Raw genomic sequence first — 236,796 nt, 5'->3', positions numbered from 1 at the left:
TAACCCCAAGACCAAGATTCACATGCTCTGCCAACTAAATAATCCAGCCAGCCAGGCATCCCAGACTTTTCCTGTAAAAGTATTTTATTACTTATAAAATATAATAAAGGTAAATAGTAACATTTAAATAACAATATAGACTATAAATAATAAAAAATACTTTGGTGTCATCACCAAATAATACAATGAATATACATTATTAACGGGGCATCTTGGATCATAAAATGTTTCCCCCACCTTTCTACAACTTATCATGAAGTCATCAAAATGTATTTTCAATCAATAAAACGAATGTGATGTCAGTCACTCTGGGCAAATGCATCACAACTTTTGATAACTTTTGATCTTGAGAAGAATCTTGCTGCTGCTTCTGCTATTACTAGAAGCAGGAAGAACATTTTTTTAACAGTGACAACATTGAGATAAATTTCTGTTTGATTGATTTGATTGTTTTTAAAGATTTTATTTATTTGTTTGATAGACAGAGATCACAATTAGGCGGAGAGGCAGGCAGAGAGAGAAAGGAGGAAACAGGCTCCCTGCTGAGCAGAGAGCCCGACGTGGGGCTCGATCCCAGGACCCTGGGATCATGACCTGAGGTGAAGGCAGAGGCTTTAACCCACTGAGCCACCCAGGCGCCCCAATTACTTTTAAATATAACTTTTAAACATTTGAGTTAACGTTTCACAGGACAACTTTTCTAAAAAGATTTAACTTCATAAAAATCACTTTCATGTAAATCTGAGTCTAATTTTAAAGAAAAAATATACAGTAACCTCTTAATGTTTTCTCTGACATTTCCTGTAACTTGCTGTTCAAGAAACTGAAAATAGCTCCATGGTTTCCGTGTACTTGAAAACACCCACTTAAATAATCTATTGCTACTTATTCAATTACAAGGAAAATAATTTTAAAATTGCCTTTCTCGTTAGTAGTTTGTTCATCTGAAGCATCGTGTGAAAAGAGAGTTATTTTCTGTCTACTACTACGGCAACAGTCTTTACTTTTTAAGGGTAAGCCTGCGGATTTGTTTTACAATGTTACAGCAGTTCTCAAAACCAGAGCCTCCAATCTCTTTGAATAATTCTAATAAGTCTCTGATATGCTTTATTACATGTCGATGTGTACACTTCCGTCTCACGATAATTCACTGACAATGCTTGCTGCCTGAGCAAGCCATTGCTGTCCCAGCACAGCCAGAGTAAACATGTGTGCACAAGCCACGGGGAGCGAGGGGCCAGCGCTTTTGGGGAATTAAAAGGTAAGTTGGCCTTCCCCAGTTCCTAGGTCCGCCCAGGACCCCTGCTTTCCCCCAGGCATAGAGCTGCCACTGTTGTCCCACGGCTGTTGCTGCCACCGTCACCAGTGCCAGTCTGGTCCCAGGTCACTCCCCAGCCCAGCCCCTCTCTCCACTGCCCGGAGGCAGGCCAGGCCCATTGCTGTGCACACTGCACGCTGCACCCAGGGACCTGAGCCCGTACCCTCCAGTACTGCTGCCAGATCACAAACAGTCGCACAAGCTGTCACCCCAGGGTATCTTGTCTGCTCACCACATGCTCAAGAAAAATATATTACGAATTTCACGAAGAGGAGAGTAGGACATTAAGCTGAATGCCAGACTCCTCTGAGTGCAATGAGACATGTCACATGTCCACACATCCTTAAAGCTAGGTAGCCCTGCTAGCTACGGAAGCCAAGAGTAAAAAAATCTACATCTACCCCCAATGCAAACTTACCCCCATTTTGTTACTGGAATAAATGGAACTAGGATATTTCATTTATTATTAAAAAGAGGCCCGGGATGTTTTCACCGAGAATGAAAAAATGATTATGTCTCCAAAAAAGAACAAAACACAAAATGGATAGATTGGACGTCTTGGACACCAAGGCTGGTGAATAGTTTCACACTCTCCAGTGAATCAGATCAAACATCTAGTGATGGGCATAATTAGTCAGGTTTTTATTACAGCTCTATTCAAGGAAAGGTATCATCGTGATCATTGAAATCCATTATGGTGCACGGGCACTAACATTTCATGGCAATAATTCAATCTGGTTCTGCAAGTTAAAGAATAAATCTCAAGTGTAACAACAAAGGTTTCTGAATCCTTCCCACTAAAATTCTGAACAAAGAATTGTTGAGGTTAGTGATAGTATATATCTAATATATTAAAATAAGATGGAATTATTGTTGAAATGCATTTAGAAACTGAAAATAGGGGCGCCTGGGTGGCTCACTCAGGGAAACCTCCTGTGTTTCAGTTCAGGTCATGATCTCACGGGTCCTGAGGCGGTACCCTGAGCCCTGCCTCAGGCTTCTCGCTCGGTGAGGAGTCTGCTTGAGATTCTCTCCCTCTGCTCCTCCCTCATTCACTGGAGCATGTGTGCACACGCTCTCTCTCTAAAATAAATAAATTTTTTAAAAAAGAAACTGAAAATATACCTAATTATAATGCATTGTGAATCAGGACACCATGTGCCAAAAGAATAAATTGAAATAACTACGTTTTATGTAATTGGGAGTTTTTTCCTTCATACTTCTCTGTGTGGGCATATGTTAAAAGCACTGCAGTAGCAAAGTCCCCTCCTTTACTCCTTTTTTCGATTTTTCAACATTCTTCAGTAAAAGATGATATTAAAGCTAGGAGCACCACACAGTACTCGACACGGTCATAACATCTAAGTGACAGATCCAAATCTCAAACACAATCTGTCAGCGGAGCCCATCGTTCTAACCTCTACTAAACAAAATTTCCAGAGAACAGGATGCAGATGTGAGTAGCCAGGGTTCCCTTCGATATCAAAGAAGATCTGTCTCTGATCATAACCATTTTTACCCATTCATCCACAGAATATGTAGTTCTCCCCTAACTCAGACAACTTCCTTCTTTCCATCCACCACACCTCCCCAAACACTTTACACTGAGACATGAAATGAGATTTCTTGACAAGGAAGGCTGTTAGACAGAGGGTAGACTTCAGGGGAAAACTCTGGAATTATCCCTCCCTCGGGGGCACCATGGATTACATGTCATCATTTAAGCCCTCATGACCATAAACCCCCCCCAACACTGTTTCCCTGTCTGTACAGGGAGAAATAGAAGCACAGTAAATCTTGGTAAACATGGTCAACTCTGAAGGAAAACAAGACACTTGTAATATATTGTGTTTATAAATTCCCTTCTCCATAAGTCCTACTTTGGTTGTGCTTGACATTTAGAATTGAAACTCAACAGAGAAGTGCTGAGCTAGAGTGAAAAGGGATATGGATGGGCAGTAAACCAGAACTTGTTGCCAGTGTCATTCATTCTTACAGACAGAATTTAATATCACTACAAAAAGTCACATCTTCCTAAAGGACTATTTATATTAAAAGGCTAGACAAAAACTGAAGCAAGTCCCTACAGTTTTCCACCAATCATGCCAAGCATAATGGTATTCCCTCATCCCTAGTCTCATCAAATGTCTACGGCAATTTCTCCTTCTTAAGTAGTGTACATTTGCAACTTAAAGCCAGGTATGTGAACAAAAAGAAAAAACCTATTTCCTAAAAAAAATTGACCTACTGACTCATCTTTTCTTGTATTTTATCCATAAAAGTCAACAACATTTTATATGTATTATTGATTGTTAGTGGGTGGTCACAAATTCTCTTCAGTCTTACTCTGGTTGACAATTTCTATTTGTATTAAAGGAGAGGGAAACACATACAACTGCTATGACCCTCAAATTTTAATTCCAGGTATAAATCACTGAACTAGTTTCCCGCTGCTGTAGAAGCCAGTTATCCCAAGTTGGTCATTTAAAACAGCATAAACTTACCAAGATATTAAGATACACTTCCAGAGATCAGAAGTCCTGAATGAGTTTCAATTGAGCTAAAATCAAGGTGTCAACAGGACTTCGCTCCTCCCTGAGGCTCGAGAGAAGAATCCATTTCTTTCCCTTTTCCAAATTCTAAAAGCTGCCTGCATTTCTTGCCTGGAGTCCCTTTAGTCCATCTTCAAAATCAGAAGCGCAGCTTCGTCTTCTCTCCCTCACTCTGTGACCTGTGATTTCACCATCACATCTCTTTCTGACACTGACCCGCCTGCCCCCCTCTTCTAAAGGACCCTTTTGATTATATTGGATAATCCAGGAAAATCTTCCCATCTCAGAATTCTTAATCACATCTGTAGAAGGAACCACAAAAGTCCTTTTGTTGTATGGGGTAACAAAGTCATGGGTTTCAGGGATTAAGCCACAGACATCTTTGGAGAGCCGTGATTCCAGCTACCATAGTCGCCTGTGTCTCTGCTTAGCTACGACACACAGGCCCTAACGTAAGGTGTTCTTGCTGAAGGTTAGCCTTTCTCATTGCTGCTTAAAACTCTTTAAAGAATTCACAGAACTACTGAAAGAAGCTCAAATCCTTCACTTTCTGGCAGTAAGAGTTAGAATCCCAGAACTGTGAAGCAGGACAGAAGATGAACCAGTCACGTCCTTTTGTAACACAGGCTGGCAACACCCGAGCGAATGAGCTCAGTGAGAATTTTAGAACACTTGAGACCACTATTCCTACTACAACGTGTTGCTGTTAATAATCTGTAAAATCCAGCTCATTTTTAATAAGCCACTTCTAAAGACTAAGTGTGACCTAAAGAAAAAGTCTCTAGAGTAGATTAGCTGCCATCTGCCCTCTTACGAAGTTTTTATAGGCATTTTCTAGAATATTATGTAACATATTCATTTGGGTTCACATTGACTTAAGAAAATATTCCTAATGACACGGAACTTCCTTTCACAGAAGCATAATAAAACTGACTTTTAAGTACTCATTAAATAAAAATAATATTTTAAATGAGCATATTAAAAATACAAATACTAAAGAAATTTGTAAAATGACAAATAAAGTCATACTCCCCATACAGTCATCCTATTTCCGCTCTGTCAAAGTAATACTTATTCCTCTTTTCATGTGTGTCTGTCCAGAAAACACAATGGTTTACAGAATGGCGTATGTGCAGAATGTTCTGGAGTACTTTCTAAAAATGTACAGATATGAAACTTTGCACATACCGCACTTTATTTTGTTTGCTTATGAATTTATTGATGCCAACCTACCTCATGATTTCAAATAGATGCAGAGTATAGTCTAGTATATGGAACATCGTAATTTACCTAACTGCTCCCTTAATGATTAACGGAAGAAGGATTCGAAGGTTCTGCTTTGTTTTGTCTCAGTAACAAAGAGCCTTTGTAAATGTATTATTTTTATTTATTTCAGGGAAGGAAACATGTGTACTTGGTTCAAAACTAAGAAGGTCTAACCGAGATGTGAACTCCTCTTCTTTAAGCCCGACTTCTCTTTTTGAAGGCAGCCATAGATATACATTTTGTGGGGCATCTTACTTTTTTTCACAAAAAAAAAAAAAAAAAAACCACAGGCACTTCCTGTTTTTATTGCACTCCCTTATTGCGATTTGCAGGTACTGTATGTTTTACAGGTTTGTGACAACCCTGCATCGAGCAAGTCTATCAGCGCCATTTTTCTAACAGCTTTTTCTCCCTTCCGGTCTCTGTCACATTTTGGTAATTCTTGAAATGTTTCAAACTTTTTCACCATTATTATATTTTCTATGGTCACCTGTGATCTTCACTGTTACTATTATCATCCTTCCGGGGTGCCACAAACTGCACCCATAGGCGAGGGCGAACTTGATCAATGTTGTGTGTTATGACTGCTTCACCAACCATCTGTTCCCTGTCCCTCTCTCATCTGCTCCTCCCTGTCCCTCTCTCATCTGCTCCTCAGGTCTCCTTGTTCCCTGAGACATAATATTAGGGTGAGGCCAATTAATAACTTCTCAATGGCCTCTGAGTGTCCAGGTGAAAGGAAGTGTTGCTAGCCTCTCAATTTAAATCAGAAGCTAGAGGGGCACCTGGATGGTTCAGTGGGTTAAGCCTCTGCCTTTGGCTCATGTCATGATCTCAGGATCCTGGGATCAAGCCCCATATTGGGCTCTCTGCTCAGCAGGGAGTCTGCGTCCCCCTCTCTCTGCCTGCCTCTCTGCCTACTTGTGATCTCTCTCTAATAAATAGAAAAAAAATCTTAAAAAAATAAATCAGAAGCTAGAAACAATGAAGCTTAGTGAGGAATCTATATGGAAAGACAAGATAAGCTGAAAGTCAGGCCTCTTGCATGAAGCCATGTGCTGAGTTGTGAATGCAAAGGGAAAGTTCTTGAAGGAAATCACAAGTGCACTTCCAATGACTACACAAATGAAAAGAAACTGAAACAGCCTTATTGCTGAGATGGAGAAAGTTTGAATGATCTGGATAGTGCGAACCAGCAACAGCATTCCCTTACACCGAAGCCTAACCTAGTACTTGGCCCTAACTTTATTCAGTTCTATAAAGGTTGAGAGAGGTATGGAATCTGCTTAGGGCAAGTTGGAAGCTAGCAGGGGTTGGTTCCTGAGATATAAGGAAGTCATCTCCACGACATGAAAATGCAAAGTGAAGCAGCAGGTGCTGATAAAGAAATGGCAGTAAGTCATCCCGAAGAGCTAGCGGAGGTAATGAATGAAGGTGGCTACACTCAACCACAGATTTCCAGTGTGGTTGAAACAGCCTTACATTGGAAGAAAATTCCAGTTAGAACTTCCATAGCTAGAAAGGAGAAGACAGTGCCTGGCTTCAAAGCTTCCAAAAACATGCTGACCATTATGGGCTCCTACAGCTGATAACTGTAAGTTGAAGCCAGTGCTCACTTACTTTGTGAGTACTTCCTAAGAGATCTGAAATCCCAGAGCCCTTAGGAAGAAATCTAGTCTGCCTATGCTTTGTAAACGGAACGAAAAGCCTGGATGACAGCATACCTCTTTACCACATGGTTTACTGAATATTTTGATCCTTCTGCTGGAAGCGATAGCTCAGGGGGGAAAAAAATCCTTTCAAAATATTACTGTTCTCAATGTATTTGTTCACCCAAGAGCTCTAATGGAGATGTAAAACAAAATTCATAATGTTTTCATGACTGATAACACAATATCCATTCCACAGCCCATAGATCAAGTAGGTTCAGTTTTCAAGTCTTGCTAATTTAAGAAGCAAATTTCAGGTGTTCCTGGGTGGCTCAGTTTTTGGGCATTTGCATTCAGCTCAGGTCATGACCCTGGGGTCCTGGGGTCAAGCCCCACATTGGGCTTCCTGATCAGCAGGAAGCCTGCTTCTCCCTTTCCCTCTCCCCCTGTCTGTGTTCCCTCTCTCACTGTGTCTATCTCTGTCGAATAAATAAATAAAATCTAAAAAAAAAAAGTAAATTTCATAAATGTCTAGCTGCAATAGATAGTGAATCCTCTGATGAATCTGGGCAGAGTACATTGAAAACCTTCTGAAAAGAATTCACAGTTCTAGAAAGAATTCAGCATGCCATTAATCTAGAAAGAATTCACCATGCCATTAAGGGCATTTGTAATTCATGGGAAGAGGTCACAACATCAACATGAACAGGAGTTTGGTAGAGGCTGATTCCACCCTCATGAATGACTCTGAGGGGTTCAGAACTTCAGTGGAAGAAGCAACCTCAGATGTGGTAGGAACAGCAACAAAACTAGAACTAGAAGTGGAGCCCGAAGGAGTTTTAAGACAGATGCCTGCCTTAGTGAACAAAGAATTAGTAGTGCACGGTTAAATATGCAGTGAGTGCTGTAGATAGCAAGAGTGCTGATGGGAACCACTTATGGCTAAAACAAATAGTTGAAATTTCAATGATTTCTGTCTTATGCATGTTTTTGAGATTTCACTAAACAAATGGGATTGAATGGTCTTAGTGAGGAAAAACAAAATACTTCTGATGATAAGTACTTATATTATGAAAAAAACTAACAAATTGTTGATCGTCTGGTATTGTCAAGTAGTAGAACAAAGCAGTCAACTACAGAAAATGTAAAACTCATTTTGCTCTCATTGTTTTCTTCTATCCCAACTTGTCACTCTCTAAGCCGACCCACAGAGAGAGAGGCACAGACCAAAATAACTTGCAATTATGCAAAGATTTTCTCCCTATTTGTATTGCATCATCTCACTTTCAAAATAATGGCATGTATTGCATGGAGCACTGGGTATGGTACATAAACAATTAATTTTGGAACACTGAAAAAAATAAAATTAAAAAAAATGAATATAGATGCAAAAAATTCAAACCAAAAAGAAAAAAAAAAGCCAACCTAAAAAATAAAAAATAAATAGTTGAAGAATGAGAAATCCTGGTCCTTATTCTAGTTGTATTGTGCCCAAACCCTTTGACCTAAACATGTGTTAACTAACTGGTCTTAAAGGATTTAGACCAAGGGGGCTCAAAATTAAAAATAAAAAGAAATACTACCTATTCCAAGTATTAAGAAAAATACATAGTTTTCATATTAGACACACCTGAAAAATAAAACCCTGAGAAGCTAAATCGCATGTTTTCCTTCAGGTAGTAAAAGCAGTGACTTCAATTTGGTGTTACTGCGATTAGACCCGAGTGGACTTGAGTAGATCTACAATTATGACTTGAATAAAGTGTGTTTTTCACAGCTGAGTACCATGTTATTGTCCTTTGAATTCTTTCAGACATGCCGCCTCTAATCATGGTTACTAAGATTCTCCTCATGCACCTCAGCCCAAGTCTACCTCCCAGAGTCACCTCAGAACGCAGATGCTGCCCATCTGATGTCCTGCCCATCACTCAATCCAATCTCAAATCCTGTCTCTCCTCCACCTTCCTCACTGAGTCCCCTTTATGGCTTGGAGTCCACTGGTCTATTCACAAGCCAACCCTCCCACATCCTTTCAAGTCTGTCAGTGTGCTCCTCACCCTCTTTCTCGACTCACAGTTTTCAAATGTTGTTGTCATCAACATCCCTTGGGGTGCTAGAGAAGCTGCAACAGCTACTTTTTCTGCCACCCCTTTGTCTATGGAATTCTTGAGGGCCAGCGTCTACTCAATCAAGGGCACTGGGACCACGGGCTCAGCCACCTACCATGGGCTCTGTCCAGCCAGCAGAGTGCAGGGGGCAGCACCAAGGAAAGTGTTGGAGGACGTGGGCCTGGTGCCGAGGAGTCACAGTTGTAGACACTGCCAGCATCTGCAAGTGGTCATGTGGGCCTGGAGTTGGCTTCCTTGCCATGACCCTCAGGGCGGGATTTGCACAAGGCCCTTAAGTGGATGTCTTTATGCCCCTGAGTCAACTGTTCAGGGTGGGCTTCCAGAGTCTGAAGGAGGGGGTGGCAGTGGAGTTGGCCTTTAAAAAGTCCCTGTGGGCTCAGAAGATCTTCAGGTCATGGCTCTGGTGGGGTATTCTGTGTTGAGAGCAAGAGAACACCAAAAAGAGGCATATGCTGAAGGGTTACCAAAGGAACTCAGTGGTATGACTATGGAGGGCTAGACTATCAGGCCAAGGGGCTCAGGCTGCCATCCCACCCAGAAATGCCCCTTCTATCTGAGTGTTCCAGCCCCATGATTGTCCAGTGTCAACTGAAGGGTCCATAGGACCCCTACCCTCAGGCAAAGCCAGCCTACTTTCAGGAGGAGAAGAGATCCACAGGCAGACTCTGCTCCCAGAAGGGCAGAACTGAGCCACAGCAGGTGGGGGCTGTCCTTTTGCCATTAGGAAATTTCTAGAAGCAGTCCCCAACCACCATACTGGAGAAGGTGGGGGTAGGGTAGGTAGTTGGCACTCCCAGCTTTTCAGGCCAAGTCCACATCAATCACTGCTTCTTCCTTTTGGGGGTCAGGAGGCTGAGACAAAGGAACTCCAATTATGCTCTGTGCAGATGCACAGGAGGGCTTTTGGGGAAATACCTCTAGAGCCTGAGTGTTTTAATAGAGTCAACACCCCAGAATCTCCAGCTTTTTGAAGTGACTTGGATAAGAAAGTTGTTTTCTTTCTAAAGAAAAATATGTAACAATATTTCTCATGCCAGAATGGGATGATTAAGCATGAGACCAGATTAATGGGTCCACCCACATGCCCCTACATTCCGTTGGAGGAAAACACTCAGGTATAAAGCAGGGTTTTTTCATTTCTTATCTTCTCTTTTTTTTTTTTTTAAGATTATTTATTTATTTATTTGACAGAAAGAGATCACAAGTAGGCAGAGAGGCAGACAGAGAGAGAGAGGAGGAAGCAGGGTCTCTGCAGAGCAGAGAGCCCGATGTAGGGCTCAATCCCAAGACCCTGGGATCATGAACTAAGCCAAAGGCAGAAGCTTAACCCACTGAGCCACCCAGGCACCCCCGTGTCTTATCTCCTCCTAACCTACTTCTGGGAAAGGGTGCCAGGAACTTTCCCAAGAAATAGGTTGTAATGATAGGCAAAAGGAGCTGTTGGGGGGACCAGCTACAGACCTGCTCCCCACAGCTACCTCTTACTCATATTGCCCATTCTGGGCCAACACGCATTTATTTATTTGCTCCCTTGGATAATGATACCTTGGGTCAATGCTAACTACACCAGCTGTGTCCAAATGGTATATAGCACTTTTTTTTTCTTAAGATGAGTATTCTGGGTTTGTATCTTTGTGCATGTTAATCTAATGCCCTCGTTCCTATACTGTGTTCCCAGGTAGCTGAGCAAGCCCGGGGGTAAGTGGGCAACAGCTCTGGGCCTATAGAGCAGGAATACTTTCTGTTGTGTTACCATCCCAGAGAAGAACTATTTGGAGTGTGTAGCTTATTGAGCCATCTCACTTTTGCCAATTACAGCTGGCTCTTCTGCCACTGTGTCTGCTTGAAATCACACCCCCCAACCTAAAATGATTCATAGGAGCCTAGGTTTTAACGGGTTTGTCCTATGGCTTGATTTCCTTCTACTGCAAGATTGGAAATTGGTCCAAACAGGAAAGGGTGGTACAGAGAGTTTAGGAGAGGCTTAGCCAGCTGAAAGGCATCTGGAGGAAGCCAAGATTAAGTGAGGGTTGCCTAATCTATGATAAATGTTTCCTATCCCAGACCTCTAATCCCAGGGCATGGCCCTGGCATTACATACTGGATGTATCCTCCACGGGATTGGACCAGGCCTCCCTTGCACAACAGGGTATAGATGTTTGTCATTATATAAAATGCAAATTGATAAAGATAGGTCTTAAGAAGAGGACCTCTCCACCCATCTTGGGCTGCCCAGGGATGCATATATGAAGGAAGGACTAGAATCCTTAACCTTCAAAATTTCTGGGCTCTTCTTCTATAGCTTCTAGAGAAACCATTAGTAATGTCTCCTTTTGGGGCCCAGAGCCAGGGTCCTGTCCTGCAGCAGTGATTAATAGTGTTGTGGTAGCTAAAGGAGAAAAGGGGGTTTCATTTGCACGCTGTGAGACCACTCCAAACCCAACTCACTGGGTCAAAGTGGGGCAAACGCAATAGAATGCATCAGGTGACCTATGTCTGATCCTGGGTCCTTGTTTTGTCCAGCCGCTGCTCCCGTCGTCATTGTATTTGTCGGGGCTTTGTAGGACTTTACAAGTTACTGATTTGTAGTTTCGAGTTGGTCTGCTTTGTGTAAATACAGTGTGTTTGTCTTTCCTCGTGTTCCTTTGGAGGTTACTGTTGAACAACTTCTTTTTGTACTGAGAGCAAAATACCTCAAGCATCTTCGGCAAAAATTTCGGCACCAAGCAAAAGGATCTAAAACATAAACTTAGGGTCCCCTCTTCTTGAAGTGGGGGTCCTGAGCCATATTTTCTTTGTGTTCCTCTTCCCCTATTTCCTCTTCTTAACCAGGACTTTGAACCTAAAAACTTGACTCCTACCCTACTCCTTTCTCTCCCTTCCCGAGAAAAGCTCACATACCCATAGCCATAATCATTTAATTTGTGGGATGTCTTCATGGCTCTTAAAGGATTTGTGTAAAAATCTTGAAGAAGCTAGAAACACTCTATCCCTTATTCCTACCCACCTGAGTCAAGACCATCCCTTGCTGTGGTTAATGGCAAACACTTACACTGCTGTATTTGGATGGATAGATCATTCTTTAATCTCTAATCCTTGAGTAGAGAGAAGCAATGAGAGGGTCTTCCACATACAAAGTAGAGTCAGAAGACCAAGGAACTTGTATATCCAAGTTGTTCAGAACTTTTATGCAAGTGCAAGAAACATGTCAATGTGGCCAAAATATTGTTTAATAGGAGACAAAGAAATATAACTTCATGTTACTGCTGGAAACCAAAGCTTTGTGTGAAACCTTGAATTTATGGGGAGGGAGGGAGAGAGCAAAGGTGGGAGAGAGTGTGCCTCTCTGTTCCTTTTTTTTTTTTTTTCTGTATTTTATTTTGTTATGTTATGTTAGTCAAATACCCATCACTGGGCTCACCCATACCCCCACTCTTCCTCCCCTCTGAAACTCTGTTTGTTTCCCAGAGTCCATAATCTCTCATAGTTCATCTCCCCTTCTGATTTCCCCCCCTTCATTTTCCCTTCCTTCTCCTAATGCCCTCTGTGTTATTCCTTATGTTCCACGTACAAATGAAACCATATGATAATTATCTTTCTCTGCTGTGCCTCTCTGTTCTTTCCCCAATCTCTTTCTTTCATTACTGAACTGTAGGAGACAGAGCCCCCATGGGTTTTGGTGATCCCATCACTGGGGAGTGTTTATCTGATGGTTGATTTTATCATTCCAAGTACTTCCTTTCCTGTTTGCTATTATTTTGTAACACAAATGATTCTTTTCCTTTTTCTTTCCCTGGCAAAAGACAATGAATAAATAAAGATTGTTGGTGGAAAAAAAATCATCCAGATTGCCTGTAATTAAAATAGAGTCCTAGGCTCCAACCCCAGAGATTCTGATTCAGTAGGTGAAGATGGAACCCATGTGTTTTCATAGATGATGTCAAAACTATTTACCCAAAGACCACATTTTAAGAACTACTCTTTTATGAACATCTCAGAAGGCTCTCTTTCCCTTCACATTCTTAACAGGAGGTGGTTACACAAGGATAAATGCAACCAGGGTAAAGGAACAATCAACATTAGGTGAATGTTGTCAGTCATGCCTTCTTGGAGAAGGCAAACCCAAATAAAGTGTTGTCCATGGGTTGGCAAATGTACAAGGAGAGCAAAGGCCTCCAAGTTAACCCATCCACTTCCCTAAATTTCATGACAAAGTGAAGCTTACCCAAAAAATTCAGTTAAGCCAGTAGTCCCCTAGAGGTTAAATTCAACTCCAACAATTATAAAAAAAAAATGTGCAGAAATCATAAAAACATAAAATTGGAATCCCCAGAAAGCACTGGGTTCCTTGTATCCCTATTCCATATCCTTCTTCAAGCTTATAGTTTTGGAAGATACCAGAGAAACAAGAAGATCAGCTCTGGGAATAAAAATAAAACTTTGTGCCATCCAGAAGTATATCTCCCAAAGGAGATAAAAATTATATTACAAGAAACAATTTTTAAGTGGCTCTGAAATTTCTATAATGAAATGTTAAATTGAAGTTATATAAAATTTTCAAGAGTTGTAAAGAACAGAGCAACCAATTCAATAGCCTTTTTAAAGACTTCATCTCTTAAAATATGAAGAGGGATTAGCTTCCAGATTAGTTCCTAGTTTTCTTGGGACAGAGACCTTTCACCCCCAAATTGCACACCTTCTTCTCTACAAGTCTCAGGGAAGTCCTGGCAGTGAGCAACCAATCATAACTCTGTATGCATCCATCACTGGAAGAGATGGCTCCACCCTGAGTAGAGCTGTCACTCCCATTTCACCCCCATTTCTATTCGAGCTCTTCTCAAGCAACCTTCTAGATTTCTTTATAACCATGGTCTGCTCTATCTCAGAAATACTGAATTTCAATTGTCCATTCTGACCACACTCTTGTCATTACTGTCCTCTCATACCCAAGACTATTAGACAGCCATTGATCTCAGAGAGATGTCTAGCCCACTGACCCTTCTATTTTCCCTCAGTCTGTTAAGTACTTATTGAGCTCTCTTGATTCCCTTCTCATGGGCTCCCAGATCATCAGCTGTATCTGGAATTATTTAGTATGCTTAGCTTCCACTGCTGTAGAGCAAAACCTTATCTCTACTACTTTTTGTTAAATACTGCTGAAGATATAAAAAATAAAAAAAAGGAAAAAGAAGAAAAACTCAAGATCTTGCCATTAAAAATTCACATTCTTTAATCTCAGATGGCTTCATATCACTGTCCATCAATTTTTTTTAAAGATGTTATTTATTTATTTGACAGACAGAGAGATCACAAATAGGCAGAGAGGCAGACAGAGTGAGGGGAGAAAGCAGGCTCCCTGCTGAGCAGAGAGACCGACGTGGGGCTCGATCCCAGGACCCCGAGATCATGACCTGAGCCAAAGGCAGAGGCTTTAACCCACTGAGCTCCCCAGGCACCCCCATCAATTGCTTTGAATACTTATGTCACTCTTGCTTCTATATGGCCATGATCATTTGGGTAGCTAAGTAGAGTGGGAAATGGAAATGAGGTGATCAAAGAAGTAAGTACTAGGTTATTTGACAGGATGCTCACATGGAAGTTTAAGTTATTGAGGATGCCCTGAGGGCTCTCTGTGTTAAAGAAGATCATGGTCCAGAGGCCCAAGGTTGAGCTGAGATCATCAGTGATGAGGAGTTGCTGTGAGCCCATCAGGTTAGCACAAAACTGGAGCTGGAGCTGGAGAAATCAAGGTCTGTGAAGCAACACTTCCTGGGAAATAGGGAGACATGTCCCAGCCCTGAGGTAAATGTGATATAGAGGAATAATTATTATCCCCTCAAAGTCAGGAAACCAATGAGGAACACTGGCACCTAACTCCTAGTCTTCCTCCTGACATTTTCTTCTTCCTGACATCATCTTTAATGAAAATAAACATCAGTATGAATAACCAATCCAATCCACTGGCCTCTTGGGTTTGTAGGAGTAGAAAACTTTTCCAATCTTCCCTTCTAGATTCTTCAGTTGGCTTAACAATTAAGTTGACACGGCACCTAGCTCGCTTGGTCAGTGGAATGTGTGACTCTTGATCTCAGGGTTGTGGGTTCAAACCCTGTGTTAGGTGTAGAGATTACTCAAAAATAAAATCTTTAAAAAATAATTAAATTGAAACAAGACAAATTAACCGGAGAAAAATACAGTTTCATATATACTGGAGACCCACAAAAACTAAAGGACTCAAAGAAACAGCTAAAACAACTGCTTTTATACGTTTTAGGCAAGGAAATAACAAATTTGTGAAGAATTGGCAAGATAAAGGGGTTTGGGCATGGGGTAGTAAATTAGTGAAGAAGTAACAAGGTTTGTTTATATAGCTTTCTTGGTCCTAAATTTTGTCTCCCAGGTAATAAACATGACTTCTACCTTCTTGGTACAGGAAGGGAATCTTTCACATAAAAGATTTATTCTCTGCTTTCAGAGGGACAGAGTAGGGCCAGAGTGTCCTTGCACTGGGTATTTCTTAAGTAACTTTAATTCAAAATAATCAATATGCCAAAATGGCATATCTGGGGATGGCATATTCTGCTGTCCTCCAGTTCCTAGACTGCCTCGTCTTTGGGGATCTTTCCCATAATTCTCTTTAGTTCTCTGACCCATGGTCAATCCTAGAATATATATGAACTAAAAGGATGCAGTGGTACACTATCCAGAATCCCTATTTAGGACTGAAACCCTCATCCCTTGATTGCCTAAAAGCCCTAGTGGCCGACAGCTTTCTACCAAGACCTATCCTGGGAATATCTCCTTGGCTTGACCTACACAGATTGCACCACCTTCCCATCACAAAGTCCATAGTAAGTGACTGCTCAGTGTGGAGATTCATTCAGTATATATATTTTAACCTGATGTCAGCTCTCTCTGCATTGCATTTCATGACACAGAATAAAGGAAACCTCTTTTAAAATGGAATCACAGGCCAGCAAGGGGAGCTTCCAAACTGTACCACTAGTTGAAACCCTTGGCCAACCCATGAGGAAGAGATGTACTATACTCTGCATTTCCATTAGGAAGAAGCCTTCTAGCCAGAGAAAGGAAGATTTTCTCCTTGCCCAGCAGTAACCCAGACAATGAGAGATTGCCACAACTAAGCCAATGAAAAGTCACTATACTTGGAATTCCCAGTTAATGCCAGTGGACTTTTTGCTTATAACAGCCCCTCTCAACAACCCGTTTCCCTTTCTTCTATAAAAGACATTTCTCCCCTTTGTTCTCCAGACCTGCCTATAGATTTTGCTGTAGCTTTCTTTTCCTGAATTGCAATTCCTCCACTGTTCCTGAATAAACCCGTTTTGTTAGTAAAATAACCGGTTGTTTTACCCTTAAGTTTGACAATTTACAAATACACCTAAGTTTATAACACACTAGTTCATTAACATTGTGGAAAATGGTATATTTTATGTTAATTGTACTAATGGTTTGGTTATTTATACATCACCTACTTTAAAGGAGATGATGCAACTTTATTCCTTTGCAGTAGGCCTAACGAAAAACCACTGAATTATTTCAAATCAAGTTTGAGCAAAGAGAAACAAAAATTCTAACATACACTTCCTTCCTTCTTTCTTCTCTGTTGAATAATTTCTGCTATCCAATAAAGTTTATATGTACCAACTGAAAATATTATATGTAAAACTGAAATTTTAGTAGTTCTCTGATTCCTACTCATTTTCTAAAAGAGAAGTTTCTCCTTTCCAGTCATCTGGCTACCTAGATACCAATAAGATTTAGACCAGGGTTCAGCAAAACTTTTTTTATTGAAAGGCCAAACAGTAAAAATTTTAGGTTTTCTCACTCTACAGCCTCTCTTGCAACAACTTAACTCTGCTACTGTGGCCTGAAAGCAATCATAGATGCAATAAAAAGTGAGGGGTTGTAGCTATGTTTCAATTAAACTATTTACCAAAACAGGCAGCTGGCTAGATGCGATATTGTGATTTGTAAGAATTATTTATATTTGGTGATTCAGATATATTTATAGTTGGCCATGCAGATATATATTTCTTACACGTATTTGGTCTTTATTCACAGTTCCTGATTTATCATTTCTAAAACCTTTGGAATCTCCTAAGTGATGAAGGCAGTGGAAACACCTTTTATTATTATAATATGTGGGCTCTTGTCCTCAGCTCCTGAAAATGCTTTCAGAGCCACAAAAGTAAAATGGTTGCCTTTTTATTCAGAACAAGCTCTTTAAACTACAACTGGGTTAATGTTAGTGAAGTGACTTCTGGAAAGTATCTGTGGATGTGGGGTAGATTGTCAGGGGAACCAACCAGTAGTAGAGAGTTGGAACTTTCAGTCCAGGCCCTGATTTCTGAGGAGGGGAGAGGGGCTGAAGGTCAAATCAGCCACCAAAGGCCAACGATTCAATCTTTCCCACCTATATAATGAAGACTCTGTAAAAACCCGAAGAGAAGGGGTTGAGCGTGCTTATAGGTTGAGGAATCCGAACTTTTCCCCATGACACTGTGTGGGGCCCCAAGCTCTATGAGGATAGGAATTCTTTTGTTCAATATCTCACTCTAGGCACCTCTTCATCTGGCTGTTGACTCATATCTTCTGATAAATGAATTGATAATCTGGTGAGTAAATGGGTTTCCTGAGTTCTGTGAACCATTCTACCAAATTAACCAAACCCAAGGAAGGGGTCATGGGAACCTTTAATTTATAGCCAGTTGGTCAGAAGTACAGGTAACAACCTGGGCTTTGGCTTGGCATGTAAAGTGGAGGGCAGTCTCGCAGGACCAAGCCCTTCACCTGTGGAATCTGATTTTCTCTTCAGATATGGATTCTCTTCAGAATGGATTTGCATTTTTGACACCCTATGGGTGTCCAAGAATTGCTGGTTGGTGTGGGGAAGCCATCACATATTCTCTCTGGAATTGCATCCAAGAACATAATTTATTGCATCTAGCCCAGGGGCTGTAGTTTGATGGCTCCTGTTATAAATTTAAAATATGCTGGAAGGGGAAACTATAGTCTTTTACTATTGTCTATTTCACGACAGAACCATGATTTCTTATAGACATAGAAGAAAACAACTTGTTTTATTTTCTCCAGTAATCCCTCGTTGTTTCATACTTTATTTTAAATATAAGGATACACATAAGGCCAAAATATTAAGAGTTAAAATAAACAGGCAGAGAAAAACATGTTCTGTGACCCTCAGATCAAACAACATTCATATATTCATTAATTTATTTTACACATATTTGTAAGTTGCCTATGATGTATATTACTGTGATAGGTACCATAAGGGATGCAAATATGGGTGAGATTTAGACTCTTTCATCAGGAAGTTAATAGCCCAATGGGGAAAATAACACATATTCATAAATATGCATAGTATAAAGCATGCAAGGAAGTGAATCACAAAAGAAATAAAGATACATTTTTCTAGAGGAAGGAAAAATTACTCTTGACTGGCTTAAGGATATGTGGAGGAGGCTTGAGAAAGAAATCAGAGCTTTTTCATGAAGAAAATGAACTTGGTCTTATAGACCTAGGCAAGTAGAAATTCCAAAGGTAACACTAAGAGAAAGGGCATTAAAAAAAAAAAAATCAACAGGACAGCATAAACAAAGTCCAGTAGTGAGAGAAAGAAAGGAAGGAAGGAAGGAAGGAAGGAAGGAAGGAAGGAAGGAAGGAATAAGGAACAAACAAACTCTATGTAATAACAACCAACAATTACTTTTTATAGGAACACAAGGTAAAGGGCTGGCTTTATGTAAGGCCAGAAGGTTAAGTAAGAGCAAGACATTTGTGGGACTTAAAAGGGGTTGGAGCAAAGACAGTTTTTTGAACCACATTTAAGAATAAGAACAGAAAATTATACATAAATTGAGTATATATTTGAAATGAGAAAAGAAGTCACAACAAATCAGAAAATTTTAAAGGAGGTAAATACTACAAATATCACAAGATCTAGAAACTATGGAACCCTTGAGCTACTTTACTATCTAACATACCCACCCTCTTCCCCGTTGACTGGCTACCCTCTCTCTTCATATCTCCATCTTCCAAGGAAGGTAACTCAGATTTTCCTCCAGCACAATTGATCAAAATTGCTTATTTATCAATAGTATATATAGGTTTCTTTCAGCGTCACAAAATATTACTGACAATGAGTAAGTGTTGAGGACCTTTGTCAAATTCAAAAAACCCTTTAAATTGTGAGATTTCAAGTTACTTCAAAGTATTCTAAGCAGTGACAAATTGTAAATATTCCTTGGACTGATGGTAAATCAGTCATGAATCACTGATGTCCTAATGTAGTGGCATATCATCAGGTATACATTATCTTTGTTGGAGGAAGAATTACGTGGTAAGAATTTAAATCTTGGGGTACCTGGGTAGCTCAGTGGGTTAAAGCCTCTGCCTTCGGCTCAGGTCATGATCCCAGGATCCTGGGATCGAGCCCCACATCGGACTCTCTGCTCAGCAGGGAGCCTGCTTCCCCCTCTCTTTCTCTGCTTGCATCTGCCTACTTGTGATCTCTGTCAAATAAATAAATAAAATCTTAAAAAAAAAAAAGAATTTGCTCTAAAAAGAATTGAAATCTTTCGTCAATGTGTTCACACGATTCATGCCTCATAGTTAATCGGTTTATCAAACTGTTCAAGAGCCTAGTCATTATTTCCATTTACAATGTATTTCTTCCTCTTCATGAACTTAGCAGGAGAAAATTCATTTGATGAAAAAGTGTACAGGAAAACAAAATCTGTGGACCACTGAAATAGCATTTTTAAATAATTTTAACTACAAATTATGTATTTCTATTGTTGGGTAATTTTATTACCTATTTCAATAATAAGTGCACTAGTAGCATTACTTGTTTTAAATGTTTTTAAAAAATACAAACAAGGGCGCCTGGGTGGCTTAGTAGGTTGGGCCTCTGCCTTCGGCTCAGGCCATGATCTCAGGGTCCTAGGATTGAGCACCGCATCAGGCTCTCTGCTCTGCAGGGAGCCTGCTTCCCCCCTAAACCTGCTCTCTCTGTCTTCCTCTCTGACTACTTGTGATCTCTCTCTCTCTGTCAAATAAATAAAATAAAATCTTTTAAAAAAATAAGAAAAAAATACAAATAATGCACCACCTTATGAGATCATGATATTGCTTATATTTCCTCCTGATGAAACAGAACCTATCATGCTATATTTTTAGTGCCATCTAGTGTTTGAAAGATTTCATCTGAGATATAAATAAGCAAACAATTTTTAAATTTTTTTGTCAACACATATTCTTTGGTTCTACATCCCAGAGATTCCATCCAAGATTTGATATTAGATATTGACAATAAAATAATTGATTATAAGGCCAATTGGAATTTCTAGAAATTAAATCAATTATTATGTAAGGAGAGAAATTACATCATTCCTTTACTATTCTGATAGAAGGTGTCAGGACTTCAACTACCGTAAGACAGAGACTAGTTCTTATCAAAATGCCCCATCAGATACACTTCTGTCGTGGACTCTTAGGTACAGAAGGAGATGTTTGATTCAAATCAAGCTGAATTTAAACTGCATATGATATCTTCTTAAATAAGAATTTTTTACCACTAACTTTATAGTTCTATCAAAAGCAAAAATTTTATTTAGCAAAGCAGTATATTTCTTATTATCACCATCACCAAAAAGAGATGTTTAAGTTCTTTCCTTTTATCAAAATAACATAGCTTACTTGGTTTTACTATTTTTGTCCTGTAGCAAACAATACTAGGTTAACAATACAAAGGTTTACTTAGACGGTTTTAGTGTTATGTATGAAACATAGAACCAAAGACTTAAAAATTTCTGCAAATCTCACGGGAGCGATAACAAGAGGTAGGCAGCAGATTTGTTCTTCCTCCTGTTTTCACTGTTAATTCGTTGTTCATATGAAACGGCTGAACTTATATGCCAGCAAATTCATACTGCTCTTACATTCCAAGAATTTAGATGGAAAAACGAAGTCAAAGGGAATTACAAATATTTAAAAGTGATACATACTACAAATGCCACAGTATCATAATGATCTTACCCTAAGCCGATTTTTTAAAACTAAAGAGTCACGAACTGCACTCCCTTCGACGCACAAAGGCGTTTGTACAGACACAGCGATGGGACACAGCGATGACTCGCTGCAGACGTGGGTGGATGTTCCTGCTTCAGTGCGTGGGAGGCTCAGTCACCGCCATACTCTCATTCACCTCTCAGTCGTCCTGACTCCGCAGGGGCAACAACCCCCAGATGTTCAGTCTAACCCAGGCTTGCACAAGTCAGGAGCCTCTACTGTGAAATACAGGATCAGATCTTTATGGTCCCCCAGGAAGTTACGAAAATATTGGATAAGTTATTTCGGGACGTTATCCATCAATAGTGTGGGTACCGAACACTCCCCAGTCAATCCCCGGGGGAGGCCAACAGGGGGCGCTAGGCAAATGAGTATGCCTGGCGGAAATTCCTTTGACTGAAACGGAATCTTGGATAGTAACAGTAGCAATAGGGGAGTATGGGTGCACGTGAGAATCTGTATATTAAGTGACAAGCGATATACATAAGTCTCTCTGTCTAGAAGCCCAACTAAGTACATTTCTCTGTAAATTCTCTCTGATTCACAAACATTTATCGTTTCTGTCATGTGGGATGCTCTCTGCTACCTTGTTATAGAGTCTAGGTTTTCAATAAATATACTTTGAATGATTTTTCCCTTTCCTTTAAAAAGAGCTAGTGAAAATGAGAAAAAAAAATTGGATGTAGAGAGGAAGCAATTTTTACTTCATCAGTTTCTGCTTAATCCAGTTGCTTTTAAATTCCACTCGCTGATTAAAGTTGCAATGGTTAAAAAAAAAAAAAAAAAAAAAGCCTACCCAAAACATTTCCTGAGTTATTCATCTTTAACCCTAAAATGTATTGTGGCTTTAGTGGATGGTTGAATCTGTGCTGGCAATTCTTATAATTAATTAGGAAACTAGTCCTCAAGCTGAACATAGAGATAATCAACAAGAAAAAAATCATAAATTTGACTTGCTATTATGTTATGCTCATAATTCATAACATCTTTCTTTTAAGCATCCCATTAAAAACTGCTTTCAAGTGTTATATAGTGCTATTATATAACCAAAATTTTTATCATTGGAACATTTTAAAATTTCATGTTATTCTTTTCCAAAAATGAGTTTATTGGAAAGTCACATATTAATTATACCTTCTGTTTATAAAAATTACTTTTATTTAAGCCATCTATTTTACTTTTTAATGTAAAATTGCAATGAAGTAGTCTCAGGCAGAAGAAAACAAATTATTCTAAAGAATGATCTATAGAATCCCAATCACAGCTTTTACTAATCCTTTCCAAGGGTTCACATTTCTCTCTGTATAGAATTTTTCCTAATAAATACTTATTCTACTCTTAGATATCTAAGAAAAATGAGGTGCTAATTATCACTACCATGACAATCATATTACATATATAAATATATCAAACTAGCATATTATAAACCTAAAATTTACACTATGTTATACGTTAAATATAATTCAATTAAAAAATACCCAAGATCATTTTTGAGGTACTGAAGTCAAAGGAAATGAATATTAGTATATGACTCCCTTTCATACACATAAAAACAAGTTTTATGATGTCTCCTGAAGCTTTCCTCTGCAAATAAATGTTTGTTTTTTTTTTTTCCAGGTCTTTGCTACAAACCCTCTGAAGCAAAGTATTTTATTTACTTAACCTAAGCTCACTTGTTTGTTCACTCATTTAATATTGAAATCCTTTCTTGCAATTCATTTAATATTGAAATCCTTTCTTGATTCCAAAAAAAGCTCCAGGCATTTTACTGATTTAAAGGACAATTTTAAGAATTAAAGCACAAAGGAAGTCAAAGGCAAGTAAAATATTTAAATGCTAAATTAATGAGTGTCTTTAGAAGAGGAGGAGCAAATGCCTTCAAATGTGAGACAGCAAATCTTTTATTTATCTTTTATCTTCATGATAAGCCAGTTTTAGTTTCTAAAGTTCGAAGATTCCTAAAATGGTGAAAATCATGAACTGATGTACTTGAACTTGAAGATAACCTTACTACACAAGATTCTCAACCTTCTCTTACCTGCAGTACAACCTCAGCCAGCTCTCGGGGAGCAGGCTGCCTTTTGGTAGGGCTGCAAGAGGACACATCCGGGGTGCCTAGAGAGCAGAGGCATGGTGTCAACAGGGCCTTTTTACCTAAGTGACCAAGGAGAATCCTGAGGGGAAAAAGTCACTCTGAAGAAATAGAGTGGGACCAAGCCCCATGGGTCATGCCAGAGGGACAGGGAGAGTGTTGTCCCCACTTCAGTAGAGCAACGTATGAAGTGACAGGAGGTGGCATTTTATGGACGAGGCAAGCAGCGGGTGATCAGCACAAGGGCGTGAGAAGCAAATCAAACCAGCTCATTTGGGGAGGTGACCGAGTACGCAGAGACAGAAACAACAATACCACACTAGAACCTAGAGGAGAACCTGATATATGGGCTTCACCTCCAAACTGTGTATCCTGGATCTGACTGTTTCCAGGATCTCTGCCTCCACCACCCTGACCGAAGTCAGTCTCCTTCTGGATCACCACCGTAACATCCTTACTAGTTTCCCTGTTCCTTCTCCCCTCGGTCCCTTCCAAACTGTGCTCACACAGCAGCCAGATGGACCCACTGAAACTATAATTCAGATCAAGTCACTCTACTACTTAAAGCTTTTTGAAATCTTTGTATTACAGTTAAAATAAAATCAACCCTTGGTTACCAGGACTTAAAATGTCTTCTATGAGCTAGCTCTTGAATACATCTGCAACCTCATTTCCCACCACTTTATCTATAGTCATACTGGCTCCCAGATCCTTCTCAGTAGATCAGGAACACACCTAACTTGGGCCTTTACAACTGCTTTTCCCTTTGCCTCGAACATTCTTCCCACTGACATTTGCATGTTGGCACTCACTTTCATCAAGTCCTCAGACATTTGGTATCTATGCTTGGCTAAGGAGCCAATGGGACAAAGATACTGTCCGTGGGATGTCAGAGTCCTGCCTAGGCAGATGGATGGGTGCTCGTTGGCCTTGGAGAGCTGGTCCCCCATCATCCCCACCAGTGGGCTGCATTCAAGATCATCTCATTAAAGATGTCTTTCCTTTAAAAATCTAAAATGACTGCCACCTGTCACTCTCTGGCACTTTTTCTCTACATAGCACTTCCAACTATAATCCATGTTTCCTTGTCTGTGGATTGACTGTCTCCGTCACTGGAATATAAGTTCCATGTGGACAAGGATTTTGATTTCTTCCCAACAGCGTCCTTTGTACTTGGAACAGTGACTAGTACTTACAGTATTCAGTGTATACTTATGGGTTAAACACATGATTGAAGAGGAATTCTTGATGTGACAGAGAAGAATCTGTAGAAGACTAGAATCTCCAGTTCCTAGGTGGGGGCTGAGCCAGAGGAAAATCTATTTGATATGTTTTGAGATATTGAGCTCCCAGCACTGCAAACTGGTGTTTCCATTTGAATGTCTGAAAGGCACCTCAAACCCAAAATGAACACTCAATCTTCCCCCCCTAAAACTAGCATTCCTTCTTTCTCCAAGTATGCAAGTCAAAAACTGGAGCCATTCCTGAGGGCTCTTGCTACCCCTACCCCATAAAATAAGTTAATAATCTGACCATATTCAAGTTAGTCTATTTATCTCCGTTTCTCTTATTACTTCTCAGGTCTGCGTTACCAGTAGACCCGTCATACCTCCCTATTCACATGTCATCTGTCCTTACTGCCTCCAGTCCACACTCCCCTATAACCAAAATAGTATCTTGAAAACGCAAATCAGATCAACCACATTATCCCCTTCCCCACCACAACATTCCACACATACATGTACTCACTTCCACTTAAAATGCTTCTAGTCTTCTTAATTCTTTTATAATGAAGACAAAATCCTTAATAGGGGCTTCCAGGCCCTACTTGGCCTGACCCTGCCTGCCTAGAAATCCCCGCCTTGTCTCCCATAGTGGTTCTCTGCTTTGAAGCTGAACGGCCCTTCCCTCACCTCACACAGAGCCTGTCATCTTGTCTCTTTCATTAGAATGTTCTGCCTCCTTATCCCATCTCATCCCCTCCTTCTCAGCTCAGTTCATTTCTACCTATTCTTCGCATCTGTGATAAGCTGTCTGTTACAGAAATGGCCATAACAATTCCTCCTTTCCCATATGAGTTTCCCCAGAACTTGGCGTTTCTCCCATAAAGAGGTACAATCTACTTCCCCTCACCCCGCACCTGGGCCGGCCTCTGTGACAGCCTTGAGAACACACTGTAATAGAAACAACACCACAATACAGAATCTGGCTCACTCTTTCTCGGGATGCTGATGCCTAGAACCCAGCTGTTAGGCACCAAGGAAGCCCAGTCTTCTCGGCAAGCCTGCCTGTGGGCACTCTAATCAAGTCCCAACAGAAGTTCCAGCCTAAAGCCAGCTGGGTAGCCCTAAAGATTACAGTTCTGGGCTTTAGAATCCACCTGCACCCCCGGCACCCTGAAAATGCAAAGATACATATTACATTCTCAGCTGCCTGCAGACGTTCAGTTTCAGCTCCTAAAGAACTGCCCGCCTCAGCAATGCGTAGACTCAGAGGTGGACCCAGGAGATGGGGCCAGGGGCAGCCAGGGCGTACTGTCACACACCCCTCGCAGCCCTCAGATCTGCTCATGCCCACGTTGCGTCCACTCGATCCTATATGCCTTGAGGGGCTGCTGATCATAATCAGGCTGTAATTTGTTTTCATCATCTCCTAACTCTGCGTGTTCTAGATGTGCCTCACTTCTGCCTCATCTTCAGCCAGTCCACAGTGCTTACGTGGTGGGAGGCTTCAGGCCCTGAGCACTGACTAGTCTATGCCTGGCCTCGGTTGCTACACTAGTCCATCAACATGATCATCACCCCTCGCAGTACCAAGAAGCCCTCCAGTGAATCTGTTACGTTCAAGACAGAATTCTCCCTGTTCCCATATGGAACAGCAATTCTAAAAAAATAAAAAATAAAAAATAAATAAAACAGATCCTCAATTCTTGCCTTTCTGTGCCTGCTGATCCCTTGGCATGAGAACTACTAAGTGAACAGGTAGTGATGCACAGTTCCAGGTTCTCTGGGCCACTTACTTTATCCATTGTAGGGACCGGGACCTGCAACCGAGCAGAGCCTACAGGGGTGAGAAGCATGACGTCTGCAAGTGAGTCACAGATGGTGATGAGGACAACATCACCTGAGAAGCCAGGAATCCAGATAAAATGTTTCTTGGTTTATCTAGACCTACAAGAGCCCTGGAATTCTTATTTTTAATTAAAATGACCACAGAGTCACAAAAAGAAAAATGCTACATAATTCTACTTGCATGAGGTTTCTCAAATTCATAGAAACAGGAAGCAGAGTGGTGGTTGACAGGAGCCCGGGAAGAGGGCACAGGGGAGCTCATGTTTAACGGGTACAGAGTTGTAGTTTTGGAAGCTGAAGAGATTTCTGGAGATCGAGACTGGTGTTGACTGCACAGCAGTAAGAATGTACTTCATACCACTGAACGGTACAATTAAAAATGGTTAAGAGGTAAATTTGAGGTCATGTATATTTTACCACAGTTGTTTCAAAAAGTAGGGGAGGGGAAGGAACTATATGCTGATCCTCCCCTAGTGCCCTTCTAGGGGCCACGGAGAAAACAGATCCCACGGTGGTGCTGGGAAGCATGAACGCTGAGCCTCGTCCTTACCACTTCTAAAGGAGTGGCCATTGGCAAATGACGTAATTATGTGAGTCTTGGATCCTTTTCATTTGTAACATGGAAATAATGATATCTACCTCACAGCGCTCTTGTGAGAAGTAAGGTTTTGTAAGTGAGAATTTCTAAATGAATTCTAAAGCTGTCTACCTTCATGAAAGATTTTTAGTATCATAAATGATAATGACAAGAAATCCAGCTACAGGAAATGATTGACTTTCTTCTAAGCTGTCCATTCTCATGTCACACATTGATATCTTTGAATCACATTTCACATGTCAAGTGTGAACTTTCATTACCCCAGAATGATCATTTCCAGCATGGGAGTCTACTTTCCCGCATGACCAGCTAAGCCTTCACGGCGTGAAATTCCAACCCGCTGTTTTGCAAATATCTTCTATTCCCAAAATCTCTCCTCTTGCTTGTCTGGAAAAAACTCCTCTCCCTAAACCTGAGTTGCTGAATAAGCTGAAGAGAACACACAACCAAGGCAGATTCGTTTCTAGACAGTTCCTAAGGAAGAAGCCCCCGCTAAGGTCTTAAAAGATGTGGCTCTCACCATCTGGTCCATTTTATGTCCTGCTTAAACACATCATGTCCTTCTACCATGAGCTGTCTTTATTAAGGGAAACATTTTGTTTGGGAGGATGTCATCTATTATATGGTATTAAAGTTGAGCTGGGCACTTTACCTGTTGGATATCAACTCATGAAGAGGAGGAAACCAGTTAAGTATAGACATTGGGCACTAATGACGCTAACCTTGACCTCAACCTAGACTTCCATCCTTCTCACAAGTTCATTGTTACCTTCTCAATCACCTCCATGGTGTTTTGCAAAAGCAAGGAAGCACTATGTTAAAAAACAACCCTATTTCTAAGACAGGTTCTACTTTTTCTTTGTCTTTATTCACATTTGCTTTGGCCTAAGAGCAGAATATAGGGGTCTTTGGTGAAGAAACAAATTAAATGTTTCTTCCTCCATTCCCCAAATAATTTTGGTCACACTCCCAACCAACTCAGTCTATTCCGTCCCTTGAAATGCCCTGGGGGAAGAAGGGATGACAATGAACAAGAAAAAGAGATTAAGAGAGGAATGAGCATCTGAGCCAGGCAAGGGGAGAAAATGACCCTAAAAATGGAAAAATGCTTCTCTTTCTCCCACTCCCTCTGATCGCAAGTGTGTAACAAAAAAACAATAAATTAAGGATACCAATAAGGGAGGAAGAGATCAGTGAACAAGGCACAGGGAAAGAAAAAGAAAAACATCGTTGGTCATTCCTTAGTGCCTGCATGAATTTTCTGTCGTGGCCATAGCCAGTGACCAAAAATTCCGCTATTCGATACAATGCCAGCTTATTATCACAAAGTACCAAGGGTCAGATAGTTTCTGTTCCCTGCTGGAGGCTCCAGAGTTGAACGTGCTTCAAAAGTTCATTTGGTTGTTGGCAGAATTGGGTTCCATGCAGTGGTAGGGCGGGAGGACCCATTTCCACACCAGCTGTAGCTCAGGGCTTTCCCTCCACTTCTAGAGGCTCCCCTTGTTCCTTGGCTCACAGTGACACTGGATTCAGTCTTTCTTGTGCTTCAAAAGTCTCTGACTTCTGCTCTGTCTCTCTGACTGAGGCTTCTGCCTTCCTCCTAGGCTTCTGAGGGCTCCTATGATGACGGGGGGGACATCCAGATGATCCTGGACAAGTTCTTCAGGGTCACCTGGTTAGTACCCTTAATTGCACCTGTAGAGTCTCTTCCCAGCAATGTCTACATTAGCCTTTGGTTGAATAACCAGGGATGGGAATCTTCTAGGGCCAGCTTTAGCCATCTGCCTACTACCATTTTTTTTAAGTATTTATTTATTTGACAGAGAAAAATCACAAGTAAGCAGAGAGGCAGGCAGAGAGATAGAGAGGGAGAGAGAGAGAGAGAGGAGGAAGCAGGTTCCCCACTGAGCAGAGAGCCCGATGAGGGACTCGATCCCAGGACCCTGAGATCATGACCTGAGCCAAAGGCAGAGACTTAACCCACTGTGCCACGCAGGTGCCCCTGCCAACTACATTTTAAAAACCATGCTGAATGCTTTCCGTACATGATGGCATTTAACTATTTAAGGCAATCTAACCAGGAGATAATTACCATTATCCCTAACAAAAAGAGCAAAAACAAGAAATTTCTATATTCTTTGTTTCCAGGCTAGCCACCTATAGCTGTCAGACTACTTTCATGTATCTATAACTGGATTTCATTTTTAAAAGTTAAACACAAAAATGAAACACTTTAAAGGACACACCTGATGTATAAACAAGGGTTGAGTATGGCTGAGGTTATTTTGGATACTGGGCTTTTTGTTTTTTTGTTTTTTTTTTTTTCTTTCTTCCAAATCTCAACTTATCTTTTCTCTGTGCTCATTCCCACAATGTGACCAAAAATCCTGATGCTGAATCAGTGATCATGACATTTCCATGGCAACACACCAGGGACCCTCCAGCATAAGGCCGTTTTCACTTAACAGCATAAACAATTCACCTGATTATGGGCTATTAAGGAGCTAGACATGAGGACATGTGAGTAGAAAAAGAAAGGGGGGGTTTTCTTTAAATGTACATTGGAATAAATTTTGGCAATTCCTAATAAGTCAAGATAAGGACAATGATGCTGATAGAACGGTAAAGAATTCTTCCAATTGGATTTTGCAAAAACTGGACAGCTTCTCAGCCAGCTGACTTTGTAGTGTGCCCTTGCAAGATTCAGGATGGTTTTTCTCTGTACAAAGTGCAGAGTACAAAATATTTCTCTCTCCTTCCTCATTATCCACCAAAATATTCTTTTCTCACCACATAAAACACAAAAGTGGTTCTCACACAAAAGTGAGAAAGTTTATGATATACTCGTATTATGTGCATGTTATTTTAAGCCAAGACCGGGGAGAAGAAAAAGAGTCTCTCATTTGGAATTTTATGTCAGGACCAAAGCCCAGAAAGAGAACAGATTTTTAAAAATCCTCATTCACAGTGTTTCTCTAAGTCCACGTAAATGCAGGTGCTGCCCTGTGAGGCACCCTACGGACTGTCAGAGCCAGGAGCCTCCGCCTCTGCCTGGGGATTTTCCCAGCAGACCCTTCGCTGACATCCAGCTGGGCTACCCACCCCTGCTGAGGTTTCTGTCTGCCTTATCACCTCTTAAAATTCAAATACTCTTGGGGAAAGATGTGTGTCAAGTCACATTAGAGTTAATGAGTTTTATCAAATATAGTATCTTATTATCTGGTTCTCCGGGGCCTCCACTTCTACTATCTTAAAAAAAAAAAAAAAGGATGGGTGGCGGGGGGATGAACCGGGTTCCCTTGAGGTAGACGCTTTCCATACGCCCCCAAGGCTGCCGTTTTGCAGGGGGGGGGGGGGGGCTTTGCGGAAGCTTTGGCTTCATCCAGCTCCCAACTTCCACCTCTGACCCTACATTCATACAGCATGGGTTTGTTTTTCTGTTTTTGTTTTTTTTTAATCTGTGGACAAATATCCTAAAGATGAATTTCAAGGAGCCATGCATTTGATAACCTCAGTACGGAAGGTTTTAACACAGAGGAATGTCTTCTCTCGGGCAATGACACGCTTTTCCCAGGAACTAATTAATAAAATTATTATTCAACAAGGCGAACTCTTTTATCTGACAGAGAGCTACCGGAAAGACCAAATACTCAGTAAAGATAACACTGCCTTTCAATATCCTGAGAAACTTTGGATTCAACCCGGTAAAGAACTGCTTGGCGATCACTCTGCAAAGCAACCAAATGCAGCCATCAGAAAGGCTGCTAGCGCTCGCTGGTGAGTGGTCACATCAGCAAGACCCGGGTTTCATTTTGAAATGGAATTCTATTTTATGTGGAAAGTTTAATCTCCGTTCCGACTTAGCCTATAAAGGCTACAAGATGAGCAATAAATTGCATGCCTCAGTAGGCAGGGGAGGGTCCAAAAGGCCCTGGAGAAATCCTGAATATGTGACAGCCACAACTTGGGCACAGTGAAAGCTTAGGGTCAGGCAGAATCTTCTCTCAGCGCTACCCTGGCAGTTTACAGTCTGGCCACCTTGGGCAGGTTGCTTCACTTCTCTGGGCCTTGGGTTTCCACAAGAACAAAAGATAGATAATTAGAAGGACATATACACATTGTCCAAATATGAATGTTTTGAACAGTGAGAGGAGTCCTATGAAAAGCCTGGGCGGCTCAGCGGGTTAAGCCGCTGCCTTCGGCTCAGGTCATGATCCCAGGGTCCTGGGATCGAGTCCCACATCGGGCTCTCGCTGAGTGGAGAGCCTGCTTTCCTCTCTCTCTCTGCCTGCCTCTCTGCCTACTTGTGATCTCTGTCTGTCAAATAAATGAATAAATAAATAAGTCTTTAAAAAAAAAAAAAAACTAGCCCAGGACAAGGAGAGAAAAGCAAGACTAATCAAGAAGTCAGGATGTATGGTTATCTCATCAGGGTAATTGAAATTCATTGCCTTTCACCACAGAGTTGTTGTAACAATTAATAAAAACAAACAAACAAAGAAACGTTCAGCATGTAGTCAACACTAGGCAAAAATCTCTGTTCTTCTTTTTCCCCCTCTCCTTTGAGGAAAAAAAAAAAAAAACAATACAATTTGGGGGTGTCTGGGTAGTTCAGTCGATTAAGCCTCTCTCGGTTTCAGGGCAGGTCATGATCTCATGGGTGGTGAAATGGAGCACCCCATGGGGCTATGAGTTCAATCGGAGTCTGCTTAAAAATTCTCTCCCTCCCCTGACTCTGATGCTTGCTCTCTCTCTCTCAAATTAATAAATAAATCTTTCAAAAAATCGGGGGTTGGGGCACCTAGGTGGCTCAGTCTATTGAGCATCTGACTCTTGGTTTTGGCTCAGGTCATGATCTCAAGGTCATGAGCTCGAGCTCCGTGTCAGACTCAGGGCTCAGAAGGGAGTCTGCTTAGGATTCTCTCTCTCTTCCTCTCCTTCTGCCCCTCTCCCGGCTCGCATGCACGTTCTTTCTCTCTAAAATAAATAAATGAAACTTTTAAAAAATACAATTTGAAAAATAAATAAGTAAAAAATTAAAAAATACAATTTTTGTGTTAAAAAAGGATAAGAACACAATTTGTCAGTACTTATTATTATGTAATGAAAAGATCACCTGACATCTAACAATATTTATAGTTAAATCTATTTGCCTATTAAAATATTTTAAGTTAAAATATATTTAACAGATTTTAACCATATATATAGTCTCCAATCCACAAATCTAATCATGCTTGTTAAATGAGTAATTGAATGAGTAAGTCACAAACTCTGTCCATACATGACTCTTCTGCTTCTCTCTCTACTTTCTGTCACGTATTAACGGAGAGAGGACAAGATTTGCAGTCAAGAAGGCCCAGATGCCTGGCTCTATTAATTACATGATCTTAGGAAAGTCGTTCAAAAAAGTTGCTTAGGAAAGAGCTCAAAAATACGATCTATTTTCTTTGTCAAACTAGCAACCGTGGAACTCTTTAAGATGATGGCTGGGGAATATCTAGTGCTTCATCTGATATGCAGTAACTGATGAATTACATCAGCTTTCTTCCATCTTCCTTTTTTTCCTTTTTCTCCTTTGTGGCATTCCCATTTGTGCCCTAAGTATCTTGGCTCTCAGATATAAGCTTCTTAGGGTTTTCTGGTGCATATAAATGATTCCTGTTCATCACACACTGTAGTTCAGGTAAACTTGTCTCTCACTAACAATCAACACTAATGATTTTCAGTCACATTTCAGAAATTTAATTACAAAAATACAGAAATACAGATTTTAGCGTCCATTGATAAAATTCAGAATTTCTCATGCCTACCAATAACCAGAAGAGGGCACCCTAAGATTGAATTACAGACTACACCTTCTTAAAGCTACTGCCATCAAATTTTCAATAGAAGCAAACTCTAAGCCAAAAATAACTAAGTGATATTTAAAAAAATCCGGAAAGACAACAAAAAATATATTTGAGTCTTTATTCAAAGATTTTTTAATTTCATTTTTTAATTTTAAGTACAATCTACCCCCCGAACGTGAAGCTTGAACTCACAATGCCAAGACCAAGAGTCCTATCCTCTACTGATTAAACATGGAATATTTTATTTTTTATTCCAAATGCAATATGAATTCTATTTTTATTACTATGAAACACTTTATTTCAATGTGTGTTTATAATACAACACTTCACTCATATATCTGAATATATATAAATATTTAAAAGGTTTCCCAAATGTACTGTCATATGTCATTTTTTTTAAAATATTGAGGTTTTAATTCAGATTGCTGTGAATCTCTACATAAATTTGACTTTTACCATATTGACTCTTTAAAACCTTGGTTATAGTTTGTTACCTCTCCTTCTCATTTACTACATTTTTAAAAATTCCTCTCAAGAATGTTTTGTTTGTTTCTTAAGTTTTTATCCAAGTTCCCATTAGTTAACATACAATGTAATATTAGTTTCAGGTATATAATATACTGATTCAACATTCCATAATTCTGATGTTTTAAAATGTTGGAGAGTTGTGGAAGGTGGGGTCATTGTCCCATGTTATATCCTTCTAGTTTCATTTCTCCTGGTTGCTAAATTTAGGTCCACATTCTTCTGACTTTAAAAATGCCCAAGTCCTGTGACACTTCACCAAAAAATTAGTCTTTTATTCATTATGGACAAGACTGACTGGTTCTTACTTTCTTGATAGCTAGCGCTCTCTCTCTCTCCCCCTCCATCTACCTACCTACCTACCTATCTACCTAACTATAATTTCATCCACCAGAACTTATAACTTACACATTGACAACTTATCAGAGACCAACCAGAAACTATGAAAATCATAATTATTTCATGACTTATTTCCAGAAAAGTTATATAAACAACAGCTGGTATACAAGATCAAGCTGTGAACTGCTTCAATTAGTTAAACTAGATGAAAAGTCATCTCCATTCAATCAATTTTGGCTTGTTACATTTGCTACAAGAAAGTAAAAATAGGGGCTCCAGGGTGGCTTAGTTGCTGGTTTCTGCCTTCAGCTTAGGTCATGATCCCTGGGTCCTGGGATGGAGCCCTGCCCAGCAGGGAGTCTCCTTCTCCCGCTACCTTGGCCCCTCCCCCTGCTTGTGCGAGCTGGCTGGCACTCTCTCTCTCTTACTCCTTCTTAAATAAACAAAATCTTTTTTTTTTTTTTTTAAGAAAAAGAAAGTAAAATTAGGGGCTTGGGGAATTTGAACATAGTTCTGCCACTAACTATCCAGAAACAGAATTTCTCATATCCCAATTCTGAATGAGAAGAATAGTTGCTATTCTACAAGGTTGTTGTGCAGACGAAATGAGATACTACATGCTAAGTGTGCTCACAGCGCACCTGTAACACAGAGGTCAATAGAAACAGCTTCCTGCTTTTCTCATTCTATAAGACCATTGCCATCAAAGTCTGCATTTCTGTCCCAACCCCATACTCTATGAATCAGATTTCCACACAAATCTTTCTCATTTATGGACTTGATAGTTGATTATCTAATGACACCACTGAGGCAATACCAAATTCTAATAAAGCTGAATATTTTTTGAGCAGTTTATTAGACATTGTATGTCACCAAGTGGAATTTATTCAGTGGCTGAGATCTTGTGAGATAGGTCCTTGCTGTCATCCTTTTACCTTAGAAGGTATGAAAGAGGCTCCTTCCTTGACTCCAAACCACAACCAGTGATCAACAGAGCAGAAGTGTTTGACCACAAAAGCCAGAATTCTTAACCATTGCCCTTTACTGCTCAAGGATATTCTGAAACAGAAAGTTTGCTTCAAAGTCACTTGCGGTAGAGTTTCAACTAGCATATTTTAACAGATTGGTAAACAAATTGATTATATATGTGTGTGTAGCTAATTCTGCTATTTGGATGAGTTGGACTCGTTCAGTTTTTTCCAAACTATCAAATCTATGAAATCATATCGTGTGTAATGTTCTCTTATCATCCTTTTAATGGCTGTAGTAGGAGGGATGCCAGCTAGTCCATTCTTGATATTGTTGATTTCATTTTTCACTTTTTATTTTAATCACTCTTGATAGCTGTTTATTAATTCTGTTGTCTTTGTTTTGAAAAATAGCCTTTGTTTCATTCATTTTCCTTACAGTTTTTCCTATTTTCAATTTCACTGATTTCTGTTCTTTATTCTTTTCTTTCTTCTGCAAATTTGGATTTATTTTGCTCTTCCTTTTCTAGTAAGATAAAATAGAAACTTAAATACTGATTTGAAAACTTGCTTCATTTTTCATGTAAGTATTTAATGCCATACATCTCTCTCTCTCTCTCAGAACTGCTTTAGCTACATCCCACATATTTTGATACGCTATGTTTTCATTTCCATTGTAGGTATTTTTGTTGTTGTTGTTTCCTTTCAGACTTGCTTTGGCCCATGCATTTCTTAGAGTGTGTTGTTTAATTTACATGTGTTTGATGATGTCTCTATTTTCTTTCTGTTATTGGTTTCTGGTGTGATTTCATTATGATCAGAGAATATACTTTATATGACTTCAGTTCTTTGTGTTAGTACTCAGGGTATCTTGGTTACCCTTTCGTGGAGATCTATAAACTAGCGTAATCTGCTGCTCTTGAATGAAAGGCCCTAGATCCATCAACTAGGTCGGTTGGTTGATCAGATCGTTCAGATCTTTTACATCCTAGGTGACTATAATTTTGGATATGTCTACTTCCTTTCTCAGTTCTATCCATTTTTGTTCCACTTTTTCTTTTTTCCCCTTCACATATGTTTGGTGTGTACACCATTAAGTTTATTATGTCCTCAGTCTAAAATTTAACATCACAGGGGCACCTGGCTGGCTCAGTCACTCAAGCATGGGACTTCTGATATTGGGGTTGTGAGTTCAAGCCCCTTGTTGGAAGTAGAGCTTACTTTAAAAAAAAAAAAGGAAAAGTATTTTTAAAACTTTGATCACTATGTAATGTCCTTCCTTATCTCTAGGAATTTTTATTGCTCCAAAATCTACTTTATCATTTTTTTAAAATATTTTATTTTATTTTTTTTTTTGACAGAGAGAGAGAGATCAAAAGTAGGCAGAGAAGTAGGCAGAGAGGCAGGCAGAGGGAGCGGGAGAGCAGGCTCCCCGCTGAGTAGGGAGTCTGACACGGGGGGCCCGATCCCAGGACCCCGAGACCATGACCTTAACTGAAGGCAGAGGCTTAACCCACTGAGCCGCCCAGGTGTCCCCTACTTCATCATTTTTAATTTTTTTTTATTTTCAAAGATTTTATTTATTTATTTGACATGGAGAGCATGAGAGAGAGAGAGAGAGAGAGAGAGAGAAAGAAATGTGCACGCATGCATGGTATGATGGGCAGAGGGAGAAGCAGATTCCTTGCTGAGCTGGGAGCCTGGGATTATGGCCCAAGATGAAGGCAGAAGCTCAACCAACTGAGCCCCTTCATCATTCTTTTTAAATTAATATTGTCATGTATATCTTTTTCCATCTTTTTTTCTACTCACTCATGTCATTGAATTTGAACTGTGTTTCTTATACAGCACATACGTGGGTTGTTCAGGAAGAGTTTATATTCACTTCATTGGCTTAAAATCTCCATACATTATAAGTCATAGTCATTAGAACCCCAGAGCTGCTTTGCCTACCTATATTTATTAGGTGACACTTTTTTTCCATTTATGGAAGTACAGAGAATAAAATGTTTCTGTCACATTCCATGGCCAATAGATAAAGATCTTTCTGGTCCCAATTTCATAGCTTATGCAGCTCTTGGATGCTTCTAGCTTTATATGGATAGCTTCTTTTCAGGGCTCCATATGCATGCACATATCTTTTTAAATTATTATTATTAAGTAAGCTCTACACCCAAAATGGGGATTGAACTCAGGACCCTGAGATCAAGAGTCACATGTTCTAGCACCCCAAGATGAACATGTCTTCAAACTTGGCTTCTCCAAGTCTTGCTAGTCCCAGACCCAACAATAGGACGTGGGTCTGGTGTGAATACTATTATGTATTTTTGTCTACTTGTTCCTATTCACTGATGATTCAAGCTCACCTGTGTTTTAAGAAAACTTGCTATTTTATTCAGATTCTTCTATGTTTGGGACCTGAGAATTTTCCTTCTGCATTTTTACTATAGTCCACTAAAATGACTGTCAGGCTTAGAACTGATTCTTACCTGGTCCCTAAGAAAACCACCATCTAGGTTTTGCCTCCACATTATCCACGTTCTATTTTATATGATCATTTAAACCAATGCTTATTTTTCCTTATTATTAATTTACTATGATTATTTGATGAACATTTATTTATAACACTAATTAGGTGCCCAGTACTATTCTAACTATAGGTTAACTCATTTAGACCTTACAATAACTTTTCCCCATTTTACAGCTGGGAAAACCAAGGAGGCACAGGAAGTAGGAGTAACTTATCCTAATTTCATCAACTAGTGAAATAGCAGAGGGAAGATTTTAATCCAAGCAGTCTAGCTCTAGACTCCATCCTTTTAACCACTCTGCTATCATTCATACTATCTTCCAAACTAGTTTCTTAAAACACAGACTGAATCACAGAAAATCAGATTCCTTGCCTTACCATGTGAGTTCCTCCACAGTCTGCCTCCAGTGTACTTGCCCCCTGTTTCCCCACCTCTGCTTTGTCTAAACCCTCATTGAAGATTCTGGTCACTGTGGATTTCTATTTCATGAACATCCCACATATCGAATCTTTGCAAATTCATTTTTTTCTTTTTTTTTTTTTTTTTAGATTTTATTTGTTTGAGAGAGGAAGAGAGCTTGAGCACAGAAGGAACAGAGGGAGAGGGAGAAGCGTACTCCTGGCTGAGGAGAAAGCCAAATATGGGGCTTGAGATCACCAGGACCCTGGGATCATGACCTGAGCCAAAGGCAGATGCTTACCAGACTAAGCCACCCAGATGCCTCTGCAAATTCCTTTCTACTGCTTACAGTGACCCTTTTTATTTTCTTTGCCTGACACATTTATACTAATTCTTCCAGTCTGGAGCCAAGTTCCCATTTTCCGGCAAGTTTTCCTGGAGGATCCTTGATAAAGTTAATCACTGTGTTCCTAATCTCTAGTCATTTATTATTATTACACAGTTGTTTTATGACTCATTTATTCAAGTGCTGAAACTGCTGCTGCTTGAGAGTAAAGTCAGAGGACTTCTCATTTTAGTGTCTTCATAACCTATCTCACATATCGATCCCATACAATACTTTCAATGGGCAGCTTTGAGCCGAGGATTTACAATGTGCTAGAATTTTGGTGTACGGGTTCTCTTGAAAAGATAACTAAATCTTCAAAAGGTAAATATATATTTTATACACGAGAAAACTGACAGTCAGAAAAAATCACAGGACACATAAGGGGGAAAGACAAATGTCCATGTAGAAGAAGTTCAGTCCAAGGAACTTTTCACAGTGCTCTCAGCCTCCCTCTTTAGCAGAAAGTAATTGAAGAACTATTTACACTAAGTGAAAATATTATTGTAATTGTATCTGAAAATATGCTTTTGAAATTTATTAATTCAGTTCCACAGCTAAACCAGCAGAACACCAAGTATGTGTTGGGAATTAGAGATGAGAAACAATGATGCAAACCACCAAGTCCAGGTTCCCTGAATCTTAGCATCCGACTAAGCACTTTGCAGGGAAAAAATGGTGTGATTCTGACGCTTGAAGTCCCCGCGGTCTGAAGCCAGTCATCAGAATTCGAAGCTCTTACCAAAAATGACTGGAAGGCAGAGACCTTACTTAGCTTCTGGAATGCATGCAACATACATTTACGTTATTAAAGTTAAGGGGGAAAAAATGGCCAAGAGGGTGAAAACAGTTGCCTTCCTTTTTCTTCCCAAAATAACGTGGAGAGTTCCTTCTGAAAACCTGCCACTTACTAATGTGCTTACGCACTCGCTCAAGCTTTCCGTCAATAAACATTAGTCGTCCCTCCCGCTTGCCGGGCACTGTGCTATGTGCCTGAGATACAGGTAGAACAAGTCAAACAACGTCCTTGTTTATGCAACATGCTCCTGGCCTTGTCCTTAGCACTAAAAATCTCCTGGAGGGGAAGCTCATCACATGATGACTTCCGTTTCTCCTGCTTTTGCTCTGGCTTAATGAAAATCCCTACTAGCTGATTAAAGAATCCAACTGAGTTTCAAAAGTGTCAAATGCCACTTCGGTTGAGGGCCAAGAGACTCCATCCATCGAACAAGGAAGAAGCATGGCCTTTAAACCTTAAACTCCGTGACATAAGCTTAAGGTGTCACGTTTACACTTTCGAAAGTGACAAAAACAGCCAATTTGGGGAAAGAGCTATAGGAAGAGAGAACGCAATCAGGGGAATGCAAAATCTGCCTTCCTTACAGAGAAAAGGAATAGGGGAGTGAGTCCCATCTGAGTATCCAATAGCCACCATGGACAAATAGAGATAATATAGAAGGCATGAGTTTCTGTCTCTGAATTTCAGTAACAGTGCTTCCTTCCCAATAAAATTAACCGTTTCCAGAGCAATTGAGTTAGCTTCCTAAGTTTTCATTCCCAGGTGGTGAAGAAGGTCCCCATTCTTCTCAAAGATAGAATACATTATAGGTACAACAAAAACGGCTCCAAGTTATTGGAGAATACACATGCCACCGGATTACCGTTTATAGTTCTGACTCACCATGTATTCTTAGACATTCTGGGGAGTATCCTTATTTAAAACCTAGGGTCCATAGAACTTGTCAGCAAGAATGTGTGTACCCCAAGTAAAATTTAGTCCACAGGGCCTAGTGCTCAGAGTTATCATATCACTCCCCCCATTGGAACTGGCCGTGTGACAGTTTTCAAATCCCAGAATCCTGCAAAGCAACTGCAGCAAGTCTGTACATTCCTAGCAAACCTGAAAGCACGTTCAAAATATTGGTGCATCTGGTTTCCCCTAAGGGCCAGCTGCAGCTGCTCCACGGGCTGTGGGCTCTGAAGTGACAGCCCCCTCCTGGCTGGCAGGGTCACTGTCATTCAGGAGAGAGATCACAGAGTCTATATCCTTTCTGTTCGGGACACAGGGCTCCCAGATGTCAGCGGGAGAGCTGATGGCATGTCCGGCCAGAGATGAGAAGCCTCCGGAGCAGGAATGCCATCGTCACGTGGCGATTCACCTGTCCCTAGTAGGACTGGGCGGCCCCTGGAGGGAGAGAAAAATACATCGGAATCTCCACTGCTTTAGGTTCTCATCAGCAAAGACGAGCAAACTCTGAAATATGAGTCTCAGTGCTGACATCCGTAGTTTAAAAAAAAAAAAAAGTGATGCCTTATTTTAAATGGCTCTGGGGGTGGGGCAAGGGAAGTTTAAGAAAACATAAGCAGGCAACATGTTTTTCCCTCCTTTTTCTGCAGCTTTTTTTCTACACAGGATTTCCTGGTCACATCATGAGAAACTATGTAAATATGCTCCCTTTGACTTAGCAGCAAAAATCATTTCCTCTCAGGTTCTTTCAAGGAGGAAAAAAGAAACCCCCAAGAGCCCAAACCAAAAAGGTATGAGTTGCGATATAAAATTTGGTCAGAAAAAAATTTGCAGACAGACAAAACATTATTTTATAATCCATTCTTGGTCGCCTTTGTTTTGCTTTGTATTGTTATTTGGGTCTAGCATATCATTTGCCTTGTGAAAATACCTTGCCTGGTATTTTCATCTTGTGATCATTGTTCAAAATTAATTTCATTTCTTGAAAGGTTTCAGACTTATTCCAAGTCCAGGGTGATTCACTGTAAAGAACACTTTCTCTTTCTCCCCATTCTCCTTCCCACCTTGTTTTATTTATTGTGGAAGTAGGAAATCTTCAGTGGACACAGATGTGGGTGTTTAATTTAAGAAAGGAAAATGTTCTAAAATGTTTTTCCACGCTAGAGCAGGAAAAAAAAAATCCATGGAACTAAATGGACCATTTGCTGCCTTCTCCATATGATTCCCTTTCTGATTCTGTCCCTCTCTAACTTTAACATTTAATACTTCCACGTCAGTGCAATTCAAATCCTCTGAGGGTAGCCTGCATGTCTCAGCTATTTCTGCCTACTTGAAGTGTCCTTGGCATTTCCCTAGCTCAAAGATTCCTTACAATTATTCAGTTGTTCACTGCTTCTTTGGACAATGGTCTCTCTCTCCCTCTCTCTGTCTCTCTCTCCCTTTTTCTTTTTCTTTTTCTCTCTTTCATACCTAGGAGACACTACTGTTTAGAGAAATATTCTTTGGGAAATGTTGCTTTCAATTAAGAGTTTTATAAGAAGTGAGTTCCCTGGAACTATACCACACAGTATACCAGTTGTAACATTTTGTGTTGAACAAGCATGGGAATAAACATCCAGCCAATAAATAAGTATCCAGCCTCCTAGAAACTCCCTTTTGCCAGTCAGGCCAACGTGGTCATTCAAAGGATGGCTCTTCAAAATCTCACAGCATCAGGTAACATCAGCTTGCTTATGTTTTTTTGTTTTTCTTTTTTCTTTTAAATTAGGAGAAGACAGAAGAGTAAATGCCTCTACCATTTATATCCAGTTGAACACTAACGTAGGAGACAGTTTTCTGGGGTGCTCAAAGGCTGTGTTCTTAATGCCTGTGTTTCCCTCAAAGTTGATATGTTGAAATCCTAATTCTCAAAGATGATGGTATTAGAAAGTGGGGACTTGGGAGGTGCTTAATTTGTGAGGGTGAAGCCCTCAGGAATGGGATTAGTGCCCTTATAAAAGAGGTTTCAGAGAGTCACCCAGCCCCTTCTGTCATGTGAGGACAAGCCATGAATAAGAAGGAGCAAACCATGAACCAGGAAACTCTTCCCAGAGCACAACCATGTTGGCAACTAGATCTTAGACTTCTTAGCCTCCAAACTGTGAGAAATGAATTTCTGTTGTTATAAACCACCTAGTCTGTAATATTTTGTTATAGCAGCCAAATAGACTAGGACGGCAAGTCAAAGCTAAAGAAAGTGAGAGAGAGATGAACGGACAGGCAGACAGGGACAGATATCTGCTGTGAAGAAAATGTAAAACTACTCCATACCACATACATCTCTTGGAGAAGTGTAATTCACCTTCAGTTATTAAAAACAATAGTAAAGGTGTAGAGCTCAGTAATCCATCAGTTGCATTAATACCCAGTGCTCATCATGTCACATGTGTTCCTTACTGCTAATGATATGTTGGCTAATTGAATTTAAATTTTAAAAAAATAGTAAGGAAAGCACTCTCATCCACTCACATCCACAATGTTTCCCGAAGTTTATTGTGAAACTTAAACATATATGTATATAATATTTATTAATACTCTACAAAGGCTACTTTACAGAGTTCTTCATTATTTTTTTAAAGATTTTGTTTTTAAGTGATCTCTACACCCAATGTGGGGCTTAAATCTACAATCCCTGAGATCAAGAGTCACATGTTCTACCTATTGAACCAGCCAGACTCCCCGAGACTGTGTGCTTTAGAACACCCTTTAGAAGGTGCCTGCCTGGGTGGCTCAGTTGTTAAGCATCGGTTTCAGCTCAGGTCACGATCCCAGTGTCCTGGGATCAAGCCCCCACATCCGGCTCCATGCTCTGCAGGAAGCCTGCTTCTCCCTCTGCCACTTGTGTTCTCCCTCTGCTTGTGTTCCCTCTCTCACTGTATCTCTGTCAAATAAATAAATAAAATCTTTTTAAAAATACCCTTTAGAAATTGCAGATTTAGAACATAGCTAAACTGCACTAAAAGAAAAATTTTTATCAGGTTAAAAACATTTGACTTTAATTTTCAAGATCAAAAATTATGTAGATTTTCCTTAATTAACCCACCACATTGGGCTGCTATGTTACTGTTGCCATGGCACTTGCCACCACTTCAAATTATATTTTCAAGTCCAACCCTAAAGACATTATGGTTCTTCTGTACATGCTCTTCCACCAAAGTGACAGAATGATGCCAGATCACAAATAGATCCTTCAAGTCATCCAACACACAAGGCGCTTTTCTTTCCTTCTCAGAGAATGAGAAACCAATTGATATCCGACCCAAATTCAACTATCCATTAAACCAACTGTATGTCTACACATGGAAATACTAGAACCAATTTTTCAGAGACATCAAAACATGCTAGTTCACTTTCTACTCCTTAACTGAATAACCTCCTACCTGTTCCTATTCACTCAACTCCTGTCATACAGTGGTATCTTGCATTGGTGAATACCTAGTATATAAAATAAATGGTGTTTGGTACTGAAATATTTGGGGGTTGTCACTTAACCACAAAGATTACTTAAGGCAGGATCCTTTGTGTCAATGAGCTCAAAAACTGGAGATGGAGAAAATGCAGGAACAAATAACCACTGAGCAGAGGGCTGAACATTGTAGGAAGGTTTATAGAAAGCTTTGTTAAGCACTGGGGAGAGTGACTGAGGCTCAGGGAATTCTGGAAGGTTCACACAGGGGATGAAGAGTGAGGTGGATCTTGAAGACAAGTATGAAACAGTATTTGAACTTGAGGGTTTCTGTGTGGTTGAGATTGGAGAATAGAGGTGCAGGTTGATAGGAGATGGACCCAGAAATAGAAGAGTGGGTCAGCATTAACAGATGAGAACATGTCTCCACTTCCTTGAAAGATCTAGATTCTTCCCAAGAAAACACAAGAGCCTCAGGAAAGTTTTAACCAGAAAAGTGACATAATGAGGTCTGTTCATCTTCTTTAAACTGTTTGCTAGAGATAATTAAAGGTTTGGGCATAGTCTTAAAAAGCTTAAATCAGACTTATTGTCTCTGACTCTTTCTTACATTATTTTACATGCACAGCAAAAATAGAAATAAAAACAAGTTCCTAATCCCTGTCTCCAATAGGAGTGAATTGCTTTTAATCAAAGCTCTCAAATAAAAATTCTGTCCCTATTTTGCTCTTACAGAAATACACTTTGGTCAGTAGTTTTGTTTTATAGCTCCATCTACATATAACCTTCCTCTCTTACTCCAAGTCTGTTTCTAGCAATAGAAGCTCAAACTCTGTTTCTCCCCCCTGTGAGAAAATAGCCTCATAAACAGACAGGCTCAGTCTGTAGGTCATGTGACTCTTGATCTTGGGTTGTGAGTTCAAGCCCCGTGTTGGATGTAGAGATCACTTAAAAATAAAAAATTTAAAAAAAAAAACTTTTAAAAAAGAAAGACAAAAGCTACACTAGGCATATGGCATTTCCCATAGATTTGCGCCAAAACATAAGCCAATTTCTGACACAGGAACATAATTATGAAAGCACCTTTGAAAACTCTTGTATTTATTTCCTGGCCAAGGTGAACTTTTAAAGCATTACAAAGTCCTAGAGCAATTAGATTCAATTCAACAAGATCTGATGGCTAGTTCAAAAAACAAACAGGTGGAATCTGTTTATTTTTGCAAGAGAAACATGTTACCAAACCCTTAAGTGCATCCTTAGGAATGTGGAATGAACTAACACGGGCACACGAGACGGAATGGAGAGTCCCAGAGAAATAATCTTCTTCTTGTCTCAGTTACTTCATTATCCATGCATGAAATGAGAGAGTGTGTCTTTACAGGAGGCAAGTTGGCACTTAAATGTTCAAGAAAAGAACTCTGGAAACAATACAGTATTTCACAAGTTTTGGTTGTTCTCACTGAATGACTGTGAACATATGACTCAGATCTTTTAAACACTGGCCTACCAAACCACCTCTCCTCTGCTGTCACCCCATGAATCAGTATGCATATCCTCCTTGCAATAAAATTCCTGATTCCAGAATTTGCTATGTGGTCCGCCATGCCCTGGTGGCATCAAGGCATTTCCTTACCCTCTTATATTCAGGTAGTATGAGAAAGATTTTTAGTGATGTAGTCATAGGTGTAGGTCTATTCATTTTCTAACCTCAAAGTTTTTCTACCAGAGGTTCTCTGTTTCATTTTTTTCTCCCTAAGATCTCCCTACTGGATTTCAGAACCGTTCCTCTTCTGGACTCATCACCCTGACCAACCCTTTCTTATGCATTCCTTTTGGTGTTGCTCTTCCTTCCTCTTCAGGAGCAAGTGCCCCCCCAAACAAGGAATGCTGGTTATTTTCTTTCTTCCTCAAGAAAGCCCATCTGTTTCAGGCCCGAGCCATGGTTTTTTTGGTGTGTGTGTGAATCATTTACCTACTGACCCTTGACCCCATCGCGTCCCACATCTCTTCCTGTTTTCTCAGGGTGGTGCCCTCTGACCATCCTCTTCAGTGACGGCTCCATTTCCTCACAAACAGGACACTTCCCAGTCGCCCCGACTCTGAAGGACCATCTCTCCATTCTCTTTGGTCTCCTGGCAGCTTCTGTTTCCCCCCTCACACCTCATCAGCTGCCAGATTGAGCCGCTACTTCCTCTGCATGATCTCAGAGATCTATTTCTTCCTCTCAGGGTGGCAGGCAGATACCTGAATTCGATCCTCTTTTCTTTGATTAAGCTGGCACTCGATTTCCTTATGTGCCACAAGTTCTCATTTCCAAAGTCTTGAAACTGTTGTTATCTGTTGGTATCACTGGTTCCACCTATTTATTTTTCACACTTTCCTCCAGCCTCTTGGCTCTTGGCTCCATCCTAGGTCATTTGTACTTGGTTTGGAAACCTGACTCCAAAGCATTCTGCAAACCTTATCTGTCATCTTCACACTCCTTTCCTTCACAATCCAGGGAGAGACCCTCTCCCAGTACTTCATAACTGACTTGATTTGTAGTCTGCACACAACATCAATGTCTGTACTTCCAGGCTAATGTTGGTACAGATCAGCTCTGTCCAGTAAAAACTTCTATGATGATAGAAAGGTTCTATACCTGCATTTTTCTATATGGTAGTCATTAAATGCACGTGGCTATTGGATACCTGAAATGTAGCAAGGGCCTCTGAGGAACTGAATTTTTTAATTTTACTTAATTTTAATTCAAATAGCCACATGAGTCTAGTGGCTATTAGTGTAAAGCTAGGCCCTAGGCTATCAAATGAAACTATGAGATTGACCCATTAAACACAATAAACTTTTCAAGGTTGTAGGGAAATGTATGAGAACTGAAAAATATTATTACAAACTAGCAACAGATTTCAAAATCAAAGTTGATAAATGATTAAGTACTGCAAAACATATTTTGTCAGTTTTAAAAAGTTATTTAAGAACTCAAGAAACTTGCATCATTTCCAAATAATTTGTTTGTATTTTTCCTCTTTTTTACAAGAATTCTAAGTATACTGATAATTGCCAAGAAATCAAATCATAGCCAATTGTAAATTAAGTGAGTTTCTTCTGGCCAAATTCTATCAAAAACAACACTATACATACTCCTAAAATTTTTACAGCAAAAATTAATATTCAACAAGTACATTTTTGATGTGTTTGATATGATACAATGTGTGGACTTGGCAAGAGTGCCTTGTCTATATTCAAGCATAACCTTCTAATCTACCAAACTAAAAGTAAGTTTCAAACTAAGTACCCAAACTTTCTACCCATTCACTCAGACCTGTCTTTAACATTTACAGGACAGAGCAGAGTATAAATGGAACCTCTTGCCTCACGCTCACTAGTCTTCCCTTTTCACTTCACCTTGTGCTGAGAAAGAGGTCTTTCATGCCCTTGCTTATGCGCAGCCCAGTCCAGCCTCCTTGCTTTCAGAAGTCATCCTAGGAATGTACACACATGCAGCTCTTTTTTCCCTTTAGAATACAAACGCCATTAGAAGGACCTAGAAGTGGAGGGGCACCTGGGTGGCTCAGTCACCTGGGTATCGGACTCTTAATTTCTGCTCAAGCCATGGTCTCTCATGGCCATTGGATTGTGCCCCAGGTCGGATACTGTGCTCAGTGGGGAGTCTGCTTAAGAATCTCTCCCTCTCCCTCTGCCCCACCCCTGCTTGTGCTCTCTTTCTCTCTCTTAAATAAATAAATCCTGGGGGGAGCGGGGGAAGGAAGGACCTGGAAGTGGGGGATTCTGAAATTGCTGACTCAGAGTGACCATGACTCTTTTTTTTTTTTTTTCTTTTTAGTGTAACAGAATTCATTGTTTATGTACCACACCCAGTGCTCCATGCAATACGTGCCCTCCATAGTACCCACCACCTGGCTCCCACAACTTCCCACCTCCCCACCCCTTCAAAACCCTCAGGTTGTTTTTCAGAGTCCATAGTCTCTCATGGTTCACCTCCTCTTCCAATTTACCCCAATTCCCTTCTCCTCTCTAACTCCCCATGTCCTCCATGCTATTTGTTATGCTCCACAAATAAGTGAAACCATATGATAATTGACTCTCTCTGCTTGACTTATTTCACTCAGCATAATCTCCTCCAGTCCCGTCCATGTTGCTACAAAAGTTGGGTATTCATCCTTTCTGATGGAGGCATAATACTCCATAGTGTATATGGACCACATCTTCTTATCCATTCGTCCATTGAAGGGTATCTTGGTTCTTTCCACAGTTTGGTGACTGTGGCCATTGCTGCTATAAACATTGGGGTACAGATGGCCCTTTTCCAGAGATTCTTTGCTTTGTGAGTAGAAGTAAAACAGGAGGGTCATAGTGGAGTCCTTTAAAGTATGGAGCTTGGGTAGTACTACTTTTACCTTTCTATATTTCTATCAGAGATGGGGTACTATCCAGAATACTATTTTGTTTGTTTTTTATCTACATTTAAGAACATATTGCTACTGAGGTGCCTGAGTGGCTCAGTCAATTAAGCAACTGATTCTTGATTTCCCCTCAGGTCATGATCTCAGGGTTATAAGATCAAGCCCCACATTAGGCTCCATGCTGTTGTGGAGCTTCCTTAAGATTTTCTTTCTCTCTCTCTTTCCCTCCCTCCCTCTGTAAAAATAAATAAATATACAAATAAGTTAATTAATTAATTAAAATGAAAGTCTTGCTACCGCTGGACTAAAAGTAGACTTTGCCTGTTACGATAATGGAATAATAGGAATCTTGATGATAGAATAGCATGTGGTTTATAGCAGATACTAAGTAAATATTTGTTCAAATAGAATTGATCATTTTTTGCAGCATATTTTTACAAAAAGATGGCATTTATATTGGAAAGAATATTTTTTAAAATATTTTATTTATTTACTTGACAGACAGAGATCACAAGTAGGCAGAGAGGCAGGCAGAGGGAGAGAAGAAAGCAGGCTCCCCACGGAGCGGAGAGCCAAATACTGGGCTTGATCCCAGGACCCTGGGATCATGACCTGAGCTGAAAGCAGAGGCTTTAACCCATTGAGCCACCCAGGTGCCCCAAGAATATGGTTTTTGAAATTGGGTAAACTTAAATTGCTTTCTCTTCCATTCAGTTATGATCATGACCTCGGCTGGTGAGGATAAAATTAAAATCTAGACATTTTTTTCATTTCCTCCAGATTAATTTTTGTTTGTTTGTTTATTTGTTTCCTGACTTAATGTGCTCTCTATGTTAAACTGTGGCTGGCCACCTGTTCGTGACTTCCCAATCTAATTTAGCATTGTAGTTCCAAAGTGCAGTCTATGGGAACCTGGGCAGGGAGAGGGGGGAGACAGGTCCATTAGGCCAAAGCTATTTTCATAATGATACTAAGATGTTATTTGCTTTCCCCACTGTGTTAACATTTGCAACATAGTGTATGATATTCCACAATCATGGTGCAAAAGGAATAGTGGGTAAAACTGTGCACCTTTAGCAAAAATCAAAGCAATAGCACCAAACTATGCTATTAGACACTTAATTCTTCATTGCATTGCACCCACAGTTAAAAAAAAAATTATCAATTTCACTTAGGAATGTCCTTGATGAAGCAGTGAGAGTATTAATTACATTAAATCTCAACTTAAGTATACACCTTTCCAATCTTCTCGGTGACAGTGGGGGAATAGTGAAGTCAAATGTTGTCTCAAGGAAAATTCTTGTATGATTAAGCTACCAGAGGAACTACATACTTTTTAAAATGACATACCATTTCAGTTTGAAACTAAGAATCTATTATTATTTAGTCTCAGGTATTTGGCCACCACTTTGGTGAATATGAACAAAATGAGTGTATATCAATGTTGCCATTATAAAATTCAAAATTTCTAGCAAAAATGGGAATTTTTGAAAAATTCCATATCCACCACTGTGAGCCATATTCAATGATTTTTCTGATGAGATGAATGGTGATATTAACAAATATAATTTTTTGATATTATATAATGCAGTTTACAAACATTTAGAAAATCTTCATGATTCTATGGACCAGTATTTTCCAAGTGACCAGTGTGTGATTTGCCCTACTCATGAGTGGGTAAAAGATCCATTCAAAGTGCAAGACAGGCCAACAAATTCTTTTTAAAAAGTTCTAAAATTTCATTGACACAGTTTCAGATTTCATTATACGGTAGCCTTTAAGAAACTACTACTCGTTGGACGCCTGCATGACTCAGAGAGTTAAGCCTCTGCCTCCAGCTCAGGTCATCTTCCCAAGGTCCTGGGATCACACCCAGCATCAGCATCAGGCCAGCAGTGAGCCTGCTTCTTCCTCTCCCTTTGCTTGTGCTCCCTCTCTCTTTCTCTCTCTCTTTCTCTCTGTGTGTGTGTTAAGTAAATAAATAAAATCTTTTAAAAAAAAGAAGGAAGAAAGAAAGAAAGAAAAGGAAACTACTACTCATTGAATTTGGTGTAGTCAGAAAGAAAATCCACAATTATCTTCAAAAGGCTATTAAAATGCTTTTCTTTTTCCTAATTACACATCCATGTAAAGCCAGGCTTCTTTATCTACCTCAATTTAAATAGCATATCTCAACCAAGTGAATACAAAAGCAGATATAAGAATCTAGTTGCTTTACACCTTTAAGGGATTTACAAAAATGTAAAGGAAGGTCCTTTTATACTAATTTTTGTGTGGGTTACCCTAAGGACATTTTCACTAAAATTAAGTTAACATATAATGATTTTGTTGTTGCCATTTTTAGATATATATCTTATAGTTATCCATTTTAATTTAAAATATGGTAAACCTCAATTTGTATAACCCACATAAATGAAAAGCCTTTTAGGATCCTTAATAATTAAGAATATAAGAGCTCCTAAAGCCAAAATGTTTGAGAATCATTGATTAAATGGATTTTGACCAGCATTTTCTAAATGAAATGAAATATAAAACAACACTGTATTTTTATATTACTGAAATATTTTACAGTAATTTTTTATGCCTTACATTTTATAGGTAAATATCATTTATTGAAACCTTTGTTAGAGTTATACAAATATGTATAAGTGCATCCTGGGTTACAGACAAAATTTATTTTTTACTATGGAGTCAAAAAGTTTAAGAAAAAAAAATGTACTAGGTCAACTGCTCCTTAAAAGCAGGGGCTGTGCTTTTTTTTTTTTTTTAAAGATTTTTTTTTTATTTATTTACTTGACAGAGAGAGATCACAAGTAGGCAGAGAGGCAGGCAGACAGAGAGAGGAGGAAGCAGGCTCCCTGCTGAGCAGACAGCCTGATGCGGGACTCAATCCCAGGACCCTGAGATCAGGACCTGAGCTGAAGGCAGCGGCTTAACCCACTGAGCCACCCAGGCGCCCCGGGGCTGTGCTTTTTTATCTTTCTAGGCCAAGATTCTTAGCACGATGCCTGACTCAGTAAATACAGAACGGATCCTCTCATTCTCTCAATTTACATCCTATGTATCAGCAAATCTTGTTGCCTCTGTCTTGAAAGCCCACCGAGTATCTGACTACTTGCCACGTAATCCGTGCCACTCTCATTTCTGCCCTGGATCAGTGTAATGTTTGTACTGTGATGTTAACTCTTCATTCAACCTTTCTGCCTATAGTCCGATCTTAACACAGATGCTAGGATGATAGCGATACCTATGTCTGACGTTAACTCCTATTACTCTCCCCTTTTGCTTGTTCCCTTCAACTCCTTTATCTTCTCCTTTGTCCCTTGAACATTCAGGGCTTCTCACCTGGACTGAGATTTCAGCATGATAAATATTCCATTTGTATTAAAGACAATGAGTGAACACTTTCTTCCATTGTTGCCTTTTGCCACCTGCTTTCCTACATCACGTTTTCTGTATCTTTGGATGAGCTTTTCTACAACTCCGTGAATTGTCAATTGCACTTATCTTTGTCCTGAGTAAATGGTAATAACCCTTTGTCACTGAATGACCTTAACCAATACTAGTGAAAGTTTGGCAGAAAGCAGTTGAGAAATTAGCAGCCCCTACATCTGCATATTGCTTGTAAATCAGATATCAACATATATTAAAAGGGAAGATTATCTGAAGTAATGAAAATGTAATAACAACATTTTCTGGAATAAAAAATAAAAGTCTTCAGATGGACCAGTTCTAAAGTAGTCACAGGAAATTTAGAAAACAGAAATCTGAGGGCACCCAGGTGGCTCAGTTGGTTCTTAAGCCTCTGACTCTTGATTTTGGCTCCGGTCATAATCTCAGGGTCCTGGGATCGAGCCCTGCAACAGGCTATGTGCTCAATGGGAATTGAGGATTCTCTCCCCTCTCCTTTGACCTTCCTCCCACTTACGCTCTCTTTCTATAAAATAAATAAATTGAGTTTAAAAAAAGAAAAAATGTGGACTTATATTTTAAGGAAATAATTTCAATAAATTAGCCCATGTCTGAATTAAGAGAGGGCTATGAGCTTACTGATAAAGTGGTCGTAGAGAAGCACATATGACTGGGTTCACAGTGATGCTGGCTCTCTACCTTTTCCTTTACAAGAACAGAATTCTTAAATTTCCTCTTATTTGAAAAGGAACTTGGAATTTAAATGTCAAAATGTTTGACCAATCAAGCTTTTAGAAGTTTTTTTTTTCTTATTTAATTATTTTTCTATATTTTCTGAATGTTTATATATCTACTTCTGTTCAATGGAGATGATACCTCTTCAGTGGAGATAATACTTGTTCCTAGAAGAGATGTATGACCATAAATTTAACTTCTGTGGTCATTTTAATTCTTTTTTGGAGAAAAAGCAAGAGAATCATAGGGTAGAGTTGACTTGGCAGTTATTTCCCAGACAGCAGCAAACAGGAAAAAAAAAAAAAATTCTGTCCATGACTAAATACTGGTCCTGCTCCAGCAACAAAATGATTATAAATCATATCAGATTTCTGCAATATTTCTTCTCACAGTAATTGTACTTTGTGGATATTCTTACAGGCTCTGAGGTACAGATAATACTACTAGAAGAAACTTTTATTTATGATAAAGGAAATGACCAAAGCCAAAAATAATGTACAGAAGAAAAAAAATCAACAACTGGACAAATATAAATTAATGTAAAAAATGTGTCACCTAAGATGGCTAAATTTAAAAAGAAAGCAAGTTTATGATAGAAAGAAAACTTATTGGGGTGCCTGGGTGGCTCAGCAGGTTAAAGCCTCTGCCTTCAGCTCAGGTCATGATCTCAGGGTCCTCGGATCAAACCCCGCATCAGGCTCTCTGCTCAGCAGGGAGCCTGCTTCCTCCTCTCTCTCTCTCTGCCTGTCTCTCTGCCTACTTGTGATCTCTGTCTGTCAAATAAATAAATAAAATCTTTAAAAAAAAAAAAAAGAAAGAAAGAGAACTCATTGGCATCCTTTTAAGACCAGTCCCCACAGGAGTCTAATGCTCACTGATTTCACCATAAGCCTGACACCTAGTCCTGCATACTTAGTAAATTCATTGTTTCAATCACTCTGGGAATGTCCCCAAGCTGCTCCTTTCCAACTTCAATCCCTGACATGACCCAGAAAGTTCTTGATCAATGATAAATGACTGTGGCTAAGATTAATCTGTTCCCACAGAACAGAGATAATGAGCTGGGGGCTAACAAATGCCCAGCATTGTGGCATTACTATCTTAAATAATTTTTTAAAGGAAAGAACTCAATCAAAATGATAGTACAGGGGCACCTGTACTATCAATTGGTTAAGAGACTGCCTTCAGCCCAGGTCATGATCCTGGAGTCCTGGGATCAAGCACTACATCAGGCCTAGCTCAGCAGGGAGCCTGCTTCTCCCTCCGACCCTGTCCCCTCTCACACTGTTTTTTTCTCTCTCTCAAACAAACAAATAAAATCTTTTTAAAAAATGATAGTACATAATAGATGAATTGGAAATACACAATGGAAAAAGGAATCAAAGCTATTACTGAGCAAGGCAGTTCATTATTTCTCTATTAATTCTTTTATTTATTTGACCATTCAACAATCATCTGTTCTGTGGCTACAACTACTGTTAGAAATGTGTGGAAGAGATCATGTTTTTCTTCAAGATCTTACAGTCTACTATCTGGGTGTACATACAAACCTCAAGTTATTGAATTACTTAACAAATAAGTTTCTAGTAGACATAAATAATTATAGATAAGTTTACTTTTTGATACTTTTTCATTCTTTCAAAATCTGTAAAGAGTATCTTAGAATAATAACTCTAAGCACAATTTCCTGACATTTAAGGCAGCAATTTGGTCAACAAAGTCCATAAAGAAATTAAAAAAAAAAACAGATTGCAGCACAATAATTTCATAATTTTGGAGTTGTGATAGCTGTTCTATGCATTTGGGTTGCTCCAATTTTAGGATAAAAGAATCAGAAATAACAATAATAGATTATTCCAGAGGGTCATCTAAAAGTAGAAATTGACTCTGCAGATGGTAAATTAAAGCCCATTTGTAAAATGTTTAGCATATCCAAGGGCTTGACCACTGAAAGCCTTTTGACATTTCCTTTACTCCTCTTCAACATTTTAGTTTGCTTTTCTGTGGTGAATACAATGAAATCCTTATGATGAGTAGGCCCTGTAGACTTGTAGTGACCATCTAAGAGATGATGTTCTCTTGCATGGCTCTCCCTGGGTCTCATTCTGGGGAGAAAGAAGCCACAGGATGCTTAGGACAGTGGTGAGGGAAAGAAGCCACAATGCCCTAAGGTTGGCCAGAGGAAAAGAAAGGTGTGGAGTCAGTTTAGAGGAGGTCCTTAGATCTTTACTCAATCTTGGAGTTCCTGTACTCCTGCCTATTTCCCTTTAACAGCATCTCTGCCTGGTCACGCAGGGGAAATCATGTTTCCTCTTCAAGAATGTGTTTCAGGGCCATATCCACCCCAGAGTTCATAGCAGCAATGTCCACAATAGCCAAACTGTGGAAGAAGCCGAGATGCCCTTCAACAGACTAATGGATAAAGAAGATGAGGTGCATATATACAACAGAATATTACTCAGCCATCAGAAAGGATGAATAGTCAACATTTGCATCAACATAGATGGAACTGGAGGAGATTATGCTGAATGAAATAAGTCAAAGAAAGAAAGACAATTATCATACAGTTTCACTTATTTGTGGAACATAAGGAATAACATGGAGGACATTAGGAGAAGGAAGGGAAAAATGAAGGGGGGAATCAGAGGGGGAGATGAACCAAGAGAGACTGCAGACTCTGAGAATCAAACTGAGGGTTTTAGACAGGAAGAGGGTGGTGGGATGGGTGAGCCCTATGTTGGTTATTAAGGAGGGCACATTTTGCTTGTAGCACTGGGTGTTATATGCAAACAATGAATCATGGAACCCTACATCAAAAACTAATGATGTACTATATGGTGACTAACATAACATAATAAAAAATAATTTAAAAAAAGAATATGTTTCGGGGCACCTGGGTGGCTCAGTGGGTTAAATCCTCTGCTTCAGCTCAGGTCATGATCCCAGAGTCCTGGGATCAAGCCCCGCATCAGGCTCTCTGCTCGCCAGGGGGCCTGCTTCTCTCTCTCTCTGCCTGCCTCTCTGCCTATTTGTGATCTCTGTCTGTCAAATAAATAAATAAAATCTTTAAAAAAATAAAAAATTTAAAAAATTAAAAAATTAAAAAAGAATATGTTTCTATTAAACATTTCCCTTATGTTCTGATAAATTTATGAAAAGCAAGCAAATAACAAATAAAACAAACTCATTCTTTCTTAATGGAATAGATAGCTTCAGATTATGTACAGCAAAGATTAATACTGATAAAGACTGTGTGTTGCCTGCCAGAAAAGTGATAGGTGCTCTCTCATTTAACTTCTTTTTTTAAAGATTGATTGATTGATTGACTGATTGATTTTTCAGAGGGAGAGAGAGAAAGAAAGAGAACACAAGCAGGGAGAGTGGGAGAGGGAGAAGCAGGCTTTCCGCCAAGCTCCCGCCAAGGGAGCCCAATGTGGGGCTTGATCCCAGGACCCCGGAATCATGACCTGAGCTGAAGGGAGAACCACCTAGTCACCCCTTTCATTAAATTTCATAGGCGCTCTAGAATGGATCCCCTGCAATCAAATTCAATTTGCATCAGAGAGAAGTGAGCAGTTGAGTGCCCTTGACTATGAGTGCTGTGACTGAGGATCAAAAGCACAGAAATCTTCAAAGCCTTGAAGCTTCTTTGAGCCCCTTCCTAATCCTGTTTTTCTAATAGCTGTTTTGTTTACTGAATTTATCAGAACTTTGTTTTCCTAGCTAATATGATTTGCACCACAAGTAGCACACAGCCTGTAAACCTTCTGGCTTCTTAAAGCAGTAACGCCAGTGGACCTACCACGTCAGAGAGCAGCTGTGTTATCTCCTCAAGTCACGAAATCCCCGTGGGTCTCAGCATCTCTGTCTGTAAAACTCAGGAGTCAGATTTGATTATCATTGAGCTCAAGGATTTTGTGGTTGATTTTCCATTCTGGGAAAAATTATAGCTGTCACAGATGTTTTCAGAGTATAATTGATGAAATCTCACTAGATCATTTTTGTCCATGAGCAAGGTCCAGGAAAATATTAGTAAACAAAGAAATAAGGAGAAAAAATGTCTCATTATTTCTCATCAGATCTATTTTTAGGAAATCTAGGAAAATAAGGAAATTAAGGAAAGGATTTAGGATCTAGGAAATTAAGGATTTAGAAAAATAAGGAATAAAGACCGAACTGCAGAAGTCAAATCTTTGTGGTAAAATATACATAATAAAATATACATTTTTACCATCTTTAAGTGCACAGTTCTGGGGCATTAGGTACATTCACACATTGAGCAATCATCCCCACCATCCACCTTCTTCCATCTTCTCCATGTGAAGCTCTTTGCCATTAAGCATGAGCTCCTCATTCCTCCCTCTCCCAGACCCTGGCAATCATCCTTCTTTCTGTCTCTATGAATCTGACTACTCTAGGAACCTCTTACAAGTGAAATCATACACTGTAAGTGTTTTTGTGATAGAATTTATTACTTATATTTTCAAGGTTCACCCATACCGATGATATTTCAGAACTTCCTTCCATGTGAAGATTGAATGATATTTTACTGTATATATGCACCACATTTTACCTTTGTCCTTCCATCTGTATATAAACACTTGTGTTGCTTCCAGATTCAGGGTATTGTGAATAATGTTGCTATGAATATCAGTGTACAAATACCACTTTGACTTCCTACCTTGACTTTTTGGGGGTATATACCCAGAGGTGAAAATGCCTAGATGATAACTAATTTTATGATTAATTTGTTGAGGGACTACCATACTGTTTTCCATAGCCTCTGCTGGGTTCTAATTTCTCCACATCCTCCCCAACACTTGCTATTTTCATGATACCTATACCTATTCTAATAGGTGTGAAGTGGTTTTGATTTGCATACTCCTAATGACTAGTGATGTTAAACATCTTTTGATGGGCTTGTTGGCTATTTGATACCTTCTTTGGAGAAATAGCTATTCAAGTCCTTTGCCCATTTTTAATTAGTTTGTTTCTGTGTGTTTGTTTTTTTTTTTTTAAGTTGTAGGAGTTCTTTATATATTCTGATATCAATCCCTTATCAAAGATGGGATTTGCAATTTTTCTCTACAATTCTGTGGGTTGTTTTTATTCTGCTGCTAGTGTCCTTTGAAAATTAAAATGTGTTAAATTTTGATGAGGTCTAACATTATATTTTTGCATCTATATATCCAGTTTTATTCACATCATTTGTTAAAAAGACTGTCCCTTTCTCATTGAAAATCTTGTCCAAAATATGTGACCATGTACATGAGGGTTTATTTCTGGACTGTGTATTTTATCCCATTGGTCTGTATGTCCATCTTTATGCTAGTACCAGATTGCTTCAATTACCTGTGGCTTTGTAGTATAAAATTGGACATCAGGGAGTGTGAGACTTCTAACCTTCTTCTTCTTTTTAAAGATTGTCTTGGTTATTCAGGAAAAACTAATTATCTTTTTTTAGAAAGAGAGAAAGAGTATGTGCATACAATGGTGAGGGGGAGGGGAGAGGCAGACGGAGTAGAGAATCTCAAGCAGGCTCCACACTCAGCACAGAGCTCCACACAGGGCTCTATCTCATACTCCTGAAATTGTGACCTGAGCTGAAATTAAGAGTCAGACTCTTAACTGACTGAACCACCCTGGCACCCCAGGAAAAAGTAATTTTTCCTGCAGAAGTAAATACACTTAAAAGTAAGTTTAAGACAAGAATCTGATCATAGGCATACAATAAAATATTCTATTCATGAATGAATAGGAACTTGTTCTCAAGGAGCTAGTTCTCTGGTCAGAGAGATGTGTTCTAAATGAGACACAAGGTAAAACCACAATGAAGGAAACTAAAACTAAGCAGATTTCAAGAAAATGAGAAACTTTTTCTGATGAAGGTTAACAAAGAAGACTTCCTTGAGGAAGTACAAGTTGAACTAGGGCTAAAAAAAAATAGAAGGATAAGTTGAGGAAAGGTATATTTATTGATCAATTAGTTCTCCTACCTTCTTTTTCAACCTTGGTTTTATATGTAAAGTAGGATATTTCCAGCCTGCTTTTACATTCTTTTAAATGCTCGGTTAAAGAGGAAAATATCAGTAACTGTTTAGACAATATCCTATATGTTGTTTCTTCATGTACTTTCCCAACTTTGAGGAAGAACTGTATAAATTTTTTTCAACATGCTTTATGAATTAATGATGTTATTAAAAATCTTATTAAAAAGATCTATTTTAACATTTCATCAAGGAAGTTATAGAGCTATCAAACAAGCATATGAAAAGATGCTCAGTGTCACATGTCATCAAATAAATGCAAATTTAAACAATGAAATATTACTATGTAGATATTACAATGGCCAAAACACCAAACACTGATAGCACCAAGTGCCAAGAAGTATATAAGCCACAGAAAGTCTCATTTATTTCCAGTAGGAATGTAAAATAGTACAGCCACTTTGAAAGATAGTCTATAGAAAGAAAACGTACTTTCACTGTATGATTCAGCAATCATCTTCCTGGTATTTATCCAAAGGAGCTAAAAACTTATGTTCACACAAAAAACTGCACTTGGATATTTATGGAAAATTATTTAATTAATTAATTTGTTTTTTAATTTTTAAGTAAGCTCTCTGCCCAATGTGGGACTTGAACTCATGACCCTGAGATGGAGAGTCACATGCTCTACTAACTGAACCAGACAGCTACCCCTGGAAACTTTATTAATAACAACCAGAGTGAGAATTTTGGAGGAAATCAGGATGTCCTTCAGTAGGTGAATGGATAAATAAACTGTGGGCACATCCAGACAATGGAATATTATTCAGTACTCAGAAGAAATAAGCTATCAAGCCATGAGAAGACATGGAAAAATCTTAAATGTACATTACTAAAAATGAAGCCATTTATATTCTTGTCCAAACCCACAGAATGTACACCACCAAGAATAAAACCTAGTGCAAACTCTGGACTCTGGGTATAATGGTGTATCAGTATAGATTTATTAATAGTAACAACTGTATCACCCTGGTGGGAGATGTTGATAATGCGGGAAGTTATGCATACGGGGTAGGGGTGGTGTGGGTAATAGGTATTTGGGTAATCTTTGTACAATCCACTCAGTTTTTCTGTAGACCTAAGTCTTCTTTCTTTTTTTTTTTTAATTTGACAGAGAGAGATCACAAGTAGGCAGAGAGACATGCAGAGAGAGAGAGAGAGAGGAAGAAGCAGGCTCCCACCGAGCAGAGAGTCTGATGTGGGACGGGATCCGAAGACTCTGAGATCATGACCTGGACCAAAGGCAGATGCTTAACCCACTGAGCCACCCAGGCACCCCTAAAACTGCTTTAAAAAATAAAGTTTGGTTGGGGCACCTGGGTGGCTCAGTGGGTTAAGTCTCTGCCTTCAGCTCAGGTCATGATCTCAGGGTCCTGGGATCAAGCCCCGTATCAGGCTTTCTGCTCAGTGGGAGTCTGCTTCCCCCTCTCTCTCTCTGCCTACTTGTGATCTTTGTCAAATAAATAAATTAAAAATCTTTTTAAAAAATTAAAAATAAAGTCTGGTTTTTAAAAAATGGTCTTTTTTGTTTCTCTTTGGGATGGTAGAAAAATTCTGGAACTAGGTAGTGGTTATGGTTACATGACATTATGAATATTATTTAATGCCACCGAACAGTATACTTAAAATAGTTGAAATGTTGAATTTTGTGTTCTGTGTATTTTATCACTAATTTTTAAAAGGTATGTTCATTGTCTGATATAATAATACTTTGCTAAATAGGGACTTCTATTGATGCAGAGAAATTTGAAAGGTAAGTGTAATTGAGAGTTTGTGGGAAAGATGGAGGCTATGATAGGGAACCAAGAAATATTGGTAATTGATGCTTGTATAAATGATTATTACGCTCCAGTGTAGATAAACTGATAATGTGGCACCATGAAGAAACAAAGAGCTTCCAGAAAATTCTGGAAAGTCAACTAGTAGGTTTTAACTTAAATGATATGTTTAAAAGCAAGTAAAGGAGATAATTATATAATTCCTCAAGGTAAATCCCACAGAATACATGAGACTAGAAAATCAAATTAAGGGAACAATTTTTGACATGAAAATAAAGAGACAGTGCCTTGTGCCCAGTCAAGATTTTTTCCCCCTCCAGGAATCCAGAGGAATGGAGGAGAAAAGTCAATCTAGGCCCAAGTCCAGAGAGATCCTAGAGATTTTTGACTTTTTCTCAATCATCTGTGAATCCTTTCCCCTTGTGGCTTCTATCAAAGATGAGTCATGTATCTGGGCATCACTTCTCCCCTAGTAGTCCCCAAATATCCTTAATCTAAAATTTCATAAGGAGCTAGAAAGAATTATCTAGTGTTTTAAAGTAACGACAGCTGGCCTCAGAGAAATGATGCTCTGAGGCTCTCATTCTACCCCACAGTGAACCTTCAGAATTTGCTCCTTCAGGAGCCAGACAGTAAATAGAGGAGGGAAATACTACAAAGGGTCACAAAAGAACATGTGGAATATGATGATTATGCTCACTATCCTGACTGAAGTGTTGGTTTCTATGAACCATATATATGTCAGTAGTCACCAAATTGTTCAACTTCAGTATGCGTAGTTTATCATATGCTAATGATCGTCAATAAACCTCTGAAAATAAATTAGAAGAAATACATTTGAATAAAATAAATTTTTAAAAAATTTTAAGATTTTATTTTTAAATAACTTCTACACCCAACATCTGCTCAGACTCACAACCCCAAGATCAAGGGTTGCATATTCTACCCACTGAGCCAGGTAAGTGCCCCAAACAAATTAAACATTTTTAAAGAATTTACTCCTTCTGAGACCTTCCCACTGAAGTAAAGATTAGCTCTGTCTGGCCTTCACTAAATTAGGAAGATGCCAAATGTTCAGCAAGTATTTAAGACCCCACTTTGTGACCTGAAGGGAAGAAAATGAGTAGGACATAATGCCTTGTTTTAAGGAGTTTTCAGCGTGAAAGGAACTTTGTGAAGAAGATCATGTGTATTATTAGCCTTGGGGTGTATTCATTCACTCCATGATTACTGATCAAGAGCCTTCCCTGAGCTGTGACCATTTCTAGGATTTGGGACAATATGGATGAGTGACATGTGTTTGTGTGGTCATGGAGCCCTGAACATGAAGGACCACCAGAGATGAGAGAACAACTTAGACCTGCAGTGAACACCCCCATTTTCTGCACCCTTCCTGTATTCCAGTCTCTCTGCCAAGCACTGGGCTTTCGTTAACTCATCAAATTTTCGTCAAACTTCTTTGAAATAAGAATTAATGACCCCAGATGGAACTAGAAGGTATTATGCTGGATGAAATAACTCAATCAGAGAAAGATAATTATCATATGATGTTACTCATCTGTGAAATTTAAGAAACATAACAGAGGACCATAGGGGAATGGAGGGAAAAATAAAATAAGATGAAATCCGAGAGGGAGACATACCATAAGAGACTCTTTTTTTTTTTTTTTTTAGATTTTATTTATTTATTTGGGAGAGAGGCAGTGAGAGAGAGCTTGAGCGAGGAGAAAGTCAGAGGGAGAAGCAGACTCCCCATGGAGCTGGGAGCCCAATGTGGGACTTGATCCCGGGACTCCGGGATCATGACCTGAGCCAAAAGCAGTCGTCCAACAAACTGAGCCACCCAGGTGTCCCACCATAAGAGACTCTTAACTATAGGAAACAAACTGAGAGTTGATGGAGAGGAGGCAAGTGGAGAGATGGGTAACTAGGTGATGGGCATTAAGGTGGGCACTCGAAGTAATGAGCACTGGGTGTTAGTTACAACTGATGAATCACTAAACTTTACCTCTGAAACTAATGGCACACTATATGTTAATTAATTGAATTTAAATAAAATTAAAAAGAAGGAATTAATGACCCCATTTTAAAGTTGAGAACACCATTCATCCATATAATTACATAATTCCAGTAGAAGTATCTCTGTCAAATAAAATAAAAGAAATCCCCCTTTTTTTGCTAATAAAAAAACATCTACATGACAGAAAAAGGATATGTATAGAAAAATGTCCCTATGGGCATACTGTGAATATGATTTCCTCTGAGCAGTAAGAATGAAAGGGAAAAAGAAATCATTCATTTTTACTAAATGTTTGTTAGATAGAATTTGACTATTTTTATTACAACTGTCTCACACTGTTTTGTAGCAAAAATGTGTTTGTCCAAAAAAAAAAAAAAAAGAGGAGGTCTCTAAGGTCACACAGCAAGAGAAACTCAAACCCTGAGTTCTCTACTACACATGTGATACCCTGAGGCATCATATTGGTTTGTATCCCAGCTCCAGTCTCAAACATGTAGAAGTCTTTACTCCCATACCCTCTTCTGACTAATTCATCAGAAAGAGGTCTTGAGCCCCTGTTTGCCACCATGAAAGAAAAGTAAAGCATCCTAGCTGTATTAAAATATATTTAAAATTCTCCTTCTAATTACCTTAAAAGTGAGCCTTCTGAGACCGATGCTAGCAGTTCCTCAGGAGGGCCGAGTTGTCTGGGAAGAGCTTGCCTCATGACAGACAGGGGGCAGAAATTGTGCTCTGAGAGGGCGCAAGCGAACATCTGCATCATTCTTTCCTTGTTGGTTTGGTCTGGGTTTTATTGTCTTGACAGTTAAAGCAGTTCATATACATAATTCTCTGAGAAGTATTTGCTACCACCACAGTAATAAAAGAGGCCTACAAAAGAAGAAAACAAATATGGCAAGTCTTTACATTTACAGAATTATTTTCTCCACACGAAAACAGAAGGCTATTTCTTTGGTTTCTCCTTGAAGTTAGGTTATAGTTATCCTCCCATATAAATAAAAATACTGGAAAAAATAAAACAACTGCCATGTAATTGAAGAGAAAACAAAATACATGAATATTAGATGTGGGAAGTGTTTCCACTGGTTCCAAACATAAAGTCATTCTTTTTCTATATTTTGCTGTCAGAAGAGGGATTTTCATTGGATACACATAAAAAAGGATTTTTAGCAGAAAAAAACAAACTATAATTTTCAGAAAATTGGGTTGTGAGCCCCCCAAAGTAATAATAGCTCTTAAAAGGTAAACTTTTTAATTCATTAATAAGCTGAGAATTAGAATACTGTAGACTCACTTCCCTTGAGTGTCCTTGCTCGGCTTAAGTAAAAGCCAGCATCACTGGATCCATTTTCCTTTTCCCTCGAGCTTGCCTTTCCTAATTAAGAGAGATAGTAAGGGCACTTAGATTTCATCTAATCTGGCTTTAGGTAATTATGGTTCATTGTAGCAATTACAAGTTATATTTATAATGAACAATAAAGGGAAAAACCTTTCAAATTCAGTTTATTAAGCTTTGAAAACCTGCTACGAAATGGGCAGTCAAGATATATTTACCGGGCAATCAAATTCTTTTGTGAGAATGTCAAATTAAGTCTAAGCAATTTATGCCAAAGGCTCTCTTTACATTGCAACTCTGAGCCCATTTCCTCCACAATCCTCCCATAATTTACCCCAAAATAGCACCACAGTTCTAATGCTTCCTTAGTTTTGTATAGAGAGAGCCACAATATTAATTTGCACTGCCCATGAAATATGACCTTAAAAAATATTTCATGGGTTTTTTTTTTCTGTGTATATAATCCTTCATTTATATGGTTGTTTTATGAAGGCTGAAACCACTATCTCCATTTCTTTTATTTCTTTTTGCAGTTTCTATCCACAGGTCTCTCTTAAATCCTTCACTAGGAGGCCCCCTCAATTACCTTGATATCTAACTGGAACCTCAGTTTCTTTCAGAAACTCTTCTAACTACTCTAAGACTAGATCCTTCCCTTACCAATCCCCTATAATTTTTCCCACATCTAACATAGTTGGTCCCTCTTCTATATCGTCTCATTCTAGTCAGTATTGTTAGTTCCTTAAGAAGAAAATAAAATGGATCATTTATCTGTCATATATTATTAAATCTTGCCTATGCATTTAGAATATATATTAATTTTGTTAGAAAATCATAACACAGAATAACTGTTACAACTGTATTTGTCTAAACATTGCCACTTTTTAGTTAATTTATGCACTTTCTCAAATTTTCTATCTATACAAGATGGATTGCATGTGAGTGTTTTTTTACTAAGTTATCTCTAAGCTCTGGTATTTTAAATAAATTTTTGTCATGATTGTTAACTCCAAGCAAAATTCCTTTGAATGTTTCTCCTATTATTTTTCATATGTCTCTTAAAATTGATGTGGTAAACTTTTAAGTTTGTTCTATTAAACTTATTCTTCAATATATTTAAGTCATTGTGTTATCATGAGAAAGTATAATTTAGTAATTTCTGCCTCTGTTATATATTCTCTTGCCAACATAATCTGTTTGCCTGTTTTTAACCGTATGTACCTTTTAAGGAACAGTGTATTAGGTCCCATCTGTTTTGGAAAACATATCTGGCTATGATCTTAGAATTTGAAAATAAGAAAATTATTATCTTTTTGTACTCTTACATGACAAGAACTTACTAAAATCTTCTTTTGGTATTAAGATTCTCCCCACTTCTCAAAAATATTAAATTAATACTGCAAATATAGTCTTATTATAGCAGCTGGTCATAGAGCTAAATTGTACATTCCCAAATAGAAAAATAAAATAGTACACTCCTAATCGCTGACCTTTAAATCCTTACAATGTGTCAGCTTTCTAGGAGAAATCACTTAAAAACAAAATTTGCTACATCTACATAGTTCTTTCTTGGGTAAGACCCAACACTAATCAGAGTGAGACAAAAATCTATTCTGTAGGAGGCAGTGTAATCAAAAGGTCCTAATGCTTTTTTTAGAAATACAGTGCTAAGTTCAGGGAAGTCTTCATGTTGGCCATACTCATGGTCCTGCTAAAGGAATCTGCCTGGCTAGCTGCCCCTACTGTAAAGCAGCCTATAGCCAGCCATATTCTTGCTAGGTACACCTTCAAATGTATTACATCCACTTTCATCTACACACATTCATTTATATGTTTAGAATCTTGTGGACACAATCCCAGAGACTTAACAAAAAGAAAAGTACTGGGATGCCTAGGTGGCTCAGTCAGTTAAACATCTGTCTTCGGCTCAGGTCATGATCCTAGGATCCTGGGATGGAGTCCTGCATAGCGCTCCTTGCTCAGTGGGGAGCCTGCTTCTCCCTCTGCTGGCCTCTCCCCATATTTATGCAAGCTCTCTCTCTCTCTCTGACAAAGAAAGAAAGAGAGAAAAAAGTACCTTCATATATATTTGATTTTTAAGTCATCTGGGCTCTAAAGCAAGTTAATGGTATGAAGGCTTTTATAAACTGATTGGGGAGAAAATTTTTCCTTCCAGTTCTAGGTAGAGCCTTCTGCTCCTTTCCTGTCTGAAAGGAAATAGCAATAAACAATTGAAAAAAAAAAAGATAACGTGTTCTTTTTATTTAGGTCTTCTTTATTTTATGAAATTAGTGCTTCAACCACCAAGTATTTAGGTTTAAAACACCAAGTATTAGGTTTAAAAATAGCTTCCAGGGGCACCTGTGAGGCTTGGTTGGGTTAAGTGTGTCTGACTCTCAGGATTGTGAGATCAAGCCCCAAGTCAAGTATTACCTGCTTAAGAGTGTCTCTCCCTCTCTCCTTCTGATCCTCCAAATTAAATAAAAATAAATGAATAAATGGGTAAATAAGTAAATTAAATAGCTTGATGGTTCTGGTTCAAGAGGGCAACATAGGAAGATTCTGAACTCACCTCCTGCTATGAACACAGCAAATCTACAGGTATATGTGGAACAATTTCTTCTTAAAACAAAAAACCTTAAAAGCTGGCCAAAGGACCTCTTCACATTGACCAAATGAGAGAGAAAGCACATTACAGCAGCTGCAGCCACCGGACAACCACTTCCCCAGGCTCTGATAACCTTGAGGGCTCATGCTCCTCGGTCCTATATGACAGAAACCAATGGAGAAAGAGTTCTTAAACAGCTACCGCCCCCAGTGCACAGCAAGAAGCAATACCCAGAAGCTCAGCCTTTCTGTGAAAAAAGGCTATGACTTTGTCATCATAACTGCAACCTGAGGGGCAGACTGCAGACCTTTCTAGAGACCTCAGAGGGTGGGCATGGTCTTTGTGCTCTGCCTTTGTCATACTCCAAAGCATGAGCATCTCTCAGAGGGCAACTCTTATACATGTCTGGTTCTCCAGTTTTTATGTCTGGTACCCTGGTTTTTTGTAGCTTCCACCTTGGTCACTTGGCTCTGGTGGGCAATGGAGCTTACATTCCCGGGTCTGATGGACCATAACAACTATAGATACAATTCTTGGTCACTGCACAGATAGCAGAATGAAAAACTCCCCCTCCCAACCTTTCTGTGGAAAAGGCTTACTTGCTTGTCCTGTAGCATTAACCTGAGCAGCAGGCTTCAAGTTTGGCACGCATCTAAAGACTGCTGAGCTGCTCTCAGGGAACATAGGTCAGAACATGCTGTCTTTGTGCTTTCCCTCTCCTTCATTACAGCTCACTACATTCTTCCAGAAAGGAGTTTATTTGCTCATTTGGCATCCGGATTTTTGTTCCTGACATTAGGGAACACCTCCAGGTTGCCTGGCTCCAGTGGCCAGGAGGGATTATGTTTGTGGTCCCATAGGACTGTATATATTTGGATTCTTTAAAAGCTGCTGCCTGAGGGTCTGGCTTCCAATCAGTCTGAAGCAAAGTGATGACTGTGATCCTTCCCTTTGAGACACTGACTGGTCGTGGCACAGCCTCAACAACTGGGATCTATTAAAAGTAAAATAAGCTGTTTGGACAATCACAAAAGTTTGAAAGACAACCAAGAACTAGGGCATGGGTGAGCACTAAGGTTTATTCCCTACATGAGGCCAACCCTTCAAGACTAAGAGATTAAGACTAAGAGACTAAGAGATTAAGAGTCATTTGTGAGATTAAGAGGTTTGTCTCCCTCCCAATCCCGTCTTGTTTCATTTATTCTTCTCCTACCCCCTTAACCCCCCATGTTGCATCTCCACTTCCTCATATCAGGGAGATCATATGATAGTTGTCTTTCTCCGATTGACTTATTTTGCTAAGCATGATGCCCTCTAGTTCCATCCACGTTGTCGCAAATGGCAAGATTTCATTTCTTTTGATGGCTGCATAGTATTCCATTGTGTATATATACCACATCTTCTTTATCCATTCATCTGTTGATGGACATCTAGGTTCTTTCCATAGTTTGGCTATTGGAGACATTGCTGCTATAAACATCTGGGTGCACGTCCCCCTTTGGATCACTACGTTTGTATCTTTAGGGTAAATACTCAGTAGTGCAATTGCTGGGTCATAGGGTAGTTCTATTTTCAACATTTTGAGGAACCTCCATGCTGTTTTCCAGAGTGGTTGCACCAGCTTGCATTCCCACCAACAGTGTAGGAGGGTTCCCCTTTCTCCACATCTCTTGCCAGCATCTGTCATTTCCTGACTTGTTAATTTTAGCCATTCTGGCTGGTGTGAGGTGATATCTCATTGTAGTATTGATTTGTATTTCCCTGATGCCGAGTGATGTGGAGCACATTTTCATGTGTCTGTTGGCCATCTGAATGTCTTCTTTGCAGAAATGTCTGTTCATGTCTTCTGCCCATTTCTTGATTGGATTATTTGTTCTTTGGGTGTTGAGTTTGCTAAGTTCTTTATAGATTTTGGACACTAGCCCTTTATTTGATATGTTGTTTGCAAATATCTTCTCCCATTCTGTCAGTTGTCTTTTGGTTTTGTCCACTGTTTCCTTTGCTGTGCAAAGCTTCTGATCTTGATAAAATCCCAATAGTTCATTTTTGCCCTTGCTTCCCTTGCCTTTGGTGATGTTCCTAGGAAGAAGTTGCTGCGGCTGAGGTCGAAGAGGTTGCTGCCTGTGTTCTTTTCAAGGATTTTGATGGATTCCTTTCTCACATTGAGGTGCTTCATACATTTTGAGTCTATTTTTGCGTGTGGTGTAAGGAAATGGCCCAATTTCATTTTTCTGCATGTGGCTGTCCAATTTTCCCAACACCAGTTATTGAAGAGGCTGTCTTTTTTCCATTGGACATTCTTTCCTGCTTTGTGGAAGATTAGTTGACCATAGTGTTGAGGGTCTATTTCTGGGCTCTCTATTCTGTTCCATTGATCTATGTGTGTGGTTTTTGTGCCAGTACTATGCTGTATTGATGATGACAGCTTTGTAATAGAGCTTGAAGTCCAGAATTGTGATGCCACCAACTTTGGCTTTCTTTTTCCATATTCCTTTGGCTATTCAAGGTCTTTCTCGTTCCATATAAATTTTAGGATTATTTGTTCCATTTCTTTGAAAAAAAAAAAAGGATGGTATTTTGATAGGAATTGCATTAAATGTGTAGATTGCTTTAGGTAGCATAGACATTTTCACAATATTTATTCTTCCAATCTAGGAGCATGGAACATTTTTCCATTTCTTTGTGTCTTCCTCAATTTCTTTCATGAGTACTTTATAGTTTTCTGAGTATAGATTCTTGGCCTCTTTGGTTAGGTTTATTCCTAGGTATCTTATAGTTTTGAGTGAAATTGTAAATGGGATTGACTCCTTAATTTCTCTTTCTTCTGTCTTGTTATTGGTGTAGAGAAATGCAACTGATTTCTGTGCATTGATTTTATATCCTGACACTTTACTGAATTCCTGTACAAGGGCTAGCAGTTTTGGAGTGGAGTCTTTTGGGTTTTCCACATATAGTATCATGTCATCTGCGAAGAGTGATAGTTTGACTTCTTCTTTGCCTATTTGGATGCCTTTAATTTCCTTTTGTTGCCTGATTGCTGAGGCTAGGACTTCTAGTATTATGTTGAATAGCAGTGGTGATAATGGACATCCCTGCCGTGGTCCTGACCTTAGCAGAAATGCTTTCAGTTTTTCTCCATTGAGAATATTTGCGGTGGTTTTTTCATAGATGGCTTTGATAATATTGAGGTATGTGCCCTCTATCTCTGATCAGGAAGGGATGCTGTACTTTGTCAAATGTTTTTCAGCATCTATTGAGAGTATCATATGGTTCTTGTTCTTTCTTTTATTAATGTGTTGTATCACACTGATTGATTTGCGGATGTTGAACCAACCTTGCAGCCCTGGAATAAATCCCACTCGGTCGTGGTGAATAATTCTTTTAATGTACTGTTGAATCCTATTGGCTAGTATTTTGGTGAGAATTTTCGCATTTGTGTTCATCAAGGATATTGGTCTGTAGTTCTCTTTTTTGATGGGATCTTTGTCTGGTTTTGGGATCAAGGTGATGCTGGCCTCATAAAATGAGTTTGGAAGTTTTCCTTCCATTTCTATTTTTTGGAACAGTTTCAGGAGAATAGGAATTAGTTCTTCTTTAAATGTTTGGTAGAATTCCTCCAGGAAGCCATCTGGCCCTGGGCTTTTGTTTGTTTGGAGATTTTTGATGACTGTTTCAATCTCCTTATTGGTTATGGGTCTGTTCAAGTTTTCTATTTCTTCCTGGTTCAGTTGTGGTAATTCATATGTCTCTAGGAATGCATCTATTTCTTCCAGATTGTCAAATTTATTGGCGTAGAGTTGCTCATAGTATGTTTTTATAATTGTCTGTATTTCTTTGGTGTTAGTTGTGATCTCTTCTCTTTCATTCATGATTTTATTTATTTGGGTCCTTTCTCTTTTCTTTTTGATAAATCTGGCCAGGGGTTTATCAATCTTATTTATTCTTTCAAAGAACCAGTTCCTAGTTTCATTGATTTGTTCTATTGTTTTTTTGGTTTCTATTTCATTGTTTTCTGCTCTGATCTTTATGATTTCTCTTCTCCTGCTGGGTTTAGGGTTTCTTTCTTGTTCTTTCTCCAGCTCCTTTAGGTGTAGGGTTAGGTTGTGTACCTGAGACCTTTCTTGTTTCTTTTCTTTTTTAAAATATTTTATTTATTTATTTGTCAGAGAGAGTGAGCACAGGCAGACAGAGTAGTAGGCAGAAGCAGAGGGAGAAGCAGGCTCCCTGCTGAGCAAGGAGCCCGATGTGGGACTAGATCCCAGGACGCTGGGATCATGACCTGAGCCGAAGGCAGTAGCTTAACCAGCTGAGCCACCCAGGCATCCCCTTTCTTGTTTCTTGTACCGCTATATATTTTCCTCTCAGGACTGCCTTTGCTGTGTCCCACAGATTTTGAACTGCTGTGTTTTCATTATCTTTTGTTTCCATGAATTTTTTCAATTCTTCTTTAATTTCCTGGTTGACCCATTCATGCTTTAGTAGGATGCTGTTTAGACTCCATGTATTTGGGTTCTTTCCAAATTTCCTCTTGTGATTGAGTTCTAGCTTCAGAACATTGTGGTCTGAAAATATGCAGGGAATGATCCCAATCTTTTGATACTGGCTAAGACCTGATTTAGGACCGAGGATGTGATCTGTTCTGGAGAATGTTCCATGTGCGCTAGAGAGGAATGTGTATTCTGTTGCTTTGGGATGAAATGTTCTAAATATATCTGTGATGTCCATCTGGTCCAGTGTATCATTTAAGGCCTTTATTTCCTTGTTGAGCTTTTGCTTGGATGATCTGTCCATTTCAGTGAGGGGAGTTATTGTATTATTGTTGATGTGTTCCTTTGATTTTATTATTAATTGGTTTATATAGTTGGCTGCTCCCACATTAGGGGCATAGATATTTAAAATTGTTAGATCTTCTTGTTGGACAGATCCTTTGAGTATGACATAGTGTCCTTCTTCATCTCTTATTATAGTCTTTGGCTTAAATTCTAATTGATCTGATATAAGGATTGCCACTCCTGCTTTCTTCTGATGTCCATTAGCATGGTAAATTTCTTTCCACCCTCTCACATTAAATCTGGAGGTGTCTTCATGTTTAAAATGAGTTTCTTGTAGGCAACATATAGATGGGTTTTGTTTTTTTATCCATTTCGGTACCCTGTGTCTTTTGATTGGGGCATTTAGCCCATTAACATTAAGGGTAACTATTGAAAGATATGAATTTAGTGCTATTGTATTGCCTGTAAGGCGACTGTTACTGTATATTGTCTCTGTTCCTTTCTGACCTACTACTTTTAGGCTCTCTCTTTGCTTAGAGGACCCCTTTCAATATTTCCTGTAGAGCTGGTTTGGTGTTTGCAAATTCTTTCAGTTTTTGTTTGTCCTGGAAGCTTTTAATCTCTCCTTCTATTTTCAATGATAGCCTAGCTGGATATAGTATTCTTGGCTGCATGTTTTTCTCGTTTAGTGCTCTGAATATATCATGCCAGCTCTTTCTGGCCTGCCAGGTCTTCGTGAATAAGTCTGCTGCCAGTCTAATATTTTTACCATGTATGTTACAGACTTCTTTTCCCAGGCTGCTTTCAGGATTTTCTCTTTGTCACTAAGACTTGTAAACTTTACTTTAGGTGAAGGGGTGTGGACCTATTCTTGTTGATTTTGAGGGGGCTTCTCTGCACCTCCTGGATTTTGATGCTTGTTCCCTTTGCCATATTAGGAAAATTCTCTCCAATAATTCTTTCCAATATACCTTCTGCTCCCCTCTCTCTTTCTTCTTCTTCTGGAATCCCAATTATTCTAATGTTGTTTCATCTTATGGTGTCACTTATCTCTCAAATTCTCCCCTCGTGGTCCAGTAGCTGTTTGTCCCCCTTTTGCTCAGCTTCTTTATTCTCTGTCATTTGGTCTTCTAAGTCACTAATTCTTTCTTCTGCCTCATTTATCCTAGTAGTGAGAGCCTCCATTTTTGATTGCACCTCATTAATAGCTTTTTTGATTTCAACTTGGTTAGATCTTAGTTCTTTTATTTCTCCAGAAAGGGCTTTTATCTCTCCAGAGAGGGTTTCTCTAATATCTTCCATGCCTTTTTCGAGTCTGGCTAGAACCTTGAGAATTGTCATTCTGAATTCTAGATCTGACATATTACCAATGTCTGTATTAATTAGGTACCTAGCCTTCAGTACTGCCTCTTGTTCTTTTTTTTGTGGTGAATTTTTCCACCTTGTCACTTTGTCCAGATAAGAGTATATGAAGGAGCAAGTAAAATACTAAAATGTTGGCAAAGACCCCAGGAAAATATGCTTTAACCAAATCAGAAGAAATACCAAATCATTGGGGGGAGAAAGGAGATAAAAAGAGGTTCAGAAAAAAAGAAAGAAAGAAAAACAATTAAAAAAAGAAAATGAATAAAGAAAAAATATAAAAAAGAAAGAAAAATATGTATATTAGATAAACTAGTTAAAAAACATTAAAAAAAGGTAAAAGTTAAAAAAAATTTAGCAGAAGAAGAAAAAAAATTGAAAAAGAAAAGAAAATTAAATTAACTGCGAGACTAAAGAATCATGGGGAGAAAGCCATGAGTTCCATGCTTTGCTTTCTCCTCTTCTGGAATTCCGCTGCTCTCCTTGGTATTGAAACTGTACTCCTTGGTAGGTGAACTTGGTCCTGGCTGGATTTCTTGTTGATCTTCATGGTGAGGGGCCTGTTGTAATGATTCACAAGTGTCTTTGCCCCAGGCAGAATTGTACTGCCCTTTCCAGGGGCCAGGCTGAGTAATCCGCTCAGGTTTGCTTTCGGGAGCTTTTGTTCCCTGAGCGCTTTCCATAGAGTTCCGGAGGACGGGAATGAAAATGGTGGCCTCTCTGTCTCCAGCCAGGAGGAGCCGAGAGCTCGGGGCCCCACTCCTCAGTGCACCCTCAGAGAAAAGCGCCCAGTAACTCCCGTCTGCCTGACCTCTGGCCACGCTCCGAGCTCATCGAGCTTGTGACCGGTTCAAGGTACCCCCGAGCTGTGAGCTCACTGTCGGCTCTGTCTCTGTAGCCGGCTTCCCCGTTCTAATACCTGTAAGCTCTGCGACACTCAGACACCCCTGATCCTTCTGTGACCCTGCGGGACCTGAGGCCACGCTGACCCCACGTGGGCTTCACCCCAGTTTAGCCTCTGGAGCGACGTCCCCTCAGCAGAACAGACTTTTAAAAGTCCTGATTTTGTGCTCCGTTGCTCCGCCGCTTGCCGGGATAGGCCCCTCCCCCCGGGGTCTATCTTCCCGTGGCTTTGGATTCACTTCTCCGCCAGTCCTACCTTTCAGAAAGTGGTTGATTTTCTGTTTCTAGAATTGCTGTTCTTCTTCTCTTCAATCTCCCATTGGATTTGTAGGTGTTTGTAATCTTTAGATAAGCTATTTAGTTGATCTCCTGCTACCTGAAGTAGTCTCAGCCTGCTACTTCTCCCCCATCTTGACTCTGTTCCTTCTTTAAACTTTTTAACTGTAAAATTTAAATCTTGAAATGGTAAAATAATAACCAAAAATACATGGTAATTTTACTCACCCTTCTGCTTTCAAAAAATAAAATAGTTGAAACATACTTACTTCACAGAATACTGGTTACCATTCATCATCTTTCAACCTAAAATCCTTCAGTTTTAGGGTTATAATTATTCCAAAAGAACTGAAGACCTCTGCCAGTCACCCCCGTGTTACTTAGAACAGAGGTAGTAGTATTGAGAATCATTTCCTAGAGGCCTGGTTCTGTTCTTCCATGGAGGGTCACTAAATTGAAGGGTGTGGCTCAATCCTGCTCATACCCATTACTCCCTATGAATGAAGGTCTCCAGGTAGTCATCAGTCATTCTGACCTCTCACACACACCTTGCTGGACATTGGCACACACTCTACTCTGGAAGATACTCCAGTTTCTATAAAACCCCATCTTATCTAACCTAGGTTACATGTATATAATACACCTACATGTGTATGTCAATCCTCTAGTTTTATATAATTCCACTGAGAAGAAACAGTGGAGACCCATTAAACAAAGTATGCCTGCAGTAAAAGCTGTAGAAGTAAAATAAATGGGTCACACACTTAATTGCCTGCATTCTACAATGTAGAACAGTGGAAGAGAGCATTCCTGGCTGTGCTGAGGTATAGCAAAGCTCACAATAGGGTTTCTTTTGAAAGTGTGTGGGTTGCCTTTTGCTCTGCACTCTAAGTACCCTGCAGAAGGTCAGGATTTAATTCAGGGTAATTTGAGGCATGCTTCTTATAGTTCGCTCCTCCCCCAATATGATGAAATTTAGCCCATGGAGCATATTTCCATGAGAAAGAGACTTCTGTAGTGCCATTACACAGGCGTCACCTCAGCATTCCTTTCTACCTACCAAAAACTTTTTGAAAAAGGAATTCATTTAATCTCCTTTTTAATGTGACCCAATATGTTTTCACAAATGGGAGATTTTTCTCAAATGTGGCATTCATAACAGTCTGTGTGGGTTTATGTGGCATGAGTAAATCAAACGGGGAACCTCACCATTTTGACAGTCTGATTTAACTGGACCATTTTAAAGCACTATGAGCAGCAAGAGCAAATACAGACAAGCCAACCCAGGAATTTTTAAGCCAGTCCAATTGAACCACATATTTATTCACACAGACAACCTCAATCACCTGAAAAACTCTGATTTTAATTATATTCCATGCTTTTAGGGATTTCGCTAGAGATTTTAAAGACAGGAATTATCCTGTGCCCTACAAAAAGAAATATTTGTGGTTAGTAGAGATGTGCCTACATGGTCTAGCTCCATTGCTCCCACTCTTAATCATTACATCATCTACTCAAAAATCCCTGAAAGCATGTTTGGGCCAGTACTAGATATAATTGGTTAATTCCATAGGAAGCCTGATTCACTGAGGTTAATTTGAGCCAGTCTACACTATTGGTTTTCTATTTAAGCATCAAAAGGCAAATGAGACAGTTGTGTTTCATGTAGAATAATTAGCTTATAATCTGTGCTTTTAAATAGAAGGCTGAATTGGAGGGACTAGCTTTGACTAGACTTATTCAATAAAACCTATTCAGTCTTCCATTCCAGTCCTATAATTTGCTGGCTTTGGTAGTTGAAACTGCAGTCTTGTGTTTCCAGGACTCAGTCTTCTGAAAAAGATGTACTTCAGGATAGTTGGAGATCCCAAGGGGAAAACCAAGAAAACATGCTTACTCCAGAAACCAGTTAGCTATTTCCAAGCTGCTTCAGAGATGAGAGAAATTCTCTCACATCTTGCATACAGCTCTTAAGCTCCATGGTTCAGGTAAAGGGAGAAAGTGATTGCAGAGCAATCAAGGTTGTCTTCACAGTCAGTAGAACTAGATAGAAGTTCTACTGGTTAGGAGGACATCTATAACCAAGATGAGTTCCAATGATAAAACACAGATCTATTATTCTCCCAAGTACACAAAAAACTTGCCAAAAGAAAGAAAATTTTTCAGAAAAATTACATACAGGTAAAAAGAGAAAAGACTATATTTGATGAAAAAAGAATAAAAGAAAAATCCACTCCAGGAGTATTTATATATGAAGAGACAGTTTCTCCATTATTTTAGATACTAGCTTCAATGAGGCAGGAAGCCAGGGCATGAGATCTTAAAACAATGTCCACTTCAAAGTATCTATAATTCTATATTCAAACATGATGGTATAATTGACTTGATAATAGCATGACTAATTTTTTGCATCAAGTAAGCAAATATTTTTTAAGCATTTACTGTGTGTGTGTTTATGTATATAAACACACATATATTTATTTACTATTTACTAATATTTACTATATATATATATTTATTTAGTGGTCTGTGTAAAGTTCTCTGTGATTCTATTCTCTGAGGGTCACTAGGCCTATATTCTGCTTCAGCTGTATCACTTTCTATGTATAAGAATGATAATGCCTCCTACCTCCTTTGAAACTCCATTTCTCTTACTATTTCTAGCTCAATATAAAGCCAAAAAGTCCTAAGCCTGAATCCTGTCCCAAATATTGAATTCCTGTGTAACTCAAGGCAAATATTTTAATGTCTGCAAACTTCAGTTTCCCCACCTGTAAATGATGATGAGAATAAAGTTTTTCTAAAAAGATTATTATGAAAATAAAGCAAGGAAATAAATGTAAAGGACTTATAATGCAGTCATTATGATAAATGCAAAGGAAATCTTACAATTCTTATAAAAGCAAAAGCATGTATGTTCTTATGAAGGATTCATTTCTGCCCTTACGGAGGTTATAATCGCATGGCAAAGAAAGGCAATAGTTGTGGGAGAAGGATGTTCTAGATCAGGAAGTCCATTCTGCACCAGCTAGACCTTAGAGACCTAAATGGAGTGCAGGGGTCAGCCATACTGAATCTGGGAGCAAAGCATGAAAGGCTACCCAGGAGAAGTGCATAGGTCCTAAGGAGGAAATGCCTTTGGGGAAACATAGCCACCGTGTTCCCAGTGGAGTAGAAGGAGAGAAGGGTCATCTTAGAGAAAGTCGACTGACCTTATAGCCAGGGTAAGGACTTTTTGTTTCACTTAACTTTGAAAAACCAATGAACAACTTTATGCAAGAGCAAGATGCAACGTGATTTGTTTTTAAAAATCACTCTAATGGATGGGACGCCTGGGTGGCTCAGTTGGTTGGACGACTGCCTTCGGCTCAGGGCGTGATCCTGGAGTCCCGGGATCGAGTCCCACATCGGGCTCCCAGCTCCATGGGGAGTCTGCTTCGCTCTCTGACCTTCTCCTCGCTCATGCTCTCTCTCACTGTCTCTCTCTCTCGAATAAATAAATAAAAAAAAAAATCTTTAAAAAAAAAAAAAATCACTCTAATGGCTTCCTTCCTACTTAGCTACAAAGGATAGCTATATGTCTGTTGCCGGGGTTTTTTTTTTTTTTTTTTTTCTTTCTCTTTCCTATGTCTTTACCCAAACACCTATTTTCATCCCCAAAAGACTCCTGTTTCTGTCTTGAAACACTTTCAAGCAAAAATAAACTCATTATTTTTGACAGGTAAATAGTCTTGGCTTCTGTATGTCTTGGAGTGAAATGGCATTTTTTGCTAGTGAATGTGCTACATTAACATTTTTAAATGAAACTGATTATTTTAGTTATGCCAATAAAGTTTTTTGTGTTTTCTTCATGTTAGTATCAATAACTACAAGTCCACCCAAATACTCATATGACTGTGTAGATGAAGATATTATTGGAAGTTAATTTGTATTGTAGAGTACTACAGTCATATATGTAAAAAATATGTTCTTTGATCAGAATGCTCCAAATTTATAATGACTTTTAATGTTATTGGTAAAAGATGTTTAATATATAATTTTGTATTATTTGGTCTACTTATCAGTAGATCAGGAGCCAAGAAATCAGTTTAACTGCGCCAGCCAGCTGTGTGGCAGCAAGTGACTCTCTTACCCTTTTACGACCTGGGTTCCTCATCTACAGTATGAGGATACTGGACAGAAAATGATAGGTTTCTTCCTATGAATGTTATATCTAGATAAGTTGCAAACATTCAGCTTTGCGGTTGTACAGCATATCACTTAGTCTTTTCATTTAGTCTGATTTTCCAATGTGTGTCTGTTCCTTAACTTATTATTCTTTAACCTGTTTATACAGGGTCTTCTTTCACAGGTAACAACTTACTAGATCCATGTAGAGTACAAATGAATTTTGAAAATTAATATTATTTGTTTATTAATCTTTATTTATTTCCACTAATTTCTTATTTCTTGGTCTTTCTATGTTCAATATATTGATTTTAAATTCTCAATGAAAAATTACTTCTTGAACAAGTCCCTGGGAAATGATGTAATGGTATTATATCATCATTAAATAAACAAATTTTGCCTGAACTTAAAAATTTCTTTCTATGCTAACTTATATACCCCTACCAAAGTATTTCTTATTTCAAACTGCAAAAAGGGTTGTATTTTTAAAAGTTAAAACTTATTTCAACTCGTTATACTATAAGCACATATTGAACAGCTAAATAGTGTGTCTTGAAATCTTGTGCCTGGAAAATGCTTACTGCTGAATTGCTTCTCCTGGAAATCTGGCCTTAATTTGCATTGAATTTCAATGACTTCCTTAAGCAAACACCTGGAGTTCCTCCAGTCTAATGGAAATAAGGGTCCACAGACACAATTGTGCAAAAACAGTGAGCTCTTTGGCAGTTTTAGAAAGGTTGAATTTTGGCTATCGTCCCGACCACAAGCTGTTCACGCTGTTATTTCCAGACAGCCAGTGCAAGCAAGGTACAATATTGCTTTTGCTTGAGCAAAAGGATTAGGGCCCCCAATACTGCTACAAACTGGTATTTGTATGGTGAAGCAGTTTCATTGTGATGATGAGTCATGCTAATGACTCGGAGGTTTCTAAATAACTGTGGTTTTGGACTTCTACCAAGTCTCCCAGTCCCAAAATGGCACTCTCTCTAGAACAACTTTGGATGGTCTAGATTTTAGATCATGTCAAGAATGGTAGAAAAGAGCATAGCCTGAACACTGCTGTATTTCTCTCCTGCTACCCCAGGAGCCTAGATTCAAGGATTTCTTAATTTCCCTTCTACCTCCATTATGAACTAACTACAAAAGTTGGAGTTAGTCCAAAGAAAAGCAGTCCTTAGTAGTGGATTTAGAAAAGGAGAATTAAAAAGGCCAACTGCTCAACAGCAACAAAAAAAAAGGAAATGAAGCAAAGTTCATTATATGTCTGGAAAATATTAAATGATGCAGAACAATAGGAAATTTAGATAGAGTATAAAAGTATAAGTCAGAAGAAAAGGAAATGGACATATAAGTAGACCAGATTTCAGAAGAACATTTCTCAGTTATACATGCTGTGCTCCACAGTGTTATTGGAAACTTCAGTGTTTTTTATGGTACAGTGAATTTTTTTCTAGTGTGGAAAAATTTCTGTTAGGAATGAAGCTAAATAATATTGCAGCGGGTACAGTTAGATGACTATGTTGACAAAATGAGACTAAGGAGAAGATAAGAGACATATTGTAATGTCCAACTGGTGTCAAAAGAAAAGTCGTGTATTGAGTCACAGCACCAAAGGGTCTGGCTGTCAAGGAGTTTTCCACCCGTGTAACCATGGGGTTATTTAAATGCTTCTGAACTATGGGTACCCAGTGATAATTATGGAGTCTCAGGATGGGTTACCCTACTCACATTCCATCTGAAGGCTGGCTAGGAAGGGGACATTTAAATTTCATACAATTCCCCTAATTCTGTCTAATCAGCTTCTGGTGCTGACTTTTGAACTAATCTTGCCAACAGAGGGTAAAATTTTCAAACATTTATTGTTTATTCATCCAAAATTGAAAGTCAGTATGTAACATGTAAGTGCTGAGCCTTCTGTGAAGTGAATTAAATAAACATAGGCTTGACACCCTGGAGTTTAGCCTCATACAGAAGACATAATCATCCCTAGGGGGGAAAATGATGCAGGTACGAGTAGAAAAATAGGCAAGAGAAATAAATAGATAATTCACAATCAAAAGACAATTGGTCATAAAACAAACAAACAAAAAATCATGTATTTACAAGAATAATCATGAAATTTGCTCTATGAGTATATGACAGAGCTTAGAGCAGTAACAATTTTTTCTCAAAAGCATATTTCTAAAAGCCATCAATAAATACTGTGGTTTCCATAGATGCTTTTCTGAACTCTGTGTGATGTTATTTTATGCAGGATGTTTCTATTGTAAATTTCACTAATTGTTTTGAGCTTTTTTATTGTTCAAATTTCCAAAACAAAAAGTTTGTGAAGCAGTGACTTACTTACTAAATTGATTTTAATTTGAGGTGGGAAAGATAACCCCAGCTTCGGTTTCTGATACATACTCCAGTGGATCAGACCACCAAGACCTTGCCCAGAATTGTTTATGTGTGCTAAAGAAAAAAAAATTGAGAAAAACCTATTCTAAAATTTATTTTTAACATTGTGATTAATCTTAAAGTCATTACCTGACCACAAAATGATGCTTTTAAAGACATTGACTTTTCTAAAATGAAATGTGAAAGATATCATACACTATACATTCTGGGGATTAAGCTATTCATAAGAAATAGGAGTGAGTTCATCCAGTACAAGTTTTTTCCTTATGATTCATGAATTTCAGTTTGGGATTTAATTCATATGAAGAACCAACTTTCAAAATGTAGTTGCTAATCCATTATTTGAAGATTCGTACTATATTTAACAGAGAAGTTTTGCTGAATAAAGTGAATTTCCTTAGGAAACAAACAGAGTACGTGAACTCAGGTGAGCAAAGGAGTTTTTATTTTCACCTATTCGTATGAGCTGGTTTTGTGTTTGTTTTTTTTTTAATCTAATTTTGAATTTTTTGCCTGGAGAAAAAAATATATAATTAAATGGTAAATTTGACCCAACCCTTGTATCCATACCCATTGATCTCATTTAATTGCTTAATTTGATCTTCTAGAATATTTTAAAAGTATTAATAATATAAACTCATATCCTGAATGATTAAATGGGATTTTGTAATATTACTTCTCTAAATGAAATTTTTATAAATGTTCAGTGCTTAATAAGACTTCAAGTAAGAAAAAAAAGAAATAAAAGAGATGATAAGCTTTCCTGTTAAGATCTAATTTGGATAATACAGTGACTTAATCTTAATTTATTTCAACATTCACTTGTATATTAGAATGAACAGCTGGTTGGCAAATTTAATAATGTGTTATAATTCATTTGTTTCTTGGGTATAGTTTTAGTCTGCCTGTTTTTATGTAATACTATGGAAATATTAAATTGCTAATTTCAATCTAGCATAAAAAATATTACCCAGTGTTTTCTTCTTTATGAAACAAAAAATTATTTTTTTTAAATTTTTATTTATTTATTTGACAGAGAGAGACACAGCACAACACAGAGAGAGAGGAAACACAAGCAGGGAGAGTAGGAGAAGCAGGCTTCCCACTGAGCAGGGAGCCAGATGTGGGGCTTGATCCCAGGATCCTGGGATCAAGACCTGAACAAAGGCAGTCACTTAATGACTGAGTCACCCAGGCGTCCCACAAAAATTATTCCTATTATGTGGATTGTACTATAAACTGGGTTCTCAGTAGCTCTCAGTAAATTAGGTTATCATTTCATATATCTCTAAAAGCTTTTGCAAAGAACATAAAATTGAGCAAAGCCTGTTCATTCTCTCTTTTTTTCTTTTTTAAGATTTTATTTAGTTATTTGACAGAAAGAGATCACAAGTAGGCAGAGAGGCAGGCAAAGACAAAGGGAAGCAGGCTCCCTTCTAAGCAGAGAGCCTGATGTGGGGCTCAATCCCAGGACCCTGAGATCATGACCTGAGCTGAAGGCAGAGACTTAACCCACTGAGCCACCCAGGCACCCCAGTCTGTTCATTCTGATTCTACAATTCTGGTTCTAAAACTATGCTTTCATTTTATTGGGAACTATTTTAATCATGACATAAAGTCAAGGTAACCTATCTATAATAGTCTCTTTCATTGCTTTGCCCTCATTGCCAACAACCGTTCCTCTATATCCTTCATTGTTTTCATTCCCTGCTGAAATTCTGTCACTTTTAAGCCTTCTAAATTCAAAGGTAAAGTTCTGCATGCTGGAAAACATTCACAGAGTAAGTATAACACATCAAACATGATTATTTGGGAAGGGGTCATGAAGTATACAGAAGCAGTAGAGGCCAACCTAACTGGATTTGTGGTGGAAACACTAATGGGAGACTGAAAACTATAGTTTGTTAGAAAGCACCTGTGAGACCTTAGAGACATTTCTTATGACTATTGACCTATAGATTGACATCTGATTTGTTTCACCAGTAAAATCATGGCTGTCTATAAGAAATCATTGTTGAATAAAAGAAAATGTGAGGGCCTGACTGGTTCAGTCCATAGAAGCATGCAACTCTTGATCTTGGGCCATAGTTCAAGCCCCACCTTGGACATAGAGCCTACTGTAAAAAGAATTTTTAAGGGGGGGTGGGGCAAAAAGAGAGGGAGAGAGAGAATCTTAAGCAGGCTCCACACTCAGAATAGAGCCTGATGTGGGGCTTGATTTCACAAACCTAGATCATGACCTGAGCTGAAATCAAGTTAAGACACTTAGCTGACAGAGCCACCCAGGTGCCCCTGGTGTAAAGGCTACTTAGAAAAAACAAACAAACACAACAACATACAATTAAAATAAATGCATTTGGCTGTCATTAAATAGCTGACCTAAAAATCAAATTCATATATCTATAGTATAAACCAAGTTCATATCCTTAATATACATAAATCAATAAATAGAAAAATGGCCAAATATTATGACAAGAGAACTACAAATAGTGAATAACAATATGTTAAAAACAGTCAATGTTACTAGTAGTTGAAGAACTACCAGCTACTTGGGAAAGTGGAGGGGGATCTTAGTAAATTGAAAAGGCAGTCTAATCTCTCATGGTTTGTGGGCGTACATAGAAGGAACATGTGTCTCTCTACACTATTTCACATCATTCATGGAAATTGTTTTTCCTCTTATCCTTACAGGAACCAAAATTATTACCTCAAGTTTCCTTTTTGTTTTGACTATAAAGCTTTGGTCTTTAACAACAAGTATAACAGGAAAGAACACAGTTGGAAACATTTTATTTGGCATTTATATTCTTTTTTAGTTTGAGGGGATTTTTCTTAGTGTATTATGTGTTTTATTTATCCAACAATAAAGAGAAGAAATATAAAATTTCTCAATGAAAATAACTGAGAAATTAAGAGATAGTTAAGGATCTAGAACTGTGAAAAACTTAAAAAAAAGTGTATACTGTATCTACATGCAAAAACTAACAGCTGAAGGCACCTGGGTGGCTCAGTGGGTTAAAGCCTCTGCCTTCGGCTCAGGTCATGATCCCAGGGTCCTGGGATCGAGCCCCACATTGGGCTCTCTGCTCAGCGGAGAGCCTGCTTCCCCTCCTTCTCTCTCAGCCTGCCTCTCTGTGTGCTTGTGATCTCTGTCTGTCAAATAAATAAATAAAAATCTTAAAAAAAACACACACAAAAAACTAACAGCTGATTTTTCCATTTATTTTATTATTTATTTTGCCATATTTACACTTTCTTCTTAGGAATCACATAAAACTGGATCTCAGTGAGACCTTAGACATTACTGTATCCCACCCCTCTTCATTCAGCATGAGAGCAGAAGACATGAAAGCTAAATGTCTTGTCTATATCATATAACTAATTTGACACTAGAATACCATGGTCTTTCCACTAAACCCTATATTGTTTGGATTGACAAATTAGTTGCTTCTGTATATTTTTTCACACTCATATCAAGGTCTAATGTTCCTGAAAAATGATCCACCCCTCCCCCTCACTTTCTCAAGGACAGCTCAACATTCATTAGGGTAGCTCTTCAGCAGACACATTCTTCTTCTCTTCTCTCTCTCTCTCTCTTTTTTTTTCTTTTTTTAAGAATTTTATTCATTTATTTCATAGAGAGAGAAGGTGAATGCATGATCTGGGTGAGGGCGTCAGAGCAGGAGGGAGCGATGAAGGGGGAAAGAAAACACAGAATATCCAGCATACTCCATGTAGGACTCCATCCCAGGACCCTGAGATCATGACCCAGGCTTGGGTCATTGAATGATGTGAAACCATGAATGATGTGAAACCAGAGTTTAACTGACTGAGCCACCCAGCCCTCCCTCTTCTTCTCTTCTTAAGGTGAGAGTGAAGCTATGTTATCTACTGTATCTGACCTCTTTTTCTGTGGTTATTACATGTCCTCTCTCCCATCTGTTCTATATTTCTCAGGAAACTATCAGCCTCACTGGCCATTTTTAAATTATTTTAGGAGTAATGTGAGTTAGGGATATAGCAAAAGGAAAGAATTTTTAAAAGTATGAAGTTTTCAAAAAAGGAAATGAATGAAGTGCAGATTAATGGAGAACATCCAGATATAATTATATTTGAAATCAGTAAATTTAAGGCAATGGAACACATTTGTGTGGATGTTCCTTCTGAAAAAATAGGTCAGACAACTTAGTCCATTCAATCATAATAATTTATTCCATACCTTGCTTGCTAAGAAAGTAAAGAATTTTTAAATGTCAAATAATATGGCTAAATATCCTCTTCCAGAACACTTTGTAATTTTTTGATACCACAGCTTTAGTGAAACTATTTCTTCTATCCAAATCCACTGCTATTAGTTACTCCTTAAAATTCTATCTTCTGTTATATTCTACTTCCCCACTCCCACCCTCTCTGCTCCACTGCATAGGTAGAGTATACTTTTATTTTTGTTCTTACTATTCTTACTTTATTTCCACCGAGTTCCTGGCTAGGATTCTCTGCTCTTTTCCCTCTGAACTTAACTGTCCATGATAATTTTGCCCCAGAACTCCATTCCTTGGTTGAAAACTCCAATCTGAATGCTGTGTTCCTTATTGCAGACCAGCTCCATATATCTCACTATCTAGAGGGCCTCTCCCCTTGCTCAACACACATTCACCATTGAGAAGAAAAAGGTGTCAAGTTACAAAGAAGAATAAAGAAAATAACTCTTACCTCAAAGTATTTACAATTACCCAGAGATCACAATGATTAGACTAGCAGAGGAGCTAAGAATTCATTGAAGAGATCAGTGGCTGTTAAAACTTGAAAGGTAAGGAGGTTGTAGGCTGCGACTGTTCCTAGGACTCCAAAAATCAGTCTAAGTATCTAAGTATCAACAACTGATGGAAGGAAGCAGACTCTGTTTTATCTTTAGTCATCCGTTACACTTTTTTTTTTTTTGGGTCTACTATATGTCAGATACTCTTCTAAGCATTGGAGATGGTTTTATAGCAATGAAGAAAATACACAAAGTCCTAATTCTTCTGGAGTTTGTATTCAAATAGAAAAGTCAATGAATAAATTAGTGAAACAGATGAAAAAGATAATTTAATCTGGCAGTAAAGGCTATGAAGAAAATGACTCTGGTGGATGTGACAGAGAGTAACTGAGGATACATCTGGACTTACACTCAAACAGGGAAAAGAGACAGGCATGCACAGGAGGGGTTTCAGGAAGTATATTCCAAGCGGAGGAATAGCAAGTGTAAAAACCTTGAGGTTGGAACTAGCTTGGCATATTTGTTGGGGCAATAGGCTTACAGGTGTGGAGTATGGTGTGGAAAGGAGAGAACATTGTGAAATGAAGTTGAGAAAGTGGACAAGAACCAGACATGTGGATCTTAGTCTGTCAAATTAAGAGATGTGAATATTTATTCTAACTGTTCACAACAATAAATTGACACTTCATTACACAACATCAACACTTTGACAGAACATGTCATTAGAAATTGAATAACTAGCAAAATCACAATATCTGTCAATATTTACTAGTATATTTAAAAAGACTCAGAGACAATGAATCCAGGGACATGAATGTGGTCTCTAGAGAAATGTGTTCTTTGCAGATTAAAGATATTTTCATAGAGGCTAAGTTAAGGATCTTTGCCTATGCTCAAGTCACAAAAACATTCTCCTATGATTTCCTTCAAAGCCCAGTGATTAAGGTTTTTAGAGTTAGGCTTAACAGCAATCTCCAGTAAATTATTACATATGGTATGAAAGTAAGGGTCAGGGTTTATTTTTTTTCCAAATGAATATTTCAGTTATTCCAGCACCATTTATGAAAATACGTTCTATTCTTTGTTATATTGTTTTGGGCCTTTTATTAAAAAAAACAAATGACTATAAACATTGGTTTATTTCTGAGTTATTTGTTCTGCTCCATTATTCTATTGGTTTATCTTTGTGTGAATGTCATAATTCTTGATTTATTAAAAATCATGTAGTTATGTGAGTCATTAAATCAGGTAATATGTGTTCTTCAGCTTTGTTTTTCTTTTCCAAGATTGCTTTGCATATTCAGGTCTTCACATTGCTATGTGAAATTTTTAATCAATTTGTTAATTTTTACCAAAAAACAAAGAAGTCATTGGGCTATGATTAAAATTGTATTAAATCTGTAGATGTATTGAGGAGAATTAAATTCTCAAAAGTACAGCATCTTAGAATCCATGAACATGGTATATCTCTCCGTTTACTTAGTTTTTTCTTGTTTCAACAATATTTTGTCATTTTCAATGTATCGGTTTCTGACATATTTTGTTAAATTTACTGCCAAGCATTTTATTTTTTGACACTATTTAAAATTATTTTTGAATTTCATTTTCTATTTGCTGCTAATACATAAGAACATAATAGATTTTTACTAGTAATTTTGCACCCTGATATTGTTATATATGCTCATTACTTTAAAAGGTTCTTTGTAGGTTTTGTATGATTTTCTTTGTAAACTATTTTGTTACTTGTGAATAAAGACTAACTTCTTTTCCCCTGGGATTTCTTTCTTTTGTTATTGAACTAGCTAAGATTTCCTATATAATAATGAATAGCAATGTTGAAGGTGGACACTCTTTGTCTTATAAGATAGGACATTTTAAAAATGAAAAACAGAGTAAACTCAGAATAAAAGATATTTTCCAGAAAGTAATATTGTAATTTTGCTTTAGCACTCCTATGAGTTTAAAGAAATAAAAAGAAAAAAAATTTAAATAATTTAACACTTCACATTCTTGAAGTTCTTAATGTATTCATCAGTATAGGAATGATTTCTAGGATATTTCTCTCCAGCCTGAAGAACTTTCTTTATAGTATAGTAGGTTTTATAGTATAGTGGGTTTTCTGACAGTAATTTATCTGTTTTTCTTTTATCTAAAATGTTCTTATCTAACCTTTATTCTTTTTTTTTCTACAATTTTTTAAAATTTTGAGGAATCTCTCCACCCAAGATGGGGCTCAAACTCACAACCCCACAATCAAGAGTCACATGCTCCACTGACAAATCCAACCAGGTGCTCCTAAGCTTTATTCTTGAAGGATATTATCACTGGCTATACAATTCTGGATTGACAGTTTTGTATTAGTGTTTTAACATTTTAAAGATGTTCCAATATTTTTTGGCCTCCACTGTTTCAGATAAGTCAGTGATTATTTGAAAGAGTGTTTCCTTGTGTTTTTCTCTGATTACAAATTTTCTCTTATATTTGGTTTTCAGCAATTTTACTATAATGAGCATTGTTTCTTATTTATTCATGCTGAAGTTTTGCTGAAACATTTGATTGCTAAGTTGGGGGAATTTTTAGACATATTTCCCTAAATATTTTTCATCTCCAAGACTTTCTCCTATCCTGAGACTTCAGTTACTTGCAAATTAGATATTTTGCTATTGTCTCACAGTACCTGAGGATTTTGTTATTCAATTTTTTTCCTCTTTTACAGATTAAATAAATTTTATTTATCTCTCTTCTAGTTTTACTGACTCTTTTCTCTGTCATCTCCATTCTGTTGTTATGCCAATATAGTGAACTTTAAAATTTCAGATATTGTATTTTTTTCAGCTAGAATTTTCATTTGGCTCTGTTTTGTAGCTTCTGTACTCTTACTTAGTTTTCTTATTTCATTATGAGAAGATTTTCCTTTATCCTATCTTGTGCTTGATCTCTATTGATTGTTTCATCTTCTGAAATGGGTTATATTTTCCTTATTGTTCATGTCAAGTAATTTTGTATTGTATCCTGAATATTGGGAATAATGCAGAAATTCTTAAATCTTTATATTATTTCAAATAGAGATATTTGGATTTGTATGCTTATTAATTGCTTGTTGGTTTTGTTTTAACAAGTAATTAACTTGGATGGATTAAAACTATAAATGTAGCCCGTTTAATTATTTTATCCTTAGCATGGCTGCTTAGTGTCTGTCCCATGCATCTATGTTTCAGGGTCTTCCAGAAATTTTGGCAAAATGATTACACAGAATTTGTGGCTTCCCCTCCTGGCTCTCTCCGTATGGGATTTCCCCTTCACTTTCTGGCAACTGATGTTGCACTAACCAGTCCTCTGGTCATTCAAACCTCTGAGTTTTCTAACAGATTTTCTCTACTTTGTACTGCATAAATAATGGTCCATCCTTAGGCTTAAGGCATAGAAACAGGAGATTCATCCTGAGCCAGTTCCTTCTTTCAATGTCAACTATCTTCCAGAATCTGCCTGCTTTGGCTCATAGTTCAGAGATTTTAGGTAGGTTTTTTTGTTTGGTTGGTTTTGGTTTTCTTTTTCTTTCTTTCTTCCTTTTTTTTTTTTTTTTTTTTTGTATCTGTGCTGTTGTTTGTTTGTTTTGGTTTTGTTTCTAACTTAGAGTTTATAGCTGTTATATAAAAGAGGGTCAGTCCACTAGGAACTCACATCACTGTAGAAGCAAAACTTTGTTGTAAGTTTTTGAAAACTTAAAAACATATAGAACTTATTTATCTTTTGAAGATTTTATTTATTTATTTGAGAGAGAGAGAGATCATGAGAGGGGGGGATGGTCAAAGGGAGAATCAGACTTCCCACTGAGCAGGGAGCCCAATGCTGGACTCTGTCCTGGGACTCCAGGATCATGACCTGAGCCAAAGGCAGTTGCTTAACCAACTGAGCCACACAGGCATCCCTAAAAACACTCAGAACTCTTAAGTCTCAATTATAGTGCTTACCATGTCAAGGAAAGTAGCTAAGAATTTCAAACAGTTGTATGTTCTATTGAACTTAATCTCAGTTCACTTTCATTGCCTTCAGGAGGGTCAATGTTCTAATATAACCCCCTTGCCGCATTTTATTGTCTTAACTGTTGGTATGTTTTGGGCCTGGAAGGGTGTAATTATCTACAGTTTAGCCAGTGGTAGTATTTTAAATTTATAGCCCTTAGAGATGGAATAAATTCAAGTGATCTAGGTAAACCCTCTAATTATGCAAATGAGAAATTAAAGACCAAATGATTATGTGATTTAAATATTAACACCGATGGGAATTAGACAAAGTTTCCTGATGTTGCATGATCAGTAAGAGCTTTTTGGATCAGGGGCCCCTGGCTGGCTCATTTGGAAGAGCATGTGACTTTTGATCTCTGGGTCATGAGTTCAAGCTCCACATGGGGTGTAGAGATTACTTACATAAATAAAATTTAAAAAGAGTTATTTGGACCATATTTTAGGGATTTTACTTCTGTAGTATATCACTATGTATTACTAACTCTATCTACTCTTTCTGTTGGAGAGCTTTAGGGCCATATTATTTCATAAGCTGTTAAGAATCACAGAGGGGTTCTGAATAGTTAATATGCATAGGAAATACTGGCATCAATTGAAAATTGAATTATATAGTTATGAAAGCACATCATAGAGCTCTTGGTATGAAGTTAGTGTCCAACAACTACTCATTCTTCATCTTCTTCCTACTTCTCATCTTTTTTTATTATTAACTGCTTATGCTTTCAAGATACATTTGAATTCAGGGAAAGCAAGGGGAAGTATTACTCCTATTCTTTTTTGGAAATGCTGATTTCCAAAAATTAGAGCAACTCTCCTATAGTCTCATCCTTTCTTATCCTCTTGTTTTATCTATTTCACTGTTTTCTGGCTACTACAGCTTCAAAAAGACAGGTGAGTAAGCAGGGTGAAGTCAGCAGACTCAAGTGAGAAGGGAGTAACTGTTCTCACTCCTGTCTAAGCAAAAGAAATTGAGAGGGAAATAACACAAGCAAGAGTACTAGTTAAAAATAGATTAAAAGTCAAAGGGCTTCTAGCTCTTCACCTGTATGTAGCTTTGCTTCTGTTTAATCATCTTTTGTTGTTGTTGTTGTTGAATATTTTATTCATTTGTTTGACAGAGAGAGATCACAAGTAGGCAGAGAGGCAGGGAGAGAGAGAGGAGGAAACAGGCTCCCTGCCAAGCAGAGAGCCTGATGTGGGACTCGATCCCAGGACCCTGAGATCATGACCTGAGCCAAAGGCAGAGGTGTAACCCACTGAGCCACCCAGGCGCCCTTTAATCATCTTTTAATAAAGATTATAAAACTAATCCAGGGATAGAAAAATTTATCTATAAAGTGGCAGATAGTAAACATTTTAGATTCTGTGGGCTGCATTCTGCTTCACATTTTCCTTTTTCAAAATAGCTTCTTAAAAAATGTAAACACTATTCTTAGCTTGGGAGCTGTAAAATAAGCAAGTGGGGACTGTAGAATTTTGATGTCTATATATTAGACATTTTATTGTATAATGTTGAAGAATTGTATGGCATGATGCACGTGAAAACACACTGTAATTCATGCTACAGATATGTGTGGTATTATTATTAATGACAATAATTGTCCATTGTCATCTGGAGGGCAGCACAAAGGTCTGAGGGAATTAGACATAGTTAAGGTAAGCTTTGATAGAATAATGGACGAAAGTTCTGAGCCAGATTAATATAGGGGTGACACTGTTTTCCAAGTACCAGGATAAGATCCCAGCAGTGATACCATGGAGCAAGACAAGACAGAGGAAACATCAACATAGAGACTGCCTACTTCATAATATTTTTCCAAAGCTAACCTTAGCAAAACTAATCTGGCTGCTTTGGAGTTAGAGAAAAACGACATGAAACCAACAGCCATACTCCTCCCTAGCAAGGAATGTGCCATAATGTGACTTTTTAAAAATAATTTAGTTTTAAGATAATTTTTAAATAAAACAATCAAACTTCTAAGTTCCTATTTTTAACATTTATTAAATAGTCTTTCAGTTGAGTCTTATAAATAAAACGAATGATCATACACTCTCAGTCTTCTCTGCTGCGTTTTAATGAACATACAGAGTTACAATTTTATCTAGACTTCACATACTTTACTAATCATATTTTCTTTTTTTTTAAGATTTTAATTTATTTATTTGGCAGACAGAGATCACAAATAGGCAGAGAGGCACTCAGAGAGAGAGGGGGAAGCAGGCTCCCTGCCGATCAGAGAGCCCCATGCGGGGCTCCATCCCAAGACCCTGGATCATGGCAGGGATTAACCCACTGAGCCACCCAGGCACCCCCTAATCAGATTTTCTGGGGGAAGCAAAGAAGGTAGTTTCCCAAGAGTCAAGTCTTATTTGTTTCAAGTTCAATGACTGTTACTTATCACTGGTAACATTAAACATAATCCTCATTTTATTATTTCATTTTCCCTATGAATGTAAAAGGGTTATTATATTTTTAAAATAACAACATAAATCATCTCTGAAACACAGGGTCTGAGAGGTTTTGCAAATCCATGACTCACTCTGACAATTCGAGGTCAGCAGATTGTATCCCCATATGCCTGTAGAATTTCATCCACAGACGTCATTTTGAGAAGTGTTGGCATGACGCTGGACAGTTTCTTAGGTATTGGAGAGCCTGTGCCATCGACCATTGTTGAGTCGTAATTTCACATTATCTCTTAGTCATGTCTAAAATTGGAAGCAAGTAATTAAATAACAAATATCATGCATCAGAGAACAAGCTGGATAATCATGTTAAACACATTGACTAATCCTCTAACTTAACTATTTGATGTACAAAAGGAAGCACTGAGTCAACCGATGAGGCATAGGCATCATAAGCTATACGAAGTTAAGGGAAAGGGGGGAAAAAAGCACTAGAATTCCCAGCCACAACTCCAGACAGAATAGTATCAATAGACTGAGTTGATAAGAGTAACAGAATACAAGTCAGAGAAGCACTATTTTAAAAAATGTATTTATGAGTCACAACCTATTCAGGTTTCTCACAGGAATTGCTGATTTCTATGACTAACATCAGGACTTTTAAAATGACATTGAAAATGAAAGATTAACTTTTTCTTTGAAATGTAAAACGCAAAAATAACTAAATCAGACTAGCACATCTTCCTGTTTTAGAAAGGCATAAAATTACCTGTAGGAAATCAGGAAAAACAAAACAAAAACAAAATAAAAAACCCCTGGAGTCATCTTTAATGCTTTTTTGTCCCCTTTCACCACATTATATGTATTGCCGTATTCCAGATTCGATTTCTAACGGTGACCACCATTTAATAAATGATGAGCACCTGGGACGTTTGAAGAAGAGCCAAGGGCCAGTGAGAGTCTGTATAGTGAGTTAGGGAGAGATGGGGGGCAGGAGTAGTGTGAGTAAAGGGGGAACCATATGAATGGCCTTAAGGAAGACTTTGGGTTCTACCCTAGAATATAGGAAGCCACTGGTGCTCCTTCCCACTTTAGACCTCATCATGTCTCAACATGACAGTGTAACAATAAGCTTCTACTTCATGTCTTACCTCCTGAGTCTCTTTCCTTTTTACTTTGCCACATTACCTAGTTTCTTTAAACCTAGAACTGATCATTCCTCTCCTACTAAATACATTTCACTACCTAAAACAAAACACCATACCTAATCAAATCATTGTCAAGACAATCTCATCTACATAATAAGAATCTCTAAAGAAAACAGATGGCACAAACTGGGTAACATGAGGAGGGCTTAGTAACGGAACCAGTTATAAAAGTGTGGACAGAGTTTAGGACTTGCATAAGAGATAGCACAATACCCTGGGATTAGCAGCTGTGGAGAGCCTTACATCTCAGTATTAGCTGAATTATGTCCCCCAAGCAGATATATGAAGTCCTAACCCCCAGTACTTCAGAATGTTGTATTTGAAAATAGGATCATTGCAGATGTAATTATTTAATATAAGGTCATACTGAAGTGGGATGGACCTATAATCCATTAGGACTGATGTTCCTCTAGGAAGAGGAGAAGAGACATAGAGAGAGACACACAGGGAGAAGATGGCCATGTGACAGCAAAGATTGAAGTGATGCTTCTACAAGCCAAGGAATGTCAGTAATTGCTTGTAAATACTCAAAGCTAGAAGAGGCAAGGAAGGGGTCTCCCCTACAGATTTCAGGAGGGACCACGGTCCTGTTGACACCTTAATTTCAGACTTCCTGCCTCCAGAAATTAAGGCAATAAATATTTGTTATTTTAAGCCGTCCGGTTTCCAATATTTTGTTACAGCAGCCCTATGAAACTAATACACCTCCCTGTCAACTGAAGGGAGAAACTCCCAGAACCCAGAGATGATAGTGCCTATGACATTCGATAGAGGGGTACAAACCTACAGGGACCTCGCAGATAAGGATCCAGAAAAACAAACACTCCAACCTTCTGATCGCCTGCCAGTGCCTTCTCTTGGTTGAACTTTATTGGAAGGCAATCGAGGTCACTGCTGTGTGTGTCCCTATGCATCAGACACCAGGGCAGAGAGTACACAAAAGCAGAAGGGGTTTTAAAAGGATAGGTAGAACTATCCAATGGAAAGTCGCTAAATAATTTTGGGTCGGCTTATCTTTCCTGCCTCATCTCCTGTCCTGTTTGTACATAGGATCAGACACTAGGACCACCAGCCACCACTCAAGTTACACTCATGTGCTCTGCCATCATGTGTTTGCTCATATAGTTATTCTACTGAAAAATTTACTAGCCTTACCACCTTCTCCACCTATAAAAATATAACTCATCTTCCAGGTCCTCCACAAAATGTTTTGTGATCCACCAGGGCAGAAACTCCCTGCATTGCAACTCCAGTACCCCTGAATTTATAGTTCTACGATCACACCTACCAAAATCTGCCTGATAGTGTAGTTAGACATCTGTCTTCTCTCTTTAATTGAGAGATTCCTCGGGGCATGGATTGAGCTATAATCATAATTTATGAGTGTTCACCTAGATATTTCACAACAATGTGCACAAAGTAGGGATTAATATATATTGGTTAAATTGAAAATGGAAATTTTAGTGTTGAAATGAAATTTAGAGTCACCCAGTTTAATCTGCCTATTTCATAGAAGCAAAAACTGAGGACTAGAAATAGAGAATTAATAGCAAAGTAGGACCAGGATACAAATGTAAAGGGCTCAGTCTGGAGCTTTCCCATTATATGATTATGGAATAAAGCCATCATTCTTATAAAGCTCCTAATCACAACTCCAAAGTCTTATAAGAAAAAATAAAAATGTAAATGAGCTAGCGACATGTGAATAAAAAGCTTTTTAAGCTACTTGCATATTGAAAAAAATTTTTTTAAGTATTTGAGAAAATATTTTGAGCTTTATTGATTCCACAATGTTTGAGAAACAGCTTGTGGTATTTCACAGCCCCCAAAGGCAGCTGGGTTCTCCTATTCCATTCTGGTAGCAAGTGTGTTAAGAAATAAATAGATAATTATTTTTCCATACTTTAAAAAAGTAAATATAACTGAATGGCTTAAGCTGTCAGCTTGAAAAGTTTTAGAATAATTTAATCTTTTGCTAGATTTTGCAAGCAAAATGTTAAAGCCAATTTCAACCAGCCTGCAAATCAAAAGGGCTCATTACTTACCTCTTTTATCTAAGGAAGTCAACTTTTTTGTGTGACAAGAACAAGGTAATTCATTCTCTTTTTTTATAAACTTTTTTTTAATTAAAGATTTTTATTTACTTATTTGAGAGAGAGACAGAGCCGGATGTAAGGCTGGATCCCAGGACCCTGACATCATGACCTGAATCAAAGCCAGATGCTTAACTGACTGAGCCACCCAGGCGCCCACATTTCTCTTTTTTAAAATTAAACTTGTCTTATTCTTGCATTAATCGACACTATACCTGTTCAATGACATCTTTCTGCTTGAGAAAATAAGGAAAATGAAAACCTACAAAAATTAATGTATTTCCATTTTTGTAGTTGTGTAGTTCAGGAAGTTCCCAAGATCACCTTCAGTTTTACTGACTCTCTCGAAGGACTTTCAATACACAGCAAACATGTCTATTCACAGTAAAGTTTTATTAGAGCGAGAGGACACAGACTACAATTAGCAACAGGAAAACCTCTACAAGGCACCCTTCAGGAGAGACCAGGCATGAAACCACCAGGGGAACTGTGTGAACAGTGCTTATTTCTCCCAGCAACCACGTGTGACAACATAAATGGAATACTGCCAACCACGAAAGCCCACCAAGTCTTGGTGTCCAGGGTTTTTGCTGAAAGTCAGCACCACCCATGTGATTAACCTTAGTTCCCAGCCCCTCCAGAGGTCCAACTGATATCACACGACCCAAGACCTCCAGCATCAATAACACGGTTCACATAGACTATGTGGCATGGCCTCAGGACTCCAGGTAAACAAAGAGACTCATTTCCTGCAGCCAGCACGGAAAGGTTACTCCTAGGAACTGGGGGCAAGGACCTTTCTTTAGGTCAGGTTAATCCTTTACTACCTAAGTGTCTCTTGTAAATTTAAAGTTTAAGTTTCTAAAAACTTAAGGTGCTTATGCTGTTGTTTTCTGCTCCATGCCAATCTGAGGTGGCAAGCTTTTTAAGTTTTTGGCACCAGTGTGTCTCAGTTATTTTTCATGGTGCTCTTTAGGCAAAAAGAAATCCCTAATAGTAATTAGGTCCAAACAACTTAACAGTAGTGATTTGCATGGTGTTCAAGAGGCGATGCTGTGATACCCTGAAGAATTTTATTTTCCTTTTTTTTTTTTTTTAAGTAATCTCTACCCTCAATGTGGCGCTCAAACTCATGACCCTGGGATCAATAGTCACATGCTCCACCAACTGAGCCAGCTAGGTGCCCCAAGAACTTTAAAAATTCCACGGTGTCCCTAGGAGGTTGCTGCTGTGCCTCCGGGCAACTTGGCACATAATTTCAGAACCATAGTTCCATATAATGCTTAAGTCACTAAGGAAGACTATTTTGTCATTGTCTTTGTCCTTTAAAAATGGTTTGTTGAAAGGTAAATATGTGTCGAATGCCAGGAACTGGGCTTCCATATACAGGCAAGATATGCTCTGGATAGTTTCAAGTGTTTCAGAGATGATTTAAAGTTAATAATAAAGGACAACTTGGGGAAAGGATTTTTTGTCTATTGAACAAATTATTAAACTGTATTTCCCAGAGCTTGACATAGGATCTAACAGACATTCAGAAAGTGTTTCTTAAATTAAATTGTGAAACAAATAGGAAAACTTGCTTCCCTTCCCTGTCACAAGTGTACATGCAAATAACATCTATTAACACCAAGCCTATTTCTCTGTTCATTAGGATGAAGCTATTTCACTCTTTAAAAAAATTTTTAAAAGTCTTCTTTTTCTCTCTTGCCCAATCTAAAAGCAACAGTATTTGGAAATTTTAGGAAGAAGAGAATTATAACAACAAAAACCTTATACAAAGAGTACTACTATTTTTGTCCTTATTTTATGATATACATGCCTCCATAGTTGTAGTCATATCACACATTACATTTTTTTGACTTTATTCACTTAACATAGTTTTGTAAGCACTTCCCATTGTCTAAACAAATCTCTGTATTACCCTTTACTTCTTCCCTGATTTGGAAGAGATTTCCTCCTGCTAAGAAAATCTCTGCTCTTCAGAACTAGAAGTGTTGCTTTGTACAAGTGCATCTTCAGCTCTTTTACTTTGATGCTTGATTATCCTTTCGTTTGAACAAAATTATTTCTTTCACTGTGAATTACCTAGCAACGATGGTACTGGGAGAGAGAGATTTATCTTGCTCTTGCTTACTGAACCAATGAAGAATTCCAGTCTTGGGGCCAGGGAGGAGCCAGGCTGTAAATTTTTCTGACTTCTGCTATAAACAAAGCCTGTCAGGAGAATGCTGTGACTTGATACCCTTTTTAGAAAGAGAAGCTGGCGGACAGAGAGAACCTGCCTCTCTATTCATGTCACTGTGTGCCTTGGGAAGAGGAGATTGAGGATTTCTAAATGCAGAGCCTGGGCTGACATCTTTCTGGTAAACCAGAGCCATAATAGTGGAAGTTTGAGTTGCCTTAAAACCGCAAGGTCTTGGTGTTTCTTCAGTGTGGCGGGAACTGGTTCTCTGTCCAGGAAGGGTCAAGTTTATACTGTTAGTGGACCTCTTTTTGTCTTAATTTAAAGAGTTTCCACAGTGTGGGTTGAGAGATGGGATTTTCTTGGCACAGTACTCATTTGGGAATGAGTTTGTGCACTCCAATAAATGAATCTGTGTTTGGGAAATGAGAGATTGGTATTATGGATTTAGAAGTATTAATTATTACTGAGTCTATCTCTGAACATTTTTAGACCACTGTTGTCCCTGGAAGAGGCAAAGAGGAAATTCAAAAATAAGACAAGGAAAGGAAGCTGTCAGAACCATAACTTCAGGAATAGAGAATCATATCAATGTAGTGCTGAATTGTAAATATCCAAAGGGGAATCCACAGTTAATATTTGATCTCACCCCTTTTTATTTAAAAGAATGTACTCATTAATTAAAAAGCAAGATGTTATTTACAGCATTTTGAATTTTAAAAAGTCTCCTTAGAATGGTTAGGAGAATAGACCCTCAAAGCCTCACTATTGATGGAACTATAAATTGGTGCTAAGTTTCTGTGGTAATATGCGCCAAGAGCCCCCTCCAAAAAAATCTACTCTTTTCTGCAGCAATTTAATTTTTAGGACTTTATGTTATGGTGTATTAGGAATGTTATAAAGTTTATATGTTAGTATAAATAAGAAATATTAACATATATTAAATGTTATATATCTTTTAAATATTTTTGAAAGACTTATTTACTTATTTGAGAGAGAGAGAGAGAGTTTGTGACCAGGGGGAGGGACCGCGGAAGAGCGTTAATTACATGGACAATATTCAGGAACACCTGGATGGCTCAGTGGGTTAAGCATCTGCCTTCAGCTCAGGTCAATGATCCCACAGTCCTGGGATCAAGCTCCACATAGGGAATCCTTGCTCAGCAGGGAGCCTGCTTCTCCCACTGCCTGCCATTCTCTCTGCTTGTGTTCTCTCTCTCTTTCTGACAAATAAATAAATAAAATCCTAAAAAAAAAAGAAAGAAAATATTCAGAATATATTACTAAGTTTAAAAAAGCAGAAAAAAAGAATTTATCATTTAATATATTTTTACACACACAGATGCTAACACTAGAACAAAATATCTCAATATGGTAAAGTAGTGTAAGTAGTTATTTTGGGTAATAATAACTAAAGTTCTTCCCCTCATTTCTTCCTGCCTGCCTTCCCTTCCTCCTTTCTTTCTTCCTTTTTCCTTTCCTCCCTTTCCTCCTTTCCTCACCTCTTTGTTGTCCTTTTTATTCTTTGTTTCCTCTATATTCCAAGCATTTAGGCTTTTATTTTGTAAGCTGAAGGAATACACTGTTTTATTTTATTTTTAGCTTTATCTTATAAAAGCCTACTATTTGGATTTAGGGAATTAAGGTGGAAAAAGGAAGGGGAAAAAATTGAGTTCCTTTCTTTTCTTCTTGATGCCTTTTCCTTTAATGTTGCAGTTTCTCTTCCTCCATGGATGAAGAAGAGAGAACAGGAAAGGGAGGCAAAATTTCCACTGTGTCTTTCAGAAGCAGACCTAGAAGAGCATTCCATTCTGTTCTTTTGCCTTCAGGAAATGAATTTTTTCTTAAGATTTATTTATTTATTCAAGAGAGATTGTGCATGGTGTTGGGCGCAGAGGGAGAGGGAGAGTCTTAAGCAGGCTCCACTCTGAGTGTGGAGCCCAGTGGGGAGGTGGGCTCAATCACAGGACCCTGAGATCACCATCTGAGCCAAAATCAAGAGTTGGATGCTTAAATGACTGTGTCACCCAGGTGCCCCAGGAAATGAATTCGCTTTTAAAATTAAATGATTTGTGTTTCTTTTTGCCTGTTCGGATAGTTGAAAGACTGGCAGAAAAACAAGTCTGGCATTTGCTGTATAATTCCTTTATGGTATTTAAATGTTATGCACTTCTTCTCCACAACAGGCATGAAGAAATCAGTTTTACCTTGAATGTGTAAAATTAAAATGATTCACCTTTTCTTATATCTCATAACATTTTTCTAATAAGTTAATAAATCTAGACTTTTTAATGTTCAAATTAATGTCTGAATAAAAATCCTTAAGGGCACTAAAAATAAGTCATGTTTAAAGGCCAGAGTAAGAAAAGTAATAACTATCTAAGCCAGCTAACTATGTTAATTCTCAAACTTGACATTGTCTCCTAATGCTGGTCTTGATTTTAAGGAAGGTGCCCAGCTCACTGAAGATTAGAAAATACTGAGTGTTCAAACTGGTAGTGGCAAATCGTGCTTATGTTGTACTAACAGCTATAAACAGCCTGATGTGGAGCAGATGGTCTGGGTTTTGAGAATATGAAGCTTGCGGTAGATAAGTGAAATTTATGCTGTGGCAAGTATATTTTCAACCAATCCTTTTTAAAAAGTGAATCCTGTCATCACAATCATTATAGGTGCTTCAAGCATTTCATTTCAGGGGAAAATGATGGTCTGACCGAAATTTTAACTTTGCATTTTAACTCATTTTCATGCTGCCAGGGTCCCAGATTGAACACCAGCGAGGCTGAGCCCAGGATTTAGGCAAGTCTGAGTCTGTCTGGAGGGTGACTGAAGTCATGGCAAGGAGAAGGGCTGAGAGTTTTGGGGAGTCTTCAGGATTTCTAACAGCGACTTCTAGTTGGTTCAGTGGCAAGGAAAGCTACCATCAGTGAACGGAAGCTTGGGGGGATAAGGACCAAGGTGGTGGGCACTGCAAGAACAAGTGCTTTGAACACCTATGACAAACATGCATCAGGATGGGGGTCCCAAAACTATGTGAGGACCTTAAGGCATTTGATCCTATAGACATTGTGGATTTATACATTTTTGTATTCATTATTGTTATTGTAGTCTTACTTTTAGCCTGTTGTCACCTGGAAAGCACAGATTACTTTTATATCTCTTTTGAAAGAATAGAGGAATAGTTATGAGATGGCAAACACCAAAAGCACAATACATGTAGGCTTCTTGTCCCTGTCTTTAGAACATTAAACAGTAGAGGTATCATTTGGAGAAAACAGCAGTTAATAGGAAACTAATTAGTTAAAATGAGAGAAGAAAAAAAAAAAAAGCCCTTGAATAGCATTTATTCTTCCAAATAACAATTCTTCATTCTTGGGTCAGACTGTTAAACGAGGTGGCATTTCGACTGATTGATTGGATTTATCCCTCTAGGGTGCAACTGAGTGTCAGACACAAAGGATAGAAATGTGCTTGGATGTTGGGCTGCTTTCTTAAAGTATTGCATAGTTAGCTGCCTTTCTAGCATTTGTAACTGATCTGGAAAATATTTTAGAACAAACCAATAACAACTTCAAGATAAAATAACGCTACATACTTCACAACTCCTTCCTATTATATGAATGTGTAAATTGAATTCCCTTTCAAGATGCAAAAACAAGGGTTGGCTTCCCCAAAATGTTTTCATTGGCTTTAGGGAACTAAAACAGACCAGTCTGGATGACTAATACTTCCTGTAAAATAAAGATAGATTAACACATAATTAAATTCTGGCTCAAATGTAATTGTTGTCTTGGAAACAGTTTGGGGGATAAATACGGTTATGCTAATGTAACTAACTCCTCATGATTCCTACCAATGATCTAGTTTATTAATTAGGCCAGGCCATCTTACTACCTCCTGTTATCTATTTTGTATTATTTAAAGGGTTAAGAAAAAAAAGTTCCTTAGAGAACACTTAAGAGGAGGGAACAAGATAAATCTTAAATTAGCTATTTGTCAGACCTCAAAAGCGCTCCAGTTGAAGGAGTAGGTTAAAAGTACGTTTGGCTTATTTGTGAGTTCCAAAGATCCTTCCTACCCCCAAAGGCAGAAAACAGAGTTCGTACATGCAACACTTTTAACGAACGATTCCTGGCGTTATTTCTTTGAACTCCCTCTCTGGAGAATTTAAAATTCGATGGATCCAAGAGAAACCACAATCTTAAGTGGCCCGTGTTTTCTAGTTTCTACTCTGAGTATACGGTGATTTTGTACGAAGTTCTACTTGGTGCGTAGCCTGAAGGGTTTTGTTGAGGCCGAGTGTGAACTCCGGGCGCGAGAGCGCATCTCGGCTCTTAGATCACACCCACTCGGGTGTGCGTGTGAGTGCGCGGGTGTCTGCGCGCGTGTGTACGTGTGGGGAGGTGTGCGCCAAGGGGGTGGGGTGAGGGGCAGCGAGGAGGGCTCTAGGTGAAGCAGGAGCAGAGGGAGGTCGCCTGCTCCGGCCTCTCCCCCAGGAGCCGCCGAGGCTCGCTCGCGCTCCGGCTGCACCTCCCGGTGCGCGCCGCGGCGGCGCCACAGGCCCCTGGACCCTTCGACCAGCGCCCTCCGGCCGCCCGTCCCGCGCGGCCCGCAGCTGGGACCCGCGATGGCGCGGGACTGACGGCCGCCTCCCTTCCCCGGACCCTCTGCCCCGCCCGGCGGCACGCGGGGGCCACGGCACCGCCCCGACCTGCATGAGGGGCGGGCGCGCCGGCGCCCGGAGCGAGCGGCCCTCCGCGCCCCAGAGGCGGTCCCCGGCCGCGCCGGAGGACGAGGAGGAGGAGGAGCGGAGCGGGCCGGGCTCTCCGCCTGCCGCGGCCCGGGAGCACGGGCTCCCCGGAGGGAGCTCGGGGAGTCCCAGCCCCGGAGGAGGGACCCGGAAGCAGAAGCGGAGCCGCGAGTCGAGCCGAGCCGCTGCCCCCGCTGCCCGCCGGCGCCGGGTGGGGGTCCCGGCGGCTGGATGGGCAGCGGCGGCGCGGGCCGCGGGCGGCGATGGGTGAGGAGCAGAGCACGGTGAGCGGCGGCGGGCCCCAAGAGGCGCGGGCCCCCGCTGGCGGCACCACGGGCCACCCCGAGCCCCCGAGGCCGCGGGGGGACAGCGCCGGGGAGTCCGGGCCGCACGCCGCCTCGGCGGAGCCGAGCGGCGGTGGCTGCGGAAGCGACTCGGGCTGCGCGGACACGAGCGCCCCGGAGCCCGAGAGGAGCCGGTGGGGCCCGGACGGGAGGAGGAGCCGAGCGCCCGGGCAGCCCGCGGGACTGACACTTACCGGGCCCCTCAACGCCCAGACTTTGCAACAGCGGCTGGAAGAGGAGGAAGCTGGGGACCGAAACGAGGGAGGGGATGAACTGCGGGACGCGCCCCCAGGCGAGGAGCGGGAGCCCAGGACCCGCGTCGGGGCCGCGGACGGACTGGTCCTGGACGTGCTGGGTCAGCGGCGCCCAGTCAACGGCAAGAGACAAGTTTTTTGCTCGGTGTTCTGCGTGGAGAATGACCTGCCCGAGGCCCCCACCGCGGAGCAGCTCTCGCCGCCCGCGTCTTCACCTCGGGCTCCGCCGGTGACGAACGCTCCCAGCACCCCCTCCTCTTTCCCCAGCCCCCGGCTGTCCCTCCCCACAGACCCTCTGACCCCCGACGGCGGCAGCATCGAGCTGGAGTTCTACCTGGCGCCCGAGCCGTTCTCCGTGCCCAGCCTGTTGGGAGCTCCACCCTACTCTGACCTGGGTGGGGTAGGGGATCCCTACGTGCCCCTCATGGTGCTGATGTGCCGGGTGTGCCTGGAAGACAAACCCATCAAGCCCTTGCCCTGCTGCAAGAAAGCTGTGTGTGAGGAGTGCCTCAAAGTCTACCTGAGCTCCCAGGTAACTTTCCCCTTCTGTCCCTTCTTCTGTCCCCCTGGTTCAGCGTTTCAAATGCCTGCTCCCAGCTCACAGGAAGAGGTGATGGGACAGCCTTATCAAGGACCACTGTCAGACAGCTTCTCACATCTCATAGTTGTTTGTCGTGGTAATATTATTTGTGTTGATCTCACTGTTTCACTTAATTGGAATCTAACTCTGCATGAGCTTCGGGCTTCAGTGGAGGGAACCGGCTACAATGTATTGTCCTCTGCTGCTTTCTTTGACTAAACTGCAAACAAGAGCTCTCTCAAAAGGGAGGGCAATGAGAGTGCCTCGTGGGCCTGGTCTTCCAGAAACTAACAAATGGTGGGCACCGAATACTGTAACTACCTATCGAGTGGGTGAAGAGAAGGGTTGGAATTAATATTTCAGGTCCCCGGGGACTGAATTTTTAGTTTTGCTCTATTTATATATTCCAGAAAAGCTTTATTTATGTTTTCGTTCATTCACTTATTCATTCATTCATTTATTCACTCCTTGGCCCTTGCCCACTTAGCAGTTTACTTATTCTGCTGTAAAGCTGAAGTGCTTTTCCTCACTGAAGTTTTATGCCAGCACAGTACTTTATTTCTTTAAGAGGGAACAAAACAGAGCAAAACAAAGCAAAGCAAGGCTAAGAGGTTTAACAAAAAAAGCCCTGGTGGAACTTTCTTCTTCAGCTCCCTATTGGAAAGCTTGTTTTTTTTTCTTGGAAAGCTTAAGAGTGCAACAGAGCAACTTTCCTTCACTGATGGTGAATGAGTTCTTCCAGCGGTGTGCAGTCTGTTTTGTTTCTGTCAGTGTTGTGCACAATCTGGAATGCCCTTTGATCCCCTGTTTGACTGTCGTAGGCCTAGTCGTCTTTCAAAATCCTGGCTGTTGAGATGCCAGCTTTTTTTCCGTGAAGTCTTACCTCACCCTTCAGGCCACTGCTTCTATACTTTAAAAATACTCCTGTGTGTCTTGGATTCACAGAAGTTGCTCCTTATGTATGTGTTTGTTTTGCCAGACAGTGTGCTTGGGGTTTGATAGTTTTCTGTCGAGTCCCTTTCCCGTTAAGAGTGTTTAATAACATTGGCTCAAGTGAACGGAATAGGATGCCACACGGTGCAGTTCTTCTGTGTTTGGTGGGTAATCCGTGCTGGTGTCTAGACCGAAAGTGTGTGCTCTGCCCAACCAGAAATGCAAAGGGAAACTTGGACAGAATGGAATGTTACACAAACACTAACTTGGCCAAGATGGTTGAGATTATCCAAACGCCTGTAAGAGACCGATGTCTTTTTTATGGTTTATCCACAAACAGATACTTAAAACAGGAGGAATGTCTGCTCTCATTGTGGTAGTTTCTATGACATCACCGGCAAACAGATGTTGGTGCCATCCGTGTGCAGATCCCTGTGGTGGGATTCATACATTCCCCAAATATGGGCCCTGCTCCCAGGAAGTGACTGGGAGAACAGATGTGTACACAGGAACGATAAAAGGTAGCATATAATGAGATGTGATGTAAACAAGTCACAATCCTTAAAGGCTAGATACAAATTCAGTGGGTTTAGAAGTTCAAGGGAGGTAGTCCTATGGGTTGGGGTATTCTGCATTGCAGTTTGATTTCCTGAATTAAGGTAAGACCTTTCCCCAAAGCAGATTAAGTTAGTTTGAGGAAGTCAATTATTTTGATCTCTAATGGAGAAGAGAAGGAATGGGGAGTGGAAGGGTGGCAGGGTGCATGCAGTGTCGTATCATACAGAACCACTAAAAACTTCCTCAGAACCGGATCTGAAGCTTGTCTGTAGTGATTATGACTGCATGAATGTACCACAGTATTGGACAGAACTTTCAGTGAAGAAAAAACACACTTTATTTAAAATAATAAATAAAATTATGAGTCAGGCAGGCCAGGCATACTTCTACCTCAGGGCTCTTGTATTTGTTGTTCCTGGTGCCTGGAATATCCCCCTAGAGACCTTTCCCTTTGCTTGCTCACTCCTCCCCCTTCTCTCTTTCAGATCTCCATGCAAATGTCATCCAAATGGCCTTCACTGGCCACTCCTTTTAAAGTGTAGCCTCACTCCACACTCTGATCTCCTGTTCTGCTTTTTATTTTCTTCATAGCGTTAACCCACTTGGTTATACTTAAAAAAATTTGTCTCCCCGGAGAAGAATTTTCACAGGATTTGTTCACTGCTGTGTCTTTAGCACCTAGAATGCTGTTGGACATAGAACATAGAACATAGAGCATAGATGCTCAATTAATAGTTATTGAATTTAGGAAGACCTGAGGGACAGAGAGGATACGATTATCCCAAGTAAGGTAACCATGGCCAGAAAGTGGTATTCTGCTTGTGCACTAAATTCTACTCTGAGCTTCTTAGGTTTAAGGCAAAAGACAAAGTCTTACAGCGAACAAAAAGAATAGGTCAGCTAAGTTTGCTATTAAACTTAGAATTAAAGATTTTTTTTAGACAAAATTTTAGTTTAAATAAAAATGGCTTTTTTTTTTTCAGTTAGTTGAATAATGTAGGCCTGTGGTTGTAATATTTCTGGTCCACGTTAATTCAAAAGGTATGTATTTCCATGTCACTTAACCTCTCTTCTGCCTTAATTTCCTCGTCAGTGAAATAGAGTCGCAGGCCTTGATCTCCAATGACATACCAGCTCTAAAGCAAAACAAAATCAAACTACAGAGTTGTTTTGTTGCCTTCCTGAGTCAGTTCAAAAGGGCACAGTGAGTGCTTTCTTTCTCATTTTATAAGCTTTCTTGGGTTTGACAGACTAAAATCTATGAAGCCTGAACTTGCACTGCTCTTAAGACCTTTTAAGATAAAATGATGTATTTGAAAGAAAAAGTTATTAGTGACATTTTCCACCATTTTTTAAATTCATGTCAAATATCACATTGTTTAACATCATTAAAGAAAATAAAGGAGAGCCTCTATTAGGAATTTTATATAAACATTAAAAATTCATACTAAATGTGAGTTGGGATATGGCCTGGTTAAATTAATGTTCTTCTAAAAGAAGATGCTGAGTTCTTTGCAGGAAGGTACAAGCTTGGAAGGTAAGAACACGGATTTTCAGATGATGTCTTATTTCCTTGAGCCACCATGGGCTCAATATGTAACAAGGGCCGATGAGTATATGTGGGCACTATTTCAGTACTGAAAAAGTAGATTAAGCTGTGACTTAAATACTTACATACTGTGATTTAGAAATAATAGCCTTATTTTTCAAAACATAATTCTTCTCCCACCAACCACCATGATGGGCTGCAGGAAACCCCCTTAGTGGAATGACTTTACCGTGCAGTAATAACACCATCCACTTTTCACTTGCCATGTGAAGGGCTAAATGGCTAAATTATCATCTTTGGCACTACATAGGTGTTGACTCAGAAGCTCGAGAGCACCATGACCTAGTGGAAGCTACATTAGTTTATATTGCCTGGGTACATAAATTGTCAATATATACCTTTTAGAAGTATTTCCCTGTGACCTCTGGTGAGAGCACAGAGTCCCAGGGATGTCTGCAGTCTCCTGCAGGTCACTGAGCTCTTGTAAATGTTGACCTTCTCAGCTGGTTTGGCCTCTGCCTCATCTTAAGAGGAAAGATTGTTGCCTTCTTTGTTTCAGAGAATGATACTGTGCTTATTTCAAAAATCCTCCATTGATATCTTTGCCTTGTGATTTGGGTTATAGACAGGAAAATCTGCTATAATATGAAGTATTAATATTTAGCTCTTTAGATAAAGGAGAGAATTGGGCATCCTAAGGACTGTCTCAAGGTACCAGCTGTCGTGGCTTTCATCACTCAGCTTCAAAGGGCTCCCAATTGGCAGATGTATTTGAGTTGGAATGTATACACCTGTCAAATGAGTATTAATAGAGACAAGCAACACATTTCTTCTACAGATTGTGAACAAAACAGCTGCTAGATGGTGATGTCTTAAAATGGCAGTCTACTATAGTCACCCTAGAATCAGTGACCTAAGGGTGACATCTTATGTATCCTATTATTAAACTCTGAGTCATGCAGACCTTTATGGGTACAAGTGTAACCTACTTTTTTCCCTTTAAATCTTAAATCAGCCTGTATATTTTTAGAAAGTAACGTGCTCAAGATGGAGTTAGAACGCAGCCACCTTCACAAAGGTGAATTTACAGATTCTGTCACACCAAGTGTGATTTTGATAGCCCTGAACATGGGAAGAATAATGAGACTGAAATCTGTTAAATGTTACACATTTGAAAAGTGAGGGTTAGGGCCTGTGTCAGCCTAGGCTTTTGTGCACAGAATTTGCTTGTGTGTGCTCACAGGTAGATTTGAAGGGTGCGGTAACATTCGCTTTCACACCTCTCTGACTCAAGCCCTCATTTCTCTCTTCTGTCTCTTTAATAATGTCTCTCATAACGTCTTCATTTCTCTTTAATAGTCTCTTTTTTTCTCTTACCCCTCAAAATATGACTTTAACTGGCATCTGCTTTCTGCAGAGGAATCTCCTATTAAGGGCTGTGCTGCACGCCAGCGGGACCTGGTCCGTGGGCCGCCTGGCTTTTTCCCCTTCCTGCCTCTTCCAGCTGTTTGCAGACGGGGCTGTGAGGAGGATCACGCCATTGTACTCCAAGGCCCGAGATCTCAAATGACATGACACATAGTACTACTTACCCAAGGCGTCAGCTGAAACCTTTAGAGTGGGGCTCTTTTTTTTTCCTTTCTAGAGAAGAGCTCAGCTTTTATAGGAAGGCTCTTCCTTACTCTTGATGTGAGAGAGAGAAAAAGAAGAGCATTAGGACTTAAGCTCCCAGCTTCTTATTACAAGTCTGTCATGGGCACTGCCGACAGACCCCTGAGTGGTAATTTCTTATAATTGATGTATTCATGTATTAGTGTACCCTTTATGCATATAACAAACATCTCCTGGGTACCAGTAGGCCAAGAACCATGAGATACTCTATAAATGCATTAAATTCCCTTAAGGAGCCATCTTAAAGCCTTCTAAATAATGCTCAGTGTTTTTTCTCAGCTTTATTTGGTGGTAAGCTTTGAAGTTGCCAGACAACTGTGGGTCCCTTTTTCTCTTCTTACTTTTTGGGGAGGATTTTATTAAACCAATTTGGGAATACCAGCTTACCATATAGTAAACACATTATAATTCCTCCTATTATGTTTAATCCAGAGTATTAAATTCACCCATTATTTATTTCTTAATATACATATTTCTCAGAGCTTTAAGTGTTGGAAATAGAATATTGTTAAATAGCTCGCTCCTTCCAAAATATGTTACCTTTACTTTAAAGAAAACATAATTTTCCTAAGTTTGTTTTGGAACATTCATGACATTATGGCAAATCTTTAAGTTTATAATATTTTAAAAGTTCATTTATTTTTTTCAAATTCACTTTGTCAGATGATTTTCATATGATAAACTAAATGAGCTTTCCTAAGTCAAATTGTTAAATATTATTTATTTATTATAATTATTGATTTTAATTTAATAAAATTATTTATTAAATTATTAAATCAAATTTTAAAATAAAAATTCAGTGTCTACAGGAAAATAATTCCTGAAGTATGTCATTCTTTTCCACTTTATTTGCCTCATCAATTTTGGGATAATCACCTTTGGCGTTTTTAAGTTTCCACAAATAACAAGAACAACCATTTATTGAACATCTATATTTTAAACACTTTATACATATTTTATTATTTAATTTTAATTCACTTAAATATTATATACCAAGCACTGTTGTAGGTTTTGGGGATTCACAGAACTAAAACAGAAAGTCCCTGGCTTCATGGACTTTATATACTAGGGGGAGATAGAGAATAAAATAAATAAATAACTTAGTACATAAGAGATAAGGGCTATGGAGAAAGCGACAATAGGAGGGTGAAAATAAATAGTGGGGAGAATGTTGTTCTTCATATATTTACAATGGGGGGGTAGTTGTCAGGGAGGGTTTTACAAGGTGACCTTTGAGTAGACATCTTTATGATGGCAGAAAGGGAACAAATCATGAGGATATTTGAGGAACCAGTATAAAGTTCCAGAGACCCGCACATGCTTGGGGGTGGTCCAAGAATGGGAAAGGGATCCATGTGGCTGAAGCATAGGGAATGAGATGGGGAGTGATAAGAAGAAAACAGCAGAAGTGGGTAAGCTGGTCAGAGAAGGCTTTAGGACCATAGAGAATTTGCGTTTCCTTTGAGTGAGATAAGGCACTGTAAGAAGATTTTTGAGCTAACGAGATATGATTCAACCTTTAAAAGAGATTTACTATGACTCTTGTAGGGAATATACTCTAGGAGTCAAGAATGGAAGTTAAAAAGGCAGAGTTCTATGGCAGTAATACAACATTCAGAGTAGGGCGATAGAGGTCAATATGACTTGAGCTGGTTGCATTTTGAATATACTGTGAAAATAGAGCTGACAGAATTTGCTGATGATTGAGTGTGGGATAAGAGAAAAGGAGCCAAAGATGACTCAGGTTTTGAGCGAAAGCAGTTAGAAGAATGGGGTTGCCATTTAATACAATGAGGAATACGGTAGGAGGACTAGATTTAGGGAGAATCAGGAGTTCGTGCGAAGTTTGAAAAGCTGTTTAGGCATTCATGTAGGGGTGTTGAGTAGGTATTTGGCGTCTGGTATGCAGAAGAGAGATCTGAACAAAAGATACACAGTTGAACACTTGGGGCACGTAGATGGTATTTAAAGCCATGAGATAGATGAGTTCACCTGGGGAATGATAGTAGCTAAAGAAGGAGGGCTGAGTCTGGGTACAAGACTAATATGGAACCCCAGACATGTGAAGGAACCAGGAAGGAGTCTTAAAGGAAGTGGGCCAGTTAGGCAAGAAGAGAACCAAGATAGAGTGGTTACCCAGAAGCAAACCAATATGGTGTTTTAAAAAGGAAGGAGTAATCATCTTTGTCTAATGCTTCTGGTAATTTCAGCAGGATGAGGGTTGAAATTGACCATTGATTTCTCCAACAAGGAGGTTATTTGCAACCATGAACAGTACTGTTTTCGTTGGTGCTGGTGGGGTTGGCTTTCTGATTAGAGTGGGTTTGAGAAAATAGGAATAGCTCCATTTCTATGGTGCAGATAGTGGAATGCTATACAGTCAAACTCAAGGTTGGAGAGATTGAATAACTTAAATCACATATCTGAGAAGTGGTAGAAGTGGGATTTAAATTCAGGTCCATTTGGCTTTGACACCCACGACTTTTTTACATTGTTTACATTTATTTTATTTGTAACCTAAATAAATTTATTTTATTTTTCCTTTATATTTATATCTGTATTGTATAAAATCACAAGGCTTCTAGTCCAAAAAGGAGAAGAAATTTAATTACATGTTTTGAGGAAGTAGAGGACTCTTGCCTAGGTCCAGAGGTGGATTGCTACTAAATCCAGTCTCATATTCGTGTAAGAAAATCAAGAGAAATTGAGTTAAGAAAAGCTATAATTTGACTTACTGTCAAGTTTTTTGTTGTTGTTGTTGTTTGTTTGTTTAAGAATTTATTGATTTGACAGAGAGAGAGAGAGAGAGCACAAGCAGGGGAAGCAGCAGAGGGAGAGAGGGAAGCAGGCTCCCTCCTCAGCAGGGAACCCCATGCGGGACTCCATCCCAGGACCCGGAGATCATGACCTCAGCCGAAGGCAGAGGCTTAACCCACTGAGCCACCCAGGCGCCCCTTACTGTCAAGTTTTAATGGCAACATACTCACCTGTTTTCTTCCTAACACCCTGGTCATTCCTTTTGTTTCCATTTGCGCTTTCTCTTGTATTACCATCTTTTAACACTGGTGTCTGCCATGTCCTATCCTACCCCTTCTCCTCCACTCTTCAGTAACGCCTCTGTGCTCTTGACTTCCCAATCTTTTTCGCTAGCCCGGATCACTCATCTCACCATTAGCATCATATCGCCACTTCTCTCCTGTGTGGTTCCGCTTGCATGTCCCACCCACAGCCACCTTAAACTTCTCAAAACGACATCTCCCTTTTCTCATCTTCCTTCCTGCTCCCCCGAAGCCCTGCTCCTCCTTTGGGATTCCTCTTTGCCATCAGTTGTACCCGGGTCAGAAACTTGGGAGTCATCCTTGAGTTCTTCCTCTCTGATACCTCTCACACTTAATTAATCATCAAGTCCTCACAATTTTACATTCTAACAATAATTTTATCCTTTTTCCTACTTTTTTCCATTTCTCCTCACATTTTCCTGATGAAGCCTCCACCTCTTCTGTTCTGGATTCCAGAAGCAGCTTCTCGCTTGGTTCCAGTGCTCCAATCTTGACTGTTTCCGATCCATTCCCCACTGTATAGGCAAAGAGTTTATTAGATGCTCTATTGTCTTGACATTCCCCTTGTTAGCCTTTCAGTGTCTGCCTCTTGCTTTTGGAATAGAATCTAGACAGAGTTTCCAGGTGCCTGAGTGAGCAAACTCTTGCTTACCCCTGCCCCCTAAGCCTACACCCATGTAAAACTTCTTTTTGTTCCTTAAACTCTCTGTGATTCTCTTAATCATGAACTTTACCTTTACTGACATGAGATTCTGTCTTAGGGGGATCTGCTTTTTTTCCTTATTCCCCCAATTCATTCACACTTACTGATTCTTCTAGTCTCAGCTTAGACATCTCTTTCTTTGGGAATTCTTCCAGACTCCTTATATCTGGATTAAGCTCTCTTTCAGTATTTCACAACCTTCTGTACTTATGGTAAGATTCTAATTTCACTGTACTTAAATTGCCCATTTCCTGCTCTGTGTTCCATTAGGCTGTAAAGCTTGGTGTATGCAGAGACAGTCTTTTTGCTGATTAGTTTCTTAGCTCTTGGCATGATGGAGGCATGAAATGAATATCTGTGGAGTGGACTTACTTATTTACTCCATAAATAATTAATACACTGGAGGCTGGTGTTGTCAATATATGAAATATTGCAATGGATAGCTAAAATGATATTTTAAAATGAGAGTCTCAATGTTTCATTCTCTTGGATAAAACCCGGAAGCCCTTCCTTCCCACTGGATCTTTACATCTTCTCTGTAAAGATACCAGTTCATAACCCTGCTGCTGAGGTTTGGGCTCTGCTCTGCTCCCTAGTGCCTTCTCCCTTCCGGCTCTCTTCTCCCTTTCCCTCGGTGAGTGAGTTTCTCCTTGTCCTTCAGAGCTCAGCCTTCCTTAAGTCTTCAGACTGAATCAGTTTGCCCTTAATGTTTTTAGAGTCCTTTTCCCTCTGCTGCCATTGTATTTTTATAAAAAAAAAAAAAACCCTTTTGTAATTGTATGTGTAGTAAGTGATGATTTGATGTTTGGTTAATTTTCGGCCCCCAACGCCCCTATTCTTTAAGCTGTGTTTACAACCAGCACTTAGCACATAGCGCAGGAGAGAGTAGGTGCTCAATAAATATTTGCTAAAAAGCTGAGTGAGTGATTGGAAGTAAATTATAGTATGTGTAGGTTGGTGGAAAAATAGGGTACATACTTGAACCTGAGTTTTTGGTATCTTGTTCCATGGTGTATTTAAACTTGGAGTGTAATGGAATGCTGTGGCCTGAGTCTATCCTAGCATCCCATCCAGCAGAGAGGCACTTCCTGAATTATAAAACCTATTCTGGTTCCTGGGTCCCCTGTGTAACAGATTTCTCCAGAACCTAGGGACTGAAGACAACCATTTTATTTTGACCATGACATATCATGAGAAATTTGGGAAGGGCTCAGCTGGTCAGTTCACACTTGGGGTTTCCCATGTGGTCAGATGTCAGCTCACTCACGTGGCTGGCTCTGCACCTGGCCGTAGTCAGAGCTGGGCTGGGGCTGTCAACAAGAGCGGCTACATACCGCCTTGCCAGTGTGCTCGACTCGGGGCAGCAGGCTGCTGGCACGGAGGCCGGCATCCCCGGGAGCCAGTGTCTCATGGCAGCCAGGTGTAAGCTGCATGATCTTTCCTGTGCTAACTCTGGACATCACTCAGTGCCACTTGGCAAAGCAGTCACAGGCCTGCCTTGATTCAAGGGGAAAGAATTTAGACCCAAGCTTTTTTTGTGCAAGTGTCAAAGAATTTGGGGCCACATTTTGAAACCATCACACTGCTTCAGACAAAAATCAAACATGTTGTTAATTTAGGTAGTAAATCTTTTAAACCTGAATTTTATTTTTTTAAAAATATAACGTCTTATCATTCATTTCATTAAATATTTCCAACTCATGTCATTAATTTGATTAATATGTCTTGGTGTTGTGTCTTCTTGCTTTATTCTTGAATAATTTAATAATAAAGCTTTATGTAGTTTTAAGCAAAACTTGTGTAGAAGCCAGTCTCCTTTAAAATTAAATATTTTGGGGGCACCCGAATGGCTCAGTGGGTTAAAGCCTCTGCCTTTGGCTCAGGTCATGATCCCAGGGTCCTCAGATCAAGCTGTCTGCTCAGAGGGGAGCCTGCTCTCTCCCTCCTTCCACTGCCTGCCTCTCTGCCTATTTGTGATCTCTGTCTGTCAAATAAATAAATAAAATATTTTAAAAATAATAATAAAATTAAATATTTTAGATAATTCCATTGTAATGGAACTATCTCATGGTAGGATCAGCTTCTAGTTATTCTGATTATTAGCCCCAGTTAAAATTATTCTGTATAATATAACTTCCCGTCCATTATATCAAAATTTTAGCTTCAGCACTGGTTAAATTAGTATTTGAAAAGGTTAAGTGTAAAAACAATTGATGTAACATATTTTTTTGTAATCAGGCTCTTCCTATACAAATGAATATTATTTCTAATGACACTTTAGAATTGACTACCCTTGTTCATCTTTTTTTTTTTAAGAATTTATTTATGTATTTGACACAGAGAGAGAGCACAGGGAGGGGGAGAGGCAGAGGAAGAGGGAGAAGCAGCCTCCCCACTGAGCTGACGGTGGGGCTCAATTTCAGGACCCCAGTATCATGACCTGAGCTGAAGGCAGACGCTTAACCAGCTGAGCCACCTGGATGGCCCCCTAATTAATCTTTGTTAAATTGTCCTGCTGTTGGATATTTATTGTTTGTGATATTCTAGTTTGATTAGGTAGTTTTATTATTTGGTTAATGATTTCTAAATTTCCAGTAGCATATATATTTTCTCAGAAATCTCTTCTGGATTGAGGATCTGCATACCCTGAAACAGAGGGGTTAGATAGCTTTTATGATGGGCCTCCCTCCTCCCCTCCCCCAGCTCAGGTAACTAAATTCTGGGTTTATTCATTCATGTGAATGACTAATCCCTTTTTAAATCTTCCTAAGCTATTTGCCTCAATAATATTCTCTACTGTAAGATTCAGAGGCTAATTATAGGCTACCTAGCAAATTACTTCCCTTTTTGTGGTGTTGATTCTTGCCTTATTTCCTCACATGATTATGGACCATACTCAGTGTTCCTGAAGCTCATTAGCTCTGAGTTGTATGTGGCAAGTTAAATCACTGCAGCCTTTTCCTCTGGTTGCTTAACAATTTAAAACAGCAGGTAAAATAAAACACTTGCTCATAATATTTCACCAGCATTTTGTTTCCTTTGACAGTAGCATTTTTTTCTTCGGATGTTCCCTGTTTGGTTAATTAGTTCATGTCTAAGTTGAACTGTAGGATTAAATCATAAGTGATTTTGATATGGCCTGATCTTAGTGCACCTCTTTTATGTAAACATCTGACCTTGGCAAGGAAAGTGAATTTCTTCATATAGTTTTGTACAGGGTAGGTTTGGTTTTGTTTTTTAAAAATTTCCAGACAGAGATGCCCATGGTGGGAAATGACAAGTGCAATCCCAAGAGTTCTCATTTAATCCTGCTTTTAACTAGTTTTACCCTTAACTTCAGTGTTTATTTTCTTATGTTATCATTTTTCCTCCTTGTGGTTGTTAAAGATGCACTTTGAAAAGAATAGGCTTCTAAAAATAAAAATACTCTATGTCCAGTGTGTGGGTCCTTTATGGTAAAATTGCATGTGTGTGTGTGAAGGTCTCAAGGTTGTTTCTTGATGTATCCTTAGAGAATTATTTGCTGATCTTGATTTGTAAAAATCTAAGTATAGTCATTTACAGGTAAATTCATGTGTTTCAGGTATAGTTTGAATCAACCAAAATAGATATCCCTTGGGTTTACCTTTTTAGTTGTTAGTTTTTAATGCCACCTGATGAGTCATTGAGGCTTCACCCTTAAGATGAAGGGAGAGCTTTGGGGCACCTGGGTGGCTCAGTCAGTTAAGCGTCTGCCTTCAGCTCAGGTCATGATCCCAGGGTGCTGGGATTGATCTGCATTGGGCTCCCTGCTTAGTGGGGTGACGGCTCCTCCTTCTCCTCCTCCCTCTTCCTGCTCTCTCTCTCTCGCTACCTCTGTGTCTCTCTTTCTCGAATAAGTAAATAAAATGTTAAAAAAAAAAAAAAGATGAAGAGAGAGCTTAGAAGGAATGCTGGGAAAGAAAACACTTGAAAGAACAATAGTTTATCTACTTTTTTTTCAGATTTCAGGATTTTTGAAAAATATTATTTGTTCAGATATGTTTTTCTTTCTTTAAAAAGTATATCTACAAACTTTAAAAACTTGGAAACAATTTTTTATACTGGTTAAAAATCATCCAAATGAATTGTTTCAGAGATTTTAACCTATTTGTTTAGAAATCTATCATTTTCTGATTAGTTGTAAGAACAGTTAATTGTTATTACAGAAGATATAAATCTATTAGCTGAATTTCAACACCATTTTTTGTGTAATTGGTAGATGAGACACAAAAGTTAGTATAATGCTTTATTAAGTATGGGCAGCTGCACTTTTTTGCATCTCTGTACTTGTGTGGAGATGTTTTCTCAGTTCTGACAGTCTTTAAGACAATGTATCAAAACAAATTGAACACAGACCTTAGAGCAACAATATCACCAAATGCTGAATGAAGATTTTTAAAAGTAGGGAATCTAGTCCTAACATATTCCTTTCACAATTATTAATATTTTATATTGTTGATAGTAAGATGTTTTATATCATTAACTAAAAAAAAAAACAACCAGAATGAAGATACTTAAAAAGTTCATTTGGAACTTTTGGATTATATAACTTTTGGATTGTTATAATCTAAATGGATTGGACAGAGCCCTGTTGGTTTGCTCAGGGTGCTAAGGAGGCCAAGACCAAGCAGACAGCCTACTCGCAGGCTGCCTAATGCTGTGCTGATCTGTGCCATAAACTACCTTAGCTTTGCACAGTCGTGTCATGAATTAACTGCTTCTGAACATAAGACTGGTGGAAACAAGGTGGAAGAATTACTATTTATGTCATTACTACCTCTGGAAAAACAAATTAAAGCACATGTTCCAGTAGATAATCAGTGAGTTACAGAGATGTTTACATTGAGAAGTCTCTTCCACTGGCCAAGACTTTCACTGTGCTCAAGCTATAAAGATCTGTTCTCTAGTGTTCAGTTGGGTTTAAGGGAATCAAAGGGGAGGAGGAAGCTGGAGTACTCTCACTCTACGAAAAGTATTTATAGAATATTTGCTTAGCGCTATGCTAATCACTACGAGAAGTGACAGTGTATCCCCGTAAGTAGTCTGTGATCTGTTCTTTGTGGCAAGTTTAGAAATTTAATAGGTGAAAAATAAGCTCTCTAGGCAAAGATCAAGGAATGTTTATGACTAAATTGTGTGATGCTGATTGTTGACTTAAGTGGTTCTAGGAGGAGAAAGCTGTGCTTATGGGAGTACAAAAAGCTTGAACTTGGCCATTGTTTAAAAAATAGTTTCTGAGGCATAGGGAGAGGAGAAGGAGGTTAGGGGTAAGGCATCTCTCCGAGTAAGGTGGAGTGAGCAAGCACGCCTATACACTCAGAAGAAGCCTACAGAAATAAAGACGGTGTGGCGTGCAAGGCACCACGGCTAGAGAGAGAAGCTCCTATGGATAGTATGGCAAAGAAGGTGGAGAAATGAGAGCTGAATGATGAGCAGTGTCGGCAGCACAAAGACCTCAGCCTAGAGCTGAGCGCCATGGACAGATGGTCTCAGCATCCTCCTCTTTCAAGAACAGGGAGCCAAGGGGAGCCTGGTTAGAAATGGCTCACAGGGGTGGATGCCAACTAGATCATGTAGAGTTCTATTGCCCTGCTCTGGAATTAGTGTGTTATTCCAAGTATGTTGGTAAGTCACTGGACCATTTGGTAGAACTGCAAAATGACAATTAATGTTTTAAAACATTCTGGCTTCTATGTGGAGAACGAGTTGTGTTTGAGGGGTAGGATAGCAAGAAGAGCAGTAGGGAGGTGGATGGGAGGCAAATGCAGTAGTCCAGAGCAGGGATGACAGTGGTTTGAACAAGTGTGCCAACATTGGAGGAGATGGTTCTGTCTCCTGTCCTACCACTTTTCAGGGTTGCTCTCACAGGGTTTGGGAGAGCATTGCCTTTGGCACAATGAAATGTTATGCCTGTCCTTGCAGCCTTTCTATTCAGAAGCCCCAATATGTACAACTCCATGCATCAGCTACAGTCTTTATGTTTCAAGCAGCATTAACCTCTGTGCAACTTGATTCCTTCTCACATTTTACCTGTCTTGGATGGATTTGTTTGTGTGTTTGGTTGGTTGGTCTTAATTGTTTGGTTCTGAAGACACCATGTAAAAAGTCACCCATCCAAGAATATGAAAATGTCTCTTGAACAGGTGTCCATAGTTGTTATTTTACTGATTGTTAGAATCAATTTATCAAGGAAATTGAGTTGTCCTCTGCTAATTTTTTGCACTTTGCCCTTCTTAGTCTTTCTTCAATTTGTTTGCTTTCATCATTATTTAAAACAAATAGGAACTCATTACCCCACTTTCCTACAGATCATAGAGACCTTACTGGTCAACCTTCAATTCTAAGAAGTTATTAGAATTCTGTGGTCGTTCTACTTAGGTCTTGTCCTTACTTTTTATAAATTGTTTTTGAATGACTGTCATGTGCTTCCTCAGTCAATTCCTATCTTACTAGGCAGGCTCATTTCTTCTAATTCTTGTTTTCGTAACAGTGTTCTCTTTCGGTGTCAGTTCCACTTCCTCTACCTTTAATGGGAAAGGGCCAGGGTCAGGGCTTACCCAAGCAATGGCTGTTTTATTTTGATTGTGGCAGTCCTTTTCCTTGTTTTTAGTAAGAGTACACTGAGAAAGCAATGACTCAAACAAAGATTTGCTTTGTTGATTTTATGCCGAATAACTGAGTTCCCCTCTGCCTATACTTTCATTTGTTTATTTCAGAGCATCCTGAAGTGTTTACTATAATGACACTCTACTATTGATTGTAAAACCAGAAATATTTCAGTTGAAGTAAGAAGATGTCGATGTGATTTTATTTAAGAATATGAGAAAACCTCAACTATTTATCTTTAAAATAGATTCGATTTCTTTCGTGTACAGGTTACCAGGATTTTAGAAGAATATAAACCCTATACATTTGTATCATGATGACAGGTTTTTCAGGTGTCTTTCCATTAACTCTATCCACTGGATAAAAGTAATTTACGAGGTAGTAGTCTTCACTAAATTTAAAATATTTTCAAATGAGATAGGGTAAATAGTCATAGTGGGTGGTGTGTAGGAGTTCTTTAATGTTTATAAATCAATTTGAGGAAAAGTAAAGTAATTTAAAGATTAGACTTTATATTTTATGTTTAGAGTATTCAGTAAGTTTATAATGCTTTATTTCAATTCTTTGAAAAGAATTTAACTATTTCCCCCCTGTATAATCTTCAAGAATCAAATCACTTCAAAGTAAATTCAGTATTTTTCTTCCATAACTAGGAAAGGGATTTGGTTTTTAGATCTCAACACTTTTTTTCTCAGAAGTACTCATTTTATTGAAAAATAGAAACTAGTTCATAAGGTAATACAAAATATTTTTCAATGTTTGTTTTACTTTATTGACATTTTAATATTTTCTATTGCAAAAATGTGGTTAATCCCCATTTTATGGAAAAAAATCCCATAGTCTAAACCCCATCCTCAACCATCCAAAAAAGTATTCCTGCATTGAATTTTGTATAAATAACACATTTATGTAATAATTTTTAGCCATTATCATCTTGCAGACTATTTATCGCTAATAATGTATTTATATATGATGCTATGGTAGGTCCTACCTGAAAACAAACAATTGTCTTATGAATCTACACTCTAAAACCTTTAAAAATTTTCTATATGATATACAAACACTTGTTTCCCAAGTTATCTTGGATACATCATTGATATATTTATATAGGAAAAAATTAAGTTGATACCATTATAGCATGTGAAAGTAATCTACTCAGTTTACTCAGTTTCTGATAAGAATGGAAATGGGTTTGCATTACTCAGTTGTTATCTTTGAATAAGACTGAAGAACTGTGAAGGGAAGTCATTCATCTTTCCTTGGCTAGCAGGTTGCTGTCTGTGAGAAAAGGGAAGAAGTAGATGTAACTGTCACACAGGTCTACTTTTTTAGAGTACTTTGTTTTAAAGGAAAAAAGAAAAAAGTGCTTTCTGTATATTTCCTGTTCACCGGTTCAGCCTGCCTGTTCCTCCCAAATAGGAGTTCTTTACTTGGTAATCTTACCAATTTATAGATTGTCTTCAGAATGGTTATATGCCCTAAATCTAATGCAAAATCCTTTCCATAACAGTTGTTGAGTTTTTATGCCATTACCCAAGAAAAGGTTTAGAGTCACTAACTTTAAAAGGTTTTTATGTCTTGGGAGTTACAGTCGGTCCAGTTCTGTTGGTTATTTGCTTTTCACAATAATCAAAGTATTGGGCTAGAGCTCTGAATAGTCACATCCATTTATTACAGAGAGGAAGGTGCAAAAATTAGAAGACAGAGTTAGCAAATGAAATATGGCTGGGACAACTGTAAACTTAGAGCGTGGGCAATGGTTTAGTGGATTTACATCCTACACTCTCAGTACTGGAAAGGACTTTGGAGGTCATCTAATTCGAGGTCGACATCAATGTATCCCAGCTACCTTCTTTCCAATCACACATTTACCTGAACAGAGATGACCAGTAAGATATATTAATACTAATAATAGTTGTTCTTGTTCATCTTCCATGACAACCTTTACTTTTGTAAGGAGGGAGGTGCATAATAGTGATCTTTTGGTCCTAGTAAAATTAATTAATTATTTTCTTCCAGTGCCTTGTGGACATTTTTCAAATGCAGTGCTTACTTCCTGGACCAGTAAAAAGTGGCTTGGAGTTAGGAGATTTGAGTTTCAGTTTTTGCCATATAGTAACCATATAACTCTTGGAAAAGAGATTTAATGGGTTGGTGTATGGGAAAGCTTGCACATTGCACAAGGCGTTTATATTATGAAGCTAGCATGAGTTTCATAAAGGCAGACTTGCAGAATACAAAAACAAGAAAAATGATATTGGAGTTCCATTTCCCTCATTAATACTAATTTTTAAAATCCTAAATAAAATGCTAGCAAATAAAATTCAGCAGATGCATTTTTAAAAAACCACTCTTTCATCACAATCAAGGAGAATTTATCTTAGAAGCACTGACATGCTTTATTTAACATCAACAAATCTATTTCATATTATTTATCATATTACTAGTTTGAAGGAGAGAAATCATATAATAATTTTAATAGAAAAAATAACATTTATTCAAATAAAAAATAACATGTTTATTAGGCTTTTATGGATACGTGAAAAACTCATACTAAATATCAGACTTATTGGTTAAATCTTAGAAGCAGAAAAAGATAAAAATTCTATCACTGTTACTGTTTAGCTTTATTTTGGATACCCTAGCCAATGCAATAGAAGAAAGACAGACATATAATTTGAAAAGGATGAGAATAAGTAGTCTTTATTTATTTTTTTAATAGTCTTTAGTTTTAGAGGATAAGATTACCTAAGTAGAATATTCAAGAGAATTCAGAGATGAACTATTAGAACCAGTAAGACAGTTTTGTAGATTCACTACAGAGCGGTCCACAGAAATTTTGGTATACTATTCACCAGCCAGAACCAAGGAGAAACAGAAATTACATTCAAATGGATTCCTAGAAGTAAATCTGAAGACATGTGTGATCTTCAGAAAATATTATTCATTGGTGGAAATAAAAGATCTGAATTAATGGAGAGATATGTCTCAGTGAGTGGGAAGATGCAATGTCTAAAGATGTCAGTTTTCCTGATTAACCTATACATTTAATGTATATCAACAGATTTTTGTATTGAAAATAAAGGTTTGGGGATGCCACGGTTGTTCAGTCTTTTAAGCATCTACGGTCGGCTCAGGTCATGATCTCCATGTTCTGGGGTCCAGCCCTGTGTTGTGCTCCCTGCTCAGTGGGGAGTCTGCTTCTCCCTCTCCCTCTGCCACTCAGCTAAGGCTCTCCCTCTCTCAAATGAAAGAAAGAAGGAAAGAAAGGAGAGGAGAGAAGTGGAGAGGAGAAAAAATAAAGTTTTGAGATTAACAAAGAATTTTGAACAAATAGGGAGAGAAAATTTGCCCTCCTAAATACCAAGGTGTTTTAAAAATAAGTTAATTATGGTATGCCTGGGTGGCTCAGTTGGTTAAGCATCTGCCTTTGGCTCAGGTTATGATCCCAGGATCCTTGGATCGAGTCCCGCATCAGTATCCTTGCTCAGCAGGTAGCCTGCTTCTCCCTCTGCCCCATCTGCCATTCCTCCTGCTTGTGCTCTCTCTCTCTCTCTCTGATAAATAAATAAATAAACAAATAAATAAATAAAGTCTTTAGAAAATTTAATTAATACTGTAGCATTTTCATAGATGTACACAAATAAGTCAATCGAATAGAAAAGACCTAAGAGTGAGACCTAGTTGTGTACTGGGTCTTAGGACATAGTGGAGATTGCCACATAAATCAGTGAGGATAAAGTGGACATTTCAGTAAATGTGCAAGGATGATTGACTTCCTATGTAAAAATTAAATATGATGATCTCATCATATAAAAAATGAAGCCCAGGTATATTAAAGATCTCTATGTATAAGTCAAATTAAATCTATTAGGATAAATTTTCAGATGTCTTTGTAACCTTAGTATAAGAAAAATTTCTTAGGTATCACCAAGAAATACAACTCTAAAAGAAAATGACTTATTTCATCTCAGTGAAAAATCTCTGGAAAACTTTAAGGTAAAGGACAATTCACATCTTCGGAAAATAGTTTTAGAAAAAAAATATATATATAATGAGATATATAATAATATATATTATGACATATATTTGTCATAAACAAATATTATCCTTGTATATAGAAGCTTTTTCAAATCAATGAGAAAAAAACAGATCAGTGGAAAAATGTGAAGTTTAATAAATGTCCAAAAACATATACAAAAAAAGTTCATACTCATTATTAGGTCTTAATATGATTCATACTAATGAGGGAAACAAATTAACAACAAAATGAGATAGTATTTTGCACTTCAGAGCGGCAAGATCAAAGAGTTTGATAAAAACCAATTGCTGGTTAGGATATGGGGAAAATGGGCTAGTCAGGTTATGCTGGTTTCTTGAAAAACTCCTGCACACGTGTGAGAGGTATATACAAGGCTATGTACTGCAACATTATTTATAATGGTGAAAATTGGAAAAGAACTGCCATTTTTAGGAAATGGATGAGTGAATTCTCATATATTTGCAAAGTAAAATATTCAACTGTGCTTAAGCTTAATTAACTAAATCTGTGTATATTAACATATATATTGAAAATACAATGTTAAGTAAAAAAAAAAAAGTGTTTCAGAATTTAAACCATTTCAAGGCAGTGAAATTTTAAAGCACACAGAAAGTCATGATACGTTGTTCAGAGATATGTTTTTAGTGTAGTATTAAAAAACAAAAACATAAAGCAGATTTATTAGAGTGTCTAAAGCTAAGGAAGAAGAGAGGGATGGCAATAGTTTGTATTTTTTATCTATACTGTTCTATTTTTTAATATAAAAATAGGAAGCAGAATGATAAAATGTTAACAATTGCTAATGGGTGTTGTGAACATGTGTATGTTACATTAATCTACTTTTTAGTATGTATTTGATTTTTAGAAAATGAATATTTTAAATTTTTAAAGTTCATTTTAAACACTCTGAGGGGCGCCTGGGTGGATTAGTCATTAAGCGTCTGCCTTTGGCTCAGGTCCTGATCCCAGCGTCCTGGGCTCAAGCCCTCTCTGCAAGGAGCCTGCTTCTCTCTCTCTCACTCCCCCTGCTTGTGTTCCCTCTCTTGCTGTCTCTCTCTGTTAAATAAATAAATAAAATCTTAAGAAAAAAAAAAAAAACCCACTCTGAGTTGCCCTTATAGAATCTGGGATAATGAACACTACATTCTTTAAGATTGTCCTTTTTTTTTTTTTTAAAGAGATGGAGGGAGGGGCGGGGGAGGGGCAGGAGAGGGGCAGTGGGAGAGGGAGAGAGAGAATCTTAAGAAGGCTCCTACCGCAGAGCCTAACTCGCAGCTCTGTTTTACAGCACAGAGATCATGACCCCAGCCAAAACCAAGAGTCAGACACTTAACTGACTGAGCCACCCAGGTGTCCCAAAGGCCTTCCCTTCCTTCGTGACATTGTTTTTGGTTATTGCCATGTTGACATTTTTTTCACTTTGGGAAAGATGCCATTTTGTGGTCAGAGGAAGGGGAGGATAACCATCAGGCAAGACTTCCTTTGATGTATTTTCAAAAACTGATCGCAAGTATCTTCTGGATTTTTACAAAGATAGTATGTGCATGGCTTCCATCATTGATCCCTTTTCCCCAGTTGTCCTCAACATTTACTTTAATCTATTTTGATTATTGTGTTTTCTGGTTGTAATTGGGCCTAATCATTTCAAATAGATTTTTTTTGAAGTCTGAATTAAACCAATCTCTCCATTTGTGCAAGAGCTTCTTTGTCTTGCTTACTGGAAACAATTTTTCAACATCCAATTCCTTCTCTCTCTATATCATGTGCTGGCAAACCTTTTCAGTGAAGAGCCAGATAGGATATGTTTTAGGTTTTACAGGCCAAGAAGCAAAATTAAGCATATTATGTAAGAAGTTATAAGAGAAAAGAACAAATTTCCACATCTATTTTTATTGACAAAATTGAAAACAGACTAATAATACATTTTTTATATTTGTAATGCAGATCTACTATGGAGAGGAATAAAATTCTTTCTTTTGGGATAAGATTTTGCTTAATTGGGGTTCACAATATTCCATGTCATCAATATTAATTGCAAATATCTGCTACAGCTGCTCTCTATTGAAATTTTACATATTTCATCTTTAAAATATCTTTTTACATAGATAAGTATTGCCAAACAATGATATCATCCCTCTTGAATGTGTATATATATTCATTATTTGGTAGTTCTTTATAGCATTCTATTAGATTTTTCTCTTGATATTTACCTTTTAGAATGTCATGTTACAAATTAATTATTTCCAACTTAACGTAGGAAGAAGCTCCTTGAATTGCAGAGTTTAATGCATTTTTAAAAACATCTTTATGGAAATGTATTTCATATGCCATGTAGTACACCTGTCTTAAAGTGTAAAATTAAATGTTATTTAGCATCACAGGGTTGTGAGACCATTACCACTATCTATTTTTCAAACACTTTAGTTCCTTCTTAGAGAAACCCTCTACCCATTAACAGTCACTCTCTGCCCTCCCTTCTCCATGCACCTGTCCTAAGAAACCACCAATTTACTTCCTATTTGTATAGATTGCTTATTTCATATAAATAGAGTCATACAATTTGTGGGGTTTTTTATGATTGTTCTAAATGGATTTTGAAATATGGAAATTTCCATTGCAAGATCCAAAAAATGGTGTTGGAATTATAGTTTGAGTTTAGAAAATACATCTGCTATAAATTTGTGTGAGAAAGGTGATCCTGTTTTAATTTTTGGTAGTATTAGAGGTTTATAAAGCTATTTGACATTTCTAGTGACTCAAATGTTAGTTGTCAAAATGATTTTGCTGCAGTATAACTTCTGCATATAAGTGCTGTAGTTCTTGTGATTTTAGGTCGAATTCACTAATAATTATTGCAAAGTTGTCAGCAAAAGAAGATTTCCAAAGATGATTAAAGATGAGTCTCTTCATTCAGAAAAATCTCAACCTGGCTATTCATAAAGCCTAATTTTGATGTCACTTCAAACTCAGCATTGACTCCTCAAGTGACAATAAGCAGTCTCTGCCCATCTATTGGACATAAAGAGTCAAGGAAAAAGATTTGAAATCATTTGCTTTATTTTTAAATTGACTATTGATTTTGCTTCCAATTTCCTCAACTGTTGTGAGCAGTGTTCTCACCGAAAGGCTGAGTGTCTAGAAACCTGTCTTTGGAAGCTGCAATATAACCTAATCTAGTAACTTGTAACTGGTAAACAGTTTTCTTTGGTTGTCTAACAAATATGCCATTCGAAAGCTTCACTTTGGCTACAGCAATTTTAGTTTTTACATTTTGTGAAGACATTCTGCTGTGATGTGATAATTCTGCTTTAAATTTTCTAAGTTTTCTAACCATTATTTTCCTCTGAGTTGGGAATATTTTGGTGAGTCCTTGGGCTGGTAATGTTGACAATACTGTATTCTTTTAGAATAGCTGTGGTGTTAGTGCCTGACAAACAAAATGCTTTGTCATCTAATTCAGTAACAAAATAATCCACACTCTATGGTGCTTTCTAAGCATGACATTTGAAGTCCATTTTATCTTCTTTTTGACATGTATATTGGTAATAAATAATAAAATGTCACATTACAACAACACCCAGGGTACTTGAAATGCTGTCAAGTTATAGCTATCATTGTGATTCATAGTGCACTGAGTAGCAGTGGGAATCAATTAAAATGTCGCATGTGATCTCTTATCACAACTTAGCTCTGCCATTGTTGAACAAACGTGGCCATAGACAATGCATAAATGATGAGCATGGCTGTGTTCCAATAAAGCTTTATTTGTGAACACTGAAATATGAATTTGATATAATTTTCCTAAGTTGCGATATATTATTCTTGTTTTGATATTTGTTTTCAGTCATTTAGATCATTCAGTCATTTCAGTCATTTAAAAATCATTTCAGTCATTTAAAAATCATTTCAATCATTTAGATCAATCAGTCATTTCAGTCATTTCGAAATGGAGCTCACTTACAGCTCATGGGCTGTATAAAACAGTTACCAGGCCAGATTTGGCCCAGGGGCTAAAAAGTTTGCTGAACTCTGTCCTATATCATTGATTTTTCCCTTTATTGGATATTTCTCATCAGCCTACAAACCAGCTGTCATTACTGTTTTCCTGTTTCTTTTTTATTTTTTCAAGATTTTATTGGGAAGTAATCTCTACATACAGTGTGGAGCTGGAATTTACAATCCCTAGATCTAGAGTCACATGCTCTACTCACAGCCAACTGGGCACCCCATTGCTGTTTTCCTTAAAAAAATAAAAAAGAAAGAAAAGAAAAAAGAAAAGCAAAAATATGAAGAGAAATAAAAACCCTTATATGGCTACATTTTCCCTTGCAGCTAGTGTTTCTTTTCTCTGCTCTCCTTATAGTACAATTCTTTGCAAAAGCTTATACTTTTATCCCTTCTTTCCCTTCTTTCTGTTGTCTCTTGGACACACTTTAATCAAACTTTGCTTTTACCTCTTCCCTGTAACTGCTCTTGTAAAGGTCACCATTGACCTTTATATTGCTTAATCTAATGACTATTTTTTTTCCCTCTTACATTATGTACTTGATTTCTCAATGGTATTTGACATAATAGTTTACTCCCTCCCTTTGAAACCCTTTCTTCATGTTGCTTCAAGGATGCCATAGTCTCTTGATTTTCCTCCTTCCACACCCGATATTTCTTTAATGATTCTTTGTTAATTCCTCCTTATCTGAATTAATTCTTAACTTTGAACTCTCAACAGTCAGGGATCTTCTCTCCTCTGTCTCTGCTCACTGCTCTTGTCACCTTATCCAGTTTCTGGCAGATATGCCATTGATTCTCTAATCTGTATTTCCAACTCAGGTTGTTCCACTGAACTCCAAACTGTATAGTCCATATGTGTGATATATCCCCCACTTGGATGTGCAACAGGTACCTCAAAGTTAGAATGTTAGTTTCCCTCTAAACCATCAATTTCAACTCTTCTCTTTTTCTCACATTACATTCTTCTATTTCATGCAGTACCATTAGCTCTACCTTTAAAATCTATCCGAGAATCCAGACACTTCTATTTTCAAATGTTACCACTGTGAACCAAACCACTATAATTTCCAGTCGGGTATCCAGCAATAATATTTTAACTATTCCCCATGCTACTGCCCTTGTACCTTTGTACAATGATCTCAAGAATGAAGCCACAGGGATCTTTTAAAAATATAAGATCTGACAAGTTACTCCTTCACTATGGTTCCTCAGAGGAAAGGTCCTGGAGGCCCTCCGTGATCTGTGACCCTCTGATCCCTGCCATTTCCCTTTTGACTTGTCTGACTCCTTCTCCCATTCCTCTTGCCGTGGCTCACTCAAGATCCAGCCTCCTGGAACTCTTTGGTCTTCCTCATTCACATCAAAATCTTGCTCACAGTCTGACCTTTCAGTGGCTGCTTACTCTCTCTAATGCGTTCTTCCCCTGATACTTAAGTTGCTGACTTCTCTCTGCTTCCTGTCCTTGCTCAAATGTCAGCTTCTTCTGGTGGCCACCTTGCAGCTCCCCATGTATAAATTCTTACCCTCATGTCCTCACGAGACTTCTAAATCTTTTCTTAATATGCTCTACTTTTCTATAGCTTTATTACTTCCTAATGTATCTTTTACTTACTTATCGTACTTACTTTTACTGTCCTTTTCTTCCTTCAAGATTATATAAGCCACAAGGATAAAGATTTTGTTTTGTTGTGTTCATTTTGTTTGTTTGAGGAGGCTTGAGTACTTGACACATAGTAGGTACTCAACAGATGTTTGCTTTAAATATAGTCCTGAATATGATTTTCTAAATTATTTTTCTGTCTAGAATTATAAGATTTTAGGAGAGAGTGTAAACTGGAAGGGATTTTATTTATGAATATTCTCTAGATCTCTGCTCTCTGATAATGGCATGGTGCTATTTAACTATAAATTTAAATTAATTAAAATTAAATAAAGATTCAATTCCTCCAGTCTCCATAGCAACATTTCACATGCTCCTGTGACCAGTAGCTACTATGTTTGACAGCACAGGTATGGAAATTTTCCATTATCACAAAAAGTTCTATTGGGCAGTGTGGCTCTGGGCCCTTGGAGCCAGGTAGATTTCCCAAGGTCATATAGGTCATTAGTCCAGAATTGGGACTGAATCCAGGGGACCCAAATGATTTAGGAAAATTACAAAGCAGTGCTTCTCATATGATGGCCCTGGGGATCTTGTTCACATGGCAGATTCTAATTCAGTAGGTCTGGGATGGGACCCAAGTTCTGCATTTCTTCCAAGCTCCAAGGTGTTGCCGGTACTGCTGGTCTAGGATATCACACTTGGAGTAGTGAGGCTGGAGAGCACGACACTAATGTTAAGAAATAATTCCTTCTAGGGGCGCCTGGGTGTCTCAGTGGATTAAGCCTCTGCCTTGGGCTCAGGTCATGATCTCAGGGTCCTGGGTTTGAGTCCCGCATCAGGCTCTCTGCTCAGCAGGGAGCCTGCTTTCTCCTCTCTCTCTCTCTCTCTCTCTCTCTCTCTCTTTTTCTCTGCCTGCCTCTCTGCCTACTTGTGATCTTTCTTTCAAATAAATAAAATCTTAAAAAAAAAGAAAGAATTCCTTCTAATATTATTGTAGTAGAAAATGTATAGAAAACGTATTCATTTTTATCACAAAGATATACTTTTGTTGTTAGAATAATGTTTCCTAAATAAAACTAGCTGGTATCTTTCATACTGGCCTCACACACAGCTACATGGAGTAAAACATGTTCCCTCTTCTTTGATGAAAGCTTCATAAATAATACATAGTCAAGCAGGAGAAAGCAAGAAACGGAGATGCTGTAGAACATTCATTTTAAGAATGTACCTGACATAGGATGCTTTGTGATGCTTTATATTTCCAATGGTGTATAGATGTACTGTTAGGTAACAGCTACTCTGCTGATTTTCCTAGAGCAAAATAAGAGATTACATTAGCTCATTTGGGTTTATATAATGAAAGTTTAAAATAATGTCATGGTGGGGGAGGTTTTTCTAGATGAGACTGGGTCTTTATTGTTGTTCAGAATTTGGATTTGGTTTTGGGAAGTATGAAATTAACTTTTGAATGATAAAATTTCATTGGGAATTTCTATTCCAAATCTTTATAAAGAATAATTATTCAGCAGGTTATTAACTTTGTTGTAATATAATTTGTGGCCAAATGCTGACTTTAAAGTAAGCCAGAATTGGAAGTTTAATAAATTTACTCTTACTTGATAATAAAGCTGATCAGCTTTTACCTTAAACAGTTTCTTTGATGATGTCATAGTTAGGTATTAATAGGAGACATTGTTGTGAAGCCTTCTAAATTCTTCAGTTTAACAGAGTATTTGTGCATTTTATAGACTGAGAAACCAATATCCTCAGCACTGCCTTGCACTAGGATCATTTGCAAATTTATAGAACATCATGGAATAATAAATATGATGTAATAATGAACTTCAGAATAAAAAATGTATGTAGTATCATATGAACTTTCTTTTTCTCTGTCCTGTTAGGCCAGTTATTCCTAAAACTGACTTAACATAAGAAATGTGTGAGGCACCTATTAAAAATAGATTCCTGGACCCTGCCAAAGAAATTCTGATTCAGTAATTCTGGGATGGAGCCCAGGAATCTGTATTTTTAGTACGTGTCTTGGGTTTTCTGGTGAATTAATTAATGTGGAGTGCTTATACTAAAGTCATTTTATAAAGCACTAATAGGGACACCTGGGTGGCTCAGTTGGTTAAGCGTCTGATTCTTGATTTTGGCTCAGATCATGATCTCAGGGTCGAAAGACTGTGCCCTGCATCAGGCTCTGTGCTGAGCAGTGAGACTGCTTGGGATTCGCTTTTTCCCTCTTTCTCTGCCTCTCCTTCCTCCACTCTGTCTCTCTCAACAAATAAATAAATAAGTAAAATCTTTTTTTTTTTTAACACTTTATTTATTTGAGAGAAAGAGAGACAGAGATAGTGAGAGAGCGTGTGAGTGGGGAGGAGAGGGAGAAGAAGGAAAGGGAGAAGCAGGCTCCCTGGGGCTCAATCCCAGGAGACCCTGGAATCATGATCTGAGCCGCGCAGGTACTCCAATAAAATCTTAAAAAAAAAAAAAAAAGCAGTAATAAATATTAGCTCTTTTCCTCTTTTTTCTCTACTTCCTTTTATTGTTAGTAGTAGTATTAAAACTATTATTGGCCCTTCTTTTCACCACCATGTGTTTAGTTCTTGGGTTTTTTGTATTGTTTTGTTTTTAATGAAAAGGCTGAGGAAATATGAGAGAATAAGATTATTCTCTAGTTACACAAATATTCACTCATTGCTTCCTAGATGCTCCACGTACTTACTATTCAAGGTCTTGGAGATGCAAATGTCGATATGTCAACATATATATGTCAATATGTCGAAATGTTGATATGTCGAGATATATATATATTTTATACACCACACCCAGTGCTCCATGCAATATGAACCCTCCTTAATACCCACCACCAGGCTCACCCATCCCCCCATGCCCTCCCTTCCAAAACCCTTATTTGTTTCTCAGAGTCCACAGTCTTTCATGGTTTGTCTCCCCCTCCGATTTCCCCCAATTCACTTTTCCTAATTTTTTAAAGATTTTTTAAGATTTTATTCATTTATTTGAGAGAGAGAGAGAGAGAGGGCACAAGCAGGGGAAGAGGCAAAGGGAGAGGAAGAAGCAGACTCCCACTGAGCAGGGAGCCCAATGAGGGGCTCGATCCCAGGATCTGCCGATCAGGAGCTGAGGTGCAGGCAGATGCTTAGCCAGCTGAGCCACCCAGGTGCCCTGAACATGCCATATTTTTAAGATAAAGAATTATGAGCCACACTGGTAGACATATAGTAAGTAAAAGCATTTGCCCTGCAGTGTGAGATAGTGAGAACATACACAGGGTGGGTATGTAGGTGTCGGTGCATTTTAGAAAACACATCATTGTGCCTGTACTGTGGAGAAGGGATTGGAGAAAGAGAGGAAGTCATGGTGGGAGGAGGAGAAAAAAGCAGGGCTGAAAGAAAAGGTAATTGTAAAATGGAAGGCTAGAGAAAAAAAATATAGGGGTGTGTGTGTGTGTTATGAATGAGTATATGCATCTTTTTATTATGGAAAATTTCAAATATATAAAAAATGGACAGATTAGTATAATGCCCATGTACCTGTCGCTCAACTACAATAACTAGTGACTCATGACCAATTTTGTTCCATCTCTATTCCCACTGACTCACCCTCCTTGTATGATTTTGAGGCAAATTGCAGACACAGTGTCATGCAAATATTTCAGTATATATCTCTATAAAGTAAAGGACTCTTCCTTTTTAACATAACCATAATATATTATTACACTTAAACAATTAGCAGTAATTTCTTCACATCCTATAGCTAGTCAAATTTCAATTGTTTCAATTGTGTTCAAATTTCGAATTGCCTCATTGATGCCACATACAGACTTGTAGGGGAAACAACCAGGATTGTCCAAACTTCTGACGCCAAATCTGTGAGTCTTCTCTCTCACTTAATTGCATCTTTTGCTTTTAATTTGAAGAAAAAAGTTGGTTACTAGCATGACTTAAGTAGGAATCAAAAGTTTCTACAATCTTCTTTTAAATGTATCCTGAAATGAATGTATTCCAAACTGCTCACTGTTTTTCTTCAGTGCTACTAAGCTACAAAAGGCACTGGTATGACATTATATTTCCAATTTATGGTTTCATCTTTGTAAAGAGTAAGAATTACACTTCAAAGACTGTGCATCTGCTACTTGAATTTTATAGTTCTGTGGCTGTTGGTGACTTCAGGGATGGGGAGCTCCCTCTCTGGAAAATAGCATTGAGATAGTCAAGGATGTACAGAAATTTTTGATGAGCCAGGAATATGCAATATCATTTATTAATCTGGGCTGCTAGTTCGGTGCAATAAAGGAAACGTTAAGTACTCAACTATTACCTAAGGAAAACCTAAATTTCTATTAAAAAAGAAATGGAAAAAGATTATTGCTACTTCTTGGTTGTATTGGTAATCCTGAATAGGGAGATGTTTGCGGCTTGTTGTGTGTAATTTTATTTCTTGAGTCACAATTTTTTTAAAAGGTGGTATTCTTCTATTTTCCTTTCTCTAATCTCTTACAAATTTTGTACAATATCTTACATTTAATGGAGTGTACATAATACATGGTTAGAGTTTAATAAACAATGCTAAAATGTATGCTTATATACTCAACCCTATGCATAAGGAATAGAACAAGAATATCTCTGTCCTGTTCAGTTCATCACGGTGCCCATCCAGAACACATTCTGCACTCATTGCTTCAGAGGTGATCAATGTCCTGGATTGTATTGAATCATTTATTAATATAGTTTCATCACAAATGTGTGCATCCGTAAGCAGTATTGTTTATTTTTGCCTAATTTCATCTTTATATAAATAAAAACATATATGTTCTTTTTTTCTAAAGATTTTATTTATTTAGGTGACAGAGAGAGAGACAGCGAGAGAGGGAGCCCAGCAGGGGGAGTGCAAGAGGGAGAAGCAGGCTTCCTGCTGAGCAGGGAGCCCAATGCGGGGCTCCATCCCAGGACCGTGGGATCATGACCCGAGCTGAAGGCAGATGCTTAACGACTGAGTCACCTAGGTGCCCCTAAGACATGTATATTCTTTTATGGCCAGCATTTTTAATTCAAAGTTAAATTTCTGAGGTGCATTCACACAGAAGTCGAGGACAGCAGTTGGGTCGTTCTTGTTGCGATTTTAGAGTTCGTTGCATGAATATGTCCCAATTTACTTAGACGATATACTACTGACGAACAGTTGATTGCTTCCATTGTTGTTTGCTATTTCTATTACAGACGATGCCCATGTACAGGAATTTCTCCAGGGTTTATATCTGGGAAAGATATTGGTGCTTCACAAACATTTGCATCTTTAGCTTAGTGTCGTAATGCCAAATTGTTTTTCAGAAGTGGTTGTGCCAGTTTATGCTTGCTCTTGTTGCTGATGCAAGTTCCTGTTGCTCCATACCCTCAACAGTACTTCGTGGTATCATACTTTAAGTGTTTTGCAAACCTGGTGGGTATATTAAAAAAAAAAAAAATTCATGTTCAGTGTATGCCTTTTGCCCATTTATGTTGAGATTGAGCTTTTTTTTTTTTTTTGGACGATGGTGGTTCATTCATGTTTTTCTTTTTCATGTCTTTAGCACATTTTTCTGTTTGTCCCTTGGGTTGTCTCTTCCTTATTGATTTATAGGGATTCTAATTTTACACTCTGAATAGCAATCCTGTGTTAGTACCCTGTGTTGTAAATATCTTCTCCCAGTTTGTGGTTTTCTTTTTCTGTACTTTTCATGATGCTCTTTTTAGGAAGAATTTTAATTTTCTTTAATCGATTGCAATCTCAATTCTGCCCCCAACTTCCTACTGATACTGCTCTCTTGAAGGTAAGGTCTATAATCAGAGGTAGACTCAGGCTTTACAGAAGCTACAGCTTATAAAGTGTGGGTGTGCTTTTTGAGACAAAGAATCCTAAATTGTGAATATAAAATTAGATGCAAATAAAATGGCTTGAGTGAAAATATAAATCAAATTACAATTAAAGCTGACAAATTATGCAAAGTCATATAATTTTAAAACATAATATTCATATTAACTGTCATACATCTTCATATGCCTTTCTCTTTTTTTTACTGCATTCATTTTGATTACCTTTGTATGCGAAAAATTTTGTAATTTTGGAAGACAGAATATAAAGATGATCAGTATTTTTCTCAAGCAGTTAGTTGTAATATGTTTATACTATTGATAGCTGGGATGTATAAAATATGTACCTCCTCAAGCAGACTTGTCTGTAGTACCATAAATTTGTGTCCTATAAACACCGACACACTGATAAGTTCTATTTCATATAATTTCTATCAAAAAAGAGGAAAAAGTAGAGTGTGGTTTTTTTAAGATTATATTTGTTTGACAGAAAGACAGTGAGAGAGGGAACACAAGCAGGGGGAGATGCAGAGGGAGAGAGAGAGGCAGGCTCCCTGCTGAGCAAGGAGCCTAGGAACCTGAGCCCAAGGCAGATGCTTAAGGACTGAGGCACCCGGGTGCCTTGTAGAGTGTGTTTCTAACTGTTAAAATGATTGCACTACCCTTGTGACCTAGCGATGGAGAACAAAATCTCTGAAATGTTTTGTCTATGATGATTAGGAGTTTTGTACAGATAAATTTATGGCTGTCTATATTATAAACCTTGTTTCCCCTTCACTAGGCACATATTTCCCACCCTGCAGGGACATCCATGTTGTGATACAATCCTTGTACCTTGATGTCATGACCCGAGATGAGTCAGAATAGAAAGAAGTGAGGTAGGGGTGCCTGGGTGGCTCAGCGGGTTAAGCCTCTGCCTTCGACTCAGGTTATGATCTCAGCATCCTGGGGTCGAGCCCTGCATCGGGCTCTCTGCTCAGCAGGGAGCCTGCTTCCTTCTCTCTCTGCCTGCCTCTCTGCCTACTTGTGATCTCTCTGTCAAATAAATAAATAAAGTCTTAAAACAAAAAAAAGAAGGAAGTGAAGTATTCCTGGAAGTCCCTTCTATCCTGCAGCTATACCCATTAGTGACGTATATTCAGGAGTGATTGCAAATCATATAGACTTACCCCCAAAACTCAGACTTACTGTATTCCCAACTCAAATTCTCCTTAGGCAAACCTGAAAATTGCTCACTTGTAGCTGAGGTAATCACCAAAGGCACAGTGATAGAGGTGGAGTCAAAGTGGACAGTGGCAGTCCTCTTAACCAACTGCAGTTAAAATATCTTATTTCTGCAAAAGCATGTGAGCATATGAATATACTCCTAGGACCTTGGAGGGAGCCTGGCCTAGTGCGGGTCCCTGACATTGATTTCACGATCATACTCCAACTTCCATCTGCTCACCCTCTCCATACCCTCAAGACTCCTGTCTTGGCTTGCTTCCTTTAGTTCCTGTCACCTTTAGTTTTATGACTTTCTTGCCCTTGATGACTTCTCCTGGCCCTGTCTCCTCAAGTAACATAGTTCTCATGAATGCTTTTAACTTTTATTTTCCCACCCTGTAAGTATTCCTTAACTTCGATGATCCCCCACTTGCTTCCCTTATGCAGGGATGACTCTAGAACTTCTGTGTTTAGCCCTGATCTGTCTTGCAAGCTCCAGAGTCCCTTTTCTGATAAGGAGCTTGGAGCAGCTCTTAAGACATTCCTCCTAACATGCCTCAAATGAAATATGGCCAGAAGGAAATTTCCTGTATTTTCTCCAGAACATTGACCACTTGATCCTCCTGTGTTCCATTGTCACTGTCATCTCCATCCTCCTAGTTGCTTAGCCTTAAATCCGAGTTATCTCTGACTATAACCTCATTTTCCCATACACCCCCCCTTGCCGTCTATTGTTGTCCCAGCCTTAGGGATGATGCCTGATGCGTCACTCCCCTTTGCCTTTTCCCCTCAGTTCCCTTGTCCTGTTTCCGACTCTTTAATAGGCACAAACCACTGTTGGGTAAGGACAAGGGAGAGTGAAGACAAATTCCACTGAAGTCTTCTTAAATGCTAATGAAAATTCATAAGCTTTCTTTGTCTAACATCCCCAAACTCAGGATTCCCTATATATCATTTCCCACACACATCATTTTTATATTAGTCATGGCATTTCTCAAACTTACAGTAATTATTTGTCAACATAGGATTATAAGTGCCTAAAGATTGTAAACTTGTAGTTGGCAATGAATCTATATCCTCATTCTGGTCAAGAGCGGTACCTTACATAGAACGGGCACTGAATAGATAGGTCTTGAACGGAGTTCTTCAAGGGTGCTTTTTGCTGCCACGTTTTGTTTTCAAGGATAGACGTATCTGTTTATAGCTTTACATATAGTCTAGATCTAGCGGTTGATTGATAGCGATATTTGACATCAAACACACCTTCGTGACTCAAGGTGACTTGGACCCTCTGGTGGATGTGCGAGGAGGAACTGTGTCTTTTGACGAAGACAGACGGGGCCTGCCGGCTCTTGTTAGCTCTGGTTCCAGCTTTCCTACTCGAGTCCCCAGACTGGTAGGTCTGGGATATTTCATTCCACATTTCCTCTTGTAGGAATGCCATCCCATTTTCAGCTCTCTCGCGACGTCGGTGTCTAACCGCAGGTGCGTGGGGAAGCTGGTGCAGGCGCTGGCGGGGACTCGTCCCTTCCCCAGCGGATGTGCCCGGCGGATCCCGTCCCCAGCCTCGCTGGATGCTTTCTGTCTTGTGAATACCTACAAGAGCAGCTCTTCTCCCAACGTCCCCACTTCTTTTAGAAAAGTAGCCAATCCACTGGTCTGTCTTTGTCTTCTCCTAAGGTTTAAAATTGCAGGCCAGGTTCACCGAGAAGCGTTAGAGCAAAAGCCGGGACTTTGCTAGAGTCTGAAGTCGAACTCCAGGCAGGGCAGACAGCCTACCCGGCCTGGTGTGCCTAGTCTTGAAAATGGAGGTGAGTCCCGGGTTGGGCTATTCTGAGGATCTGGCTTTGGAAAGTAAGAGCAGTATTTCTTAAAATTGAGCAATATTCAAACCACCTTTAAAGGAAAAATACTGTTGTTGCTGCTGTTGACTTGACCCTATCACACCCACAAACACCCTTCATACTTCTCACACCGCTCTATAGCTCTAAACTGAAACAAATTATACAGAGATCCCAACACAGTTATATAACCAATAACTTAACTACAAGATCAGTGTAGTGTACTGATTTTTTTTCCCCCTGAAACTAAATTAGTGCATATGAATTGTTTATGCGATGACTCAGTTCTCTCAAGCCTTTCTCCATCTGGACTGCTGTCAAACCCTGCCTTAAATAACAGGTCTCATCAGATAATATTTACTTTCTGCATTTCCACCTCTGTTCCTCTCCCTTTAGCCCTTGGCAGTCAATAGTACGAAAACTTGCCACGTTGTGTCATTATTTTGGTCTTAAATCACTGTTTTAATTTATTTAAAAATTTAGAAACTTAAATGGAGTAAGACACAAATAATCACTTGTAAAGGAGTTTTGTCTTTAAAACTGGTTTTAGGGGCACCTGGGTGGCTCAGTGGGTTGAATGTCTGCCTTCGGCTCAGGTCATGATCCCAGGGTCCTGAAATCAAGCCTACTTCTCCCTCTCCCACTCCCCCTGCTTGTGTTTCCTTTCTCGCTATCTCTCCTTCTCCATCAAATAAATAAATACCATCTTTAAAATAATAATAATAAAAATAAAACTGGTTTAAAAAAAGACTCTTGAATACAGTGGTGGTCACTGTGTACTGGATTCCAGTTTGAGAAATACTAATATGTAATGTGTTAACATATGATGTGTTATATAGGACATATAATATAGAAATGCAAGGGAGGTTTAGAGATGTCAGCAGTAATTAGAATTTGTTCACTGTCGTTTCATACAAACATAAATGCTGTAAAGAGAACTTTTTTATCATTTTTGAAAAATACAACTTGATTCTTTCATTTTTAAATATTATTCTTTCATGATTTCATGAGGAAATTTTGATCCTTACATTAATCAAATATTCAAGGAAAACATGGGACCATTTTTATTTGTATGCAAATAAAAGAAATTGGTCCTCTAGAACACATTTTATCCAAATACATTAACTGAAACATGAGAGTATCTGCATGTTTTAAAGGGAACGGAAATAATTTTGTGACCCAATACTTTTTGAGGAAGTTTTCCGTGTTCCTGTTTGAATCATGTTTTATAGGCCAGTAGCATGTCATTCATGGAGATAGTCCTGATGTAGTAAAAAAAAAAACAACTTTTTTATAAAATACAGTGAGCTTAAATCTTAAGTTTGAAGAGTAACATACTTATTTTAAGCATTTCTTTTTTGTTCTTCCTTTTTTTTTTTTTTTAAGAAAGATAGAGAAGGTGGTAGGCTGGGGTAGGTGAGGGAAGGGCAGAGGGAGAGAGAGAATCCCAAGCAGGCTCCATACACAGCACAGAGGCCCACATGGGGGCTTGATTCCATGACCCTGAGACCATGACTTGAGCTGAAAACGAGAGTCAGATGACCAACCAAATGAACCACCCAGGAACCCCCCTGTTATTTTTTTTTTTAATGCTATAAGGTGTTTCTAAGATATAGAGGTATAATGAATCTTTCAGTGAGCACATAATTTAAAAATTCCAAAATGACCTTGAAATATAGAGTGTCAGATTTTCAGTCAGCCATTCAAAGATGACCTATTGTTGATTTGGCATTTTGTAGAATATTCATTTTTAAATTGTCCTTTGGCATTTTGGTATCTTGCAGAATATTGGTTTTTAAATTGTCTTTTGATTTCCCTATTGATTTTCACCTACTACTGTTTTATGAGATTTTTCTCATGAAGAAAAAAGAAGAGGGGGAAAATATTCTGAAGATTAGACTTCTGTTAGAGAATGCTGAATTCAGTATTTATGTGAAGTCTTATTAACTTCTCTTGTATCCTTAATATGTTTTTTTTTTTTTTTTTTTTTTACTTGTTATCAGGCTTTCTGTGTATTTATTCTCCCTGGTACTCCACTCCTGGTACTAGGTTGATTGGACTTAATTTGAGAACTAGAGGTTGAAGCATCTAGTGAAGGCTAAAACACATTGAATCCCATATGACCATTACCACTCATTGTATCTTATACCATGGTAGATAAAGAGGTAATAATGTTTTTTGTTAACTGGTAATTTTTAAAATGGCAATAGAAATAAATTAGTTTCTTCATATATACATGTATGTGTACACACACACACACACACACACACAGATCCCTTTAGTGTTAAAATAGAAAGTCAACATTTTAATCGCAGTCATTAAAATCAGGGACTGTTGCTTACTGGTCCAAAACTCACACACTTGTCTTGATTTTCTTTTTTAATTTTACAATTTTGAACGAAGTGTAGGATTTCTCCCTTGTGTGATGGGAATATATTGTAATGGAATCCTCCACGCCTCACTGCATGGATTTTGTATATTTGTGCTGAGAGAGGGAAACAAAATGATTATCTTTTAATGCTGAGTGGTGTGATTCAAAGCAACGATAAGTGAAAAAATGCACAGCAGCTGGAGAACAAATGTTGCTCCCATCAATTATCCCTGACAGATGAGGGAGTACTCTGAGGCAGACCTCTAGAATTACTGTGTTTCCATCTAGGCAGCGTGTACTCAAATCATTTTTGCAGGTGTGTCTTAAGTGTTTTTGTATTCTGAATATGAAGTAAGATCTTTCATTACAGAAATGTTTACAAATTCCAAACTCCTCATGGACAGCACACATTGAATTACTTCGATGTCGTTAGAGAGTGAATTGAAGTACTAGAAAGAACAATAATCCCCGAAGTGGCCCACTTTGATTATCCCAGTCGGGACTTCTTTGTCTAGTTGTTAGCATCTAAGTGAAGTGTCTTTCTGTCTGGTGTGTTGCTATCAGTGTGAGGAAGCTGGTTTGGCTGCTGAGGAATTTAGTTGCCACTTTCCAGGCACTGGAACAATGTGCTCATTTGTGGATGAAGTAAACCATGACCTCAAGTTCTCCTAATTCTGTTCATCACAAGCTTCGTGGTCTCTAACGGGGCCCTGGGCGCTTTGAATTACTGTCCCACTTTTGCTTCCATCTCAATACCTAAAAGCCCTCTTGGCCACACCTCATCTCCCCAGGGGACTCAGACGAATTGCTTGCTTCTCGGTGCTCTGCTTTGGTTTCATTTCCTCATTTACTTCCAGCCTGGATAACTTCCCTGACTTTCATCCCAAAAGTTATTATTTCTTTTGACTCCATTATGTACTCCTCCCACTGCCACCCTATTTTCCTCCGTTGCTTTCCAATGTCAGCTTAGCTCTGGCCCTGGGCTTTCCTGTGGGAAGCCTCCCTGCCCCCACTCTCTCTCTGCTCTGCTTTCTGCCATTGTCAACATGGCTTTTGTGCTGGCTTATGAAACTTTATAGCCCGGGTCAGAGTGAAATCTTCCCTATTGTGTTATTTTTGTTACTAAGACTTAATGTAGATTGTGGAATCTGTGTGATTCTATTACATGTAAATGAAAGAGAAAATCTTGCCAACTCTAATAGTCAGAGGAGGCTACTTGTTATATTGTAATGATTCTAGGTCCACAGTGGAAGGCAGGAATAGCAGATAAATAAGAGCAAACAGGATGCTATGGAGTCTGGAAACTCTGTTGGAGGATAAGGAGAATGTAAAAAAATTGGTTGTATATTGGAAAGATTGATTTCTAATAGTGGTAGCCAAGATTGAGTGGCCTACCTTAGGAAGTAGTGAGCTTCCTGTCCTCTCTCTCCCTGTCTTTGTCTCTCTCTCTCTCTCCATATGTATGTGTATATATATACACATATACATATATATGTATGCATATTCATGTTCAGACATGTAAAGGCAGCTAAAAATTAGATACATGGGTATATAGGTATAGTAGATGAGGTTTGATGTAACAAGTCTTGACTTCCAGTGCTGAAATCATATTATTTAATGATTAGCATTGTTATTAAGTCCAGAATACCTTGATTGGAAGGAAACAGAATTCTCCTTTTTCATCTTTTCCACTCACTTGAGTATGTTTCTGTATTTGTTACCAAAGTGTATAGCTGTGATTGGCAATCTAGGATCCCTTTTTTAAAATCACTCTAAAACACATTGTTACATATGATAGGTTTATTCCAGTTCTGGTCAGTAAGAAGCAGAATGGAGAGACTACATGTTTCTACAATAACCGATAAGGGAAGGGAGTAGGCCTATCATAGTGGAAAACAGCACTGGCTCGGGAGTCAGACAGATATGGACTGAACTCCCAACCCTGCTGCTCATTGGCTTGTGACCTTGGCAAAGTTATTTAACTTCCCCAAGCCTCAGAATCCTCATGTTTTAATGAAGATACAGAAGCTAGTACATAAAAAACAGGCAATTGGTGGAGAGCCACATTCTCATCACCATCATTCTCATCACCAAAGGGTTATTGTAGCAAAGGAAAAGCTAAATATTACCGAGTATTTCTGAGTAGCTATAGTCAGATCTCATACTCTGTCCTTTCATTGATGCTATATGCCTTAGTCCTTAAAATCTCCTTGGTGAATGGTTTTTGGAGAAGAAATTGAGGTTCAGAGGAGTTAAGAAAGGTCTGTGATGGGAATTAAATCTAATCGATCCCAACATCTGTGTTTTAGTCTCTCATTATTTAGCAGCCAAATAACGTCAGGTCCTGTAAAACTCTGCACTTGAAATGCATGCTTTTAAATTAGAGTTTGGCTTCAAATCTTTCTTAATTGATGAGTTAAAGTTTTTTTTTCTTTAAAATTCAGCAAATAAGGTTACCTTTCTCAGAGGTAATGCTGGAAAAAATTAAATCCAAAATCACTTATTAAGAGAAACAACGCATGGGATACCTGGGTGGCTCAGTCAGTTAAGCTCCCGCCTTCGGCTTAGGTCCTGTTCCCAGTGTCCTGGGACCAAGTCCAACATCTGGCTCCTTGCTCAGCGGGGAGCCTGCTTCTCCCTCTGTGTGCTCCCACTGCTTGTGCTCTTTCTCTCTCTCTCTCTGACAAATAAATACAAACTTTAAAATAAATAAATAAATAAATAAAATAAATAAAAGGAACAAGGCATACTGATGACATAATATCTCTTTCAACTCAGGGCCCACATCCAATTGTAATCCTGTTACTGAGGCCCAGTCCAGGTGTGGACCCAAGAGTAGGCAGGGGCTGGTGCGGGAAAGGCTGCCCTCACACGAAGGTCCCTCCCTCCTGCATCCTAGCTTTCCAGCTCTGGCTAAGTGCTTTTTCCTCTGCCCTCACCCTCAAACCGCACCCACCAGCTTCCAGCCAGGATAGTTTTCCTGTGGCTGATGAATCATATGGTAAGGGGGATGGGGGTGAAAGTTGAAGGGAGATAAGCAGAGCAGAGAAGGCCCTGGCCCTAGGGAGAATAAATGTCTGGCACAATCAAGATAATGAGAATGATTTTCTTGCCTGGCTAGGAAATTGTCCCCAAAGGCAAGTACAGAAATGTTCTCATCCATGATAGTGTTGTTCATTGGAAGATGAACAAAAAGCTTCAGTGAGGTCCTTTGAGGTTCTGAATTTTCTTAATGATCCTCTATTGTGTTCATTCAAACTCTTTGCGGGAAGAGAGAGGTAAAAATATCAACACATAAATATATACATAAAGGACTAGGGCTACAACTCATGTTGAAATGTTCATTTGGATTTGTTTCTTAGAAAGTTAGTCTCATGACTTTATATTTACACAAGTGTTCATGGCTTTTTTCAATAGCTGACAAAAGGGGAAACCAAAGGGTATATTCTAAAAGCCTGAAGGTAGGATTTATAGCTGCAATGGAAAGGACTGATTTTGTAAACTCAGCCTCTAACTTAGTGTCTCAGGTCACTCAGGGAAGTGTCTGAAGCTTCTTGACATTGAAATATCAGCAAATTGAGACATCAAAAGGGTAAAAAATTCCATGCAAAAATGTTGACTCTGCAATTTAAAGACCGCTACATCTTGCATAACATAAGGGTACAAGGTGAAACTCCCTAATGATGATGAGAAAGCAGAAAGACTCTTTTTGCAGGCAACAGAATGAGAAACTCAATCTCTGCAGGAAAATCTTTTATGATAAAAGCAGATATCTGAATTGGGTTTTTAGTCATCAGGTGACGACTATGTCACCTTACCTATCTTATGGCAGACCGTCAAAGCTTCCTTTAAAAATCTTTTGAAATTATTCTTTTCTTAAATCCAGATTTTTGAAATCTTGAAGAAACACTTAATCTTTAAGAATTTTTAAGTTATAGGGGCGCCTGGGTGGCTCAGTGGGTTAGGCCGCTGCCTTCCGCTCAGGTCATGATCTCAGGGTCCTGGGATCGAGTCCCGCATCGGGCTCTCTGCTCAGCAGGGGGCCTGCTTCCCTTCCCCTCTCTCTGCCTGCCTCTCTGCCTACTGTGATCTCTCTCTGTCAGATAAATAAATAAAATCTTTTAAAAAAAAAAGAATTTTTAAGTTATAATCCTAAAAAGTCATATACTGTGTTACATTCTAAATATGACTAAGTCGTTATCCTCTTTGAATCTTATGCAGTAGGCTTTTAAGTGTAGCTTGCTTATTAATTAAATATGGTTTTCTATAAAACATAAAGCATTCAAGCATAATCAGGAATTATGGGAAATTATTATTCATGCAATAAATTTATGTTTCAGTGCACTATTTCTAAGAATAGTGTTTAAAAGGCAAGTAAAGATGATTTATACCATGTGTTCTAGAGCCTTGAGGAAGAGGTGAGAGAAGGTGTTCGTTATAAGGACCCTGTAATGGACTATTAATTCAATAATATATTTTTTAGGCATACTGCCAAGCCCGGGAAAGTGCTGTCAAAATCTATCACCTCTGATAGCTCCTGCAAAAGACCAGAGGCCTGAGAACTCTTCCCCAGGAACTCCTGCTTATATGAGAGTGCTTTTGCCCACAATGGTGTCATTTAAAGTGTGAATGAAAAATGGAGCATAGAAGTAGATGGAGTATCCCTTTGTGGTGGAGCCACTTAAATTGTATTCAATGAAAAGAAGAGATGCCTGAACTTTTTTCTTGAGATTCCAAAATTTACATTGTAACTGTGATGTGGGAGTTGAGAAGTTTCAGGGAGAGAAGTTATTCAGTGCAGCTGATTAGTAATACTCAACTTCTAACTACAGGGTCACAAAAAAAGATAGAGGACTGTAACTTGACTCCGTAGTACAGTCACTAGTATGATGTTGTTTTACTGTATTTGTTATTCTTCTGTGTATGTTATATAGTACAATTATTGCACAGAAATTTCTATCCTTTTTTTCACTTTGATTTATTTCATATGCGTTTCCCAGTTTGCTCCACAGACTTTATAATTAATTTTAATAGAAACATGCCATTCTACTAGTAAATATAGAACAACTTTATGATAGTCTGTTAGTACATGTTAAAATTATTTCTGAGCTTTGATTTTTATTATTAAAATTGAATTTGATGATGAACATCTTTGTATATACACTTTCTCCATATTTTGAATTTGTTCAGTTTGAATAAATATAATTATTTGAGTGTGTATATGTATTCAATATATATATCCAACAATTATTTAAAAAATTCTAGATAATTTTCTGAGACTATCATTTGTTTCTCTAATTTTGTCTTCAACACTGCTAAGCCCATAAATCACCTTGTTGGTTAAATTACTTCAACGATTGTTTTTCTTATAGATTTTTTATCTTTGTTTTTAGCTCTTTTTTCATGCAGCATCTCCGTTCTTTCCTAAGAGATCCTGTTCTTCCCATTATCAGTTTGAACGTTTTAAACCTACTTATTATAAAGTCCTTTTTCATTTGCTCAGCTGTCTTCAGTGCTTGGGTACAGAAATCTAGTTTGTGGTGACTAATGCTTCTTGTATTAACCTTACACTTTCTTACAGTTATAGGCATCTTTACTGGGATCATTTTCCACAGACATCCCTTGTGCTCCAGGTTAGAGAACAATCCTTACAGAGAAGTTAAGCATTCATCAGTTTCAGACCAGTCATCGTACTCAGTTTCTGCCTGGGGTCCATGAATCAGTAGGGGTCTGGACATCCTAGGCCTGAGCAGAGTCTAGGCCTTGGTTTCCAGTTTCTTGGAATGACTCTGTACCTTCAGTGAAGGCTGATGGGACATTTCTTGCCATTGGTCACGTTGGTTTCTGCTACAAATGGAGTCGCCCACTGTGGCTCTGTACAATTAGCTTAGCTCACGATCTTGTCACTGGATTCTTTTTTTTTTTTTTTTTTAAAGATTTTATTTATTTATCTGACAGAGAGAAATCACAAGTAGGCAGAGAGGCAGGCAGAGAGAGAGAGGGAAGCAGGCTCCCTGCAGAGCAGAGAGCCCGATGCGGGACTCGATCCCACGACTCTGAGATCATGACCTGAGCCGAAGGCAGCGGCTTAACCCACTGAGCCACCCAGGCGCCCTTGTCACTGGATTCTTAACCTTCCTTTAATTGCCCTCAGCTTTCGGCCGTATCTGGCCCCTGCCTTGGAGATCCCCTTTTTCTGGATCCTAGACTTTCTTCTATTGGTTTCAAGTTTAATTGGTAGTAAAAATGCTTTATTTTATTCATTGCTTTTATGTGTTTGTGTTTGGTGGAGAGATTTTTTATTTAGCTCAGTTCATCATATTGAACTAAAGTCTCCAAATTACTTTCCAAAAAAGGTTTATAATTGACTTTGCCACTAGCAATACGTGAAAGAACAGTTGACCCTTGAACAATAAGGGTTTGGACTGTGCAGGTGCACCTACATGCAGATTTTTTTGATACATATAGTACAGTACTGTAAATGTATTTTCTCTTCCTTATGATTTTCCTAATAATATTTTCTTTTCTTCAGTTTACTTTACTGTTAGACTACAGCATGTAATAGATATACAAAATATGTGTAAATCAGCTCTTTATATTACCAGTAAGGCTTCCAAGCAACAGAAGGCTGTTAGTAGTCAAATTCTTGGGGGAGTCAGAGTTATATGCAGATTTTCTACTGCCCAGGGAGTTGGTACCCCAACCCCCACACTACCCAAAGATCAACTATTGTAGTTCTTTCATACTGTCATTAACAGTCAGTGTTATCATTTAAAGTGTTTTTTCCTGACTTTATGGTTGAAAATGATACCTTATTACATGTATTTTTGTTCTATATTACATGTAACATTACATGTAATTTTATATAACCAGTTTACAAGAACAAGAAAGTTAAATAGAGTGTGCTTCCCTAAGCAGAGGCATTAGAAATATATTTGGTTTTGACCTTGCACCATCTTTTTCTCTACTCATATTTGTGGGTCTGTTGCTGGAACTTGGGCAAAGGCAAAGGGTAGGAAAATCAAAGCTGCTGTAAAACTGGTTTTCTTCTCAGCTCATCCACACTCACAAACTCCTTCAAGAAAGAAATGAAGGGAAGTTATGTGGACAAAGAGAGCATATTTATTTGTGCTGCAGGTGTCCTTGTAATTTCTTCAAAACACCTGTGTCAAGCCCTCTCACAGACATGGCACCTGTACAAATTTTTTCACTTTCTTAGAAGCAGAAGTAATCTCTTTCAGATGATGCCATCTCTTTCTAGGAAGAATAATAAAAAGATGGGAGACAGAGAGAGAAAGGGAAGGGGGTAAGGAAGGAAGGGATGGAGGGAGGGAAGGAAGGATGGATTGAGGAGGGAGGAAATATATGCCATGGAGAACTATATCTCTGTGTAATAATACATCATGATGCCTGCCACAGGACTTTGGTTCATGGCAGCTAACTATTCTACTGGCATTAAAATTAAGATATAGACTTTCTGTCTTTTATTTTTTCTTTCTCTTTTCTTCCTCTTTCCCCCATTTCTTTTTTCCTTCCTTCTTTCCTTTTCTGTTTTCCTTCTCTTCCATTATTGTGTTATTCTTCTGAAAGACATAGACAAATATCAAAGGCTTTACTGTCCTAACCAGTATCGCAGATAATCTGCTGACAAGCTTCCTTCTCTTTCCATGCACATTCATTAGGAGGAATTTCTACAATAATTTCTGTCCTTGCAATTTTATTTCCAGCTGATCTTACCTATGCTGGATTATAGAATTTTTTAAAATATTCAGATTCTCCTGTTGCTTAAGTTAATTTAGTTTGTTTCAGGAATCAGTGTTTTCAGCTCATGTCCCCCTGCCTCCACCTTCTTTTGCTGATGCAGAGATAACTCAGCATTCTTTTTAACAAAATCAAAGGGTCAGACAGGTTTTCAGACTGGCAGATTTAGCTTTCACAGAGAAAAGAAGAAAGGATAGCAGTTGGCCAGCCATGCTGAGGGTGTACTGTTTATCTTCTCTGCATCTCACCCCTTCCACATAATTGAAAAGAACAGTGTTTCCTTAAATTATTCTCTTTGAGTATTATTAAGTAGCAGATGAAAAGCTGTCAGTGTGACTGGAAATTATTTCCTCCTAAGATGGAAATTTCCAGAACATAATGATTTATCATGTTCTTGTTTTATTCTTGGCTTATGAGGGATTAAATATGTTCACTTTTAGTTTCAATTGAGAGTTCTTGTTGTAATGTGCTAATTAAGTATAGTGTATGAACTGATTTGATGTAAAAATTATAATACAACATTAAATATCTACATTGTCGTAATTGTCTTCTAAATAAGGAGTTCATGAAGTAGCACAAAGGAGCTCCGCGTCCTGCACATTTGAATGCCACTACCAATTTCCCTGTTCTTCTGATGAAAACTATTTCATATTGAATCTCTAGGAAATTTTGTTCAAAAATGCTTCGTTAGGGGTTTTTTGTTTTTGTTTTTTTTATCCAGTAAAAAAGCTTATTGTGTAAACAGTTCGTTGGACCTTTTAGAATTTAAGGAAAAAAATAACTACTTTTGTTTAAATATATATTGACTCTTAGACCCAGCTACTTAGTGCCTTAAGCAAAGAGTGCTTTTTGTTCCTAGCTGTCATGTCCCATGACATCACAGTTTAAACCAGGGACTCCGGGGCTCAAAGGCCTTTAGTCATTTCCGTGATGCTGCTACGCTTGGGTGCAGTAGACTGGAGATATGAGACATGATTTAGGATCTGCCAACTACAATATTCAGCCCTCCCTGGTCTGCCATGTTACATAAAATTCTGTTAGGTTTGTGATTTCAACTAAGACATGTCTCCAAAAGACAGGGTGAAATTGAAAGAGAACCTAGGAAGCTAACACACTAAGCTATTGGCCTGCAGACACATTAGTCCAGACCCTTTAGATTTAAATCACTTTGGAAAGCAATAGTTTTGAAATTGGTACAGTGGCGACAAAGGGAACAAGAATTCAAGAAATGAGGCGGGTACATTACCAAGAAAGGAAGCAGAACACCAAAAACAAATTTTTCTTATTTTAAAGTTTTGTTTAAGGCTCACTCCTCAAAAAATTTAATCTTCAGGGACATTAGAAAGCTAAAGACCCAAAGGAAGTAGAGTGTAAATGGGCTGTCCCCTTCAATGATATGGGTTATAATAACAGTTGCGGTTTATCGAGTATCTGCTGTGTCCATGATTTTCAGTTTCTTGATCTCATTATTTTAAGTTTGCGAACAATTTCCTGTATGAAATTACCTGAAGATCACCTGATTGGGTAATATCTTAAAGCATCTACTGCCACTCACTAGTGTGGATGCATCTTTCATTGAATCAGATCCAAAAGTTCCGCGTGAGTGAACAAGGAAATGTAAGATTCTGAAACATCCTTTTTAGTTTAAAATGATTGCTTAATAGGAACAAAGCATTATTTCTTTCATGGTATTTTTCCATATAGTTCTCTACTTGCCATTGTGTTTTGTTTCTTTCCGTTTTACTCTTCCTTTTCTGTACCCACTTTTATCAGCTATGGGATTTGAAGAAATTCTTCCTGGTAGGATATTAACTGCCAACTTTAGTTTTTCGTGCTGAGTTCTTATCTTTTTCTTCTGTCTTCATATTTATTTTAGTGGGGATTGCTGCATCTGGAGATGCTGGCCAGGTGTCATTTTTAAATCAAAAGCCCTTTCTTCTTTTAAAAGGACACTCATGGGAGTTGGGGGGGCTGTTGGCTGACTGGCTGAGATGGTAGAGCATGCAACTCTTAATCTTGGGGTTGTAAGTTTGAGCCCCACCCACGTTGGATATAGAGATTACTTAAATATAAAGTCTTTTAAAAAATAAAAACAAAAAAATAAAAGGACACTCATTGAACAAATATATATTGAATTTTATTAAAGGTCTAGATTAAATAAGAGAGATAATCAAAGATCATTTGATAGCTAGTTCTTTAAAAGAGAAAATATATTTAAAAGGAAGCAACAAGGAACTAACAAGGAATTTAAAGGAAGTGAGGTATTCTAAATGTTTCCAAATATTTAAAATATATTTAAATATATGTAAATACTAAAACAGAAAGCATTAGGAGCACTTACCCTGCTAAGCAAAACAGAATGAAGATTATTAAGTTTGAGTAGTTTGCCTGACAGAATTTGGGAAGTGTTTGCAAGTTAACATTCACTGATGAATATACTATGTACAATGAATATGACGTTTTAAATGTATTCTTTCATATCTACAGTGTGTTTTTATAGATTAATTTTATTAACACTGCATATACCTATTATGGGTGGTGGTTCACAACTGTATACACTGCTTTTGGGCTTCAATTTAAAATATAGTTTGGGGCCTCTGGGTGGTGCAGTTGGTTGGGCATCCAACTCCTGCTTTTGGCTCTGGTCATGATCTTGGGGTCCTGGAATTGAGCCCTGTGGTGGGCTTGGCGTGCTTACCACGGGGTGTGCTTAGGATTCTCTCCCTTGCCCTCTGCCCCACCTGCTCCTGCTCTCTCTCTTTCTCTCAGGTAAATAAATAAATCCTTCAAAAAATTAAAAAATTTTTTGATAATGACTATAATTTAGCCTGAGCTTCATTAATAATGAAGCTGGATTTATAACCAGGGTATTTTACATATTCCTAGAAAGCATGAATTTTGTGTTTTACAGAAATATATTCTACTCAGAAATTTCCAAGAATTTATTCCCATGTTTTTCTTGGTGCCTCCTTAGCATAATATGGCAGCAGAGAGCCTGGAGGAGTTAAAGTTATATTTAATTGGTGTATGGTTATGTCATTATTATAGTTTTTCAATAAATTAGAAGTAATGATTTGGTTTAATTTGATTTTGGCTTCATAGGCAAATCTGTAATCATCTTTAAATTTCTCATACATGTGTATTATGTTTTGATGACTACATTCAATTTCCTTGTAAATGCCTATTTCATAACACCTTAAATTGAAGGTATCTTTTCAGAGCTTTGAGCAAGGTACCTTTGAACAATGCATGCATTTGCCATCGGGGTTTTTCAGATATAGCATATTAAATGTTTGTTTCCTAAAAGTTAGCATTTTGAAAAGATTTTTCTTGAAGGCCCACAGAAAAAGAAGAGAAAAATATTTGGAATAATTGATATTTAACTTTGAGCTTATAATTGATATTTAACTTTGAGCTTCTCACTGATTTAGCATATATTTAGTGAACATCTTCTGTATATAACAGAAATTGTTCATGGGTCTGGGGATGTACCAGTTAGTCAAAATGAGTCGCTACCCAAATTTTCGTTACATTCTACTGGGAAATAAAATAGGTAATAAGCAAATACACATAAGAGGACAGTGGTGATGATGGTTACCGCCAGAAGAACAAAATCAAGGTAAGAAGGAAGGGAAGCTATAGGTCAGGTAGATGCATGTGTGTGTGTGTCCGAGTGGAGTTTCTGGGAGTCTGATCATGGAAGGTTTCCTAGATGATGGGATGGTTCAGAAGAGACCAGAGCCAAGCAAGGGAAAGAGCATGGGGAACCCTGGGAAGGGGAGCTTCCAGGTAGAAGGATCAGCACAAAAGTGCTGAGGCCAGAGCGTGCTCGGGTTTAAGCAGTCCGAAAGCTTTGGCTCTTTGTTAACGCAGGTATAGTCATTGCCCAGTTCTTTTTTTTTTTTTTCAATTTATTTATTTTCAGAAAAACAGTATTCATTATTTTTTCACCACACCCAGTGCTCCATGCAAGCCGTGCCCTCTATAATACCCACCACCTGGTACCCCAACCTCCCACCCCCCGCCACTTCAAACCCCTCAGATTGTTTTTCAGAGTCCATAGTCTCTCATGGTTCACCTCCCCTTCCAATTTACCCAAATTCCCTACTCCTCTCTAACGCCCCTTGTCCTCCATGCTATTTGTTATGCTCCACAAATAAGTGAAACCATATGATAATTGACTCTCATTGCCCAGTTCTTATTCACCTGACATACCTAACTCATACTATAGACTACAGTAAAGAAAAGAATACAAATGCTGAGAGAAGGGATATAACAAGAATGCTCCATGTATATTCACTGCATTTAAATCACTCAATGAGTCGTCTCACTGAGTGGCAGCTTGAAAGAGCACAAGATTATTTTGTCTCAGAGATCAAGGTCCAAATCCCTACTTGGCCATTATTTACCCACTGGATAATGTTTATAAGGTAAATGACATAAAAGCACCAATAGGTAAAAGCAGTTATTGTTTATTGCTCTAAGATAGAAAATTAATTTGTGAAGTGAGTTAATATAAATGCTAGAAATATAATGCCCTCTAGGCTACATATGTAAGTTACATTAAGTAAGCAAATTTCTATTTACAAGGAGAATTATATTTAAGATTTTTACTCATTGGCGTGTCGTTCTGTAAATGGAGACTGCGTCTATATCAGATTTGGGACTACTCTGTGACATGACAGCAGTTTGCTGCCTTTGGCAGAGTGGGTGGCCCTCTTTAAACTAGGCAATCCTGGAATTCACTGGAATCTCTTCTGTGCTTTTACCAAAACACCCCTATAGAGTAGATAGGAAGAGATTTTGAATAATAATGGTAGTAATAACTAACACTTAATTGAGTTTTACTGCATTCCAGTCTCTATATGCCTTCCATGAATTAGCTCACTAAAGGCCTTGCATGAATTAGCTCACCAAATCCTTGCAAAAACTCTGAGGTATGTATAAATGATGAAACCAAGGTAGAGATAGAAAAATCAAATTACAATTGGTATAAAACTGTTTTCTTTTTTCTTTTTTTTTTTTTAAGATTTTATGTATACGTTTGAGAGAGAGAGAGACAGCATGAGAAAGAGCCTGAGAGTGAGAGCACAAGAGGGGCGTGTGAGGAGAGCAAGAAGCAGACTCCACGCTGAGCAGGGAGCCCAGTGCAGGGCTCAGTCTCAGGATTCCGGGATCATGACCTTAGCCGAAGGCAGACACAACTCACTGAGCCACGCAGGCATTCTATTTTTTTTTTTTTTTTAAGATTTATTTATTTGAGAGAGAGAAAGCATGCACATGGCGAGGGGCAGAGGGAGAGAGAGAATTTCAAGCAGACACAAAACTGAGCGTAGAGCCCAACCTGACATGACAATGTGGGGTTCGATCTCATAACCCTGCAATCATGACCTGAGCTTAAATCAAGAGTCAGATGCTTCACAGACTGAGGCAGCCCCAAAGCTGTTTTCTTCTATTTAATATTGTAATTAAATTTTGTGATAAAGCTGTTAATTGTAATAGCTGTAATTAATTATCATCAGAAAGGACGATGGAAATAGGATATGAATTCCTCTCTATACTGATTACATTATCCAACTGTAGATAGAATAATCAGCCTACACAGATAACTGAACCTTTTGGTCAATTATTGTGAGAACAGGTTCAAAAATCAAACATACCAAAACCAAACTTCTTTCATTTTTGTTAGATGCTTAGCATTCTGATGGACAGTAATGAAGAATCCTCCAGTGACTCATTCATTTACCTGAGGTACAATTTTGTGAAGATCCATTTTTGTAATGAAGGGAAGTTACCTTTTTTAATTAAAAGTTAATACCATTCCAGGGGCACCTGTGTGGCTCAGTGGGTTAAAGCCTCTGCCTTCGGCTCAGGTCATGATCCCAGGGTCATGGGATCGAGCCCCACATTGGGTTCTCTGCTTCACATGGAGCCTGATTTCTTCCCTCTCTCTCTGCCTGTCTCTCTGCCTACTTGTGATCTCTGTCAAATAAATAAATGAAATATTTTTTAAAAAGAAATAAAATAAAATAAAATAAAAATTAATATCATTCCAGAGCAAGGTCATCTCTTTCATATTTTACAGTATGGTATTGGTGGAGACTTAGTCATTTGCTTGGTTGAAATTTTGAGCAAATGTAGCTCCTTGCTGATGAACCATGTTGACCCTTCTCATGATATTGTTTAGGCCACCTGTGCCCTGAGATGACTATACTCATTTATTAGTCATGTATTTTTATTTTCACAGAAAGCCACCAACATTGCCATTTAAATACCTAGTGTCTGAAACATACAGACTTTCACCTAAACTTAGCATCCACATAGTAGTTTTCTTGATATAAACACAGATGCTATTTGATTTTTATTAGGTCAACAAAAATTGTTGATATTCCAAAAAAGGAAGCAAAGGGGCATATGTAGCATCCTGTATGAGGTGATGTGTTTAGAAAGCCACAAACCTGCACTTTATTACTTTACATCCTTGTTAAAAAAAAAAAAAAAACTTCATAGAATTACAGTGTCAATTTTTAAAAAGGCCATATTTTAGATGCATCATGTTCATACTTTGAAAGTCAGCAAATTCACGAGTTTCCTAAAAAAAAATCAGATATGCACACCCATAAATATTCTTCACTAGGGTGTTCATCACTATATTAAATAATAGAGAAAACATGGAAAACATGTGAATGGTAGATGTTGGTTATATAAATGGTGAATGGTAGATGTTGGTTATATAAATGGGACATCCATATATGCAGAACATTTATAGTGTTATATTTTCTGTATTTTTGATATTTTCACATCATCTTAAAGAAAACAGCAATGTAAGGTTTAGGTTTCCCTAAGACTCAAGACTTTCACTTCTGGAGATGCTCATTCACACATAAAATAACGTGTATAAAGATATTCATTACTATACTATTTCTAAGAACTAAGATTTAGAAACAACCTCAAAGTCCACCAAAACCAGATTGGATTAATAAAAATATGATATATTTGTATGATGGAATATTATATAGTATTTCAACCAAAAAAATTGAACCTTTTTTATCTACCAACATATATAGGTCTTTAAAAAGGCTCAATGAAAAAAAGGTACAATACAGAAAAATATGCTAGCTATATATTTGAGCAGCTAGACTTGTACATAAGTGTAAAAAGTACTAGAAGGAGGCCTGCCCACTTAATGACATTGAATGTCACTGGAAGAAGAAATAAGAAAGTGAAAGTAGTGGGGCTGATTAAAGGGGACTTCAGACTCCAGTGGCTACCTGGGTTGTTCAGTCAGTTAAGCATCTGCCTTCTGCCTCCCACTCAGGTCATGATACCAGGATCCTGGGATCCAGCCCCATGGCGGGCTCCTTGCTCAGTGGGAAGCCTGCTTTTTTCTCTCCCTCTGTCTGCTGCTCTCCCTGTTCATGCTCTCTCTCTGGCTATCTCTCTCTCTCTCTGTCAAATAAATCTTTTAAAATAAATTATTTTTTTGAAAAGGGGACTTCAATATTTGTGCAATTTTGTTTCTTAAAATAAATAAATAAAAACATAAATTCATACACAAATGAAAGTCTAAGCAAATATAAGAACTTAGTAGTTGCTATTACTAGATGGCAGGAATATGTTCCTTTGATAGTAATTTGTATTTTCCTAGATTTAAAAAATTTCTCAAAAAAATTAAACACTGAATTGGAAATGTGAAAGTAAAGGTAAAATATAGAGCACCCTGACAAATTTTACAGTGAAAGAGAGCAGAGAAAACAATCAGAGATTTTAGAGGGAAGTTTGGTGTCAGTACAGGGGTTTTTGTTTGTTTGTTTAAGATGGGATACATTATAGCTGTGTTTTCAGACTGGGTCACAACCCAAGGGTTGTGAAGTCAACTTAGTGGGTTTTTAGGACATTATTTTCATGGAATCTGTGCAGAAAAAAAGTTAAATTGACATATAACAGGCTAGAGGCTGCCCTACTTAGAAAACCTTACTTGTGAGTAGGACCCTTGGCTAACGGAGGAGAATGTGAGTGGTAGGCTTTTTGCCACAATGGTGAGAAACTTCCCTTACATGGTAAGGATGGGTCCCTGAGCCTAAATTGTTTGTGTACACAATGATTTATTCTGAAAACCTTTTTTTCTTGGAGTCTGAAATTTTGGTACATGCTAGGCAGAAAGAGCTTACACGAGCATTTCTCAGTAAAAATCTTGGGCACCAAGTGTCTAATGAACTACAGTACTTCACACACACTGTCTGTTGCTGGAGGGATTATTTGCATTCTGGGTGACTCTACCGGAAGAGGACCCTTGGAAACTACCACCTGGTTTGCTCTGGACTTTGCTCCATATACCTTTCCATTTACATGTTTTCCCTTGAGCCATAGTAAATCTTAGCTCTGAGTACAATTAAAAAATAATAATAATAACCACATGAAAACTACTTTTGGCAACACTGCCTTTCATGGTATTCAGTATGTTTTATATGAAGAGTTGTACACATTTTCTTAGAACTTCAGCTTAGAAAAAATTATTCGTTCTCTCCCAATGAGTCAGTATGCATGCCTTTATTGGATAAGAGCCGCTGTTTACCACATTGTTTTATCAACTTGTGTGTACACTGGTAAACACAGAGTTAAATTTGGGGAGTAATATGAGTTGTCATTATCAAGAGCTTTAAATAAAAAATATTAGCTCTTCGATGAACTGGCAAATGTTCTATTGCCCTTATTTTGCAGTTTTATTGTATTTGTCTTATCATAAGCTAGAGTTCTCTGGAATTAGAAGTTAGGTATAGGAAAAGGATCATATATTTTAGAGGCCTTTAAGCTCAAGTGTGTATAATTCTATGAATAAAATAGGGATTAAATTCCTTCCTTAATTTTGTACATTTAAATGCCATCAACTTTTTTTGGAAGTTACTATTCGATTTAAACTCAGTCTATTTTTTTACAGTTTGGGCACCAATCACTTTAATCTTCTATTTGAATTGTGTTCAGTAGTTATTTTGGCACAAACATACATCATAATAAATTAACACATTTAGTGGTGAAAGGTTAAAATACAACATAGAATTTCAAACCAGTGACACAGAGAAACATTTATTTATTTTACAAAAGAGGTTGCCACATATTTCCCTTAAGCAGATTTTCTGAAGCTTTAAACTATTTTTGGTTATAACCAAACTTCTACTAGTACACACTCAATAGAATGAGAGTTTCTATAAGTATAATCACTTATGGTTGTTCAAGAGTTGTAATGGACTAACATGTAAGTATTTGAAAAAGTTTTGTTTTCTTCGTACAGGCATGATAAGAGGGCTCCTTTACTTTGTCATTCACATCAATCAATAAAGTAATGAATCAAGAGTTGCAGCTGCTTTATATCTGTATTTTGTATAGTATTTTCATTAATTTCTTAGTGAGGCCTTCCACCTCACATTTGAGGACAGTTATGATTATCTTTCTTTTCATAAGATAAAGTAACTTGTTGAGAATGCAGGGGGCACCTGGTATTGAGTTTAAAATTAGAATTATTTGCAATTTTTTTTAGAACTCAGTTCATACCTCATTTTGATACAACAGAATGGGCTCCTTATATTGTATGCCAAGGATAAATCTTTTTGAGCACAAAAATTTTCTTTGAAAGTTAGTATCTTTGCCTTAGTTGAAGGTTTGTCAAACACATTCACAGTCACAAAACTTGGATTTTGAGTCACGAAGATGATGAGGACAAGGGAAAAGCCAACGGTGGATCAAAAATCCAGACCCATTTTTAGAATGAAAGTATACAGGGAAGGATAACTGACTTAACAGAGCTATTTGGAACTTAGGTGATTACTTAAAGTTTCAAGGTTAGTCTGAAACAGTGAATCTCAATCTTTAGACTAGGAGGCACGAGAATATTTAGAAGATGGTGGTGAGTTGTGGGCTTGGAAGTATGGGGAGAAGTTGAAAATCTGACTAAGGCAAAGGAACCCCACCCTCACCTTTGCCAGTTATACTCAGCAAGGTGATTACTCATTCTCCCAGAGTAATGGAGACTAGAGATCTAGCAGGGATGTTGCAGGCTTTGTGCAATGAGGTCGAGGCCTGCATAGGGATCTGTCCTTGAGGATCTGTGGGCAGGTCCACACATGGGGTGATGAATGCCCCAAACTCCACTTGGCCACGTGCCCCACTGCTAGCAGCAGAGCATATACCCACCCCCCAGGCATAACACTGCAGGATTCTTCTCTGGAAAAAGTGTGTAACACCAGGGAAAAAGACCTAAGGTTACTGATCTTGGTGATTTCCCAACAAAAAGGCTAGCTTGTCATGTGACTGCGACAACGCAGCTCTCCAGCGGGGCTGGCTCACAGGCCTCCCAGTCAGCTTCTTACTGCTCCACTCTGAAATGGTGATGGCACCACACCTCCACAAGGATGGTCTCCATCTAAACATGGGAAATCAGTGTAGTGAGTAACATGGAATCCAGGAAGCTATGGACTCCAACGAAGGAGAGAAGCAGCAGCCCTAGCTCTGGTTCGCTTTGGAACAGAAGGCTCCAGAAAGTGTGCTCTAAGAAAGAAGAAATGGAACTTGATAAACTGGCTTATCTGATTATGTCTTCAGGGAAGTTTGTAATTCAATTGGAAAGTTGTAACAAATATTAGTAACAGGGATTTTAATTCTCAAATTTTAACTAAAAAGGGGTGGAGGGATGGGTAAAATAGGTGAAAGGGATTAAGAGGTACATACTTCCAGTTATAAAGTAAATAATGTCATGGTGCTAAAAAGTACAGAATGTGGAATATAGTCAACAATATTATAATAACTTTGAAGGGTGGATGGTGATAAGCGTACTTATTTTGGTGCACACTGGGTAATGTGTAGTTTCCAATCACTGCAGTGTATGCCTGAAACTACTATAACATAGTATGTCAACTATACTTCAATTTTTTAAAGAAGAGGAAAAATTAAAGCCCTATGAGTGCAATAGTTAATAAGAAATATCTTCATAATGTATTATTGGGCTCTGCAGCAAATAATAAATATTACTTGTGTCACAATATGCTAAATATGAATTATCAACGAACAAAAACTTGTGCTACAACTCTATTGGGAGGATGGAAAGAACTAAAGTGGGGGGAAGATATGAGTGTTCTCCATTTTAATCTTCTATTGAAGAAATCAACAGATAATCTCCAATGTCGGAGCATAAGCATATTCTTTAGAATCATAAAGGCAGTAGCAAAAGAAACAGCTAAGAATTGAAAACTGTTAGTCTTTCAGGGATAGGGGTTAGTGTTGGATGTCTGTTTTAATTATCCAGTTGTAAGAATCATTTGACTTTTAAAAATAACATACGTGGGGGTGCCTGGGTGGTGCAGTTGGTTAAGCAACCAACTCTTGATTTTGGCTCGGGTCATGATCTCATGGTCATAGGATTAAGCCCCAAATGGGGCTCCTTGATTAGTGTGGAGTCTGCTTGAGTTTCTCTCTCTCTCTCTCTCTCTCCCCTTAGCTTTTCCCCATGCATGCACATACGCATGCTTTTTCTCAGATAAATAAAACTTTAAAAAATAAATATAAAAATAACATACATGTATAATAAGGATAAAAATAGAGTGGACAATCACATAGTGACTGACCTAACTAATTTTTAATTTGTCTAGAAAGATGATGTCATTCTGTGACCCTGGGAAAGTTACTTTACTTTTGAAGAGCCTTAGTTTCATCACTTTCAAAGTAAGGATAATGACAATAATTAAACAATAAAAATAACCTCATAGGAATGTTATGAAGAGAAAATGATGCATTCAAACACTTGATGTAGTGCTTGGTACATATTTTCAGTGTTGGGTATTATTAATACTATTTTTATATGTTATATGTTACTTGGCTTTCTAACTTACTAAGGTTTTGATAGGCTATGGGAAATCAGGTAACATTTGAATAGCACTTTGTCTTTATTACATTTAAAGCCAGAAGTGATCATGTCTGGATATTTAATCAATTTCCAGCTAAAGCTCATATCACTAATGTTTTTACTTCTAAGGGCAAGAGTGTTATTTATTAGAACTTTTTGTTTTAAGTTTTCTATTTCATTGATTTCTTGAAAAGATTTTATTTATTCACTTGAGAGAGAGCATGCACAAGAGTTGGGTGGGGCGGGGAAGGGCAGAGGGAGAGGAAGAAACAGACACCCGGCTGAGTAGGGAGCTGTCCCTGGGCTGGTCCCAGTACCCTGAGATCATGACCTGAGCCAAAGGCAAACACTTAACCAGCTGAGGCACCTAGGCATCTAAAGTTTTCCATTCTCAAGTGAAGTATTAGCTTGAATACTCTATTATAAAGTGAGCTTTTCACTTATTTCTACTTATATTGTTAAACATTAAAAAAAATTTAATTCTAAGGTGAATTTTCATGATTTCCAAATGTCTCTTATGTATAATGATGACCTTTCCTTCTTGTCAAGTGTGCAGCATGTTTTTAGTGCTTATTTGATGGTTAAGAATAAATGCTTATAATAACTACATCTTACTTTACCAAATTTTGAAAACTCTGTTCTAATTGTGTTATGTATTTGGTAATGCAAAAACATTGGGTATTTATGGCTTTTTAAATTCTGTGCCTAGTTAATCTGATTGTCAATATCTGTCTCTGAATACCTCTTACAGAGGTCCTGAAGACCACCAGAAGATTTAGTACATCCATTTTCTGGACTACTTTTGTCACAAAAATTCTGTCTTGCATTTTTTTTTTAGATATAATTGTTATGCAGCATCATATTAGTTTCAGCTGTACAACATAATGATTTGATATTTGTATATATTGTGAAATGAGGACCACAATTAGTCTAGTTAACATGTGTCACTACCCGTAATTACAAAGTTTTTCTTGTGATGAGAACTTTTAAGATTTAGTCTCTTAGCAAGTTTCAAATATGCAATACAATATTGTTAACTCTAGTCACCATGCTGTACATTATATCCCAGGTCTTATTTGTTTTATAATTAGAAGCTTGTACCTTTTGGCAACCTTCATCCATTTTACCTACCACTCACACCCTGCCTCTGACAACCACCAATCTGTTCTCTGTATGAGTTTTTTTTATTTGTTTGTTTTAGGATTCCAGTAGAAGTGAAATCATACAGTATTTGTCTTTCTCTGTCTGGTTTATTTCACTTAGCATATTCCCTCAAGACCCATCCTTGCTGTCCCAAATGGCAAGATTTCTTCCCTTTTTATGACTGAGTAATATTCCTCTGTGTGTGTGTGTGTGTGTACTCGTGCATGCGCATGCATGCACATATACACCATGTTTTCTTTGTCTATTCAACCATCAGTGGACATTTAGGTTGCTTCCATCTCTTGGCTGTTGTAAATAATACTGAAATGAACATGAAAACATATATCTTTTCTAGTTGTGTTTTTGTTTCCTTTGGATTAATACCCAGAAGTAGAATTGCTGGACCATATTATTATTAGATATTACTATTAATTAAATATGACGTATTTAGTATTTTGAGGCACGTCTGTACCGTTTCCCTCTGTGACAGTTTACATTCCCAACAAAAGTGCAGACATTTCCCTTTTCTCCATATGCTTGCACTCTCTAGCTGCCCTATTAAAGCTGGTGGGTGTGCCCTGCCCCTGCCCTAAGCAGCGACCTCACTAAAGCTGATGGAAAGGTGCAGACCACACAGGGGACTTTCCTTGATCACCTGGCTCTGGTAGTCTGAGTCCCAAGGGACTGTCACCATTGGAGAGACAGTTCTTGGCAGGCACCCACCCACAGGACAGCTCACAGATAGTAGACTGAAACACACTCCATGTCTTCCTCTGAAAAAGGCCCGTTTACTTGTGCTGGAGCTTCAGCCTGAAAAGCAGGCTTCAGGTTTGCTCCACATCTAGAGGTTATTGAGATCGCTCTGGGAACATAGGCCAGGGCATCACATCTTTGTGTATAACAATATGTTACTGAACAACTCCTGGGTTATAGAAGAAATCAAAAGAGAAAGCCAAAAATATCTAGAGACAAATGAAAGGAAAAATATGACATACCAAAATCAATGGGATGCAGCAAGAATTGTTCTAAGAGGAATGTTCATAACACTACAAGCCTACCTCAAGAAACAAGCAAAATCTCAAATAATTTTTTACACTTAAAGGAACTGGGCAAAGAGCAAGCAAAGCCTCAAGTTATTTGAAGGAAGGAAATAGTAAAAATCAGAGCAAAAATAAATGAAATAGAGACTAAAAAGACAAAAGAAAAGGTAAATGAAACTAAGAGCCGGTTCTTTGTAAAGATAAACAAAATTGACAAACCTTTAGCTAGACTGACAATGGAAAAAAAAAGGGAGGATTGAAAAAAAATTGGAAATGAAAGAGTAGTTACAACTGAAGATACCACAGAAATGCAAAGAAGCTACTATGCACAGTTAGACATCAGTGAGAAGCAATTGGGTGAATTCCTAGAAAATGAGGTATTCCAAAACTGAATCATGAAGAAATAGTAAAACTGGATAGACTGATTACCAGTAAGGAAATTGAACCAATAATGAAAGCCTTCCAACAGCCAAAAGCCCAGGACCAGATGGTTTCACTGGCAAATTCTACCAGCCATTCAAAGAAAATTTAATACCTGTCTTCTCAAACTCAACTTATAAAATGGGAGAAAATATCTCCAAATCATGTATCTGATAAAGGACTTATCAAAATATATTAAGAACTCATAAAACTCAATAGCAAAAAAACAAAAATTCAATTAAAATGTGGATAAAGACTTTATTATATAGCTGAGCAGAACATGTGCTTAATCTTTGGGATGCCGAAGGAGATAAATGGGCCTCAGAGTGAATGTGGAAATTTAAAAAGTACCTTCATTTTTTGGACCTGCATGTCGAGCTGTTTGGGAAACCCATTGTTTCCTTCCTGAGTTTCAAATATGAGATTGCTGTAGTTATATCACAGTATCCAGTAAACGAGGTAAAACCTCGTTTGTCACTGTCACTCCTATTTCTTTTCATTTAGAATAAGAATAAAGTTGTATTTCTTTTTTTATCCTTTTTTAAAAAGATTTATTTATTTGGCAGAAAGAAAGAGAGAGAAAGCAGGGGGGAGTGGCCGGCAGAAGGAGAGGGAGACTCCTATGTAGAGCTTGATTTCAGGACCCTGAGATCATGATCCGAGCTGAAAGCTGATGGTCAACGAACTGAACCACCCAGGTGCCCCTAAAGATTTTATTTTTAAGTAGTCTCTAGACCCATTGTGGTTCTCAAACTCTTGACCCTGAGATCAGGAGACACTGCTCCACCAACTGAGCCAGTCAGGCTCCCCGATTTATATTTCAGATTTTAGAAAAGTGGGCAAGGGATCCAAATAGATATTTTTTCCAAAGAAGTCATGCAGATGGCCAATAGGTACTTGAAAAGATGCTCAATAGCATTAATCATCAAGGAAATACAAATCAAAACCACAATGAGATATCACCTCACATCTGTTAGAATGTCTGTTATCAAAAAGTCAAGAAATAATACATGTTGGTGAGGATGTGGAAAAGGGGAACCCTTGTGCAATGTTGGTGGGAATGTAAATTTCTGTAGCCACTATGAAAAACAGGATGGATGTTCCTCACAAAGTTAAAAATAGAACTACCGTAGGATCCATATTAATCTGAATAAACTGAAAACACTAACTGAAAGATATATGCACCCCTATGTTCACCGCAGCATTATTTTTAATAGCCAAGATACGGAAGCAACCTAAGTGTCCAGTGATGGATGAATGGACATAGAATGTGATACACATACACACACACACACACAGTGGGGATATTATTCAGCCATAAAAAAGAATGAAATCTTCCCGTTTAAGACAAGAAGGATAGACGTTGAAGGAAATATTCTAAGTCAGACAGAAAAAGATAAAATACTATGTGATTTCACTTATATGTGGAATCTATAAAACATGTAAAACAAAACTCATAGAGAACAGAACAATGGTTGCTAGAGGTCTGGGAGGTTGGAGGTGGGCAAAATAGGTGAAGGAGGTCAAGAGGTACAAGCTTCCACTTACAAAATAAATAAATTTGGGGGATGTAATATGTAACATAATCAGTAACACTGCAATGCATATTTGAAAATTGCCTAAGAGAGTAAATCCTCAGAGTTCTCATCACAAGACAAAAACAGGATCACTTTGTAGAATGATAACTAGACTTACTGTCGTGGTCATTTCACAGTATATACAAACATTGAATCATTATGCTGTACACCTGAAACTAATATAATATTATATGTCAGTTATACCTCAACTTTAAAGACTCAACAAATAGAAAATTCCTTCTTTCCCTTAATGAAAAGAAGAATGCCAGCTAATAAATGTAGGAGGAATAATAGAACTAGAAATAATCACCATTTTGCAACCCCAGTGCAAAGTCTGATTGATGGAAGGATCACCAGTGGATGGCACAACTTTTTGGCAAAGTGTTGTTGAGGAACAAATATAGTCATACGGGCAAATATAATTACAGATTGCATATTTTTTAAAGATTTTATTTATTCATTTGACAGAGATCACAAGTAGGCAGAGAGGCAGGCAGAGAGAGAGGAAGGGAAGCAGGCTCCCTACTGAGCAGAGAGCCCTACATGGGGCTCGATCCCAGGACCCGGAGATCATGACCTAAGCCGAAGGCAGAGACCTTAACCCAGTGAGACACCAAGGTGCCCGCAATTACAGATTACATATTAATTACAACAGGAAAATGTACTTTTACCATAGAGAGATCTGGAAGACGTCACCATAACTGAATGATGAAACTTGTCATCATTAATAGTGTAAACTGGAAGTATGTGCTTCTTAATTTGACACCATGGGAAGTAAACATCAAAAATGTTTAACTCAGATTTGATTTGAGGGAAATAATGAACAATCCTAGATTGTGAAACATTCTACAAAACAACTGGACTGAATTTCTCAAAATGTTAGTGACAAATTGTTTTTCTAAAAGTTGAAGGATTAAAAGAGATGAAAGAGAAATGACAGCCCAAAGAACTGTATGATCATTGGTTGGATCTTCAGTAATTTTTAAAAAATCAACTAGGAATAATAATTTTGGGGACATTTGGGGAAATATGAATATAGAATGTATATTAGGTAGAAATAGTTTATGTATGCTAAGTTTCCTGATACACTGATTAGATTGTGATTAAGTGAAAGAATGTTTCTGTTCTCCTAAATGGTTCAGGAAAAAAAAAAAGGGGTGTGTGTGTGTGTGTGTATGTGTGCATGTGTGTGCATGCACACGCATGTGTGTGTGTGGGAGAGAGAGAGAAAAAGAAAGGAAGGGGTGTAGAAAAACTCGAGATATTTCAAAATTGAAAGCTGGAAAGAAACAATTTGAGGGAAGATTATGGCATGCATTCTTAAAAAAAAAAAGTGCTTTAGAAAATTCTTTGCCAATACAGGAACCTAGTGAAGATTTTTATTCGGCAAAAGGAAGGGTGTAGAATTGAAGGCAATCAGCATGTTTCCTACAATGTGGCATAGGTCTCAATTAAATCTTGTGAATATATGCAATCCAATAGTACTGAGACATCAAAATGAAAATCTCTCTAGATTGCTAATTCCAGTGGATGCCCCTTTCTTTTCCTTTGAGAATTACCTGTTACCATCTGTTTATTGGGAAAAGAAAAAAATTCCTCTGCTGAAATAATATATGTCAAAAATAATAATACACTGCCATTTTGCATATCAAACTAAAGTCTCTGTTTGCTTCTTGGCTTAGTCAGCTTTATGAGAACTGCAAAGAAAACCTGGACAAGAACCATACGTGTAATGAAGGCGCTCCTTGTGCCTCAGAAGCCAAGTACTGTCCTCTCTCTGTTGCTTCTCCCATGCAGTGCCGCTGGTGAGTTTCCTGTGCCAGACTTCTCACCAGTAGCAGCACTGTTTATCTTTATGATAAACAGCTACCAGAGCAATTAAGAGACACCCTCTGGTTTGGGGCCAAAGTCTGCCAAGGCTTTGATTATTCTATTTCAAATTATTTCAACAAACAAATACTGAGTGCTTACTGTATACAGGGCAGGGTCCTGGTATTGTGCAGGATACCAAAATCAATAAAATGTGGTATGTGCCTGTAAGTACATACTTCAGGAAGAGAGCACTTGAGACAGCTAGCTACATCAATATCTATTATTAAAAGGTAGACAATGAGAAGTGATTTAAGAGACAGACAAACAATATCACATGAGCTTTTGGTATTCAGAGGTCCCTTGGCTTTTTAGTGCTATCATGTAGGTCTTTCTGAATAGGGAAGATTGAAGCCCAGTCATCCAGATGGTTTGGGACATTTACAGAACCATGATTCATAGATGTGAGATCTGGTTGTATTTTTTTTAATTGCCCTGCTTTCTGATGTTAATTATTGCAACTAGGCTGCCAAGCAAACATCTGTTCAAAGTTGGATTCTGGACCCAGGCTTGTTGCTTTGGCTGAGCTTGCTGGAAACTGTTCTTACTTCACATGGAATATTGTATAATCTCTATAAATATTGCATAGTATGTATGGAGCATCAAACTATTACAGGTCCATACATGACTAGAACACTAAATGAAAGGAGAAAACAAAAAGTGAATGAATTGATATGTATTAAAGCTTACAATTAGTAAAAATAAATTTTAAACCACACCCATTTACAAAATATATTGCCATTTTTGCTTATCACATTAAAGGCAAAAATTTCAGAGGTTTTTTTGTGTTGTCTTAGGTTTTTGTTTTTGTTTTTGTTTTTGTTTCTTAATCATGGCACTCATCAAAGCAAGGTGTGGTAGAATGGCAATTATCTGCTATCACAGATAACAGACTGAAACACACTCCATGTCTTCCTTTGAACAAACCCTGTTTACTTGACTGTAAATAAATATAGCTATAAATAAATATAGCTATTGGAAAGCAGTTTGGTAGTATGTGACAAGAATCTTATAATAATGACACACTTTGATCCAATAATGCCAATTCTGGGACTCTATCCTAAGGAAATAATCTGAACCACAGAAAAAGCTTTTCGCATAAACTCATTCATCACCACATTATTTATAAGAACATAAAATTAGAAACAGCTTCTATGGGTTAACCGTGACTCCTGCACTTTCTGAAATCTTACACAATGCCAAGAAACAATGATTTGATGGTAATTACATGGAAAATGCTCATGTTATATTATGTTGGAGAGACAAGGTACCAAACTGAATTTAGAGTGATGAAGAATAGATATAGTATATTCTAGAAGGAAATACAGGAGTATGTTAATCTTAGTCATATTTGGAAAGCCTAATTTTTTCCCTTTTTCTGTTTTCCAAATTTCTTTTACAAAGTCATGTATAACTGCACAAACTCATTTGCCCTCTGAGACTGCCATGAAACACCTCTTGACGCTCCAGGACCCGGGTATGACTGATACCAGTTCTTCTAGTTTTAGCAAGTGAGGCCCAAACCAGATCTACTTGGTTTGAAGGGGAAAAATGTATTTCTACTCTCCTTCAAAGAATGATAAGATTATCCAACAGATAAAATTTATATAGTTCCACTCTGTATACTAGGGATCCAGTGAAATTTTGGTCAACCAGTAACATTTTTGACAACTGGTACATTTAAAAAATAAATAAGTAATTAAAAATGTAAAAATCAGTGCTCTTGAATGGGAGCAGCTGAGGTACACTTTGAAGGACTTGGACTAAGAAGAATGGGCTGACCAATCAAAAGGACCAGAAGCACTTCTTTCCCTATGCCCAAGACTTTTTCAATTAGCTCATTTGATACAACAGCTGAGTTGTGGCCAGCAAAGGATGTGACTGTTCCCCTGAAGGGAGTTTGGGCTTCTGGCCTGTGTGAGATGTCTACCCTAGTAGTTACAATTGATCATTTCTATCTTCCTAGAACTACTGATAAAGACCAGTTAGGCTGTCACTCCTCTCCCACTTCCAGAACCCCCTTAAAATAGTCCAGAACAGGTCATCAATTATTATACCTACAAGGCCACTTTATACACTAGACAAAACAAAATCACATTTCCTTCTCTAAAATAGATGCTATACTTGGACTAATGCCCCTAGTTTTTTGTTTTTGTTTTTGTTTTTGTTTCTTAATCATGGCACTCATCAAAGCAAGGTGTGGTAGAATGGCAATTATCTGCTATCACAGATAACAGACTGAAACACACTCCATGTCTTCCTTTGAACAAGCCCTGTTTACTTGACTGTAAATAAATACAGCTATAAATAAATATAGCTATTGGAAAGCAGTTTGGTAGTATGTGTCAAGAATCTTATAATAATGACACACTTTGATCCAATAATGCCAATTCTGGGACTCTATCCTAAGGAAATAATCTGAACCATGGAAAAGATGAATATATTCATCTATATTTCTGCTTCCTACCTAACCCTTGGCCTGACTGGAGACCCATCACAGGATCATCACTGAGAAATCCAACACTAGCTATACTCACCTCTTTTTGAATTTCAACAAATACTTATTAAGCACCTACTCTGTGCCAGGGGGTGGGGGAGGTATTTGAGATGTAAGAATAAATAAGGTGTGGGGTGCCTGGGTGGCTCAGTGGGTTAAAGCCTCTGCCTTCGGCTTAGGTTATGATCCCAGGGTCCTGGGTTCGAGCCCCACATAGGACTCTCTGCTTGGCAGGAAGCCTGCTTCTCTTCCTCTTCTCTGCCTGCCTCTCTGCGTACTTATGATCTCTGTCTGTCAAATAAATAAAGTCTTTTAAAAATTTTTTTGAAAAAAGAATAAGGTGCAATTCCTGCCTTCAAAGAATTTATAGAATAATGGGAAAAGCAAACAATTAATCTGGAATAAGATAAATAAAATGACTGTTAGCACAGGCTAGCTAGCCACAGATGATTAAGAATTACATGATACAGTTCTGAAGGGTTAGGAAAATTTTCCAAAAGGGTGTGACACCAAAGCTAAGACCTGCAGTGTTTCACCAAGAAAAGTGTGTGTGGAGAATGTCCCAGATAGAAGGAACAGCATGTTTCAGAGGCAAATAGAGTGTTACTGGGGTGTAGTCTGCAATGGCAGGGAATGGCAATCAGGAATCCAGAGAAATTGTCAAACATGAATTGGGCTTTATTTCACATGCTAGGGAGTTTTCATTTTATCCTGAGAACAAGGGTATTATGGAAGTATTTTAACTAGGGGATTATCATGATCAGCTCTGTGTTTTAGAACGAGTACTCCCAAGCTTGGACTTAGTGGCAGTGGAAATCAAGAGAGATAAATGGTTCTCCAAAGTGTGAATAAAATAGAACTTTGTTGATTGATTGGGTGAGGTAAAGATGATGCAGAAGAAAAGTTGGGAAGAAATATTTTGTTTTCTAGTTATTGTGCCATTCACTGTGATGAGGAACATGAAGTAAAGTCATCTGTTGGGGAAGGATGGGGAGATGATGATTCCTTTTAGACTGAGTTTGAGGTATTTGACTGGAGACATGGGAATTGCATGTAGGTATCAGAAGCTCAGTAGAGACATCTGGGCTGGAGGTTTACATGGGGAAGCCTGAGCATATGTGTAGAGTTAAAACAATGGCAGTGGAGGAACACTCTGACCAATGAGAACAATCTGTTATAAACAAAACCTTCGAGACTCGAGAAACTTTAATGAATAGATCATGGGAAGAATCCACAAAGGGGAAAGAAGAAAGTATCAGGAGACAAGAGAATGTGATACACTAGGAGTCAGGAAGGAAGCAGAGGTCAACAGTGCCAATAATGCAGAAGAGAGTAAGTTAAGGATTCACAAAGGCATTTAGTAACGAGAAGGTCATTGGTAAACTTAGAGAGAGAAACTTCAAGTAGAGCTGTGAGACAGATAGTTTTGGGTTTTTTAAATGTGGACACAGAGAAAAGAACATTAAACGTTTTTTCAGTTAGCTTGGTTAAAAATGGAAGGAGAGTAAGACATAGAGACTAAGGGACATGGGATCCTAATGCGTTTTTATTTTATTTTGCTTTTTTTTTCCAATTTATTTATTTTCAGAAAAACAGTATTCATTATTTTTTCACCACACCCAGTGCTCCATGCAAGCCGTGCCCTCTCTAATACCCACCACCTGGTACCCCAACCTCCCACCCCCCCGCCACTTCAAACCCCTCAGTCTGTTTTTCAGAGTCCATAGTCTCTCATGGTTCACCTCCCCTTCCAATTTACCCAAATTCCCTACTCCTCTCTAACGCCCCTTGTCCTCCATGCTATTGGTTATGCTCCACAAATAAGTGAAACCATATGATAATTGACTCTCTCTGCTTGACTTATTTTATTTTGCTTTTATGATGAGAGAGACTTGAGCAAGTTGATATGCTTGGTTGTCTGAAGTTACCAGAGAAAGTTGAGGTCTCTGACAAAGCAGATAGAAATATTCCTCTTGAGAGGTTTGAGAGGTTCTGCTTTCTACCAAAGAGGAAGGAAGAATGGAAGAGAATGAACCCCCAATGTGTGGGGAACAAAAAGTTGAAGGGTTCTCATCTGACCACATCAGTTTTTACTCTGTCAAGTGGGAGGTGAAGTTATTGATTGCATGTGTATCAACCAGCTGAAAGGGAAGGTTGAGGGTGAGGCCTTGATGAGTGAAAATTAGAAATGGTTCATTGGTGAGGAAGGGGTAAGCCAGAGCCACCCAGAGATGACAGCACAGACAGGCTTGGACACCATCTGCTTGTTGACAGCACTGCACATGGAGGAGGCATGGAAGTATCATGTTTAGAAAGGCCTTTCCTGCTTTTGATGAAGCATTGAAGAATTCTCAGTGGCCACTAACAACATGGCATTATTATTCAAGTAACTAATTTTGCTCAATGTAGGTAGGCATCTGCAGAGGCATAGGGACGATGTGTCCAGACTCTTGTAGTGATGAGGTTTGAATTAAAGCTTCAGTATTTTCTTTCTGTGTGACGTGGAGCAAATGCCTTACTCTTCTATCCTTTGGGATCCTGGTACGATCTTTATCAGGAAAAAATGAGGTGATCGATAGAAAGTACGTAGTACATTACTTGCCTGTTGCACATTCAATAAATGTTAGCTGCTGCTATCATCATCATCACCACCACCACCACCACCACTATCATCATCATGATCCTGGGATCAACCCTATATCTGGCTTCCTGCTGAGCAGGGAGCCTGTTTCTCCCTCTCCCTATGCCTACCGCTCCCCCTGCTTGTGCTCTCTCTCTCTCTCCCACTGTCAAACAAATAAATAAAATCTTTCAAAAAAAAAAAAAGAAGAAATGAAAAAACTCAGTTGAAGCAGGGTAGAATTTTCTAAAATGTATTTGTAGTAAATCGAGACACTAAGTATTCTAGTCCTTTTTCATTCTAATCACAAAACTTTTAACTAAGAGTTGATAGTATATCCATTCACTATGCAAGTCTTTTTTAGACACCTCTTTATCCTACTCATATCTTTTAAAAGATTTTATTTTTTTTAAGATTTTGTTTATTTATTTTAGAGAAAAAGAGAGAGCAAATATGAGGGAAGGGGAATAGGGGGAGGGAGAGAATATAAAGCAGACACACTTCTGAGCATGGAGCCCATTGAGGGGCTTAATCTTATGACCCTGAGATCATGACCTGAGCTGAAACCAAGCATTGGATGCTTAACTGACTGAGCCACCAGGTGCCCCTCAAATATTTTATTTTTAAGTAATCTCTCCACCCAACATGGGGCTCAAATTTACAATCCCAAGATTAAGAGTCACATGTTCAACCAAATGAGCCAGCCAGGCACCCATATCCACTCATACTTGTAAAAGAGATTGCTTTACTCCTAGAATAAGATCTCTCCCTACTTGGAAGTATTAAAATTCAAATACCAAAAGAAAGGAGAGTTTTTTGAAAACATATATATCATTTTCTCTTTTCATATTCAAATATACTTTAAATTTGTTTCTGGCAAATATAAAGGAAAATTTGGTCAGTCTGCACTAAATAGTATTTTATATTTGGAAATAATGAATAGAAGCCAGGAAGAAGGAATTATAATTTTCTTTATTGAATCTAAAAACTCCAGGTAATCAACATGCTATTCTTAGAACTGAGAGGATGGTGCACAATGATACTTTGTTTTGGCCTGAAAAGGCTCTGTTGAAATTGTTCTTTTTAAGTTAAAGAACTATGTGAGCTTGGTTTAACGTCTAGGAAAGCATTGATGCTTGCCAATACTGAAAGACCAAAAACTCTAGGAAAAAAAAAATAGATGGTTGTGAGTTAAAATACAGAAAATGTATTTTTTAAGTGTCAAACTTGGACTATCTTCAAGTTTACAAGTAGTATTGTAAGGAGTGATTTTGTTGTGCTATTTGTTAATGTTTTCAAGAAGAAAGGGTTTTGGATTAAAAACAAAAAACAAAAAACAAAAAAAAATAAACCCACATAAGTATTGTGACATCAGCTCCAGGAAGGGAGCGTTGCTTTCTGTGAGTTAGTTTTGTGAGAGCAGCACGGTATAAGCAGTGTACTAGAATTCATTGTTTATGTACCACACCCAATGCTCCATGCAATATGTGCCCTCCATAATATCTACCACCAGACTCAACCAACTTCCCACCCCCCGATAGTTTTTTTTTTTGCCTGCATAGTATTTTTATAGTATTATTTTACCTGAAGCCTGTTGTGGGTTCAGTTCTAGACCATCACAATAAAGTGAATTTTGCAAAAAAGTGGGCCGAATGAATTTTTGGGTTTCTGAGTGCATATAAAAGTTATGTTCACACTCTACTGTATGTAAGTATACAATAAGATTGTATTAATACAATAATAAATGTATTATACATCTACTAAGTATACAATAGCATTATGTCTAAAAAAGTGAATTTTGCAAAAAAGTGGGCCGAATGAATTTTTGGGTTTCTGAGTGCATATAAAAGTTATGTTCACACTCTACTGTATGTAAGTATACAATAAGATTGCATTAATACAATAATAAATGTATTATACATCTACTAAGTATACAATAGCATTATGTCTAAAAAATCCAATGGACATACCTTAATTTTCAAACATTATGGTTAAAAAATGCTAACTATCAGGGTGCCTAGGTGCCTCAGTCAGTTAAGTGTCTAGTTTTGATTTTGGCTCAGGTCATGATCTCATGGTTGTGGGACTGAGCCCTAAGCTAGGCTCCATCCATGCTCAGTAGGGAGTCAGCTTGAAGATTCTCTCCCTCTGCTCCTACCCCTGCATGTGTATGCTCCCTCTCTATAAATCTTTAAAATAAATAAAGAGTGATAGCTATCATCAAAGCTTTCAACTAGTAATAATCTTTTTGCTGGTGGAGGTCTTGCTTTGCTGTTGATGGCAGCTGACTGAGCAGTGTGGTGATGGTTGTGGCCATGGTGGCTGTGACACTTTCTTAAAATAGGACAACTATGACAACTGGGATCATGACTCAAGCAGAAGGCAGACATCTAACTGACTGCCTTAACTGACTGGTGTTAAACACCCCAGTTTTTTTCATTTCTTCAGGTGACTGCAATACAATAATAAAAATCTCTTGAATTTGCTATTGGTCAATAAGGTAAATATAGCTCATGTGTTAGAATTGAGATAGTTCAACTGTGAGGTTTTTGATTGAAATAACAACTCATTTCAGAAAACTAGCTAAGATAAAGTATATAGGAAGACAGCATGATAGAGACCAGTTAGGAAACGGCTGTTCTCCACTGCACCCTACAGAGGGTTAGGGATGAAGCCCAGAATTCATTAGTGCAGTGGTGTAGGGTGTAAACTAAGAATACCAAACAGACTTAAATAATGTTCATTAATTCAGTTGTGAATTTACGCATAATTCTCAAGATCCTGTCTTGTTTTCAAGACCAACCCAAAGTTTTGGTTACTGGTTTTGCTATCAATTCTGGATCTACCATTTACTATAGTTAAGAAAATATTTATGCATAAAAAATTCTGTACAATCAAAATTTTTTTAAAAAACACTAGAGCATTAAATTAAAAAAATAATTCCACAGCATGAAAAATCAATTTGGAATGATTCTTCTCTCTCTTCATGTTTTTTCATATATACTTTTTTAAAAAATTAACATATAATGTATTACTTGCCCCAGGGTTCATATATACTTTTACATACTTATGTAAGTATAATTTTAATAGTTCCTTATCTAATATTATCAAATATCTTTTAAAATATTTTTTGTATTTTTTTCTTTAAGAAATATTACAGCCAAATCTACTCATTGAGATCCTTTTTATTCTTCATAGTTTAACTGAGATACCTCTTTTTCTGTGAACGGTCAAAACCAGTTCTCCTTTTGGCTTCTCTGACTGAACAGTGGTCATTCATGCCTATGTTTATCTCCCCTGATAAGCTGAAAGCTACTTGAGGGCAGCAGTTTATTCATCTATAAATTCTCTCCTGTAGGTAGTAGAGTGCCTTGCCCATGGTGGGCACTGAATAAATAATTGGGTATTGAGTTGAAACTAATCCATAGAGTCATTTAGAGCAAAGTGTTTTACAAAGAAGTTGAAGTGGGAAGAAATGAGCAAAGCCATAGAAGTTTTATGCCTCTGAAAAGAAGGAAGAAGTGGCACAGTACTAATTTCTGGGGAGGTAGAGGTAGAATTTAAATATAAAAACACCAAATAGGGAGAAGACTTTATAAAGATAATGTCGTAAGCTGGTATGCACCAAGAAACGCTGCAATTAAATGTGTAAACCAAAAATACATCAATGAGAATACATAGAGAACTGGAAAAAATATATAAGCAATTTAATAACTCCTCTTTCAGAATCAGATTGAGTACATAAATAAGTAAATGAGCCCATAGAGGAATTAATGTTAGCCATTCAAACTGGTACTTAATAGAGATCTATACAGAATCTTACAGCTCTTGATTAGAGTAAAAGATGTTAATGTCCCAGAAACATTTTTTTAAGTCATGTAATTGGCTAAAAATAAAACCTTAATATTTTTAAAATGAAGATTTTACAGACCGCTTTCTTAATGCACAATTAGGCAAAGGTGAAAATAAATGGCAGAAAAAAGTTACCGAAAAAGTATTAGCTACATAGAAATTAAGTAACACTTAAAGAGGAAGTGAAAACAGTTTATACACTGCCTAGAAAAAAATGAAAAGAGAACATTCCATTCCAAAATATTTAGAACATGGTAAAAAGTATTCATTACTAAGGAATAAAAGCAGGAAACAAGGGACTAAGGAACATCTTAAGAAACTCGGAAAAGAATAACAAATGAACCAAATGAAAGCATAAAGAAGATAGTGCTGAACATAAAATCCCCCAAGGGAGGAAAAGAAAAAGGAAAAAGAAAGAACAATATAAAGGTTAAGCCCAAGAGCTGATTATTTTATGAAATACAAGATTATTTCTTTTAGGAGCCTGAGTTAAGGATCAAAGAAGTAAAAGTAGACAGTGAGAAGAGACAAGGTGAGAAGAACAGCTGAGATGAGAAAAGAGAGAAAACCAGAGAGAATGAGGGAGAACAGAGAAAATTCTATTGCAGCAGAGGGGAAACCTAGGGAATAGACACTTTCCTAGAAGACATACCCTAAATTAGGTCCTCTATTGTAATTAGCCTGTTCAAATTCTTAACTTCTTCTTGGCTAAATTTTGGTAACTTATAACTAATTCCTGGGAGGTTCTTTCCCCCGCTTCCTTTCTTTCAATTTTTACTATGGTTGAGGATAATCCTGTTTCCCCAGTGGCCAGAACACACCTGAATGATGACTTTGTTTTCTGGGTGGTACACTTTTACCAAGAAAGCTAGGGAGAAGAAAAGATTTCAAAGGATATATGAGAAAGAGTTAGAGAAGTGGGGTATCTCCCTGGGAGAAACAACTGAAGGGACATGACACCTTGTCTTCAAGTGTTTGAAGACCCTTTACCAAGAAGAATGGGTAAATACCTCCAATAAGACCTAGGAGAAAATTAAAAATACCTTGTGTTCAGGGAACAAAATTGGGAAACTCCTACATTGCTCTTCTAGGTCAACATGTCTATTTTGCAATAATTTTCCCTGAACCTGTTACCTTAAATATGCCCAAGATTTGAGTCAGTGGCACTACTCTGACTACTGATAAATCCTCCAAATCACTCATATTTGCATTTTGCTTTCTTATTCACTTTTCAGGGTTGTTCAGAGAATTTACTCTAATTTGTGGAAGGCAAAAAAAAAAAATAGTTTTCCATAACTTGACCACCAATGGCCTTTTCTTTTCCTTGCTTTTGGCGTTTTTAAGATATTTAAGCATATTTTGAGGGCCAAGAGAAAGAAACTAAAGAGGAGGGAGAGGTAGATGTTATAAAAGGTGTCCTGTGGGTTCTGTAAATGTTTTAAAGCTTACAGTTGTTTCTAGTTTCTGAAATTTTCACTTGTTTCTTTTTATTGAAATTAAACCTCAGGGTAAAAAAATAAAATTGTCTTCCCTGCCTCACCAGAGGATTGCTAATTATTACTTTGGTACTAGGACAATGAAAAATGCCATTTCCTGTTTATTACTGTGAACTGTATATCTATATTTCCATATCTATGTATCTGTATTTCCACCCTTGGTTGGATTTTTAAGAAAATGGGGGTGCTTTTGGTGTAAATCATAATGTTTGTCTTATGTACCTCAGCATCCAATCCTCCTTTTTGGAATACAATATATTCATGTAATTTGTACTTTATATTCCTTTAAATATATGCTTTTGAAGAAAGAACACTGAATTATGAATGAGAATACTGAGTTCTGAATTATGAATGAGTGCAGGATTTAAAATGTTCTCAAATAATCATCATAGGAGTTTTTAATTTCTAAAATTAATTTTGTGAGTTATTATTTTCTAAATATCAAGGAAGATAGTATTACCCAATTTTTATTGCATTTTCCCTGTCAGGAACTGTTCCAGGTATTTTACACAAATTAACTCATACAGTCCTCTCAACAACCCAGTTTGGTTTGTACATTGCCATTCCGGTTACACAGATGCAAATGCTCTGAGTCTGGAATCTGCTCTTTTAACTACTGCACTCTACCGACTTTTTTTTAGCTAGAGCTAAAGCTTTAGAAAGCTTAAGTGTACTTAAATTAAGTGCTTAATTTTGTAAATTAGCACACCCCTTACACTTACACAATTTTAGAGACAGCAGGAAATCCTAAAGGTGAATTAGGCCATTTCCAAGAGTGTTGGTTGTGTTAGCCCCTGACTCAAGGACACTCAGCCATATACATAGCAGCAGAATCTTGCCTCTGATTTCCATTTCAGGGTCTTTTTTGCAAATTACCTGTGAAGTGTCTTTACATTCTGATTGTAAAAAATTGGAATATCTTGGGGCACCTGACTGACTCAATGGGTTAAGCCTCTGCCTTTGGCTCAGGTCATGATCTCAGGGTCCTGGGATCGATCCCCGCATCGGTAAGGCGCCTGCTTCCCCCTTTCTCTCTGCCTGCCTCTCTGCCTACTTGTGATCTCTCTCTCTGTCAAATAAATAAAATCTTTTAAATAAAAAAATTGGAATATCTTATTTAGATTAACGTAATGGTGGGGAAATCAGAGTGGATAACATTAAACCAAAATACTCAAAATTATTATTTTAGAAATATCTCCCTCTCTGATGGGTGACAAAATATCTTGTCTGTTCTAAAACTTTGTCTTCCAAAAAGTGAATTTTATCATAGTTAAATGAGTGTTTACTCATTCTGTTTATCTGAGCACACATTACATATACATATTTTCTTTAGATTTTATTTGACAGAGAGAGAGAGAGATCACAAGTAGGCAGGCAGAGAGAGAGGGGGAAGCAGGCTCCCTGCTGACCAGAGTTCAGTCTAAATAGTTCATCAGTACTTTGTTTTGAAAAATCCCTTCATATTTAAAATTTGAAAGTTATCCTCTTAAAGAATCTAGGGAATTTATCTTACTGATATACTTGCCCACATGTGAATAACTTACATATAAGAGTATTCACTGTGGCATTATTTGCCATAGTAAAATATATCCCAAAAAACAGTCTAAATGTACAACAATATGAGAAATAAGGCTGGTTATAGTACAGTGGAAATCTACGCAGTTATTAAAAACAAAAAACAAGGAAGTCCTTCCTATGTGATATGAAAATATCTTCACAGTATATTGTAAAGTGAAGAAAACAAGGTGATTATTATTTGCTAACATTTGGATTAAAAAGGGACAAAATACATATATTTGCATTTCTTATATGTGCTAAAACATTTCTTGAAGGAAACAGCAACCATTTGGTGGGATGGATAGAATGCGAGTATGGTTATAAGAGAGAAACGCTAATTTTTATCTACTTTATACTTTTTGGCTTTTGAATTATGAGAATTTCTGACCTTGTGCAAAAAAGCTGAATTAAAATTTTGAAATTTTTATTAAATGAATAAGGGAACATGAAAATTTGGGTGAGAAGAAAGAGAAAGAAGTTTAACATAAACAGGTGAATATGTATGGAAAAACGCAGTTGCATGATTGAACAGAAAATTAACACTGCATGAATTATATCGTTAATATTTAACTATTTAACTATTTATATATTTAACTATTTATATATTTAACTATTTATATATTTATATTTAACTATTTAAACATTATTTTACTGACTCTTAGCTATGAGAACTCAATTAGTCTTTAAAATTACGTGTCACTTTGGTGTTGTTTCATTTTCCTGATAACTCATGAAATTGAACACACTTTCATGTTTGCTGGTCATTGAACATCCTCTTTTGTGAAGTGCCTTGACTATTTTTTCATTCAGTTGGTTGTCTTCCTTTTTCTTATTGACATGGAGGGGTTCTCTATGTATCCTGGATGAACAAAACCTTGTCCTTGCATATTGCAAATATTTTCTCCCGTTCTAATTTACAGTCTCAATCTCTTCATAGTACCTGTTTGTGAGCAGAGGTTTAAATTTTATTTAACCCAATTTGTCAATTTTTTTAGTGAGTATTTTTCGTGTCACATGTAAGAAATGTTTCCCTTCCCTGAGGTCATGAAGATATTTTCCTTAATCATCTTTAGAGGTTTTATTGTTTAATATTTTAGAATTATACCACTTGGCTTGAGGTGGAAGTCAAGACATTTTTTTTTAAAGGCCATTTCAGTAAACCAGAACAATTTATTGAAAGAAATTGTTCTCCACACTGCCCCAGAGTGTCAATGCCTCTGCTGTCCATATGCAAGTTGTTCTGTTCGATACCCTTTTGTGTTCTGTTATCTATCATTATCCATCCTTATCTATCTTTTTTTTTAAGATTTTATTTATTTATTTGACAGAGAGAGAGAGAGAGAGCCCACAACTAGGCAGAGGGACATGGGGATGGGGTGGGGGGGGAGCAGTCTCCCTGCTGAGCAGAGAGCCCAATGCAGGGCTCTATCCCAGGACCCTGAGACCATGACCTGAGCCAAAGACAGAGGCTTAACCCAATGAGCCACCCAGGAGCCCCCATCTTATCTATCTTGATGCTAGTGTCATACTATTGCAATTACTGTGGCTTGATGATTCATCTTATATATGGTAAAACAAGTTCTACTTCTTTGTTTTTCTTGATCAAGAGTATCATGACCAGGGCTCCTGGGTGGCTCAGTCAGTTAAGCGCCTGCCTTTGGCTCAGGACATGATTCCAGGATGCAAATATATGTATTTTGTCCCTTTTTAAATCCAAATGTTAGCAAATAATAATCACCTTTTTTTCTTCACTTGACAATATACTGTGAAGATATTTTCATATCACATAGGATGGAGCCCTGCATCCCATCGTCTGGCTCCCTGCTCAGCAGAGAGTCTGCTTCTCCTTCTGCCCCTCCTCATGCTCACACTCTCTCACCCTCTCAAATGAATAAATAAAATTATCATACCATTCAGGGCACCTGGGTGGCTCGGTGGGTAGGCCGCTGCCTTCGGCTCAGGTCATGATCTCAGGGTCCTGGGATCGAGTCCCGCATCGGGCTCTCTGCTCTGCTTGTGATCTCTCTCTGTCAAATAAAAAAAAAATTATCATACCATTCATAAGTATTTTACAGTCAGCTTGTGATTTTGAATTCACTTTCTCTTCAAAAAAAGAGAAAGAAACTGCAGGAAATTTTATAGATAAAAATGACTGAATTTACATTTCTATCATATTGAAATTTCCAATTCAAGACCCAGATATATCCCTCCATTCACTTGCTTCTTTTTATTTTCTCAAAAATGTTTCAAATGTATCTGTGGGATAGTGTTATTTCTCTTTTGGATTTATTAATACTTCATGTTTTTATATTGCTACAAAGGATATTTCTTAAATATTATTTTCACATCACTTGTTACCAGTAATAGAAGTACATTTGTTTTTTGTGTAGTTGACCTATTCAGCAACCTTGCTAAATTCACTTGTTAATCCTAACAGCTTATCTGTAGATTATTTTGGGTTTTCTGCATATATAATGACATAATCTGCAAGAAATGGAGGAATTTATTCTTCATTTCTGATTGTTTTATTATCATTTCTCTTCTTGCATTGGTTATGAGCTCTAGTTAATGCTGAATAATGGTGGCAGTGCATACTTGACTCATTTCTGATCTCAAGAAGAAAATTTTCAGTATTTCATCATTGAATGTGATGTTTATTGTTTGTTTTTTTAAATAAACATTCTTTATCATTTTAATGAAGAGTTTTCATCTCTTCCTAGTTTGCTAAGTTTTAACATGAATGAAGGTTGAATTTGTCAAATACCTTTCCTCTTTCTATGGAGATAATCATGTGATTTTTCTCCCTTATTAATGTGAGTTATACCAATTGGTTTTGAATGTTAATCCAAACTTTTTTTCTTACAATAAACCTTTTTGATCAGGATATATTATCTTTTTCTTGTATTGTTCAGTTTGTTTTACTAATATTTTGTTTAGGATTTTTGCATCTATGTTTATGAAGAGATTGTCAATAATTTTCCTTTCTTGCAATGTCTTTATCAGGTTTTGGTATTAGGATTTTGCTGACCTAATGAAACAACTTGAACAGTGACCCCTCCCCCGACACCCATTTCCTTATTCTGTAAGAGTAGTTGTGTAGTATAGGTATTATTTCATCCTTAAATTCTTAGTACTTTAACAGCAACCCACTTGGGACTGAAGTTTTCTGTTTGGGAAGATCTTTCTCTGTTGCCTTTTTTTTTTTTTTTTAAGATTTCATTTATTTGAGAGAGAGCACAAATGGGGAGGGGGCAGGAGGATAGAGAGAAGCAGACTCCCCACTGGCAAGGAACCTGCTGTGGGACTTGATTCCAGGACTCTGGGATCATGACCTGAGCTGAAGGCAGATGCTTAACTGACTGAACCACCTAGCCATCCATCTCCTATGTTGCTTTTAAGATATTTTTTTGTGTTTGGTACTTGGCACTTTTACTTGCTGTGCTTAGGTGTTTTTTCTTAATATTACTCTTGCTTGGGGTTGAGAGAACTTCTGGGATATTTGGTTTGATGTTTTTCATTAGTTAAAAAAAAAGTTTACAGACATCTAGCACAATGCTCTGTACTCACTGTTGAGTAAACAGAAAAGCATATTTATCAGTAAAGCAGCGACTTTCCTGTATTCACTGATGATAAAGTCATGGGGAAATCCATGAACCTGAAAATGAATCTGCTTCTATGGTGCTCCACAAAGTAATTAATGCACAGAAAATGTTTAGAACAGTGCTTGGCGGGGCACCTGGTTGGTTCAGTAGGTTGAGCATGGTCTCTTGATCTCAGGGTTGTAAGTTCAAGTTCCATGTTGAGTGCCTCTACACTCAACTTACTTTAAACTTTAAACTTTTTCAACTTACTTTCCTTTAAAAAGTAAAATCTCAAAAAAAAAAAAACAAAACAAAACACTGTTTGGCCTGGAGGAGGGGCTGTGTCCATTTCATGATTGTTGTTGCTTTTGTTGTGATAGTCAATTCTCCTCTGTCATATTAACATGTTGCTTTTTAAGGAAAGAGGAAATTGGTATCAAGTGAACAGAAGTTGGAGGCACCCTGTAAACTATTGTGACCAACACTTAAAACCAAGATCAAAGTCATGAGGCATACCTTTGATAAATCGAGCATCAAAGTCCCAAGTTTTAAACGTTCTCTGTCTTTTCTTTGGATGATTTAATTAAACTGACACTTTTCCAGAGGCTCCCCCCTTACCTGTGTCACTAAATTACTTTTGAGTTGCCCCAAGTGGCAAATTCTCCTTTTAGCTTGAATGTTAAGTGAGTAGTAGTGTCTCTTGGAGACATTAGAGACTGTTTTAACATTAAGTAATTTTGTCTTACAAGAATAGACATATTTTTGTTCAGAAGAATTGGAGAATATATTTTTCAGTGATATAAATACTGGTATTAGAATTGAACATAACACAAATTCAAAATATCTTTGGGGGCATCTGGGTGGTACAGTTGATTAAGCATCTGACTCTTGATTTCAGCTCAGGTCATGATTCAGGATCTGGAGATCAAGCCCCACACTGAACTCTGTGCTCAACAAAGATCTCCTTGAGATTCTTTCCCCTTTCCTCTCCCTCCCACTCTGCTCTTCCCTTACTTTCTCTCTCACTCTCATTCTCAAATAAATAAAGTTTTTTTTTTAAATAAAGTGTCTTTGTTTTAAGTATAGTAAGTACATACTATAAGTACATACTATAAAATCCTTGAGACAGAAGTTAGATGACATGTTATTTGAACTATATTAAAGAATCATTGTCATTTGAGCAGATGTTTGGTATCATGGTTATGTATTTCTTTAAAAGATTATATTTATTTATTTGACAGACAGAGATCACAAGTAGGCAGAGAGGCAGGCAGAGGGAGAGAGGAGGAAGCAGGCTTCCTGCTGAGCAGAGAGCCCAGTGCGGTGCTCCATCCCAGGACCCTGGGATCATGACCTGAGTCGAAGGCAGAGGCTTTAACCCACTGAGCCACCCAGGCGCCCCTTTGGTTATGTATTTGAAAGAAACTGATTTTTTTTTTTAGCTCGATACTGAAATAGTCATGAATGAAATGACATGATATTTCCTATTTGCTTCAAAATAATATGGGTCAATGCACAGAATAAAGAAGATTGGCCAAGAGTTTATAAGTGTTGAGACTGGAGAATGGATACTTAAGGATTCATAATATCAGTCTGTTTATTTTTGCATATGCTTATGATTACCCTTATAAAAAATGTTTTAAACAGTGAGTAAAATATTAAATGAATTAGTATCATCAAATTATCAGTTACTAGAAGAGACTATCAACACAAATTTGATTGCTGTAGTCTCAAGTTCCACAAGGGCAAGATTCATAGCTTAAGCTACTTTATATCTTGGACCTATGTCTTTTACATGTAATATTGTAGGTGCTAAATATATGGTTTTTTGGATGAATTAATGAACTTTATTCTTGTTGCTATAATAAATTTGCAGTGAATCCTTTCCAGCAAATATCACATATCCATGTAAACTGTGTTTTATTAGACACTTCTCATTGAGTAGCATTGGCTCAGCATCAGATTATTCAAGCCAAAATCCTAGAATTATCTTTGCTTCCTTCTTTAACTTTATCTTCAATATCTGGTCCCTCACCAAATCCCTTGGCTCCACTTCCAAAATGTGCCCCATTTCTGGCTACTCCTGTCACCTAGTTGCATCATCCATCATCGACTGTCTAGAGGGCTGAAACAGTCAGATACCACTGGTAAGAAGAAAAGTACAATCCAGAGTCCTATTCTCCCAGTCTCCTCTTCTCTCCTTCTACAGTCCATTCACCAGGAAGAGCCTAAGTGATGTTTTTAATGTCAATCAAGGTATGTCACTCCACCTCATAAAACCAGTCAAGGATTCTTGTTGAATTTAGAATACAATCCATAACTTCCTATCACAGCCAACAAGGCCTGTGTGCTCTGGCTCATTTGGACTGTGTCTTAGTCATTCAGTTCTGTTCTGTGAACAGAAGTCCATCAGACACCTTGTACCCTGGGGCCATGTCCTTGCTTCTGTTGCCTGGACTGTCTTCCCCAGTTTCTCTGCATGATGGGCACTTTAGTTCCCCATCCAAGTTCTCCCTTAGGGATCCCATCCCTGATGTGTAGTTTCCTCTGGTACTGACTATGAACTGCCTGGCTTATTTACTTATCACACGTTTCCTGAAAAGAAGCTCTGTGTCTCTCTCCCATCATTTCTCCAGAGTCCACCATGATGCCTAACTTGTAAAAACCACATTTCATTGAAATCTAAGACATGATCAGTTGTAGGTGAAAGTATTATATTATGTGCCACCAAGAAAATAAAAACTGCAAATTAAACTATGACACAATGCTGAAGACTATTGATGATAAACAATCCTGACTTTTGAGATATTAAAATGCTGAAAAAAATGTTTCCTTGAACTGACGAAACACGTATCTTATTGAATACACAAATGAATACACTTTGCTTAATCATGATTACTAATCTGGTAGTGATGTTTTTTGAGGAAATTATTCTGAGAAAGATACGTAGAGTCCAAGAGATTGCATAGGTCATCAGTAGCATTTTATTATGAAAAAGGAGATAGTATGAAGAACTATGAGTAATTCAAAGAACTGTATGAGTAATTTTTCCAAACTACCAATTACTAGCTTACCAGCAATGATTCAAATTTTGTAGATCCTGGGTGGGCCATAAAACTTGAATTCTCAGAAAAGCCTTTAAGAGACTCAAGCAGTTGTCTTGGAGGTTGATTCAGACCCTAAACTTGGAAAAAGAAGGAGGGAAGAAAAGATGGGAACAGACATAGATTCAGAGAGAGTTCATAGTGGGAAGATGAGGAACCATGATCATGTTGCATCTATCTGCATAATAAAATAGAGATCATTTGGTTCAGTGCAGCGGGGTAGGGATTTTGGAGCTTTCAGAAAGAAGAGAAAGTATGTAATAAGCCAAATGCAGAGAGTTTGAGAGCATGAAGAAATTGTGTGTTCTATGGAAATGGATAGGTGTGCAGACAGATTGGAAAAACACTGAAGAAAACAAGGTCTTCTGGTTGGATGTCAGGTGGTAAGCCATACCCAAAGTGGTATGGTGTGAGCTCTCACTGCTGGAGAAGTGACAAGAGAACCTGCTCCCTTGAACTGCCTTGGATTGTTCTGGTCCCTAAACTATATTCCATTTCTATAAGAGCTGACAATCCCTGGGTGGCTCTGACCTCACTGCTTCTATTATTATCCCTTCTATGGCTAAAATAAATCTATAGAGGAGTGAGGTCAGGTTCAAACATTGACCTGGGAGGAAAAAAATTGACTCCCATCCCCTAAACTATGCTGTTCCTCAATAAACACGAGTCACTGGAAATGGCCGAAGGGAGCTCCTTCTATGTGGAAAAGAAATTGTTTTTCACTTGCTGAAAACTGGAGGGTTTTTTGTTTTGTTTTGTTTTGTTTAATTTTCTTATGAGAACATCCAGACTTTTGGGACAGTTTCGTGCTCTTGCCCTTGTGCTCTGATTCCAGTTCATCTGTATGCCCTTAGCTTTCTACACCTGACTTTGTGGTCCAGGCTTAGTAATCATCTTTCCGGCGCTCTAAGGCTGTCATCTTGGGTTAGGATGCTTGTACCTTAGGGCAGCATACATTTGATCCATTTAGGAGGTGGGGAAAATCAGGAGTATCCCTGATGCAGTGCCATACTCTCTTACCCAGCCTTTGTCTATGTTGTACCTTCTGTTTGCTTGAAACCCCTTCACCCAGCTTGGCGAGGTCCTACTAATCTTAAGATCTCGCTTGAAACCTCACTTCTTCCTAGAAGGCTCCTCTGATTATCCGAAGTGTCAGTTCCTGAGCCTCTCACATCTCCTCTCCTGACACCCTGTTTCTACCTGTCAGGCAGACTCACGGCTCTGGGTCATGATCACCTCTTTGCTGATGGGCACTGCAAACTTCTGTGCCTAACCCCAGTACCTGGCTCCGAAGCCGGCTTCATTGACAGAATATTAAAAAAGGAAACATGTATTCATTTTTTTAAAGGTTTTATATGCTTTGTTAGCTCAGTTTCTAATAATGTCACAGGTGGGGCTTTTTGTCTGTTTAAAAATCTTCCAAGGATTTATGTCTTAAGCTATAACTGAAAACTTAATTGGGTTTATAATAACATTTCATAACTCTTAACAAGTGTAATAATAAATCTGGTTGCATCTATAAGCAGACATCATAAAAAGTAAAAATATTATTTGGGGCTGATATTTGAAAAACCTTTCTAGACTGTTTTGTACAATAGTTGTATAAAATTATGTAGCAATTGACACTTTCAGCAGGTTGGTCCAAAGAAGGTTTATCTAAAGCCAGACTCCTTCATTTCATTATCGGTCTGTCCTTTATTCATATTAGTGCCATTAGTGCCATAAAGTGCCATGTCCTTTATTCATATTAAATGTATCATCATCCCATACATCGTTCAGCCTGTGGCTTTGTAACTACCCATTGTCAGTCTGTGCCAGATAAACAGCAAAGTTAAAAGCAAAGTTACTATGATGTCAGTAGTGTGTTTTTTCAATTGTTCTTTGTAGTGATGTTTTTCTTCTCCCAAATAGCATAGCTTTTCCCCATTCCTTCCTCAGTTTTCATGGAGGACTTTTTCTCATTAAGGTCAACAGACTTCTTAGAATGTCAGGTTCACCCAGGTGAAAAAGAAACAATTTAGCATTTTTTTTGCCTTTTGGAACTTTCACTGCCTCCCTTTGCTATATTAGGATATGCAAAAAGAGATTATGATGCCATGGTATATAAATACAGTAAACACTTCTTGTTCAATACTTATGGAAAACATGTATGGAACTCCTTAATTCTAAGTAGTTTATTTTCTTCATCTTTTGAAATTTGGTTGTGTCCAGACTTTATGCTTTTATCTTTTGCTGTAATCTTTAATGCTAACCTTATCTAGAATCCCATGCCAAATGCTAAATGTAGCATTCTAGTACATCCTTCTCCTCTCTCCTAACCTAACTGTGGTCCTGGGAAGAAAATCATTTTATAAATTACCTCAGGTTTAGCCAGATCTTGTATGGATTTTTTTTAAAAGCCAGTGTGATTGGTGTGATTTTCTTACTTGTTCCTCTGATTCTGGTGACATAAAAACTACTGTATGTTCATTACAGAGAATAGTCAGGGAAAATGAGGTTATTACTGCAATATTGTTAAACTACTAGGTGATATAAATATATATATGTGTATTTATATATATATACACACACTTTCAAAATCCTTTTTTTTTTTTTCCTTTATAGTAAAGCCACCCTAAGTTTAATGTTGAGACTCTGCAGTAAGCTTGGAAAATCTGAACCACCTTTTTATCCTTTAGCTGCCTTACCATTTATCTTTTAGCTGCCTTACCATAAAGGCAGCTAAAGCCACAGGCTCACCAAAGAAGCAAATTATCATCCCATCCTTCTGGAAAAACCCAGAAGGATGGGATGATAATTTGCTTCTTTGGTGAGCCTGTGGCTTAGGTCCATTTAAATTCACAAATAAGATAAAAAAATGCTTTGGAAACTTTATATAGTGATTATTTTGGTATTGCCTAATGTAGATACCAAAGTGATTACCATTTATTATGTTAGAAATCCTGAGAAATGATGGACAATCCTTTACTGTAATCATGAAGTAATCAATAATATATGAGGAGAAAAAAGAATAGAAAGTTAACCAATGCCCCTTTTTTGTCTCCCATGTGCTCTTTCACACAGGTACAACTTGGCCAAGTAGAAATCAAATGCCCTATCACAGAATGTTTTGAATTCCTGGAAGAAAGAACGATTGTCTTTAACTTAACACATGAAGATTCCATCAAATATAAGTATTTCCTGGAACTTGGCCGTATTGATTCCAGCACCAAGCCATGTCCTCAGTGCAAGCACTTTACAACCTTCAAGAAAAAAGGACATATCCCTACCCCTTCCAGATCAGAAAGCAAATACAAAGTAAGCATGTTCACCAGAGTTGTGGGTTAGATGTCACATGATGCCAAATTAGGCCAACTTGTGGTGGGCATTAAGTGGGCTTCCTTCCCTTACCCAAGTCTAAGGTGAGTATGTATTGGCTGTGATTCTGAAAATAAGTGGTTTGGGGAGGCTGATGATAAGAAAGCACTCTTGGGGCTTTCCTTAAAGTATTTCTTTGACTTCAACCATGTTCAAAATTCATTTAGTAGCCAAATGGAATGACTAATCTTTTAAAGTAACTGTCACTGCTATTACTAAATATTAAGGACATGTTAATCATTTTTTTTTAGTGTAAGTTTGACTTTTTCAGCGGACCTAACATGATTCTCCTCTGGCTCCATCTAATAAGTGAATATAGTAAAAAATATATATAGTAAAAAATAGTAAGTGAATATTGTAAAAAATGCTATTCATTCAGGTACAAAATGCCAGTATGAGCTAGACTGTAAGCTAAGTTTGGGGGATGCAGTGGCAAATGTGACTTAGTCCCTGCTCCAAAAATGTCTAATGAAGGTGAGAGAGATGTATGCTCTAAAATGATGGTTCAATATTAGTCAAAAGAGGAAAACAAAAACAAGAACCCCAGTATACTTGCTCTTTGAGAACACTGATGGAGGAGAAGAGGCTAGGACGGAGGAGAGACCTCTTGAAGAAGACGCAGTTCTCCAGGCAGATAACCAGATAAACATTGAGAACACGTTGGAGCAAGGAATGAGAATGAGTAAGAGCACAGGCCCCGAGGCTGAGGCGGTCACACTGGAAACAAATGCTTGGTGGGGCTGGTGGGGCTGGTGGGGAGACAGCCAGCAAGAGGCAGCTGGGCAGGTACTTAAAAGCAGATCGTGTTGAGTCTTACACTGAGACCAGAAGTTTGGATTTAATTGTTGTAGGCATTACAGAGAGATCATTCTGGCAGCATTAGTAGAGGATGTCACGGGAGGGCAAGACTGAAGGCTGGGCAGCAAAGGCGGCCGTTGTGGGAGCTAATCCCTGATTCACAGTGCCCGCTGTCCCTCACCATTATCTGGGGGTTTTTTAGACAACCATTGCCCCGGGCCCACCCCCCAACAACACTCTGACACATTTTTGAGCCTCACTGGGTGTTGCTAGAGTGTAGCAGACCTGGGAACCTTTGCAGTAAATGAAGCAGGAAAATGAGGTCTGTGGCCCTAGATTTTCATCCTTGTCATTACAGTAGAATGGCAGGGTAAGGTGATTTCAAAGGCTGTGTGAAGTCCTCTCCGCTTAAGGTAAGTCTAAGCCCGCATTCTGGTCTTGAAAGCAGTGGTGGTATGGTATGCATTCTGTAGCTTTGAGGGACAGTGGTTCAGCAAGTACTTCCCTCCGTGGGTTGCAAGGATGAGCTCCAGCAGGTTAGTCAAAACCTCTTCATGAGTAACTGGGCTTTGAAATGGCTTGGCTCTCATAGTCAGTTCTTTTATTTACTATCTTTGTGAAGCCTAGGCTCATAACTAGCAGGAAACACTCCCCTTTTTTTTTCTTCTCTAAAAAGTACCTTTTTGAGGTTGCAAAACTGTGTAACTCAAATAATACACTCACAGTGATTTTGAATACTGACTTAATAACAAAAGCATACTTTTATTTGACTCTGTATGTTCTTAAAAGTTATTTTTTTTAAAGATTTTAGTTATTTAGTTATTTGACAGAGAGAGAGACAGTGAGAGAGGGAACACAAGCATGGGGAGTGAGAGAGGGAGAAGCACGCTTTGCGTGCAGAACAGGGAGCCCAATGCGGGGCTCAGTCCCAGGATCTTGGGATCATGACCTGAGCCGAAGGCAGACGCTCAACAACTGAGGCACCCAGGTGCCCCAGGTTAAGTTATTTTTATTCCAATTTTATGTTGTTGATGTGATCAGAAATTGCTAGTTTTAGAAGGACTTCTTATCTCATAACAGTGTATTTTATTTTTTTCTAAATTTTGTTTGGAATCATATATATATATACATATACATATATATATACACACATATTATATATATATTATATATACACACATATAATATATATTATGTGTATATATACACACACATATAATATATAATATATATAATATATTATATACATACATATAATATATTTTACATATTATATATATTATACATATATATGTAATATGTATATACATAGATATTATATGTGTATGTAATATACATTTTATAAACAAATAAATTACACTAAAGTATATATTATGTGTATATAATATATGTAATATACATATATTACATATATAATGTATATATTACATATATAATGTATATATTGGATATATGTATGTATGTATGTATTACATATATGTGTATATATTACATATTATTACATAAACATTATATATTACATATATATGTATATATCACACACATAATGTATGTATTACATATATAATATGTATAATATAATGTATATTACATATAATATACACATATAATATATATTTTAGTGTAATTTATCTGTTTATAAAATACATGTTGATACAATTAATATATATTTATAAAATATATGTATATAAACTCAGATTATACTATTTTGGAATTTTTGGTAATTAAAACATGTATGCATAGAGTCAAAGTGAAAATCATTCAAAAATATACTGTTCTTATGAAATGGGTGAAAGGTGTAGTGTAAGGTGCAATAATAGCTGTAGTAAAATTTTATAAATCCCATTTCACCCCCAGATCACTAAGTCCTTTGGTGATGAGCATTATTTATCAGAATGCATATGTATTGAGAAGGAAATATATGAAAATTGAAAAATATAAGATCCAATATTTTTATAATTTTGAGTGAACCAAGGGCATCCTGACAACATTTCCCTATGTCAGGCTTCCTTCAATGTCCATCAGTTGGGTTGTAGGTAAGAAGAGATGTAGAGAGCAAATGAATCAAGACCTCAAACGTAGTAAGCTCAGTCTTTTATTTCTGATGAACAGAGGAGAAGGATATTTGCTTTAGGAACAGGAGCAACTCAACACAAAATAAACATTTTGTCATAAGCATTGGAAATTCTTTGTAATGGGTGAGGGATGAAAATCTCAATATAAAGTAAAACTATTAAAGAACTTTCAAGAAAAATACAGCTACCACAAAATTGGGAGATGATTACTGTTATTACTCATCTTTACTCTTGTAGAAGAGAAGATCTCTAACAGAAAAGATAAATAATCCCCCCATTCTATACAGTACAAAGTTCTAGGGATAAGTCACACTATTCCTGAAGCAAAGATTTTTAGTATTTACTATAACATTTAGATAGCATTTTCCATCATTAAACTGTAAACTCTTATGTTAACATTAACTACCTGATTTGCATGTCCATACCTGTCTGGATATTATGAGTAAGGAGAGCTTGGACAAGGATGCTTCAGCAAACCAAGTTTGACTTTCATGGTTATAGCATAGCACCCTACATTGAGACTATTATCCTTCTTCTTTGTGGTAAATGAATGGCTATTTTTTAGGTTTGCTCTGTTTTAAAAAATTCTGTTTTCCCAATAACAGACCCCACTTCCAAATGGTATAGTCCATTGTAACTTTAAGAGTTTTGAATTCAAATACCTGAATGTAATGAACTGACTCATAACACAACAGAAACAAAAAGAAAGATTACTATGAATGTCTTACATGTCTGAGCAATTTAAAATCTCTTTATAATATTGTTTACAGCCTAAATGGGTTTTGTACCTATTGATGAACCCCTTATAATAGTTATTTCAATATTACTCTTTTTGTGTCATTGAATTATAATGTTGTGATCCAAGATGTCACTTCTTGAACATTTATTATGATTTCTGTCAATTGAGAAGCACTTAAATAGAAGGTTAAAATTACTTGGAAATATCACAGCTATTTTATAACAGGAAATACCTTTTGATACATCTAAATTTGAAATCTAAAATATCATATGCGGGATTTCATTTAAATAGGTTTGTAAATACCACTTTATTTTTTTTTGTACTTTGCAATTGAAAAGGGGGTAAACAGAATATATCAACAAGCAGAAAGAAGAACTTCTAGGTGCCAATACGTGCTTCCAAGCCCTCACTCAACATCTCCCTTCTAACAAAATTTTGAGTACACAGAGCTTTTCATTATGTTCTGAACTCCATTAAACTACTACTGTATCAAATAAAACAAGTATATTCTTGAATGGAGAGATTACATTGAGACAACCTTGCCTTTGTGCAAATTCAGTCTTTCTCATTAATAATATTTGTCTTCTTATTCCTACAACTCTTGTCATGAGGCAAAATATTTTACCATTCCATTTCTTCAACGTTAATTTCAAATCCAATAAAAAAATCTAATGTCTCACCGAAACAGTTCCTAGAATGTATTAGTGCAACTGCATATCAATACAGTGAACACATTAGCGATGGGAAAATGAAAATGCTGAAGTTGTGGCTTTAATGGTGCTCATGTGATGCCTGGTGACAGACACATCCCCAGCACCAGAAGTTTTTCTCCATAGCTACTATCATCTGGGATTTTATGGTGTTATTGTGTGGTTATTTGTTTAAAGTCTCTCCCACTCATTTCTAGGAGGCCAGGTCTAGGCTTCCTGACTGCTGAAAAGCTGTGTCAAGCCCTGTGTCTGATAGATTGCACTCTGAAATTATATTTGTTGGAGGAAATAATAAATGGGCCAATGCATATATAATAATGTGTACCGTAGTAAATGTGGGTAGAAAATGCTAAGATCACTGGGAGAAGAAAGGACAGGAGAGATTAGAAAGACTTCAATAAGAGTTAACTGAGCTTTGAAATGTTTAATTTGCCAAGCTGGAAAAGGTGGGTCAGAGCACTGGCTTCCAACTGTGTTTAAACTCAGTCTGCCACATACGAGCTCTGCCCCTGTGAGTAGAGTTTTCATATGTTTTACTGGGGTTAGTAATAGTACCTGTCAGAAGGGCAGATTAAGGATTAAACAGAGTCACACATGTAAAGTGCTTAGCACCATGTCTGATGCATCCTAAGTGCTCAACATTTGCTAGAAATGATCATGTTTGCTCTCATTATTAGGGAGCGGCCACAGAATAAGCAACCCTGAGTTATTGGGATGGAGATAGAGGAGCCAAGAACAAGATAGGTGGAATGAAAGTTCGGGTCACTGATGGATGGTGGGAACAAAGGAGGGATGATATTGACCATGTCTTGAAGAGAAGAACAGGCGTGGGGAGTGAAAAACAAATTTGGTTTGAAATGTATTGATGATGTTAAGTTTGAAGACCCTTGGGGCTTCAAAGAGATCTCTAAGAAGTGTGGATCTTATGAGAAGGGATCTGATGACAAGCATTAATATTTGAGGAGCTTGAGGCAGAGGGAGGTGACTTTGACAGAAATGGATAAAACATATTCTGAGAGGTAGAGAAAGTGATCGTTTTTCATGAAAAAGAGTTGAGAATTACAAATGATTAAATATAGTCATTTTATGCCTTAAGAGTTGTACTAAGAAAAGGGCAGTTCTCAGTTTCTTTCCTATTTCCCAGCGTAGACTAAGAAAATGTCCCCCTCTTTATACTGATTTGGACTAGGTTGAAGGGAATGCATAAACCAACACAGGGAATGTGTTAGAGGTCATTTTCTTTATGGTTTCCTTGAGGCAAAACTAATATAAACCCCACTCTTCTTCCCACAAATAATAAACAGAACCTTGAAGATTCACAGAATGGTGCTTTAATTCATTGTAAAGTGAAAGAAAAGGAAAACAGTAAAATGTCCTGGGGAAACTCCCTCTATATTCTTACCTTATATAGTTAGCTGTCTTTTTTTCCCTCTCTTTTAATTATTAAAACCTCTGGGAAGAAATCACATTTTATAAAACTGCAAATACATTATTTCCTTGTGTGGTAAAAGAACTTTTCTAAGGTCTTTATAATCAAATCAATGGGTTTGCTGTTCCTAACTAATGTACTTTAAAATGTGCATAAGTGGAAGGCTGGAATTGTGATAATACTCAATTTACCCTCTTCCTGTGTCTGTTATTCAGCCCTCTCTGACCTGTCCTGTGCTCCAGAAAGTTGCCCCTTTGAATGGTTTTTCCAGATTCCCTTACATCTCGATTCCTATTTGGGTTGAGCCAACTATTGCCATTGGCAGGAGACAAAAGGGTGGAAGGAGAGAAGAGTAGATAACGTTGCTTCCTCACTCCCTTCCTAATTCAGTACAAAGCTCTGGCCGTAGCTGTGTCCTTCTAGGGCTGTACCTCCTGCTAGGTGGTCCCTCCCCCATATTTCTAATTCTCACTGAGCTGCAGAAACCTCTCTCCTCCTTTGTCTCTTTGGCTCTAAGAGTGACAGTGGCTTCCCACTATGTCTACTTCTGGGCCCCTGCCAGTCCTTTGTTCAGATCCCAGTTGCACGTCTTCAGTCGTGCCTCCAGTAAATAATTTTTATTTGTATCAATCCATCAATCAATATACTTGAGCTTTCTTTTAGTAAAGATAATTTGAGAATTTTTTCCCATGTGTAAAAACATTTAAGGGTTTCCTGTAAAAAGCATGCTGCTTTGCTCTTTGGTTTTTCCCCAACACCATTGCTTTAAGTTGACAATGTTTATAAATTGAGAATCAGACTGTGCATGAGCCCTGCAAGTTCGGTTTATCCTGTGACACATACCAACTTCTCTTGGCATTAATGCATCATTGATGTTAGGGGCTATGGAAAACAAGTGTAGTTTCTTCAATGATTGTTTCTAGAATGGATTTGGGAGGAAGGTAAAGATGGAGTTGTCTAGCCTGGTTTAAAGAAGCCAGCTTAGGGGCGCCTGGGTGGCTCAGTGAGTTAAAGCCTCTGCCTTCAGCTCAGATCATGATTCCAAGGTCCTGGGATTGAGCCCCACATTGGGCTCTCTACTCAGTGGGGAGCCTGTTCCCCCCCCCTTTGCCTGCCTCTCTGCCTACTTGTGCTCTCTCTCTCTGTGTGTGTCAAATAAATAAATAAAATCTTAAAAAAAAAAAAAAAAGAAGCCAGCTTAAACAAAGGGTGTGTTATATATGCTAACTTTGAAAAAAAAGTGCAATATCCAGCTATGATGCAGATCCACTAAATTTTATTAGGATGCATTTTTCTCTCTGATTTTTACTAATGAGGTGCTTTGCTGAAGTTGTTCTTTGTTTCCTTTATTGATGTATAAATTAGCCATAATATTTTATGGAGTCTTTACTTGAATTTCTAACAACAAAAACCAAACACTAGAATTCATTTATTATCCTAACCTTCATTTGATGTTCAAAAAAACCCTACAATAATTATAATAATCAAGGCCCATAGCTACCATAAGTTGACCTACAATGGGACTGAAAACTGTTTTGTTTTGTTTTTTTCTTCACTACATCATCCTTTGGGTCTTCAGCACAAGAGACAAGTTGAAGAATCATTTCTCACTGAGGACATGCTAAGGAGTGGGTAAAAGTAAGCCACGTCTGGTGCTCATTATGAAATGGTCTGGAAGATGTTAGGGGCTATGCATTTCTCACCTACCACACTCTGTACTCCTACTTTGCCATACTTACCTTCTCAGATCTTTATGGGAACCTAATGCAACCATTTACGTGTGAATAAGTCCTCTCTACAAAATACCTACAAGTGGCTATTCAGAGACTGATTAAACACTTCCATTTTTTAAATTAATTTTTAAATTTTTTTATAAACATATAATGTATTTTTATCCCCAGGGGCACAGATCTGTGAATCGCCAGGTTTACACATTTCACAGCACTCACCATAGCACATACCCTCCCCAATGTCCATATCCCCACCACCCTCTCCCGATCCCCCTCCCACCAGCAACCTTCAGTCTGTTTTTTGAGATTGGGTCTTTTATGGTTTGTCTCCCTCCTGATCCCATCTTCTTTCATTTTTTTCTTTTTTTTTTCCTACCCCCCAAACCCCTTTGTTGCATCTCCACTTCCTCATATCAGGGAGATCGTATGATAGTTGTCTTTCTCTGATTGACTTATTTCACTAAGCACAAAACTCTCTAGTTCCATCCACGTTGTCGCAAATGGCAAGATTTCATTTCTTTTGATGGCTGCATAGTATTCCATTGTATATATATATATACCACCTCTTCTTTATCCATTCATCTGTTGATGGGCATCTAGGTTCTTTCCATAGTTTGGCTATTGTGAACATTGCTGCTATAAACATTCGGGTGCACGTGCCCCTTTGGAACACCACATTTGTATCTTCAGGGTATATACCCAGTAGTGCAATCACTAGGTCATAGGGTAGCTCTATTTTCAGTTTTTTGAGGTACCTCCACACTGTTTTCCAGAGTGGTTGCACCAGCTTACATTCCCACCAACAGTGTAGGAGGGTTCCCCTTTCTCTGCATCCTCGCCAGCATCTGTCATTTCCTGACTTGTTAATTTTAGCCATTCTGACTGGTGTGAGGTGGTATCTTACTGTGGTTTTGATTTGTATTTCCCTGATGCCGAGTGATGTGGAGCATTTTTTCATGTGTCTGTTGGCCATCTGGATGTCTTCTTTGCAGAAATGTCTGTTCATGTCCTCTGCCCATTTCTTGATTGGGTTATTTGTTCTTTGGGTGTTGAGTTTGTTAAGCTCTTTATAGATTTTGGATACTAGCCCTTTATCTGTTATGTCATTTGCAAATATATTCTCCCATTCTGTCAGTTGTTTTGGTTTTGTTAACTGTTTCCTTTGCTGTGCAAAAGCTTTTGATCTTGATGAAATCCCAATAGTTCATTTTTGCCCTTGCTTCCCTTGCCTTTGGAGATGTTCCTAGGAAGAAGTTGCTGCGGCTGAGATCAAAGAGGTTGCTGCCTGTGTTCTCCTCAAGGATTTTGATGGATTCGTTTCTCACATTGAGGTCCTTCATCCATTTTGAGTCTATTTTCATGTGTGGTGTAAGGAAATGGTCCTATTTCATTTTTTCTGCATGTGGCTGTCCAATTTTCCCAGCACCATTTGTTGAAGAGGCTGTCTTTTTCCCTTTGGACATTCTTTCCTGCTTTGTCGAAGATTAGTTAACCATAGAGTTGAGGGTCTGTTTCTGGTAAACACTTCCATTTTTAAGAAACTTTCTACTTAGAGAATCATTCCTTTCTATTCAAGAATTCATTGTTACCTTCAAGCTGAGATCTGTCTCTTGCTTTCATCTGTTGGTCACAGACCATCCTCCCATTTCCTCAGATACTATATAATTAGATGGCCCTCCAGTACTCTAGGTAGGTTATCTCTGTGAGATGTTAGCCTTACTGTGTTGTTTTCAGAATAGATGTCTTGTTGAGAATGGGGTGATGTCATCTGCTCTGGCTAGTGAATTTGTACTACACAATCAGGCAGAATCTTCCAGTATTATTTATATTCATCTATGAAGAGGTAGGTCCTCAGACAAGAAATAAATTCAGGCAGATACTTCTCTGGGCCTTGCTTTCTAGGTTTAAATGAAGAGTCTATAAACGTTTAAAGCTGTTTCCAGGCAGCAGTAGCAAAATAGATTGGTATGAAATAACGATTCTCAAATTAGGGAGAGAGACTCTTTTCAAAGAATAAAACCCTTGGAAGAGTGAAAGTATTGTGCAATAGTGTGTCACATATGTAAAAGGATCCTGGTAATCAATATGAGGGATGTCAGTAAAGCTGTTTGTATGAATAACCACTACAACTCTGTATAGTTTATCTTGTCATGTGTTAACAGTTTTTTTAGTTTTTTTGTTTGTTTGTTTGTTTGTTGTCCTCATTTGATCTCTTACCTTTAGGAAAGTTTCCCTTTCATTTTTCGGCTTCGTTTCAGCTATGCTCCGAAAAATTAAGGCAAGGGTCACTGGACCACTTTTGGACTGTGTTCAGGGAACAGTGCCTTATGCAGCTTGCACGTTACTAGCACTATATGGTATTCAGGGAGATAACCCCAAGTAAGATGGGACTAAGGGAATAATATTAGAGACTAAGAATGGAGGCAAGAAGCCAAGCCCATGTTTTACCCTGTGGAGAACCTCCCTCCACTGCCACTCTTGCTTTAGGATTTGATCTGATAAGGGAGCAGATAGTGCTTCCTTGAAGGTATATGAGGCCATGCATCAAACACTACTTTTCTCCTCTCTATGATACCCTGTACTTCTTTCCAATCTTCTCGTCTTCAAGAAAGACATCTTAAGTTATTATAAAACTTTTTATAACCATGAGATTTCCCTCTTACGTCTATATTGATCAGTTTCCTTAGGACACAGCCTAGTCTGACAGACATAAGTTTTATGTTTCATTTAAGAAGTTCCTGGACCACAGTGTATTTTGAGAGACACATCAAGGGGTGTAGGAACATAAATATAAGACTAATTGAACCCCGTTTATTGGACACTTCAGCAAGGCTCAGGACTGACGCAGCCAAAGTGGCATCTCTTTTTGGGCCCCATGAGAACCCTTGCTCTCTCCCTAGTGCTCTAGGTGCTTTCAGGCCTCTGTGGAAGCTTAGGCTGGGCCTCAGCGGGAAATGTTACTCTAGCATTGGCCCAGTGACATTCCATTCAGCCTTCAAGGCCACCTTCTCTCTGAACATTAGCCTCCCAATCTTCCCTGAAGCACCTTTCCCATGATTCCCACTTGTCCAAGCTTCTCTTTTAGCAGTAATTACATGGTTTGATAGCTCTCTGTGTTTGTACCTGTCCATCTTCAATAAATTCCTTGAGGATAAGTGTTTTCATTCTTTTGTATGTGCCTAAAACAGTACACTCAGTACCTGCTACTTGAAGGTGCTCAATAAATATTAGTTGAATGGGCAAATGAATCGATGGGTAGGTTTCATTATTGCGTATCTGTCTTACCTTGTAGTTCTAATAAAGCAAATTTTTCTTGGAAGACTGAGTTAGTGCATATTTGCAATGACTATTTCAAACATAGATATTGTCTAATATTTTAAGTTTGATAAGTAATGATTTCATGATTTGTTTAAAATAATTATGTATATAGGAGTATATATAATTAGGTTAAAAAGACATTTCTGGGGTCCTTTTTGGTTTGGAACTCCATATTTTATGGGTTATTGTTTTATTTGGCATGAACTGTCAAGAGAAAATACCATTTGCTTAAGACAAGTCAGTGCATTTAAATTATCTTGTGAGTGTCATAGTAGCTCAGATTTTTAGAAAAACTGAAGAAATTCGGAAGTTTAAAATTTAATATAAAGGTTTTTTTTTTAATCTTTCATGGATTCTGGAGCAAGTTAATCAAGATTCTTAACTCTGATAACTTTATTCTTGAAACTCTTGCAGTCCTGTCTGTTGTAGAAGAGTTTGATCACAATCTTGATGTTCAGTAAAATGTCACGTGGATAAAACATTTAGTAAACATGGCCTGGTAATCTAAGAAAAGATGATACCATCTTAGTCACTGATCATAAATTAGATATGTTGGTTTTCTTTTAATTCATTTAACATTAGCTAATACATAGTATTTGCTGTGTGCCAAACAATTCATTTTACAAATGACTTTGAGGGCCTACCATGAGCCAGAAGTTCTGTTACTTATCTCAGGAAGTAGGGGATACTTGAGACAGCTTTTGTAACCTTAGTGAGCTAGTAGCTTGTTAGAGAGATTAGACATCTACATGTTGAATGTGAGCTCCCTAAGAAAGATACTGAATCTGTTTGGGAGGATAAGGAAGACATCTCCAAGCAAGTAGCATTTGATCTGGATAAGATTTCAGTAGACAGATTGTGTTAATTGGACTTTCTCCAATTACAAAAGGCAGAGATATGCTTTGTCTCAAGCTATCTCAGTTCATGAGATTTGCTGTAAGTCTCCACAGGAAGAAGGAAGGGCAAGAGAGCAGCCTCAGCAGCCACCAAGGCAGACCTTGCAGAGAATTGGACACTGTCTCTAGCAGCATGAGAGCCCCTCTGTTGTGTCACTAGATGTGAATGTCTATTGTTCCCGTCTCTTGTGATCTGCACTGTGGTCACTAAGCTTTTCTTAACTTTGTCTCCACAACAAAGGTAAAGTGTATGTGTATTCCCATTTTACTCCTCAAGAGAAAAAGAAATCTGTCTTCCCAGCCACCTCACAGGCTGCTTGGCAGCCCGAGAATTCATGCTTCTGCTTAGGGACTCATTGCTGGTGGAATCAGTTGTGACCAGGGAGACAGGGTCAGAGCAGATCTTCTCAAACTTGAGCATGCATCTGAATCACCAGGAGACCTAGTGAAAATTCAGACTCTGACTCAGTAGGTATGGGCTGTGACATGATTTTTTGTTCCCAGTGAACTCCCAGGTGATGCCAATGTTGCTGGTCCCTGGAACACACTTTGAGTAACAAGGCTGGAACTATAGTGACCTCTTTGTGAATGTAATTATTCAGAAGGCAGACAATCTGTGTGGGAGGTCTGTGGTTGAGAGATGGTGTTTCGTGTGGAGAAATAAGTATTAAAAAAGGAGTGAAAGGAGATGTAGCATTGATGTCAATAGGTGTTTTTTAAATAAGGCCAATTTTGAATATGGTTAAGGCCACAATAGAATAAGGCATCTTCAGACCAGAAAGTTAGAATTTAGACCATTCAGAACAACAGAGTTGTTGGGGCTGCCTATTAGTCTTTTTATTATCTTATTCCAGAGCAAAGCAATAGTTTAATGTTTTCAGTGAGAGACAATAAGCAGTTGGGTCTAAATTTAAATTACTCCTCTTCACTTGAGAGCTTGCTGCAAAACTTTTTTCAGTTTGCCACAGAGTCCATGTTGTTGGTGAAGATTGGCAGTAGGATCTACTGTGGGATTTAGCTGTTTATTGCACAAAGTTGGAAACAAGAGTCACTGGTGAAGACACCCACGTATCAGATTCCTTATCATTCTGGTACATTAGGACAATCACACATTTCTAACTCTTTTCATTAAGGATCCATAGGGGTGACCATCCAGCACTTGGTCACAAAAATCCTTGAGCCATTGTGATGTCCAATATCCACAGAGTTATTCCCAGTGTCAAATTGTCGTTTCATCCACTTTTCTATTTATTTCAGAAATACTGACTAAGAACCAAAGAGATTTTTTTTTTATTTGGCAATGCTAGAGGTCAGTGACAGAATTACTAATAATGTTGAATAGAAGAGAACGTAGTTGAATATTCAAGCCCTTATGAGAATAGCAGATGCGTGAGGAAAAGCAAGTCTTTCTGACTTCTTCCCCATTTCATTCATTACATCCAAAGATGACATTCACGGAGGACTCATGTGGCATTTACATTTATTCATCATTGTTCAAGGACATGGAGAAATGATCATTTTATATCATTTTAGTAGCTGGAGTTTACCCACTTCAATTCATTATTCTTTAAAATGACTTATTTTAACTTTGATGATCAGAGAAGACAAAAATGTTGATTTTTAAAGCACTAAATAGCAACATGCCTTTTTTTTTTTTAACCAAAGAGTCTCCTAACTTATGTAAGTAAAATTTTGAAAAGGATTTTCAAAATGCACTGTATGTTGGTAGTCATATAGAATTCTGACTTACTGAATAGCTTAACCACATGACCTTTGACTGCTAACATTTTGGTTTTAAATTACCAAAGAAAGAATACTGTTTAGTATGAGGGAGTGTTTGCCAAAGTGAAAAGAATGCTGGCTTTGGAGCCAGACAAACTTGTGTTTAAATTTCTTCTTAACACAAGCTTGCTATATTACTTTGGGTGAGTTATTTAATCTCTGTGAGTGTTAGTTTTCTTATCTGTAAACTTGTGATTTTACCTACTTTGTAACATTATTTTGTGGGTAAAAATAAATACTGCATGTTATGCAGCAGTATAAACATTACACATGACAGAATTTCAACAAATAAATAGACATGATGTTTAAAATTTTATGACAAGATACTGTTTTGTTTTGATATAAATTAAAAGCAAAAGTACTTCTGTTACTTCATATTTAAATAGGAAGAACATTACCTATTCTAGACATTAGTGAAAACTGCACTGCTTTGAGTTATAAACATAAGAGCTGTGATTATAATTGCTCTGTGGTTAATCTGCATATTGGAAACTCTGTGTCAAAAAAGTGGTTTTCTGAAAAAATAAGTAGTGATACTGTCAACAGTTTAACAAAAGAAATTCTAACTAATCTTCAGAGTGTACCTGTAAATTCATTCACACTGCATGAAATAATATATGGGAGCGCAGAGAAGAGTAGTTACCAGTGTTGTTCATAGTGAAACATTTTATTCCTTCACTTTAATCAAACAAGGCTGAGAAAATCAAATTATGCCCATATGTTCTTAGATAGTGAAGACCAGAAATACTGTATGATAATGGGATACTTCCCTGTCATTCAAAATAAAGGAAGTCTGATAAAATGTCTTCCATGTCAAGTGGAAGACAAATATTTTCAATGAACATAAAAACACACTCTCATATAATGAAAATACAAAGACATCTTTTTGATGGTTTCCTAGGCACAGGCCACAGGATTCCCATACAGATATATGTCTAATAGGGATCCTTTGTATTGATTTTATAATTAACTATAAATTAACTTTATAGTTAACTTCTATTAACTTAGATTAATAGTAAATGAGGCATATCCTTTATTTGAAAGGGTACTTGCTAGCAAATGCTGGTTTAGTAGTTTATTAAGTTTATTTGCCAGTGTGTTTTTCATTTGATGGAGCATCTATGAGGTTTTGATTTATTTATTTATTTATTTATTTATTTATTTATTTATTTTTGAGGCTCTGATTTTTAAAAGTGAATAAAGCCATTAGTAAAAAGAGCAATGGAAATGCCTGGGAAGTTGGTTCAAGGGAAAGGTGGATTTAAAGGCAACAGCCTGAGTGTGTAGATTAGAGGTATTGTGAGCCTTCAGGTTTTACTCTGTGCTTCAACTCAGAGGATTTTCATAAGGCCAAAATGATTTCTAGAAGGACCCAGTGTTTAATTCGAGGAGAGTGTACAGACAGCCTTATCATCCATACCAAAGCCATTCTTTCCTACTTTAATAATGTTAAGAGTTACATCTTCTTGTAGTTTAATCTTGTAGAGGGAGCAATATTTAAAATCTGGACAAATTATAATCTTTTTTAGCTAATCTCCTCAAGCATCACTATTTGTATCTTTTTAAACACTCTCAACGTGTCTGCTAGTGCTTAATATTACTTTTCCTTATACAGATCCAGTGCCCCACTTGCCAATTCATCTGGTGTTTTAAGTGCCATTCTCCTTGGCATGAAGGTGTTAACTGCAAGGAGTACAAAAAAGGGGACAAACTGTTGCGTCACTGGGCCAGCGAAATTGAACATGGACAGAGAAATGCCCAGAAGTGTCCAAAGTGCAAGGTGAGATAACTAACCTTTACAAAAGCAAAGAAACATGTGCATCTGGATATCATTGAAGAGTAGTATTTACAATATTGAAGTGGATTACATGTATAACTTTTAAAAAATTAATTTATTTGAGAGAAAGAGCATGTATGCAAGTAGGGGGAGGGAAAAAGGGAGGGGGGAGAATCTCAAGCAGACTCTCCGCTGAGCCTGGAGCCCAGCCTGGGGCTCAGTCTCATGACCCTGAGATCATGACCTGAGCTGAAATCAGCTTGGGGCTGATTTGGTTGCTTGGGGCACCTGGGTGGCTCAGTGGGTTAAGCCGCTGCCTTCGGCTCAGGTCATGATCTCAGGGTCCTGGGATCGAGTCCCACATCAGACTCTCTGCTCAGCGGGGAACTTGTGATCTCTCTCTGTCAAATAAATAAATAAAATCTTAAAAAAAAAAAAAAAAGAGTTGGTTGCTTAACCAACTGAGCCACCCAGGTACCCCAACATGCATAACTTGCTTAACGCAGGTGTGGAGAAAAAGGCTATTTGCTATTTCATTTTAGAAGAGTAATTATATTACCTAACTAAATGGAACATATTATATATAAAAAATGTATATTCTTCTTACTTGCATTATTCTTCACAATTTAAGGAGGCCTCATATAATTACTGATCTTAAACTTCAAAGATTTTATTTTCCATTTAAAAATGCGGATGTGTATATAGGGAAAAGTTAACATGGAAATGGTATAAAAGTATTATTTCTAGTTTGTCATGTGCACTGTAATTACTTCTCATTTAGGTAAGCTCTAAAACTTTGCAGTCCTTTGCTTTTCTTTCCCCTTCCATTGCTTACCACTTTAGGATTATAGTAAGCTGATCATTTGTTTTCTGTAAATTGTAGAAACTAAGAGTTGAAGTCAGGACTTGGGGATTTTATGAATCCCATTTTTCATTTTTCTTTTATCAGGCAGGAAATCATGAGTTAACAGGTATTTGAGCTGAGAGTTAGATGTCAAAAGTCAACCGTGCAAGCAGGCAGGGAAGACTCACCTACAGAGAAATCAGCAAGTTAAATCCAGCCCAAAAACAGTGGATTTGATACTTACAGGGTAGAGATCTGTTGAAATTTGGAGGTTTTTGTTTTTTTTTTTTTCTCTCAAAGCTAACTTCAGAAAACTATATGTATATATATGTATATAGAGGGCATCTGTATACTCTACCATGTATGTTTTCCACTTTTTGCCGAATTAATCTTTAGAAATCCTTCTGCAATTCCTTTCTGGAGATTTAGCACCAGATAAATAAAGTTTGAGTTCTCAGAAAATGGTTTAAAATTAATCATTGTAAATCCAACTTGAAGTAGTAAATTCTGAAGCATATTAATGAGCATAAATATAATGCACAGATTCACTATATTCGGTTCATGTACAAGTTTATACATATAGTAAGTAAAGTATCATCTTAAATAACATGTTGCATTCTTAATAGGCGAAAAAAATTTTGAAATAGTTTTGATGACTTGGCTTTCTTAAAAGGATATCTAAAGAACTTTGAGCTAAAGCTTTCTTCATTTTCCCTTTGGAAGGCAAATTCATCCACAGTTATTCTTTTGATTTTAAGGTTATTCCAGATCACAGCACCAACTGCTCAGTACACTTTTATTTTTCATCCATGGAAGAACAATGAGAAAATGAGGTCTTTCCCCCTTGCTCTGGCCTTTCCAGTGTATCTCAGCTGCTACTCAGTTTCAACAAATAAGGACCAGGAATTCAGGAGTGCTGTTAAGTCATTCTATTTAGCACTTTATTTGAAAGTATACTTTATATTTCTCTGGAAAGCTGTGAAAACAATTACCAGTTAGCCTGGCTCCAAGACTGTATGCTGAATGAGCAATGCAGCATTGTACATTGGGGACATTCTGAATGAACAGAGGTAATATATTAAAACATACACGGGTTACCCTAATCCTTCAATCTAACACTAAATGGACTCTGATAGAGAGGAAAAAACAACCAACTGGAAGGAGTTCCCGAATGCATTGACGACTTCTCACAGTTTTAACAAAGACAGGTCACAGTTAAGAGAAAGCATACAGGCTGGTTGCTTTTTGAAGTAATTGCTAAAATGTTGGGTCTTGGAAAGGAATTCACTTTTAAAGAGCTGAAAAGAAAGGAGCCAAGGAACCACGGAATCCATTTACATGACTGGTGTGTAGCAGAGAATCTAGTTTCTGGTGAGATTCGGCTCCATACAATTCATGTCAATTTAAGACATATTTTAGGGCTTCTTTTGAATAGAAATGGTTCAGTTTCCCTTTTCTTTGACGCATACGATTTTATATCTTTGCATTTTCTTAACTGTGATTTTGTTGTTGGACCTTAAAATTATTTTTCCCTCATGAAACCTGTCTGTTCTTAGAACAGAAATCCATGAGGAGATATTCCTCAGTGACTTAATGTTTGTCTTATACTCCAGGGCTTTACTTTCATAAATAATTCTTTAAAATTTATAAATATAGCATGTTGGAAAGTAAATAAATATGAAGCAAGTTAAACTAAATGGCTGTGCATGTACAGTGGAAATCAGTGTTGAACTAACAAGTGAAAATATGTACATTAAATGACTTCAATTATAAAAAACAAATAACATAAAATGTATAAATATAAAAAATATATATCCTAATATATATATTTTCTAAATAACCAGTTGATGGTGTTCATCTTGAATATATCTTTTTCTCCCTATTTTGGATCTTTAAAAGCTTATATATCTAAGGATAGACTCACTGAATTAAACAATATCAGTGTTTTTAGCATTTGGTATGTATTACCAATTTGCTTTTATAAAAGATTGAAATTTATAATTCCACAAGAAAAATCTGAGGCCCTGTTTCTATATAAATATTTCTGATTACCATTTCAAGTATTTTTAAAATGCTATTTTAGTGGGTTAAAAGTATTTTGTTCTTGTATTTTGAATCTCCTTGTTTGCTTTTACATCAAATATAAATTCATGTACTTTTTAATTTGTAATATCCTTTTTTACTTTCTGTGGATATTCTTTGCCCATTTGTATGGATCAGGTCAGGGCATATTTTTTGTATCAGATTATATGAACTCTTTGTTTGGAAGTATTAACTCCTTTTCCGGCATTTTCCTCTCCTGTATTTTGTTACTTTACTTTTATGTCAATGATAGTTTGGGGTTTGTTTTATATTTTACTTTTTTTTTTTTTTTTTTACTTTTTTAAAAATTATGTGTTTATTTTTAAAAATCTTAGTTCGACCAAATATATCATTCCTTTTTTGGGGGGGTGGATACACAAACACACATTATATTTATACACATATTTTATATATTTACCTACTTTTTGTAAATATTTTGTTCCTAAGCTCTGAAAGTTATCTATCAATCAGAAGTTTGATAAAATAGTTAAGTTTTTCCTTTTCTTTTGACTATTTAATTTCTAAATAGTTTAATATTTTAACTCTTTAATCTCACCATAACTTATTTTGATGTTTCCTATGCATCAAATACTATACTATTTTTTCCAAATTATGACTAACTGACCTAATTGTTTATTAAATATTTCTCCTCCTATCCAGTGATTTGTAATTTTTCTCTAACCATATGTTAAATTAATATATATAAAATACTCTTTTCTAAGACAAATACCATATGATTTCACTCTGTATAGGAATTTAAGAAACAAAACAGATGAACATAGGGGAAAGAAAAAAGAAGAGAAGAGGCAAACCATAAAACAGACTGTAACTGTAGAAAACAAACTGAGGGGCAATGGAGGAGAGATAGGTGGGGGATGGGCTGTAATAAGGAAAGCCCTTGTTGGACTGAGCACTGGCTGTTGTATGTAAGTGATGAATCACTAAATTCTACTCTTGAAACTAATATTACACTATATGTTAACTAACTAGAATTTAAATAAAAACAGGAAACATAAAAAAAAAGCCTCTCCTCTTAACTCCCTAATCTTGCTGCTGATGATTTTTCAAAAAAAGTCTGTGCTTATAAGGGGGTATTAAGATTATGCTTTTATAAAAGGTACCCATTCAAACACAGTTTGATAATCTATAAGTTCATTATTTTAGTTAGCATTTAGTTAGCATTCCAAATAAAATAACTTCACTTATAAATGTTATGTCTCCCATGGTGAGGTTTTACCATTTGCTCAAGTGAAAAGACCAGTTTAATATATGGTATAATATTATGAAGAGATTTGACTTATGCCGAGAAGTCAAAATTATTGTTTATAAATGAATTTTGGCAGAAGACCAGAATTACTATGAAATATTTTTCTCCCGTGTGTAAGAGGCTTATTCATGGTGGGATTTTTTTTTTCACAGTAAGGTAAAAATATATAAACATTTCTGCAAGTTATTTATTTATAAGACATTTTTATAAAAAATTAATAGCAGCATAGTAAGATTAACTTTATCTAGCCATTTTTATTTAAATCTCATTGCTTCTTAATTCATACTATTCTCCACTTATGAGACAATATTTTCATCTTTTTTTAAAGATTTGTTTATTTATTTATTTATTTGAGAAAGTGTGTGTGTGTGAGTATGCATGTGCATATGCACCAGAGTGGAAGGAGGGGCAGAGGGACCTCCACAGAGAGGGGAGACCCACTAGCAATGGATCTTGTGACCCTAAGACCATCACCTGAGCCAAAAAATCAAGAGTCAGACACTCAGACGACTGAGCCATCCAGCCAGCCCAACGTTATTTTTTATCTTAAATTTTAATGTATGTACTGCTGAAGCAAACACTATTTATTATGTTAAAAATGTGTTTTCTGTCTCATATAAATTCTTAGCCTACAGAAAATACATGTTAATTTTAAAATGTCTTTCTTGAACATAGTTACAACGAAACTCAGTCTGGTTTGTGATCATTTTTAGTTTAAATCAAGTAAGGGATTCCAGTTTTGTTCAAAGTATTAAAATATCTATTCAGTTTCATGTAAAATTTAATTTTGAGACTGTCTTACAGCAGATTACATATTAAACTTGAGTTAATGAGAAAAAGAACTGCTAATCCAAAGAAGATGAAAAGTGAGATGCATACCTAAAAATTAAGAAACATAGATTGTACAATACAAAACAAATGAGTAAACACATTTTGTAGGCAATTTCACATATAAACTTTAGATTTAAATTGTAATGAAGTCTTAAATGCCTTTGGATAAAACTTTAAGGTAATACGCAATAATAATAAAATGATAGGCTCAGTAGTACATAAGCTACATTTGTGGTCTCATTTAAGTCTGAAAAAAAAGTAGTGAGGAAGGGGTAATTACCACCATTTCAAGATGTAAAGACTGTTTCAGTGAGGGTAAGTAACCAAACCAAAAAGCAGGCAGGGTAAAGTGAATTATGTTCATTCATAATTTATTGTGAATTTGGAATTAAGAGAATTAACTTGTCATGATATTTCCTTTCAAATATTTTACTCTCTGAAATCTTATAATAGGATGCTGTAGGCAAGAATGCATTGATTCAGAGAAAATGATTAATTTACTCCTGTTCACATAAAATTAGCTCAAAAGCTATGTCTGCAGGCTCTAATATCTGAGCTGTAGCTATGTGGTCCTGTGGTTGCTGAAGAAAGAATTTGGGGTATTAATGGTTCTCAGAGATAATCCTACAGTTTCTTAGCATTTCACACACCCCTATAAATACACATGCAGGGGCTTTCAAATTGTGCTCCATTCAAAAAATAAAATATCCTTGTCATGGCTCCCATCTCACACAGCGCAAAAGGTTGTAATGACCATATGACTTGCTGTGATCTGGGCACACTTCACCCCATCGTTCCTCAGACCTCATCTTCTCCTTCATTCATGCTCCTCTAGCCACATTGCCTTCCTTGCTTTCCTTTGGAAGCATCGAGCATGTTCCCGCTCAGGGTCTCCACACTTGTTCTTCCCTTTGTCTGGAATATTCTTTCCCCAGCTATCTGCATGGCCTGTTCTCTCTCTTCATGCCTTCTAGCAACATTCAGCCTCTCATAATTACATTCCCCTACCTCAATAGGTAATATGCCCCTTAAGTGCTTTATTTTTCTCCATTGCACTATATGACTTGTCACTATGTAAAATAGATCCTTTAACTCTTTGGTTAGGATTATTCTTAGCATCTTATGGGTTTTGGTGCACTTGTAAATGGGATAGATGCCTTGATTTCTTTTTCTTGGGCTTCATTGTTGGTGTCCAGAAATGCAACTGATTTCTGTGCACTGATTTTATATCCTGCAACTTTGCTGAATTCCTCTATCGATTCGAGCAATTTCTTGGGGTAGTCTTTTAGGTTTTCTACACAGAGTATCATGTTGTCTGTGAAGAGTGAAAGTTTGACTTCTTCTTTGAGGATTTGGATGCCTTTTATTTCTTTTTTTTTTTTTCTGGAATTTAAGGACAAAACAGATGAACTTAAGGGAAGGGAAGGAAAAATAAGAAAAGATGAAAACAGAGAGGGAAGCAAGCCATAAGAGACTCCTTGTAACTATAGGAAACAAACAGGATTGCTGGCAGGGAGGTGGATGGGTATGGGGCAATTGGGTGATGGGGATTGAGGAGGGTACTTGTTATGATGAGCACTGATGAATCACTAAATTCTACCTCTAAAACAAAGGACACACTATATGTTAATTAAATTGAATTTAAATTAAAAATGTTTAAAAAATAAAATAATTAGTGGCTATATTTTGCATCCAAAATAGAAAATTGTTGAATGGATAAATGCCATTTTTCTTTCCTACACATAAGGACTTTTAGTGAGAGTCCGTTACATGCTCTGCAAAACGTGTTTTTTAATTTCTGGTGACACTCACAGAAGGGGAGACACAGCCATTACATTGAATGATCAAACACTGTTGCACTCCAGTAGGGCTTTGTGTAGAGTATTATTAGAAGGTTCATGGTTAATGGATATCTCATTCATCTTGAGGAATCCAGGGAGAGCTAGATTGTTGAGGATTATTGGATGGATTTGGGCATGATAAAAGGTATCCAGGAGTGAGATTATTACAATTAAAAATACAAGGGCACAGAGCCAGGAAATGTGTACTCTGTGCAGCAGCCACAAGCACTTTGTGGTTCTCTGAGAGTAAAGTTCATAGAAGGAAGTGGTGAAAGGTGGGGCTGTAGAAGGAAACAGAAGTCTGGGTTTCACATGCAAAGTCAAGAAACTTGGATTTTAGCCTCCAGACTGAAAAGCGGTAGGCAGGGACATGGTGTCCAATTTATATTTTGGGTTAGTTGCTGTTGATCCTGCGAGGGTAGTTGTAGACATCTAGAAGGAAGTGATGACAGCATGAGCTAAGCCAGTGGTCAAGAGACTAGAGAAGAGAAGGATTACATAAAATATCTTGTGGCTAAACCTGCCTGACCTTGATGATTATATGTGGATGTACGATGTAAGAAGAGAATAACCACCAAATATTTACTTTTGTTCTAAATGGATGGTGATACCATAAACTAAGAATAATGAAGTTCAACCTAGTTTTATTTTGTCATTGTTGGGATAAGGTCATGAAATGATGATGAGTTTGGCTTTGCTTATTTGACTTTGAAATGGCTGTCAGGCGTATAGGTATATATGACCCACAAATGGTTGTTACATGAGTCTGCTGCTCAAAAGCAGGTCCAAGGTGTAAGTGAAGAAATGAGGGAAGCTTGGAACTCTTTGAATATGAAAGAGTATCCCCCAAAGAGTATGTGAGTCTTGGGTAGAATTGAGGGATAAGTGAAGAAATGGGAACCTGTGAGAGAAAAGAGAACCTGGAAAAAAGGTGGCATTGAAGGAAGAGAGTATCAACGGTCAGAAGGAAGTAGTGATCAACCAGTTAAATGCTACTAAGAGATACCACAAGATAAGAATTTAAAAGATGTTTATTGGAGCACCCGGATGCTCAGTTGGGTGCCAGACTCTTGGTTTAAGCTCAGGTCATGATCTTAGGATCGTGGGATCAAGACCCACAGAGTTAGGCTCCACGCTCAGTCAGGAATCTGCTTAAACATTCTCTCTCTCTCCCTGCCCCTCTCCCCACCCACACGCATTCTCTCACGCACAAATAAATATATAAGTCTTTTAAAAAGACATATTTATTGGGTTTGGCAATTAGAGGGTCATGGATAATATTCATTTGTTCTTTTAGTAAATATTTATTGAGAACATGCCTATGTGACAGGACCTGTGCAAGTTTTTTTAATAAAAGAACAGACAAGATGTACATGATCTAGGACCCTTTTGATCTTATCAAGTGGGAGAGTAGAGCATTTGAGCATAAGGATACACATAAGAGTTTTAAAATGTAGAATGAGGAATGCTGTGACAGGGCTGATACAGTGTGCTTCTCATTTCATGGATATGGTGTCATGAAGATGCTGGGCTAGAAATGCACTCCCTATGTCTGAGGCCTCTTAGTTGGTGAACTGCTACTTGTCCTTCATTTCTCAGATCAAAGTCACTTTCTTGGAGAAGCCTCTTCTAACCCTCAGACCAGACCAAACTCCTCCTATTCAGTATTCTCTTCATACCTTCTCCTTTTCCTTCACGGCATTTGCCTTAGGTTGCAGATGACCATTTATCTGGACTATTGATTAATGTCTGTCTACACTTCAGATGACAAACTCCTTAAGCGCAGGAGCCATGTCATAATTTATCAATGAACAAAAAATACTTACTGAGTAAATGAATGAATGAATGAATGAATGAATCTTTTCTGGAGAAAGACAACCGATCTGGATGTTTCAGTAACGTGGGGATGCAGTCAACCGAAGGATTAAGAGGTGAATAAGAAAAGCAGTGAGTATATTCTTTTAAGAACCTTGGAAAGATGGAAGTAGGAAGGTAATCAATGGTCAGAAGATCTAGTTGAATTACAGGAAGCATTTATCAGGATGGGAAGACACCTGAACCTTTGGCAGAATTGGCATCAGAAGATTTTTGGGAACATTGACATGGGGTCACAGGAAGTATGGGGAAGAAGAAGGAAGAAAATCAGGGGCTAAATTATAGTACATTTCTCACCTGGGAAATAAGCTTTGGACAGTACTCTACGCTCTTCTTCCAAGTCTTTGTCGGGGCACCTGGGTGGCTCAGTTGATTCACTGTCTGCCTCGGCTCAGGTCATGATCCTAGAACCCTGGGATTGAGCACTGTCGGGGTTCCCTGCTCAGCGGGAGTCTGCTTCTCTGTCTCCCTCTGTCCCTCCCCATCCCCCATCCCCCGCTCATGCTATCTCTCTCAAGTATATAAATAAAATCTTTAAAAAAAAACTTTGTCATCATGAATCAGTCATTAAGATTTAACTTGAAGTATATATGAAATTCTCTATAACAAAGAAAACCAGTGCACTGGAAGACAACTAAAGTTATCAGACAGAGTATTGGCCTCAAAAAGTTAACAGAGGGGCGCCTGGGTGGCTCGGTCATTAAGCATCTGCCTTCGGCTCTGCTCACGCTTTCAGGGTCCTGGGATCGAGTTTGGCATCCTGCTTCTCCCTCTCCTGCTCCCCACCCCCACCCCCTGCTGCTTCTGTTCCCTCTCTCGCTGTGTCTCTCTCTGTCAAATAAATATTTTTAAAAAAACAAAAAAAGAGCTATCAGATCAGGAGACATCAAATAATTTTGCAGTCAACATCTTATTTGTTTTTGCGATATAGTCTACTCTCATAGAGGTGACCACTCATTTCACTTATGTAATCCCTTCCTTTCTTCTCCTTCCAATTTTTTTCTCCTTCTAATTTTTGATAGTTATTACTTTAGTTCTTTTTTTGATTATCTTTGACCTTTAAATAATGTACTCAAATGTCTATTCAATAACCTGACAACTTTAGATGATTTATGAGGATGTAGCCCTCCTGTAGTTCTTTTTGCTTCTTCCCATTCTCTATTTCCCATTCTCTATAAGCTGCAACTTTGTTTTTATATTGTTAAATTTAATAACATTCATATTCTATTCTAATATAGTATTTAATACCTCTGTTTTTTTTTTACTAAAGGATGATTCTAACATTTAAAAACCAATTGGGTATTTCCACAATCAAAAACATATAATTATGGAATTAGGATTACATTGTTTTTTCTATGAGTTCACAACTTCTAGGAAAAATGCCTCTAGCATGCTTGCTCACTATCAGTTACTTAATTGTGCTGTATTTTGTTACACTCCATATTTGAAATTACATTCCTTCTGTTTTGTTTTTCCCGAAAGTTCTCATTGTTTCTTTTTTTCCTCTATTGAGAGTGGAAATGCCCACTTTAATTATCATGTTACTGAATATTTACTCCTCAGGAATTTAAGGGCTTGGTGTGTATTCCATTGTGGGTTTTTTGGAGATGTTCTTTAAACCAGCTGACTTTCTAGTCTAAATTGGACCAATTGCTTGCCAGCTTTTTCTCTGAGATTTCTTGCAACATTTTTTGTATGTCCTTAAATGGTCTTTTCTTGAATTTCACATTCATTTGCTTACTAAAATGCTTCCTTAATTGGTGGCCCAAGAGAAGGTACAGAGGAGTCTTAGCATCTCTGGAAACGTTTTATTTCTGCCCTCACATATTATTTATTTTATAGTTGGGCAAGAATTCTAGGTTCACAATATTTTTATCAGATCTTTGAAGGCTTTGTATATATGTTCACTTAAAAAAAAAAGATGTTTTTATTTATTCATTTTTCAGAGAGAGAGAGCATACAAGCAGGGGCAGTGGCAGGAAGAGGGGGAGGGAGAAGCAGGCTCCCCACTGAGCAAGGAGCCTGATATGGGACTTGATCTCAGACCCATGAGATCACAACCTGAACCAAAACTAAGAGCCAGACTCTCAACAGACTAAACCATGCAGGCACCCTGGAGAGGTGTACTGATATAATTATAAAATAAGTTAAATACTTAACAGTTCATTTATTGTTATTCTTCCAACTTTTGGTTAAATAGAATCTATATGAAAGTTAATGGCTGGATTCTAGCTGCATTTTTTCGATACTTTGTAGGCATTTTACTAAACAAAATATAAACAACTTGAGGATGGCAGATACTAATGTACATATAAGTATGGTTTTCATAATTAATATCTTATTATAGGTGTGAATGTATTAGCCCTATGAGGAATGTCATAGACTCAAAAAAGGTGCATGTTGTCATTTCTGCCCAACTATAAAGTGGATTTAATATCAAGCTCTTTCTATTTTTTTGAAGATTTTGTATTTATTTGAGAGAGAGAGAGAGAGTGCGCGCACAAGTGGGGAGGGTGCGGGAAGGAGCAGAGGGAGAAGGAGAAGCAGATTTTCTACTGAGCGGGGAGCCCAACTATGCTGGGCTCAAGATTCCAGGATCTTGAGATCATGACCTGAGCCAAAGGCAGATTCTTAACTGACTGAGCCACCAAGGCACCCCTCAAGGTCTTTTTAAAGAAATATGTGTCATATTCATATCTCATGAATTTTAAGTGGAGAGAGGTCTAAGTAACATTTAATGTTTAAATATTTAACTTTTTAAGTATTAGCCACTCACTTATTATAAAGGGAGAGAAGAAACCCTGTGAGTCATAACAAATCAAATGAGAGTTGTGTTTTATGAGTGAGTAGTCAGTTTGATTTAAAAGATTAAGAGTTTCTTGTCTGTCATACCTTGTCTCCATCTCTAAGCAAAACCAGAATTTTGATGCTAAATTCATTCGTTTTGTAGCAGAGATAAAATGACGAATATTCTGAAACTATAATACCTAGTAAAAATAGCTTCTTTGAGAAATAAAGTGTACTTTATGTAAATATAATTTAAAGCATGTTTTCAGGCTTTATATTCTAAAAACAAAGATGACGTTGTCAAAGGGTAACCTTTAATGATATACTTAGGGCACTCATTTAGCACATGAAATTTATCATCCCCTGAATGTTAGGAATTCAAAATTACAACTTGCTTAGCACATGTGAAAAGTAATGTCTCCTGTTGCACATTAATTTGTGCTGTGTCAGTTCATTTCTCTTTAATTATCAAATTGTAAAATATGTATAACCAAGAGATAGTTACAATAGTATTAAAGGAAGCACTGTGTACTAAAGGTTGAAATCACTTTTTCATAATTAAGTCATTGCTTGTCTTGTGTAAGATATTCAAATTAATCTTTAAAACCATATAATCCTGCAATGTACAAGTTTACTATAGAGTTTGGAATTTTAGGGGCACCTGGGTGGCTCAGTGGGTTAAGCCGCTGCCTTCGGCTCAGGTCATGATCTCAGGGTCCTGGGATTGAGCCCCGCATAGGGCTCTCTGCTCAGCAGGGAGCCTGCTTCCCTTCCTCTCTCTCTGCCTGCCTCTCTGCCTACTTGTGATCTCTGTCTGTCAAATAAATAAATAAAATCTTTTAAAAAAAAAGAATTTCATGAGTCCCTGTGCAGAAAGATTATTGGACTAACAATATTTTAGTTGCCTGTTCTATACAGATATCATTTTAGCAATAAGGAAAGAGGAGCCTGGCTGGCTCAGTCAGTAGAATATGAGACTCTTGATCTTGCAGTTGTGAGTTCAAGCCCAATATTGGATGTAGATATTCCTTACAATATAATCTTTAAAAAGAGAGAGAGAGAAAGAAAGACTGTTCAAAGAGACTAGAAATTATAGTCTTCACTCTTTAAACGAAATAAGATATGCCACGTAAAGATTTTAGAACCCAGTGAAGCAAAAAGCGGAGATAAAATGGCAGTAACAATTTCATGTGAAATTTTGAGCCAAGTGAACGTCAGTGACAAGCTTGTCTTGTTATTAGTACATGTCTCCTATCAAAAAGTTTTGATATTGTGTTACAGGAAGAATGTAAATCAGTCCAGAGAGCAGCTAAAACAAGCTGAAAGACTCAAGATATGCCTTGTGTGTGAGAACACACACGTTTGTTTGACTAGCACAAAGATTGTGCTGTCAGTTAGCAGAGGACACTATTGACCCTTTTTTAACTTTAAGTTTATAAAAGTCTGCTTAGCATAATAAAGAAAGAGACACGAATCAAAATCCTTTCTCCATTCACTCAAGTAGATTACTTTTCCTATCTCAGGTTAGGAATAAGAATGCCAGTCTCATGGTGCAGTTATGAGGCTTAACAGTGCTAATCTATGTACAATTCTTGGCACATTAATGGGCTCTAAACAAATATTAGTCCTTTTCCCCTTATAGATCACCTACAACACTATGCTGTGTGACCAGAAAATGCATTAAATGTCCTTATTTCCATTAAAGATCATATACAACATACAACAAAAAGCTGAGTCGACTTGAAGTAACCTTTATTTTGGGTGGTCAGCAATTGTCTTTGAACATGATTTCTCCTAGTGCTCAGGGATCTGAAGAAGGATCAGAAATAGTTCAAGGGTCCACTAGAACTTTTGGCCTCTTTTATTTCTGAATGGCATGACTATGAAATGGTTGTGGTAACAGATATGGTTCTTCAGAATTGTTCACAGAAACAGGCAGAACAGAGGGGAAGTGCTGGATTAGATGAGAAATTATCAGGAAGCTAAGGACCTTAAGTCCCAGAGACCCTCACCTGTACAAGCCCCTTCTTAGGCCTTGTATTTAACTTGTACAGTTGGCTCTTGAACAACATAGGTTTGAACTGTGCAGATTCACTGTAAATGTATTTTTTCTTTCTTGTGATTTTCTTAGTAACATTTTCTCTTCTATAGCTTACTTTATTGTAAGAATACAGCATATAATATATAAAATATGTGTTAATCAACAGTTTATGTTACCAGTAAGATTTTTGGTCAATGGTAGGCTATTAGCAAATTTTGGGGGGAGTCAAAAGTTACAGGCAGATTTTTTACTGCAGGGGGGCTCATTGCCCCTAACCATCCTGTTGTTCAAGGGTCAACTGTACTTGTAATTTACATTCTTGTCCTTTAAGATGGCCCCTCAAATTGGATAATCTTCAGGTCCCACAAAATCTGGATTTACTCTTACTGGACTGTCAGGTAAAAGAAAAAAAATTAATATAATTTAAAAAGATGAAGTGGCCAATAGCAGGAAAAACAAGTTTTGCTTCTATTGGCCCATAAGGATTTGTTAGTAACCCTGGACCAGAGATGTTCATATGCACCTGACCACAAACTATCCTTGCCTAGGAAGGCACTCTCTAGTTTAGCATCAACCAAGAATTACCCATATGAAAACATAGGAATGGGGACTACCCAGTGGTCAGAGGGTGTGCAGTTACATTTATCAGGCATTGCATTTCTCACATTTTTAGGTGGGGAAAGGGAAAGGGATAGATGGAATCAATATTATATTGATCTGACTCAGTAAGTGCCCAACAATGGGTTAGGCACCATATATATGTTATCACATTTTTATTCTCATGTAAGTAACATCTAAATCGAAGCAAGAAGTAACCTCTTTCTATATAGCTTGTGGAGCCAGAATTCAAACACAGGGCTTCGTGAAGTCAAAGCCCAGATTTTTTCTACCTCCCTATGAGCTAAGGTTTACCTGCCAAGAGTCAGCCACTGGGAGGGAAAGGACATTTAACCTATAATCAGTCTAATGATTTTCAGTACCGAATGTCCTGCCAACCACTTGGGACACTTTTCTTTCTCAGTTCATTCAGTTATCATTTATTAAGTGCCTGCTATTGTGGCAGTCATTGTAGCGCCCTTTGTTTAGTTATTACTTCTTCAAAATAGTCATCGTCGCCTAGAAACTCTCCAGTAGGTAGATTGGTAGGTAGGTGGGTGGGTGGATGGATGGATGGTAGTAGGTAAACAGGTAGATAGATGGTTGGTAGGTAGGTAGGTAGGTGGATGGATGGTAGGTGGATGGATGGATAGATGGATAGAGGATTGTTGTGGCTGGCACGGCAAATCAATCAGGAACGTGAGGGTAAGAGGATGAAGAAAAGAACTCGAGAAGTGGAGAGATGGGGGCAGGAGGAGCACTGAGGAGGATGTCCAACAGTGCTAAGTTTATTCAAAGCATTAAGGCCGTATATATAGTGATATTACAATAGGAGAAGCAATACATCTGTGTCTAGTTAAACAACCACGAGTTCCCATAATAAGTTTCACACTTGACTATAAGCAGACCTCGTGACGCCAAACGGCTGATGCCAGTACAATTGTTCTGTACTGATACAGCAAACCTGAAAGCAATTTATGGGCTGTACTAGGGCAGCAAGGACCAGCCACGAACTTATGACCCCAACCGAATTGTTCTCATTTGTTTAGCAAGAGTGTGGGAAGTCACGTAGGCGAGCGCACAGCACATAGCACAGACCCTTTCTCAGCGCTACTCAGCTTTTCCCGTCCTAAACCTTTTGTTAGGTTATTCAGACTTTAAAGGAGGCACAAGTCAGGGCCTGGTTTGGTCCTCGTCTCAAGCCTTATTGCGGCCTCCCACAAAGGATGGATTCACAAATACGTGTATTATCAAATGAAACTTTCACCATTACTGTGATTACTATGTACTGTTATTTTAAAAGCACCCTCAGAAGTCCTTCTAAAAATTCATATTGTTCTTTTAAATTGAAGTTCAAAATTTTGGTTATTGAATCACTAAAACTGAAATACTGCATATGATTTGTAGTTAGCAATTTCAAAATTTTTCTTTTCAAAAACTATGAAATAAGGCCATATTTTTTAATGGATAACTTTCTTTATCTCTCAACTTTGAAATTTCTCTTTTCACTTTAAACATCTTCTTTTTCCTGGATGATTTGATCTCATTTTCATAATTGTTGAGTAGCTTTTGAAAAATATAAAAATATAACTGTACTCTTGAATTTCAGGGAACTACCTTGTGTATCAGGGGAAGGAGAGTAGGATTTTAAATGAAATGTGTAGAGTTGGGGGAACCTGGCTGGCTCAGGTGGTAGAGCATATAACTCCCGAGGTCGTGAGTTCAAGCCTCATGCTGGATGTAGAATTTGCCTGGGTGGCTCAGTGGGTTGAGCCACTGCCTTCGGCTCAGGTCATGATCTCAGAGTCCTGGGATCGAGCCCCGCATCGGGCTCTCTGCTCAGCAGGGAGCCTGCTTCCTCCTCTCTCTCTGCCTGCCTCTCTGCCTGCTTGTGGTCTCCGTCTGTCAAATAAATAAATAAAATCTTTAAAAAAAAAAAATTGTGGCAAGTTGTGGGCTGCAACAAGGGCTTCACTAAAAAGAGGCAACCAGTGGTGGGTTTGTCTCACATGTTGTGAAATTCCCAATTACATTAAATACTCGCTGACACACTCATCCCCAAGCAAAGTCATGGGTAGAAATTACAATAGTCAGAAAGGTACTGGGGACATTTTGAATACATTTTCTAAGCAAAGAACTAATATATAAATAATAAATATATAAATAAACAAGAATGAGTGGGATGTGACTTGAATGTAGCAAATGCCTCTTCTGTAGTGAAATGGGAAGACCATTTCTGGTGATCCTGTTTTAACCTAACATAAGGTTAGACAGTGTAACCAAATCTTTTTCTTTTTTTATGAAGCAGTGTTAAGTTCTCTTTCATGGTAATTCACCTAACAAAGAGTGCATATACTTGAATGAAAGATGGGCCCAGTTTATGTACAGTGTCCATAAAGGTTCTGAGCCAAGTATCCAATTATGTCTCAAGGAACAATATCTTTTTTTAAAGATTTTATTTATTTGACAGAGAAACACAGAGAGATTGAGAGAGAGAGAGAGAGCCCACGCACAAGCAGGGGAGTGGGAGAGGGAGAAGCAGACTCCCCACTGAGCAGGGAGCCCAACACGGGGCTTGATCCCAGGACTCTGGGATCAGGACCCAAGCCAAAGGCAGACGCTTAATGACTGAGACACCCAGGTACCCCAAGGAATACATCTTTATTGTAACATGGTCCCAGTACTTGAGACAGTGACCCCCCATGCTGGGTACCTGGTAGACTGTGGGAGTACAGTTCTTATTACATTATGGGTGAAGCTCTGTTTACATGTAACTTGACTGCAACAATAGAGGAAAATGCCGAGTTTAACAGAAGGTGTTGTATAAACAGTCCCGAAAACATACTTGCGAATGACATTAGAATTGGAAACTGAAATGTTATTGTGAATACACTTACAGCTGCTATCATTTTCTTCTTAGAAAGACTCCTACTTAGGGTGTCTGACTGGTTCAGTCCAAAGAGCATGTGACTCTTTTTTTTTTTTTTTTTAAAGATTTTATTTATTTATTTGAGAGAGAGAGACAGTGAGAGAGAGCACGAGCGAGGAGAAGGTCAGAGAGCGAAGCAGACTCCCCATGGAGCTGGGAGCCTGATGTGGGACTCGATCCCGGGACTCCAGGATCACGCCCTGAGCCGAAGGCAGTCGTCCAACCAACTGAGCCACCCAGGCGTCCCCAAAGAGCATGTGACTCTTGATCTCAGGGATTTGTGAGTTTGAGCCCCATGTTGGGTGTACAGTTTACTTAGAAATAAAATTTTTTGAAAAGAGAAAGATTTCTGTGCCTTTCTAATTATGCACACAGAGTTTTACATGATCTTTTCTTCTAAGGAATATTCTTCATCTCCTCTAATTCCTCAAATCACCTCCTTCTTGCTGATCATAGCATAAACATAATATACTTTCACAGCATTTTAAATTGCCTCCTAACCACTGAGTTAGGTGTGTGTCTAGAGAGATAAGTGAGTTTTCTTTGCAATGTGCCTGTTTATACGTTGAGCAAAATGAGCCAACAGCTTGAATACCTGAAATGTTACTGAGATTTATACATTAGAGTATCTGATACAAACACAATCTTGCACAGTGTGATTGTAAGTAAACTGCTGTGGAAGGCTTTTGCTTTGGTGGAAATTGTTTGTTCGATAACACTTGCCAGATTTCACTTGTAAAAACATATAATAACTTTTTCCTGTCTTTTTCTCTGTCGTCAATACAGATCCACATCCAGAGAACTGAAGGATGTGACCATATGACCTGCTCACAATGTAACACTAATTTTTGTTATCGATGTGGGGAAAGATACCGCCAACTCCGTTTCTTTGGAGACCACACATCAAACCTCAGTATATTTGGCTGCAAATATCGCTACCTCCCAGAGAGACCTCATCTAAGGAGATTAGTGCGAGGGTCAGTCTGTGGTAAGTATCTGACATGCTTTATAGGAATGTTTTCTGGGAAGTAAGCCATGATAAGAGAATTCAGATGTATTAGCTATGATAATTCTGAGCACCTGTCAGGTAGTCTAGTGGGGACTTGACCCAAAAACAGGAGGAAGAAATTTTCTCTACTTTTGAGTTTGGAATGGAAATTTAAATTCGGTGGCTAGACAATTTATATGAGCAAGTAGATTTTGTTTGAAAAACAAATTATTTACTATACTGCAGAAATGTAAATTCATATTTTAAATTTCTGAAGCCTTATTGTAAGCCACTTGATGAGAGGGACCATGTCACATTTATTTTTCTGTTGATAATACATAACAACTTGTTGTACACATATACTCCATTCATGGAGGATGTGCAATACAGTTTTTGAAAATCCCTATTTGGCACCAGGGTGTCTCCTCTGGTTAAGCCTTGGACTCTTGATTTTGGCTCAGGTCATGATCTCAGGGTGGTGAGATCAAGCCTGCTTAGGTTTCTCTGTTCTCCCTCTCCTTCTGCCCCTCCCCCTCCCTGCTCTCTAGTGCATGTGGGTCTCTCCTGCCCCACCTTTCAATCAATCAAAAAAATTTATAATTCAAATAAATAAAAATCCCCATGTTTCAGAGCCTTGTGCTGGATTCTTATTGTATCTATATAGTCGATGCCATTGTATGTATGTTCCTATTGTAATAATAGTTCATATAATAGCTAACAGTTAATGAAGTGAGTATCAAATGCCCTCATTACATACAAACCCAAGTTTAAATACCCAAATGCGATACCTTTATGCTTTAAGATTTTACCCCCTTCTTTGTCCTCAACAACACATGGTCTCATACACAAATATGCAAACATAAACCCAGATTTCCTGCTCTGGGCTGACGCCACCACCTTTGTGTGATAAGAATTCTTCTGACCTGATACGTCTTCCTCCATTAGCTCCCTACTTCTCTGGAATGTATCCACTGTGAGGTTTCTTCTCTCTATTCCATTACACAAAACTTCAATACTTCTACCTCTGAGAGTCTTTCTCATGTATGTGCCAACATCTTCCACATTTCCCATTTTCTGCCTACTTTTGCCTAGTTACTTCATGAAAATCTCTTTTTATCTCTCTTTAAGCCTCCATCACTTTATTATTATTGTAGCTCTCTCACTTTACTAGAATCATATGATGGTGAATCAGAACAAAGCTGGTGCTAATAGTGCATTTCTTTTAGGTAAAAGAACATATATTTTAAAATTCATCTTAACTTATGGAAACCAGTGCCATCATTTTCTAAAATCTTGTATGATCTCTATGTAAATATCCTTGTTGACCTTTAATTAAATATAATTGCTCACAACCAATAGCATTTAATATGGTCAAGATTGGTTTTAATGACTTTTAATGTTTTCCTGTTTACTTGCTTGTAGTATATATATTTGCTGTTTATTTGCTTGTATGTGTTATAATTGTATGCCCAATATTTACTTATTAAATAGAGTTTGGAGGGATAGCTAGGGAATCTAATGCCTATTTATAACATTACTACCATGAGAATACTAAATTTCAAATTAAGTTTTGAGCTATAACCTATTTGTAAGACTATATACAGAGAACAACCAAAAAAGTACAAAATTCTTATATTTTCTGTATTACTAGTTTTTTTCTTACTTCAATGACATTTTGTAATAAGATGTTTCCTTCCATTTTTATTTTAATAATCTCTTATTTGATCATTTGTCCCTTTTTTTAATATTTTATTTATTTATTTGACAGAGAGAGATCACAAGTAGGCAGAGAGGCAGGCAGAGAGAGAGAGGAGGAAGCAGGCTCCCTGCTGAGCAGAGAGCCCAATGCGGGACTCGATCCCAGGACCCTGAGATCATGACCTGAGCCGAAGGCAGCGGCTTAACCCACTGAGCCACCCAGGCGCCCTGTCCCTTTTTTTTTAAGATTTTGTTTGTTTATTTGACAGACAGAGATCATAAGTAGGCAGAGAGGCAGGCAGAGAGACAGAGGGAAGCAGGCTCCCTGCTGCGCTCAGAGCCCGATGCGGGGCTCAATCCCAGGACCCTGAGATCATGACCTGAGCTGAAGGCAGAGGCTTAACCCACTGAGCCACCCAGGTGTCCCTGTCCCTTTTTGTTATTTGGTTTAATCACTCTTAAATAAGGGAAGTTATTTCTTGCCTTATTTGTCCAGTAATATTTTGGATACATTCTCTTTGGGTCATCTTATTTGCCTGAAGGCCACTAGAATCCTCTTCTTGGGTCATAAAATAGGAGTTGAGTTATTTAACGGCCTATAAAATGCACAGCCAGGGAATATCTTCTCTGCACAGTTTCTTCTGTTTTTATTAAAAAATTTATGGTCTGCTTTCTGTAAATGGTTTCCTTTGGGGCCTCTTTTCTACTGTGTGTGTGCATGCACCTGTGTGTCGGGACAAACCTGACAAGTAGGGAGCAGCTGGCTTTCCAGGAAGCTCTCCCTCCCACACCTGCTTTCCCACCTCCCATATGGCTGTCTCTAACTGCTGTTGGACCATAACTCCAAATAAGGTGGTCCACACCTCTCCCAGCCACACAAAAGGCTGGAAAAGGAATGACTCTGTAAGTCACAAACTTAGTTTCTCCCTGCCGTATAAGAGAGAAGGTGGATGATAGCAAAGCCCTCCCACTCTTTGTTTTCATGGGACATAACCCGGTTTTCTCCCTCCATTTGGGACTGCAGCCTCCACATGTCCTTGGACAGAGGCAGAGAAAGTGCCTGCTCTGCTCTCACAGCTGGAAGATGGGAAACATGGTTTGCATTCCATGTGACCGTGTGCCCACCTATGCATCAGAGGTTCTACTCCTAAAGAACAAGGGAGAACAGAGATTTGAGGATGGGTTTAGCAGCTTCTGACATGGGGGTATCCCCCTGGTGGGAGTAGGCCGATTATTCAATGAATGGTGTTGGGAATAAAAGTGATGGAGAAGAAGTACTGAATTCTCATACCATTACATACAGATGCTCAAAGTATTATGTTAAAGGGTATAATAGGAAAGAAAATATAGGTCTTTAACTGATTTCTAAGTGGCAGATAGTTTATATGAACAAAAGCAATAGAGTCTCCTCCAAAAAGAATTATCCAATTTTTTTAAAATAATGAACTCTGGAACCAAAATTGAAAAAATGCAAGTAGCCAATAAACATTTTTTAAAATATTCAATGCTATTAGTAGGCAGAGAAATGTAAATTTAAACGAGTTTTTTTGAACTATTGATTAGCAAACTTTTTTGTTAATACTCAATGCTGGTCTTTCATACCCTATTGAATGAATTAGAAATTCTGTGCAATTCTTTGGCAAAGAAATTGGATAGTAAGGTGAAGGATATTTTAAAATATGATAAATCTAGGGGTACCTGGGTGGCTCAGTGGGTTAAAGCCTCTGCCTTCGGCTCAGGTCATGATCCCAGGGTCCTGGGATCGAGCCCCACATTGGGTGGGCTCTCTGCTCCGCGGGGAGCCTGCTTTCTCCTCTCTCTCTGCCTGCTTCTCTGCCTATTTGTGATCTCTGTCTGTCAAATAAATAAATAAAATCTTTAAAAAATGATAAATCTAGACTGACAGTAGTTTGTTTGTAGGTATATTTTAAAATAGCAAAGGAACAGAAAATTAAACACATTAATATTTAAGTAAGATATATATGGATATAATAGAATATTATTTCAGCTATTGAGAATAGTATTTTAGATGAATTGTTAATAATCTAGGAATAAAAGAAGATGTGCTTAATTCCTCAAAACAGTTTCAAAAGTAAAATTAAACATGTATTAAACATTGATTATATGATTGGAATAAGTTTATTACTTCCCAAAGAAAAAGCTCATTGGTTCTTTGAGTTTTCTTATACTTAGAGAAAAAAAAACAATTAGTGCTGTTACTCTGCAATCATGTTTCATTATTATTATTAAAATATATTAATTATTTTAAAAGGAAACATGAATGATTATACTGAGCAATGGGTATAGGAAAAAACAGATTTTTTTAAAAATATGCAGACCTTGGGACGCCTGGGTGGCTCAGTTGGTTAAGCAGCTGCCTTCGGCTCAGGTCATGATCCCAGCGTCCCGGGATCGAGTCCCACATCGGGCTCCTTGCTTGGCAGGGAGCCTGCTTCTCCCTCTGCCTTTGCCTGCCATTCTGTCTGCCTGTGCTTGCTCTCTCTCCCCCTCTCTTTAATAAATAAATAAAATCTTAAAAAAAAAAATATGCAGACCAGGGGCTCCTGGGTGGCTCAGTTGGTTCAGCATCCAACTCTTGGTTTCAACTCAGGTCATGATCTCAGGGTCCTGGGATCGAGCCCTGAGGTGGGCTTCCCACTCAATAGGGAGTCTACTTGTCTCCATCTCTCTCTGCCCCTCTCTGTTCTCTCTGTCTCTCTCTCTAGAATAAATAAATAAACCTCTTAAAAAATAAAAATAAAAATAAAATATCCAGGCCAATATATTCTAAAACTCTCTTAAGCACAGCTTTAAGAATGTAAAAAATGTCATTGTTCAATAAGATTTCATATTACTGAGGTGCCTGGGTGGCTCAGTCAATTAAGTGTATGTCTCCAGCTCGGGTCATGTTCTCAGAGTCCTGGCATTAAGCCCTGCATAAGGCTCCCTGCTCCATGGGGAGCCTCCCTACTCCATGGGGACCAGGGAGCCTGCTTCGCCCTCTCCCTCTGCCTGCTGCTCCCTATTCTTGTGGTCTCTCTCTTTCCCTGTTAAATGAATAAATAAAATCTTTTGAAAAAAAAAAGATTTCATATTACTTAACTGGATTCTGTCATTGGCAAAAAATATAAGTAAATCCCATGGTGTTAGACATTTAAATAGTCCTCTTTTTAAATTAGATATTAAAGACTATATTTTCTAGCTGTCTGGTCATGATTCCGAAGACCATTCCTTAAACATAAAAAAATTAATACTTTTCTGACAAACTTCCAACAAATGACAGCATTATGTTTCTTTTATTTTTAATGTAATTGCTTATTCCAAATTACTGTCGTTAATTGTAGAGTGCTGTTGCTGGTGTATCCTTAAATGGCAAAGCCCTTCCATTCCTTCTCATCTCTTGTTGTGTTTGAGTGGTGCAGCTGTTCACATGCCTTAAGGTCAAGGTTACTATATAATGACAAGATATTAACTGCTGTCCTCTTTCCGTGTGTGCTGTGCCTTTCAAAGTGAGTGGAATTCTGACTGTGAACTCCGTGCCCTGTTTACATGAAACCAGCATTTAGTATAATCGCTCCTCAGCTATTTATTCAGAAAAAAAGTGCTGGCTGATGCCATCGTTTGGCCACCTGACCAGCACATAGCTTTCTTAATAAGTGCTTTCTTCTATTTTTCTCACATTTTATTTTTTCCATGAGACCAATGCAGACCTTCCAATTTATGTTTTAATTTTTATTTCTACTCTAGTTGACATGCAATGTTACATTAGTTTTGGGTATACAATACAGTGATTCAGTTTCTCTGTACATTATGCTGTGCTCCCCACATGGAGAGCTACCATCTGCCACCATACACCATTACAGTATCACCGCCTATATTCCCTATGCTATGCCTTTTATCCCAGTAACTTAATTCATTCCATAATTAGAAGCCTATATCGCCCTCTCCCCTTCACCCATTTTGTCCATCTCCCTTACCCCCTCCCCTCTGGCAGTATCAGTTGTTTCTTTGAATTTATTAAAATGCTTCATTTGAATAACCTTAAATAAACTGTATATTGGTAATTTTATCTAATAATATTTATCTATTTCTATTTTTAAAGACATTTATTTATTTATTTATTTATTTATTTATTAAGAGAGCGAGAGCAGGGGCGCCTGAATGGCTCAGTGGTTAAAGCCTCTGCCTTCGGCTCAGGTCATGATCTCGGGGTCCTGGGATCGAGTCCCGCATCGGGCTCTCTGCTCAGCAGGGAGACTGCTTCCTCCTCTCTCTCTGCCTGCCTCTCCGCCTACTTGTGATCCCTGTCCATCAAATAAATAAATAAAATCTTTAAAAAAAAAAAAAGAGAGAGAGAGCGAGAGCACTGACAGGGGAGAGAGTCAGAAAGAGAGAGAGAATCCTCAAGCAGATTCCTGGCTGTGCACAGGGCTGGATGTGGGGCTGGATTCCAGGACCCTGAGATGATGACCTGGGCTGAAATCAAGAGTCAGATGCTTAACAGACTGAGCCACCCAGGCGCTCCATAACAATATATAAGCATCCCAGTTGTAGTTCAGCCTGCTAGGTCTTCATATTATTACTCTTCTTTGAACCCAGGAAGTAAGTAAATCACTTTTTCAGATGTGGGCTTGGATGTAAGCCTTCTGTAGCACCTATTAGCTTTCCATTTTGTGAGCTAATTAGATTTTCTTCTACCAGCTCAGAATCTGTCACTTCCTTATTAATCTTTCAGAATCTTGAAAAATGACAGAGATCTAAAGGAAAAGCACCAAGATGAATGGTCCTGGTAGAATAAAGTGAACCACTAACACTGGGATTTTTTTGGTTAGAAAGTTTAAATGATTTATGAAAAGTTTGACTAATGTGCCCAGGACTTCTGTGGGGTTACTGAATTTACATTAAGTATATTTGTTCTACACCTGATCCATTTCCTAAGAGAAATATTGCCTTAATTATAATCACACTTCTTAAAAAAAACAATGTACACTGTGGTATTAAAAAGCATTGCTGAAATTGTTTGATAAATTAGTTTTAAGACTCTAAATGGTCTTGCCTTTTGTTTTCCAGCTGGAAAATTATTCGTTGCACCTCTAATCCTGGTCTTGGGATTAGCACTAGGGGCCATAGCAGTTGTAATCGGTAAGAAGCACTTAACATATCTGAGATTAGAATCTTTTGAGTGCCATAGAGAAAATATGAGTGTAAATGTAGTAACATGAGTCAGTTACTAAGTGGACATATCTGTTCCATGCTTGCTTTAGAGGAGTCATCAGCACATGACTTATGGATTCAGAGGGTGTATTTCATATAGGATGTATTTGTGTGACACTTTTGCAGTTTGTAAACACTTTGATTCATACATCTTATAAAGCATTATTAATTCCCTTTTAATATGAAAGTTAATACAACGAGTAGTTTAATGATAGAGTTTAATGGACTGGAATCCAGATTTTCCGATTCTGAGTTTAGGTTGGACCAACAAGAAAAAAGGCTTCGGTATACCCTTGTATAATTGGTTTGTTCTAGTGTAAGCGTACCCTGGGTGAAAAAGATACCTTCAGCATGAACAGGAACTTATTCCCAACATGTACCTCAGCACTGGCAAACAGAAAATGTAGGAGTGATTCTATATAGTTTCATTCATACAAGTCTACTGAAATAGGTGTTTTAAAACAGTGGTTCTCATACTCCAGCATGTTGTAGAATAACCTTGAGGACTGGTTAAAACACAGGTTGCTGGTTTCTACTCTCAGTTTCTGACTCCATATAGGGGCAGGGCCCCTGGATTTCCAGTTCTAAGAAGTTCCCAGGTTACTCCTGCCACTGGTCCAGGGACCCCAGACTTTGAGAACCATTGCTTTAGAGAATTTTGAATTAAACACTATGGATAAAGATTGCTTTGATGACTGTTCCACATAATAGGTGGGATTTCTTTTTCTTTTCTAAATAAAATAAACTTTTGTATGTAAATTTCTATTGAGCAAGTAATTTACATGTACAGGACAGATAAGATTATAAAGTAACTGACATTTAAGTTCTTACAATTTAGGAAGCATTTTAGGAAGTAGATACTCTTATTATTTACATTTTACTATAAGGCTTACTAGGACCTCATATGTGTCAGAACAGGGACTCGAACCTGGCATTTGGCTCTACAGCCCATGTTCCTAAGTAATGTGCTGTCCTGCCCGAGACTGAAGTATCCCATCAGGGTGCAAATGGTACGACTAGGGATAATAAAGAAGATCAACCTAAGACTGTGTATTTTGATAGAAGACATGATTCCATATTCACACTGGTGTCAGAGAGGTTGTTCAAAGGGGGAAGAGAACTCCAGAAAACTAAGGTGGAATGACATCTTATAGGAGTAAATCCATTTCATAGTATAGGTGTCTCCCCCCCCTTCATCCACATGTATTTCTAAGTTGCAATCATTTGTAAATGACTGCGAAATGAAAAATGGAAAATGGAAACTTTTCAAATATATAGACCTAAAATGCCTCTCCTCCTAATTACCTTTCATCTCTTTTTATCCTCAGGTTTATTTGTATTTCCTATCTATTGCCTTTGTAAAAAACAGAGAAAGCGATCACGGACAGGAATGCACTGGTAGAATGCGGATGATTTCGTGGAACGAAGCCCGTCCGGGTAGGAGCCACACAGAATGGCACACTCATCTGAGACTCCTGTCTTGAAAAACACTGAGTCCCGTCCCGCCCCCTTCCCCGCCCCCTGCCCCGCCCCGCGCCGCCCCGCCCCGTGGTTGTCCGCCGGCCACCGTGCCTCTCGCGCCAGCGCACTCCCTCCGTGGTATCCTGACTCCTTTCCTTATACAGTTTGCTGCTTTTCAAAAATGGTCACTTTCATAGACTATAAATATCTGTATCATAACTCTGACCTTCTTACTGGTTCTTGGGAGAAAATATTTTCATTAAGAACCACGGATCCTCAGAATTGTCTGAGCATGCCTCTCCTAAGCGTTGTTTGAACGGTCTTTGCACCTAAACGTCCTTCCAGGCCCTCTTCTGAGACTTGGTGTGAATAGCGGAAATCATCCCACCTGTGCAAACAAGAAAGGCCACTTTTCAGAAGACAGAGGCTCACCATACGCACCTGTTTTTATCTGTGGCCCGAGCAGTAGAATTCCTTCATCCTTCAGATGCTATAATTGTTAAAAATCTCGCTGCTCAAAAAGGAACTAGTGAAACAAAATTAATGAGAAGAATCATGAGTTACTGACGTGTATCTGTGCAGGGGTGTGAGTGTGTGTGTATAAGTATCTGTATTAAAACTAGGTCCAATAATCTTGTACTTGTCGAGTTCTATGCCTCTACGCTATTTTTCCACATTTTCATAGACATATTTAAAGATGATCGTTCCTTTCTGGGCGTATTTTGGTAATGTACTGAATTAAAGCCAATGTAGACAACAGGCTATTTTGATGTTGGCCCTTTCGATTCCTTGCTGTCTCTCTGTCTCACACACAGGCACACACACCAGAAATTTGTGCAAGGTCACCTCGAGGATCATCAAACTTTATTAACTGACAAACCTGGTAGGCTGCTCAAGACCAGATGTTTAGTCTTTTCAGATTTTTTAAGTTTTGGCATCCATTTTTTACTAAATGAACAAATCCTTCAGACGGGATTAGTTAATTTAAAAAACATTTGCTGTAGCAAGAACTGCTTAAGCCTTTAAACAATCACTGTTCTGCTAATTTTTTAATCAACTTGTAATTACCAATAATTCTGCTTTAGGTCAATTTGCGATAGTTTTGGAAACCCTACCCTCTTACCTCTTCTCTCTTTCTCTCTCTCTTCTTTCTTTTTATCTGTCCCCAAGATTTTCATTAAAAAAAAAAAATACAGTTTTGAAGGTTTTTTTTTATGTTTACTGCTCAAAGAATATCAAATATGCTGATATCGTCTTATGGATGGGAAAATTTAAAAATACAGCTTTTTGTGTTTATGGGTTTATCTAAAATAGAAACAACTTTTGGAAAAATGAAGGAAATATCTTCAGGAAGTTTTACCAAACTGAGACATCTTTAAAAATAAGGGGAAAAAAGCAACTAAACTAAGCAAACTATTCCTTTGTTTTCATCATGGAAGTTCATCAGCAGAATGGACGTAAAGAGCACTAAGAAGCCTGAAGTTTCCACTTGTCTCTAAATCCTTAAGATGAGCTGTCTGCATAGATGTAGCATTTATTTTTCAGCAGCCTTATCTGAATGGTAATAAATTCTGTGATAAAACATGCATTAACATGGATAGTTTGTCTTGTTGGGCTCCGAAGAAAAACATTTATCATCTTTATCAGACCACAAAAGTCCGCGCTAGTGAAGGTTACTTGCAAGGACAGTGAGCGTCTGTTCTTTCTGGATCACACTCAGAATGGCTGTACTGCAGTTTCTGGACTCGTCTACATTCAGTTAGAGGAGGGCGTGCCACTTATGGTTCTCTGATGGCATGTTTCTAAACATAACACAATGCAAGGAGAAGAGATGCTCTAATTTCACAGATTCATCTTACCACTCATCCGTCCATCCAACAAACATTTTTCAGTGCCTGTTCTTTGTGCTCTAGTATTAAAACAAGAAAATGAAAATTTCTATCCTAAATCCATGTAAGTCTGCCGTGAGAGTGCTTAATTTTCATAAATTCATGTTTTTCGGGACTTAGGTGTTAGTTCAACAATATGTGAGTGCGATGAACTCTAAATCTAGTGGATATGTTTATGTATGATATGTGTATAGATATGTATTTGTCAATCTACATACACATGTATCTGCTATTTCCATAGCTGCATATAAACACGAACTCCACATACATATAAACCAAGTAAATAAATAATATACTCTCTGGTCTTAGATAATCTATTTTCTTAGGTTATTGTGTATCTTGTCTTTGACTTACTCAGGGATTTTTATTCCTTCCTTTGAATAACTTATCTTTTGGAGATACCTTCATATTATTTGGAAACGTTCCAATTTTCCAATTACAAAATGGCGTCTGTCATCGTCGAAGGTTCTCTCATCAATGCTTGAGATACTATCACAGTGTTGCACAGGATTTTCATTTTTCTATTGCATAGGTTTTTTAAATTAATGTATACATTTTTATCTTTAAAAGTTGGTATATATTTGGCCTTTCCCTGATAGTGACTTAAAGTAATAATTTGTGAATGTTTTTACTAAGTGTCATCAAGATCTTAAAAAGAAAGAAGAAAAGAGGAAGGATTATTTATATGTTAGTGCCAACATGGAAAGTAAAACACTAGTAACTTTTGGGATAAATTCTAAAAGCTACTTTATAAAAAGAAATGCACACATAAAATAAATATTGTTCTATCCAAAGCTTGTCATTTTTATTGTAAATGTAATATATACTCCTTTTAAAAAATCAAACCATATAGAATTATAAAATGCAAATTCAACTGGTCTAGCCCACCCCTTATTTTCTAGGGGTAACCACTGTTAATGTTTTGATAAATGTCCTTCTAGAAACTTTGTGTATATATACAAGTGTGTTTGTATATGTCCATGTGTATTAGTTTTATACAAATAGGACAGTAGTCTTAATGTCCTGTGACTATTTTTTCATTTTATTATACATTAGTAGACACCTTCCCATAAGTGTTTAAATAGATTTACCTCATTCTTTTGTAAATTACTACATATTCCATTGTGGGACTATACTTTACTTCATTAGTCCCTATTGAATGGGCATCGAGATTGTTTTTACTTCTCTATTTCAATGCATCAGTGAAGATCTTTTACATATATTTTTATCACTTTATGTACACATTTCCATAACTTTTAAAATTTGTTTTTATAAGATATTTGTAATAAAATTTTAACGTATTTTCAGTGAATGAGATCATAGAGATACTATATTTCAGACCCTTTTCTTGGGAAAAGGAAAGATTATGTAGGAGTTTTATGTAGGAGTTTTTAAAAGAAAAGCATCTTTTGCAGGATAATACCCCCCTGCTTGGTTAGCCAAATAAATATGTGACCAAAACATATAAAGGAAAGTCCATCTTATTCCAATAAAAATAAAAAGCAACGAGATATTTCTAAGATAATGTGAGATGTCTACAAGATGTCTGTGAGATACACTGATATTTGGGTTGCCTTGTTTTTAAACTTGAGGAATTTAAAGCAAATAGCTAAACTGGTAATGTTTGTCACTTTTTTTCAACACTATCCATGTTCATGCATGTTGCACCACAAAGGAACTTAATTATGCCATTGTGAAAAATAGGAAACAATTATGTTGGAAATTAAGAATGACCACAATTATCTGCAAAAAATAAATTTTACTATTTGTAAGGTTTGGTAGTTTGTTGGAATACTTAGAAATTTGGAATCACGTGAAACATTCATTTTACGAGTCTCAGAAGTTCCCTAAGACCTTCTGCATGTGGCACTAAGAGGAGAGGGGTCCAACCTTTTGGTACAAGCAACAACCTGTTGCCACCACCTTGAGTTTCTGCTAGGTGCTATTTATCCTACAGGCAGAACAAACAGGAAAACCATCAAAGATTACCAAACACAATCCGATCACAACCTGTTCTCTTTCGTTGTGCTTGCTTGGCTGTGCTTGTCTGGAAATTCCCTGTCTTCTGCCACCCAAGCCCTCAGCTCTTGAGGCCCAATCTCCCAGCTGAGCCTTTATTATTCAACCCTACCATCCATATGACCCCTGGCTCCCCTAAAATACCATCCAACCCCTGTCACCTCCCCAGTCCTTGGTGACTCTCCCCAGTGTGTTTTTTCTCCACTCCCCTGATAACTCTAATTAGCTCCTCTTCACTGCAAAAAAGGAGGAGGAACCGGACAGGTGAAAAGCTCGCTCTTGCAGGTGCAAAACATCGGTGTTCCTTCCTGAGCTTCTGTCAAATTGAAGTACGTCTGCCAAGACATCAATCCAGTTCCTCCCTTGTTATACTTTTCAGTTATTTGTAACATTAGACCTCAGGCTGCCTGATAAACTTATAATTATAGAAAGTTAGTGGCCTAAAGGAGATTGATTGGTAGGCTTCCTTAAGTGCAATTTTTTTTTTAAATCATGCCAAAAACCATTTTATTTTTTAATTTCAGGAGAAAACTGCACATATGCCTTAATGTGAGTCATCACATTGGATTACGTGCTTATCTTTTCATATCTGTAGCTGAAATCTATCCCAGTCACTGAAAGTAATTTTTCTTGCGGTTGGCTTTATTGTTTGGTGTTAGTGTCTATTATAAAAAGAGCCTTAAAATTCAATAATGCACTTTAAAATACTTGTGCCATTTAAGTAATCAACAGAATTAAAGAAGGTTTTACATATATTATGATGGAGACAGTAGAAAGCAGTATTAATAAATATATGTCACCTCTAAATTTGGGATGGGGGTATGTGGAAATCAGAGCCTAAAATTTAGAACAAGTAAAACATACCCCCCAAAAATGTAGCTGAGTTTCTGAAATTATAGTAATTCTAAAAACTGAAATCAGGAGCTTAAACATAACAAGTAATTAGTAAATGTTACCAAATAACCTAACTAGAATGTTTAAAATATTAACTTCTTCATTTTATTCTTCATTTTAACTGCATTTTCATTTTTCATGATATCTATAAAAGGAATGCCACTGGCCAGAAACATAGTAAATCAAAACTATCACCAACAGCCAGTCTGAACAGTATTTTTAAAAAATTCTTATTGTTTAAATATGATCTCTTCTTCTTCCTCTGGAAAATAAGTTGCAAAATCCCATTTTAAAATTACACATCTACAATTATGTAATGAAACTGAAATAACTTTAGAGAAGCATTAATACATGGTCTGAACAAAATCAGAGTTCCAAAAACTGGGGAGTCTTCAGGATTGTGAAATGTTACCTTTTCGGTGCTAACGAATGATGCAAACCTTTAAAAGAGAAATGCGATAGAACTCCTTTATAACTCTGGTTTTGAGGATAGGGCTAATATTCATTTGATAGGCAACTGTTATGTGGGACTACAGTACTGCACATCCCTGTTCCGAGAGTCCTATTTTAGCTGACTCTATCCAAATCCAAGAAGCAGAGAGTCATGTAATGTGAGACTTATAATTAATTGTCTGTTTGGAGCCTTACCTGAAGCCATCATATAGCACATTCTTTAGATCCCTGTATATAAGTGCCAGTTGTAGAAGCATGTAATTATGTGTATCATCAACTATATTCTTTTTTTTTTAGCTAAAAAAGTGACTGTTTTGAGAGTAACTGTATGACCTGCAAGGCAAAAATTATTTTTTTAAATACATGAAATATTGCCACTGCCTTTTTTTTTTGCCATCTTCTTTTAGCTTATAAAAGAAATGTAATTAGGTATGTTTAACTCCATATCACTTAGATTATACAGATTTATTGGCAAAGAAAACATTGTATTTTTCAAGTTTATCCCGTATTTTTGTCACTCTGTTTTATCATTAATATTAAATGACTTTCTTCCCTGTTTTTGAAGTAATGCCCATGTATTTCAACACCCAGTTCTTGCTTTCTTGAGATTTCCTAGTTATCTTGCCTTTTCCCTCTTCTGTCCTCATTCCTGTCTTGGCCAACTGTGGATTAAATTCTGTTTCGCCCTTAACTTGTTGACTAACTAGGTGAAATTCAAATACGGAAAGGACTCCATAATTTGGCTCTGGTAGTGAACATAATTTACCTTGGATTACTTTGTAAAATGAATTGTGTGAGGAGTACCTGGAATGCTACCCCTTTTCTTGATAGGTGTTGGAGAACCCTTGCCCTCTGACAAGAAATAAAATGAACAAGAAGATGTCAGTTGGATCAGAGAATCTAATAGTAATCTAAGACCAAGCTTCAGAAATGGCTTCATGAGTATTGTAAAGTCAGTGTTGTGTTTGCATTTTAGTTGGACAGAAAGCACATGTGGATATTCTCCAGTCTGATCCCAAGTCATTCTTGATTCATCCAAAATGGCCACATGTCTGGTTTTGGGTCTTTGTGTCACCAAAAAGTCCTACAGCTTGGACTTGGGGTGGATTTATGTCGTGTAGCATCTGTATATAAGATTTGACTATGGATTCATACTCTGTGAACATTATTAGACAGTTTGATAATATAAAGTAGTAACATTGAATGTAGCTGACATTAGCCTTATTCTAGAGAAACCATCTGTCATCAGCAAATGTTCAACATGTTCAGATATGATTAGGTATAAGTAACACTCAAGATATATTTAGCATAAGTTTGGTATATGTTATGGAAAAATCCAAGGGAAAGTCCAACTTGGGTGTTAAAGGACTCCAGAATTTGCTGAAATCATGTCATTTCAGATTTATTCTTATAACTGACTAACTGCTGTTGGTCATCAGTTTCCTGGAAAGCTGTTAGGTGTTCACTTTATGCCCCAGGTAGGGAAATAGTCTCAATAATCCAGTCAAATTTTTGAAAATAATATTTCTTCAACATATTACTTCCTCTATGCCCAAATATAATTTTACTGGTTCTTTCAAGTAAACACTATCTAAATATTTTATATAATATATTTGAACATTTTTAGTTTGTAGAAAATTAGCATGCTTTATTAAGAAAATTTTAGATAAATTGTCATGAGTTTTTATCAGCTGACTACAAGCCTTTCCCTAAGGCCTTTTTTTTTTAAGTTCCATATGGCAATACCTTAAATTTGTTATTTGAGCATTTTCACCATAATTAAAATTCTGTATATGGCATTGAAAAGAGTAAACCAACATTGTATTTCTTACAACATCTAGAACAGTAATTGGTATATATATATACACATTACCATTTACCTTAACAAGAACTACTTACAGATTTTTAATGTAAAAATTGACAATCTCGTTGCATATTTAAAATCAATTATTAATAAGTAGTAAGTTCTGAGAGATCACAAAATTAATTTTGTGTAGAAGGAACACAAAAATAGTGTGATTAAAGTATTGTTAACACATCATAAAGAAACCACAATGGTTAGCTGTTTCATTTTTAGTTTAAACAAAATTGGGCATAAAATATATTCATGAAACAAATATGTTTATATACATGTATACATATTGCAAAACTATGGGACAATTAAATGATTCACATTCTTTTTTTCAAAGTGTAAAATGCTAAAAATAAATACATTTGAGTCTTTAATCTGTTTTCAGATCAGAATCTGTTATCAGATTCAGAAATTACAATTCTAAAGTAAAATTGTTTCCTATATGAATTATCAGAATATGTCCCATTTTAATTATATTCTCATGAGCAATAGCAAAAGAGAAGAAATTTCTTAATTTTAAAATGAATGCCTCTCCCTAGTGGTTCGTACCCGATCTTGTCCATCATTTCATTATATTATATATTTTTTGTTTTCTGTAAAATTTGTAACCAATTTTCAGATAATATAAATTACAATATTTCTCATGTTTAAAATGAGCCTGGCTGAAAAGAGATTTTCTTTTTTAATGATATCGGAAAATATGTATGTGATTTTATTTTTTAACTTTTTCTACATTTCATTGGTCATACTATTAACTTTAGTATTTATAAAACTGGAGAAAACTATTTTCAATATATTTTTTTAAAAGAGGCAGTAGAAATAAATTGAGAAAATAGATGATAATATTATGCAGAAATCCCTGAAAGAAAATTTGGAAAGAAACAAATTTCACTAAGGTGAAAATGTTGGAAAATAGGGAGTATTTGAAGACTGTAATTTCTTACATTAGAGTAATCAACTTATTTCCAAATGATTGTTTTATGCTGTTGGTTCCACAAATTGTGATTTTTAGTATACTATATAATTTCTCCTACCATTTTAGTGCTTATACATTAATTACTGAAAAGAAAGGAAAGAATTGGGGAATAAAAGGGAAACTGGGTTTATTCCCATTTTCCAATAGCATTAATGTATACTTCTTTAACCTTCTATATGGTGCTTTGTGTGATGAGAGTATGTAACACTTAAATATGTTATTAGTGCCTTATTTTTTTTTCACTTGACTTTAATTCTTACCTAAAGAGCCATATATTTTTTCTGAGTGCTCCTTGGCCCTTATATTTAAAGTGCTGATGAGACAGTACAACTTTAGAGGTACATATAGGCTGCCTTTGTTACCTTAACCCGCTGTATTATCTCTGGAATAGCAGGTTAGCCAATATTTTTTTCTGAAGTTCAGTGTTTATTTTTAAGCTAAAGAATTTTTTTAAAAGGATATTAAACACCATAATTTGAAACCACTATCATTGAAATGTACTTTTAAACTGCAAAAAAAGAATGCTGATTATTAAAATTTAAAACGGAAGTTGGAATGGTTGTCAGTCTTCATGGCTTCAATGAGGACAAAATTACTTTACAAAAGGCATTAAAAATGAAAGTAAATATATGGAACTACAGGAATTAGATCTGTTTCCTACAATTTGTCTTTGGCAATGTGTTATTTGTAATCCACTTCCATACAGATGCTGAAGAATCATGGTGTTTGCTATTTACATGTAATTATGCATTCACAGTGGGCTTTATCAATACCAAGATACTTTGTATAATGTTATTGTACTCTTCTTGGTCTTTGCCTTTTGTGTTAGCTTTATATAAAAAGCTGGGTCTATTGTATTCTATATGTGCTATAGTATATCACTCAACTTTTCCTGATGAATGTATGATGAAAATTAAAATAAATTGTGTGCTTAGAAAAGACAAAGACACAGGTTGTATATGAAAATATGTGTACATATTTGACAAAAAAAAAAAAAAGGAAAAGAATCTTCCTGCCAACAGATATGTCCTGCTGGACAGGACCTGAAAATTAACAGATTTTTTTTTTTTTAAGCAGTAAAATTTAAAAATCTATTACCTCAAGAATTGTCAGTGGATATGTGTCATTGTACTGCTCCTCCTAGCAAATACAATCTCACTTGCGGCTGACAGTAAAAACAACCCAAGTGTCAGATCACACAAATTTTAGGGGCAAATCTTTCCAAAGATGGATACCTTGTGATATTCAAGAGTCTAATTCTGGACTTTTGGTATGTCCCTACAGCCTTTTGTTGTGGTTGGGCTTTTTCTTTTTTTTTTTTTTTTCTTAATGTTTTTGGTTGGTTGATTTAGAATGGAAGGGTAATCTTAATTATG

At 37.8% G+C, this 236,796-nt stretch overlaps 1 protein-coding gene across 1 annotated transcript; it reads left to right on the top strand.

The window, feature by feature from the left end:
* Window positions 1-100,850: 100,850 nt before the first annotated feature.
* RNF217 (ring finger protein 217) lies at window positions 100,851-236,365 on the top strand. The gene is made up of 6 exons (XM_044249562.1): window positions 100,851-101,769; window positions 185,335-185,568; window positions 200,721-200,885; window positions 218,763-218,964; window positions 225,733-225,804; window positions 227,205-236,365. The coding sequence occupies exons 1-6, from the start codon at window positions 100,903-100,905 to the stop codon at window positions 227,276-227,278; spliced, it is 1,614 nt and encodes a 537-aa protein (XP_044105497.1). The 5' UTR covers window positions 100,851-100,902; the 3' UTR covers window positions 227,279-236,365.
* The last annotated feature ends 431 nt before the right edge of the window (window positions 236,366-236,796 follow it).

Source organism: Neovison vison, chromosome 1 (assembly GCF_020171115.1).
Source record: "Neovison vison isolate M4711 chromosome 1, ASM_NN_V1, whole genome shotgun sequence".
NCBI lineage: Eukaryota > Metazoa > Chordata > Mammalia > Carnivora > Mustelidae > Neogale > Neogale vison.
The sequence above is the reverse complement of the archived record's forward strand: the minus strand, read 5'-3'. Positions and strand labels throughout refer to the sequence as shown.

What these genes read in the sequence shown, in the direction of transcription:
- RNF217 (XM_044249562.1), top strand. Translation starts at nt 100,903, where the DNA reads ATGGGTGAGGAGCAGAGCACGGTGAGCGGCGGCGGGCCCCAAGAGGCG. An exon ending in AAGTCTACCTGAGCTCCCAG is followed by an intron (nt 101,770 to 185,334) that starts GTAACTTTCCCC and finishes TCTTTCACACAG; the next exon opens with GTACAACTTGGCCAAGTAGA. An exon ending in AGAAGTGTCCAAAGTGCAAG is followed by an intron (nt 200,886 to 218,762) that starts GTGAGATAACTA and finishes TCGTCAATACAG; the next exon opens with ATCCACATCCAGAGAACTGA.